General features: G+C 46.5%; 3 protein-coding genes, 1 non-coding gene and 1 pseudogene across 5 annotated transcripts in view; 2 read left to right on the top strand and 3 right to left on the bottom strand.

Annotated features, from left to right (window-relative positions):
• Positions 1-1,056, top strand: part of LOC140403430 (MOB-like protein phocein pseudogene) — a 26,254-nt pseudogene extending 25,198 nt beyond the window's left edge.
• The window catches only part of LOC140403576 (vinculin), a 209,475-nt gene extending 183,840 nt beyond the window's left edge, over positions 1-25,635 (bottom strand). Inside the window, exon 1 of one of the 2 annotated variants that reach the window (XM_072491635.1) lies at positions 25,312-25,635. In XM_072491635.1, coding sequence (XP_072347736.1) covers positions 25,312-25,479 — 168 coding nt within the window. In that variant the 5' untranslated portion in view covers positions 25,480-25,635. The remainder of the gene's footprint in view (positions 1-25,311) is intronic. The other variant, XM_072491636.1, reaches the window with a different exon arrangement.
• Positions 25,636-65,700: 40,065 nt separating this feature from the next.
• On the bottom strand, positions 65,701-106,606 carry LOC140403575 (salivary plasminogen activator beta-like). Its single transcript, XM_072491634.1, has 12 exons — positions 106,526-106,606; positions 97,417-97,504; positions 84,805-84,859; positions 83,258-83,383; positions 81,640-81,750; positions 79,319-79,490; positions 77,894-77,985; positions 75,958-76,150; positions 73,365-73,501; positions 73,073-73,213; positions 71,836-71,984; positions 65,701-69,281 (listed from the first exon to the last, which is right to left on the bottom strand). The coding sequence occupies exons 2-12, from the start codon at positions 97,468-97,470 to the stop codon at positions 69,123-69,125; spliced, it is 1,389 nt and encodes a 462-aa protein (XP_072347735.1). The 5' UTR covers positions 97,471-97,504; positions 106,526-106,606; the 3' UTR covers positions 65,701-69,122.
• A 16,957-nt stretch (positions 106,607-123,563) lies between these two features.
• Positions 123,564-266,029, top strand: chuk (component of inhibitor of nuclear factor kappa B kinase complex). The gene is made up of 22 exons (XM_072491632.1): positions 123,564-123,716; positions 181,107-181,230; positions 185,023-185,117; positions 187,878-187,995; positions 192,028-192,097; positions 193,408-193,496; positions 195,088-195,177; positions 196,018-196,142; positions 197,936-198,043; positions 204,907-205,042; positions 207,037-207,228; positions 210,239-210,341; positions 228,426-228,549; positions 238,622-238,773; positions 241,518-241,579; positions 243,309-243,418; positions 244,918-244,967; positions 246,276-246,375; positions 252,199-252,346; positions 254,246-254,388; positions 264,228-264,327; positions 265,268-266,029. Exons 2-22 carry the CDS (start codon positions 181,126-181,128, stop codon positions 265,313-265,315), a joined length of 2,268 nt encoding a protein of 755 aa, XP_072347733.1. The 5' UTR covers positions 123,564-123,716; positions 181,107-181,125; the 3' UTR covers positions 265,316-266,029.
• LOC140403701 (U6 spliceosomal RNA) lies at positions 126,107-126,213 on the bottom strand. The gene has a single exon (XR_011938388.1). It is a non-coding gene; the product is annotated as a U6 spliceosomal RNA (small nuclear RNA).
• Positions 266,030-288,358: the final 22,329 nt, after the last annotated feature.

The raw sequence follows: 288,358 nt of genomic DNA, 5'->3' as shown, positions 1-288,358 counted from the left end.
TGCCATCAACTACACCCGACACACGCTGGACGGTGCCGCCTGCCTGCTCAACAGCAACAGTATTTCCCCAGCAGGGTGAGCATTAAGGAATCGTCTGTGGCCAAGCTGGGGTCAGTCTGCCGCAGGATCTACCGGATCTTCTCCCACGCCTACTTCCACCATCGCCAGATCTTCGACGACTACGAGAACGAGACCTTCCTCTGCCACCGCTTCACCAAGTTTGTCATCAAGTACAACCTGATGTCCAAAGACAACCTAATCGTGCCGATCCTGGAGGAGGAGGTGCAGAACGCCACAGCAGGAGAGAGCGAGGCCTGAGCGGGCAGGCGCGGAAATCTAGGAGAGGGCGCAACCTGGTCTCTCGATTCTCTGTACAGTTCGGGGGGGGGGGTCTGTGTGTCCAGCCCTGCAGGGTCACACCTGTTTCTCGTCTTTGTGTTTACTCTTTCCCCCCCACCCCCGCCAAACTGACTTATTTTTATCAAATTAGCCCTGCTGTACATTCTTGCTTTCTTTTATTCTCAAAGCACTTCATCATGGGTTTCAGGGCAGTTCAGTCAGTTTGCTACCGTACACATCTTTGTCCACACTAGGGGTGTTTGATGGGGAGCGTGTAGAGGGAGCTTTACTCTGTATCTAACCCCGTGCTGTACCTGTCCTGGGAGTGTTTGATGGGGACAGTGTAGAGGGAGCTTTACTCTGTATCTAACCCCGTGCTGTACCTGTCCTGGGAGTGTTTGATGGGGACAGTGCAGAGGGAGCTTTACTCTGTATCTAACCCAGTGCTGTACCTGTCCTGGGAGGGAGTGTCTGATGGAGCAGTGCATACGAAGTACAGGTAGGTGAGGCATCTGATGTGTGCAAACTGTCTTGAGTAAGCGATCTGTTGGATCTGTAAAATGGGTATTATAGTGAGGGGTGAGAGTTCAGAGCAATAATAGCTGTGTGTGGAGCCGAGTGTCCACGAGTCTTATGTTTTGAGGGTTTAAGCATATTTTCCATTGATGTTTCGAATGTCTAACATTAATAAAATCCTGCCTCTCAAAAAAAAAAAAAAAAAAAAAATCTCCCTCAACAATCTCTCCCTTTCTTTACCCTCTTGTTTCCCCTTATGGGCCCTTATGGAGATCAGCTCCCCTATAACCACCGCCTTCAGCGCCTCCCAGACCACTCCCACCTGGACCTCTCCGTCATCATTAATCTCTAGGTGCCTTTCAATACATCCCCTCACCCTTACACATACCCCCTCGTCCGCCAACAGTCCCATATCTAATCTCCAGAGTGGGCGCTGTTCCATTTCCTCTCCTACTTCCAGATCTACCCAATGTGGGGCATGATCTGAAATGGCTTTGATAGGACAAAGAAGTCTATCCGGGAGTACACTTTGTGGACATGGGAGAAGAAGGAAAACTCTTTACTCCTTGGCCTAGTAAATCTCCAGGGATCCACTCCTCCCATCTGCTCCATAAAGCCCTTAAGCACCTTGGCCGCTGCTGGCCTCCTCCACCCGGTCCTAGATCTGGATCGGTCCAGCCCTGGGTCCAGCACGGTGTTGAAGTCCCCCCCCCATTACCAACTTTCCCATCTCCAGGTCCGGGATGCGCCCCAACATACGCTTCATAAAGTTCACGTCATCCCAGTTCGGGGCATATACGTTCACCAGCACCACCGCCTCACCTTGCAGTCTGCCACTCACCATCACATATCCACCCCCACTGTCCGCCACTATGTTCTTCGCCTCAAACAATACCCGTTTCCCCACCAGTATTGCCACCCCTCTATTTTTTGCATCCAAGCCCGAGTGGAATACCTGTCCCACCCATCCTTTTCTTAAACTGACCTGATCCGCCAGTTTCAGGTGCGTCTCTTGAAGCATGACCACGTCTGCCTTTAGCTTCTTTAGGTACGCAAGTACCCTTGCCCTCTTAATCGGCCCGTTCAACCCTCTCACGTTCCACGTGATCAACCAGGTTGGGGGGCTCTTTACTACCCCCAGCTCCTCACCCGGTTCCCACGCACCCGCTTTTCCCCCCGACGGCGCCCTCCCATCCCGACCATCCCATCCCGTAACAGCTCCCCCTTCCCCTTAGCAGCAGCAACCCAGTCTCCACCCCCCCCCCCTTTACATCCCTCTCTAGCTTAGTTGCTCCACCCATATCGCTTCCGGGAGTCAGCAAACTCTGTCTGACCTCGGCTTCCCCCATTTATCCTTAGCCTCCCATCATGTGAGGCCCCCTCCTTCCTGCGCCCCCTTTTCCCGCCACAATTTCCATCGCGTGGGGACAAAGCCCGCGCTTCCCTCTCGGCCCCGCCCCTGATGGCGCAGCTCCCTCTCTCCTTCCCCCTCCCCTTCCCACTGGCGCCCACATTTCTTAGTGTGTCCCCCCTTCGAGGGGAAAGAAAGTTTTTCCCCCCATCTGATTCACAGTCCCTTGCCACCACCTCACTACTTCATTTCAAACACTTTCTCAAATCTAGTCCAACTTTTCCTCTTCGATAAATGTCCACGCCTCTTCTGCCGTCTCGAAGTAGTGGTGTTTACCCTGGTGTGTAACCCACAGTCTTGCCGGCTGCAACATTCCGAACTTCACTTTCCTCTTGTGGAGCACCGCCTAGGCCCGATTGAAACTCGCCCTCCTTCTCGCCACCTCCGCACTCCAATCCTGATACACGCGGATCACCGCGTTCTCCCACCTGCTGCTCCGTGTCTTTTTCGCCCATCTCAGGACCATCTCCCTGTCCTTGTAGCGGTGGAACCTCACCACTATTGCTCGAGGTATTTCTCCTGCCTTTGGTCTTCTCACGAGGACTCGGTACGCTCCCTCCACTTCCAGGGGGCCATCGGGGCCTCAGCTCCCATTAAGGTATGGAGCATCGTGCTCACATACGCCCCAACGCCCGCTCCCTCTGCCCCTTCGGGAAGCCCCAAGATTCTTAAGTTCTTCCTCCTCGAGCTATTTTCCAGGGTTTCCAGTCTCTCCATACACCTCTTATGCAGTGCCTCATGCGACTCCGTCTTCACCACCAAGCCCTGTATCTCGTCCTCATTTTCGGCAGCTTTTGCCTTCACTCCACGGAGCTCCATCTCTTGGGTCTTCTGCGTCTCCTTTAACCCCTCAATCGCCTGCAGCATCGGCGCCAGCACCTCCTTCTTGAGCTCCTCCACACATCGCCGGAGGAACTCCTGCTGTTCCAGGCCCCATACCAACTGGCCTCCCACCGCCGCCATCTTGCTTCTCACTTCCCTTCTTTGCCGCTGCTCCAGAGGATCCTCCGCAATCTGGCCGCTATTATCTCTTCTATCCGTTCACATCCGGGGGGACTCCCTTCTATGTCGCCTCACAGTGGGTTTAGCCTTCGAAAATTGCCGTTGGGGCTCCCGATAAGAGCCCAAAAGTCCGTTAAAACGGGAGGTGCCGAAACGTGCGACTTAGCTGGTCATCGCCGCACCCGGAAGTCAACAATCTCATCTTTAATAACGGACTCTAAAGTCTGACCAATGACCGAAGTCAGGCTAACCAGCCTATAATTTCCCGTCTTCTGCCTCCCTCCCTTCTTAAACAGGAATGTTATACAGCCATTTTCCAGTCCTCTGGGACCCTCCCTGCCTCCAGTGATTCCTGAAAGATCGCCACCAATGCCTCCACAATCTCCTCAGCAATGTCTTTTAGAACCTTGGGGTGTAGTCCATCCAGTCCAGGTGATTTGTCCACCTTCAGACCTTTCAGTTTCCCCAGAACCTTCTCCTTACTGATGGCCACTACACTCATCTCTGCTCCCGGATTCTCCTGGAGCTCTGGTATCCCACTGGTGTCTTCCACCATGAAGACTGATGCAAAGTAACTGTTCAGTTCCTTTGCCATGTCTTTGTTTCCTATTACTATTTCTCCAGCCTCATTTTCCATTGGTCCAATATCTATTCTCATCTCTCTCTTACCTTTTATATATTGAAAAAACCTCTTCCTACCTTCTTTCATATTACTAACTAGTCATCTTCTCCATTCTTAGTGCATTTTCTAGTAGTCCTCTGCTCGCTTTTAAAGGCTTTCTAATCCTCTGGCTTCCCATTAATCCTCGCCACTTTGTATGCTTTTACTTTCATGCTGTCCTTGACTTCCCTCGTCAGCCATGGATGCCTCGTCCTCCCAGCAAGCCCAGCTCCGCGCCGGCGCAAAGTGATGGCTGAATCGTGTCCATAGTATGTGTTCTATTCTGTAACTTGTGTTATTCTTAAAAATCTATGTACATTTATGAAGATATAGGTGGGATGAAGAAGCATTGTGTTACAGTCAATCTTTTCATGTTTAATAAATATTTTATTATTTTCGGGGGGAAAAAGCAAATTGGGAGTCCTGTGACTGTTCATCCATATTTCTTTTTTTTTTTAAGTAAACGCTATGGTCTGTTGAGCCAGGGTTCCATTCTGGGACCCTCCTGTCCAGTGGTAACATCAGCTTGGATTCTGCTCTGTTCACCGGCCTTTTTATATCCTCATGAAATGTGTACAAGCATCTGGAGGGATTTGACGAGAAATCAACAGAATTTATATTGGGTGGCATCTGCCATTTTGTTTCAGAGTGTGGAGTGTCTGCCACAGTTGGTCTGTTGTCTTACATTGGCTGTGTACTTACTGGGGACATTAGAGTTTGATATATTTTGTAATTTGTGTCATTCTTTAAAATTTGTGTAGATCTGTGAAGATATAGGTGGGGTGAAGGAGTATTGTGGTCAATCTTTCCATATTTAGTAAATGTTTTATTCTATTGCTAAAAGTTAATTGGCAATCCTGTGACTCTATTCATTCATGTCTCTAAACAACAAAAAAAAGGTATGGTCTATTGAGCCAGGGCTCCATTCTGGAACCCGACTGTCCAGTAGTAATGTCAGCTAGGATCGTAACAGCACCATCTACAAGAGAGACTGCAGGAACTTAACAAGGTTCCTCAAACAACACCTTCCAAACCGACTAACCTCTACCATCCAGAAGCACAACGACAGCAGATATATGGGAACACCACTACCTGGAAGTTCCATTCCAAGTTCACATCATCCCAACTTGGAAATATAACACTGTTCCTTCAATATCTCTGGGTCAAAAACCTGGAACTCCCTTCTGAGCAGCACTGTGGGTACACTTACATTACGTGGACCTCAGCAGTTCAACACGCCAGTTCACCAATGGATGGGCAAAACGTGCTGGCCTAGTCAGCGGCGCCCACATCCCATGAATGAATAAAAAAAAGGAATTGCATTCTATTACACTGACTGACTGCCCTGGTGTACGGTTGATTTAAATTTGTGATCATGTGAAAGCATTTGAATGAAAACTGAACTGAACTGTAACCTAACCAGCACAATTTGCACCCAATTACCCAATCCGGCCAAATTGGAAACAAAGTATAACACTGGGACTTCCGGGTGCGGCGAAGACCAGCTAAGTCGCACGTTTCGGCACCTCCCGTTTTAACGGACTTTTGGGCTCTTATCGGGAGCCCCAACAGCAATTTTCGAAGGCTAAACCCACTGTGAGGCGACATAGAAGGGAGTCCCCCCGGATGTGAACGGATAGAAGAGATAATAGCGGCCAGATTGCGGAGGATCCTCTGGAGCAGCGGCAAAGAAGGGAAGTGAGAAGCAAGATGGCGGCGGTGGGAGGCCAGTTGGTATGGGGCCTGGAACAGCAGGAGTTCCTCCGGCGATGTGTGGAGGGGCTCAAGAAGGAGGTGCTGGCGCCGATGCTGCAGGCGATTGAGGGGTTAAAGGAGGCGCAGAAGACCCAAGAGATGGAGCTCCGTGGAGTGAAGGCAAAAGCTGCCGAAAATGAGGACGAGATACAGGGCTTGGTGGTGAAGACGGAGTCGCACGAGGCACTGCATAAGAGGTGTATGGAGAGACTGGAAGCCCTGGAAAATAGCTCGAGGAGGAAGAACTTAAGAATCTTGGGGCTTCCCGAAGGGGCAGAGGGAGCGGGCGTTGGGGCGTTTGTAAGCACGATGCTCCATACCTTAATGGGAGCGGAGGCCCCGACGGGCCCCCTGGAAGTGGAGGGAGCGTACCGAGTCCTCGTGAGAAGACCAAAGGCAGGAGAAATACCTCGAGCAATAGTGGTGAGGTTCCACCGCTACAAGGACAGGGAGATGGTCCTGAGATGGGCGAAAAAGACACGGAGCAGCAGGTGGGAGAACGCGGTGATCCGCGTGTATCAGGATTGGAGTGCGAGAAGGAGGGCGAGTTTCAATCGGGCCAAGGCGGTGCTCCACAAGAGGAAAGTGAAATTCGGAATGTTGCAGCCGGCAAGACTGTGGGTTACACACCAGGGTAAACCACTACTTCGAGATGGCAGAGGAGGCGTGGACATTTATTGAAGAGGAGAAGTTGGACTAGATTTGAGAAAGTGTTTGAAATGAAGTAGCGAGGTGGTGGCAAGGGACTGCGAATCAGATGGGGGAAAATTTTCTTTCCCCTCGAAGGAGGGACACACGAAGAAATGTGGGCGCCGGTGGGGAAGGGAAGGGGGAAGGAGAGAGGGAGCTGCGCCATCAGGGGCGGGGCCGAGAGGGAAACGCGGGCTTTGTTCCCGCGCTATGGAAAGTGTGGCGGGAAAAGGGGGCGCAGGAAGGAGGGGGCCTCACATAATGGGAGGTTAAGGATAAACGGGGGAAGCCGAGGTCAGCCAGAGTTTGCTGACTTCCGGAAGCAATATGGGGGGAGCAACTAAGCTAGAGAGGGATCTAGCGGGGAGGGGGGGGACTGGGTTGCTGCTGCTAAGGGGAAGGGGGAGCTGTTACGGGATGGGATGGTCGGGACGGGAGGGCACCGTCCGGGGGATAAGCGGGTGCGTGGGAACCGGGTGAGGAGCTGGTCTAAAAAAGGGGATGGCTAGTCGACGACGACGGGGCGGGGGGGGGGAAGAGCCCCCCAACCCGGTTGATCACGTGGAACGTGAGTGGGTTGAATGGGCTGATTAAGAGGGCAAGGGTATTTGCGCACCTAAAGAAGCTAAAGGCAGACATGGTCATGCTTCAGGAGACGCACCTGAAACTGGCGGATCAGGTCAGATTAAGAAAAGGATGGGTGGGACAGGTATTCCACTCGGGCTTGGATGCAAAAAATAGAGGGGTGGCAATACTGGTGGGGAAACGGGTATTGTTTGAGGCGAAGACCACAGTGGTGGACAGTGTGGGTAGATACGTGATGGTGAGTGGCAGATTGCAAGGTGAGGCGGTGGTGCTGATGAACGTATATGCCCCAAACTGGGATGATGCAAACTTTATGAAGCGTATGTTGGGGCGCATCCCGGACCTGGAGATGGGAAAGTTGGTAATGGGGGGGGACTTCAACACCGTGCTGGACCCAGGGCTGGACCGATCCAGATCTAGGACCGGGTGGAGGAGGCCGGCAGCGGCCAAGGTGCTCAAGGGCTTTATGGAGCAGATGGGAGGAGTGGATCCCTGGAGATTTACTAGACCAAGGAGTAAAGAGTTTTCCTTCTTCTCCCATGTACACAAAGTGTACTCCCGGATAGACTTCTTTGTCCTGGGAAGGGCGCTGATCCCGAAGGTGGCAGGAACGGAGTATTCGGCTATAGCCATTTCAGATCGTGCCCCACATTGGGTAGATCTGGAAGTAGGAGAGGAAAAGGCGCAGCACCCACTCTGGAGATTAGATATGGGACTGTTGGCGGACGAGGGGGTATGTGTAAGGGTGAGGGGATGTGCCTAGAGATCAATGATGACGGAGAGGTCCAGGTGGGAGTGGTCTGGGAGGCGCTGAAGGCGGTGGTCAGAGGGGAGCTGATCTCCATAAGGGCCCATAAGGGGAAACAAGAGGGTAAAGAAAGGGAGAGATTGTTGGGGGAGATTTTGAGGGTGGACAGGCAATATGCGGAGGCTCCAGATGAAGGGTTATACAGGGAAAGACGGAGATTCCATACGGACTTTGACTTGTTGACCACGGGTAAGGCGGAGGCACAATGGAGGAAGGCACAGGGAGTGCAGTATGAATATGGAGAGAAGGCGAGCCGGCTGCTGGCCCAACAACTTAGGAAGAGGGGGGCGGCGAGAGAGATCGGAGGGGTTAGAGACGAGGAGGGAAAGATGGAACGGGGAGCGGAGAGGGTGAACGGGGTGTTTAAGGTATTTTACGAGAGGCTATATAAGGCTCAACCCCCGGAAGGGAAAGAGGGAATGATGCGTTTCCTAGACCAGCTGGAGTTCCCGAAGGTTGAGGAACAGGAGATGACAGGACTGGGAGCGCAGATTGAGGTGGAGGAGGTGGTAAAAGGAATTGGGAACATGCAGGCAGGGAAGGCCCCGGGACCGGATGGGTTCCCGGTGGAGTTCTATAGGAAATACGTGGACCTGCTGGCCCCACTTCTGACGAGAACCTTTAATGAGGCTAGGGAAAGGGGGACACTACCCCCGACGATGTCGGAGGCGACGATATCGCTGCTCCTGAAAAGAGACAAAGACCCGCTGCAGTGCGGGTCATACAGGCCCATTTCCCTCTTGAACGTAGATGCCAAGCTTTTGGCCAAGGTGATGGCGACAAGGATAGAGGACTGTGTCCCTGGGGTGGTGCATGATGATCAAACAGGGTTTGTTAAAGGGAGGCAATTGAATGCTAATATACGGAGGCTGTTGGGGGCGATGATGATGCCCCCGCCGGAGGGGGAGGCGGAGATAGTGGTGGCGATGGATGCAGAGAAAGCATTTGATAGAGTGGAGTGGGACTACCTGTGGGAAGTACTGAGGAGATTTGGATTTTGAGAGGGGTTCATTAGATGGGTTCAGCTCCTGTACAGGGCCCCGATGGCAAGTGTGATTACAAATAGGCAACGATCTGACCACTTCCGACTATATAGGGGTACAAGACAGGGATGTCCCCTGTCCCCGTTACTGTTTGCGTTGGCAATTGAGCCATTGGCCATAGCGCTGAGGGGCTCTAAGAAGTGGAGGGGGGTACTTAGAGGAGGAGAAGAGCATCGGGTGTCATTATACGCGGATGATTTGTTGTTGTATGTCACGGACCCAGTGGAGGGGATGCCTGAGATAATGCAGACACTCGGAGTTTGGAGAATTTTCAGGATATAAATTGAATATGGGGAAGAGTGAACTGTTTGTGATGCACCCCGGGGAACAGGGCAGGGGAATAGACAATTTACCGTTGAGGAGGGTAATAAGAGATTTCCGGTATTTAGGGATCCAGATGGCCAGGAACTGGGGAACCTTGCATAAGCTTAACTTGGCACAACTGGTAGAGCAGATGGAAGAGAACTTTAGGAGGTGGGACATGGCGCCCCTGTCATTGGCGGGCAGGGTGCAGTCGGTTAAAATGGTGGTCCTTCCGAGGTTTCTTTTTGTGTTCCAGTGCCTCCCTGTACTGATTACAAAGGCCTTTTTTAAGAAGGTGGACAAGAGTATTATGAGCTTTGTGTGGGCTGGAAAGACCCCAAGAGTAAAGAGGGGGTTCCTGCAGCGCAGTAGGGACAGAGGGGGACTGGCACTGCCGAGTCTAAGTGATTATTATTGGGCCGCCAACGTGTCAATGATATGTAAGTGGATGAGGGAAGGGGAAGGAGCGGTGTGGAAAAGACTGGAGATGGCGTCCTGTCGGGGAACTAGCTTAAAAGCACTGGGGACGGCACCATTACCGTTCTCCCCGAAAAAATACACCACAAACCCAGTGGTGGTGGCAACTCTGAAAATTTGGGGGCAGTGGAGACGACATAAGGGAGAGACGGGTGCCTCAGTGTGGTCCCCGATAAGGAACAACCATAGGTTCGTCCCGGGAAGGATAGATGGGGGATTTAAATCTTGGCAGCGAGCAGGAATTGCGAAATTGAAGGACTTGTTCTTAGACGGGATGTTCGCGAGTCTGGGAGCACTGACAGAAAAATATGGGTTGCCACCTGGGAATGCATTTCGCTATATGCAAGTGAGGGCATTTGTGAGGCAACAGGTGAGGGAATTTCCGCAGCTCCCGGTGCAAGAGATCCTGGACAGAGTGATTTTGGGGGCATGGGTGGGTGATGGTAGGGTGTCAGATATATATAGGGAAATGAGAGATGAGGGGGAGACGATGGTAGAGGAGCTGAAGGGAAAATGGGAGGAGGAGCTGTGGGAAGAGATTGAGAAGGGGCTGTGGGCAGATGCCCTAAGTAGGTCTTCATTTGGGTCTTCAGGGGTTTTATGTGTGTGGTTATATATTCGTTATTTATATTTCATTTCACAAAGTTACTATTTTAGTTATTATTTCTGTTGTTTCTTAATTTGTTGTTGGCAGTTGCCGTTAGTTAGCATATTATTTATTTTTAAAAACGATCAATGCATATATTATTACAAAGTTGTAAAATGGGAAATTTTTGTTTGATCGAAAAACTTTTTTAAAAATATATATATTTTATTAAAGTATAACACTGGAGAAGGCATCATTCAATTATAATTTCATGCCTGGCATAATATTCTGCATTTTTTTATATTGCACAATAATTTGAAATTTATATATATATATATTTAACTTTCACCACTCCATCCTAGTTAACAGATGTTGGTAGGACATGCCAAGAATACTCCAAAATAGACTGCTTGAGGGAAGCAAGATTTATACACTTCATACTGCAGTGCACACTTTTAAAAGCTAGATCAGTTCTTTCAACTTCTGTGATAGAAACAAAATCAGGGGCTGGGTGAGCACACTGGGCTAAATAACTGGCTTGTAATGCAGAACAAAGCAGCAGCACGGGTTCAATTCCCGTACCAGCCTCCCCGAACAGGCGCTGTAATGTGGCGACGAGGGGCTTTTCACAGTAACTTCATTGAAGCCTACTTGTGACAATAAGTGATTATTATTATTAAAATATCAACACCTGACAAGAACTTTTCATTTTTTCTGTTCTAAGTCGTAAATCAAAAGCAACGTTACTCTCACAAACAACTGTGAAAGAGGTCATAAACGAACTTGAAAAATTCCATCACATCCACGTCCAGGATGAGCAAAACTGCAAAAAAGGATTCCTTTAATTGGTCAACAATGTTTACAGCTTGTATTTGTACCTGCGGGACCTTGGATCATAAGCATGCCGTCGCAGCTCACTGCATGTCACCTTGTGAGTCAACATCACACAGGGCAGCACAGCGGCACAGTGGTTAGCACTGCTGCCTCACAGCGCCAAGGACCTGGTTTCGATCCCAGCCCTGGGACACTGTCCATGTGGATTTGCACATTCTCCCTGTGTCTGCGTGGGTCTCACCTCCATAACCAACAAGATGTGCAGGGTCGGTGGATTGGCCACGCTAAATTTCCCCTTAATTGGAAAAAAAAATAATTGAGTACTCTAAAAAAAATTTTTTTTTTTTTTTTTTTTTTTAAAGAGTGAACATCACATGCCTCACTACAATTTAGCATGGCCAATCCACCTAACATGCACATCTTTGGACAGTGGGAGGAAACCAGAGCTCCCGGAGGAAACCCACACAGACACAGGAAGAATGTACAAACTTCAGTCACCCAAGACAGGAATTGAACACGGGTCTCTAGTGCAGTGAGGCCACAGTGCTAACCAGTGTCACCACGCTGCCTGTATTGTTAGATACAGCACCAAGGAAATGGGCACATTGTTTGCCAGCCACCGAATCAATTTTTTAAATCTTTGTTCATGAGATCAGAACATCACTGGCAAGATCAGTACTTATTGTCCAACCCCAATTGCCCTCAAGATAATGTTGGTACGTCCATTCTTGAACTACAGCATTCCATGTAGTGTAGGTACATCCAGTTCCAGGATGTTGACCCAGCGACAGAGAAGAAATAGTGATTATGGTTGCATGTCGGGATGGTGTGCTGCTTTCTGGGAAACTTGCAGGTAGTGGTGTTTCATTGCATCGGCTGACTGTCTTCCTAGGTAGTAGAGGTCATGGGTTTGGCAGGTGCCTTTGGAGTCACTGCACTGCTGCCACTGGTGGACACCGTAAATGCTGTAGCTGGTGGATGTCATGTCAACAAAAAAAGCTGCTTTTGAACAGTGTTGTTAAAACTGTTCTCATTCAGGCAAGTGAAGTGTATTTCACCACAATCCTGACTCTGGGTTCCATAGCTCAAGCATAGGCCTCCCTGCGATTCCTGTGTTGTGTGCAAATATCAGAAAATCCCCTTGATTTCCTAAAATCGGCTTCTATCATTTCAAACTGGAACCAAGTTTGAATCAATTTTGCCTGCTGGCTAAGCACTAACTGAATTCATAAAGGCAAACACAAAATAAAAAATCTCACTGAACTCCACCCATCTCCATGGCAATGTGACAGACACAGCCTGTTCCTAGGTAGCTATGCAAATTAACTACCTTTTAATTCCAAACCTTTCCTTCATTCTGGGACAGCACATGAATAGTTTACATCTAACTGCGGATGTCATGTCTCCAGCTTTTTACTAAGTAAGCCCACCTGCTCCTTTATGACACTCACCCTTTTACTTTGACCTTATTCAGTGAATGTGAACGACCTTTAACATTGGAATTATCTTAAGTCGGTGTGATTTGCCAACCTTTTCATGTTTATTAGAGCTTTATCCTACTGAACATATATTTAAGATTCAATGTTTAAAAGCGATACCTCGAACACATATGGACTATGACATGAGGCATATGTAATACAATCAAAAATCACATACACACCACACTAATAATCCATGGTCACTAGCAAACAACTAACCATCAATCCAAAACAAAGACTTTCCGAGATGTGGATTTGTAACTTCCAAGTTCAAGGGTTTATACAGTGGTATCTATCTTTTCCAGCATCAAACATTAAAAACAAACATGCCCACAACATATCATACCCTTCCTAAATTCAAATTAACTATTTATTTGGAGGTCACAGGTCAAGAGAACAATGGTTTTTTTTAAAAACATAAAAATTTAGAGTACCTAATTATTTTTTTCCAATTAAGGGGAAATTTAGCATGGCCAATCCACCTAACCTGCACATCTTTGGGTTGTGGGGGTGAAACCCATGGAGACACAGGGAGAATGTGCAAACTCCACACAGTGAAAGAGAACAATGTTAACAATCCAGGCTTCCTTCCAACATTTGAAGTGATTCACTTGCAGGGAGATGATGGCTAGGATTATTAAGTAATAATACCATCTCAAACCTGCCCACAATCTTCAGATGCCGGTTTGTGACACAATTGTTTCCAAAAGTACAATCTCATTAAAAAGGGTGGGGTTCATGCAGACGTTCAGATTAATGCTTTGTGGTTGAGAACGGCATGGTGGCACAGTGGTTAGCACTATTACTTCACAGCATCAGGGACCCAAGTTTCATTCCCGGCTTGGGTCACGGCCTGTGTGGAGTCGGCATGTTCTCCCAGTGTCTGCATGGGTTTCCTCCTGCCGCTCCAGTTTCCTCCCACAAGTCCTGGAAGACGTTCTTGTTGGTGAATTGGACATTCTGAATTCTTCCTCTGTGTACCCGAACAGGCGCCAGAGTGTGGTGACTAGGGGCTTTTCCCGTAAATTCATTGCAGTGTTTTTTTTTTTTTTAATAAATTTAGAGTAGCCAATTCATTTTTTCCAATTAAGGGGCAATTTAGCATGGCCAATCCACCTAGCCTGCACATCTTTGGGTTGTGGGGGCGAAACCCACGCAGACGCGGGGAGAATGTGCAAACTCCACACAGACAGTGACCCAGAGCCGGGATCGAACCCGGGACCTCGGCGCGGTAAGGCAGCAGGGCTAACCCACTGCGCCACCGTGCTGCCCCAATTCATTGCAGTGTTAATGTAAGCCTGCTTGTGACACTAATGAAGATTATTACTACATGTGCAGAATGTCACAAAAGGAATTACCAAGAATGTTTTATCTTATTTCTGGGTACTGGTGAAAATTTAATCAAAAATTAACAACCAAGACATATTGTAAAATTCAATTTCCATTAAATGCTGAAAAGCTTTTTTGATGCATTGTGTTTTGGATTAAGAAAGGCCAGAAGTGTATAAAAGTAGGTTCAACTAGTCCAGCAAACGAAAAGCGACCATAACAGAATGCTGCACGATTGGATTTTACGTAAACCATTTACTTATGACTCTAATGGCATTAGGTGCCCCTCGTAGATATCCTCAAATGTTATAATGGACCTCCAAGGAAGAAGGCACCACCCCCTGATAAGTCACATTTTTACATTCACTTTCTGTACACCACACTGAGCCAAGAAAGCAATTTTAAAATTAGATTGTACGGAATATGTAAGATGCAAAATAGTAACATCCTCAGTTACAAAGTCTCACAAATATATTGCCAAAGATTTAACATCTACAAACATGCGTCTGAACCTAAATTAAGGTAACCATTTGATTCTATGATCTTGGATTTCCATGACTGTGAAAAACAGAAAATTACATCAATGAAGGAACATCTTTTAATGAATCCCACCTGGCCAGCCTGGATCAGATTAATTTTCCCCAAAGCTGTAATGCTCGCATTTTAGCCAGAAGTTGGTATCTCTAATTGGGAGAGGAAAATTAGCCTGTAACTTACAATAACAAGTAGATTGTTTCCTGTTGCGTAAAAAGCAGTTAGGGCAATTTGCAGCAAGTTCATGTTTCCAAATGAATTGTGTTGAGAATCTAGCAGAAAAATACAAAAATAAAAAAAAGTCTGTCTCGTGGTCTTATGTTGGGTTTACTTTTCAGTTAGCGGTGTAGATCACAGATCATAGAATTTACCGTGCAGAGGCCATTCGGCCCATTGAGTCTGCACCGGCCCTTGGAAAGAGCACACTATGCCCACACCTCCACCCTATCAACGTAACCCCACCTAATCTTCTATTTTCCTGTGTTGGTTAATCTTAGTAAAGTAATTAAAATAACCTACTTTCAGTTTTCAACCGACAATCTTTTCAGTAGAAATTATGATGCACAATCGAACGGCACGTTGCACCTGCCCAAAATAGCCGATAGAAGCTGGAAGACCCTGCTTCTGGGATCTACCCAGCTTGCAATGCTTCGCAAGATTGAACGTGATCTTGCAAGATATTGTGATGTGAATTCCCCCATTGTGGGATTTATCCCCTTCACCTGGAAGACCTCGAGCGAGGGCCTTTCACTGGTCTCCACAAACGGGGAGCAGACAAAACAGCACTTGTAGGGGTCTCCCAGGGGACTGGAGGTCACCAAGTGCATGCCCTTTGGGTAGGGTGGTACCCTGGCACGGCTGGTGCCACCCTGGCACCAGTCAGCGGCGATTGGGCCAGTGTGCCTGTGTGGGTGTTTGGTGGGGGGGGGGGGGGGGGAGCCCGGGGAAAGAGAGTGGAGTTGGGGGTCACATCAGGAGCTCGAGAGTTCAGAATACTATTTAAAAATGACATCCCGATCTCTCACTACACTGAGGAGTTCCAGGGAGAGGAACTAACCCCTCAGTGCAGAAAGCGGGGCTGTGTTCCCCGCCAAGGTCCCATATCTAAACCCAAGTGACGTTTGATAGCGTTGTGTTTCTCGGCGCTGTGAGCGCTGGGAAACACAAGCACGCTCGCTATGGGTCTTGGTTCCCATTTAGCTAAATTGCATCTTATATTTGAAGAAAGCAGCTAGTTTGACCATATATTGATTGTATCCTTTGAAAGGAAGGAAAAGAATGGTGTACCAATGATAGCTATTTCATTTTTCCAAATTGTACAAAGTATTCTTAATAACGATACACCTTTTCAATTTGTACAATGGGACACGTTCTCCAAAAACAAGCAAAATAAAAATTGAAGTTTTATCATCTCAAAATGCAAACACTATAAAACCAGATCTTCATATTTTCAGGCTTTCACACGGTCCAGGAAATCCACATATGTACCGGTATGTTGAACCATTGAATGTAGTTAAAGGCCAGCTCATTCTCTGGCCTCCCATTCCATATCCACTTCACACACTGGCCTCTTCATACTTGTGCTCCACCACACCATGTTAACAGCATTCATTGTCTCTCCCTCAAAATCTGCGAATACAACTGAGGCAATTAGCCAAGCTTTGTCACAAGAATGTAATATTCCTACTGACATCATCAACAACTGTCAACAAATTTGACATGACTGAAGAGAGGATCATTTTATCTGCTTGCCATGAAGAACGCACATTGTTTGAATGTATGCCAGTATTAAGCTATTTTCAGTGTCACTATCCCACTATAATGCACTGCATTAAGACTTGCAATGGATACGGTTAATATTCATTACACTCAATTCTGCTGTGCAGAGCTCTTAAAAGTATTTTCAAGCCAATGGGCTGGTGATGCCAAGGGACTGAGTGGACTTTCATCTCTAGGACCAGAATTGAAATGTAGCCAAGAATGGTGTTTCGGTCTCCTGGCTAGAAAATCATTACTTCTTGGTGGTCTCAATCCAGTTCCATAAGAGGGTACAAGATGGTACATTGAAAATTAAGCCACAATGTTGTACATCATTAAGGGAGTTTTGTTTTCCATCTAGCAATGCTAAACTAAGAACTTCTTGATGCTGCCGTCAGCTGGCCAAAATGGAAAAGATTTCATTCACATCCTTACCTTGAGCACAAAATGAATTGAACTCCTATGCTAAAAGGTGTCCTGAATATCCATTTTAAAAATATCCCAGATCTCGAGGTAAAATGCAGTCAAGCAAGTTCAGTTTCATGTTTTTGATTTCTCTACAAATAGTTTTCACTCATATTCAAAATCGTAATGTATTTCGTACTGATTATACAAACCCCTTTCTCACATGGTTTGATACTAAGTCAAACAGTGCCACAAGGTCTCAAATTTCCTGATTTATGTTAGATTAGTTGATCTCAGCTGACAGAGCATACTAAAATTGAGCCAAGCACGATGTCCAGCATGAGGATGGAGAAAACGCAATCCTGTGCACACCATAATTATATGTCATGCTGGTACACAACATTTCTGTCATAATAATACTCTTGGTGCAAAGATGCACACCCAGTCACATTCAGTACATCATTAATACGAGTAAACTTGTCCAACATTCAAATAATTTGACAAAATGATTCAGGGACAAACTACTTTTTAATTTTCCATGTTTTAGATTATCTTTATGAACAAAGCAATTTCTTATTTAACTAACATTAATTTTTACATTTTATGGTCATCAAATGCAAACTTGACCATCTTGCAAACTTAAACCTACAACAGACTGGAACCAGCATAATTTAACAAGTGACTGCAGACAATATATTCAAAACCTAATTAAGAAACCTAAATAATGTTTTATCCAACTTATCACAAGTAAATTGATGTGCCAACTCTAAATTTAAAAAGCTCATTGTGCCTGCTCATAACTTGAAGTAGTTCAGACTGAGTTAATAACAATTCTGAAATGAATTATGATTAATCTGAAGAAGAGTCATACAGTATCGAAACATGAACTCTATTTCTCTCTCCACGGGTGGTGCCTTGCTGCTGCGTTTTTCCAGCATTTTCTGTTTTTGTAACATTATGTTGGTTTTGAATGGTTCTATCACCTGAACATTCAAAGGCTGCAATCACCAAAACCACTGCCAACAACCTTTGAGGTCAGCTTTGACCAGAAACTTAACTGGATCAGCCGTATACATATTGTGGGTACAAGAGAAAAGAAAGGTTGGGTATTTAATGGCAAGTGACTCTCCAAAGCTTTCTCACCCTCTTCAAGGCACAATTCAGCATTTTGGTAGAACACTTTCCATTCACTTGGATGAGTGCAGTTACAAAAATACTCAGCTTTACATTATACAGAACAAAGCATCATACTTGACTAGTACTGCATCCACCATCTTAAAGATTCACTCCCTCCACCACTCATATGCCATGCGGCAAAGTGTGCCATCTGCAAAATGCACAGCAGCAACGATCCAAGGCTTCTTCAAGAGCACCTTACCAAACCTGCAGCATTTACAATGTAGCACAAACAAGGACAGCAAGCCCATGGAAACTGTCATCACCCCCTAGTCCCCCAGCATCCAAACTTAGAAATATAATCCCTTTATCGTTGCTGGGTCAAAATCTTGGAACTTCCTACCCAAGAGAACTTAGGAGTATCTTCACCACACTGACTTCGATTGATCAAGAAAGCAACTCACCATTACCTTCTCAAAGGCAATAAGGGAAGGGAAATAAATGCTGCCCTTGCCATCAGTACCCACATCCCATTTTTAAAAATCCTTATAAGAGGAACAGTCAATGACCGATGCCACTGGACAAGCAGAAAGAAAATGTCACTTTACTTTCAGAAGGTCAGTGGAGAAGGACAAAAGGGCACAGGTTCAGACTAATGAAGGGCACAGGTCCAGACTAATGAAGTGCACATTTAGAACAGAAAGGGGGATCAGTGTAACAGAAAGGGCTGAAACCAGGATATTGGCCTCAAGGTACGAGTTGCTGTGGTGAAATATTGATATTCAAGGCAGATAAAGATCAAACTGGCTGGCAAATCAAAAAATATTTTCAGAAGAAAGTCATGTGTAAAAATATTAAACCAGAAAGATAGATAAAATGTTTGATGCTATTTGAAAGAAACCATTGCTAGAAATGCAGTTTAAATATGTTCAGGCACACAAAGAAGCAAATACATACCATTGCACTAAGTTTAAACATTGTTTAAATGCCTCAGCTTGCAACCCCAACACTGATTCAAGCCAGCTGTTTTTGTTGCCTGCTATAATGAGAGTTCAGTACAAAAAAGGTTGGCTTATTGAAAATTCCTGACAATCATTTGAAACAACTTGCAATTCCAAAATTCTAGTCTCATCAATATTGCAGACCTTTTGTTTACATCAATTTAATTGTGAATGCTGTGTGCAATGAAGTAAATTACAAACAACTGCAAATAAAAGTCTTACGTGTGGTTCAAGTTATACAGTAAATACTCCATCAATGTTGGCATAGTAGATATGAAAAAATAAACAGAAAATTGCATTAAAATGACTGCTCAAAGTGCCAAGTGTCATTATGTATGTTTGCAATATCTAGAGTGCTTACCACTGATCCACAGTGACTGAATAAATCTGCTTTTATTGCTTAGAATTGTAGAATTTTTAAACTGATGTTGGAGATTTTCAGCCAATGATCCATATAAAATCAATAACCTTAAATGTAATACATCTGCCGTGCAACATAAACAGTAACGAATGCAAAATCAATGTTACAAACATTAACTGTAGCATTCAGCCATAATCAAAGGCAGGTGTTGATCCAAAAAGACGAGGTGTTGGGCGTCTTGAAAAATATTAAGGTAGACAAGTCCCCAGGGCCTGATGGGATCTACCCCAGAATACTGAAGGAGGCTAGAGAGGAAATTGCGGAGGCCTTGAAAGAAATCTTTGGATCCTCACTGTCTTCAGGTGATGTCTCGGAGGACTGGAGAATAGCCAATGTTGTTCCTTTGTTTAACAAGGGTAGCAAGGATAATCCAGGAAACTACAGGCCAGTGAGCCTTACGTCAGTGGTAGGTTAATTACTGGAGAGAATTCTTCGAGACAGGATCTACTCCCATTTGGAAGCAAATGGACGTATGAGCGAGAGGCAGCACGGTTTTGTGAAGGGGAGGTCGTGTCTCACTAACTTGATCGAGTTTTTAGAGAAGGTCACAAGGATGATTGATGCAGGTAGGCAGTGGATGTTGTCTATTTGGACTTCAGTAAGCCCTTTGACAATGTCCCTCATGGCAGACTGATACAAAAGGTGAAGTCACACGGGATCAGGGGTGAGCTGGCAAGATGGATACAGAACTGGCTGGGTCATAGAAGGCAGAAAGTCGCAATGGAAGGGTGCTTTTCTGATTGGAGGGCTGTGACTAGTGGTGTTCCGCAGAAATCAGCGCTGGGACCTTTGCTGTTCGTAGTATATATAAATGATTTGGAGGAAAATGTAACTGGTCTGATTAGTAAGTTTGCAGACGACACAAAGGTTGGTGGAATATGAGGACTGTCAGAGGATACAGCAGGATTTAGGTCGTTTGGAGACTTGGGCGGAGAGATGGCAGATGGAGTTTAATCCGGACAAATGTGAGGAAATGCATTTTGGAAGGTCTAATACAGGTAGGGAATATACAGTGAATGGTAGAACCCTCAAGAGTATTGAAAGTCAGAGAGATCTAGGTTTACAGGTCCACAGGTCACTGAAAGGGGCAACACAGGTGGAGAAGGCATACGGCATGTTTGCCTTCGTTGGCCGGGGCATTGAGTATAAGAATTGGCAAGTCATGTTGCAGCTGTATAGAACCTTAGTGAGGCCACACTTGGAGTATAGTGTTCAATTCTGGTCGCCACACTACCAGAAGGATGTGGAGTCTTTAGAGAGGGTGCAGAACAGATTTACCAGGATGTTGCCTGGTACAGAGGGCATTAGCTATGAGAAGAGGTTGAATAAACTCGGTGTGTTCTCACTGGAACGACAGAGGTTGAGGGGCGACCTGATAGAGGTCTCTAAAATTATGAGGGGCATAGACAGAGGCTTTTTCCCAGGGTAGAGGGGTCAATTACTAGGGGGCATAGGTTTAAGATGCGAGGGGCAAGGTTTAGAGATGTACGAGGCAAGTTTTTTTTTTACACAGAGGGTAGTGGGTGCCTAGAACTCGCTGCCAGAGGAGGTGGTGGAAGCAGGCACGATAGTGACGTTTAAGGGGCATCTTGACAAATGCATGAATAAGATGGGAAGAGGGATACAGATTCCGGAAGTGCAGAAGATTTTAGTTTAGACGGGCAGCATGGTCGGCACAGGCTTGGAGGGCCGAAGGGCCTGTTCCTGTGCTGCACTTTTCTTTGTTCTTTGTGGTAAATCTCCAAATTTCCACAGTGGTACCTTAGCTTTTCCAGCAGAGAAAATGAACAGATCATATCCCTCTCTGCACAACACTTAAAATTGGCCATGAGAATTGATTCAAAACCTTTCTTTTCTTATATTATGGCCAGTTTAATTTCAAATGACAACAGCCACCCAAAAAACTCATTGGTGCAAAGGAATTGTGAGGAGTTACAAACTGTATGTTTGCAGAGTCAATTTTGTAACAAGAGTACGATGCAACAATTTTTACTAAAATGCAGAATAGATACCAATTTAATCTCATTTTATCTGTAAAATAAATTGTGGCCAGGTTGAAAAGTCGAATTACTTATCATCAAATGTTGATTTTTATTTTTATTATTTTCAGTGTAGCAATCAGTATCCACCCACAGTAATGGCATCAGGTGTAAAACTATATCATGTCACCAGCAATTGTCAGACATGCTCTTTTCTGTATGGTTTCAACAACCTCTGTGGATAAATAGTATTCCATTCGGATGGTGAATACTGCCAGTTAAACCACTAAACCTGCTTCGTCTTGCTGCTCACTACTAATCAAAAAATCATTAACTACTTACAGCAGCAGGAACAAGCAAGGCATTCTAGCCTATTACAAAAGCATTTTGCATCTTCACAAATCCATGATTCTGATATCATAATGAAAAATACTTTGGGGCTCCAACTCACTTTATTAATGCTACAAAACAATTGATTCCTGATGCTACTGGAAATGTTTACTACCAGACTCCCAGTAATATGGTTCTTTCTTTCCTCCCATGTTGAAGGTCAAATGATGTACTCAACCCCATACAAATTCACAATTAAGTTAGGCAAGGCCAGGTTTCTTGTCATTTCCCCACCCACTCTAAAGTGAATGGTGCAATGTTGTAGCGAACAACTGTTAAGTAATACAGCTACATAACAATAAGGGTAGTCATAACAGTCAAATCATGAGAGAACAGACTGCCATTGAATGTCATAATTTCTTCAAGGACTCTATTTGATAGAAGAAAAAAATTATATTTAGGTAAGACAAACTGACAAAGAGCAACACCCGCAAGTCATGCTCAGGAAGTAATCAACATGCAGGCCTCTATTTTTCCACTGAAATTAATGGATGGAAAATCAGGAGCAGCAGACCTGTAATTTCCTAATCAACTCTGCCCATGAGCAGAGAACTGACAATGTTGTTTGGATATTTTTAAAAGTTGGGGTGAGGGGAACAAATCTGACCCCTGCAATTGCAGGCCAAGCAGCCTAACATCACTAACAGCAAATTAATGCAAAACTAGTCTAAAAAGCAGGCTGGATCTATTAAGCAGCAGCACAATAAGAAACAGCTAGCATGGATTTTGACAGGGAAGATCACGTTTGACATACTCCCACTTCTTTTGAGGATTTTACAAGTAGATTGAGATATTCACAACTAAGTAACTTATTTGAACTTTTAGACAGTTCAACAACTTCCAGATGAAAAGAATCAAAATGAAACAAAATAGATGCCGCCAGGGTTAGATTGAGAGGGCAAGAGGAGATCTAGGGGTGGGAGTGTGATGAGATGAACGTCTGACTAGTTTGATTAAGAAAGGAGAGGAAACCATGTACTCCAGCCAGGTATACAACTATCAAAAGTTGTATGAAGGACTGTCAATGCAAGTCTTTGGACCATTGTTCATTTCTTCCATGAATGGCCTGCATACAGAAACCAATTGCAAATAGTGACAGCATGGTACATCAAGTAGATGGTACAGAAGGCAAACCCAGAATATAATATTCAAATCAGCAGGGTAAATTCAAAAGAAAAGTAAACTGACTAGGAAATAATTATTTGCCAAAAGGTTGATATATCTTTGTAATAATATTCCATGCAATGTGGAAATGGCGTAGATTTGATTGCTGTTGCTGGCTGGCTGTCCAACACAGCTCACTTTCTGGACTAGTCTGCAAGCTTATTCTTGGGTTTTGGAAGCTCCAGGCTGGTTGATATATATTTTCATGGTTCTGCACACAAGCTTCAGTTGTTCAGCTTTCGTGGCCAATAGGGTAGGTGAATTTGGACATGAGGAAATCATGAATCAAGTTTTAAGGATCCTCTGGGCCCAAAATGCCACAATGAACACCATCAGTAGGAGATATGCAGCGGAATATCTGAAGAGATTATTATGAAGACAGAAGTAACAAGAGTGAAGATTGCAATGGGGAACAGCGAATAATGATCACAGAGGAGAAGATCGGAGGTAAAAGATTAGAGCTCATACATCAAAGCAGCAGCAGCAATGGAGTGTGACAGGCAAAACTGAGTCGTATAAACATCCTAAGTCCAAAGTATGCCAAGCCTAAAAGTAGAAAAAGTCCAGATCTGGTTGACATTCCAACCAACCAATTTTAATGAAAGCATTTGATTTCTACGTGCAAATTCTGTGCATGTTAATAATGAACCATACAAAAAGACTCAAATCTTGCAATATTTGGAAAGATTTTGTTTAAAGCTTTGACAGTTACATCAAAAATTTAGGGACGGTTTCCATATGGAACTGTGGCACATGGATCTGGCTCTTTTTCAAATGCTTATTCATCTTTGAGTAAAAATTACTTGAAGAAGTTTTGATAGGTTAAATTTATGGGTAATTGTATCAAATTTTATCTAAAAATTAAAATGTAAACCTCAGAAATATGTTCAACATTCTAATTTATTAATTAGTCAGAGAAGGGTCAGGGGACAGATAATTTTCACTGGTTGCTGTTCTAGAAATAGAACTAGAGTTCTTCTTTATAAAAGAAAGCCAATTCCTTTTCCCCATCCATTCAGTTTTTCCTCTCTCCCTCCACCCTACATCTCCACCAGGGAATACAGAGAGGAAATGTATCATGATCATTATCAAGGTACATTAGATGGTATTGGAAATTCTTAAAATAATTACCATTACCAAATACAGCTCAAAGGGTGATGATGAAAGATTTAGACAATGATACAGCAGTAACAACTATTTGTACGAAAACCTCACAGGCAAAGGCACCAACTTCAAATGGGCTCCTGCCCAAAGGACAAAGAACTTTTAACGTGAACACACTTTTTTGTTACTTAAAAAAAATTAGAATATCCAATTCATTTTTTCCAGTTAAGGGGTAATTTAGCATGGCCAATCCACCTACCCAGCACATCTTTGGGATATGGAGGTGAAACCCATGCAAACACAAGGAGAATGTGCAAACTCCACGTGGACAGTTACCCAGGGCCGGGATCCAACCTAGGACCTTGGCACCGTGATGCAGCAGTGCTAACCACTGCACCACCGTGCTGCCAATTTTTTACCTATTGAAGTTTAATAATCATAGGGCAGTATTGGCCAGACAGTGGCTACTCAGAGTCATAGAGTTAGATGGTTACAGCATGGAAACAGGCCCTTCGGCCCAGCTTTCATCACTAAGCTAGACCCACTTACACGCATTTGGCCCATATCCCTCTATACTCACCACGTAAAAATGCAGTTCACACATTAGCCAGTACATCATAGACATCTGAAAAGGCTGAGCTTTTATCAACAGCATTCAGATTGTCATTGCATGGAAAATATTACATTTTACCATTTTAATGTAAAAGAGGCAGGTGAGTTTCTGTCACAAAAACATGCACTTAATTTGAAGTACTTTTTCATGAAGATTACAATGCTCCCTGAAGAGTTACATCTTGGGGCATAAGATTATTCACAAACTGTAGATTCAATCAAGACAACCATTTAAATAGGATACAAATGTCGAAGGGTGGCACCGATGTCTTCCGGTATCTTGTCAATTAAGCTACTTTGTCAAACTAACCACAAACCAACTTGCATTTGGCCAAAAGGGAAGCGTTGTACTATAAGTTCCAAGTTCTAGATGTTTTTGAAAACAAACTGCACTCTTCACTTAAAAGCCATGTTTCTTTTTTGTTTCTAAATCAATTCATAACTGAAAAAAGTGACTAATTGGCAACAGGCAGCATGTAAATGTGTACCCACAGGGCATGCTCAACTGATGGCAAGTGGGAAACAAAGCCTTTCAGAACTCTCACAGGGTTTGGTCTAGAGCTACACTGTTAAACATGAAACTATTAAAGATGCATGAGACGTCGCCGGGGAGGGGGGAGGAAAAAAACCCAGATATCGCAACAGCCATCTTCATGCAACTCGGTGGCAGACACTGAATAACATATTGAAACTGTTTTGAAGCATATTTTGACGTTATTCAAAACTACACGCCCAGCTGTGGAGTTTTTGCAGCTCGGAAATTCGCATAAGGGATATCAATGGTGGGTCTTCTGCTATGTTTGATAACGATGTGGACTTATTTAGGGGGAAATCCTACTTATTGCAACTTAATCAACTGTCACCCTGAATGAATCATGCAATGTCCCTACTGGGTTCTGTGAACTCAACATTTCTCCCTCTACCTTTGTCTGGGAAAATAGGATGGTTTGGTTTGATCTTTGTGTTTGCACTGTACACACTTCACCCCGAGGGACTTTCGGCGGACTTACCCTCACTAGATTACTGACAGCTGCCTGCACGGCAGCAACCGGGCCGGTCAGGTCAGGTATTGCTTTCCCATCTACTTCGCCCTCTTCGTGCATAATCACCAGATGGGAGATCTGTTGAGCAACCGGCTCCAGAATACTTTCTATCGTCTTCGTGTGAAACACGGGCATCTTGGCGGCTCGGCTGGTAGCGGATTCCCCCCCTCCTCAAAAAAAACAAAACAAAGGGAAACAAGAGAAAGAGGTCCACTCTCCGTCAGACTGGCTCACAGATCCCCCAGCTCCCTCCTGGGAAGACTGCCTGCAGCAACGGACAGCCCACAGCGCCCGGCCCCGCCCTTCGCCGGGCAGCATTGCGTCACCGCTGGAACTCCGCCGCCGCCGCCTCGGCCGCTCTCCGATTGGCCGGCAGAGCCGTCAATCAAATGTGACCATCCGAACCCCCGCCCCCTCCCACGCTCCGTCGTTTCCGTTGGCGCCCTCCCCTCCCTGCGGGTGACGTCAGGCATTCTATTCCCTTAAATGGGAATTTTGTCCGGCAAAAAAAATGGAATGTTCGGCGCGGCTTGAACTGGCGAACGTTCCAAACCGTTGGGCGCGCGTGCTGACTGCGCCCGCAGGCTGCGCTATAAATGGTCCTGCAAGCCTCCTCCGTCAGGCCAGCCGACTGGTCAGAGTTAGTGTTCTCCACTCAGATTTGTTGGCCGTCACTTATTTCCCTCAAATGCAGTTCACGAGTCCCTCAGGGTAGAATTCGAGTTTTAAAATGAGTAAATAATTAACTGGATGATCGGGGTTTTCAATAAATCTGACATTTAATATTGTAAAGTATCTTAAAGAAGACAGCAATAATTCCTACACTTTATCCATGTCATTCCGATGCGCCACTTCCTAAAGCACTCACCATTCTTTGTTTACTCTTTTTCCTATTGGGAGGGTGTATTTATTACCCGATTTAATTTACCAGATGTGAATGTTGCTGAAGGATGGCATTCACCTATGAGAGAGGACATTACTTTCAAGGACACTGGACTGGAGTTTCCAGAGTCTGACACTGAAAGCTATTTTTTTCCACAACTCATTTAGTCCCCAAGCTGTGCAGTTGAACTTTCCATTTTGAGATTCGAACTTTTTCCTACATTATTTTAATAACAATCCCCATTTTGGAATTCATAATAAATGTCGTTCCTTATCAGAAAAAAAATACCACATTTTGTACATTAAATGTGTAAACGTTTTCCCCAGATTTTGGCAGATGACATAAAATATTGAAAAGAGTTAGCTTGGAGTATTAGACATGTGACCGGCAACAGGACTATTGGATGTTTGCCCAGGTATTACCCAGTTATTACTTGAGCTAGTATTTGTCCCACTTGATATTTTATCAGTAGGAGAGTCAGTTTGGATCATCATCGTTGATGTGTGTCCCAACTAGGAGCATTACTGTATGACCTTTTATGTGTTTGCTTCTCATTTTCAGCTCATACCACTGACTAACAGCAAAAGTCTCGTCATTGGCCAGTCCTGTGCTGTGCCTTGTAGTGGCACACACAAACGGAGTCACTTGTGGTACCAAGCTAAAGCTTCTGAGGCAGTTTGACCCCCAAACATTCAGCATGAAGGCCCAACATCATGTGCACAAGTCATGGTGTTCATGAATCAAACTACCGCTGAATACCTCCACTGCCCTTTCGATATTTTGGATAAACCCTGCAAAAAATCTGGATTGGAACCAAACACCAACTGAAGTCTTTCTGGCATCTTCTGCACCTAAGCCGGTGCCAAATACAGTGTTGTCCATTGAATTGGTTGAGTGGCAACCCTGATGCTTGGTAACTCAGGGTCTCCACAGTTATTCCCATACCTGCATCCTGGAGAGGTCACTCCAGTTTCAATGCAGAATGTTAATACAGGAGACAGCAGTTATGAGTGACGAACCAAACTTGATTGGGTGTCTGATGTTGAGGGGAATATTCAAGTCCCACTGGTCTGCTATTGCTCACCTCAAGTTGGGCAGTTCCTGACCAGTAAGATGCTAATTTCCCACCTGCTTCAATAAGTGCTTGGAGCTTAAATCTCTACTCAACAAGTAAATTGAATCCATCGCACTGGGCGAATGAAGAAAAAGTTACAAGATGCAAACTCTTCAATTGGCAACTGGTGACATCAGGACCATGTTCACGGAATTTAAAAATGGCTTGCTGGTGGTCAGTAATGCCTGTAAAACAGCTGTTATTGACATGGAACTTAGCAAGATGAACATTGGTGGTTCTTCCCAACAATAGAATAAGACTCATTGAAAGTAAAACATTTCACGTTCACCTGACCAGGGAACAGTTGAGAGGAAAGTTTTGAGTAGAGAGTAGGCTTTGCTGTAAGGCACTGCTATCAATGATAACACCCCCCCCCCCCCCCCCCAACCAAACCAACCAACCTCCAGAAAATGGTTCAGAACATGTTCTCTCTATTCAGCTCTTAAATCAAACCAGGCCAGTTAATATCCAGTACCTCCGAACCAATGCTATGCTCCACTACTGAGATAAAAACTCGTCCTCTGGGGAGCTTGACACTGCAATCAGCAAAATCCCTACGTCAGAACATCTTTACCTACAGGAGAATTTCAACGCACCATGAAGCATGACCCTCATGCCTCGGATATTATGACTTGGGAAAGATGAATAGCAGTTGACAGAGTTTACTTGAGTTTACTACAACCATGCGCTTTGAGTAACTTTCAGAAGAAACTAGATGTCCTGGAGGAATCTGAAATCCAGGCTCTGGCACTAGCTGGACCTGATCATCACCAATCCTGACTCTCTGAGCAGCATTCCCAACACATGTAGCCATCACTGTGCTGACTGTAATAGAAATCACTTCCTGCTGTGGACCAGGGTTGGGATGCAATTAACCAACTCTTGGAAGCTTATTCATTCAAAACAGGAAGGTTATATTTGTAACAAAGTCAACCATACTGCCTTCCCAGATAGAATCAACTGAATTAAACAAATGCTTGCTGGGATTCCCATACCACGCAACAGTGAAATACAACATAATTTGAGACACCCTTTGCAGTACCACACATGACTGGTTCAGAGCTAACAGAACCTGTCATTGAAGCCAGGTGATCTGCCACTAATTACAAATGAGAACTGGCAAGAACAATCTGATTGCATTAAGAATTATGAAGTGATGTCCAACAGACTACTGAACTTTGCCATTGTGGTTCGGCGGAAGTTAGCACAGTGGTTAGCACCGTTGCTTCACAGCGCCAATGTCCCAGGTTCGATTCCCGGCTTGGGTCACTGTCTGTGCGGAGTCTGCACATTCTCCCTGTGTCTGTGTGGGTTTCCTCTCTCAAGTCCCAAAAGATGTGCTTATTAGTTGAATTGGACATTCTGAATTCTCCCTCAGAACGTGACTAGTGTGGCGACTAGGGAATTTTCACAGTAACCTCATTGCAGTGTAAATGTAAGCCTACTTGTGACACTAAAAGATTATTATTACAACATTACAAGAATAGTTTTATGTCCTCCAACATAGGGAATGCTAGGGGCAAAACATTCCATTGGAAACAAAGGCAGGGAATACATAACTGACTGCAATAAACAGTTGGAGGAGATGAGTGGAACAGCACTTGGTGGCAGAATTAAAACTATAACTCTGATACATCTATCTCCGAATTATCACCGCAAACAAATACCTATTCCACCAAGGGTCAGAAGAAATTTACAGCACTGGAATTAAAGCAGAACTCAGGCCCCAGAGAAAAGGCATGGGAAAGCTTGTAACCAGTACCGCTAAAGCATAACTTTAAGGATATGTGTAATGACTTCTCTTTTAAAAAAAATAATATTTGCTATGGTTGTATTTCTATGAATTTTATTTTGGGTGTATGCGTTGACTGTTTGAAATAGGGAACTGGCAGGTAACAATGAATCACAGGAACAGTAGTAGGTCATTTCCTATGTGAGATTGTGCCTGATCTGTATCTGGACTCTGCCGACCTGCTTTCATTCCATAACCCAACAAAAATCTATCAATTTCTAACTTAGAAAATTTAAATTCACCTAGCTTCAGCTGATTTTTAGAAGGGCACGTTCCAGATTTCTGCTGCCATTTGTGTGTAGTGCTTTCTGCCACCTGCACTGACCCCAGCTCCAAATTTAAGGGGCGCGATTCTCCGCTCCCGCGACTAAGTACCCACGTCGTGAACAGCGTTGAGGTTCACGACGGCGCGAAACGGCCCCAATCCCGACCGATTCAGGGCCCGAAAATGGGTTAGGATCGGGGCCGCGAGAAACTCAGGGGGGGGCGTGTCGCGAAAGTCGCGTCGTCACCGCGCAACGCCCGAATGACGCGGCGCTGCATCATAAATGGCGTGATCCGCGCACAGAGGACCTGGAGGAGAAGAGAGAGGAAGAGATGGCTGAGCCCTGCCGAGCCACACCGAGGTTCGAGACACGGACCTGGATACCCTGCTGGATGAGGTCGAGCACAGAAAGGACACCCTCTGCCCAAGATGTGGGCATCGCCAGCCATCCAGTGCGGTTGGCGTGAGGTTGGCACCGCTGTGAGTGCTGTGGGGCAGACCCCCCGGACAGGGGAGCAGTGTCGGAAGAAGCTGCACGACGTCACTCGGGCTGCCAGGGTAAGTGCCATGAGGCCCCCCCCCCCGGCACGAGGGGGGGGAAGTGGGGTGGTTGTGGGTCAGGGGGGGGTTGGGGCATCGGGGGCGGTGGTTGGGGCATCAGGGGCGGTGGTGGGGGGGTTGGGGCATCAGAGGGGGCTTGGGGGGGGGGGGGTCAGGGTGCCCAATGATTTACTCAACGCACATGAGCCCCGGGGCCCCCCCCTGGAGCGATGCCATGGCGTGCTGTCTCCTGAACCAGCAAAAATGTAGTTGATAACTGCACGCCCTGATGATACCCGCCTAATTGTGATGCTTTATCCAACCCCCCCACCCTCCCTCCAGGACAAGACAGCTCACAACTATCGTGAGCGTATGAGAACCGGAGGGGGTTCTCCTGTGCTGCACCCCCTAAACGTTCACGAGCAGAGGGCCCTGGACCTCGCTGGAGGATCTGCCACCCGGGAGGTCGCGACATGCCAGCTCGGAGGCGCAGAAGCAAGTGAGACAACCCTGCATGTCCTCACCCCCCCCCCCCCAAACCCGTCATCGTCTCCCTCACACATTGCCCACTGCAGCCTCGATCCCCTCCCCCCTCACCCACCACCACCATACACCCGGGCCACCATGTCTAACGAACCCCAAATCTTTATGTTCCCCAGGGCCAGCCGCCGAACGTCCAGGGACGTCTCGGCCAAGAGACAGCGGAACATCGCCAACGTCAAGCGCACCCAGGGACGCACGCCAGAGGTTGGCAGTCGGTCGGACAGGAGGGCAAACCTCTCAGTATGGGACGCAGGACCGGGATGCTCACACCACCGAGAGAGACAATAGTGAGGGGCACAGGGCAGACATTCATGAAGAATCGCACATCACGGCCACACACTCGGTGGATTCACCTGGAGGTCAGCACGACATGACTCGCATGGAGCTTGCGCCGGACCATGAGTGGGAGGAGAACAGACAAGACTTCCTAACGGACGATGACCTCGAGCTTGCGGCACTGCTGTCTCCCACACCATCCACCATCACAGAGACACTCACCTCGGTTGGGCATATAAGTGATGAGGCTCCCGGGTCACAGTCTGGTGCGCACCTCACAGCCGAGCCGGTACAGCAGGTGGAGTTTGGAGCAGCCGAGGGGCTGGACGGTCGGAGGGCAGCCCAGGGCCAGCAAACAGCTGCCACCCAGACGGTTCCCGGGTTCCTGGATGTACTTGAACCACCCGGACAACCGATGCATGTGGACACCCAGGGACTGAATAACGGGATGAGGGCCATTTTCCAGGACCTGCTGTTGCTCTTATTAGCCTTAGTTTTATTAGCTCTGATTATGTCACCTTTGCTCACGAGTCGCCAGGTATCTTTCTGATACCGCCACGTGGTTCAAGCTCGAGTTATGATTAATAAGTCAGCACACCGCTTAGTAAGATTGAAATCAATGGTTATTTATTATGTACAGCAATAAATACTTACACAATAATCCTACTTTCTATATCACTACCTACCACTACTGGCCAATACTTAACTTTTGGGGATGGCCCACCAGGTCAGGGAAACGAATGGTTTATCGAATTGGGTCTGGCCTGCAGGATTCAAAAGGCTGATACAGGTCGATGGCTAGGAGTCTCTATCGAGTAGCGATCGCTGGAGTCAAACTTACAGTTTCTGGTCGATGTTCTTGCGAAGGTTGCGAGCAGGAGAAGAAGGGAGAGAGAGAGCGATCTGAACTTGGCCTCTCAATTTATAGGGCCCAGGGGCTTCCCGCCTCTCGGGGCGGCCCTTGACCCTGAGTCCCAAGTGATTGGACTTGTTCCCAATCACTGGGTTCGATATGCTCCAATAATGGGGCGATTCCTCGATCGGGGGGTGGTCGTTCACCTGTCTTTGTTTCAGCCACTGCTGGCGCCGAGAGGTCTGGCCCGGCATTCAATTGCTAATATGTTGCAATTGTTCCCGGGGTTAGCCGATTAAACTGCAGATGTCTGTGTTGATGTGCTGCTAATGGTCGCAGGTATCGATCTGGGCCGACTTCCCTAGAGCCGAATACACTATTCTGTCTGCAGCTCTCCGTTAGTGTCCTGTTGGCTGCTTTTCCCATCAGCCTTTTCGGTTACCCATTTTATATCGGGTTTTGGCCAAATTAATCGGGAATCAGCCATTTTAGGTGGCCACACTGCACACGCAGTTGGAGGAGTCCATCCGCGTTCAGGAGCAGGGAGTGGTGCCACTCATCACAGCCACCCAGGCCGACACCGCACGGGTGGCGTCCGCGGCGGAGGCAATGGGTGAAACGGTATCGGCCATTGGTCAGGTTCTGCAAGGCGTTGGGCTTAACGAGCACGCGTCATCCATGGCCCAGGAGAGGGCTGCCCTCTCACAGGTAGCCATGCGCCAGAGCCAACACAACATTACCGCCGCTCTCCGGGCCCTGGCCAAGTCTCACCATGCCATGGCCCGGTCCCAGCAAGCGATGGCACAATCCCAGCAGTCAGTCATGGAGAGCATTGACCGCCTGGCGCACGTGATGGATGGCGTGGCACACTCACAGGTTGAGATCGCACAGTCCTTGGCAGAAATGTTGCACTCCCTGGGCTCCATCTCGGCGAACATTCGGACCGTGGTCGATACCGCTGCAGGCCTCCAGGACTGGCAGCGCCAGGTGTCGGTGGTGCGACGGGGCATGTCTCCGATCGCATCTCCGTCCCACAGTGAGGCCCGGGGGCCACCGGGCTCCCCGAGGGAGGAGGAGGTTCTGGGGCCCGTCCCGGTAGCTACATCAAGGGACGTCCCAGGACACTCGGCCTCCCCCCGTTCTGTCCCTGGCGCATCTGGTGGGCAGCGGGCAGGTCAGGCTGGCATAATGCCATCCAGCACGCCCGCCGAGCAGCCTGGTCCATCGAAGCCGGGCCGCCCCAGGAAACGCGTGCCGACGGGGAGCCATGTCGAAGGGCGTGATTCTCAGCAGTCCGCCTCCACTCCTGCTGTACCATCTGGGAACACACCTAGGCGTAGTGGTAGGGCCCGTAAGGCAAAGAGGTTAGGCACGTAAAAAGTTGGCACGGGTGCAGGGCACAGTTTAGTTGTAGGGGGTAGGGCACCTATGTTAATCACACAAATAAACTCACTGTTGAATTTGACCAGTAAGACTCTGTGCTATGTCCGGTGCCAGGGGGCTCGTGAGAGTGACCGAGTGGCGTAGTGGTATACGAGCAGTTCAAGGTCTGTTCCGGATGTGCTGACCCTTTCCCCCCTGCCTCCCATAATCGGACACCGTTGTCCTCGGCACATCGACGCCAGCCACCCCACGGGCATGTGGTGAAATATCCGTCACGAAGGCTGTGACCACCGGAGTGCATGGTTCAGCTATAGCCATGAGTCAGACCTTGGCTGACGAATCTGAGCTCACAGCTCATCGCAGAGCGGGCCGTCATCATTCAACACGGCACTGTTCACACCCGCTTACCCAATCAGCACTGTTGTGCAATCCCGTAGTGCCGCAATGGTAAGGTGATGTGGAATTGGTGCCGTGAACGCGGTGCGGGGGTACGGGGGGGTGGGGGGGTGGGGGGTGCTGTGTAGTGCCCGTGGGCAGGGCTGACGGTGCAAGTGGCAGTGTTCAGCGAATCCCACCCCCACAGTGCGTGAACCGTACGGCCACCAACGCGTCGCGTGCCCGCTGTCCGCGGCGGTGCCATCGCGCAGTCTCCTGGACGTAACCAGCACCCGGGCAGTGTCCGTGCCCTGCGCCACTCCCCCCACCCTGATGCACGCCATCATCCTCCTCCTCCGCATCCTCCTCTTCCCCACCCCCCTCGTTGGCGTTAGCTCCAGCGCCGTCGGGTCCTCCCTCCGACTCCTCCACCAGGGCATCTCCCCTCTGCATGGCAATGTTGTGCATCGCACAGCAGACCACAACCATGCGACCGACCCTGTCGGGCCGGTACTGCAGGGCCCCTCCGGAGCGGTCCAGGCATCTGAATCGCATCTTCAGCAGGCCGAAGCACCGCTCCACCACACCCCTGGTTGGTGCATGGGCCTCGTTGTATAGGCTCTCCGCGTTGGTGTGAGGCCTCCGTATTGGCGTCATCGGCCATGACCTCAACGGATAGCCCTTGTCGCCCAGCAATCAGCCCCTCAGCCGGGGGGGGGCATCCATCGAACATTGCCGGGATGAATGACTGTGCCAGAATGTAGGCGTCATGCACACTCCCGGGATACCTTGCACACACGTGCATGATCTTCATGTGGGGGGTCGCACACCACCTGAATGTTCATGGAGTATGCGCCCTTTCTGTTCATGAACACTTCCCTGTTGTCTGCAGGCGGGCGCATGGGGACGTGCACACCATCGGTGACACCCTGGACCATCGGTATCCCGGCCACCTTGGCGAATCCACGTGCCCGTGCTTCCTGCTGTGCTCGGTCCTCGGGGAATTTTATGTACCTGTCCGCGATGGCGTACAAGGCGTCGGTGACGGCCCTGATGCACCTGTGGACCGATGCCTGTGATATCCCGGAGAGGTCCCCGCTCGACGCCTGGAAGGAACCGGTCGCATAAAAGGTTAGGGCCACCGTCACCTTGACGGAGACTGGTATCGCGTGTCCTCCACCAGTTCCAAGTGGTGCGAGGTGCACCACGAGGTGGCATATATGTGCAACCATCTCCCTGCTGAACCGTAGTCTCCTCCTGCATGTGATGTCCGGTAGGGCCTCGAACAACATTCTGTCACGGTACACCCTCGGCCTTGCTGGACGCCTGTACCCTGGCACCACCATCAGTGGATCCTCCTGCTCCTCCTCCTCCTCCTGCTCCCCCCCAAGCACTTCCTCTGCATTCCTCGCCGTCATGGGGGTCAATGTTCCCCTCGGCATCACCCTGTACATTCGGGTCCTGAGCGCCTGCGGCCTGCGCTGCCAGATGGCAAACTCCAGAGCTGCGGCTCCAACCACGGCAGTGAACATCGCTGTCTGGTTGGCATACATGGTGACCTGCAGGAGGGTGGTGGGGGTCAGAGAAACGACATGTTACACAGAGGCTCTTCCACACCTTGCCAGCCGGGCTGCCTGGGATACCTGTGTGTCCCGGTGGGATGGTCGCGCCGCAGATACGCAGCCAGCCTAACACCGGTCACTGTCTGCGTCAGTTCACACCATCCTCCTCACCAGTGTGCCAGTCGCCTGTGCCCATCAGCCACACGCAACCTGCGGCCGTGTCCTCGTCACCGCCCCGCCATATCAGGGCGGCTGACATGTGGCATCCGCGGATGGACGATACCATCCACATTCTCCCTCATCCCCCTCCCACCTGTGCACTCTCCCTCACCCCCATTCCCACCTGCACACTCTCCCTCACCCCCCTCCCACCTGCGCACTCTCCCTCACCCCCCCTCCCACCTGCACACTCTCCCTCATCCCCCCTCCCACCTGCACACTCTCCCTCATCCCCCCTCCCACCTGCACACTCTCCCTCATCCCCCCTCCCACCTGCACACTCTCCCTCATCCCCCTCCCACCTGTGCACTCTCCCTCATCCCCGCTCCCACCTGCACACTCTCCCTCATCCCCCCTCCCACCTGCACACTCTCCCTCATCCCCCCTCCCACCTGCGCACTCTCACTCATCCCCCCTCCCACCTATGCACTCTACCTCATCCCCCATCCCACCTGCGCAATCTCCCTCATCCCCCCTCCCACCTGCACACTCTCCCTCATCCCCCCTCCCACCTGTGCACTCTCCCTCATCCCCCCTCCCACCTGCACACTCTCCCTCATCCCCCTCCCACCTGCACACTCTCCCTCATCCCCCCTCCCACCTGCACACTCTCCCTCATCCCCCCTCCCACCTGCACACTCTCCCTCATCCCCCCTCCCACCTGTGCACTCTCCCTCATCCCCCCTCCCACCTGCACACTCTCCCTCATCCCCCTCCCACCTGTGCACTCTCCCTCATCCCCGCTCCCACCTGCACACTCTCCCTCATCCCCCCTCCCACCTGCACACTCTCCCTCATCCCCCCTCCCACCTGCACACTCTCCCTCATCCCCCTCCCACCTGTGCACTCTCCCTCATCCCCCCCTCCCACCTGCACACTCTCCCTCATCCCCCCCTCCCACCTGCACACTCTCCCTCATCCCCCCTCCCACCTGCGCACTCTCCCTCATCCCCCCTCCCACCTGCACACTCTCCCTCATCCCCCCTCCCACCTGCACACTCTCCCTCATCCCCCTCCCACCTGTGCACTCTCCCTCATCCCCGCTCCCACCTGCACACTCTCCCTCATCCCCGCTCCCACCTGCACACTCTCCCTCATCCCCCTCCCACCTGCACACTCTCCCTCATCCCCCCTCCCACCTGCACACTCTCCCTCACACCCCCTCACACCTGCACACTCTCCCTCATCCCCCCTCCCACCTGCGCACTCTCCCTCATCCCCCCTCCCACCTGCACACTCTCCCTCATCCCCCCTCCCACCTGCACACTCTCCCTCATCCCCCCTCCCACCTGCACACTCTCCCTCATCCCCCCTCCCACCTGCACACTCTCCCTCATCCCCGCTCCCACCTGCACACTCTCCCTCATCCCCCCTCCCACCTGCACACTCTCCCTCATCCCCCTCCCACCTGTGCACTCTCCCTCATCCCCCCCTCCCACCTGCACACTCTCCCTCATCCCCCCTCCCACCTGCACACTCTCCCTCATCCCCCCTCCCACCTGCACACTCTCCCTCATCCCCCCTCCCACCGGCACACTCTCCCTCATCCCCCCTCCCACCTGCACACTCTCCCTCATCCCCGCTCCCACCTGCACACTCTCCCTCATCCCCCCTCCCACCTGCACACTCTCCCTCATCCCCCTCCCACCTGCACACTCTCCCTCATCCCCGCTCCCACCTGCACACTCTCCCTCACCCCCCTCCCACCTGCACACTCTCCCTCACCCCCCTCCCACCTGCACACTCTCCCTCATCCCCCTCCCACCTGCACACTCTCCCTCATCCCCCCTCCCACCTGCACACTCTCCCTTACCCCCCTCCCACCTGCACACTCTCCCTCATCCCCCCTCCCACCTGCACACTGTCCCTCACCCCCCTCCCACCTGCACACTCTCCCTCATCCCCCTCCCACCTGTGCACTCTCCCTCATCCCCCCCTCCCACCTGCGCACTCTCCCTCATCCCCCCCTCCCACCTGCACACTCTCCCTCACCCCCCTCCCACCTGCACACTCTCCCTCATCCCCCTCCCACCTGTGCACTCTCCCTCATCCCCCCTCCCACCTGCGCACTCTCCCTCATCCCCCCCTCCCACCTGCGCACTCTCCCTCATCCCCCCTCCCACCTGCACACTCTCCCTCATCCCCGCTCCCACCTGTGCACTCTCCCTCATCCCCCCTCCCACCTGCGCACTCTCCCTCATCCCCCCTCCCACCTGCACACTCTCCCTCATCCCCCCTCCCACCTGCACACTCTCCCTCATCCCCCCGTTGGCCGCAGCCTTCTCGGGGAAGCCGACCCGGTCTCCAGGAGCTGCGGAACAGTCCGCTCACCTCCTCACTGCTCAGCGTCAGCCAGCACGACTGACTGACGACTTTAAATAGCAGATGTGAGCGGCGACGGCGTGAACTGGGGTCACGCCGTCGGGACTTCGGCCCATCCGGGCCTGAGAACAGCGGGGGTGTCTCAGGCGATTCTCCGGCCTGCGCCGCGCGGGACTCGACAGGGCCGTTCTCGCCGCTTGGGTGAATCGCGGGAGGGCGTCGGACTGGCGTCGCGGGAAAATTTGGCGACCCAGGCGATTCTCCCAACCGGCGCGGGGGCGAAGAATCGCGCCCAAGTTGTACCCACTTGCTCTACGCCACACGAGGAAATAGTTATTTTTTTTCTCCACGATCCATGTCTTTAAACATCTCACTTCGATAACCTGTAACTTCCATACTCAGGGAATGCAAGCTTGGTTTATGGAATCCATCCTCCTCCTAATATGACCCTTTAAGCCCCAGTAGCATAGAATCATTACAGTGTAGAAGGAGGCCATTCAGCCCATTTGAGTCTGCACCGGCCCTTGGTAAGCGCACCCTACTTAAGCCCATACCTCCACCCTAAACACGTAACCCAGTAACCCCACCTAACCTTTTTGGATATTAAGGGCAATTTAGTATGGCTAATCCACCTAACCTGCACATCTTTGGACTGTAGGAGGAAACCGGAGCACCCGGAGGAAACCCACGCACACACGGGGAGAACGTGCAGACTCCGCACACACAGTGACCCAAGCTGAGAATCGAACCTGGGAACCTGGAGCTGTGAAACAACAGTGCTAACCACTGTGCTAACGTGCTGTATAATGTTATATCTGTGTTGCACCCTCCCCTCCGCACTCTCCTCTCGAAGGTCAGTGTTCTTCTGAAATGCAATGAATTCAGGACTTCAAATGGTGTTTAACCACAGTCTTATATAGATGTAATGTAACTTCCAGCCCCTTGAGATAAAGATCAACATTTCATTCACCATTTAAATTATTTTTACCTGGCTACTAGCTTTCCAAGTTCAGATCCATAAATCTTCCTTCTCACCATTTCAAAAATATTCTGATGTTTCTTGGGTCCAAAGTGGACAGGTTCACCTTTCATCTCGATCTCCACCTGCCACAATTTATCTCCTTTTGCAACTTTCTGCTCCAATGTACTTATTGTGGCACCTAACTTGATGTCGTCAGCAAACTTGGATATGATGCTCCATTCCTTCATCAAAGTCATTAGTAAATGAAAAGCTTTGGCACAGGGTTGATATTGGAAAGAGTGGTGTATTAGAGCTCAAACTATTACAAAGCAATTTCATTCTTTGAAAAATCATTACAGCTGCTGGAGTAATCCATTAAGCTGCAGGCTTGGGCTAATTGTAACTCCCTACAGGAAGGGTTTGACTACATCTGTTGGAAAATCTTTTCAAAATATAATCTAATTTGATGTATTTCACTCTTAAAATGAATCAAACTCCTATATGCTGAAGTTAATTGTGAACCACCTTGGGTTTTACGAAATGAATTTTTAACTATTTGATCTTGATGTCTTACAACTATGCTGTCGAAAGGAGCTCCAGAAAAAGGGAGGGAAGTCTGGCAAATGGATTATCCTTGCCATTACTGTGCTTCACCTAGTGATGATCAGTTTGATGAACCTCTTACTCCTAATTACCAAAGTCTGAGATCAAGCCTCTAAGCTATGCCATGCTACAAACTGGAGAAAAATCTTTCAAAGCAGATATAGATTACCCTGTAAAACTTTTGTAAGGGCCACGAAGAATCCAGCACGAGTTTTAAGGATACAAAGTAATAACATTTATTTACGATAACATAGATACATAACAGTAGCAGTAACTTCCCTTGCTACATACTCCTTCCTGCTGGTTCCTGAACTGGCCAGCTTTATTTATACTAGGAGTTTACTAGTGGTTTCTCCGCCCCCTCATTGGGGAAGCTCATACTCCCACAGGATTGTGGGATAGTCATTAGTCCCCAGCCAATGGTAAGTAGGCAGGTTATAACAAAAACTAAATTAATTTTTAGCCCTAAACTTAACTCTTGATGTATTGGGAAATTTCATTTGCAACACTAAATAATCATTCCTTACAAAAATCATGCACCAAATACTGTAAGGCAGCTTTTCCACTTAATTAATTAACAAGGTGTCTTTCGACAATATTTCTTCCTTCTGTTGTGTCGTAATCATGATATTTAAGTATGACGAGATAAAAGGTGGCATCCCGGAAAGATTGGAAGCTTCACATGAGCACAGATTGTTTTGGATCTATGCCATGCATGCCAAGGACACTTGCAGTCAAACCACTTCATATGGCAGTCCGGTCGATTTCATTTCTTCTTTCCACTTATTTTCAGCTACTTCCTTTCTCCGTATTGTCCTCTGAGCATGTCCACAAGTGCCAAAGATAGACCGTTTACCCATTATGCAAAGTAACAATGCACTTTTCCAGTCATCAAACAGGGCATGGGTATTGGGTGCTGTGTTACTATCCCATTTACATCATTAGACTAAGAAATTTAACATATATCCAGCCTGATTTCTTTGAAATGGCACTAACCAGGCAACTCGTGCCGCCTGTGTCAGGGTCTGATAAACTGAAAATGCCAGCCATTGATAGATAGACCTTGGAAGAAGGGGAGGTAAAGGGAGGGAGCACTGATCAGCAGTACTCTGCAGTATTTTTGTGAAGTCTGACTCCACAGAATTGAAATGAAAATGAAAATCGCTTATTGTCACAAGTAGGCTTCAATGAAGTTACTGTGAAAAGTCCCTAGTCGCCACATTCCGGCGCCTGTTCGGGGAGGCTGTTACGGGAATTGAACCGTGCTGCTGGCCAGCCTTGGTCTGCTTTCAAAGCCAGCGATTTAGCCCAGTGTGAGGACCCTCGAAGGATACAGTCATATGACTACCATGCACAGAGACTTGAGATCGCAAAATGTAGGGCTTGTTACATTCCACAGTACTCTGTAGAATTTACCAATATGTGGTTCGGCAAGTCTACTTATTCATCAGTTTCTTCAACCTATGTGAGTGTGATTATGTGAGTGTTTTACAGACACAGCTAACACTGGCTACAAAGTTGAATTTTATTCTTTCATTATTAAGTCATCTTTGGTTTCCAACACTTCACGGTTCCTGAATCAGTTTTTGAATTAATCTGCATAATAGTGCAAAATGTTGAATGCTGGTTGATGAAGCTGAAAAGTCAGTTTTGTTAATTACAAATTTTCCTTGGGTATCCTGAACCCGTCTACCTCTGTTACCTACAAGAATAAACAACGTGTTCCGACAGCTGAACACCAATGGGAATTATACCATCACAGATTACTTGTATGATATTTCTAATACCATATTATATTTTCAGTTTTTTAATAAATTTAGAGTACCCAATTCTTTTTTTCCAATTAAGGGGCAATTTAGCGTGGCCAATCCACCTAACCTGGGTTGTGGGGGTGAAACCCACGCAGACACTGGGAGAATGTGCAAACTCCACACACAGTGGGCCGGGATCGAACCCGGGTCCTCAGCGACAAAGGCAACAGTGCTAACCACTGTGCCACCCTCAGTCTTTATTTCTGATTTAAAGCATTTGCTTTTGTTCTTTATTTTTGTTCACATTAATTTGGCTCAGTGATGACCACCCTGGATTAATTAAACTCCTAATTTAGGCTCTGGTGTAAGATTAAGGGAATGTTGGATGTACCACCTATAGGATGAGGTGCTAAACTGGGAGCCTCTGACTGTTTAAATGGACATGAATCCTGGCAGTTTGCCATCAATTGTCCCCCCAACCCCTTGGGAAAATCCAGTTCAGCATAAATTACCTTTTTGGCTAGTAACAGAAAATGCTGGAAAGTCTGGTTATTGCACCAAAAGTAATAGTTTGAATGTGAAGTGCCTGGCAATTTATAATGAGTGAAATAAAGTGAGCCTTGGAGTCATGGGTGAAAGGACCACTCTGGAACTGAGACACTTGTCAAGAATGAGCATGCCAAAATACAAGCAGAAGGAACAAACATCCCCAAATTTCAAATGTTGAACAGTCAAATAGAAGGAAACAATCAAATGATAGTTCCTGAAAGTAAAGGAAGTATATACTCTGACCAGTATTTCAGTATTAGGGATGTGATTTTTGTGCCATGCTGCGTGCAGTAACTTGGAAGACAGCCTGATTTAAAATAACAGGGATATTATCAGAAAATCATTACATAAACACTATTGTAGAATTAACACTTGCAGGAATTTATAAAGTATTTATCATATTTATAAATGCCTATGCATTAGAAATAATGCAATAATTAGTCAATAAATGCAGAAAACTTGATGTGATCATAAACAATATTTATTGGAATTTATTTGCATATCACCAGAGACATAATTCTCCACAAATCAGTGCTTTAGAATGTATTTTTAAAATTAGCATTAAAACATTTTCTTTGACATTTTATAGTTGTAGCCTGGTGCAGTTTGATTATTACAGCTGAAAATTGATTTATCATAAAGCATTTTTTAATCATTGTCTAGTCCACCATCTGTGAGTAACTCATTTTACATAAATGAAAATTACTTTAAGAAACTTCAGAGAAGGGCAGCACGGTGGCACAGTGGTTAGTACTGGGACCACGGCACTGAGGACCCGGGTTTGAATCCCGGCCCTGGGTCACTCTCCGTGTGGAGTTTGCACATTCTCCCCGTGTCTACGTGGGTTTCACCCCCACACCCCAAAACTACGTGCAGGTTAGGTGGATTGGCTATGCTAAATTGCCCCTTTATTGAAAAAAAACAATAATTGGGCACTCTAAATTTATAGAAAAAAAAGAAATTTCAGAGAATCATTTATTGCGCAAGAAAATATGAACCTCAGAATCATTTATGAGTTGCATTGGCATATTCAGTTTAATAAGGAGATGAGCATTCCACACCGAGTAAAAATAAGAACATAGATTTATTTACAAACAATATACACTTCACAGTAGACCCCACGTTTCTGCTTTGCTTTACTGGTCGACCTTGTATGCGCGGAGTAATTGAGATACCCCACCCCTAGTGGGGGAGCTTGTACTCAGCAAGGAGCTCCGGGAAGACGAGCATTCCCACCCTGTAGGTCCCGTGCAGGATGTTACAGTCCCTTAATTAATTAATTAAAATAAATTAAAAGATGCGTATTAGTGTTCTTTCACCTAAAAAGAAAAGCAGCTTAATTTTAGGAGACTTCTCGATGGAATGGGTGCAATTAGCAGAAGTGCACATAACTCTTTACATCATTGTTAATTAGAAATCTTATCAATCTCTATCTTAAACGTACTCAATAACCAAATTTCCACTGCCCTCTGGGGTAGAAAATTCCAAATATTAACAACTGTGTAAAGAAATTTCTCCTCATCTCAGTCGTAAGTGACTTCCCCTTATTTTCAAATTTTCCAGACTCTGCAACCAACGGAAACATCTGACCTGCATCTACCCTTTCAATTCCTTTAAGTATGTTGTGTGTTTCAATGAGATACCCTCTCTTCAAAACTCTGGCGAATACAAGCCAAGTTTGCACAATCTCTCTTCATAAGACAGTCCCAACATCCCTGGAACAAGTTAGGTGAACTTTTGTTGCACTCCCACCATGGCAATCATATCCTTTCTGAAGTAAGGGGACCAAAACTACAAACAGTACTTCAAGAGCAGTTAACCAAGCATTTATACAATTGAAGTAAGACTTCACTACTCCTGTACTCAAATCTTTTTGCAATAAAGGCTAACATTCCATTAGCCTTCCTAATAGCTTATTGCACCTGCATGTTGACCTCTTGCAACTTATGGATAAGGACACCCAGGTCCCGTTGTACATCTGCACTTTCTAATTTCTTTCCATTTAGGAAAAAGTCTGCACATTCCTTCTACAAAAGTGGATTACCTCACATTTTTTAGGTAAAGTGCAAATACAAGCACAACCTAGCAGAAACTCCAGATGTATTACTGCTTGGTATTATTCATGGAATCTATCATTAAGGAGGAAATAGCAGGGCACCTGGAGGGAAATTGTCCCATTGGGCAGACGCAGCCTGGGTCCACAAAGGGTAGGTCGTGTCTGACTAATTTGGTAGAATTTCTTGAGGACGTTACCAGTGCAGTAGATAACGGGGAGCCAATGGATGTGGTATATCTGGATTTCCAGAAAGCTTTTGACAAGGTGCCACACAAAAGGTTGCTGCATAAACTAAAGATGCATGGCATTGAGGGTAAAGTGGTAGCATGGGTAGAGGATTGGTTAACTAACAGAAAGCAGAGAGTGGGGATAAATGGGTGTTTCTCTGGTTGGCAACCTGTAACTAGTGGGGTCCCTCAAGGATCAGTGTTGGGCCCGCAGTTGTTCACAATTTACATAGACGATTTGGAGTTGGGGACCAAGTGCAATGTGTCAAAGTTTGCAGACGACACTAAGATGAGTGGTAAAGCAAAAAGTGCAGAGGATACCGGAAGTCTGCAGAAGGATTTGGATAGGTTAGGTGAATGGGCTAGGGTCTGGCAGATGGAATTCGATGTTGCCAAGTGTGAGGCTATCCATTTTGGGAGGAATAACAGCAGAATGGATTATTATTTAAACGGTAAGATGTTAAAACATGCTGCTGTGCAGAGGGACCTGGGTGTGCTGGTGCACGAGTCGCAAAAAGTTGGTGTGCAGGTGCAACAGGTGATTAAGAAGGCTAATCGAGTTTTGTCTTTCATTGCTAGAGGGATGGAGTTCAAGACTAGGGAGGTTATGCTGCAATTGTATAGGGTGTTGGTGAGGCCGCATCTGGAGTATTGTGTTCAGTTTTGGTCTCCTTACCTGAGAAAGGACATATTGGCACTGGAGGGAGTGCAGAGGAGATTCACTAGGTTGATCCCAGAGTTGAGGGGATTAGATTATGACGAGAGGTTGAGTAGACTGGGACTGTACTCATTGGAGTTTAGAAGGATGCGGGGGGGATCTTATTGAGACATATAAAATTATGAAGGGAATAAATAGGATAGATGCGGGCAGGTTGTTTCCACTGGTCAGGGAAAGCAGAACTAGGGGGCATAGCCTCAAAATAAGGGGAAGTAGATTTAGGACGGAGTGTAGGAGGAACTTCTTCACCCAAAGGGTTGTGAATCTCTGGAATTCCTTGCCCAGTGAAACAGTTGAGGCTCCTTCTTTAAACGTTTTAAGAAAAAGATAGATACCTTTCTAAAGAATAAAGGGATTCGGGGATATGGTGTACGGGCCGGAGAGTGGAGCTGAGTCCACAAAGATCAGCCATGATCTCATTAAATGGCGGAGCAGGCTCGAGGGGCCAGATGGCCTACTCCTGTTCCTAATTCTTATGTTCTTATGTATTATTTTCTGCCTAAATTTATATTTGCCAAAGTTGTTCACTGTGTCTTCATTGTGCCCACAGATCAGCACACTCCAGTTATAGAAAAAGTGCAACCCTGTTTACACTATGGTCACACCATGATCACACTTTATTGCCTACCTGTTTTTTTTTCAGAAGTTGTTCACATTCAGTGATGCAACTTCTAAACACTACAACTTCTCAGATTTTAAGGGAGTAGGGTGACTAAAACTCAGTGCCATCTGCGCTTAATATTGAAAGATGGTTTTCCTGCCTATCAATGCACCATCTACTAACTTCCTCAATATTTGGAACCTCTCCCAATACTATCAATCTCTCCTTCATCAACTTGTCCTTTTAAATCATGCAAATCAGATTCACACCCTTTCTGGGCATGAACCTGATTATGTCACCAGGGAGGGGGTGGGGACGGTCACGTTCTGAATTTTGCTGATGCAAATCCCATTATAGCCCTCCTGAGATTTTGCAGCCATAATGGGATTTGCATCCATGGCAAACGGACCCACTAAATCTCACCCAATGTTTCAAGTCTGACCTTTAATCAGAACTGAATACGTTTTGACTTCTGGGTGCGGCGATGACCAGCTAAGTCGCACGTTTCGGCAGCTCCCGGTGGAACGGACTTTTGGGCTCTTAATAAGAGCCCCAACGGCAATTTTAACGGCTAAAAGCACTGTGCGGTAAACCAGAAGGGAATCCCCCCTGGATACAGATGGGAAAAGGAGAGGAAAGTGGCCGGATTGCGGTGGATCCTTTAGAGCAGCGGCAAGGAAGGCAAGCAAAAACCAAGATGGCGTCGGAAGGTGGCAGTTTAATATGGGGCCCTGAACAACACGAGTTTTTGAAACGGTGCGTGGAAGAGCTTAAAAAGGAGATGAAGAAGGAGCTGTTGGCCCCGATATTACAGGCGATTGAAGGGCTAAAAGATGAGCAAAAGACCCAGGAGCGGGAGCTTCGGGTCGTGAAGGCAAAGGCTGCCGAGAACGAGGACGATATACAGGGCCTGGTGGTGAAGACGGAGATGCACGAGGCACACCATAAACGATGTGTGGAAAGGCTGGAGATGCTGGAGAATAATGCGAGGAGGAAGAATTTAAGGATTCTTAGTCTTCCTGAAGGTGCAGAAGGGGCGGACGTCGGGGCATATGTGAGCACGATGCTGCACTCGTTAATGGGAGCGGAGGCCCCGACGGGTCCGTTGGAGGTGGAGGGAGCATACCGAGTGATGGCGCGAGGACCGAGAGCAGGAGAAATTCCCAGAGCCATAGTGGTGAGATTCCTCCGTTTTAAGGACAGAGAGATGGTCCTCAGATGGGCAAAGAAGACACGGAGCAGTAGGTGGGAGAACGCGGTGATCCGCATCTATCAAGACTGGAGTGCGGAGGTTGCGAGAAGCAGGGCGAGCTTTAATCGGGCCAAGGCGGTGCTTCATAAAAAGAAGATTAAATTTGGAATGCTGCAGCCGGCAAGACTGTGGGTCACATATCAAGGGAAGCACCACTACTTTGAAACGGCGGATGAGGCGTGGACATTTATTGTTGAAGAGAAATTGGAATAAGCGGGTTATTAAAAAAGAACGTTTGAGACAAAGTGGTGGGGCGAATATGGGGGGCGAAGAGGGGGGAAAAAGGGGGGAGAGATGATTTTTATGTTGTTAATCCTGCGACCCGGTAACTTTTCTCTCTTCCACAGGTTGTGGGGGAGGGAGGAAGGGAGGTGGAGGAGCTGGGGGCGTTGGCCATTGGGGGCGGGGCCAAAAGGGAAGCGCGGGCTTTGTTCCCGCGCTATGATAATTATGGCGGGAATAGGGAAGCAGGAAGGAGGGGGCGTCGCACGGTGCGAGCCGAGGTCACGGGGGGAAGCCGAGGTCGGCCAGAGTTTGCTGACTTCTGGGAGCAACATGGGGGGTGTAACTACGCTAGTGGGGGATCTAGCGGGGGTGGTGGGAGGGGGGATTTACTGGGTCGCTGCTGCTGGGGAGAAGGGGGAGCTGGTATGGGGTGGGGTGGGCGGGGCGGGAGGGCACCGCCTGGGGGGGACACAGCTGCGTGGGAACCGGGTGAGGAGCTGGATAAAAGGGGATGGCTAATCGACAAGGGGGGGGGTAAAGAGCCCCCCAACCCGGCTGATCACGTGGAATGTGAGAGGGCTGAACGGGCCGATAAAGAGGGCACGGGTACTCGCACACCTTAAGAAACTTAAGGCAGATGTGGTTATGTTACAGGAGACGCATTTGAAACTGATAGACCAGGTTAGACTACGCAAAGGATGGGTGGGGCAGGTGTTTCATTCGGGGCTAGATGTGAAAAACAGAGGGGTGGCTGTACTAGTGGGGAAGCGGGTAATGTTTGAGGCAAAGACCATAGTGGCGGATAGTGGGGGCAGATACGTGATGGTGAGTGGCAAATTACAGGGGGAGGCGGTGGTCTTAGTGAACGTATGTGCCCCGAACTGGGATGATGCCAACTTTATGAGGCGCATGTTAGGACGTATCCCGGACCTAGAGGTGGGGAAGTTGGTAATGGGTGGAAATTTTAACATGGTGCTGGAACCAGGGCTGGACAGATCGAGGTCCAGGACTGGAAGGAGGCCGGCAGCAGCCAAGGTGCTTAAAGACTTTATAGAGCAGATGGAAGGAGTAGACCCATGGAGATTTAGCAGACCTATGAGTAAGGAGTTTTCGTTTTTCTCCTATGTCCACAAAGTTTATTCGCGAATAGACTTTTTTGTTTTGGGAAGGGCGTTGATCCCGAAGGTGAGGGGGACGGAGTATATGGCTATAGCTATTTCGGATCATGCTCCACACTGGGTGGACTTGGAGATAGGGGAGGAAAAAGAACGGCGTCCACCCTGGAGAATGGACATGGGACTAATGGCGGATGAGGGGGTGTGTCTAAGGGTGAGCGGGTGTATTGAAAAGTACTTGGAACTCAATGATAATGGGGAGGTCCAGTTGGGAGTGGTCTGGGAGGCGCTGAAGGCAGTGGTTAGAGGGGAGCTGATATCAATCAGGGCACATAAAGGAAAGCAGGAGAGTAGGGAACGGGAGCGGTTGCTGCAAGAACGTCTGAGGGTGGACAGGCAATATGCGGAGGCACCGGAGGAGGGACTGTACAGGGAAAGGCAAAGGCTACACGTAGAATTTGATTTGCTGACAACGGGTACTGCAGGGGCACAGTGGAGGAAGGCACGGGGTGTACAGTACGAATATGGGGAGAACGCGAGCAGGTTGCTGGCCCACCAATTGAGGAAAAGGGGAGCAGTGAGGGAAATAGGGGGAGTGAGGGATGAGGAGGGAGAGATGGAGCGGGGAGTGGAGAGAGTGAATGGAGTGTTCAAGGCATTCTATGAAAGATTATATGAAGCTCAGCCCCCGGATGGGAAGGCGAGAATGATGTGTTTTCTGGACCAGCTGGAATTTCCTAAGGTGGAGGAGCAGGAGAGGGTGGGACTGGGAGCACAGATCGAAATGGAGGAAGTAGTGAAAGGAATTAGGAGCATGCAGGCGGGGAAGGCCCCGGGACCGGATGGATTCCCAGTTGAATTTTACAGGAAATATGTGGACTTGCTCGCCCCGCTACTGATGAGAACCTTTAATGAGGCGAGGGAAAGGGGACAGCTGCCCCCGACTATGTCAGAGGCAACGATATCGCTTCTCCTAAAGAAGGAAAAAGACCCGCTGCAATGCCGGTCCTATAGGCCTATTGCCCTCCTGAACGTAGACGCTAAGATTCTGGCCAAGGTAATGGCAATGAGGATAGAGGATTGTGTCCCGGGGGTGGTCCATGAGGACCAAACTGAGTTTGTGAAGGGGAGACAGCTGAATACGAATATACGGAGGCTGCTAGGGGTAATGATGATGCCCCCACCAGAGGGGGAAGCGGAGATAGTGGTGGCGATGGATGCCGAGAAAGCATTTGATAGAGTGGAGTGGGATTATTTGTGGGAGGTGTTGAGGAGATTTGGCTTTGGAGAAGAGTATATTAGATGGGTACAGCTGCTGTATAGGGCTCCGATGGCGAGCGTGGTCACGAATGGACGGGGGTCTGCGTATTTCCGGCTCCATAGAGGGACGAGGCAGGGATGTCCTCTGTCCCCATTATTGTTTGCACTGGCGATTGAGCCCCTGGCAATAGCATTGAGGGGTTCCAGGAAGTGGAGGGGAGTACTCAGGGGAGGAGAAGAACACCGGGTATCTCTGTATGCGGACGATTTGTTGTTGTATGTGGCGGACCCGGCGGAGGGGATGCCAGAGATAATGCGGATACTTGGGGAGTTTGGAGAATTTTCAGGATATAAACTGAACATGGGGAAAAGTGAGTTGTTTGTGGTGCATCCAGGGGAGCAGAGCAGAGAAATAGAGGACTTACCGCTGAGGAAGGTAACAAGGGACTTTCGCTACTTGGGGATCCAGATAGCCAAGAATTGGGGTACATTGCATAGGTTAAATTTAACGCAGTTGGTGGAACAGATGGAGGAAGACTTCAAGAGATGGGACATGGTATCCCTGTCACTGGCAGGGAGGGTGCAGGCGGTTAAAATGGTGGTCCTCCCGAGATTCCTCTTTGTGTTTCAGTGCCTCCCGGTGGTGATCACGAAGGCTTTTTTCAAAAGGATTGAGAAGAGTATCATGAGTTTTGTGTGGGCCGGGAAGACCCCGAGAGTGAGGAAGGGATTTTTGCAGCGTAGTAGGGATAGGTGGGGGCTGGCACTACCGAGCCTAAGTGAGTACTACTGGGCCGCCAATATCTCAATGGTATGTAAGTGGATGGGAGAAGAGGAGGGAGCGGCGTGGAAGAGATTGGAGAGGGCGTCCTGCAGCGGGACTAGCCTACAAGCTATGGTGACGGCGCCGTTGCCGTTCTCACCGAAGAAATACACCACAAGCCCGGTGGTGGTGGCTACTCTGAAAATTTGGGGGGAGTGGAGACGGCATAGGGGAAAGACGGGAGCCTCGGTGTGGTCCCCGATAAGAAATAACCATAGGTTTGCTCCGGGGAGAATGGATGGGGGATTTGGAACATGGCAAAGAGCAGGAGTAACACAATTGAGAGATCTGTTTGTAGATGGGACGATTGCAAGTCTGGGAGCGCTGACCAAAAAATATGGGTTGCCCCAAGGGAATGCATTCCGGTATATGCAACTGAGGGCTTTTGCGAGGCAACAGGTGAGGGAATTCCCGCAGCTCCCGACGCAGGAGGTGCAGGACAGAGTGATCTCAAAGACATGGGTGGGGGACGGTAAGGTATCAGACATATATAGGGAAATGAGGGACGAGGGGGAGATTATGGTAGATGAGCTGAAAGGGAAATGGGAAGAAGAGCTGGGGGAGGAGATTGAGGAGGGGCTGTGGGCTGATGCCCTAAGTAGGGTAAACTCATCGTCCTCGTGTGTCAGGCTAAGCCTGATACAATTTAAGGTGTTACACAGGGCGCATATGACTGGAGCACGGCTCAGTAAATTTTTTGGAGTAGAGGATAGGTGTGCGAGATGCTCGAGAAGCCCAGCGAATCACACCCACATGTTCTGGTCATGTCCGGCACTACAGGGGTTTTGGGTGGGGGTGACAAAGGTGTTTTCGAAGGTGGTGGGGGTCCAGGTCGAACCAATCTGGGGGTTGGCTATATTCGGGGTTGCAGAAGAGCCGGGAGTGCAGGAGGCGAAAGAGGCTGATGTTTTGGCCTTTGCGTCCCTAGTAGCCCGGCGCAGGATACTGTTGATGTAGAAGGAAGCCAAGCCCCCGGGTGTGGAGACCTGGATAAATGACATGGCAGGGTTTATAATGCTGGAACGTATTAAGTTCGTCCTAAGGGGATCGGCTCAAGGGTTCACCAGGCGTGGCAACCGTTCGTCGAATACCTCACAGAAAGATAGAGGGAATGGAAAAGAAGAAGACAGCAGCAGCAACCCGGGGGGGGGGGGGGGAGGGGGGGGGTGGGGGGAGGAACCAGAAGGACTCTCAGGGATGTTAGTGTATAAGTATAATATGTATAGGTTGTTGTTATAGGTAATTGTATACTGGACTGCTGAATTGTATTTTTGGAGAGTATTTATTTGGGGCAAGGCAGTTGCCATTTAGTTTTGTTTTTTAATTTTGATGTTGTTTATATATTATTTATTTCTTGTTTAAAAAACTGGCGATTGTTATTTATATTGTTATATTACTGTGTAAAAGATACACAATGTACTGTTATGGTTGGCCAAAAATTTTGAATAAAATATATTTTTAAAAAAAGAACTGAATACGTTTTTGAGGAAGGGGTGGGTGGGACAAAGACAAGGACAAGGGAAGTCCTGTGATAGAGTGAAAGGAGACATTGAATTACAAAACCCATGGTCGCATTGTGGATAGCACAATTGCTTCACAGCTCCAGGGTCCCAGGTTCGATTCCGGCTTGGGTCACTGTCTGTGCGGAGTCTGCACATCCTCCCCGTGTGTGCGTGGGTTTCCTCCGGGTGCTCCGGTTTCCTCCCACAGTCCAAAGATGTGCTGGTTAGGTGGATTGGCCATGATAAATTGCCCTTAGTGTCGAAAATTGCCCTTAGTGTTGGGTGGAGGTGTTGACCTTGGGTAGGGTGCTCTTTCCAAGATCCGGTGCAGACTCGATGGGCCGAATGGCCTCCTTCTGCACTGTAAACTGTATGATAAAAATGTTAGTCCTTCTGGGCCAAAAGAAATGGAGATGGAGCAAGAAAATAAGTAAGGAAACAAAGCCCGCATGTGCCTATGTGTGCTGCTGGCTTAAGGAAAAAAATATACAAAACAAGCTACCCTCACTTCCTCACACCCTCTTCCTGTAAGGATTCCATTCCAGGGCCCTCAACCATGTCTGCCACATTGCTCCCATTTCCTTTCCCAGAAATATGATATTGGCCTCCTTGTCCTCTCCACTTCACCAGCCTCCATATTCGACAGATCATTGTCCATCATTTCTGTAACTTTCAGTGTGATGCCACAATCATGGCTTCCCCCTCCCCTTTCAGCATTTCAGAGGGACGTTTACCTTCTGGTTCACCCACCCCCTTTATATGGCACTTTGCCCTTTAACCTCCTCGCTTCTCAGTGTCCATAGCCCCAAACACCCCTACCAGACTAAACAAAGATTTACCTGTACTTCTTTTAATCACACTATTCACTGCTCACAATGTGGTCTTCTTTACACTGAGGAGACCAAACGCAGATTGGGTGACCACTTTGTGGGACAACACCTCCATCATGTCTGAAAGCATGACCCCAAACTATCAGTGGTCAGTCATTTAATTCTGCACTTTGCGCTCATGCTGACGTTTCTGCCCTCGGTCTACTGCACTGTTTCAGTGAACCTCAATGGAAACTTGAGAAACAGCACCACATCTTTCAGTTCGAACTTTGCAGTCTTCTGGATTCAACATTAATATTTCCAGACTGTAAACTCTGTTCCCCATTTTTTTCTTTGCTTGTTTCAGTTTTCTTTTCTCGAGAAAAGTTTAATTTCTTGCCCTTTCTCCATTTTGGTTTTCACAGATACCGCCTAACCTGCTGGGGTTCTTTCCAACATCTTCTGTTTTTATTTTCTATGTTTTCTACCACCTGGCGGTTCCCCTCCAAGTCAATCACCACCCTGACTTGGATATATATATCGCCATTCCTTCACTAGGGCAACATCCTGGAACTCCCTCCCTAACAGCGCAGTTGGCGTACCTACACCTCAGGCCTGCAGCGGTTCAAGAAGGCAATTCACCACCATCTTCTAAAGGGCAACTAGGGAAGGGCAATAAATGCTGGCCTAACCAGTGACGCCCACTTCCCTTAAATTAATTTTTAAGAAGTCAGAAGTGTGATGGAATACTCTACCCTTGTCTGGTTGAGTGCAGCTCAAACAACACTCAAGAAATTCAACACTATCCAGGACAAAGCAGCCAGATGGATTGATATCACGTCCATTACCGTCCAACATTCACTCCCTCCACTACCAATGCACAGTAGTAGCAGTGTGCACCACCTATAAGATGCACTACCGCAACTCACCAAGGTTCCTTAAACAGCACCCTAACCCATGACCTCTACCATCTAGAAGGACAAGAGCAGCAAATGCATGGGAACACTACCACTTGCAAGTTTCCCTCCAAGTCACACACCATTCTGACTTGGAACTGGAACGGCATTCCTTCTCTGTCACTGGGTCAAAATCATGGAATTCTCTCATGAGCTGTGGGTGTTCCTACACCACATGGACTGTAATGGTTCAAGAAGGCAGCTCACCACCACCTTCTCAAGGGCAATTCGGGATGGGGAGTAAATGCTGGCCTAGCCGTGAATCCCACAACCCATGAAATAATTTTCAAACGTAAACTTGTTTAATTTAAACATTTTTATAAAGCAAATAAGTAGATGAAAATTACATTTCTTATTGGTTAGAATAGAGAAAGAAACTTCAATTGTTCTTGGAGCAGAGAGGGAATTTAATAGAGATGTTTAAAATTATAGGTTTTGGATGAATTGACGAGGAGACACTGTTTCCATTGGCAAAATCATTGGTTACCATATAATTGACAAACCAGGAAGAAGATATGAATTTGATTTAACTCATTGCATTGTTATAATCTGAAATTCAGTGGTAGAAAGAATGGTGGAAGTCAGAACTTTCAAAAGGGAATTGGATACATATCTGAATAGGAAATGGTTTTAGGACGATAAGGACAAAAGTGGGACTAAATTGAATTGTTCTTTCAAAGTACAGGCATGGGCACAATGGGCTGAATGGCTTGTGTGTTAATCATTCGATCATTTACAATGTGGATGTAAGTGTGTATTACCTTGGTTTGCATTTTTTAATGTGGATTGGTTTCTACTAAGTTTTGAAATGTTTATCTTGTGTATTAGAAAATATCAATTGCCATGCCTATAACATCTCATATGTTGTTTTTTCTGGGTGACTTATTTTTGCTGAGGCTGCATATTTTGAAACAAACCACAAACACATCTTACATTCCTGGACATCCAACAGTTAATTTAATATTTTTTCACCTCCTTATATCAGATGGAGCTTTAATCCACTGACAGTTTAAGGAATTATGTCATTTCTTTATTGAGCAAGCATGTAGATGGAAGGGTTTAGTTACCTATGTGATTCCCTATGTACATTGATACAGAAAATCTGCAAGTATTAATTAAAATAATTGTCTGCAATGGTACCATTAATGCCTTTGGGTACCTGACACGAGTCATTCAGAAATTAAGTTAGGGATTCCTGTGAGTGTTTCAAAATTTTGTAAAAATGTAGGTCATCCACTGCCCTGAACCACATGCTGAAATTCTGGATTTATACAAGAAATGACTCCTTGGGCAAATGACTGAAGACAGTACAGGGAACGTGGTAAATGGTTTCCACATCGTGAGTTCATTCACCTATCATTTAGAAAGTGTAGCAATCTTGAGTCAGATGAAACTATTGCTTCTACACCTTTCAACAGAGACCAATAATGTTAAAAATGTCACTGTGTCTGCACATAATTTATTCAATGAATTCATTAACCTTGTGATTTGATTGCATAGAAATGTCATTAAAAATCTTACTTTTGAGTCCGGAAATGCAAAATTCTGAGTTTATCACATAATTCCCCTTGAGGCAGCACAGGAAATCTGAGCATTTGGAACACTAATACTCAGTCCCATAGGTCAGGAGGATGCAGGTTTCTGAGCTCAGCTGGAGTGGGGGATGATTAACAAGGTTTGTGAGTTCTCCTGACGGAGGAAGAGAAAATCACATTTGGGAACTGGCATTAATTCACCTTGTCTACCATCCATCCCTTTTCTTTTGAGAGAAAGCTGCAAACAAATACTATTGCTGTTAAACATATTTAATCAGAACATAAGGAATGACCACTTGCTTATATTATTTCTGTGCATTTTCTTACGTTTTTAATTGTCTTGTGTTTCTATGTTTGCTGAATTTAAAATCTGATCAATTTAGTCGTACTGATTGTATTTGGCAAAAAGTTAAAACTCCTTTCTAAAACTTCTATCCAACTTGCTTGTCATTTCTATTTCTCCCCTGAAACTATATTTCATTATATTATATGCCTGGAGGCTTCTTCTCAATACAATAGGCTTTACCAGAACCAAACCATGAGGGGATAGACTTTCAACTTGCCCTCTGAATGCTGTGGATCAGGCACCTGTTATAGAAACCACCCCTTCTACAGCTTCACAATGGAAATTAATTTTCATTAGCCGATTGAATGAGCTGGTTTAACAATGTTTTTATTGTTCTTTTTTATGTTTTTGTTTGACTTCGCTGCATTGCTTGGTCATGTATGCCCTCTGGTGGATACATGGTAGACTGTATTTGTTTATTAGTTCTGGCCCATGAGTACCAAGTCACGGCATCAGATGACAGTAATTGTACAAAATAGTTAATCTTTTCAAATATAAACAGTACAGCAATTATTTTCTTCATACACCAACACAATAAGTGCGGGAAATTGCTCATATAAGACACTTTTCTTTTAAACTGCATGTCGTAGTTCTCGAATGTTGCCCAGTAACCATGAAAGTACACAACTCGGCACTTCAGATGCAAGGCTAATAAGCATCAGCAAATAAAAACAACATGCTGTGGATGCTGGAAATCAGAAAATGCTGGACAAATTCAGGATGCCTGACAACATCTATGAAGAGAAAAGTAGAATTAATCTTTTTTTCAAGTGCATATGACTTTTTAAGACCTTTATTGTCACAAGTAGGCTTCATTGCAATGAAGTTACTGTGAAAATCCCCTAGTTTCCATATTCCGGCGCCTGTTCAGAGACTCAGAGGGAGAATTCAGAATGTCCAATTCACCTAACAACATGTTTTTTTGACTTCAGAGATAGAGAGGGTTAAATGTTTCTTCATACTGTTTAAGAAGGATGGAGGTCAGGGATAGGTGGGAGCTCAGGAGACATTAAGATGTCATGGGAACAAGACAAAGGAGCTAATGGTGTTAAAATACTAAAGAAGGTGCTGATCGTGGCATTAAGGTAAGTTAGCAAAATGCTTTGAATAGCAGAACAATGGTGAGTGCTTGTGAAAACAAAACCTCAGAAAAGATGGCCCCCTGGAGGTGGTAGGGACTAAAAAACTCAATTAATAAAGGGAGTCAAGGTGGAAGAGAAAGTTCTTGGTCTGAACATATTGAACTGAATGTAAAATCCAGAAGGCTGTAAAGACCACCCTGACCTATACAGGAAATCCAGGTACGACCTCCGCAAAGCCATCCGAGATGCCAAGAGAGAATATCAAACCAAGCTAGAGTCACAGACAGACTCTCGGCGGTTGTGGCAAGGACTAAACAACATAACGGGCGACAAAGCGAAGCCGAACAGTATCTCCGGCAGCAGCGCACCCCTCCCCGCCGAACTCAATGCATTCTATGCTCGGTTCGAGCAGGTAACCAACAATCCGCTATCGAGTGCCCCAGCAGCACATAATTCACCCATACCCACCATCACAGCTTCCGAAGTCAGATTGGCCTGCCTGAAAGTGAACCCTCGGAAGGCGACGGGCCCAGACAGGATCCCTGGTCGTGCACTCAGAGCCTGCGCGGACCAGCTGGCAGAGGTATTCGCGGACATCTTTAATCTGTCCCCACTCCACTCCGAGGTCCCCACCTGCTTCAAGAAGACCACCATCATAACGGTACCAAAGAAGAACCAGGCAACATGCCTCAATGACTACCGTCCAGTGGCCCTGACTTCAGTCGTAATGAAGTGCTTCGAGAGGTTGATCATGAAGCGCATCACCTCCATACTCCCAGAACGCCTTCATCCACTGCAATTCGCATACCGCTGCAACCGGTCCACATCAGACGGCACTTCCCTGGCCCTACACTCATCCCTAGAGCATCTCGAAAACAAGGACTCCTACATCAGACTCCTATTTATTGACTACAGCCCCGCCTTCAACACCAGAATCCCAGCCAAGCTCATATCAAAGCTCCAAAACTTAGGACTTGGCTCGCCACTCTGCAACTGGATCCTCGATTTTCTGATCAACAGACCACAATCAGTAAGAATGAACAACAACACCTCCTCCACAATAGTCCTCAACACCGTGGCCCCGCAAGACTGCGTACTTAGCCCCCTACTCTACTCCCAGTACACACACGACTGCGTGGCAAAACTTGATTCCAACTCCATCTACAAGCTTGCTGACGATACGACCATAGTGGGCCGGATCTCGAATAACGACGAGTCAGAATACAGGCGGGAGATAGAGAACCTAGTGGAGTGGTGTAGCGACAACAATCTCTCCCTCAATGCCAGCAAAACTAAAGAGCTGGTCATTGACTTCAGGAAGCAAAGTACTACCCATGTCAGCATCAACGGGGCCGAGTGGAGATGGTTAGCTGTTTCAAATTCCTAGGGGTGCACATCTTCAAAATGCTGTCCTGGTCCACCCACGTCGACGCTACCACCAAGAAAACACAACAGCGCCTATACTTCCTCAGGAAACTAAGGAAATTTGGCATGTCCACATTAACCCTTACCAACTTTTACAGATGCACCATAGAAAGCATCCTATCGGGCTGCATCACAGCCTGGTATGGCAACTGCTCAGCCCAGGACCGCAAGAAACTTCAGAGAGTCGTGAACACCGCCCAGTCCATCACACGAACCTGCCTCCCATCCATTGACTCCATCTACACCTCCCGCTGCCTGGGGAAAGCGGGCAGCATAATCAAAGATCCCTCCCACCCGGCTGACTCACTCTTCCAACTTCTTCCATCGGGCAGGAGATACAGAAGTCTGAGAACACGCACGAACAGACTCAAAAACAGCTTCTTCCCCACTGTCACCAGGCTCCTAAATGACCCTCTTGTGGACTAACCTCATTAACACTACACCCTGGATGCTTCATCCGATGCCAGTGCTTATGTAGTTACATTGTATATGTTGCGTTGCCCTATTATGTATTTTCTTTTATTCCCTTTTCTTCCCATGTACTTAATGATCTGTTGAGCTGCTCGCAGAAAAATACTTTTCACTGTACCTCGGTACACGTGACAATAAACAAAATCCAATCCAAGTACCTAATCGGAAGATGCTATTTGTTCAGTTTGTGTTGGGCTTTGTTGGAACATTGCAGCCCTTGCCATGTATTCACTATCCCATCTGACCTTTCCCCACCCCTCTGATGCTGAATCTCTGTATGCTGAAAATTACTCGGTTTCATCCCTTTACATCCTTGTCTCAACACATTTTGGGCTCGGCACAATGGTGAATTATTCTTCCGTTGTCTTTGTCTCAGTCCTCATCTCTTTGGGCAGGAGTCCTTCTCTCCACCTCTCCCCCCACACACACCCTGGTTCAACAGATTCTTTCACCCACCCAATATTCCCTCTCCTTCTGGTCTCCTATCTGCTCTTGATATTTTCATTGAGAACAGACAGCGTGACATTGCTTGTCTTTAATTTCTCTACTTCTCTCGTCCACTTCAAAGTGTCTCCTTCTGAATGTGCCACACTCCCTTCTCTCGCGTCCAACCCTGACTCTGTTATCAAACCAGCTGAAAAAGATGGTGCTGTTGTCTGGCTTACTGACCTCCGCCTTGCATAGGCTGAGTGCCAATTCTCAGGCACGTCTTCCTAGTGCCCCGGACCATGATTCTGCCATCAAACATCAAGCAATTGTATCGAGGACTGTCTCTGATCTCATCTTCTTCTCTCAAAAACTTCCCTCCACAGCTTTCAACCCCAGTTGCCTCAGCCCCGCACAGCCCACTTCCACCTCCGTCCCAAAATCAATAAACCAGACTGTCCTGGTAGACTCATCGCGTAAGTCTCTCTCTCTCGCTCTCTCCCCACCTACATTTGCAATTCCTCCGCCCAATATGTCACAACACCAATTTCTAGTTTCTAGGCCCTAACTGCCTCCTCTTCATGAATCCCTCAACATCTCCATCCCCCACCAGGATGGTTTGAGGGCTTTCTGCTTCTTTCAGCAAAGGCTCAAAAAATTCTCCACCCACCAATACTTTCTCTGCTGAGCTGAACATTTTCTCTCATTCAGCAATTTCTCCTTTGTCTCACTTCCTTCAAATAAAAAGTACAGGTATAGGTACCCACATGGATCTGAGTTCTGCCTTTTTTGTGGGGTGTGTAGAACGTTCCAGTCCTACTCCCACCTTTTCCGGTACATTGATGACTGTACTGGTGGTTCATGCTCTCATCTGGACCTGGAAAAAAGAATTGATATTGCTCCCAATAACTGACGGAAAGATTTCAACTAGCAGGGAGAAATGAATACAGGTTCCTGCAGGTTAAAAACATCCTACGGAAGGAAACAAGGACATACGCACGACCACCACGACAGCCACTATTTGAAGAATTACTGGATGCAGACATTTTAGGCAGAGGGAACTATAGTGACATGTACGGACGACTGGTAAAAAGGGCTGACGCCAAACTGGACGTGACGAGGAGGAAGTTGGAGAAGATCTGGGGTTCAAAATAGGGTGGGGATTCTGGAGCGAAGCGCTACACATGGTCAACTCCACATGCGCAAGACTCAATCTAACGCCGCTAAAAGTGGTACATGGAGTCCACTTGACCAGAACCCGAATGAGTAGGTTCTTCCCCGGAGGTGGAGGGCAGATGTAAATAAATAATAGAAACTGACCGAAATGTAAATAGCATGCATTAGGGGCTCCACCCAGGTGGCCCCCACCCCTTGTAAAAAACCTTTTCATTCTGTGTATTTATATTATGTATAACAAAACCCAATAAAAACATTTTTCAAAAAAAGATTTTGCTCCCAATGTCCACCTCCCTCTCACCTAATCATGGTCCATCTCTGACACTTCACTTCCCTTCTTTGAGCACTCTATCTCCATTTCATATGGGATAGCCATAGCACAATGACTGGGGAAAAGGGGAGTCAGAGAGAAACACAGACACGGCTACCATCAGCCACACCCAGCTGCAGAAACAGTCTCCCAAAAACAAGTTATTGCAAAACAGGCAGCCGATTAAGATCAAAATTCAAACCGAGCAGATTTCACCTTTACTGAAACTGAAGATGATTTTCCCCAAACGTGGCCACATAACCTGTGCATGATAATTATTATTTTTCTAATAAATTTAGAGTACCCAATTCCTTTGTGGTCTACTGCTCCATCACCCCCAACTCCTTCTGCTCTCCCGCAGCACTTCCCCTTACACTTTACATCTAGAACATGGAACACAGAACATAGAACATTACAGCGCGGTACAGGGCCTTCGGCCCTCCATGTTGCGCCGACCTGTGAAACCACTCTAAAGCCCATCTACACTATTCCCTTATCGTCCATATGTCTATCCAATGACCATTTGAATACCCTTAGTGTTGGCGAGTCCACTACTGTTGCAGGCAGGGCATTCCACGCCCTTACTACTCTCTGAGTAAAGAACCTACCTCTGACATCTGTCTTATATCTATCACCCCTCAATTTAAAGGTATGTCCCCTCATGCTAGACATCACCATCCGAGGAAGAAGGATCTCACTGTCCACCCTATCCAATCCTCTGATCATCTTGTATGCCTTAATTAAGTCACCTCTTAACCTTCTTCTCTCTAATGAAAATAGCCTCACGTCCCTCAGCCTTTCCTCATAAGATCTTCCCTCCATACCAGGCGACATTCTGGTAAATCTCCTCTGCACCCTTTCCAATGCTTCCACATCCTTCCTATAATGCGGCGACCAGAATTGCACGCAATACTCGAAATGCGGCCGCACCAGAGTTTTGTACAGCTGCAACATGACCTCATGGCTCCGAAACTCAATCCCTCTACCAATAAAAGCTAACGCACCGTACGCCTTCTTAACAACCCTCTCAACCTGAGTGGCAACTTTCAGGGATCTATGTACATGGACACCGAGATCTTTCTGCTCATCCACATTGCCAAGAATCTTACCATTAGCCCAGTACTCTGTCTTCCTGTTATTCCATCCAAAATGAATCACCTCACACTTTTCTGCATTAAACTCCATTTCCCACCTCTCAGCCCAGCACTGCAGCTTATCTATGTCCCTCTGTAACTTGTAACATCCTTCCGCACTGTCCACAACTCCACCGACTTTAGTGTCATCTGCAAATTTACTCACCCATCCTTCTACGCCCTCCCCCAGGTCATTTATAAAAATAACAAACAGCAGTGGCCCCAAAACAGATCCTTGTGGTACACCACTAGTAACTGGACTCCAGTCTGAACGCTTCCCATCAACCACCACCCTTTGTCTTCTTCCAGCTAGCCAATTTCTGATCCAAACTGCTAAATCTCCCTGAATCCCATGCTTCCGTATTTTCTGCAGTAGCCTACCGTGGGGAACCTTATCAAACGCTTTACTGAAATCCATATACACCACATCAACTGCTTTACACTCATCCACCTGTTTGGTCACCTTCTCAAAGAACTCAATAAGGTTTGTGAGGCACGACCTACCCTTCACAAAACCGTGTTGACTATGTCTAATCAAATTATTCCTTTCCAGATGATTATACACCCTATCTCTTGTAAACCTTTCCAAGATTTTGCCCACAACAGAAGTAAGGCTCAATGGTCTATAGTTACCAGGGTTGTCTCTACTCCCCTTCTTGAACAAGGGGACAACATTTGCTATCCTCCAGTCTTCTGGCACTATTCCTGTTGACAAAGATGACTTAAAGATCAAAGCCAAAGGCTCAGCAATCTCCTCCCTAGCTTCCCAGAGAATCCTAGGATAAATCCCATCCGGCCCAGGGGACTTATCTATTTTCACCCTTTCCAGAATTGTTAACACCTCCTCCTTATGAACCTCAAGCCCTTCTAGTCTAGTAGCCTGAATCTCAGTATTCTCCTCGACATCATTGTCTTTTTCCTGTGTGAATACTGACGAAAAATATTCATTTAGCACCTCTCCTATCTCCTCGGGCTCCACGCACAACTTCCCACTACTGTCCTTGACTGGCCCTACTCTTACCCTAGTCATTCTTTTATTCCTGACATATCTATAGAAAGCTTTAGGGTTATCCTTGATCCTACCTGCCAAAGACTTCTCTTGTCCCCTCATGGCTCTCCTTAGCTCTCTCTTTAGGTCCTTCCTAGCTAACTTGTAACTCTCGAGCGCCCTAACTGAACCTTCATGTCTCATCTTTACATAAGCCTCCTTCTTCCTCTTGACAAGTGTTTCGACTGCCTTAGTAAACCACGGTTCCCTTGCTCGACCACTTCCTCCCTACCTGACAGGTACATACTTATCAAGGACACGCAGTAGCTGTTCCTTGAACAAGCTCCACATTTCCATTGTGCCCATCCCCTGCAGTTTTCCTCTCCATCTGATGCATCCTAAGTCTTGCCTCATCGCATCATAATTGCCTTTCCCCCAGATATAACTCTTGCCCTGCAGTATATACCTATCCCTTTCCATCACTAAAGTAAACGTAATCGAATTGTGGTCACCATCGCCAAAGTGCTCACCTACCTCCAAATCTAACACCTGTCCTGGTTCATTACCCAGTACCAAATCCAATACGGCCTCGCCTCTCGTTGGCCTATCTACATACTGTGTCAGGAAACCCTCCTGCACACATTGGACAAAAACGGACCCATCTAAAGTACTCGAATTAGAGCGTTTCCAGTCAATATTTGGAAAGTTAAAGTCCCCCATAACAACTACCCTGTTGCTTTCGCTCCTATCCAGAATCATCTTTGCAATCCTTTCCTCTACATCTCTGGAACTTTTTGGAGGCCTATAGAAAACCCCTAACAGGGTGACCTCTCCTTTCCTGTTTCTAACCTCAGCCCATACTACCTCAATCGACGAGTCCTCATCAAACGTCCTTTCTGCCACCGTAATACTGTCCTTGACTAACAATGCCAACCCTCCCCTTCTTTTACCACCTTCCCTGAGCTTACTGAAATATCTAAGTCCCGGCACCTGCAACAACCATTCCTGTCCCTGCTCTATCCATGTCTCCGAAATGGCCACAACATCGAAGTCCCAGGTACCAACCCATGCCGCAAGTTCACCCACCTTATTCCGGATGCTCCTGGCATTGAAGAAGACACACTTTAAACCACCTTCCTGCCTGCCGGTACACTCCTGCAACTTTAAAACCTTACTCATGACCACTACTCTCAACCTCCTGTATACTGGAGCTACAATTCAGGTTCCCAAGCCCCTGCTGAACTAGTTTAAACCCTCCCGAAGAGCATTAGCAAATTTTCCCCCCAGGATATTGATACCCCTCTGGTCCAGGTGTAGACCATCCCGTTTGTAGAAGTCCCACCGACCCCAGAATGAGCCCCAATTATCCAGAAATCTGAAACCCTCCCTCCTGCACCATCCCTGTAGCCACGCGTTCAACTCCTCTCTTTCCCTATTCCTCGTCTCACTATCACGTGGCATGGGTAACAACTCAGAGATAATAACTCTGTTTGTCCTAGATCTAAGTTTCCACCCTAGCTCCCTGAATTCCTGCCTTACATCCCTATCCCTTTTCCTACCTATGTTGTTGATACCTATGTGGACCACGACTTGGGGCTGCTCCCCCTCCCCCTTAAGGATCCCGAAAACACGATCCGAGACATCACGCACCCTGGCACCTGGGAGGCAACACACCAACCGCGAGTCTCTCTCGTTCCCACAGAATCTCCTATCTATCCCCCTAACTATGGAGTCTCCAATGACTAATTTTCTACTCCTCGCCCCCCTTCCCGTCTCAGCAACAGGGACAGACTCTGTGCCAGAGACCTGCACCTCATGGCTTACCCCGGTAAGTCCCCCCCCAACAGTATCCAAAGCGGTATACTTGTTACTAAGGGGAACGACCACATGGGATCCCTGTACTGACTGCTTCCTCCCAGCCCCTCTCACCATCACCCATCTATCTTTATTCTTCAGAGTAACTACATCCCTGAAGCTTCTATCTATGACCACCTCTGCCTCCCGAATGATCCGAAGTTCATCCAGCTCCAGCTCCAGTTCCCTAACGCGGTTTCTGAGGAGCTGGAGATGGGTGCACTTCCCACATATGAATCTGATCCTTTTACCTTCCCACCATCAAAAGGATGAAGCAACATTTCACTTCCACCTACTTCAATTTGTTCTACTGTATTCACTGCTTCAAATGTGGTTTCCTTTACATTGGAGAGACCATATGCAGACTGGGTGATCACTTTATGAAACACCCTTGCTCAGTCTGCAAGCATGACCATTACCTCCCTGTCACTTGCCATTTTAACTCAGCATCTTGCTCTCATGTCCATATGTCTGTCCTCAGTCTATGGAGTTCAGTTCGCCTTGCTGTTATTGTAACTGTACTTTTTAGCTTATGTATTTATCTTACAAATTATCAATGATGTCAAGGGCTAAGATACCACCCCATAAAATATATATACACATCAGCATGGCCAATTTATAAAATCCTAACAACTGGACAAAGGTTTTAAGTTGACTTAAGCAATGGCTGGCTGTGCATCACACACAAGGTATTTTCTGGCATTTAGGACAATGGCCACCTCATTATCTCGGAAGATACTCTAATGACTTGGTGACTGCAGAGACCAAATTCCAAGGGAATTATACAAAGGACATTTACATTTCTAGGGCTAGTCCTGGATAATTGAGACTACCTGTCTGACAGCAAAAGACCGCAACACCACTTTGAAACGATTTAATGTTTAAAACATTAACCATCAAAGGAATATACATACTTTGTTCAAACCAAAGCAGTGAGCTTGAAGTGCTATCATATGACTTTCGCTTACTGTCCTCCCCCTCATTGCCCAGTTGGATGAACCAATTACCCTGCTTGTGGATCTGCAAAGCATACTGCCATCTTGCATCTAGCCAGCTGCAGTTCAGAGCCAGGAGCCAGAGGTCAGTTCCAGGTTTGAATGCTTGGCCCCCCATCTATCTAGTTTCTACTGGAACTTCTGTACCATCGCCTGCAAGATTAATTCTCCTCCACGTGCCCATCTCATCGGGGAAGTAATTTCTTAAAAGTGAATTGGCCAACATCAGTCTGCATCCTGCGGACTCTGTGAAAGAATGCATTATTAGGCTTTGGTTTTCATATGACTCAGGACTCTATTATTTTTGTCTGTGATCTTTGCTCTGTACCTCTTTTGTTTTCTCGATCCCACCTTTATTTAATGAATGTAAAAGAGGCCAAGTTGCTACCCTCCTCTCACATTTTGAGTGTGTGCAAATAAACCAACCCTATTAATTCATCCTACCTTGAGGTTGCTGTGGGGATATTAATAGCGAATTGGATGATATCCAAAACTGAAGGTTTGGGAAATACGGCACTGGTTATGAAGGGCCAGATCAAAAACGTATTTGTTTATGGATGAGAGGAGAGATTGGGGCTGCTTAAATTAAATCCCCTCCTCTCCGTAACAATAATATAAATAGGTAGAAATGCACTTAGCCGATTTTATAATATAGTTAATTATTACTTTCCTAATTGTTTATCTTGAGGATTAAACCTTCAGTGATGTTGCACAAACAAAAAACTGTGCATCACCCAGTAGGCCACACTTGTATTTTACGCTCTAAAGTAGCTGGTGTGACTTATGCAATCGTTGGATGTTTGCAGTTTTTTCAGTGAACAAATGCCAATATTATGAACTGTAAATAAAATTCACTGCGCATTAATTTCCATGGCAGGTCATTGCTTCTATTGGTCACAACAATTTGTGGATCTCTAGCCAATATATGGGTTGCACCAAAACCTGTGTCTGAGGACCCGAAGGGAACTGTGAGTACAAAGTCAAATGCCAGGAGTTAACCTGTGGCCCATTTGACTTGTTATCAAATGGATGCGTGCAGTCTATGATTGTATAACAAAATACTGGAACTGTGAATAAACATTTCTGTATTTCAACAGTTAATTTTATTAATCTATGTAGAAAGATTATGTAAATGTATTAAATATCATTGGACCATTGAAAATACATTGCGTGACTTTTTCACAAGTCAGTCATTAGTACAGTGTTAGACATTTCCTATTTCTCTTCACATCAGATGAAAATCAAAGGCATCATTTTTTTTGGCTGCTTTGAAACAAACCTCGAGGGCAACAAATATGCAATTCCTGGCATATTTTTCGAATGCCATACTTTTCAAAAGGCCCGTGTGGTTTGTTTTGACTTTCAGGATGACACATGTACAGGTATTTTAAGTTGCATAATCATATTACATTATACATTAACTTTGGAACAATTTGTGAATTTATCCATAAAATACTGACTGTGCTTAAAAGTAAAATTACATTTAGTATCCAAATAAAACAATTCTACCAAGAGGCTAGGTATGATCACTGAACCCTTGAAACAACTGAAAAACGGGAACAGGAATACAAGATGTAGCCACAACTTTACAAAATAATATTAACATTATCACCTCTTAGCTGATTATCTTGTAAATAGCAAAGGAAACTTTCAAATTTAGCGAGACGTTATAACTCAGACATTGGGTTTTGATTGATGCATGTAAAACTTTCGCAATAATAGGAGAGGAAAAAGGTAGCAATACAGTAACTATTATTGAAATCTATGTGACAGGATTTTGGCTGAACATTTTATTGGACTTAAAATGTGGTTATGTGCTTTCATTGTATTCATTTATGTGATGTGGGCATTGCTGGTTAGGCCACATTTATTGCCCATCCCTAGTTGTCCTTCAGAAGATGGTGGTGAGTTACCTTGGAAACAGGACAATAGCACTTGCATGTTTACTTGACAGGTACATTCCCAATGCTTCAGATATTAACTCAGCAGCTGATAACATACCTGCTCTTCCTATTAACTATTATATGAAATACTTGACAATCCAGGTTTCTGGGTGAATAAATAAAATACAGACCCATATTTGCTCCACAAATAGCAAAATTGTCCTCATAACATGCAGGTAACAAATCCTCTTCTGTTTATGCTCTTCAGCTTTTAAAAGTACAGAAGCTGTCGCTTTAGGTCGCCCTTGATTTGATGGCCAGTTAATGGGGCTGGTACCCTAATTTTAGCATCAGGAGTTTTGTTTTAATATTTTGTACTAGGTGTGACATGGGGTCACGTGAGTCGATGAGCACCTTGGCGTGGACGCCCCTCCTCTCTCACCCTGCTTTTCACAGTCTTTCCAGCTTGCGGATTACCTCTGCAACCCAAAGCTGCTCCCACTCCATAGGTTGCTTCCTGCCTCCTGCTCATCCACTGAATACTTGCTCACAAAGAAGGAAGTGACAAGCCCAGAAGGGTCAGTGGTGACTGGGAGGGTCGGGGAGCAGAAGGGTCAGGGAGCGAGAGAGGCCATTCAGAAATGATGATCAGTTGCAAGCCAGATTGTAGAGTACAATCAGCAGCAAGCAGAGGGTGGGGAGGATGGTGGGAGAGTGGCAGCGGGCACAAGATTCCACAGGTGTTGAACAAAGAAAAATAAATATTACTATACAAGATCAGAAAGATAAAACAATTCACTGTCTTACACATGGAAATTATGGTTGAACACACCACATTGTACAATAAGTAGCAAGTGCAACCAAGACAGATCCCATGGATTTCTCAACAACCGACCCAGACATCAGTAAACACTATTAGTCAACCAATCCCATTGAAACTCTGGCCCCTTCATGAGCGACTCCAAACTTTTCACTTTCAAAGATCACCCTCCCAGAATTCCCTGAAAGCCACTCCAACACCAAGTGCCTCATTGACTGCACCCCTCCATGGTTTCAATCTCCTCTCATGAGACTCTATTTCCCATTATTCCCAAGTCTGCACTCCAGCCTCTACTTACTGGCAACATTTCAGCTCTTTAGTAGCCGACTAGCTTCACTGGTCTGGATTTCACCAAGCTCCAACCTGTGCATCTATACCAAGCTATAAATGTCTCCCAGAGTTTCTCCTGAGCCCTACCCCGTTTACAGCATGGAACCAGTGACTTTCTGCCATCTTCTCAACTCCCCAGTCCTTTTCCTAAGCCCCAATTGCACACAATTATTAAACAGCGCCTGGGAATTTTCCTGAACCCCAACCACACGAGCCAGCTAACGGTAACAAGTTGCTGCCGGTGAAAACAGCATCTTTTTGTTAGGGCCTCTTCCCCCTGCTGCAGAACATGCCCTCCCCCAGAAAACACACAGATGAATTGAAACCCAGAACATCCTTGAGCCTTGCCCATATCCATGACAACATAGCCTTCCAGGGCACAGGGTTAGAATGTTTTAATGTATTTTCTATTGGGAAAAGTCCTGGAGTATGTGCACAGTTTTGGTGCTCTTATTTGTGGAAAGATGTAGTGGCATTGGAGGCAGTTCCGAGGTGGAGTTAAGGCCAGGATGAGATCAGCCATGGTTGAATGGTGCAGCAGACTCAATTGGCCAAATTCTGCTCCTATAAGTTTATGAACGTATGAACAGGCTCTAGTGAACTGAATGGCCTACTCTCAATTCCTATGCTCTGATGACCCACAATTGCATGAAGCTCGAGTATTTGAGGAGCCTCCAATTTAGCCTGGTGAAGTATGAAATACACTCCACACAACCTATTAAATAATAAAACCAGTAACAAATGACAATAAGGTGTTTGTTCTGACAACAGTTCAAGTTTGTTGTATGTTGCCATTATGATGCAAGCACAAGTTTGAATCATTTGTTAGTGCAAATGCATAGGTTACACGCAAAACACATGCAAGTAACCTGTTCATTTGTGTCCTAAAAAAATGGCATGTTTTGCATGAGAAATTATTCTATGATTAGAAAAGAGCCTATTGGCCCACTAACATTTAAAAAAATTAAAGGCAGACCAGTCAGCCTGTGAATTTGTTCAAATTCAAAAAGTTTGCTTCTGAATATACTTGCCCCTCGGGTGGTCTCCTGCCTGATAGCCAAACACACACGGAGATTAGTTCAGCAATTACAATACACATTGTGTGAAATGTGAAACCAAAATGACTGCAAAACAAACTATCTTACAAACTGACTCATTGTCCTACATATCGTGTCATGTACATATTGAACTTTATCTTGCCCAACAAATTAGAAAAGTTATTAATTTTTGAAACGGTTTAGCAATATTAAATAAATATAAAAACAAATTATCTTGTCTGATGCAGACAAAAGTCAAAATATTCCAAATGAATATGTGCCTTATCCTGACTTAAATTTTCAGAGCTGTACAAAAATTGTAAATTACAAGGAGGTAGATTGGATAATAGTGTAAAGCACACAAACGATACTGCAATTAATCAAAGTAATTGATCAACTGATATTGTGACCAATGATTTAAAATCTGTTAAATCAGACATTCATGTTTTCTTCAATCCACTGGATGTAGTTTTTAACTCTTGTGTAAACGCCTGGTTTATTTTTTTTAGCACATCCTTCTCCCCAGCTAGTTATTCCATAAAGATGCATTTGTCCATTGTTTTCACATACAAGAGGTCCACCAGAATCTCCCTGTCATTAAATGAAGAACAAAAGGTTTAGTTATAGCTTCAAACAATTAATTAGCAAGGTTGCAATGTTGATGCTATTTAAATACATTTGGGAAAAGATTCAGAAGATTACTAACTAATTATTGTCTGGTTCAGTGTCTGAGAATGAAATATGTATTGAATTGGTTTGCAATGTCAAAGAGCACAACATTCGAATAGAGGTAACACATTTAAACCAAAATCTTCTATCGAGATAATACACGTAGGGGGTAGCTTTGACTGGTTGTGCGATGTGGGTGAGAGTGAATCAGCAGTCTGTTTTACAGGTCTCCCAACTGTTATTCCCATTGAAGTCAAAATAGCTCCTTTATTTGCCTGCATAATAGTCACTGCAGAGTAAGTATTGCATTTGACTCCTTTGAGTTATTTCTGGTATGAGGCAAAGCACGTAATGGTAATTCTAATGGTGAGGCTCATCATTATCATGGAATGAACTGTATTGCAACCTCTTGAGTATTCATATGCACAGTTAAAACTGGAAGTTGCGGTCCCAGTCACCCTGCTCCTCTGAAGGCTGCACTATACTGAGAGTCTTGGTATTAAAATGCATGGGAGAGCATTAAGTTGAAATACTGACTACTAAACTGACCAGTTACTTAATAAACATGCTAGAAAAAGTTGAGCCTGGCACATAAGTGCATTTGTAATAATGTGAAAATTACACCAAACAACTTCTCTGGCCCACAAAACGTAATTTTAAGCTGTGGTGTTTCATTCGTTTAGAAGCTAATTAGTGTTGGCAATGGTTTTAAAAATAAATGGGCACGATTCTGCCACCCCGTTGCGCCTGGCACCGATTCGGGAGAATCACAGGAGAGGCCCAAATCTGGCTTTGCGCTAGGCACAAAATCTTATTCTACTCGTGGTGCCCGGCATGATCTGGATCATCCCTTTGCTGTGGGTGATCGAGATAATATTTAAAGCTTGTTTAAATATGTGCAGCCTTTTTGAGTCCACATTTCCCCTGGCACCCGGGAGTAACTGGCCACACCAGTGAGGTCTCACCTGGGCCCTGATTCCTCCCGGTCTCCACAAGCGGAGGCCAGGCATGATGGGCATTCTGGGATCTTAGAATCCATTGGAGCCCGCTCTGTGGTCGAGGGCAGGGCAGTACCTTGGCATTTCCCCTGGCACCCAGGCACTGCCAGGGGCACTGCCCAGGTGACAGGCTGGCACTGTCAAGGGTCAGGGGGTTATGCCGATGAAAGGGCGGGTGTCCTGAAATGGGGGGGTCCCTCACTTGTGGGGGGGGGGGTTAATGTCCATGTCTGCAGGGGGGTGGCATGGTCCGAGGGTGGGGTATGCGGAGACATTCAAGCTCACTTCAGAGCGCCCTTTCAAAATGGTGTTCAAATTTGTGAGGAGCTGGTCTCGCCCACGTGTTCAGCTCCCCACTGCTGAAACAATTTCTAATGTGGGCTAGACCAGGGAGAAACTCCCAAAGCCTAATAAATGACTAATTGTGAGTTAATCCAGGTCTGGATCTCGCCCAAAGGCTAGCGGGAAACAACCCGCCAAACACAACCCAAATTACATTTTAAAAAAAAAATTTGAGTACTTAATTAATTTTTTCCAATTAAGGGGCAAATTAGCTTGGCCAATCCACCTACCCTGCACATCTTTGTGTTGTGGGGGCGAAACCCCCGCAAACACGGGGAAAATGTGCAAACTCCACACAGTGACCCAGAGCCGGGATCGAACCTGGGACCTCGGCGCCATGAGGCAGCAGTGCTAGCCACTGCACCACTGTGCTGCCCTCAAAATGACACTTTAGAAATTTTTTGTTTTGGGTAGGGGCGACACTGTGGTTAGCATTGCTGCCTTACAGTGCTGAGGACCCAGCTTTGATCCTGAACTGGGTCACTGTCCATGTAGAGTCTGCATGGGTCTCACCCATCAGGGGCTTGTTTGGCACAGGGCTAAATCGCTGGCTTTGAAAGCAGACCAAGGCAGACCAGCAGCACGGTTCAATTCCCGTACCAGCCTCCCCGAACAGGTGCCGGAATGTGATGACTAGGGGCTTTTCACAGTAACGTCATTTGAAGCCTACTTGTGACAATAAGCGATTTTCATTTCATCTCTCTCTCGCTCAGTGAAGGTTCTTCAATTTAATTTGTTGAACAACCTAATTGTTTCCTACCCTGCTCAGATGCCCTACAGAGGATGTCCCTATGGATCAGATACTTAATTGTAGCAAGTCCACTTTAAAACTGAGAACAATGTTGTGGGTAACTGTCAAAATAGTTTACAACGAGTGCTGTTGCTTTTCCTGTGAATGCAAAATCCAGGCCAATATAATTACAATTTTTTATGACGTTGCTGGAAATTCTTCCAGTATGAAGAAGCCAATATTTATGTATTTACACTTGACCACAATCCCTTTCTCCATAAAAACTGGCAACAATTGTCAAAAGCATTACATGGTAGTTTATTTTTAATGTATGAATTCTATCCTCAGATTTAGTGAATCTTACTGGAAAGTTTTCATGAACTTGCTTTTTAAAAAAAAAACTTACTTTACAAGAATCTTCCTCCCAATCAGGGTGTGCGGCACACAACATGTTATCTGTTAGTTTGTTTCCATAATAGTCAGGAGACCCGCATTTTTGTTGTGAAATCAAATTCACTCTTGCCTCCTTCAGGAACTTGGAGAAGAAAGGAGCAACTGAAATAACAAAAATACAACATTTAAAAAATGTACATTTTTAGTATGATGCATTTCTTGAGCAAGTTATTTGACAAAGAGTCACAATGTTAGCTCCCTTCTCTCTCCACAGATGTTGTCACACCTGCTGAGATTGTCCAGTATTTTCTGTTTTTCTTATCTGACATAAAGTGCTGGAAATATTATGGTCTACATAGACATTTGTAACAAAATGCAAGGAAATTTTATAGAGCAACCAATTCAATTTAAATCTGCCTATTACTTAGCAGTAACAGAGCAAAGGTGGTATTCAAGAAATCTGGAGTTCAGGTATAAACTCGGCTCATTCTTTTGAAGAGAAAAAATTAAGGTGTCCTGGATGACAAACAAAATCAAAATAAAACAAGACCACAAAAGGAGGTTTGTGACAAATGTCAGAAGCAAGATTCCGTTAATAATCAGGAAGAATACGGAAAGTACAGAAGGATTTAATGGAGAGGCAGACGGCATGGCTAATGCATTGAGCAAGTTCTCTGCATCTGTCTTCACAAAGGAAGTGAATGACATGAAGGCTACACGAAAATAGGAGGGGGAGATTTCTGGACAGAAAGAGGCGATGTACTGAAAAAAGGTCCATATGGAATTCATTCTAGATTACTGAAAGAAGAAAAGTTAGAAAAAGTAGAAGCATTGATTACAATTTCTTAATCCTTACTGGATAGAGCAGTAAATGTTGTAGGACGAAAGGGTTGTTAATATTATGCCACAAGTCAGAAAAAGAAGAAATAAAGTTAGAAATTACAACCTAACATTACTGGCGGGGAAGTTGTTGGAAAACATTTTTGGGGACAAAATAAACTTTTATTTGAGAAAGCATAAATCAATCAAGGACAGCTGGCATGGGTTTGTTAAAGGTAAATAGTACCTGGCTAACTTGATTGAATTCTTGGGAGCAGAGAAAATATTGTACAAATGGACTTTAAGGGAACGTTTACCTAAGTGCCAGACAGGAATCTTAATAAGAAGGTGGAAACTGCTCCGTAAAATCAGGAAGTGTTGTATTTTGAATATATTAAAGCAAGACATATAAACCAGAATTTCCAACTCACACTGAGCTTCCTTCCCATATCCAGAAACTTCACACTGAGTATTTTCAGGAAATGTGAGGTGTTTAGAAGGCAAACAAATGGGTTGCACAAATTTAGATTCTTTTGCGCACATTCCTGATTGAGATTTTAACTTTAGCAGAGCTAAAAAAGAAAAAGAAAATTATTAGTCAAAATGTTTTTCTTGTTTAATTTAAGAGTTATAATATACATTAAAAATCCAGCACTACACTTCTTATCTGAATCTTGTTCGCAATTTCTATGAATCTAATGCTAATAACAAATGCAATCTTACCAATGTCATTGTCAAATGAATCATCATTGAACTGCGGATGGCTAATTATTTTTTCTACTACAAATGCTTGATCATCTGTTGTACGTTCATTTGTTGATTGTATTCCCAGTAATACATGATACTCTTCATGAGAAATCCTAAACAGAAAAAAAGTAGAACATTTTATAACTTGGCTCCAAAATTTACAAGCTTTTGGCCCATAGTTAAATTACCATTTATTATTCAATGAATGTCCGCCAATTCCTCTTTACAGAAAAAAATCAGGTTTGCATCAGGTAACAGAGATCATTATTATCATCATAAGCAAAATGCTGCAGACTCTGAAACAAACAGAGAATGCTGCAAAAACTCAGCAGGTCTGGCAGCATCTGTAGGAGGAGAGAGAATAGAGTTAACGTTTAGAGTCCGTTTGGCTCGTCATCAGAATAGAGGGAGGGGAAAATAAGTTGAATACTATATTATAGCTGAAAGAGATTGCCACAAATTGTAGCAAACTTAAGGACAAGAGATAGATGACCATGTGCGGGGGAGGGGGGAAGGAGAGTTTTTGCATTGATGCAAAAATGCATGAGATTTTTTAAAAAGCTGTTAAGATGGAGAAGGGTCAGTCTAAAGTTGTTGATCTCGGTGAGTCCGGAGGGCGGTAACGTGCCTAATCGGAAGACAAGATGCTGCTCCTCCAACTTACACTGAGCTTCACTGGAGCATTACAGTGCCCAAGGACAGACATATGGACATGAGAGCAAGGTGCTGAGTTAAAATGGCCAACTTGTAAGTCATGTCTGTGGTCCGCAAAGCAGTCACCAAGGGGCAAGTTGGAGGGTATAATGAATACACGGTAAGGGACTGGTTAGAAGGAATGGGGTCAGAGGGATGGGAACACGTGGAGGGTCCCAGATGGGCATTGGTGTCAGTAAGTTGTTGGAGCTTGCATTCCTTAACACCTGAAGACAGAAGAAAAAGCTTTCTGTTAAGGCATCAAAATGGAACTGGGGACAAGGACAGATGTGAGAGAAGGTAAGTCAGTGCTGTGGGAGAGAAAGATGGAGTAATGTACACATGGTGGCGCATGGCACAGAGTGTGGATGTCAGAATGTGGTGAGATCAGCAGTTTTTCAATTTGGTGTGCTGTATTTGCTGCTCCCAATGTGGTCTCCTTTACACTGGGGAGACTAACTGCAGACTGGGAGGCTGCTTTCCTGAACACCTTTGCTCAGTCCGCAAACATGACCCCAACCTTCCTGTTGTTTGCCAATGTCCACCTGTCCATGCCTGTCCACCATGAATAAACATATTATAAAAGTTTTAAAAAATACACAGGCAATCAAATCGGCCTTCCTATAACGTGGTAAATCGTGAGTGAATATCAAGCATAATCATCAGGTTAGGTTCACAGGGTAGGGAGAGCAGCAATGAATTTAGAGATGCATATTAAGTTACAGTCTAGCTTCTGAATCAGCATCATGGAGACAGTGGAAGAAAATCTGACATTTCAATGACTGTTCAAATTCATTGCTGCAGAGACAATCCTATCCATTTGTACTCAACAGGATAATTGTCAAATTCAGCAAGTGATTGTGCCCTTTAGTGCGGGCTGGGGGAGGGGGGGGTGGCAGCTTTGACTGAAAGCTGACTCAGGCTTTATATTTTAAGAAATGCATCAAAGCTGCGAGCAGGAGTAAAGTGGTGTAAACAAACAGACTTCAGGGAGAAAGCTTCTACCTTGGGCAAGAAGACAGAATGTAGAAGTAGCATTCAGTTTTAAGTCAAAGGATTGAATTCAATGAACTTTAAAAGAAAATACCAATAAGGGGAAATTTAGCATAGCCAATCCACCTACACTGCACACCTTTGGGTTGTGGGCGTGAGACCCACGCAGACACGGGGAGAATGTGCAAACTCCACACAGACAGTGACCCGGGGCTGGGATTGAACCCGGGTCCTTGGCGCCGTGAGGCAGCAATGCTATAACCACTGCGCCACCCTGCTGCCCCGAATTAAATTAACGTGATCATAACGACAGTTTTCTATGTTCACATTAGTGTGGATTAAGATAATGTAACAATTCAAACCAAATTTTACCTCATCTCATTTGGCGAGATAAAGAAATATATCTGCAATAAACACGGATGTTCAGGTCACGACTTCCATAGCTATAACCCTGGCTTCTGCTATCATAAAAACTGATATGGAGATGTGTAGGTCAACTCCCAGAAAGTTAATTTAAGTAAACATTTATTTAGACCAACCACAGAAGTAATTGATTTTGCTGAATCTGATTCATATTCCATTAACTTCCAACAAAAAAAACATATTCCAAGGGAGTATGAGTGAACAATGCGGATATAGCATTGTAGACCCGATTCTCCAAACCATACAGCATGTTGGATCACAGACTACAATCATAAAATACCTACAGTGCAGAAGGAGGCCTTTCAGCCCGGCAGGTCCACACTGACCCTCTGAAAGAGCACCAGGCCGTGGACCCCAGCCCCCCTCCCCATCCCCTAATGAGATTAACACTAATATTTTCATTTGTACATAGCAAAAATATACTTAACTGTGGGCACAAATGATCGTAAATTTAACCTACCTTGTGCCAATACAGTGTGCAGCTGTCAGAACCCAACAAGGGTGGATCAGACTTCCTCCACATAAAAAATGTGGATCGTTGGATCGTCTATCAATAATATAGAGTGCTGCTTGCCAGGGGTGGAATGCAATGGTGGCTTGATTTCCTCCAGCAATCTTATTAATTTTATATTCCCTCTGGCCACACTTTGATGCTAGGGAGAGAAATTAATTTGTTAACCCAGTCATATTGTTTATTAGGATGTTCAAACCCACACTGAAAGAAATATAAACTACCAATAAGTGTAGTGTTAGTACCTACAAACAAACAAAAATATAGGAGAAGGGGGATCCCTTCTCCGTGCCGGCCCCCGGGCAATATGGTGGTGCCCTACAGGGACCCGGCGCGGAGTAAAGTAGGCCCCCACAGAACCAGCCGGCCGGCCGATCGTTCGGCCCCGATCGCGGGCCAGGCCACCGTGGGGGCCCCCTCCAATGTTGGATCTCCCGCCCACCCCTTCCAAGACGGACCCCGCACACTCACCTTCCAGGTCCTGCCGTGTGGGAGGTAAATAATCCACGCCGGCGGGACTCGGCCAAACTCGTCGGCCACTCGGCCCATCGGGGCCCGGAGGCTTGCCGGGGGTGGGGGGGCTGTCAACGGCCCCTGACCGGCACTGCGGGAATTCCCCCGGCGCCCGAAAAACGGCGCTGGAGAACAGGGAAGCCGGTGTTGGGGCAGGGCGGGATTCGCACCTCCCCCCGGGGATTCTCCGACCCTGCGTAGGGTTGGAGAATCCTGGCCATTGAATCGTGTGGTGGAGTAACACATCAACTCTCAATTTTGGGGCTTATACTTGAAGAATGGTCACTTGGGTGCAGTAGTGGAAGAGCTACGGTGTCTTGCAATCAATTCTTCCAAAATTGAGGAGGCAAGTCAGTATGACAATATGAAATCAAATTGCAAATGCATGAATCCAACTAAGTTATTTTATTGTAGCTCTTTTCTCAAACTATTGGGCATAGGTCTATACATTTACAGTGGCGTTATCTTACTTGATTGTATGCTTTGCTGGTGAACGGTATTTATTGTTCCTTATCACCAAAAACAAATTAATGAAGGCTTTTAAAAAAAAAGTTCAGTTGAATTACAAATAATGTTCACTGTTTCAGCATTGAAAGCCAATTAGAAGAGGGAGCCAAGGGGTGATAAAATGGAGATGCACTGGCTACAGACAGATGAAATCAGAATCAAGCAGGGACATCGGCCTGAGCATCGGAGGAAGATGGTGGTGTGGTTGATCATGTCAAAGGCTGCTGTTTTGAATGTGAGCTTGTGTAAGATGACTGTTTTGCGACCATCTCTTTAAGTTTACTGCCCTTCAAATTGAAAGAGTGAAGGTTGAACAAATCTGGGAGGAATTGCCAAGATGGGAGAAATTTAAATGTTTTATTGGAGCCAAGCATTTCAAAGTTGGAGGTGAGTTATTTAACTGAGCAGACTGATATCTAATTAAGTTTTGTAATTAATTGAGAGCCAATAGTGAAATAGGGGGTTTGAAAGTGCAGTTACATGACTGAGTGGAGAATTTATTCCAGGAGCTGCGTGGAAGGAATGGTTTAGCAGGTAGGAAACATAGGGAGTACCAATAAAGACAAGGATTTAAAATGAGAGGTGAGAGGAACAGAACAAGTGAGGTGCATGAAGGAGAGCCAGATGAGTCGTGGAAATGACCAATGTGTGATTGCCAACTAATAGGATACAGTGTCCATGTCAGTGGAAACTTTCTCCGTCCATCCAAACCCAAATGTAGGACAGATCTCGGTATTTTAATGCTCCCATACTTGAGTAACCAGTAACAAAAAAAATTACAAACTACTTGTCTCTGGTAAATGTTTTCACATTATTATTTTAAATAGTTTTTCCAATAGCAATTTATGATAAGGTTTTCACTTACTGACTACTGTTTGACATGTTGGGATATCACAGTATTCCCAATATATTGAACCCTGAACATAACACCAAGGCTTTTTGTCACCATCTGGATTTCTTTATTGTAGAAATATTTGAAAGAAAGAACAGATTAGTAAACTTCTGGTCAACCTATAGACACAAATAAAGTGCAATCCATTTATCAGACATACAAAAAAGCAAGACGTGCTAGAGGGTGGGAGTCACCAGCCTCCCAGTCACGTGTTCTCCGCAGCGGGAGGAGGCACGCTGTTCGCTGGCAGCGGGATTCTTTACTTCCGCCACTGTCAATGGGAATTCCCATTGAAGTCACCCCACTCCGCCGGGAAACCCGCGGGTGTGAATGGCCAGAAACGTCTGCCAATAAAGTCAGTAACTGACAGAGAAAACTAGATTAATGTTTCTGACGGCTCCCTTCATCAGAAAATCGTGCAAATCTATCATTTTGTTTTCACATTCTAATTGGACTGCTGAGCACTTCCAGATCTTTCTGGCATTAGTTCGGATTTTCCAGTTTTCTTTCCATCCGCGAAGACGTGATTAAACGTGATAGTCACAATGAAAAGGTTGTTCGGAATGCAGCGTTCAATTTTAAAACTCTTGGATCTACAAATAAACTGTTGTATTTAGATACTTAGCATGGAATGTTGACTCTCAGGCACTCTCCTGTTTAAGAATTTTCACAGTTTGATTTGTTATTTCCCCACCTGCCCTCCCATACTCACCCAAATAAACTGAGGTGTAAATATAAGCGGCAGTGCTTAAGGTTGTCCAATACTGTGAAAGAACCAGCTCTTTCAACTATTTCGCAGATCTAGCTTTAAAATTAAACCAAGGGCATGTTACCCTACTTGTTGTGATCCATTGGCCTATAACTTCCTGGTTACCTAGTGTCACACATTGGGGTTACCCCAATGTTACGCTGGGGAATCCCTCTAGGACGTTCCCACATAAGGGTATGCTTGGCAATTGCCAGGCGTGCTAACTTCCTCTGGGCTGGGAACCATCCAACAGTATGGTGTTTCTTACCTCTCTTCACCCCAGTGACACCTCACTCATGCAGCCAGGGGTGCGCTTCACTGCTCCTGACCGACTCAGCCTGAATGAAGAAGGTTGGGCGAGACAGGGACTTTGGAATTACAGCATGGGTATGTCCACTGGAGATTGCCACTGAGGAATTTACTGGCCATTATCTATCAAACTCGGAAGTTGAATTTTTACCCCAACATTTACGTTTTTAATTGTTCGCAGTGATTTGAGGTTTGGTTTATAACAAATGCACCATTGTGGTTCATCTGGTTAAACTTTATTTTAAAGTATCTCTTCCCTTATTTGAACTGCATAGAAGAAGTCTGGAATTAAGTCATTTCAGAAAAAAGAAATCAAAGTATTATGAAAAGATAAAATCTACCTGCAGTAGTTGTGATTCCCGAGCCCCAACTCTGATGCACCAGATCTCCTTGCGTTGTACTTTCTTCCAAGAACAACAGACGAATGCCATTTCAAGCATTCTGCACCAGACTCTGTGTAGTCCCTTGTACCACTGTATTCTTTCCCACTCTCGATGCAATTGGATTTATTGTCTGAAAAAAAAAAAGCAAAGATATCAATGATACAAAAACAGAAAATGATAGGAATACTCAGCAGGTCAGGAAGCGCCTACGGAGAGTTAACGTTTCAGGTCGATGACCCTTCATCAGAATGGAGGAAAGATAGAAATGGAATAGGTTTGAGCAAGTAAAATGGGGGAGGAAGAACAAAAGAGAGTCAGTGATAGGATGGAAGGCAGGAAAGATTAAAAGACAAAGTTTCATAGCAGGAGGTGCAGCGGCACAGTGGTTAGCACTGCTGCCTCACAACGCCAGGGACCGGGGTTCAATTCCGACCTTGTGTGGAGTTCATACGTTCCCCGTGTGTGCGTGGGTTTCCTCTGGGTGCTCCGGTTGCCTCCCACAGTCCAAAGATGTGCAGGTTAGGTGGATTGGCCTTGCTAAATTGATCCTTTGTGTCCAAAGGTTTAGGTGCGGTTATGGGGATAGGTGTGGGTCTCGGTAGGGTGCTCTTTTCAGGAGTTGATGGGCTCAGTGGTCTCCTTCTGCACTGTAGGTATTTTATGAAATTCTATAAAAGCCAAAGGGAGTGTTTATGTGAAAATTAAATTGTTGAGTGGAAAAGGCTGTCGCGTGCCATCAAAAGATGAGGTGCTGTTCCCGAAGTTTGCATTGTGCTTCATTGGAAAAGTGCAGCAGGCCAAAAGCAGAAATGTCAGAGTGGGAACAAAGTGGAGAATCAAAATGACTGGCGACAGGAAGCTCGGGATCATGCCTGCAGACTTATTGAAGGTGTTCCACAAAACGGTCACCCAATCAGGTTCTGACAAAGAGTCATCCAGAGTCAAAACATTAGCTCCCTTCTCTCTCCACAGATGCTGTCAGACCTGCTGAGATAGTCCAGTATTTTCTGTTTTTGTTGTCACCCAGTCTTGTCTGGTCTACCCAATGTGGGTAGAGACCAAATCGTGAGCAGTGAACGCAGTATGCTAAATTGAAAGATGCACATCACTGTTTCTCTTGGAAGGAGTTTTTGGACAATAGATGGTGAAAAGAGAGGAGGCACCAATAGACATCAAGGTACCAAGATATGAATTTGGATGTCAATTTCTGTACCTGGACCCATGGAAGGAATACCCCATACTGTGCTTTCACTAATTGGGCACAGCATTATTTTGAATGGTTCGAACAAATGCAAGAAAAACTGCGATAAAAAGTGCCAACAGTCTTCCATCTATCTCATGCAAGTAAAATAATAAATGAGTACCACAAACCTTTTCCCAGTGAGAATTTGGCAACGATCCAGAAAATGGTTAAATTCCATTTCAGGAAGGAATTGGATATACATTTGAAAAGGGAAAGATCTGGGGATTGTTCTAACTCCTCTTCCAGCAGCCGACACAGGCTCAATGGACTGAACACCGTCCTGTGCAATAAGACGATGTGATATTTTCAACTGCTTTTTTTCCAACCCACAAGTTGCTTTTTCTCCTTTTTAGTTAATTGATCCCATTCTTACTCTTTTCCCCCACCCCATGACCCTGGATCACTCTGTCACCAACACTGCAAAAAGGTGACCTGCCCTTAGCCCCGAACCAATGCTGCTTTGAACTATTTGAAAAGTGTGCAAGGTTGAACTGGTGATAACCTCACCTTCAGGGCTCTCTCTCTCTCTCACCCTACCAAGAAGGGCTCAGCCTGTGTAAAGCACATTCCCACAGTGAGATCAGGAATGGGTTATTGTGTGATAGACTGTGACTGCATACTGATATCCCCATTCTGTTATTCCATGGCATACAAACGCACCTTCATGTTACACAATTCACCATCATACAATACCCATTTGTTACTTCCATTTCGGTGGAATACTTCTTCACTTAAAATGATTGAAAACAATACGAAAATGATTTGATTTTGCATGCAATTTTATATAAAGTGTTCTTTACTCCAATGCAGTGCTGAGGGAGTGCTGCATTGTCCATGGTACCCTTTTTTCAGACAACAAGATATTAAATCAAGGCGCTGTCTGCCTGTACAGACAGACACAAGATTCAATGGCACCATGCAAATAGGAGCATGGAAACGCTTTGAATTTAAGGCCAAAATTCCTCCCTCAATCAACATCATAATGTCACCTAAGCTAACTGTAAATAATGGATTAGGTTACTGAATGATAACATACCTATTTCACAGTGTTTACCAAGATATCCCTCAGGACAACGACAGATATAATCCTTTGAAAAAAGTGGTCGTGCACATCTTCCTCCATTCATGCAATTGTTTGCGCTGCATTCTATATATGCAAAAAGTGACAGTTAAAAACAGTGTTATCATATGTGTTTGTATCAGAAAGATTTGTTCTGGCATTCTCAGGTTCTGTTGTTCTGGTATTGTATTTAAGTCCTAAATAAACTTGTACTCCAAATCTCTGCTGCCCATACGTTCACTCGCACCAAATCTTGTCGCCTGTCGCCTATGTCCTACACTAGTTCCTGATCTGACAATGCCTCGATTTTTTTAAATCCCCAATTGTTTTGATATCACTCCACGGTCTTGCAACCACTGTGACCTTCTGCAGCCTTACAAATCTGCTCCCTCATTCCCAGATTTTAATCACTGCTTCATCAGCTGGCCTACTTTCAGCTGCCTTGACCCGAAGCGCTACAATTCCCTCCTTAAGTCTTTCTACCTCCTTTAAAATATTTCTTCAAATCGACCACATTGGCTTAACTTTTGTACATTCGTGGCAAAGGACAGCACGGCGGCGCAGTGGTTAGCACTGCTGCATACGGCGCCGAGGACCCGGGTTCGATGCCTGCCCTGGGTCATTGTCTGTGTGGAGTTTGCATGTTCTCCCTGTGTCTGCGTGAGTTTCACCCCCGCAACCCAAAGATGTGCAGGTTAGGTGGAATGGCCGCGCTAAATTGCCCCTTTAATTGGAAAAAAATAATTGGGCACTTTAAATTTATTTTTTTAAAGTATATTTGCGGCAAAAAAAATTTTTTTTATTGATCATGCTCTTGTTAAGTAGCTTGGGATGGATTACAACATTTAAAGGTGCTATATAACAACAAATATTTATTTAGTGCCTTGAACATAACTAAGCACCTCACAGTAGCATTATGGAAAAATAATGACAACCAGCCACATAAGGAACTTCCAGGTCATTTGACCAAAGAGATAGGTTTTAAAGAGTGTCTGCAAGGTGAAGACGGACACATATGCCAGAGCTTAGAGCCTAAGCAAGTGAAAGTGTGGCTACCAGTGGTGGAGTGCTGAAAATTGGGGATGCCTAAGAGACCAATATTAGCAGAGCACAGATATTTTAGAAGGTTTTACAACTGGGGGAGATTTCAGAGATAGGCAGGGAAAAGGCCATAAAAGTATTTAAAAACAAAGATGAGAAATTTAAAGTGAAGATGTTTCTTGAATGGGAGCCAAGAAAGATCAGCAAGCAGGGAAAATAGGGGAATGGGGCTTTGTGCAAGTCATGATGCTAGGAGCAGAGTTCTGGATCACCTCAAGTTTATAAATAGTTGAATGTAGGAGGCCAGCCAGGAGCCAGTTGGAATAGTCAAATCTATGGGTAACAAAGGCATAAAGGAGGGTTTCAAATTAGTTGAGACAGGGAAAAAGGCAGGCAATGTTATGGAGGTGGAAATAGGCAGCCTTTAGTGATGGTGTGAAATGAGGTCAGAAATTGATCCCTGGGTCAAATGTGGCACCAAGGTTGTGGGCAGACTGTTGTTATTTTATTACCTGATAACAAGAATCAACACACCTGGAGAGAATGATCTTACCTTTTGTGCGTACATTGTAACATACTGCACTCCATCTGCATTTACATTTCTGTACGTTGCCTCTGTGAATTCGCAACCAGGTGTCACCTCTTCTGTAGATTTCAAATGGAGATTCTATGCATATCCCTGACAGGGGTTCATTAAAACATTGTTTTTAATATGTGTTTACCAATTTTGTAAATATTTCAGTAGGTTAACCATGACAAAACCATAGTTGAATTGAATATTGTGACCAAGTTACATAGGAGAAGCTGAATTCATTTTTAAAATCTGAAGGTGTACCTTTAAGCTCTATGAAAATGAATGAAATGAAAATCGCTTATTGTCACAAGTAGGCTTCAAATGAAGTTACTGTGAAAAGCCCCTAGTCGCCACATTCCGGCGCCTGTTCGGGGAGGCTGTTACGGGAATTGAACCGTGCTGCTGGCCTGCTTTGGTCTGCTTTCAAAGCCAGCGATTTAGCTCTGTGCGAAACAGCCCCAGTGATTTGAACCAGTTTTGTGGGCTCACAGATGGAGAGTTATGCACAATATTTGTAATATTAAAACATTGGGGTTAATTTTCCAATCCTGTTCACCCTGGCCGCAAATCCCGTTATGCCCACTAACTCTTGTGAGAGGTCCATAACAGAATTTACGCCGGGGAGATCTCAGATCTGCCTGGCTCCCCACCAGCAATGTAATCAGCTTCATGCCCAGCGAGAGTGTGATCCTGGTTAGCATTAATTTAAATAGATTTGAGGTATAATGTGACGTCACGCCAGCAAACATCATAGCTGGCTTCAAAAGAAGAAATCAGCTGTGATGACCACGCCAGGGTCTTGGAGATGGGTAGAGCCCCCAGGTGTTGACGGACCTGGTTGGGCAGTGCCACGGGGCTTTGCCAGGGGCGGGACCTCAAGGAAACCCCATTGGGGGGGGGGCATTGCCGGAGAGGGGGATGGTCTGTCTGCATGGCAGTGGCCAGGGGGGTGTGTAGGTTCATCCTGATGTTTGCGTGGTGTGGGGGGAGATGACCCGACCATTGAATGGTGAGGGATAAAGTCTAGTGGGCACGGTGATTCAGTGGTTAGCACTGCTGCTTCACAGCACTGGGTTCAATTCTGGCCTTGGGTGACTGCCCTGTGTGGAGTTTGCACTTTCTCCCAGTGTCTGCGTGGGTTTCCTCCGGGTGCGCCGGTTTCCTCCCACAGTCCAAATATGTGCAGGTTAGGTGGATTGCCCATGCTAAATTGCCCCTTAGTGTCCAGGTTGTACAAGTTAGGTGGGGTTACTAGGTTACAGGGGTAGGCCAGGAAAGTGGGCCTATGTCTTTCAGAAGGTTGGTGCAATCTCGATGGGCCAAGGGGGGTGGGGGGGGGGGGGGGGGGGGTTGGAGAGTTTCTGCCCTCTTTAGTTCAGGGATTAATGAGGTTATTTTCTGCAGTCCCATGACCATCTCAGCAAAGAGCAGTTTTTGTTAAATTGAACATGATTGCATTCGGAAATATGTTTCAACGTGCCCCATTCTTAACGTTGGGAGGGTGCCAGATGTTAATTGTAGCTTACTTGTTTTGCTTGAAATGTGTCTTTTTCTTCTCTGCAACAGATTACTCAGCGGAGTCTGAAAGAGAGAGAAAATAAGGGTCATGAAAAATCTCTGGAGCAGAAGTATTGCATCCTCTGCTTTAAATATATCAAAATCAATCTTAAATAAGAAGTAGCATGTTTTATGCTAATTTAGCAAAAGAATATGAAATTGTCATCAACTTTATTTATTATTCTGTGAAAATAAAAACAAAACCCTCCTGAAATACAGTTTATAAATCAACTTCCTTCAATTCCCAGATTACTCAGACAGTTAATCTCATGAGTCACTGAGCCACATAGATCAGTAAATCCCTGGTTCAATTACCAGTCTGTGCTGAGCTAGCAGTCTTTGCTGGGGCATCAGTAAGGGCACTTCTAATTGGATTCAGTGCCTTTGCTTTTGGGAGGGGAAAAGAGAATATATATCGATCAGGCATCAACTGCAGATAGATCTCATGGTTGAATAACCTGCCAATAGATCTCATCAAAGTTTAGAAGTAAATAATGGCCACTGGGCAACATATCAGAGGGTGACTATCTTGCTAGAATCATACTTAACAAGGAGTAGAGTCCTTTAAAGAGAGAAAGGGGAAATAAGAGCAGGGACACATGTAGAAATTCCTGAATGTTTCATAGAACTGGAGGTAATGTATCAGAAATCAGCGACTTGTGGGGAAAATAAACTACTCTGCCTTTGAAATCAAAATTGAGATACAAAATATCAGTTTGGCAGGGTAGCACAGTGGTTAGCACTGTTGCTTCACAGCGCCAGGGCCCCAGGTTCGATTCCCAGCTTGGGTCACTGTCTGTGTGGAATCAAATCGTTCTCTCTGTGTCTGCGTGGGTTTCCTCCGGGTGCTCCGGTTTCCTCCCACAAGTCCCAAAAGATGTGCTGTTAGGTAATTTGGACATTCTGAATTCTCCCTCTGTGTACCCGAACAGGTGCCGGAATGTGGAGACTTGGGAATTTTGACAGTAACGTCATTGCAGTGTTAATGTAAGCCTACATGTGACAATAAAGATTATTTTAAAATGTTAAATTAAAGTTTCTGACCCATAGTAGAAAATCTAACTCCAACCAAGTGTGAAACGAGGACATTACTCTGAGCCACTTAACATTTTAAATCCTCTTTGGAATGCGGGATGGAACATTTCAAAATAGCATCTTGACGAGTGTTCAGGCAACTGTAATGTTGGAAGTTGTTCTACACAGATCATTCTACGACATTGAAGATAGCTGTCCATCAAGTCCATTATGAGAAAATTCAAGATGCGTGGAATAGCAGCTGCTGGAACATATTGCCTGAGAGTTGGATAGCAGGGGATATGTTTATATACCCAGGGTACAATGCCTTCTGTGATTAGGTCAGAAACAGAAGCAGCTGCTATTGAAACTCTGCGACTTGAACAGGTGGAGTATAGCGTGCACCCAGCAGGATGGTGGAAATGGACACTCTGCCACTGGGATCATGATTGTACTTTCTGTCGAACAAGGCCTTAACTGTGCTCATCAGTTTTCTAATGACTTCAGAATGACTATCCTACTTTGGAAGGGGGAGGAAGTCTCTCTCATGCTTTCACTCCCTCCCACCCTCTAGTCAGGTTAGCACAAATTAGTCAACTCTCTGTGACAGACTTGGGATCTAGCATTTGAACTTGGAACATCCATGGTACCCCAGGGCATTGTTCAAGATTAGCATGCCAGCCTGGCACATTAATTAAACCTGACATGATAGGGGCTTTGATTTTTCCTGCCCAGCTCCAGATAGTCCTGGAATGCAATTACCAAACCGTAGGGTGGACAAACAGCTGAAAGCTTACCAAGGGTTGTGTGTTAATAAATTTCCCTGGTTAAACTCCAATTGTAGTTTTTCCTCACAATTCGGTGTCCCTAAAATCTGTCCAGCTCCGTGTAAAAGTAGATACCGTTAAATAAGGTGCATCGCTTTGCAGAGAAATGGAATTCTCTGTATCAGGTAATCAGAAACGTAATCCATATGGTTTGTAATATCTGAAGCACAGGGGTTGGTATCTGCCCATGTTACACAAGCAACTGATTTAAAAACCTGTTGGAAAGCTGTAACAAGGATTCTGCATATTAAAACATTAATGCTCTCAGATGCAGGGCCAAGGAGCAAATATCTGAGATCCCTCTTATTATTTTCCTGAATTCAACTGCACTGCATGACTGGAGTGCTGGTGCCTTCCCACGGTAAAGCAGAAATCAGAGAGGACATTCTATCTCCCATGCACCAAGGACAAAAACACAGCATCTGTGGTTTCCTGACAGTGGGCTATTCGCTATTCCTTCTGTACTGGAGATGTGTGGTCTGAGGATAACGATGAATAGGAAAATAAAGAAAAATGTATGCAGAAAAATGTAGAGGGCTGTAGCAAGAGGAAAAAGCCTCTTGGACAGACACAGGCTCCTGGCATCATTGGAGCCTGAAGGAAGCTTTGTGCGATTAAAGTTGCACATTTCATGAATAGTGATGAAGACAGAGGACCTTTTGCAGACTCAATGCTAAACACATCCAACCAGAACTGCAATCAACAAAGTCAACAGAACATTGAATTTACATAACCAAGGAGAACACAATATATCGGACTCAAACATTACAATAATACAGTCAAACCACATGCCCAATATTGCATCCAGTTCTGGTCATCAAGAAGCAAGTTAAACAGTCAGCCAAACATTGGAGACAAGGTAGAAAAAAGCTACAAACCTATCTCCACTGGCAGGTCGAATGGGTTATGAGAAAAGACAGAATAAACTTCACATCCTAGAAAGCAACATGTATATAGGATTGTTCTGGATATACAAAAATTAAACCAAGTTATTACTTCAGCTGAGAATTTCCTGAGGTAATGTTCTGGCAGATGTGTAGGAGCTGTCAGTGGTAGGGAAATTACTTGTCAGTGGTAGGGAAATTACTGGAGAGAATTCTTCGAGACAGGATCTACTCCCATTTGGAAGCAAATGGATGTATTAGTGAGAGGCAGCACGGTTTTGTGAAGGGGAGGTCGTGTCTCACTAACTTGATAGAGTTTTTCGAAGAGGTCACAAAGATGATTGATGCAGGTAGGGCAGTGGATGTTGTCTATATGGACCTCAGTAAGGCCTTTGACAAAGTCCCTCATGGTAGACTGGTACAAAAGGTGAAGTCACACGGGATCAGGGGGCTGGCAAGGTGGATACAGAACTGGCTAGGTCATAGAACAGTACGAAGTCTTACAACACCAGGTTAAAGTCCAACAGGTTTGTTTCGATGTCACTAGCTTTCGGAGCGCTGCTCCTTCCTCAGGTGAATGAAGAGGTCTGTTCCAGAAACACATATATAGACAAATTCAAAGATGCCAAACAATGCTTGGAATGCGAGCATTAGCAGGTGATTAAATCTTTACAGATCCAGAGATGGGGTAACCCCAGGTTAAAGAGGTGTGAATTGTACCAAGCCAGGACAGTTGGTAGGATTTCGCAGGCCAGATGGTGGGGGATGAATGTAATGCGACATGAATCCCAGGTCCCGGTTGAGGCCGCACTCATGTGTGCGGAACTTGGCTATAAGTTTCTGCTCGGCGATTCTGCGTTGTCGCGGGTCCTGAAGGCCGCCTTGGAGAACGCTTACCTGGAGATCAGAGGCTGAATGCCCTTGACTGCTGAAGTGTTCCCCGACTGGAAGGGAACATTCCTGCCTGGTGATTGTTGCGCGATGTCCGTTCATTCGTTGTCGCAGCGTCTGCATGGTCTCGCCAATGTACCATGCTTCGGGACATCCTTTCCTGCAGCGTATGAGGTAGACAACGTTGGCCGAGTCGCACGAGTATGTACCGCGTACCTGGTGGGTGGTGTTCTCACGTGTAATAGTGGTATCCATGTCGATGATCTGGCACGTCTTGCAGAGATTGCCATGACAGGGTTGTGTGGTGTCGTGGTCACTGTTCTGAAGACTGGGTAGTTTGCTGCAAACAATGGTTCGTTTGAGGTTGCGCGGTTGTTTGAAGGCAAGTAGTGGGGGTGTGGGGATGACCTTGGCAAGATGTTCATCGTCATCAATGACGTGTTGAAGGCTGTGAAGAAGATGACGTAGTTTCTCCGCTCCGGGGAAGTACTGGACGACGAAGGGTATTCTGTCGGTTGTGTCCCATGTTTGTCTTCTGAGGAGGTCGGTCCGGTTTTTCGCGTTGGAACTGTCGATCGATGAGTCGAGTGCCATATCCCGTTCGTACGAGGGCATCTTTCAACGTCTGTAGATGTCTGTTACGCTCCTCCTCGTCTGAGCAGATCCTGTGTATACGGAGCGCTTGTCCATAGGGGATGGCTTCTTTAATGTGTTTAGGGTGGAAGCTGGAGATCTCCACATCATAGGTCATAGAAGGCAGAGAGTAGCAATGGAAGGGTGCTTTTCTAATTGGAGGGCTGTGACTAGTGGTGTTCCGCAGGGATCAGTGCTGGGACCTTTGCTGTTCATAGTATATATAAATGATTTGGAGGAAAATGTAACTGGTCTGATTAGTAAGTTCGCAGATGACACAAAGGTTGGTGGAATTGCAGATAGCGATGAGGACTGTCAGAGGATACAGCAGGATTTAGATTGTTTGGAGACTTGGGCAGAGAGATGGCAGATGGAGTTTAATTCAGACAAATGTGAGGTAATGCATTTTGGAAGGTCTAATGCAGGTAGGGAATATACAGTGAATGGTAGAACCCTCAAGAGTATTGAAAGTCAGAGAGAGCTAGATGTACAGGTCCACAGGTCACTGAAAGGGGCAACACAGTGGAGAAGATAGTCAAGAAGGCATACGGCATGCTTGCCTTCATTGGCCGGGGCATTGAGTATAAGAATTGGCAAGTCATGTTGCAGCTGTATAGAACCTTAGTTAGGCCACACTTGGAGTATAGTGTTCAATTCTGGTTGCCACACTACCAGAAGGATGTGGAGGCTTTAGAGAGGGTGCAGAAGAGATTTACCAGAATGTTGCCTGGTATGGAGGGCATTAGCTATGACGAGCGGTTGAATAAACTCGGTTTGTTCTCACTGGAACGACGGAGGTTGAGGGGCGACCTGATAGTGGTCTACAAAATTATGAGGGGCATAGACAGAGTGGATAGTCAGAGGCTTTTCCCCAGGGTAGAAGAGTCAATTACTAGGGGGCATAGATTTAAGGTGCGAGGGGCATTTAGAGGAAATGTACGAGGCAAGTTTTTTTACACAGAGGGTAGTGGTGCCTGGAACTCGCTGCCGGAGGAGGTGGTGGAAGCAGAGACGATAGTGACATTTAAGGGGCATCTTGACAAATACATGAATAGGATGGGAATAGAGGGATACGGACCCAGGAAGTGTAGAAGATTTTAATTTAGTTGGGCAGCATCGGGCTTGGAGGGCCGAAGGGCCTGTTCATGTGCTGTACTTTTCTTTGTTCTTTGTTTGTTCTTCGCTGCGCTAAGAAAATTCTGGACCGACTTCCGGGTGCGGCTATGCAGAGCTAGGTCGCATATTCGGCAGCTCCTGCTTGGAACGGACTTTTGGGCTCTTTTACAGGGCCCCCACGGCATTTGTTTGACATTTCCCGGTGTGGGAAGAAGGCTGCAATATTCCCCCGACAGTGTCCCCCAGGAAGGGTATGTCTCTGGGTTGCCAGACATGGCAGAAACAGTAAAAGATTTGGCTGCAACTGCAGGATAAACAGGGCCTCTTCCAGCATGCAGGCGGGGGAAGGGCAAGCTTAAAGCTGCAAGCTGACCTGAGGGCCTGTATCAAAGGTGAATTCTAGCAGCAGAGGGAACAACTGTGAAAAGACCTCATCAAGGCCACTGAAGGGACTTCCGGTTGCGGTGATGCCTAGCTAGCCGCATGCTTCGGCGGCTCCAGCTCCGACGGACCTTCGGGCTCTTTTAAGAGCCCCAACGGGGAATTTTTCGACGACGCAACCCGGTGTGGGGTGTGTGAGAAGGGAGTCCCCCCCAAACGAAGGAGGAAAAAACCGGCGGCGGTGGCTGCAGCGCGAGGAATCGTCGACCAAAGGGTCAGAAAGAGAGAAGTACAAGATGGCGGCGGAGAAAGCGCAGGCGACATGGGGGCCTGAGCAGGATGAAATTGTGAGACGGTGCGTGGAGCTGCTGAAGAGGGAGGTGCTGACCCCGTTGCTACAGGCAATTGAGGGGCTCAAGGAGACATTAAAGACCCAGGAGACAGAGCTCCGCGTGGTGGAGCAGAAGATGACAGATATTGAGGACGAGATCCTGGGCCTGGCGGTTAAGACACAGACGCACGAGGCACTTCATAAAAAGTGTACTGAAAGGATCGAAGCCCTAGAAAATGGAGCGCGAAGGAAGAACCTTCGGATACTGGGTCTCCCTGAGGGTGTGGAAGGAGTGGACTGTGGAGCGTACGCAAGTACGATGCTGAGCTCACTGATGGGTGCTGAGGCCCCTGCGGGCCCCTTGGAGGTGGAGTGGGCAAATCGGATTCCGGCGAGAAGACCAAAAGCGGGAGAACCATCCAGGGCGATAATCGTGCGATTTTACCGCCTTAAGGTCAGAGAAGAGGTCCTGAGATGGGCTAAAAAGGTGCGGAGTAGCAGATGGGAGAATGCAGTGGTACGGGTATACCAGGATTGGAGTGCGGAGGTGGCGAGAAGGAGGGCGAGCTTCAACCGAGCCAAAGAGGTGTTGCATAAAAGGAAGGTGAAGTTCGGGATGCTGCAGCCGGCAAGACTATGGGTCACGTATCAGGAGAGACACCATTATTTTGTGACGGCGGAGGAAGCATGGACCTTCATCAAAGAAGAGAAATTGGATCGGAACTGAGGGACTGATGCTGCAGGAAATGTTATTGTTAATGTTATGGTTGAAGTTAATTGAGAAGTAAATTGGGAAGGGGGGAGACATTGGGGAAATGTGGGCGCCGGTGAGGGGGGAAAGACGGGACATAGTTGGAGAATGGGGAAGGGGAGGGGGAGGGGAAAGGGAGCTGCGCCATAAGAGGCGGGTCAGGTAAAGGGATGTTCCCGCGCCAGAAAGAATAAGGCGGGAAGACAGGCGCAAGGCGGATGGGAGATCCCCACACGGGGGTGTCGAGGAGTGAGCAGGAGTAGCCGGGGTCAGTTGAAGTCAGCTGACTTACGGAAGTAATATGGGGGGAGCAATCATGCTAGAAAGAGATCTAGCGGGGAGGGGGGGAGGGAGGAGGAGGGGGGGGGGGACAACTGGGTTGCTGCTGCGGAAATCCAAAAGGAAATGGCTAAAGAGTGGGTGGGCGGGGATGGTGTGCGACGCTGGGGGAGCGAGCGGGAGCGCGGAGGCGGGATATGGGACTGGCCTAGAGAAGGTAATGGCTAGTCGACACGGGAGGGGGGCAGGTAGCCCCCTAGTGAGGCTGATCACGTGGAACGTGAGAGGCCTGAACGGACCGATAAAAAGGGCCCGAGTGCTCGCGCATTTGAAAGGACTAAGGGCAGACATGGTTATGCTCCAAGAGACGCACCTAAAGGTGGCGGACCAAGTTAGGCTAAGGAAAGGATGGGTGGGACAGGTGTTCCACTCAGGACTGGACGCAAAGAATAGAGGGGTGGCCATTTTGGTGGGGAAACGGGTAGCATTTGAAGCAAAGAACATCGTAGCAGATAGCGGCGGTAGATATGTAATGGTGAGTGGCAGGCTGGAGGGAATGGAGGTCGTGTTGGTTAATGTGTATGCCCCAAACTGGGACGATGCGGGATTTATGAGACGGATGCTGGGGCGTATACCGGACCTGGAGGTAGGAAACTTGATTTTAGGAGGGGACTTTAATACGGTGCTGGACCCGGGGCTAGATAGATCCAGCTCAAGGACCGGAAGAAGGCCGGCAGCGGCCAAGGTACTTAAGGGGTTTATGGACCAAATGGGGGGAGTGGATCCATGGCGATTTCTTAGACCTAGGGCTCGGGAGTTTTCCTTCTTCTCCCATGTCCATAAAGTGTACTCCCGGATAGATTTTTTTGTTTTGGGAAGGTCGTTGATCTCTAGGGTGGAAGAAGCTGAGTACTCAGCCATAGCGGTTTCGGATCATGCCCCACATTGGGTGGACCTGGAATTAGGAGAGGAAAGGGAGCAGAGAACACTCTGGCGATTAGATGTGGGACTGATGGCGGATGAGGGAGTGTGTGCAAGAGTGCGGGGGTGTATTGAGAGATACCTGGAGGTCAATGACGACGGCGAGGTCCCTGTGGGAGTGGTATGGGAAGCACTAAAAGCGGTGGTCAGAGGAGAGCTGATCTCCATTGGGGCCCACCAAAGGAAAACAGAGGCCAAGGAAAGGGAAAGATTACTGGGGGAGATTTTAAGGGTGGATAGGGAATTTGCAGAGACCCCGGAGGAGGAATTGTACAGGGAGAGGAGACGACTCCAGACGGAATTTGACCTTCTGACCACCAGAAAGGCAGAGGTACTGTGGAGGAAGGCACAGGAGAGGAGGTATGAATATGGGGAAAAGGCTAGTCGCCTGTTGGCTCATCAATTGCGAAAGAGGGCAGCAGCGAGGGAGATAGGAGGAATTAGAGACGAAAGGGGAGACACGGTGCGAAGGGCAGGAAAGATAAATGAGGTGTTCAAGACCTTCTATGAGGAACTGTATAGGTCTCAACCCCCAGAGGGAGAGGAGGGGATGCGGCAGTTCCTGGACCAATTGAGGTTCCCGAAAGTGGAGGAGCGAGGGGTGGTAGGCCTGGGGCACCGATTGGGGTGGACGAGGTTATTAAGGGACTGGGAAGCATGCAAGCAGGGAAGGCCCCAGGACCAGACGGGTTCCCGGTGGAGTATTACAGAAAATATGTGGACTTGTTGGCCCCGTTGATGGTGAGGACGTTCAATGAGGCCAGGAAAGGGGGGACTCTACCCCCGACGATGTCGGAGGCGATGATATCGTTAATTTTGAAGAGGGATAAAGATCCGTTGCAGTGCGGGTCCTATAGACCCATTTCATTATTGAACGTGGACGCCAAATTGTTGCCAAAGGTACTGGCATCGAGGATAGAGGACTGTGTCCCGGGGGTGGTGCACGAAGACCAGACAGGGTTCGTAAAAGGGAGACAACTGAATGTTAACGTGCGACGACTATTAGGGGTGATAATGATGCCCCCAGTGGAGGGGGAGGCAGAGATAGTGGCGGCAATGGACGCAGAGAAGGCATTTGATAGGGTGGAGTGGGAGTATTTATGGGAAGTGTTAAGGCGGTTTGGGTTTGGGAACGGGTTTATTAGCTGGGTTAGACTTCTTTATGGGGCTCCAACGGCAAGCGTAGTTACAGGTCGACACAGATCGGAGTATTTCCGACTATACAGGGGAACAAGACAGGGATGCCCGCTGTCTCCATTGTTGTTCGCGTTGGCAATTGAACCTCTGGCCATGGCGTTGAGAGACTCCAGGAAATGGAGAGGGGTGATTAGAGGGGGAGAAGAACACCGAGTCTCGTTATACGCGGATGACCTATTGTTATACGTGTCGGACCCAGCGGGGGGGATGATAGAGGTTATGCGAATTTTGAGGGGGTTCGGGGATTTCTCGGGGTATAGGCTAAACATGGGGAAGAGTGAATTATTTGTGATACATCCAGGGGACCAGAGTAGAGAGATAGAAGGCTTGCCTCTAAGGAAAGTGGAAAGAAACTTCCGATACCTGGGGATTCAGATCGCTAGGAGCTGGGGAACCTTGCACAGACTTAATCTGACACGGTTGGTAGAACAAATGGAGGAGGACTTCAAGAGGTGGGACATGCAGCCTCTATCGCTGGCGGGCAGGGTGCAAGCAATTAAGATGATGGTCCTCCCGAGGTTCTTATTTGTATTTCAATGTCTCCCTATACTAATCACCAAGACCTTTTTTAATAAAATAGACAGGAGCATCACGAGCTTCGTGTGGGCAGGGAAAGTTCCGAGAGTAAGGAGGGGGTTCCTTCAGCGTAGTAGGGACAGAGGAGGATTGGCACTACCAAACTTGGGCGATTACTATTGGGCCGCCAATGTGGCAATGATACGTAAATGGATGATGGAGGGTGAGGGAGCGGCGTGGAAAAGACTGGAGAGAAAGTCCTGTAAAGGGACGAGTTTAGAGGCGCTGGTGACGGCGCCGCTACCGATCTCACCTAAAAAGTTTACCATGAACCCGGTGGTGGCGGCAACATTGAATATCTGGGGACAGTGGAGGCGACAGAGAGGGGTGCGGGGAGCCCTGGTGGGGTCCCCAATCAGGAACAACCATAGGTTCGCCCCAGGAAGAATGGATGGAGGATTTCAGAGCTGGTACCAGTTGGGAATTAGGAGGGTGGGAGATTTATTTATAGATGGGACTTTTGCGAGCTTGGGAGCATTGGAGGAAAAGTATAAGTTGCCCCGGGGAAATTTCTTGAGATATATGCAGGTGAGGGCGTTTACTAGACAACAGGTGAAGGAATTTCCATTGCTCCCGACACAGGGGATACAGGACAGGGTGCTTTCAGGGGTGTGGGTCGGAGAGGGCAAGGTGTCAGAGATTTACCGAGAGACGAGGGAAGAGGGGGAGGAGTCGGTGGGTGAACTAAAAGGAAAGTGGGAAGAAGAATTAGGGGAGGAGATAGAGGAGGGTATGTGGGCTGATGCCCTAAGCAGGGTAAATTAAGGTGCTACATAGAGCACACATAACGGGAGCAAGATTGAGCAGGTTCTTTGGAGTGGAGGACAAATGTGGGAGGTGTGGCGGGAGCCCGGCAAACCACGCACATATGTTTTGGGCGTGCCCGGCACTGGAAGGGTATTGGAAGGGAGTGACGGGAGTGATTTCGCGGGTGGTGAAGTCCCGGGTCAAACCAGGCTGGGGGTTAGCTCTATTTGGAGTTGCGGAAGAGCCGGGAGTTCAGGAGGCGAAAGAGGCCGACGTTGTGGCCTTTGCGTCCCTAGTAGCCCGGCGCAGGATCCTACTCATGTGGAAGGAGGCGAAACCCCCCGGACTGGAGGCCTGGGTAAATGATATGGCGGGGTTCATTAAACTGGAGCAGGTAAAGTTTGCCCTGAGAGGATCGGCTCAAGGGTTCACCAGGCGGTGGCAGCCATTTCTCGACTACCTAGGGGAACGTTAGAGGGAAGACAGATGACCAGCAGCAGCAACCCAGGGGGAAGGGGGGGGAGGGGGGGGGTTTAGTTTAGTTTAGGTCAAAGATAAAGGGGTTTTGTTACTTGTGTATTGTTAAAAATTTCTGTATTGTTATTGTTGCGTTTGCTTTGTAAGAGGGGAAAAATTGTTGTTTGGGAAAAAAATTTCAATAAAACATATTTAAAAAAAAAAAGAAAATTCTGGACCTTTAGATTAAACTGCAGGAGCAGAACAAAGAATTATAGATTTATCCCGAAGGGAGTTTTATGGGCGATATCAGAAAATTATACTTCCCCCAAAGAGTAATCAACATGTTGAATAAACCTCCTGATAGAGTTGTGGAATCAATGACTAAAGTTACTTCAGAAACAGTTGGATGCTCTGAAGTTAATGGATGGAGCTGAGGGGTCTGGTATTATGATGTTTCTAACTGAATGCTGTTTGGCTTTTTTATCCGTTCTATCTTGTGATTGTGAAAATCTGATTTATTTTAATAACTAGGTGAATTGCTCCTTTGGAGAGCCAGCACAGCCACGAAGGGCCAAATGGACTCCTTTTGTGCTGTAACCATTCCGTGATTGTGAGTTTTGAGTTGAAAATGCATTTATCTATGGTCTTATCTACATGAATCAGAGGGTTATAACAAGATGAGGGAGACTATATAAGGAGCTCTATTTGAAATTTGCTGTCTCTCAGAGGAAGTGAAAACTCCTAGGTGAGGGTGACATTGATGTCACCATCTTGTGCTTAGTCATGGCTTTTAAAGTCAATATCACCATATAAGGAATAATAATCCAATGCACTATTGTGTCACATTTGATGCAATGACTATTAATGGACATTTTTTGCCATTAATCGTAGGATGTCAGCAATTCTTATATCATGGTGAAGGGAACTAATGATTGAGATTATTTTGGGAAATACTGGCTGGAACTCTTTGTCCGTTCATGCGTGTGGGATTCTCTGTCCGTGCCATCAACGCACCCCCAACCCGTGGGTTCCTGGCAGTGTGGGGTGGCTTCAATAGGAATTCCCATTGACAGCGGTGGAAGCAGAGAATCCCTCCACCTTCAAACGACGTGCCGCCTCCCGCTGCCAAGAAAGATGGGGCTGGGAGGCCGGAGAATCCTGTCCATAATTTCAAAAAAGCCAATTCTATGGAAAGAACATCATTACTTGGAGCTTTTCTTCTTTTTTTTCAAATAAATTTAGAGTGTCCAATTCATTTTTTCCAATTAAGGGGCAATTTAGCGTGGCCAATCCATCTACCCTGCACATCTTTTTTTTGGGTTATGGGGGTGAAACCCACGCAAACACGGGAAGAATGTGCAAACTCCACACGGACAATGACCCAGAGCCGGGATCGAACCTGGGACCTCGGCGCCGTGAGCTAGCAGTGCTAACCCACTGGGCCACCGTGCTGCCCAGAGCTTTTCTCCTTATCAAATCTTTCTGTTTAAACTAATTTGACTACAATCTCTTACCATCTCAATGCAAATGCTGAATGATGTCAGTAAAATCAAAAGCAGGATTTTCATTTTTCTCCTGGGATCTTACTTTCTTCTAGTATTTCTGCAAAGAAAGAAAAAGAGTCAAGTGACCTTTCAACCAACTGTACCTCATTAATGTGGAATGTTAAACATTCCTTGCATTATATGTAGCTGACTAATTATACTTTAAAAAGTAACCTGCTGAACAGATTGTAGTAGATCATGACCGGAATTCTCCGGCTGTTGGGATTCTCTGTTCCCGCTGGCAGCTCACTCCCGCCCGCGGATTTCCCAATGGCGTGGGGTGGCTTCCATGGGAAATCCCATTGACAAGCGGAGGGAATAGAGAATCCTGCCGTCAGCTAATGGCGCGCTGCCAAGAAACACACAGCTGGGGGACCGGAGAATCCAACCCAATAAATATTTCCCATGGGATCGCTTTCAGTTTCTGCCCAGTTGGTGCAAGAGAGAAAATTAAGAACAACTTGCATCAATTCAACAATATTCTTAACAGGCTCAAAGGTGCAATTTTCTGCACTACATTTTCAAATCTATTAAAAAATGGCATATTTGTACAAACTGTGAACTGAATATTCCTGACACCATAGCCCCTTTAAGGAGTGCTCTGTTTACCATGAAGTATTAGTGTTGCTACTTCTGTCAATCAGTGAATGGATAATTAACGATTGAGTGAGTTCATGGTCATCTTTACTCCTAATTACCATTTTCACTAAATCTAAATAAAATAATTTCAAGATTTTTGATTAACAGGCCTACAGTTTTTGTACACTTAAAAAAATTTTTTTTTAAGAGTACCCAATTATTTTTTTCCTATTAACGGGCAATTTAGCGTGGCCAATCCATCTACCCTGCACATCTTTGGGTTGTGAGGGTGAGACCCACGCAGACACGGGGAGAATGTGCAAACTCCACACGGACAGTGACCCGGGGCCGGGAGTACACCTTTTATACACGACTGCTGATATAGAAGGGAGGGTAAATGTTACCAGGTTTTACTTCAGAATACGTATTGTTCCCAGGACCTGCTAGTGTTTTGCACTTTTTCATAGAACGCCACTAAACATTTATTAGGATGTGGGTGGTGCTGGTAAGTCTGATATTTGTAATTTATCCCTGGATCGATAGCTGCCACCAGCTTGCAGTAACTCAGAAACATTACTATGGAAATATTATTAAAAATAGAAATGTACGCATTCAAGAATTCAAAAACAAATTCTGTTAAGAACTTAGCCTTCTGAATAAAAAGGTAGCATTTTATTTCTTCCTAAATACAAGACACTGAGATGATGCAGTGACTGTCCACTAAATATTCAACCAAACTCCTGAAGCATTATCATTGGTCAACTGCTTTTTCCCCAAAGCCGAACATTTTTATGTATTCAATAAACGTGAATAAAATATTGTTTGGTGTGCTGGTAAATATTGCGCTAAGTGTTATTGGGGCATTTTCTTCTTTGGTGATGGAATAGAATTTAATAATTTCAGGTGGTAAAGGAAAAAACAGATGTGCATTTATATAGTGCCTTTAAAAACTTCAGGGCATCCTAAAGCACTTTGTAGCTAATTAAGTGTTTTTGAAGTTCAGTTGCTGTTGTAATGTACAGCAAGGTCTCACAAACAGCATGATTTTATTGCTAATTTTTCAAGGTGTTGGTTGGAAGGCAAATGTTGGCAGGTCACTGGGAGCACTATTACACAAGTCAAGGTCGCACAGTAAAAATGGGAAAATTAAGATGGAAAGTTGTTCACTTCAAAAAGCAGTATGCACGTCGTATGAAATAATTCTTCGTTTAACTCTCAAAATACTCCATTCTGTGTAGATTATTTAAATTGAAGAATTCTATATGGTAAACTTGATAGTTTAATGGTCCTTTCATAATAAAAACACAATCTATACATGTAACAGTACAAAAACTAAGCATATAAATTGGAAGTTATGAACGACATCTGTTTTTATTTCAGAATTCAAAGGTGAAAAGGATCTTGTTGATACATTCTTGACAAATGACATTCTTGACAAATGACTAAGTTTATGATCCCATTTTTAGAACTATCCTCAATTCTTCATGTCAAAGCGATATCTCAGAATATATATTTGACCTTTGGTGAAAGGGACCAGCCTTCATGTTTTTGTTCCCCTCTTTGTAGTTTGTTTTCAGCATCCTTTTGCATTAACATCCTTTCCTGGTTTAAATTATTTTGGAATATAAATTACAACAGCATTTTCCCAGCCACAAATCTTATGATTTTTACAGTATCTATCATATACAGTGGTTCTATTAATAGAAGTTCATAATTTCCCATGCTTAACCCTGTGAGAAAAGAACCACTTCTCCATATTGAGGGGAACTGAAGAACTGAATGAGGGGTCACTCTGGGTCACTCTCAGACCACTGCCAGAGCGCAACCCACACTGGACAAAACCAAGCAGCAAGTCATTTTCTCAATTCTCTGGTTATTATACTGTTAAATATGGGAGCAGGCAAAGCAGACGCTGACTCAAAAATTGAACCTTTTGTTCTTTACAGCTTTCATGACCAGTGAAGCAGATGTTCAAATAGTGATTATGAAAATAGTATACAAGGAACAGAGGAGGATAGAAATGTTTCTTAGACCTTATGTATTTCAAAAGAGTTAGCAACAAAGTTTTGTTTTATGTTTTTACCAGTGCAAAGTGCAGCAAAACAAAATCATAAGTGTATTTTTAAGAAAGCTTTCATGACTAGGTGACATTGTAAATACAATGCATAATTCAATCAATACTTTAGCGTAGTTTTTTGATCAGCAGTAACTAACAGCAATAACCAATTTGGTGAAATGTCTGATCAGAATAGAAGGAGAAAATTGGAACTGAGTTCCCTGTGTGAGTCCTTCGAGATCATCAATTCACATTACACTGGAGGTAGTTTACATGTTAAGTCCTCTTTCTTTTAAAGAGAGAACTCACAATTATATCACAAACTCAGAATTTTTCTATTTATTCATGGGATGTGGAAGCTTTTATTGCTCATCCCGAATTGCATTGTGATGCAACTGAGTAGCTTGCTGGACCCTTTCAGAGGTAGCCACTGCTGCCAGTCTGAAGTTCTGAAGTCACATATATGCCAGAAAATGAAAAATGAAATGAAAATCGCTTATTGTCACAAGTAGGCGTCAAATGAAGTTACTGTGAAAAGCCCCTAGTCGCCACATTCCGGCGCCTGTTTGGGGAGGCTGGTACAGGAATTGAACCGTGCTGCTGGCCTGCCTTGGTCTGCTTTCAAAGCCAACGATTTAGTCCTGTGCTAAACCAGCCCCTGCCAGACTGGACTGGGTAAGAATAGTGGATTTCCTTCCCCAAAGGGATAGCTTTTAATACAATCCATCTGTTTCAAGGTGACCATATAGGGTGATTGGCGCACACCACCCACCAGGTACGTGGTACATACTCGTGCAACTCAGCCAACGTTGTCTACGTCATAAGCTGCAAGAAAGGATGTCCCGAGGCGTGGTACGTTGGCGAAACCATGCAGAAGCTGCGACAACGGATGAACGGACATCGCGCGGCAGTGAGGCAGGAATGTTCCCTTGCAGTTGGGGAACACTTCAGCAGTCAAGGGCATTCAGCCTCTGATCTTGGGGAAAGCGTTCTCCAAGGCGGCCTTCAGGACACGCGACAATGCAGAATCGCCGAGCAGAAGCTGATAGCCAAGTTCCGCACACGAGTAGGCCTCAACCGGGACTGGGATTCATGTCGCATTACATTCATCCCCCACCATCTGGCCTGGGCTTGCGAAATCCTACCAACTGCCCTGGCTTGACACAATTCACACCTCTTTAACCTGGGGTTACCCCTCTCTCCAATCGCTCCATCTGGATCTGTAAAAACTTAATTACCTGCAAAGACTCGCATTCAGAGTATCGTCTTGCATCATTGACTTTGTCTATATATGTGTTTCTGGAACCCACCTCTTCATTCACCTGAGGAAGGAGTTGCGCGCTGAAAGCTAGTGATTCGAAACAAACCTGTTGGACTTTAGCCTGGTGTTGTAAGACTTCTTACTGTAACCACCTTTGTAAGCAGCAAATCCCAGGTCATTATTAATTGTGTAAAAGTGTTCTTCCTCACATCTCTTTTGCATCACTTGCCCAAAACCTTATATCTGTGACCCCAAGACCTTGTACCATCAGCGAATGTGAAGAGCTTTTCTTTATCTACCATATCTAAACCTGCTGTAATCTTGTACGCCTCTATCAAATCTCCCTTTTTCTAAGGAGAACAATCTCAGCTTTTCCAACCTAACATTTAAGATCCTTCATCCCTCAAATAAAATCTGCCATCTCTCAAGGACCCTCGCGTCCTTCCGAAAGTGTGGCTGCCGAAACTTTACACAATACTCTACCCAGGTTATATAACCTTTGTGCGTGAGAGGCCAGAATTCCATTTTTATCCCACTCAAACAGCGGATGAGAAAATCTTGGAAAAAAAATGCTTGACAGAATGTTAAACGTGAATTAATGTCAAAACAATAAATTGATGATTTGAAAAAAGGAGTACTTAATAAAGATGGCCCTTTAAAAAGTGGCAAGTAGCAGAACCAACCAGTGAAACCTTTTATGCATTGCTGTCTGAGAAGCAGAGCTAGAGCAGCAGACTATCCCCAAGTCCTCGTCACGAGGGAAGACGTGGGGACTGGGGGCGAGCTAAGGAACTGGGTTTAGCTAACACTGACCCTTGTGTTTGCCTCTCTCAGCAACATTCGGAGCGAGCCTTAGCAGAATTATATGAAAGTGAGTGTTGGAAGTGAGTTGCCTTTCAGCCTGGGGATTCCTCCTCTTCAACCTGCTTTGTTGGTAGGTTTTGAGGAGGGAGGAGAGGAAGGGTTGGTGTGGGTCTAGCTTACTCCCAGTCTTAGGATTTTCTCCTTCTTACACACACACATGTTCACTCACTCGCACAGACTTACTCCTCTCGCCAGCTCGCGAAATTTCAACATTTTAAAAGTAGAGGACGAATTCACATAAGAACATAAGAATTAGGAACAGTAGTAGGCCATCTGGCCCCTCGAGCCTGCTACGCCATTTAATGAGATCATGGCTGATCTTTGTGGACTCAGCTCCACTCTCCGGCCCGTACACCATATCCCCAAATCCCTTTATTCTTTAGAAAGGCATCTATCTTTTTCTTAAAAACGTTTAAAGGAACCTCAACTGCTTCACTGGGCAAGGAATTCCAGAGATTCACAACCCTTTGGGTGAAGAAGTTCCTCCTACACTCCGTCCTAAATCTACCTCCCCTTATTTTGAGGCTATGCCCCCTAGTTCTGCTTTCCCCGACCAGTGGAAACAACCTGCCCGCATCTATCCTATCTATTCCCTTCATAATTTTATATGTCTCAATAAGATCCCCCCCGCATCCTTCTAAACTCCAATGAGTACAGTCCCAGTCTACTCAACCTCTCGTCATAATCTAATCCCCTCAACTCTGGGATCAACCTAGTGAATCTCCTCTGCACTCCCTCCAGTGCCAATATGTCCTTTCTCAGGTAAGGAGACCAAAACTGAACACAATACTCCAGATGCGGCCTCACCAACACCCTATACAATTGCAGCATAACCTCACTAGTCTTGAACTCCATCCCTCTAGCAATGAAAGACAAAACTCGATTCGCCTTCTTAATCACCTGTTGCACCTGCACACCAACGTTTTGCGACTCGTGCACCAGCACACCCAGGTCCCTCTGCACAGCAGCATGTTTTAACAGTTCACGACTGCAATGAACATGCCAAGTGTGTTTCCACACTCCGTTCCGCTGGAGAATTTAGCTGCCCCCTGCAGGGGCCCTGTTGCTGTCACAGCTGTCCCTTGGGGTCATCCCCAGCCAGCTCTGTCATCTTAACCCGTGTGCTCCTTTCGGGGGACGGTGCCAGCATGGGAGGATAACAGAGAGAGACCAAAAGAGAGAATGCTCCATGGCCACGCCCCTTTACACCACTCCTCCAATCACAGATTCTTTCTCTCTCAGTGAGCCTATCAGCAACAAATGTGGGAGAGAAGTGGGCTGTGATTGGAAGAGCAGCTTCTTGCAGATCTGTCACTTGCCTATATTTTGATGTGGAGATGCCGGCAATGGACTGGGGTGGGCACAGAAAGAAGTCTTGTAACACCAGGTTAAAGTCCAACAGGTTTGTTTGGAGTCACTAGCTTTCAGAGCACAGCTCCTTCATTATCACAACTTAATTATTGAACCCTTCCTTGTGACATTCTTTCAGGTACAATCACCTACTCGGAGTTCAAAGTCATTTAATTTAAATTAAATCAAAATTGATATATCAAGTTCTCACTCAGCTGAGGAAGGAGCTGCACTCCGAAAGCTAGTGACTCCAAACACACCTGTTGGACTTTAACCTGGTGTTGTAAGACTTCTTACTGTGCCTATATTTTTTTTTTTATTAAATATTTTATTGAAAATTTTTGGTCAACCAACACAGTACATTGTGCATCCTTTACACAATATTATAACAACACAAATAACAATGACCTATTTTATAAACAAAAAAAAAAAAATGAATAAATAATAAATAACAAAAATAAAAACTAGCCCTAATTGGCAACTGCCTTGTCACAAGTAACACTCTCCAAAAATATAATTTAACAGTCCAATATATAATTATCTGTAGCAACGACCTATACATACTATACAGTATATATTAACAACCCTGAGAGTCCTTCTGGTTCCTCCTCCCCCCCCCCCCCCCCCCGGTCCTGGGCTGCTGCTGCTGCCTTCTTTTTCCCATTCCGTCTATCTTTCTGCGAGGTATTCGACGAACGGTTGCCACCGCCTGGTGAACCCTTGAGCCGACCCCCTTAGGACGAACTTAATCCGCTCTAGCTTTATAAACCCCGCCATGTCATTTATCCAGGTCTCCACCCCCAGGGGCTTGGCTTCTTTCCACATTAGCAATATCCTGCGCCGGGCTACTAGGGACGCAAAGGCCAAAACATCGGCCTCTCTCGCCTCCTGCACTCCCGGCTCTTGTGCAACCCCAAATATAGCCAACCCCCAGCTTGGTTCGACCCGGACTCCTACTACTTTTGAAAGCACCTTTGTCACCCCCATCCAAAACCTCTGTAGTGCCGGGCATGACCAAAACATATGGGTATGATTCGCTGGGCTTCTCGAGCACCTCGCACACCTATCCTCCACCCCAAAAAATTTACTGAGCCGTGCTCCAGTCATATGTGCCCTGTGTAATACCTACTGTGCCTATATTTTAAACAGCGGGTCCACGAGCAGGATGGAGAGAGGCATGATCGGCTAGATTGTGCTCCCGGGTCTGCTCTAGACTAACCACATCTTTAGAAAGGGTCAGCATAATGTCTGTATTTTTGTACTCAATACCTATATACATCAAGACAAGTGCCCAAATGCTTTGCCAATTCCTCATTCAATATGTCCTGCTGCCTTCTGAGATTAATGCACATGAACCTCCAGCTCCCTCTGTTGTTATTTGTACTGATTCTAGATTTTATTCAATTAGTTGAATTTATAATCCCCAGCTAACATGTTGGGATTGTCCCAAAATAAACATGTTGGGACTTGAATTAATGTTTGCAGATCGTTCGTACAGGCCTCTGCATCATGAATCTAACTGATGTATTACTCTATTCTACATGTCTCAAAGTACGTCAAAAAAAGAAAATACTTTTGAAATGTAGACAAATTTAGCAACCAATTGAAAAGTAACATCCCACCAACAGCAAACTCAATTATATATTTTGAGTATGTTGATTAAGGGAAGAATGTTGGCCAGGACAGCAGGGGAACTCTGCTCTTTGAGGAGGAGAATGGGTTAAAAAAGAAAATCTAGAAAAACAGAACATCTATTGTTTAACTTCACTGAAAAACAACACATCTGACAATGCAGTATTCCCTCAATACTGCAATGAGTTCGCCTACAATAGCTCAAGCTGATAAAGGAATTCACCAAGGTTTCTGACAGTGGTTGCACCCAGCTGATACTTTCTCATTTAAAATAGGTTCCCAATCTATAATAAATTCCCCAAGATGATTATGGACAGCACGGTAGCACAGTGGTTAGCACTGTTGCTTCACAGCTCCGGGGTCCCAGGTTTGATATACCGGCTTGGGTCACTGTCTGTGCGGAGTCTGCACGTTCTCCGTGTCTGCGTGGGTTTCCTCCGGGTGCTCCGGTTTCCTCCCACAGTCCAAAGATGTGCAGGTTAGGTGGATTGACCATGCTAAGTTGTCCCTAGTGTCCAAAAAGGGTGGGGTTACGGTGATAAGGTGGAGGTGTGGGCTAAGGTAGGGATGCTCTTTCCAAGGGCTGGTGCAGACTCGATGGGCCGAATGGCCTCCTTCTGCACTGTAAATTCTAGGATTATTCTTTGATTTTGTTCACCCAAAGCTTGATGTGAGACAAAGTGTCTGATAAAAGGTGGTCATTAAGTTAGAGGAGGTGACGGACAGGTGTAGTTGGGCATTGCTTGCATACAAATAAAACGTCAAACTTGTTCAATAGCACGCAATGGAAGTAGATACACCTTAGAGACAGTCACACCATCACAACTTAATTATTGAACCCGTCCTTGTGACATTCTTTCATCTACTCGGAGTTCAAAGTCACTTAATTCAAATTAAATCAAAATTGATGTATCAAGTTCTGAGCAATTAACTTCTATTTTCCTGCGTTGTGTTGTTTAATTCAAATTATTGCATCAAATATGAATTATCAACGGACTAAATCTTGGGACCATGGAACTATCCGTTTTACCAGTTGCAATTCAGACCCCAACCTTGTACCCGCCTTGTCCCTCACACAGGCATGGCCTCAGTACAGAGACAGTGCCAGCTTTCTGTGGTTCTCAGCAACTGCCGAAGGCAACTCTTGTCTACCCCTCCAGTGAGCACATCACCTGTATGCAACCTTTTATTTTCGGGTGTGTGCTCATGGTTTCTTGGCATCGGAATAATCTGAAAAATACACATCGCTAAGATATTTAGTACAAACAACGGACGATCGTTTGTATGCTGCTACCACTATATATTTTCAAACTTCAAGCGACAGTGAAAGACCAAACCTGCTCAAGAGTTGTTCCTGTTCCCTCCTAACAGCGCGCTGTCCTCCGAGCCAAGCTCTGCTGTGACTTGTTGAATCTTCCCCACAGTTATAAAGACTGAGCAGCGGAAGTGAATGACAGCCCATCAGCTACTTGGTGGGAAATTCCAACCCCCAGGAAATCGGAGGACTGGTATCGGTCTGATGCTTCACTTCCCCTACACATCACATTCCAAAACCCCCTCTGAACAACACATCTCCTTAACTCTTACCACGACAGACTAACTTCCTCCTGTATCCCTTCAGATTTTAACCCACTCCACCTTGTACACACGAGTGAACCTCATCCTCACAAATATAACCTTTAAAAAGATCTGGCACCTTCCTATCAAGCAACCTCTGAACTGGCTGTACACTCTTTTGTACCTCTTTAGATGCAACTGTGGTTCATTTTGCCACTTTAATAAACCCCACTTGCTTATCCTGCTTTAAAGAGTTTGTCTTACCAGCACTTTTCTTAAGCCATCAACACTGCTGCTTTGTGTGTCCAAAAAATGAAAATGTTTAAGTTTTCTTACCTCTTCCATCCTCATAAGTTTCCCTTTAAACCTGAGGCAAAATCTCTTTAATATCTCCAACTGGACCTCATTTGCCTTGACCACCTGTGGATTTCTCAGTTCCCAAACTTGTATCCTTCACCGATTGGAATTGATGTCAAAAACAAACGTTGATTTATGAACTAATTCAAAATCACCTGCCATTTCCGCTGCCTGTCTAGCAGTTTTAACCCTTTACTCTTCCACATGAGTTCTCACTACTGCTGGAAGTGAATCTTTAAATTCTTCCAAAGTAACCCTAAGAGCTTCATGCATTCGGTCTATTTATAATGCTCTCATCCATCTATCAAAATTATTTTGTTTGATTCTTTGAAATTCTATCTACATCTGACTTGGTTCTTTACTCAGATTTCAAAACTTCTGTCTGTTGGCTTCTGGCACTTGTTCACATGCACTTAATAACTTAATATGGCTTTTCTCACCTCATCATAATCCTTCAATACCTCTTCAGATAGTGATGCAAACACTTCACTAGTTCTACCTGCCAACTTTGAACCAACAATACCCACATAGAGTTTGGCCACTTCAGTTGTTTAGCTACTTTCTCAAATGTGATTTAAAGAAAAAGGCTTCCACATCTTTTGCATCGAGTACATATATATTAAATTTAAAGTACCCAATTCATTTTTTTTTCCAATTAAGGGGGAATTTAGCGTGGCCAATCCACATACCATGCACATCTTTGGGTTGTGGGGCAAGACCCATGCAGACATGGGCGGGGAATGTGTAAACTCCACACAGACAGTGACCCGGGGCCGGGATCGAACCCGGGTCCTCGGCGCCGTGAGGCGGCAGTGCTAACCACTGCACCACCATGGCGCCCTCTTTTGCGTCAAATCTTGACAGTGTTTGGGACTTCCGTAATGTAATGTAGGCGGAAGATGCTCCCGCTAGAGTCCTTCACGTTTTGCCCTTTTCCCACAGTATTAGGGGTATTATCGATTGAAAACCCACATAATTAATGGAATAAGGATCCTAACTTTTATTAGGATACCGAACAAGAACACCAAACAAATGTTCTAATTGTAAAACTGAGGAAAGGATACTTCACCCAGGAGTGTTGACTCTGACCAATAGGTATATTTTATATTAAAACAAACTTTAAATTAAACACAGAATTAACCACACTAGCATCAAAGAAATAGGTTTACAATGATCAGTTAAACAATTCATTTTTGAAAAAGTATTTTTTTAAATAAATTTAGAGTACAGACAGTGACACAAGCCAGGAATCGAACCTGGGACCCTGGAATAATTTATCAACAGTACAGACTAGTGTTTGTCTTAAGTTAAAAGGAACTACAGCAGTCTGTTAAGCAGTGATTTTGAGTTTCTGCACCAGGCATTGTGTGAGTTGAGGGTGGGCGGAGTCAGGAGGGCACTGATGTCATTCGGGGGAGGCTCAATGTCATTGTGGGTGGGTTTGACATCATTGGGGACAGGGCTCGATATCTTTGGGGGTGAGCCGCAACATCACCAGGGGGCAGAGCATGATATGGGGGCCCCCAAAAGTGCAATTCCGCCTCTGGTTTGTGCGCTCCTGCGCGATTGGTCCTGAGCCAATCATGTGGTCTGTGTTGCTCACCCCCTTAAAGGGGCCACGCTACCACAATTGTTCAGTCTGGCTGGCTGACCTTTGGTCATTCTCAGGAAACAGAATACTTCTCCCTGCTCCCCCAAAAGAGCGTCAAGTGTGGCATCCAATGCTCCCAATAATAAATAAGTAGTATTTTAAAGCCTAAACCACTTGTAAATCATGTTGTATATGTTCCGCAGTCTGGAATTATTACTCTACAGGAGCTGGAGAATAGTAATAATTTGACAGAGCTATCAAATTCAACAGTAAATTTATGTTACAGTCAGCAGCAACTGGGGGTAGCACCTTGAAGTATGCCCTTTGAAGGTGTTTGAAAATAACCTGGTGATGGCATCTCAACGTGCGTTATTTCGTTTGTAGTTTCATGTATCATTTTGAATCTTTGTTACTGATTTTGTTTTCTTACATTTTCAGACCTTCCGGTAACATTAGGTCTGTTCTTAACGTTCAGTAATCTTGACTCGAGCATGGCAACTCGCATCGTGTCCATCACCAGATCTGTGAACAGCACTTAGTTAACTGTGCCAACTCTATCCAATCTCTGTTCCTTCCCTCTCCTAGTTCTGCTGCTGAAAATTATTCATACTTCTGTCATCTCTTGCACCCTGTACTTAGCAGTTATGGAATGCAATGTTTCATACGGTTGATGCTGAAAGTTGGTTGAGAGTATGTCAGGGTTGATTCCCTTATTTCCTATTTCTTTTACTTTGTCATCATTGTTTTTGGTCCATGGATCTTTAATGGAGACATACCTCTAAGTCAAACAAGGGAAGTGAGGAACTCAAAAGTTGAAAAATCTGCTGTGAAGATTTACATTTTGAACAGAAGAACTCGTACGTTCTGGCACCTGAGAGATTTGGTTCAATTGGTTGGCTGGTGGCCAATGGATTGGCCAGGGGACCGCATTCTGGCCCAGCAACAGACAGCAATTGGGTCTTGCCAGATGGGGCTTTCAGAGAACCTGACAGAAAGCTCCTGGACACTGAGAGGAGAAGCTTGGTGGTTGCTTTCTCTCTCCTTCTCCCAAATGTTTCCTGTCTGCTGTTTCTCAGTCTGCAGCGAAGTATCGAGACCCTGATGAGTCTACAGTGAACACCATTACAGACTGAAAACAACGACATCCAACTGGAGGTCTAGACTGAAGAAAGATCTAAATGGAAGACATTCATCTGAAACAGAGACTTTTATCCTTTTACTTATATTATTATCTTTACATTCCGCTTTCCCCTCTGTCTAGTGTATGTGTAGAGAGTGGGCCGAGTTAAAGAATGGGGTTATATTAGAAAAGTACCGGCATGGTAGCACAGTGGTTAGCACTGTTGATTCACAGCGCCAGGGTCCCAGGTTCGATTCCCATTGTAGGTGAAAATATTCACGAATAGACCTTTGAGTGAGTAAAGAAGCAATTTATTAATTTTCAGAGCTCTGGGAGAAAAGGCCTTTGACTCCCACGGTCTGTGCAGCACTTTTTCTCACCTGAGCTGAGGTCGCATTGGCCTAATATACAGAAGGAAAGCGGAATTAGTTTGCATTTGCATTTACATATACCCAATCAATTCTGTTTGCGTCACAATTCATAACATGCAACTTCAATGCCATTAATGCCTCCAAGTTAGCTTCTCTAGCCTCTAATTGGCAGTTTGCCTTACCCAATCAATTCTTTACATAGATAAAGGTTACATAAAGTCATGGAGTCAATAGTCCAGCCACGTTGAACATGTCCTTCCTCATTCCTTGCTAGTTCCTTAATTTGGGGCCCCTTTGGCAGTTACAAGTAGCTAAGAATACAGACATTGGGCAAAGGTTGCCAACGGCTCATTGTTTCTCCGGATGCATCTGGTTGTGGATCACTTGTTTTGCACAAAGCTTTACTACTTCAACAGCAGACACTGATAATAACATAGGGTCAAGAACATTGACAGAGTCCATTTTAGATCAGGCGGCATCCATTTTGTATCTTCTGTAGTCCGTTCGGAATTCTACCTCGTCACCATCTTGGGTCACTGTCTCTGCAGAGTCTGTATGTTCTCCCTGTGTCTGCGTGGGTTTCCTCGGGGTGCTCCGGTTTCCTCCCACAAGTCCCGAAAGATGTGCTGTTAGGTAATTTGGACATTCTGAACTCTCCCTCTGTGTACCTGAACAGACGCTGGAATGTGGCGACCCGGGACTTTTCACAGTAACTTCATTGCAGTGTTAATGTAAGCCTATTTGTGGCAATAATAAAGATTATTATTATTTGTTGCTTACATAGCTATAGTTATTATTATTAAAAGTTAATTGTGTTTAAATTTACAAACCTAGTGACTGTAGTTATTGGGCAGCGAAGACCAAAGACTTTGGGTATTTGTAAAATTAAAAATTAATTTCAACTGTGTTGCGATTCCGGGACAAGTGGGGCTTGAATTGAATGCACACTACCCCAGGGGATCATAACAAGAGGCATTGCAGCTTTTGTTTTGATTGTTTCAGTGATTAAAAAGTAAAGTCCTAGCCAATATACATAAAACATTCAAAGTATGCTTTTTGCAAACCAATTTTCTCAGAAAGTTTTCCCAAGACTAGTCTCCAATTACTCCAGCATTTTTGAAGTAATAAAACATTTCAAAACTGCACAACTGCAAGGTGTTACTACAATTTTGTTGGTTGTGGGTCTTTTGATATTTTAGCTTCATAAAATTGTATTGGAACTTCAGAAAATAGCTGGGAATAAATACTTTTCTCTTGTCTTGCAATTCACAATAGAAGCAATCTACAGACACAGTTTAGGTTTACCAAAGAAAGGCCTAATTTGGGTTAGTATGTTAGCAATTAGTCATAGTACAAGTATCACAGTAAAGCTACAGCAATGTGTACAAGACTAGAATCTATCAGTACATAGTGAAGTATCATAGTAAAGTTTCAGGACTCTATGCAAGACCGGTATCTATCAGATGCAGTCAGTTGATTCTGATGATTTTGTCGACGGACCTCAGCCCAATCAACATCAAGGTGTGGTAAGATTTAAACAAAATGAAAATGAGTGTTCAGTTACAAAGACAAATTGAAACACCACACCTAGTCAGGCGATGAATCATTTTCTCCTATGTGAGGCGTAGGAAGTTTTTCAATCCATGTTTTAAAACTATGTTTATTTTTCCAGTGTGCCTAAAGCAGAAAGGGTATCTATCCAATTAGAATGTACAATACCTGGCTGACTGAAGATTAGAACATGATGATCTGTGGCAGTGTGCATTATATTAGAACATGATGATCTGTGACAGTGTGCATTATATTTCACAACTCCATACTTGAGAGAGTACTAAATAGGAAGGGAAACAACCTCTAAACCTTTTAAAAAAAAAATTTGAGTACCCAATTTATTTTTTCCAATTAAGGGACAATTTAATGTGGCCAATCCACCTCCCCTGCATATCTTTGGGTTGTGGAGGTGAAACCCACGCAAACACGGGGAGAATGTGAAAACTCCACACAGACAGTGACCCAGAGCCGGGATCGAACCTGGGACCTCGGCGCTGTGAGGCAGTAGTGCTAACCACTGCGCCACCGTGCTGCCCTACCTCTAACCCTTCTCAGCACAAGTCGAGTAAATCTTGCCTTCCACATCGCTCGGTTTCTTCTGGAATTATTGAAATAGCAAACAGCTATTACGTTTCACTGACTTCAATAACAGGTGGTGAACAAGAACTATTTAGAACCTTAGTTAGGCCACACTTGGAGTATAGTGTTCAATTCTGGTTGCCACACTATCAGAAGGATGCGGAGGCTTTAGAGAGGGTGCAGAAGAGATTTACCAGGATGTTGTCTGGTATGGAGGGCATGAACTATGAGGAGCGGTTGGATAAACTCGGTTTGTTCTCACTGGAACAACGGAGGTTGAGGGGCGACCTGATAGAGGTCTACAAAATTATGAGGGGCATAGACAGAGTGGATAGTCAGAGGCTTTTCCCCAGGGTAGAGGGGTCAATTATTAGGGGGCATAGGTTTAAGGTGCGAGGGGCAATGTTTAGAGGAGATGTACGAGGCACGATTTTTACACAGAGGGTAGTGGGTGCCTGGAACTCGCTGCCGGAGGAGGCGGTGGAAGCAGGGACGATAGTGACATTGAAGGGGTATCTTGACAAATACATGAATAGGATAGGAATAGAGGGATACGGACCCAGGAAGTGTAGAAGATTTTAGTTTAGACGGGCAGCATGGTCGACACAGGCTTGGAGTGCTGAAGGGCCTGTTCCTGTGCTGTACTTTTCTTTGTTCTTTGTTTATTCCCAACCCAGTGAGGGGTGTGGGGAAAGTTAAAGATGGAAAGAACTATCATATATATATATAGCACTTAATCGTGTCCAAAAGCACTTCACAGTTAACATATTACTGCTGAAATGCAGTCATTGTTATTATGTAAGTAAATGTAATTTGGCCCTGAGGAATTAAGAATGAGTGGAGTTTTTGCAGCGTAGCTGAAACTTAAACTAAATTAATTAGAGGAAGATTGCTTTCCTGCTCTTCATGCATAACATGAAACTCAACTGCACGAAAGTCACATAATCTGTAACTCTATTGATTAAAAAGCAAAAAAAAGTTACAATGTGGCAATCAGAAAAATCCATTATTTCATCCAGCTCTGAGATTATAACTTCTGCAAAATATAGAATTTCTTACTATCACAGTAACCGTTTGATTTTCAGCCTGATATCGAGAAACTATGGAGGTAGTAAACAAAATCTTTGCAATTTCTAAGCCACATATTCAAAATAGTAATGGATCATTTTTAGCACACAATTTCAGAAGTTAAACATAGACTGCTGAGTTCTAAAATACCCATTTATTACACTCGTCACAATCAACAAAAACAATGTCTCCTGGAGCAAATGTTTTCCAGATTTTGTATTGTCGACAATTTTAGGGTTTAAAACATGCCATTTTTCATGACTAAAGCAAAATCTACTGTATAAATGGAACATAGTGGTTAGGAATGTTGGAGTACTGGTTTATACCTGCCCCTGATGTACCCTTAAATACTACTAACGGACTTTGATTAAAAGGGGAATACAATTTTTAACAGATTACAAGATTGTAATTAATTCAGCGTCTTAATGACATAGAGAAGTATGAAAGCAAAGCTCATCCGATTTGTAATGTTCGAATACAGTGATTTAGTTAGTGCTTTCCACTTACTTGCCATTATTTTCGCCTTTGTAATACATAGAGAACATGTGACTGTATAACCTATGTAAGGAGATAGCATTCCTCCCTCAAACCACATTAGTTACAGCCACATAATGAGATATTACAGCCAATGTCCGAAAGCATGGGTGTAGAGTAGGTTTTAAAGGAGTATTTTAAGAGAGGAGTAAGAGATGGAAAGGGCCTAAGAAGCTGAAGGCATGGTCACCAATGGCATGGCCAAAACCCTCAGCACTTCCTAGTGCCATATCCCTCTATACCCATCCTATCCATGTATCAAGAACAGTTGGGTTATGCTTCAAACTTCCACTGAAATTAATTGATGCAATCACAATCTTTTATGATCTAGCGCAATCGGGCAGGAAAATATTTTGCAATTTCTTCTTGCTTTCCATTAAAAGATTATTCCTTGCTGTAAATACAATTAACAATAGTTTTATGAACAAAAATAAGCATTTTTAATATGGGTATCAAGTCACCCACCCGTGTAACTTGATTTAAAAATAATTTAAAATGACTTAAAAGAAATAGATTGAACCATTTGCTCAAAACAAAATTACTGCAGTTGCGAAAAATCTGAAATAGAATTATTGAGAAATACTCAGCAAGTCTGACAGTATCTGTGGAGAGTTAATGATTCAGGCCAATGATGTAGATGCTGTCAGACGTGCTGAATATTAAAAAAAAAAAAAATTTAGTGTACCCAATTATTTTTCCAATTAAGGGGCAATTTAGCATGGCCAATCCACCGACCCTGCACATCTTTGGGTTGTGGGGGCGAAACCCACGTAAACACGGGGAGAATGTACAAATTCCACACGGACAGTGACCCACAGTTGGGATCGAACCTGGGACCTCGGTGCCGTGAGGCAGCAGTGCTAACCACTGTGCCACCGTGCTGCCCTGTGAAGAGTATTTTAAGCATTTTCTGTTTTTTCATTCTGAACCATTTAATAGTTTACTTGGAGTAGACCAATTCTGGAGTAGAATTATGGGGTGGAATTTACCGGCTGTTCACACCTGCGGAATATTCCGGTCCCATCGATGGCTCTTGGTTTTCCTGGCGATGAGGGGTGCAGTCTGCCCTGGAACCTGGGCACCAAACAAGCTGAGACAAGTGGAAAATTTCTCCAAGTTGTTTTTCCTGAAGCAAATTAAATTGTGTTGGAACGGTGCACAAGGTCAGTGTATTTCTCATGGGGACATTCAGAGGACACATTCAGTCAGAAGCTGTGGTATCCAACAATCCTTCCACTGATATTTGTCTGTGTTTTGTGTGAATTTTTCTTTCTCTTCCCTGTGGGATTCAGTTAACTTGCTTGTTTCCCCCCCTCTTTTTCAGTTTGGCTGTTCACTCTGAATCAGAAGGTTGTGGGTTCAAGTCCCATTTCAAGATTTGAACAAACAAATCTCGGCAATAATTAGGACACTGGGATGTTAAACTGAAGCCCCCTCAGGTGAGTGTAGATAGTCCAATGCCATCATTTCAAACAAGAGCAGGGGATGATGTGAAGATGCCGGTGTTGGACTGGGGTGGGCACAGTAAGAAGTCTTACAACACCAGGTTAAAGTCCAACAGGTTTGTTTCAAACACTAGCTTTCGGAGGACAGCTCCTTCATCAGGTGAATGAAGAGCAGGGGAGTTATCCTTGGTGCCCTGGCCAATATTTATTCCTCAATCAAATTATGTGGTTATTATTACATTGCTGTTGTGGGATTTTGCTGTGTGCAAATTGGTTGCAATGTTTCTTAAATTAGAGAAGTGACTACACTTAAAAAATAGGGTTGCCAAATATGATTAAATGTATTCCTTGAGGCGTCTTCACATGACTTGCCCCAACGCTCTTTCCATTAGTTGGCCAACAAATCCATCCTTGTGACACATTGCTTTTCTCTGCAATTGGAAAGCAAAAAGACTCAATACCCATTTGGACGATGCTTGACTGTTAGCCAAACACCTGTTGTACAGTTGTAATGCGTGCCAAGATGTTTGAAGCTTGTATAGTTGAAAAATAACTATTTATTAATAACACTTAACTATATACACAAAAGATACAGTCCGAACTAGGTGCTATGTTCATGACGACTTCTACCACTTCTTACCACTACTGTTCCCATATGACTCTTTACATCATAATGTGGGTGGTACTGTTTTGCCAGGTCCATATTAACCCTTACAGTCCTGAACACCCTTATAATACTCCACCCCCAAATGTTTACCATGCCCTGGTGGAGTCTTTTTGCGCTGCACAATGGACCTTTCTTCTGTCCTTCAGTCTTCGTGCTTGTAATGGAACTCCTTAGACAATCTCCAGCTGTGCATTCAAGACCTTCAAGTTAGGTGCACTTCTCTCAGGGCAGACTGCAATTTCTTTGCTTCTTCATTTTGAGGGATTTGAGGGTTCTTCATTTGTTGCTACCATGTAGTAAGACCATAAGGCAATAATGATGTGGAGATGCCGGCGTTGGACTGGGGTGAGCACCGTACGAGCAATAAGGCAATAAGCCATAAGAGCAGAATTCAATTAGGCCACTTGGCCCATTGAGTCTGCTCCGCCATTCAATCATGGCTGATATTTTTCCCATCCCCATCCTCCTGCCTTCTCCCCATAACCCCTGATCCCCTTATTGATCAAAAACCTTTTATCTCTGTCTTAAAGACACACAGCGATTTGGCCTCAATAGCCTTCTGCGGCAAAGAGTTCCACAGATTCACCACCCTCTGGCTGAAGAAATTCCTCCTCATCTCTGTTCTAAAGGATCATCCCATTAGTCTGAGATTGTGCTCTCTGGTTCTAGTTTTCCCTACAAGTGGAAACATCATCTGCATGTCCACTCTATCCAGGCCTCGCAGTATCCTGTAAGTTTCAATAAGATTCCCCCCCTCATCCTTCTGAACTCCAAGGAGTGCAGACCCAGAATCCTCAACCATTCCTCATATGACAAGCTCTTCATTCCAGGGATCATTCAGTGAACCTCTTCTGGACCCTTTCCAAGGCCAGCATAAGACCATAAGACCATAAGACATAGGAGTAGAAGTAAGGCCATTTGGCCCATCGAGTCCACTCCACCATTCACTCATGGCTGATTTCAACTCCATTTACCCGCTCTCTCTCCATAGCCCTTAATTCCTCGAGAAATCAAGAATTTATCAACTTCTGTCTTAAAGACACTCAACGTCCCGGCCTCCACCACCCTCTGTGGCAATGAATTCCACAGACCCACCATTCTCTGGCTGAAGAAATTTCTTCTCATCTCTGTTCTAAAGTGACTCCCTTTTATTCTAAGGCTGTGCCCCCGGGTCCTAGTCCCCTGTTAATGGAAACAACTTCCCTACATCCACCCTATCTAAGCCATTCATTATCTTGTAAGTTTCTATTAGATCTCCCCTCAACCTCCTAAACTCCAATGAATATAATCCCAGGATCCTCAGACGTTCATCGTATGTTAGGCCTACCATTCCTGGGATCATCCGTGTGAACCTCCGCTGGACCCGCTCCAGTGCCAGGATGTCCTTCCTGAGGTGTGGGGCCCAAAATTGCTCACAGTATTCTAAATGGGGCCTAACTAATGCTTTATAAAGTTTCAGAAGTACATCCCTGCTTTTATATTCCAAGCCTCTTGAGATGAATGACAACATTGCATTTACTTTCTTAATTACGGACTCAACCTGCAAGTTTACCTTTAGAGAATCCTGGACTAGGACTCCCAAGTCCCTTTGCACTTCAGCATCATGAATTTTGTCACCATTTAGAAAATAGTCCACGCCTCTATTCTTTTTTCCAAAGTGCAAGACCTTGCACTTGCCCACATTGAATTTCATCAGCCATTTCTTGGACCACTCGCCTAAACTGTCTAAATCTTTCTGCAGCCTCCCCACCTCCTCCATACTACCTGCCCCTCCACCTATCTTTGTATCATCGGCAAACTTAGCCAGAATGCCCTCAGTCCCGTCATCTAGATCGTTAATATATAAAGAGAACAGCTGTGGCCCCAACACTGAACCCTGTGGGACACCACTCGTCACTGGTTGCCATTCCGAAAAAGAACCTTTTATCCCAACTCTCTGCCTTCTGCCTGACAGCCAGTCGTCAATCCATGTTAATACCTTGCCTCGAATACCATGGGCCCTTATTTTACTCAGCAGTCTCCCGTGAGGCACCTTATCAAAGGCCTTTTGGAAGTCAAGATAGATAACATCCATTGGCTCTCCTTGGTCTAACCTATTTGTTATCTCTTCAAAGAACTCTAACAGGTTTGTCAGGCAAGACCTCCCCTTACTAAATCCATGCTGACTTGTCCTAATCCGACCCTGCACTTCCAAGAATTTAGAAATCTCATCCTTAACAATGGATTCTAGAATCTTGCCAACAACCGAGGTTAGGCTAATTGGCCTATAATTTTCCATCTTTTTCCTTGTTCCCTTCTTGAACAGGGGGGTTACAACAGCGATTTTCCAATCCTCTGGTACTTTCCCTGAATCCAGTGACTTTTGAAACATCATCACCAACGCCTCCATTATTTCTTCAGCTATCTCCTTTAGAACTCTAGGATGTAGCCCATCTGGGCCCGGAGATTTATCAATTTTTAGACCTCTTAGTTTCTCTAGCACTTTCTCCTTTGTGATGGCTACCATATTCAACTCTGCCCCCTGACTCTCCTGAATTGTTGGGATATTACTCATGTCTTCTACTGTGAAGACTGAGGCAAAGTACTTATTCAGTTCCTCGGCTATTTCCTTGTCTCCCATCACAAAATTACCAGCGTCATTTTGGAGCGGCCCAATGTCAACTTTTGCCTCCCATTTGTTTTTAATGTATTTAAAGAAACTTTTACTATCATTCCTAATGTTACTGGCTAGCCTACCTTCAAATTTGATCCTCTCTTTCCTTATCTCTCTCTTTGTTATCCTCTGTTTGTTTTTGTAGCCTTCCCAATCTTCTGACTTCCCACTACTCTTTGCCACATTATAGGCTTTCTCTTTTGCTTTGATGCATTCCCTAACTTCCTTTGTCAGCCATGGCTGCCTAATCCCCCCTCTGATCACATTTCTTTTCTTTGGGATGAACCTCTGTACTGTGTCCTCAATTACTCCCAGAAACTCCTGCCATTGCTGTTCTACTGTCTTTCCCACTAGGCTCTGCTCCCAGTCGATTTTCGTCAGTTCCTCCCTCATGCCCCTGTAGTTACCTTTATTTAACTGTAACACCTTTACATCTGATTCTACCTTCTTTCTTTCAAATTGGAGATTGAATTCGACCATATTATGATCACTGCCTCCTCAGTGCTCCCTTACTTTAAGATCTTTCATCAAGTCTGGCTCATGACATAACACTAAGTCCAGAATGGCCTGTCCCCTCGTGGGCTCCATCACAAGCTGTTCCAAAAAGCCCTCCTGTAAACATTCAATGAATTCCCTTTCCTTGGGTCCACTGGCAGTATTATTTACCCAGTCCACCTGCATATTAAAGTCCCCCATGATCACTGTGACCTTGCCTTTCTGACATGCACTTTCTATTTCGTGGTGCATCTTGTGCCCCTGGTCCTGACCGCTGTTAGGAGGCCTGTACATAACTCCCATTATGGTTTTTTTGCCTTTGTGGTTCCTCAACTCTACCCACACAGACTCCACATCATCCGACCCCATGTCGTTTAGTGCTATTGATTTAATTTCATTCCTAATTAACAAGGCAACCCCGCCCCCTCTGCCCACCTCTCTGTCTTTTCGATAGGTTGTGAATCCCTGGATGTTTAAATGCCAGTCCTGAACCCCCTGCAACCATGTCTCTGTGATGCCTACCACATCATATCTGCCAGTCACAATCTGGGCCACAAGCTCATCTACCTTGTTCCGTACACTGCGCGCATTTAAATATAGCACCTTTAATTCTCTATTGACCGTCCCTTTTTGTTTTCTTAGTGTGGTGGACCTTGGTTTACTGAGCCTTTCCATACATTGTGTCATATTTTGTGGGATGGGGACTATTGTAACCTCTCCTGAGTTCTGTCTTTTCGTGCTTTTTTGTATTCCTAAGCAGCTACGCTTCCCACTGATTACTTCACCTCTTGGGTCCCTGACTTTCCATTCCCCCCCAGTCTTTAGTTTAAAGTCCTATTGACCATCCTATTTACTCTTTTTGCCAGAACACTGGTCCCAGCTCGGTTCAGGTGGAGACCATCCCAACGGTATAGGTCCCCCCTATCCAAAAACTGATGCCAATGTCCCATGAAAAGGAACCCCTCATTCCCACACCACTCTTTCAGCCACGTGTTAACTTCCCTTATTCTTGCCTCCCTATGCCAATTTGCACGTGGCTCGGGCAGTAATCCGGAGATTATGACCCTTGAGGACCTGTTTTTTAATTTGAATCCTAGCTCTTTATAATCTCTAAACAGGTCCTCTTTCCTAGACTTGCCTATGTTGTTGGTACCGACATGGACCACAACAACTGGATCCTCCCCCTCCCTCTCCAGTATCCTTTCAAGCCGGTCAGAGATGTCCCGCACCCTAGCACCGGGCAGGCAACATACCATGCGGGACTCTTTATCCTGCTCACAAAGGATACTATCTATCCCCCTGATAATTGAATCCCCTACAACTACAACTTGCCTATTTACTCCCTCCCCTTGAATGGCCTGCTGAACCATGGTGCCTTGGTCAGCTGACTCATCCTTCCTGCAACCCTGTTCGCCATCCACACAGGGAGCAAGGGCCTCATACCTGTTGGACAGAGTCAAGGGCTGAGGCTCCTGAGTTCCTGACTGCTGGTTCCCTTTACCTGCCTGCCATATCCTTTCTTAGATACGAGGTCCAAAACTGCTCACAATACTCCAAATGGGGTCTGACCAGAGCCTTATACAGGCTCAGAAGTACATCCCTGCTCTTGTATTCTAGTCTTCTCGACATGAATGCTAACATTTTAAGGGCAACATGGTGGAGCAGTGGTTAGCACTGCAGTCTCACGGCGCCAAGGTCCCAGGTTCGATCCCGGCTCTGGGTCACTGTCAGTGTGGAGTTTGCACATTCTCCCCGTGTTTGCGTGGGTTTCGCCCCCACAACCCAAAGATGTGCAGGGTAGGCGGATTGGACACACTAAATTACCCCTTAACTGAAAAATTAATTGGGTACTCTAAATTTATTTTTAACAAATGAATGCTAACATTTTCCTTCCTAACTGCCAACTGGACCTACATGTTAACCTTAAGAGAATCATGAACAAGAACTCCAAAGTCCCTTTGTGCTTCTGATTTCCTAAGCATTTCTCCATTTAGAAAATAGTCCAAGCCTCCATTCCTCCTTCCAAAGTGCAAAACCTCACACTTTTCCACATTGTATTCCATCTGCCACTTCTTTGCCCACTGTCCTCGCCTGCCCAAGTCCTTCTGCAGTCCCCGTACTTCCTCAATACTACTTTTCCCTCTGCATATCTTTGTATCATCTGCAAACCTAGCAGCAGTGCCTTCAGTTCCTTCTTCCAGATCGTTATTGTATACTGTGAAAAGTTGTGGCCCCAGCACCAACTTCTGAGGCACACCACTAGTCACTGGCTGCCATCTTGAAATCCTTCATCCCCACTCTCTCCCTTCTGCCAGTCAGCCAATCCTCTATCCATGCCAGGATCTTACCCTTCACACCATGGGCTCTTATCTTATTTAACAGTCTCCTATGCGGCACCTTGTCAAAGGCCTTCTGGAAATCTAAATAAATCATGCTCACTGGTTCTCCTTTGTCTAACTACCTTGTTACCTCCTCAAAGAACTCTAACAGATTTGTCAGACATGACCTCCGCTTGACTCAGTCCTATTTTATCATGCACTTCCAAATACTCCACAATCTCATCTTTAATAATGGACTCTAAAATCTTACCAGTGACCAAAGTCAGGCTAACCGGCCTATAATTTTCTGTATTCTGCCTCCCTCCCTTCTTAAACAGGGGTGTTATATTAGCCACTTTCCAGTCCACTGGGACCCTCACTGCCTCTAGTGATTCCTGAACGATCACCACCAAGGTTGTATGTCATCTAGTGAAGAGGTCTGGTGATTGGTATGGTTGAACAATAACTGTTTATTAATAGTAAGAGGTCTTACAACACCAGGTTAAAATCCAACAGGGTTGGCTGGAGTCACTAGCTTTCGGAGCACAGCTCCTTCATCAGGTGAGTCACATGAAGGAGCTAGAAAGCTAGTGACTCCAGCCAAACCTGTTGGACTTTAACTAGGTGTTGTAAGACTTCTTACTGTGCCCACCCCAGTCCGACGCCAGCATCTCCACATCATGTTTATTAATAGCACATAATTATATACATATGTACAGGTGACAGTCCTGAATAGATACTGGCTTTGTGTTGACTGCTGGCAGACTCACCACTACACTCTACTACTCCCATGTGATGCTCTACATCTATGTGTGCAGTACTGTTTCCCTAGTCCTACATTACTCTTTACAGTCCTGAACGCGCAATATTACAACATCCTTTCCGTTACCTGTTTTCAATGGTTTTATTTGTGTTAAAGAGAATATTCAAAGCAAATGACAAAATACCTGATCTCTTTTAAAGTCCCAGTGATTTTTCCACTGGGTTGCACAGAACTGTGTCCTGGAAATTGATCCTTAACTCATGGAGACCCCAGACCAGTCCTGGAGGGCAGAGCCACAGAATAAGGGGCATCTCAGGCAGATTTGAGGAAGAATATATTAGCTCAAAGAGTGGTGAATCTTTGGAATTCTTTACCCAAAGAAGCTGTGGAGACCGAGTCCTTGAACATTTTCAAGGCTGAGATCAATAAATTTCGAATCAGCGGGTAAATTAAGGATTACGGATCAGCCATGGTCTTATTAAATGGTGCAGCAGGCTTGAAGAGATGAATGACCTACTCCTGTTTTTATTTCTTATGGTCTTATGGAGGATTGGCAATCCCAGTTAATAACATATTTAAATGGCTATAGAGGATATGGTGGTTGGGTAAGGGGGTGGAGGCTAACGGGGGAGGGGGGGGGGCGGTATATAAATACAAGTTTTTAAATTATGGGGCGACTTGGCAGCACAGTGGTTAGCACTGCTGCCTCACAGCGCAAGGGACCCGGGTTCAATTCTGGCGTTGTGCAACTGTGGGGAGTTTGTACATTCACCCTTCGGGTGCTCTGGTTTCCTCCCATTGTCGACAGATGTGCGGGCTAGGTGCATTGGCCATGGTAAATTGCACCTTAGTGTGCAGGTTAGGTTATGGAGTTACGGGGATAGGGAGGGAAGGATGTGCAGGTGGACATGAGTTGGTGCTGACTCGATGGGCCGAATGGCCACCTTCTGTACTGTAGGGGTTCTAAGATACTTTTCTGTTCTGAAGGAGGGTACAGCAAGTGGGAAAGGCTGACTGTTTATCCTCTCGACTGATGCTGAATACCACACTGCATGTTTGCAACCTCTCCACCTTTGCTTTCACATTGCTGCCTCGTCTAATCAATGCCCTGCGTTTCTGAGAACATGTGTCTCAATGCCCACTTCCCCCGCCCCTGAACGTCACAGGTTGCAGCTGTCAATCACTGCCGCAGAGGCGGGGTCTGTCGGCTGCTGGGCGGGGCCGCGCCTTTGCGCGCAGCCGCAGTGCGTTAAGCAAAAGCGACGAGGCGAGAACTACAACTCCCGGCATTCTCCGGGCGCCGCCCAGTGTCGCAGCTGCATGTTCCTGATCTGGACAGACTGATCAGAAAGAAAACCAAGCCATCTCTCTTCCCCAAGATATTCAGTGCTTCCGTGTCGAGATTGAACCGTTTCCGCCTTCTAGGAAACGTCTTTTTATTTTCTCACCCAACTTTAAGGTAGGTATCCTCAAGAGCTCCGGTTTGGCTTTGGTTGAAATTTATTTTATAGCTGTAAGGCCTAAAGTGTCAGTTGTGTCTCCCATCAGTTCAGCATCGAATGGTTGCCTTGGAAAATATGCCTCCCTGAAAGCTGTTCAGAATAACACACTTTGCCAAGTTTTCCTGGCATTTATTGTTCTCTTATCAGCGTTTCTAGACTTTTAAGTGGATCTTCTGAGGCAGCGGTGTGTAACTTATGATGCTACAGTAATGCAGTCAACTCTTTGCCAGGACCTGACTCAAGGCCTACATCCCACATGTAGTGATTTATGTTGACATACCAAGTCAAGTTGTCTTTTTAATTTTATCAGACACTGGGACTTCTTTTAACCAGTGCTTCAAGTAGTTGATGCTAAAACATTGAATATATTACAGCATTTGGGGAGAATGGGATCAAAGGAAATGGGGAAAAGCAGGATTATTAGGCTATTGAGTTGGATGATCAGCCATGAGCGTGATGAATGGCAGAGCAGGCTCGAAGGACCAAAAGGCCTCCTCTTGCTCCAATCTTCTTTGTATCTATGTATGTATCGTATTATATACATTTTCATCAATTTGCAGCTTGCAGATTGGTTTATGAGTGACCTGTCAAATTTTGCTTTTGGTACCATGACACAGTTAAAGAGGTGAAAGAGCTGATTCTCCTCTGCTGTGAGTCCAGGAAATGCCTATTTTTTTGGGTATGGTGCACAGGAAAAACAGAGCAGAAATCTATACAGCCAGTCACGCAGCCTGGGGATTTTTTACAGCTTTCCCCGGTTGCTGCATTAAGCATGATCTATTTAATCTGCAATTATTTAATTTTTTTTGTCTTTTGTTTTTAATGATTGGATGATGTGATGTATTTACATTAAAGTTACAAAGGAGGCACCCCAGTCGTCGTCAGATGCAAAGTTGACCCTCCAACTTGCATTATGATATGACAGCAAGTGTAAAGTCGCCTTAGTCCCAGATGACCATCGGCTCTATGAGGGGAAGAGTTGACTGGTGGTGATTTAAGTTGAGGATCACCACAACTAAGTCGAGGGGCAAGGTTGGGAGGATGGGCCTTCATGAATAACCTCCGCTGGTTTGGGAATTGAACCCACGCTGTTGGCCTTATTCTGCATCACAAGCCAGATGTCCAGCCAACTGACCAAGCAGGTGTATTGGGCAAGTTACAGTTTGTGAGGTTTAGACATGACATGTAATGAAGGTTATGAAAACTAAATGCAACACACATTCTTGGATGTCGTAATGATGGCAATTGTCAGGACATGGGAGCGCAATAATAGTAGCCCTTTCAGTCCCTCAAACCAGTTCCGCAATTTTATGAGATCATAACTAATCGAATCTTACCTCCATTTACCTACCCTGGTCCATATTCTATTATATTATTTTCTGGCAAATTCTTATTGGTCTTGAACTTATTAGAATCATAGAAGTTTACAGCATGGAAACAGGCCCTTCGGCCCAACCAGTCCATGCCGCCCAGTTTTTACATTTAAGCTAGTCCCAGTTGCCCGCACTTGGCCCATAACCCTCTATACCCATCTTACCCATGTAACTATCTAAATGCTTTTTAAAAAAGACACAATTGTACCCGCCTCTACTACTACCTCTGGCAGCCCATTCCAGCCACTCACTACCCTCTGAGTGAAGAAATTGCCCCTCTGGGCCCTTCTGAATCTCTCCCCTCTCACCTTAAACCTATGCCCTCTAGTTTTAGACTCCCCTACCTTTGGGAAAAGATGTTGACTATCTACCTTATCTATGCCCCTCATTATTTTATAGACCTCTATAAGATCACCCCTAAACCTCCTACGCTCCAGGGAAAAAAGTCCCAGTCTATCCAGCCTCTCCTTATAACTCAAACCATCAAGTCCCGGCAACATCCTAGTAAATCTTTTCTGCACTCTTTCTAGTTTAATAATACCCTTTCTATAATAGGGTGACCAGAACTGCACACAGCATTCCAAGTGTGGCCGTACCAATGTCTTGTACAACTTCAACAAGACGTCCCAACTCCTGTATTCAATGTTCTGACCAATGAAACCAAGCATGCCGAATGCCGCCTTCACCACCCTGTCCACCTGCGACTCCACCTTCAAGGAGCTATGAACCTGTACTCCTAGATCTCTTTGTTCTATAACTCTCCCCAACGCCATACCATTAACTGAGTAGGTCCTGGCCTGATTCGATCTGCCAAAATGCATCACCTCACATTTATCTAAATTCAACTCCATCTGCCATTCGTCGGCCACTGGCCTAATTGATCAAGATCCCGTTGCAATCCTAGATAACCTTCTTCACTATCCACTGTGCCACCAATCTTGGTGTCATCTGCAAACTTACTCTTTCTTTTTTTTATAATTATGGAACGCTTCACGAATTTGCGTGTCATCCTTGCGCAGGGGCCATGCTAATCTTCTCTGTATCGTTCCAATTTTAGTATATGTGCTGCCGAAGCGAGCACATCTGCAAACTTACTAACCATGCCTCCTAAATTCTCATCCAAATCATTAATATAAATCACAAATAACAGTGGACCCAGCACCGATCCCCGAGGCACACCACTGGTCACAGGCCTCCAGTTTGAAAAACAACCCTCTACAACCACCCTCTGCCTTATGTCGTCCAGCCAATTTTGAATCCAATTGGCAACCTCACCCTGGATCCCGTGAGCTTTAACCTTCTGCAACAACCTACCATGCGGTACCTTGTCAAAGGCTTTGCTAAAGTCCATGTAGACAACATCTACTGCACTGCCCTCATCTACCTTCTTGGTCACCCCCTCAAAAAACTCAATCAAATTTGAGAGACATGATTTTCCACGCACAAAGCTATGCTGACTGCCCCGAATCAGTCCTTGCCTCTCTAAATGCTTGTAGATCCTGTCTCTCAGAATACCTTCTAGCAACTTACCTACTACAGACGTTAGGCTCACCAGTCTGTAGTTCCCAGGCTTTTCCCTGCTGCCCTTCTTAAACAAGGGCACAACATTCCCCACTCTCCAATCTTCAGGCACCTCACCTGTGGCTGCCGATGATTCAAATATCTCTGTTAGGGGATCCGCAATTTCCTCCCTAGCCTCCCACAACATCCTGGGATACATTTCATCAGGTCCCGGGGATTTATCTACCTTGATGCGCTTTAAGACTTCCAGCACCTCCTCCTCTGTAATATGCACACTTCTCAAGACACCACTATTTATTTCCCTTAGTTTCCTAACATCCATGCCTTTCGCCACCATGAATACCGATGAGAAATATTCATTCAGGATCTCACCCAACTCTTGTGGCTCTGCACATAGATGTCCTTGTTGATCCTTAAGAGGCCCTACTCTGTCCCTAGTTACTCTTTTCCCCTTTATGTATCTGTAGAATCTCTTTGGATTCTCCCTTGCATTATTTGCCAAAGCAATTTCATGTCCCCTTTTTGCCCTCCTGATTTCCCTCTTAACTCTATTCCGACAATCTCTATACTCTTCAAGGGATCCACTTGATCCCAGTTGCTTATGTACGTCATATGCCTCCTTCTTCTTTTTGACCAGAGTCTCAATATCTCGAGTCATCCAGGGTTCCCTACTTCTACCAGCCTTGCCCTTCACTCTAAAGGGAATGTGCTTACCCTGCACCCTGGTTAACACATTTTTAAAAGCCTCCCATTTACCAGCCGTCCCTTTGCCTGCCAACAGTCTCCCCCAATCTACCTCTGCAAGTTCCTGTCTGATACCATCAAAATTGGCCTTGCCCCAATTAAGAATTTTAACTCTTGGGCCAGACCTATCATTCTCCATAGCTATCTTAAAACTAATGGAGTTATGGTCACTTGTCCCAAAGTGATCCCTCACTAGCACTTCTGTCACTTGCCCTTCCTTATTTCCCAAGACGAGGTCAAGTTTTGCCCCCTCTCTAGTCGGTCCATCCACATACTGAATGAGAAATTCCTCCTGAATACACTCAACAAATTTCCCTCCATCCAAGCCTCTAATGCTATGGCTGTCCCAGTCAATGTTGGGAAAGTTATAAAGTCCCCTACTACTACCACCCTATTATTCTTGCAGCCATCTGTAATCTCCTTCCATATTTGCTCCTCAATTTCCCGCTGACTATTTGGGGGCCTGTAGTACAGTCCTACCAAGGTGATCTCTCCCTTATTATTTTTCAATTCCACCCATATAGACTCAGTGGGCGAACCCTCGGATATATCCCCTCTAAGTACTGCCGTGATGTTCTCCCTAATCAAAAACGCCACTCCCCCTCCTCTCTTACCTCTTCTATCCTTTCTATAGCATCTGTACCCCGGAACATTGAGCTGCCAGTCCTGCCCCTCCCTTAGCCATGTTTCAGTCATAGCTATAATATCCCAGTCCCATGTGCCCGTCGATGCCCTGAGTTCATCCGCTTTGCCCGTCAGGCCCCTTGCATTGAAATAAATGCAGTTTAATGTAGATTTTCCTTGTTCTCTGCCCTGCTTTCTCTGGTCATGCTTTACACACTCTCCCTTCCTGCCTTTTGTTTCTGTCCCCACTGACTTCCTACATCGGTTCCCATCCCCCTGCCACATTAGTTTAAACCCTCCCCAACTGCACTAGCAAACACACCCCCGAGAACATTGGTTCCGGTCCCACCCAGATGCAGACCGTCCGATTTGTACAGGTCCCACCTCCCCCAGAACCGGTCCCAATGTCCCAGGAATTTGAAACCCTCCCTCTTGCACCATCTCTCAAGCCACGTATTCATCCTAGCTATCCTGTCATTCCTACTCTGACTATCACGTGGCACTGGTAGCAATCCTGAGATTACTACCTTTGAGGTCCTACTTTTTAGTTTAACTCCTAACTCCCTAAATTCAGCTTTTAGGACCTCATCCTGTTTTTTTTACCTATAATCGTTGGTGCCTATATGCACCATGACAGCTGTCTGTTCACCCTCACCCTCCAGAATGCACTGCAGCCGCTCAGAGACATCCTTGACCCTTGCACCAGGGAGGCAACATACCAACCTGGATTTTCGTTTGCGTCCGCAGAAACGCCTGTCTATTCCCCTTACAATTGAATCCCCTATCACTATAGCTCTGCCACTCTTTTTCCCGCCCTTCTGTGCAGCAGAGCCAGCCACGGTGCCATGAACCTGGCTGCTGCCACCTTCCCCTGGTGAGCCATCTCCCCCAACAGTTTCCAAAATGGTAAATCTGTTTTGGAGGGAGATGACCGCAGGGGATCCCTGCACTGCCTTCCTACTCTTCCTCTGTCTGTTGGTCACCCATTCCCTATCTGCCTCAGTAATTTTAATCTGCGGTGTGACCAACTCACTGAATGTGCTATCCACAACTTCCTCAGCATCGCGGATGCTCCAAAGTGAGTCCATCCGCAGCTCCAGAGCCGTCAAGCGGTCTAACAGGAGCTGCAGTTGGACACACTTCTTGCAGATGAAGGAGTCAGGGACACCAGAAGGGTCCCTGACTTGCCACATCTCACAAGAGGAGCATGACATGGGTCTGAGCTCTCCTGCCATGACTTAAACCTGAAGTTAAATTTGAACTACACTACACAGCTAAGAGAATGTCAAAGAGAGAGAAATCACTTACCAGTCACAAGCCAATCACTTACCTGCTGGCTGTGATGTAATTGCTCCCGAGACTCCCTCACAGGTCTGCTTCTCTGCACCTCCTTAAGATGAGCACCAAATTCCCTTAACTAGTTAATTAATTTACTTAATTAAATTTTTTTTTGTTTTTTTTTTTGGAAACTCAACCCCAAACACCAAACTCCAAACAAAACACAGCCCTCACACACCTCTTACCCGAACTCAAACTTACCCAAACTCAGATACACTCTGTTTGCCTCCAGCACTCTGTTACTATAGGCACTTCAGCCACACCCTTTGTATCCTTCCTGATTTACAGTCAGCCAATAGGGCTGCTCCCGAAACTAACAGCTGACCTGCAAGGTAAGGAAGTTGTTAAGCAGTACTTACCTCACCCAGGCCGCAACCTTTTAAACTGTCCCCTCTGCCTCGCAGCTCCCGCGCTTTTTCAATCTCCCGCGCTGTTTCCAAGGTCCCGGCTCTCTCTCTCTCCCAAACTAACAGCTGACCTGCAAGGTAAGGAAGTTGTTAAGCAGTACTTACCTCACCCACGCCGCGACCTTTTAAACTGTCCCCTCTGCCTCGCAGCTCCCGCGCTTTTTCAATCTCCCGCGCTGTTTCCAAGGTCCCGGCTCTCTCTCTCTCCCGAACTAACAGCTGACCTGCAAGGTAAGGAAGTTGTTAAGCAGTACTTACCTCACCCACGCCGCGACCTTTTAAACTGTCCCCTCTGCCTCGCAGCTCCCGCGCTTTTTCAATCTCCCGCACTGTTTCCAAGGTCCCTGCTCTCTCTCTCTCCCGAACTAACAGCTGACCTGCAAGGTAAGGAAGTTGTTAGGCAGTACTTACCTCACCCACGCCGCGACCTTTTAAACTGTCCCCTCTGCCTCGCAGCTCCCGCGCTTTTTCAATCTCCCGCGCTGTTTCCAAGTAATTGAACTGGCATCTATTTATTTTTGTGCTGGAGTGTTCCACACTTAACATGCCTCCTTATTTGATTCGCACTCCAGAAGTTTTCTATGGTATTTGCATTTCAACCCATTTTATGTGAAAAGGATGTCCTGGATTAACCCTTTTTTAAAAACCAATTTTATGAAACCAGTGTAAAAGATTGCTGAAATGTAAGCACAAATTACACTCAACTAATTTTCTTGATCTTTTGTGTCAGTCTAAAACACATAATCGTAGAAGTTGACCATGCCCTCAGGTTGGATGAACCACAATTGCAAGTTTCCACTAAATGCAGTTATTTGCAGGCTTCAAGAAGGCCCTGGCAATTAACAAGGGCACAAGGTGCAAGTTCACACAGGCATGTTTTGAAAGCTTTAAAATATTTGTTAAGGAACTGACTAGTGTACACCAATGTAATACATCATTTTGTATAGCTTTTTAAAGACATTTTCAGTTATTTAAAATTGGGTTATTTACCAGTTAGTGGACTAGACGCTCTGATTAAAATGCATGGGTTTTGTGTTAAATGCATTTTCAGTTGAATTAAGCAGACTACACCAAATGTTAATCATGTGACGAATTATGTTCTTAAAATGTTGGTTTCTGGCATATTTTACTTTTGGTGATATGTAAATGAGCTTGAGGAAAAATACTTTCAAAACTTGCGCCCGATGGCTAATTGCGCTCAAAGCAGAAATGCTACCTGCTCAAAATTCAAACGTAGTTGATGGTATGCCTGAGAGTTTCTGACTCGTCATCTGACTTTTCCAGTTGGTATTTAATGATATTTTGTGGCATGGTTGAGGGAAATGTCAAGCAAACAGAACCAACAAATAATAACTTCTAACTCCACTCAGTTTTGGGTGGAAAAAGGGGAAATCTGAGCCCAAAAGCTGAGCAGTTCTTTTGTGGACATGGGAATACTTCTAAGGACCTATCCTTAATAGAATATAGAACATACAGTGCAGAAGGAGGCCATTCAGCCCATCGAGTCTGCACCGACCCACTCAAGCCCTCACTTCCACCCTATCCCTGTAACCCAATAACCCCTCCTAACCTTTTTGGTCACTAAGTGCAATTTGTCATGGCCAATCCACCTAACCTGCACGTCTTTGGACTGTGGGAGGAAACCGGAGCACCTGGAGGAAACCCACACAGACACGCGTAGAACATGCAGACTCCGCACAGTGACCCAGCAGGGAATCAAACCTGGGACCCTGGCTCTGTGAAGCCACAGTGCTATCCACTTGTGCTACCGTGCTGCTACTCCAGCAGATTGCAGCACTTCCACACAGTAAACATGGCTAAAATATCTATGGGATAATGCAAGTAAGTGACCATTGGCCTCCAACCAGAATTAAAATTGTTCTTGTTGGTGGCATCTCGATGCAAAGCATTTGCTAGAAACACTTCAATACCTCTGATTCATATTATAAAAATGAAAGTTCAATTTTCCTGCATGGCACAAAACCAGCTATGTAGCCCCAAGCCTACAAACTCCACAATTAAGATGCAAACTATTTTTTTTTTCTTTATAAATTTAGAGTACCCAATTATTTTCTTTTCTAATTAAGGGCAATTTAGCGTGGCCAATCCCCCTAACCTGCACATCTTTGGATTGTGGGGTGAAACCCACGCACACATAGGGAGAATGTGCAAACTCTACACGGACAGTGACCCAGGGCCGGGATTCGAACCCGGGTCCTCAGCGTTGCAGTCCCAGTGCTATCCACTGCGCCACATGCCGCCCTTAAGGTGTTAATTATTGCCGATTAGCCCACATAAAGTGTAGTGGAGCATAGCATTTGAGTTGCAGCTCAGTGTTATTTTAAAAACAAAATGGACTTGGAACTACTTTCTTTTAGACAGCCTGGAAATGAATGAATTCATGAACCCTGGTTTCCAAATTCCCTCATGCTTGTCAGAAATGGTACTGGTATTAAATGAACAAAAGAGAATGCAGAATGTTGGCTTTAATGGGATGAGATGTAGTAAAGGTATTTATGGGTAGGAAGCAAAAGATGTGCCATAAATAATTTTGGTAGAAATTAATTCTCAGGGCAATAAAATAAAACTTTCCAGCTCATGTAGGTGAAGAGAATAGGAAACAAGTATGGAAGGCAATTGGGAATTAGTACTCAACAGTTATGCAAAATGTTTTGCAGTGGTGAAGTAAACGGGCAATATGAAAGAGTAAATGAAATGCAGGTTGTAAAGGACAGTTAGCTTTGCTTCTGTTATTGGGAAAATGTTAGAGTCCATTTAAAATGATGTAATAACAGAGTATTTAGAAATGCATAATATAATCAAGCAGAGTCAACAGGACTGCATGAAGGGAAATTCATCTCTGACAAATTTATTAAATTCTTTGAGGTGGTAACGAGCAGGGTAGATGGGTAACCAGTTGGATTTCCAAAAAGCATTTGATAAGGTACCCCACAAAAGGCTACTTAATAAGATAAGAGCCCATGGTGTTGGGGATCGTATATTAGCATGGATAGAGAATTGGCTAACTGATAGAAGTCAGAGAGTTGGGATAAGAAGAGTATTTTCCGGATTGTAACCTGTAACTAGTGGAGTGCCACAGAGACTCCATGCTGGGGCCACGATTATCCACAATATATATTAATGACTTGGATGAGGGAAGTTTGCAGATGACACAAAAATAGTTGGAAGGTAAGTGGAGAGGATGACACAAAGAGTTTACAGAGGGATATAGACAGGTTAGGTGCTTGACAAATGGAATATAATGTAGGAAAATGTGAAGTTATATACTTTGGTAGGAAGAATAAAGGAACTGGGGCAGCACGATGGCCTAGTGGTTAGCACAGCTGCCTCACGCCGCTGAAGTCGCAGGTTTGTTCACGGCTCTGGGTCACTGTCCGTGTGGAGTTTGCACATTCTCCCCGTGTCTGCGTGGGTTTCGCCCCCACAACCCAAAAATGTGCAGAGTAGGTGGATTGGCCACACTAAATTGCCCCTTAATTGGAAAAAATAATTGGGTAATCTAAATTTATTTGAGAAAAAGAATAAAGGAGCTGAATATTATTTAAATGGAGAAAGACTGGAAAAGCTGCAGCACAGGGATTTGGGGGTCCTCGTGCGTAAATCACAAAAAGCTAGCGTGCAAGTTCAGCTGGTAATAGGGAAGGCAAATGCAATAATGGTCTTTATTTCAAAAGGAATGGATTATAAAAATAGTGAAGTCGTGCTAAAACTATACAGGGCACGAGTTAGATCACACATGGAATACCGTGAACAGTTTTGCTCCCTTTATCTAAGTGAAGATAGACTGGAATTCAAGACAATCCAGAGAAGGTTCACTAGTTTTATCCTGGGAATAGAGAGATTTTCTTATGAGGAGAGCTTTAGGTTGGGCTTGTACTCATTGGAGTTTAGAAGAATGAGAGGCAACCTTATTGAGACATATAGAATTCTAGGGGGCTCTTGTGGGAGAGTCTAGGACCACAAGACATAATCTCAGAGTTAAGAGATTGGCATGTAAAACAGGAGGAATTTATTCTCTGAGGGGAGTGCATCTGTGGAATTCTTTACCACAGAGAGCTGTAGAGGCTGGATCATTAGATATGTTCAAGGTTGAGATAGAGAGATTCTTAATCAGTATGGGAATCAAGGGTGATGAGGATAATGCGGGAAAGTGGAGTTGAGGATTATATCAGCCATCAGATCAGATCAGGGAAGATGACTCGATGGGCCAAGTATCCTACTTCTGCTCCTACATATTATGATCTTATGGGCAAGCGTAGATAACAATAGGTGGATTGCAGGCCTTCCAACCATGAGCCTGTATATAGGTAACTAGAAATTCAAAAATGTACAGGATTAATTTTTCATAAATTAAGATTGATCATATTTTGTTGCTAAATTTTGGTTGGTTCAATTGGCTCTGTTTTATAACCTTTGCTCTCGAGTCGCCAGGTATCTTTATGATACCGCCACAAGGTTCAAATTCAAGTAATGATCAATAACTCAATACACCAATTAGTAAGATTCAAATCAACGCACATTTATTATCCACAGTAATCGCTACTCATGCACAAATTCTACATCTATGCTACTTCTATGACTAACAGGCCTATACTTAGCTTCGGATTGGCCCGACAGGTCAGGGGAACAAATGGCCTTTCGTTCGGGTTCTGAGTGCGGGATTCAAAGTTGGTACGGATTGGTAGCTAGGAGCGCCTATCTCGTAGCGAGCGTTGACTTAAGACTTACTGGATATCATAGAATCATAGAAATGACAGTGCCGAAGGAGGCCATTCGGCCCATCGAGTCTGCACCGGCTCTTGGAAAGAGCACCCTACCAAAGTCCACACCTCCACCCTAGCCCCATAACACAGTAGCCCCACCCAACACAAAGGGCAATTTTGGACACTAAGGGCAATTTAGCATGGCCAATCCACCTACCCTGCACATCTTTGGACTGTGGGAGGAAACCGGAGCACCCGGAGGAAACCCACGCACACACGGGGAGAATGTGCAGACTCCGCACAGACAGTGACCCAAACCGGGAATCGAACCGGGGACCCTGGAGCTGTGAAGCAATTGTGCTATCCACAATGCTGCGGCGGCAGTTGAACCGGTCACGGTCAAGGTTGGTTCGCGTTGCTGAGTGACCCGGTCAAGAAGAACGATTTGAACTTGGGGGCTTAACTTTATAGTCCCCAGAGGCTTCCCGCCTTTCGGGGTGGACCCTGTACCTGGTTCCAAGTGATTGGACTTTGTTCCAATCGCTTGGTTCGATTTCTCCAATACTGGAGCGGTTCCCTGATCGATGGGCGGTCTTGAGGTGTCCGTTAACCTCTTTTGCGTTGTCTCCTGCTGGCGCCGGGGAGTCTGGCTTAGCTTTGTTTGTCCCAAATGTTGCGATTGTTCCTGGGGATCGCTCATCAGTATGTAGATGGCTGCTACATTATTATGCTGCTTGTATCGATGCTGTCTGGGCTTTATAGTTTAATACACAGTAACTTGCACCTGCTGGTTTCTGCCTGTGTTGGCTTAATTTCCCTGCAGCCTTTGCTATTCTCCATTTTACATTGGGAGTTGGCCAACCCAGGTGGCTACACTCCCTCCTTGTGATCCTAACGCGAAGCATGAAGGATCACATAACTGTGTTGGTTTTCATTCCCTGACCCGGCGAGCACTCTTCTATGGCCTCTACACTGACCATAACAATGCAAAAAATGTTTAACTGACAATTCTGAGGGGCGCTATGTCAAACAGGGACATGCATTACAAAACAAGAAAATGGGAACCTCTAACTATCCTTAATAAACTACACTCACTCAAACATTTCATCACACTAACTTCCTAAACCATACAAACAAAATCATAGCAGTTTTATACACATTTTCTGGCTTGGCAGTCAAGCTCAGGATTGTACAATTGCTCATGAACATTTCTTTATTTACAACAAATCGCAAACAAATGCTCTTCATTATAGATCACGGGGGTCGGGGGTCTGGTCATATCCGAAAATAGGGGATCTTATTCTGTATACCGTGGTGCGAGCGCGGTAGGCTCTCCTTCTCCATTTTCTCAGATGAATAGTCTGCACGATGCAGCAGGGTATCGCCAATATCATAGGGATTCTATCAAGTAGGACAGGGAGTACCAGGTTATAAACCTGTCACACCAAGATGGTGTGGTGTCGCTTGTGACTGGGCTCTGGGTACTGTGGGGAAGTGAATCATTAATGGCTGGGGGTGGGGGTTGAGGTCAGGGGGTTTGCGTTTGCGCGCAACCAAATGTCCATTCGGGTTATGAGCCACGCGGAGGATGTCCTCATGGTTCTTCTTTCACTTCTCTTCTCTTCTCTGGTCCTGGAGCTTCTGGAGTTCTGTGTGATCAAGCATAGTGTCTGTTACTATCTTGGTTTAATATCTCATACGATAGCCTGTCTGTCCTTTAGTGCCAATTACTCCCTTTATAATCTTTATAATTGGTCACTATGTGTGACTCCCTCAAATTTTTTTTCCAAAAACCGAATTTCAGGACAAGACACACATACAAATAATGAACCAGTGCGAGCCATCTCGCAGACTGTGCGATTTACCATCCAAATGTTTGAGGATTGTAAATAGCATAAGGTTGGCAACCTAAGGGTCACCTGAAAACAAAACAAAACTCTTTTCTGGAACAAAACGTGCCGAAATGAGGTGCTTTTGGGCCGTGACGGGTAAGATTTGGATGGAGTCCCCGGGTAGGACGGCGACCAATGCCGTGTGTGCGCTACCCGAGCATAGCTGACGAGAGGGAGGGGGGTTCCCAGGCAGGGTGGGGCCCAATGCCGTTTCTCCACTGCCTGAGCAACCGACAAGAACGGGCAAGAAATGTCGTCATCGTGGGGGGTTGCTGTAGTGGTTCTTCCCTTGCACCAGAAGGGCAGTTATAAACGGGGGTCTGTGTTTCCGTCGGCAGATGAGTTCCTCTGAACTGGCGTCTGCGACATTAACAAGTCTCTGCGGACAAATTCTCAGAGGTTTCGGCCGAAAAGGCGTGCGGCCGTGGAAATGTTTTTTCCGGTCTGACATACAACATTTAACAATACTAGTACAAACAACATAAAACATGCTGCAGGTTCCATCAGAAAGGACACCGTTTTCTCCCAAGCGGTTCCTTTTTAAAACATCAACTTGACACCTCATTGACTGGTTGCGAACAGGGTCGCAAAGGGGTTCTCGTTTTGGGAGTCAGACACCAAGTCGTCATCTTCTCCCGGATGCCAAACTCTCGAGTGTATCAGGATTGATAGGGCTGCATGGTGTGATTTTTGGATCGCTCTCGTCGTTCCGGACAAGTTTGTAAGAATTATCGCGGTGCCAAAAGGTGGTGTCTAGTTCTATGGGGATGGAATCGGGGTCGTCATTGGTGGTCGGTGGTGGGGTCTGTTTAGGAAAGTGATTGTGAAGGGATCACTTGAATCGTGGTCAGATTCACTGGGTATGGTTCCTGTTGCATGGGGATAGTAGGGAGGCGTGCTGTGGCTATTGTCCGAGTCACAGTCGCTGTCTCTGCTGCTGCTGTCTGTGGGCGTTCCGGGGCGGAGTGTATATTTCGGGGGTGGAGTCGAGGTTGAGTCCGTGGCTGGGCTGGACGTGTTGGGGGAGTGTAGGGTTACGTTGGCTGTGGGCGGGGCGTGGTCTGCTGCGTTGAGCTTGACGTGGTGTGCGTGGTTAGACTGTGTTCCATATGCCTTCAGGTTGATATGGAACCACGCAGTCTTTCCATTGGGGTACTTTATTTTGTAGACGGAAGGGCTGACTTTGTCCGCAATGGAGTACGGACCCGAATACTTTGGTGACAGGAATGTGCTGGGGTTGTATACGGAGAGCATGACTTGCTGTCCTACACTGAACTCAGTCGCATGCACTGTCTTATCGAAACAGGCCTTGCTCTGTTTCTTTCTTGTGCCCAATTTCACTGCGGCTGCTAGCTGAGCTGTTTTAACATTCTCCACTAATTGTTTGACTGCGTTCTCGTGTGTGAGGGCCGTCACTTCGGGGCTGGTCAAATCTAATCCTAATAAAAATTCTGTGCCTTTCATGGGGCGTCCGGTCATGAGGGTGTGTGGGGTGTAACCTGTGGATGTTGAAACTGTATTTCGCAAAAACATCAGCGCAAAGGGGCGGACCGAGTCCCAAGTGGTGTTGTTTTGCTGGACCATTTTTCTGAGGGTTGATTTTAGGGTCCGATTCATGCGCTCCACGATACCACTCAACTGGGGGTGGTATGCAATGTGGAATTTTTGGGTAATGCCAAATATCGTGAGGACGTTCTTCATGACACTGTTGCTCGTTTTAGCCTTAGTTTACTTTATTCTTATTCTTCACCTTTGCTCATGAGTCGCCAGGTATCTTTCTGATACCGCCATGTGGTTCAAGTCCGAGTAATGATTAATAATGCAACACACCGCTTAGTAAGAGTTAAATCAACGCTCATTTATTATATACAGCAATTAATACTTATACAATAATCCTACTTCTAGACTACTACCTACCACTAAAGGCCAATACTTAACTTTGGAAATGGCCCACCAGGTCAGGGAAACGAATGGTCTTTCGAATCGGTTCTGAGCCTGCGGGATTCAAAAGCTGGTACAAGTCGATAGTCAGGAGTGCCTATCTGGTAGCGATCGTTGGAGTAGGACTTAGAGTTTTCTTGTAGAAGGGTCTCGAAGGTTGCGAGCAGGAGAAGAAGGGTCGATTTGAACTTGGCCCTATTCTTATAGTCCCCAGGGGCTTCCCGCCTCTCGGGGCGGACCTCGTACCTGGTTCCAAGTGATTGGACTTGGTCCCAATCACTTGGTTCGATATGCTCCAATAATGGGGCGATTCCTTGATCGGGGGGTGGTCGTTTACCTTTCTTTGTGTCAGCCCCTGCTGGCGCCGACAGGCCTGGGTCGGCTTTGAGTTGCTAATTTGTAGCAATTGTTCCCGGGGATGGCTGCTTACTGTGCAGATGGCTGGGTTGTGTGATGTTGATGGCTGCTGGTATTGGTCTGGGCTGACTTCCCCAGAGGCGAATACACTGTTTTACCTGCAGCTGTCCGTTTGAGTCCTGTTGGCTGATTTTCCCATCAGCCTCTTCCGTTCGCCATTTTAGATCGGGGTTTCACCTTTTTAATCGGGAGTCAGCCATTTTACATGGCTACACACGTCCCGTAAAATGGGAACCGTGGCCGGATTCAATGCTGCGGGGGAGTCCCCATCTCGTAAAGATGTGGTGGGTGAGGATCTTGGCTGTGGTCTTTGCCGTGTTTGTTCTGGATGGGAATGCTTCCACCCATTTTGTCAACGTGTCTATCACCACGAGTACATATTTATAACCATTCCTGCAAGGGGGCAATGGTCCTATATAATTTAGCATTCGAGTCAATCCTTTTGTGCTCGATCTCGCGTTTACCATGTGTGATAATTGTACCCAAATATATCACTTTGTCTTCCAAAATCTGGGCCTTTTTGGGGTTAACTTTACATCCAATTGCTTGTAGGAGTTCCAGGAGTTCGGACAGAAGCTCGATGTGCTCTTCCTTGGTGTCTGTCTGCAGTAGTAGGTCGTCTACGTACTGCACCAGACATTCAGGGCGAGAAAACTTGGCTAAACCATTTGCCAGGCGTCGGTGGAAAATGGAGGGAGAGTTTTGGAATCCTTGTGGAAGGCATGTCCACGTGTACTGTTGGTTTTTAAAGGTGAAGGCAAATTTGTACTGGCACGCCTTTGCCAATGGACTGGACCAGAATCCATTACTGATGTCCAAAACCGTAAAGTATCGGGAATTCAGTCCCTGCTTGAGCATGGTCTCGGGACTTGTTGCCTCGGTGGGGGCTGCTGCGGGGGTGATTTTGTTGAGTTCCCGGTAATCGATGGTCAGTCGCCATGATCCATCGGGCTTTCTCACTGGCCAAATCAGGGCATTATTAGTGGAGGCTACTGATCTAAGTACGCCCTGCTCTAATAAGCTGTCGATTAACTTTGAGATTTCTCCCTGTGTCTCTTGGGGAAATCCATACTGTTTTTGGGGTATAGTGTCAGGTCCTGTGATTTGTACTGAGCCAGTCATCCGACCACAGTCGTGTTTGTAGGTCGCGAATGCTGTCCTGTTCTTCTGTAAAACTGCCCTAACCTGCTTGTCCGTGCTAATTGTAGACGGATTAAACCCAAATTCGCCTACTGCACTAATTTTGTTGGCGTATTCACCTATTGTGAGCGTTGAGGGGGCTCTTGCAGATTTTGCCATCTTCCAGACACACTGGTTGACTGGATCAAATGATAGGTTGTGGGAATTCATAAAATCGATTCCCAGAATGTGTTCTGCTGGGTGGGGCAGGTCGACCAAAACTATGGGGTGCTTGGTGGTGATGTTGCCAATTTGAATGGGTACAGGGGCTGTGATGTGTCCCTGCTGTGAGTGGCCTGTAAAGCCGCTGAGGGTGATGGTGGCTGTAGTGGGCCACGTGTCCTTTTGGAACATGGTGGATGAATTTATTGTGGTACGGGACCCTCCTGTGTCCCAGAGAAACTTGATGGGCTGTCCCCGTATCTTTGCTGCGACTACCGGTCGTCCGGACCTATCCCAAAGGGTATCGCAGACCCAACTGGGGGAGCCCGAACACCGTCAGTCCGTTCCGTTCAGGTCCGTCTGATCTGAACGGGTGCTCACACTATGTATGGGCTCTGTCTTATTCTTACTTAGAGTGCCCGTCTGCTGGGCTCTCTGTGGCTTTCGTTGGGCATTGCACTCTCTTGCAAAGTGTCCTAAATGGCCACAGTTGAAACACTCCTGTGACTTTTGTGGGGGGCTGTTCTTGCCTTCATTTACCCATGCGGGGATCTGGTGTGTTTTAACGGCTTGTATGTCTGCTTCTGCCTGCTTTTCTTTGGGATTTTTAACTGCGGGTTTGTTTTGTACAGACTGCTCCCAGGTGCGGGACAATCTTATTACGACCCATTTCTCATTATGAGCCTCTGAGGGATCATAATTGGCGCACGCTTCCTGTCCTGTTTCTGTGGCATGGGAGATAAGGGTGCGGGTCCATTTGGCCATGTTGTCTGGGGACAAATGGGCACGGTCTACGTCTCCAAAAACTGCTGCAAAGTGGATCCACAGGTGTCCAGCAAACGCTGTGGGGTGCTCGGTTTTCTTTTGCCTGCATTTATTGAGGCCATCTACAGGGTCACCCCGGTTATACCCGATCACGTCTAGGACTGTGGTATGCATTTCTGCAAGGGTGCCTCCTCCTACATTCTGTGGGTCGGGAAGGGCTGCTACAACCGAAGGGTCTAGACTCAAAACTGTGAGCTTTACATGCTCTCGCTCATCCAGGCCGTACATGGTCACCTGCTGCTTTACTCTGGCAAAGAAGTGGTGGGGGTCTGAGGTGGGGAGGAACGGTGTGATTTTCCAGCACGCGTCCCGTAATTGGCTCACTGTTAAGGGGGTGGTGTACAGAAATTCCATATCGTCCGATGTGGCTGTGCCGATGTGGTGGTGACATTGGAGCCTGAACTATCTGCTCTGTGGGGGGTTGGGGTGCTTTTATCTTTTGGGGCTTTCCCTGCGCACATGTTCCCTGAACATATCTCTGCGCTGTCTCATTTAACTCTTCCCAATCAGGGCCGTCTTCCTCATCTAATTTTGCTCCAAAGGTTTCCTGGAATCCTTTTTGGACTGAAAGCAGAGATTGCAGCTCTGCAATCTGCTTCCGGCACTTTGCGTGGTTTAACGAGCTTTGACTTTGCTCCGTGGTGGCAGCATTGAGTGCTCTTAACACTGCCTTCAGGTCACGACACTGCCTCTGCAATGCTTCTACCTGCTTCTCGGTTTCTTCTCGTACCAGGACTGCAAGTTGAGTGTCCTGATAGGCCTTTCATACGGGACTGGAAGCTGCTTAAGTGCACCAGACAATGTTGCGATTGTTCCCGGGGATCGCTCATCAAGTATGTAGATGGCTGCTACATTATTATGCAGATGGCTGCTTCTATCGATGCTGTCTGGGCTTTTGCAGAGTTTAATACACAGTAACTTGCACCTGCTGGTTTCTGTCTGTGTTGGCTGAATTTCCCTGCAGCCTTTGTTGTTCTCCATTTTACATCGGGAGTTGGCCAACCCAGGTGGCTACAATTTCAAATGAAGTAAATTTGGGTTTGTAATCAAAAATATGTAGAGATTAGTAAAGTATCTTTATGAAGAATTTCAATAAAGTGAATGTGAACCATATGAGAAAAATATATCAACAAGGATTGGGGAACCTGGCTGCATAAATACAGGGACGGAAGGATGGTGAAATTCCAGTATACAAGAAAAAGGAATGTAACGTTAGGTTGTTTTTTTTGGGATGCTGTCAATGCTCATCTTGATTGTGCACCACCTTTGTAATAAAGCACTTGCAACCAAAGATCGAGTTAATCTCCCACTGTGGCTAATTGTGAAACTGAATTTAATAGCTTGCTACAACCAGGTGAAGAGGGGTGAACTGGTGCCCCTCTCTGCATCCTCCTTGGTTGGTCACAACAAATGTTTATGCTTTTTACGAAGATGTGCTTTTTCCAAATTGGAATATATTTAGCTATTTAAGCTGTGAGCAATAAGGGATCAAGCAAACAAGGTTTTCTTGAATGAAAAACACAGAGCAGATTTATTTGCCACTAAACGTGAGGAAAATAATAAAAATTAGCGTCAAGCAACTGACCCGTATGCAGTCATTTAAAAAAAAAAAATGTTTTATATGGGTATTTGCAAATTTTTATAATAATAATGACAGCGACATAAACATGGTACAATAAAATTTCCAGCCCCATCACAATCTTCACACACCCAACCATAAAACAACAATCCGGCCCTCTCCCCCTGTCGCCCCCCCCCCCTTTGGAATTCTGCTTCTGCTGACATTTTAATTTTCCCCAAGAAAGTCGATGAATGGCTGCCACCTCCGGGTGAACCCAACCATTGACCGTCTTAAGGCAAACTTTATTTTCTCGAACCCAACCATGTCACTAACCCAGGTCTCTACATTCGGGGGCTTTGAGTCCCTCCACATTAATAAGATCCGTCTCCGGGCTACCAGGGAGGTAAAGGCCAAGACGTCGGCCTCTTTTGCCCCCTGAACTTTCGGCTCTTCCGACACTCCAAAGATTGCCACCTCCGGATTTGGCACCACCCGTGTTTTGAGTACCGTGGACATTGCCTTAGCGAAACCCTGCCAAAACCCTCTAAGCTTCGGGCATGCCCAGAACATGTGGACATGATTTGCTGGGCTTCCCGCGCACCTCGCACACTGATCCTCAACCCCGAAAAACCTGCTCATCCGGGCCACCGTCATGTGTGCCCGGTGGACTACCTTGAATTGTATCAGGCTAAGCCTGGGACATGATGAGGATGTATTAACCCTGCTTAGGGCATCCGCCCACAGACCCGCCTCTATCTCTCCTCCTAGCTCGTCTTCCCATTTGCCCTTGAGCTCCTCCACCGGAATTTCCTCCGATTCCAACAGTTCCTGGTAAATACCTGATACCTTCCCCTCTCCCACCCAGGTACTGGATACTACTCTGTCCTGCATCCCCCGTGGCGGCAGCAGCGGGAAGGTCGGAACCTGCTTTCTCAAAAAATCTTGTACCTGCAGATACCTAAACCCATTCTCTGCTGGCAATTCAAATTTATCCTCCAAGGCTTTCAAGCTGGGGAAGCTCCCGTCTATAAATAGATCCTCCATCCTCCTAATTCCTGCCCTTTGCCATCTCCTACCCGGGTACAAACCAATGATTATTATAAATCGGGGTCCAAACCGATGCTCCCTCCACTCTCTTATATCTCCTCCACTGCCCCCAGATTCTCAGAGCCGCCACCACCACCGAACTTGTGGAGTATCGGGCCAGCGAGAATATAAACGGTGCCGTTATCAGTACTCCCAAACTTGTGTCTTTGCATGATGCCGCCTCCATCCGCTCCCGCACCGACCCCTCCCCCACTACCCACTTTCTTTTTTAAAAAAAAAATATTTTATTCAAGTTTTTTGGCCAAACATAACAATACGTAGTGTTTCTTTTACACAACAATAAAGCAATATAAATAACCGTGGCCAGTTTTAAACAAATAAATAAGTAATATATAAACAAAAAGAAAAAACAAAACTAAATGGCAACTGCCTTGTCCAAAATAAATACTCTCCAAAAATACAATCCAACAATCCAATATACAATTACATATACCAAATACCTATACATATACAATAACATCCCTGAGAGTCCGTCCGATTCTCCCCCCCCCCCCCCCCCCCCCCCCCCCCCCCGCCCCCCCCCCCCCGGGTTGCTGCTGTTGTCTACTTCTTTTCCATTCCCTCTATCTTTCTGTGAGGTAGTCGACGAACGGTTGCCACCACCTGGTGAACCCCTGAGCCGAACCCCTTAACACGAACTTAATCCGTTCTAACTTTATAAACCCTGCCATATCGTTTATCCAGGTCTCCACACCCGGGGGTTTGGCTTCCTTCCACATTAACAATATCCTGCGCCGGGCTACAAGGGACGCAAAGGCCAACACATCAGCCTCTCTCACCTCCTGCACTCCCTGCTCTTCTGCAACCCCAAATATAGCCAACCCCCAGCTTGGTTCGACCCGGACCCCCGCCACCTTCGAAAGCACCTTTGCCACCCCCACCCAGAACCCCTGTAGTGCCGGGCATGACCAGAACATGTGGGTGTGATTCGCTGGGCCTCTCGAGCATCTCGCACACCTATCCTCTACCCCCAAAAATTTACTGAGCCGTGCTCCAGTCATATGCGCCCTGTGTAACACCTTAAATTGTATCAGGCTTAGCCTGGCACACGAGGACGATGAGTTTACCCTACCTAGGGCATCAGCCCACAGCCCCTCCTCAATCTCCTCCCCCAGTTCTTCTTCCCATTTCCCTTTCAGCTCATCTACCATGATCTCCCCCTCGTCCCTCATCTCCCTGTATATGTCCGCCACCTTACCGTCCCCCACCCATGTCTCTGAGATCACTCTATCCTGCACTTCCTGCGTCGGGAGCTGCGGGAATTCCCTCACCTGTTGCCTCGCAAAAGTCCTCAATTGCATATACCGAAATGCATTCCCTTGGGGCAACCCATATTTCTCCGTCAGCGCTCCCAGACTCGCAAACGTCCCATCTACAAATAGATCTCTTAGTTGTACTACCCCAGCTCTTTGCCATGCTCCAAATCCCCCATCCATTCTCCCCGGAACGAACCTATGATTGTTTCTTATCGGGGACCGCACCGAAGCTCCCGTCCCTCCCTATGCCGTCTCCACTGCCCCCAAATTTTCAATGTAGCCACCACCACCGGGCTTGTGGTGTATTTCTTTGGTGAGAACGGCAACGGCGTTGTCACCAATGCTTGCAGGCTAGTTCCCCTGCAGGAAGCCCTCTCCAATCTCTTCCACGCCACTCCCTCCCCTTCTCCCATCCACTTACACACCATTGAAACATTGGCGGCCCAGTAATACTCACTTAGGCTCGGTAGTGCCAGCCCCCCCCTGTCCCTACTATGCTGCAAGAATCCCCGCCTCACTCTTGGGGTCTTCCCAGCCCACACAAAATTCATAATGCTCTTCTCAATTCTTTTGAAAAAAGCCTTCGTGATCACCACCGGGAGGCACTGGAACACAAAAAGGAATCTCGGGAGGACCACCATTTTAACCACCTGCACCCTACCTGCCAATGACAGGGACACCATGTCCCATCTCTTGAAATCCTCCTCCATCTGTTCCACCAACCGTGTTAAATTAAGCCTATGTAATGTACCCCAATTCTTGGCTATCTGGATCCCCAGGTACCGGAAGTCCCTTGTTACCTTCCTCAACGGTAAATCCTCTATCTCTCTGCTCTGCTCCCCCGGATGCACCACAAATAACTCATTTTTCCCCATGTTCAGTTTATACCCTGAAAAATCCCCAAATATCCGCATTATCTCTGGCATCCCCTCCGCCGGGTCCGCCACATATAGCAACAAATCATCCGCATACAGAGATACCCGGTGTTCTTCTTCCCCCCCCCCCCAAGTACTCCCCTCCACTTCCTGGAACCCCTCAGTGCTATGGCCAGGGGTTCAATCGCTAATGTAAACAATAACAGAGGACATCCCTGCCTCGTCCCTCTATGGAGCCGAAAATAGTCAGACCCCCGTCCATTCGTGACCACGCTCGCCATCGGGGCCCTATACAGCAACTGTACCCACCTGATATACCCCTCCTCAAAGCCAAATCTCCTCAACACCTCCCACAAATAATCCTACTCCACTCTTTCAAATGCTTTCTCGGCATCCATCGCCACCACTATCTCCGCTTCCCCCTCTGGTGGGGGCATCATCATTACCCCTAGCAGCCTCCGTATATTTGTATTTAGCTGTCTCCCCTTCACAAACCCAGTTTGGTCCTCATGGACCACTTCCGGGACACAATCCTCTATCCTCATTGCCATTACCTTGGCCAGAATCTTAACATCCACATTCAGGAGGGAAATGGGCCTGTATGACCCGCATTGCAGCGGGTCTTTTTCCTTCTTTAGGAGGAGCGATATCCTTGCCTCTGACATTGTCGGGGGCAGCTGCCCCCTTTCCCTCGCCTCATTAAAGGTTCTCATCAGTAGCGGGGCCAGCAAGTCCAAATATTTCTTATAGAATTCAACTGGGAATCCGTCTGGTCCCGGGGCCTTCCCCGCCTGCATGCTCCCAATCCCTTTCACTACTTCCTCTGTCTCAATCTGTGCTCCCAGCCCCACTCTCTCCTGCTCCTCCACCTTAGGAAATTCCAGCTGATCCAGAAAGCACATCATTCTCTCCTTCCCGTCCGGGGGCTGCGCTTCATATAATCTTTCATAAAATGCCTTGAACACTCCATTCACTCTCCGCTCCCCGCTCCATCTCTCCCTCCTCATCTCTCACCCCCCCATCTCCCTCGCTGCTCCCCTTTTCCTCAGTTGGTGGGCCAACAACCTATTCGCCTTCTCCCCATATTCGTACTGTACACCCTGTGCCTTCCTCCATTGTGCCTCTGCATTACCCGTAGTCAACAAGTCAAATTCTACATGTAGCTTTTTGTCTTTCCCTGTACAGTCCCTCCTCCGGTGCCTCTGCGTATTGTCTGTCCACCCTCAGAAGTTCTTTCAACAACCGCTCCCTTTCCCTACCCTCCTGCTTTCCTTTATGTGCCCTAATAGATATCAGCTCTCCTCTAACCACTGCCTTCAGTGCCTCCCAGACCACTCCCACCTGTACCTCCCCATTATCATTAAGTTCCAAGTACCTTTCAATACACCCCCTCACCCTTAAACACACCCCCTCATCTGCCAATAATCCCATGTCCATTCTCCAGGGTGGAAGCTGTTGTTTTTCTTCCCCTATCTCCAGGTCCACCCAGTGTGGAGCATGATCCGAAATGGCTATAGCCGTGTACTCCATCCCCGTCACCTTTGGGATCAGTGCCCTTCCCAAAACAAAAAAATCTATTCGTGAAAATACTTTGTGTACATAGGAGAAAAACGAAAACTCCTTACTCCTCGGTCTACTAAATCTCCAGGGATCTACTCCTCCCATCTGCTCCATAAAATCCTTAAGCACCCTAGCTGCAGCCGGCCTCCTTCCGGTCCTGGACCTCGATCTGTCCAGCCCTGGGTCCAGCACCGTATTAAAGTCTCCACCCATTACCAACTTCCCCACTTCTAGGTCCAGGATTCGTCCTAACATACGCCTCATAAAATTGGCATCATCCTAGTTCGGGGCATACACGTTCACTAATACCACCGCCTCCCCTTGCAGTTTGCCACTCACCATCATGTATCTGCCCCCACTATCCGCCACTATAGTCTTTGCCTCAAACATTACCCGCTTCCCCACTAGTATGGCCACCCCCCTGTTCTTTGCATCTAGCCCCGAATGAAACACCTGCCCCACCCATCCTTTGCGAAGTCTAACCTGGTCTATCAGCTTCAGATGCGTCTCCTGAAGCATAACCACATCTGCCTTAAGTTTCTTTAGGTGTGCGAGTACCCGTGCCCTCTTCATCGGCCCGTTCAGCCCTCTCACATTCCACATGATCAACCGGGTTGGGGGGCTCTTTCCCCCCCCCCCCCTTGACGACTAGCCATTTCCTTTTTCAATCCAGCTCCTCACCCGGTTCCCACGTAGCTGTATCCCCCCCAGGCCCCCCCTCCCATACCAGCTCCCCCTTCTCCCCAGCAGCAGCAACCCAGTTAATCCCCCCCCCCCCCCCGCTAGATCCCAAGCTAGCGTAATTGCACCCCCCATGTTGCTCCCAGAAGTCAGCAAACTCTGGCCGACCTCGGCTTCCCCCCGTAACCTCGGCTCACACTGTGCGAGGCCCCCTCCTTCCTGCTTCCCTGTTCCTGCCATGATTACCACAGCACGGGAACAAAGCCCGCGCTTCCCTTTTGGCCCCGCCCCCAATGGCCGGCGCCCTCAGCTCCTCATCCTCCCTCACCCCCTCCCCCACGACATGGGGAAGAGAGAGAAGTTACAGGGTCACAGGTTTAACAACTTGGGAAGTCCTCTCTTCCCCCTTTTCCCCCCTTCATCCCACAAATTCACCCCCCCACTTTTGTCCCAAACGTTCTTTTTCTGGCCCGCTCACTCCAGCTTCTCCTCGACAATAAATGTCCACGCCTCATCTGCCGTTTCGAAGTAGTGCTGTTTCCCTAGATGTGTGACCCACAGTCTTGCCGGTTGCAGCATTCCGAATTTCACCTTCCTTTTATGCAACACCGCCTTGGCCCGATTAAAGCTTGCCCTCCTTCTCGCCACCTCCGCACTCCAATCTTGATATACGCGGATCACCGCATTCTCCCACCTACTGCTCCGAGTTTTCTTTGCCCATCTGAGGACCATCTCTCTGTCCTTATATCGGAGAAATGTCACCACTATTGCTCGAGGAATTTCTCCAGCCCTCGTTCTTCACGCCATAACCCGATAGGCTCCCTCCACCTCCAGCGGACCCGTCGGGGCCTCCGATCCCATTAACGAGTGCAGCATCGTGCTCACATATGCCCCGACGTCCGCCCCTTCTGCACCTTCGGGAAGACCTAGAATCCTTAGGTTCTTCTTCCTCGCATTATTCTCCAGCACCTCCAGCCTTTCCACACATCTTTTGTGTTGTGCCTCGTGGATCTCCGTTTTCACCACCAGGCCCTGTATGTCGTCCTCATTCTCAGCAGCCTTTGCCTTCACGACTCGAAGCTCCTGTTCCTGGGTCTTTTGCTCCTCCTTTAGCCCCTCAATCGCTTGTAATATCGGGGCCAACAGCTCCTTCTTCATCTCCTTTTTGAGTTCACCTACGCAACGCCGCAGGAACTCTTGTTGGTCAGGGCCCCATATTAAACTGCCTCCTTCTGACGCCATCTTTCTTTGTGCCTGCCTTCCTGGCCGCTGCTCTAGAGGATCCACCGCAATCCGGCTACTTTCCTCTCGTTTTTCCATCCGTGTCCAGGAGGGATTCCCTTCTGGATTACCGCACAGTGTTATTTGCCGTTAAAATTGCCAATGGGGCTCCTATTAAGAGCCCAAAAGTCCGTTCCACCGGGAGCTGCCAAAACGTGCGACTCAGCTGGTCATCGCCGCACCCGGAAGTCTCCACTCCCCACTTTCTAATCACGGCTATTTTAACTGCCCAGTAGTAATTGCAAAAGTTCGGCAGCGCCAACCCACCCTCCCCCCGACTACGCTCCAGCAACACTTTCTTCATTCGCAGGGTATTACCCGCCCACACAAAGCCCAAAATAACCTTCTTCACCCGCTTGAAAAAGGCCCTTGGGGCGAAGATGGGGAGGCACTGAAAGACAAACAGAAATCTGGGGAGGACCGTCATTTTCACAGTCTGTACCCTCCCCGCCAGTGATAGCGGGAGCATGTCCCAACTCCTAAAGTCCTCTTTTATTTGTGATACGAGCCAGGATAGGTTTAACTTGTGCAGTGCCTCCCATTCCCGGGCCATCTGGATTCCCAGACATCGAAAGCTCCTTCCTACCATTCTAAACGGCAGCTCTCCCAGTCTCTTCTCCTGTCCTCTTGCCTGGATCGCGAACATCTCGCTTTTCCCCAAGTTCAATTTATACCCCGAAAAATTACCAAATTCCCCGAGGATCCGCCTAACTTCCCCCATCCCCTCCAACGGGTCTGAAATATACAAGAGTAGGTCATCTGCGTAAAGCGAGACCCGGTGCTCCACCCCCCTCCAAACCAGCCCTTTCCAGTTCTTAGAGGCTCATAACGCCATGGCCAATGGCTCTATGGCCAGAGTGAACAGTAGAGGAGGGAGGGGGCACCCTTGCCTCGTCCCTCGGTGTAGTTTAAAATACCCCAACCTCAACCGGTTTGTACGCACACTCGCTACTGATGCCTGATAGAGCAGCCGCACCCAGTCAATGAAGCCCTCACCAAACCCAAACCTTCTCTGCGTCTCCCACAGACAATCCCACTCCACCCGATCATAAGCTTTCTCCGCATCCATCGCTACTACCACCTCCATCTCCCCTCCTTCTGAGGGCATCATAATAACATTTAAAAGCCTTTGAACATTGGCTGTGAGTTGCCTGCCCTTTACAAATCCCGTCTGGTTTTCCCCTATCATCTCGGGACACATCCTTGTGGCCAGTATCTTAGCCAGCGGTTTGGCATCCACATTCAGTAGAGAAATTGACCTGTATGACTCGCATTGCTCCGGATCTTTCTCCCATTTCAGGATCAATGAAATCGAGGCCTGCGACATTGTTAGGGGGAGAATCCCCTTCTCTCTTTTTTCATTAAATGTCCTTATCAGCAGTGGGCTCTGTTGCTTGTTTTAGCCTTAGTTTATTTGCTCTAATTCTGTCACCTTTGCTCATGAGTCGCCAGGTATCTTTCTGATACCGCCACGTGGTTCAAGTCCAAGTAATGATTAATAATGCAACACACCGCTTAGTAAGAGTTAAATCAACGCTCATTTATTAAATACAGCAATTAATACTTATACAATAATTCTAATTCTAAACTACTACCTACCACTAACAGACCAATACTTAACTTTGAAAATAGCCCACCAGGTCAGGGAAACGAATGGCCTTTCGAATGGGTTCTGAGCCTGCGGGATTCAAAAGCTGGTACAGGTCGATAGTCAGGAGTGCCTATCTGGTAGCGATCGTTGGAGTAAAACCTACGGTCTTCTTGCAGCAAGGGTCTCGAAGGGTGCGGAGAGGAGAAGAAGGGTGCTGCAGCCGGGAGGAGAAGAAGGGTCAAGTTGAACTTGGCCCCTATTCTTATAGTCCCCAGGGGCTTCCTGCCTCTAGGGGCGGACCTTGTACCTGGTTCCAAGTGATTGGACTTGGTCCAATCACTTGGTTCGATATGCTCCAATACTGGATCGATTCCTTTATCGAGGGGTGGTCGTTTACCTTTCTTTGTGTCAGCTCCTGCTGGCGCCGACAGGCCTGGGTCGGCTTTGAGTTGCTAATTTGTAGCAATTGTTCCCGGGGATGGCTGCTTAATATGCAGATGGCTGGGTTGTGATGTTGATGGCTGCAGGTATTGGTCTGGGCTGACTTCCCCAGAGGCGAATACACTGTTTTACCTGCAGCTGTCCATTTGAGTTCTGTTGGCTGATTTTCCCATCAGCCTCTTCCGTTCGCCATTTAAATCGGGGTTTGACCATTCTAATCGGGAGTCAGCCATTTTACATGGCTACAGCTCAACATCTCTGAAAACATCTTATAGAATTCCACCGGGCAGCCTTGCGGCCCTGGGGCCTTGCCCGACTGCATGCACTCCAGCCCCTCAGTTATTACCTCAATTTCAATTGGCGCTCCCAGCCCTTCCACCAGATCCTCATCCACCCTCTGGAACCTCAATTGACCCAAAAACTGCCTCATTCCCTCCACCCCAGCCGGGGGTTCCGACTCATACAATTTGCTGTAAATGTCCTTAAACACCTCATTCACCTCCACTGGGTCCAGGACCGTAATCCCACCTCTACTCTTTACTCTCCCTATCTCCCTGGCCGCCTCCCTTTTTCTGAGCTGGTGCGCTAACATTCTGCTTGCCTTTTCTCCATACTCATAAATCGTCCCCTTGCCTTTCTCAGCTTTTCCACCGCTTTCCCTGTAGTCAACATTCCAAACTCCGCCTGTAACCTCCGCTGCTCCCTCAGTAGCCCCTCTTCCGGGACCTCCGAGTATCTCCTGTCCACCTGGAGTATCTCCTCAACTAACCTATCCCTCTCAGCCCATTCCGCCTTTTCTCTGTGGGCCCGTATCGAGATTAATTCCCCTCTGACCACTGCCTTCAAAGCTTCCCAAACCGTTGCTGCAGAGACTTCCCCCAAATCATTTGTTTCCAGGTAGTTTTGGAAGGACTTGTTCACCCGCCCACAGATCGCTTCGTCCGCTAACAGCCCCACATCCAGCCTCCATAGCGGGCATTGTCCTCTCACCAAACTAACCCATAGATTCACCCAATGTGGGGCATGATCCGACACTGCGATTGCCGAGTACTTACTATCCACCACCCCTGGTATTAGAGCCCTGCTGAGAACAAAAAAGTCAATGCGAGAGTATACCTTGTGGACATGGGAGAAAAAAGAAAGCGCCTTCGCCCTTGGCCGTGCAAACCTCCATGGGTCGACTCCCCCCATCTGTTCCGTAAACCCCTTCAATTCCTTTGCCGCGGCTGGCACCCTCCCTGTCATAGATTTTGACCGGTCCAATTCCGGATCAATGACTGTATTAAAATCTCCCCCCATGATCATGTTATGTGACTCTAAGTCTAGGATCTTACCTAACACCCGCCTTATAAATTCCACATCATCCCAATTCAGAGCATATACGTTCACGAGTACCACCGCACCCCCTCCAGCTTCCCACTCACCATTATGTACCCCCCCCCCCCCCCCCCCCCCCCCCCCCCCGTGTCTGACACGATTCTCCCTGCCTCGAATGCCACTCGTTTATTGATCAAGATCGCTACCCCCCTGGTCTTTGAGTCCAGCCCTGACCGTATGCAGTCATTAAGGTCCCCACACACATGCGCGCACACTCACAGGTATTAGAACTAAGGGAGTTAGAGTCCAATAAAAAAGGGAAAAGAATATACGGTTAAATGTCCTGTGCTTGTCCTTGGGGTGTAGATTTTAAAGATTGCGGCCGATTTAGGTCAGCTCGTTACCTGGGTGTGGTCAGATGTTGAAGATGTTACATTTATTACGAGATATTGCTTAGTTATAGGCTTCTTGGAGTCAGCTTCTCGAACCAAGCAACATACTTTTCAAAACGAGAGGGAGAGAAAACACTCAGCTTATTACGTCTGTTGAAGACTTTCTGGACCCTGATTATGTTACTTGCAATCTCTGTCTCATGGCTGGCAACCTGGCCTTGAAATGCTTCACCCTTTGTGTATTTCCAAGGGGATTTGGGTGTGTCTGTCTGTGGCAGCCATCGTTTCCATATCCAGTACTTTGCATTTTAATGACTCTTTCTGAGACAGTTGAGTTTCAATGGGTGTCTTGAAATGTCTCTTTCTTTACAATTCCCTGAGGGTGATTTGTTTGTTTCTCACCTCAACCTTGGAAGGTGGCTTTGCATTTTGCAGTTTGCTCTGTCCGTTCGAATTGCAAAATTTCCAGTCAGTTGAGAGTTGAAAAGTCATATTTTCAAAAATAATGGGGTATAGCCTCATAACAAGCTGCACATATTGGCTTTATGGTGTTAACTATGGCTCAGTGGTAACACTCTCTTGTCAGTAAGAGGATTGCAAGATCAAGTCCTGCAAATAAGACCTTTGAGCATAAAATCTAGGCTGACACTCCAATGTTAGGTAAAGATCTTATAACATTATTTTGAAGAGGAATCCAAGCCAATGTTTTCTGGATGTGGTCCGATGTAGATGATGTTGCAATTATTTTGACATCTTGGCTTGCTGTAGGTTTCTGATTGACTTCTTGAACCAGGCGACATACATATTCCAAAGAGAGGTAGCGAAAGCAAGAGCCCTCGGCTTATTTCCTCTGCTTGATAAATCCCTTAAACAAGACAGAAAATCAGATTATCTAGCCATGATCACATTGCTGTTTGTGGTACCTTGTGTGCAACTGGCTGCTATGTCTCCTACATTAAAATTATGATTACATCTTTATAAAAAGTACCTCATTGGCTTTAAAATGCCTCTTGGCACCCAGATATCTTGGAAGGCACAACAGAACTACAAATTTTTTCCACATTTCAGAACCATTTTGCATTTCATCTTTCTACAAAACATATTTTTTTCTTGATGGGATATGGTCAGCAATTTGTCCATCCCAAATGGCCCTTGAACTGTGTGTCTTGCTGGGTCATTTCAGAGGGCAGTTAAGCGTCAGCCACATTGGTGTGAGTCTGGAGTCACATGTAGGCCAGACCAGGTAAGGGTGACAGATTTCCTTCCCTGAAGTACATTTGTGAATTACTAGTGGCACAAAGAATGTGTGACAGAGAGCGACATTAATGAATTTACAACAATTGGAGATAATTGTCATGGTTATCATCACCGAGACTATCTTTCAAAATCTAGATTTATTAATTGAATTAACATCTTGCCAGCTGCCTTGGGGGGGATTTGATCCCATGTCCCCAGAGTATTAGCCTGGGCCTCTGTAATACTAGTCCACTGACATTACCACTGTGTTACCGTCTCTCTGAGAAATATCTTGTGATATTTCTAAGCATTTTTCAATGATATTAATGAATGGATATTTGATATATCTCCTTTTGATTGCTAATAAAGCAATTCTTAAGATTTGGCACTTTCTAATGTTTTCTGATGTAAGAAATCTGTCTATAATTTCAATGTCTGTGTTCTGATTTTGGAATTTAAATGCAGTGATGGTCACTAAATACCAGATTGGTTAATTGCGTACTTTTTCAGAATCTTGCATTACACAAGTCCAACAAAAATAGTTTATACCATTTTGTATTTGTTGCCTTTTTCTCTTGTGTTTGTGAACAATTGATTTTAGTCAGCAGTATCTTAAATCTAGATAGGTGTCATTTCACTGCCAAATCTAGGTGTTCTAATTTCACTGCCAAATCTAGGTGTCCTCCATTTCCCTGCCTAAGTGTGGAGGAAGTTGCCAGCAGAATTTGTAATAAGCTGGTCCTATAGGTACATGCTTCCTCGCCATCATCTCACTTTACACAGAAGAATATCAATAACGAAGGAGAAAGAGTCAAATTCTGAAATGTAGAAAAAGAGCTTTTATTATATGCCAGAATCTGATTACCAATTTAGTAGAAATTTATTCTGAATTCTTGTTTTTCACTGTAAATGTTAATTAATAATAATATTGTCTTTTGTTTGCAGTTAGAAATTATTGTTTGGTTACCTTGTAAAGCAAATTAACTTTGGGATCCAGTCATTTCTGGTGGAGATTTGTGTTTAATGTTGCAAGTGGGATAGACAGGAAATGTGCACAGAGCTATTACAACAAGGAATAAGGAAATACATCAGCATTGGGGACAGTCCTGGATATGGGTGCATTGGCAAGGGGTCGATCAGTGTGGGGATGGGGACCCATGCAATCTGTCAGTACTTTAATGGCAATCGTAAATCTTGGAGAACTGGGAAGAGTTCTCTCGGAGCATGGCAGGGGGAGCCCTTGAAATTTGGGAGTTTGAAGGCAGCTGTCGAATCAGGATGCCTTGGAGCAGGGGGTTGGCCACATTTCCATTTTTTTCTCACTCGAGGACCAATGAGCAAATTTCAGAAAGAAAAGTTTTGGCACAACATTAAACATGAATTTTTTTAAAAGTTGAGGCATGAAGAAAAGAAACCACTTGGTGAGCAAAAATAAAGCAATGTCAAAGCAATAAATTGCTAACTAAAACAATGAATAATGAATAAATCTGACCATGAAAATGTCCGTGTGCGTGTCCATGTCCAGCTCGGGTAAGGTCTGACAATCTGAGGGATAGGGAGGGAGTAGCCTCTTTTTGTACAGTAGGTGGGGATGGTATTTGGGTGAAAGACTGTTGTTCTAGCCTCACTCAACCAATTGATGACCCCTTTTAAGTTGTCAGGCAACTTTTCTCCTCTTGGCGACCCATTGATTGTCCCAGTGTCAGCAAGTTCCTGTGCACAGTTAGTGTGTCTGCAACTCGTACTGTCTTTAATCAACACGTTTCAAAAATAAGCATCTATTGCACAATTGGTGCGTCTGCAACTTATACAGTCTTTAATTACCATTTTCCTGAAACACAAAAAGTTACCTCAAAAACACTGAGTTTAACTTTAATACTGTCGCCAAGTTATTACACTTAAGCAACCGTAATGAAGATAGATAGCGTGGCTGTCCAGGTGACTAACATGTATATAGAGATGAAGGGGAATCCAAAAATATCAGATTCAACTGGGAGGAGAAAAAATTGAATTATTGCTAACTTTTGCAGGATAAAATGTTCAGAGTAAAAAAAGTTATTTGGTTTCAAAATGTAAGCCAAGAAATAGCTGCTCTTGACAAAGTGAATGGATCATAATAGAAAAATAAGAGTTGTGCTTTTTAAACTGAAAATGTTGTGATGTGGTTGATTGACTATGCCATGCCTACAAAAGTTTCCATCCTTGGAGCCTTCTAAGTCCCTGCCCATCTGCTTGAATTTCTTGAATCAAGTTTCTGTCTCTGCCGCACCACTAAAATTGGCCCTAAGCAGATAAACCGTCAGCACATCATCCTCTTCCAAGGTCTCTCTCCATTGTACAGCTCAGTGGCACTGCTCTCGTTTGGTTTCATTCTACCATTGGTCATGCAATTTTAGAGCCACACCTATCCAGAAATGGCTCCTCTTCCTTCCCTTTCACTAGAGTCCCTCAAAGATAATAATAATCACTTATTGTCACAAGTAGGCTTCAATGAAGTTACTGTGAAAAGCCCCTAGTCGCCACATTCCGCTGCCAGTATGGGAATTGAACCCGCGCTGCTGGCCTTGTTCTGTGTTACAAGCCAGCCGTTTAGCCCACTGTGCTAAACCAGCCCCTGGATCCCTCCATGTCCTCCTCCCCATTCACATCGGTTTGTTGATGCCACTTGACAACATTACCTGAAAATGAGGTTAATAATAATGAGGCTTACATTAACACTGCAATGAAGTTACTGTGAAAAGCCCTAGTCTCCACACTCCGGCGCATGTTCAGGTAAACTGAGGGAGAATTCAGAATGTCCAATTCACCTAACAAACACAAGTCTTTCGGGACTTGTGAGAGGAAACCGAAGCACCCGGAGGAAACTTACGCAGACAGGGGGAGAATGTGCAGACTCTGCACAGACAGTGACCTAGCAGGAATCGAACCTGGGACCCTGTTGCTGTGAAGCAACAGTGCTGACCACTGTGCTACCATGCTGCCCAACTCAAACTCTGGCATGTACTCTGATGATACCAAACTTTCATTTTCACCACTGCTCTCAACCACTCCATTGTCTCTGTGTTGCCACTTTTCTTTGTTAATGGCTTGTCAATTATATTGTTAAAGTTAAGAGATACAGGTGATGGTTATTAATTATCTATGAGTGCACATGAATAGGGGATAGATGGGACGCTGGGTGTGTGGGAGGAGAGCCATGAGACAAAGCAAGTCAATAAATCCCTTCAGTAAGGTAAAGCTCTGTGTCTTTGTTTCAGCTTCACCAACTGACTTGGATCCTATTAAAATTGGCAACAGAAAATGGTGGCCTAAATGGTTGGAAACTAATGTTTATTTTCAGACAGAAGGTGTAATTGGAGTGACTCGGGCGGCACGTGGCACAGTGGTCAGCACTGCGCTGAGGACTTGGGTTTGAATCCCGGCCCTGGGCCACTGTCCATGTGGCATTTGCCCATTCTCCCCGTGTCTTCGTGGGTTTCACCCCCACAACCCAGTGATGTGCAGGGTAGGTGGATTGACCACGCTAAATTGCCCCTTAATTGGAAAAAAAAAATTGAGTACTCTAAATTTAAAAAAAAAGTAATTGGAGTTACTTAGGGGAATAATGGCCGAAACCAAGTCTGAAATGTCCAGGTATGATTTTCCATTGTCCTGTGAAGCTGATCCTCATGACCAATGGAAGAATGAAGTGCGTGGGCCTCACCCCCACAACCCAAAGATGTGCAGGCTAGGTGGCTTGGCCATGCTAAATTGCCTCTCAGTTGGAAAAAAAACGAGAATTGGGCACTTTCAACTTTTTGAAAAAGAGAGAAAAAAATGTTCTCAGAGGGCAGGGTGGCACGGTAGCACAGTGAAACCTTGATGGGAAAGCATAATTTAAATGAAGATTTGAAAGCGGAATTTGAAATTGCTTGTGTATAAACTGGAGCTTAGTAAGTCAAAATGAATCATGGTGTTAGAACCCCCTGGGCTAGTGTGCAGTCACTTCTAGTCCCACTTGACCCAGAGTCGCAACACAATGGAAATTAGCAAATCATTCTTAGAAAAATACCTCGACTACCGCTGCCCAATAACTATAGTCACCAGGTTTGTAAATTTAAACACAGTTTTTGTTAATGGAATGAAAAATGAAATGAAAATCGCTTATTGTCACAAGTAGGCTTCAATTAAGTTACTGTGAAAAGCCCCTAGTCGCTACATTCCGGCGCCTGTTCGGGGAGGCTGGTTCGGGAATTGAACCGTGCTGCTGGCCTGCCCTGGTCTGCTTTAAAAGCCAGCTATTTAGCCCAGTGTGCTAAACCAGCCCCTGGTTTACAATAACAATAACTATAATTAAACAAATACAACTGGTTAACTATTATTTAATTCCTTCCCCCCACCTCTTTAACTCGCCCTAGACTCTATACACACACAAGACAGACAAACACAGAGGGGAAAAGAGTGTTATAAAATAATGATGTAAGTAAAAGGATAAGAATTTTTGTTTAAGATGAACATCTTCCAGCACACTTTTCCTTATTCTAGGCCTGCAGTTGGAGGTTTTTATTTTCAGTCTAATGGTTTTCACTATAGATTCATCCAGGTCAAGAACTTCTCTGCAGGTTCAAAAAACAGCAGATAGACAGTATTTCTGGAGAGAGAGAGAGATAGACTCTCTCAGCTGTTCTCAGCATCCAGGATCCAACTGATACGTTCTCTGAAAACCATCCCACTTGGGTAGGACCCAATCACTATCTGTTGCTGGGCTGAATATGGCCTATGGTCACCAGCCAGCCAATAAAACTGAATCTCTCCAATCTCTTGGGTGCCAAAAAGTCTGAGTCATGCTGTTCAAAAGCTAGCACAGTGTACTTTTTTGCAGCTTTTGAGTTCCTCACTTCTTCTGCTCACCTTGGAGGTATCTGTCCATTAAACAACCATGGAGGAAAATGATAAAGGCAAAGTGAAAGAAATGGGAAATAAGGTAATCAACAGGATAGGCTTTAACAACAGTATAAGAATCATCTGGGGGAATTTTGAGGAGAAATCCACTGACATTCACTTTCGTCCAGAGAGGACAGTGTCTTACTGCAGTCATCTTGTATGCTTAAAAGGGAATTTGTGTTAATGAGACCATTGTAGATTAAGATGTGCTTTGTAATCTGCGTTAATCTTAAAATCTGTGTGTAATTGTTAAGCTAAGGGGGGAGTAAAGGAGTATTGTATCATCCAATTTTTCATGTTTAATATTTTTTTTTCTTGATGTTAAAACTAATTAGTGGTCCTGGGATTCTCTTCCTTCATGTTTTCAAAAAAAAAAAGCAAAGGTTACGATCTTTTGAGCTGACATTCCATTCTGGGATCTTCCTGTTCAGTTGTAACACCAACCGCGATCGTAATACCCACTGGGGGCTGTCAACTCCGTTTTATTTTATTTTATTGATTATTTAGTTTATTTCAAAAGCGAATAGAACTAGGGGACAGCTGGGACACTGGATTGTATGGGAGAAGAAATATTGAGACTGAATAATTCAATAAACTCTCTTGCTAAAGAAAAGCTCTGTGACTGGGGGTTCAGCTTCACCAACTTGTCTCTTTATGCTGACCCTGGCTTCTTGTTATTCCTCTTTTGACGGATGTGCCATAATCCATTTGGGTCCTTTCTCTGGAATTCCATAAATTCTGTGATGTCTCCACCTTTCTCACTGCCATTAAGAACCTCCTTAAAACAGGCAGCACGGTGGCGCAGTGGGTTAGCATTGCTGCCTCACGGCGCCGAGGTCCCAGGTTCGATCCCGGCTCTGGGTCACAATCCGTGTGGAGTTTGCGCATCCTCCCTGTGTTTGCGTAGGTTTCGCCCCACAACCCAAAGATGTGCAGGGTAGGTGGATTGGCCACGCTAAATTGCCCCTTTCATTGGAAAAATGAATTGGGTACTCTAAATTTATTTTTAAAAAGTAAAGAACCTCCTTAAAAATATTCATCCAAGTTTTGATTCCTCCGCCTCCTATCCCCTTCTTGAGTTTGTTCAGCAAACTTTTGTGAAATGCAGTGGGATGTTTTTCTATGCTAACGGCATAAAGATGTTGCTCTGCAACTTCACCAGGAAAGATATTTCAAGCTGAAGTTCATGTTTTGAAACAGACTAAGGCTCTGTGATAAATATTTCCAAGAAAGGTGTTAAAGGTCGCTAAAACAAATTGGTTGGTAAATTTAACCAGGTATTGCAGATTATCTATTTTTTAATGGCTTTGTTTAAATGTATTTTAGGAAATTCAGATGCTGAGGAAGAATGTTTGTTTTCAAAATAATTTCTGTAATTCAGTTTTTTTTCTTATGTTTTCCTGACTGGTGACTTGAGGTAGGTTGCCTTCAGAATGGCCATGTCCCAGCTGTTTACTAAGCTATCTAACTCTTCGGTTCTCAACTGCTGCTTCTTCACTTTGAGCCAGTCAGTATGAATGAAAAAACCTTAAATGGTGATATGTAAAGTGTGACTAAATATCCTGACGCAGAATGGTCACAGGAACTGTGCAGCATACAGTTGGCAAATATTTCCTCATATTGCTACTATATCTGGTGTAGTGGTAAGCTAGCATGTCACGTTTTGCATTACATTTCTGTTGACCACCTGTTGTACCGCATTACATCTTTAAGCTCATCTACACCTTAAATAGCACAAAAGTCCCTGACCTTGTAGATGATGAATTGCCCTCAATCTTGCAAAATTTTGTGTTCTGTAAATCTGGGTTGTGAAATAGATTCTCACTTTTATAAAGTGTTTTTTTGTGATTTTTGCACAGAAATATGGTTGTCACATGTTGAGATTTGAGGTGTTGTCTTTAAAGCCTACAAAAAGTCTGCAGAAGAAATTTACCAGGATATTGCCTGGTATGGAGGGCATTAGCTCTGAGGAGCGGTTGAATAAACTCTGTTTGTTCTCACTGGAACGACAGAGGTTGAGGGACGACCTGATAGAGGTTCTACAAAATTATGAGGGGCATAGACAGAGTGGATAGTCAGAGGCGTTTCCCTAGGGTAGAGGGGTCAATTACTAGGCATAGGTTTAAGGTGCGAGGGGCAAGGTTTAGAGGAGATGTACGAGGCAAGTATTTTACACAGGGTAGTGGGTGCCTGGAACTCGCTGCCGGAGGAGGTGGTGGAAGCAGGGACGATAGTGACATTTCAGGGGCATCTTGACAAATACATGAATAGGATGGGAATAGAGGGATATGGACCCAGGAAGTGTAGAAGATTTTAGTTTAGACGGGCAGCATGGTCGGCACGGGCTTGGAGGGCCAAAGGGCCTGTTCCTGTGCTGAACTTTTCTTCTTTGTTCTTTGTAAAATATTTTGGAAATGCGAAGGTTAGACCATAAGCAGAATTAGGCCACTCGGCCCATTGAGTCTGCTCCGCCATTCAATCATGGCTGACATTTTCTCATCCCCATTCTCCTGCCTTCTCCCCATAAACCTGGATTCCTTTGTTTGAGGGGATCAAGGGTTATGGGGAGGTTGTCAGTATTTTACCTCATAGCAGATAATTAAGGAATATATTTTCTTAAAACAAATACATAGGGCAAAGATCAGTACCTTTCTGCAGTTCTTTGTTTCTCATAGTTTCACATGATAATCCATACCTACTTACATTTGCAGTTTCTTCTTGGACTGTTTTGCATTACAAATTCATCTGCCATTTTCTTTGCACATCATTATCCTTCTTTATGTATAGGTCGCTTGCAGGGAGATATGCAGTTGAGCTACCCTTGACAAGTGTCTGCAGTGCACCCTGCAAATTGACAGAGTCCACTGATAGGAGTGTGATTTGGATAAACTTGCTCTGTCCCAGTGTTGTTGCAGCTGAATACATTCAAATGTGTTGTGTATTTCAATGCACTTCTGATTCAAACTTTCATTAACTCTGACGTGGGGATCCCAAGCAAACTCAGAAATGCTTAGTATATGTCCATTTAGAGCAATTGCTCTAAAGTTTCTTGGTGAATCTCCATGTTGTATGGAGGGAGATATGCACACTACTTTTAAATAATAATAATAATAATAATAACCACTTATTGCCACAAGTAGGTGTGGTGTTGGGTGTTCTAACACACAGAAGAGCCAACACAGTTGCATATGGTACAACGCTTGTTTATTTAAACTCACTATTTACAACTTGGTCTTTGCACTCTGCACGTGGGGGGCTCCCTGCTTGTGGTGTTTCAACAGCTCTTTCATGCTTCCTTCTCCCCAGACCTACTGACCTCCAGGTGTCGTGCTCGTGCTTTTTATGTGGTTGGTGTTCTTGTCTGTGATTGGTTGTGGTGTTGTGTACTCTGATTTGCCTGTTAGTGTGTCCATCATGATGTGTGTGTTTGAATATCATGACATCCCCCCTTTTTACAAAGATATGTGCCTACGTGGTAATAAATATGATCGTGACGTGAGTGCATCTAAGAGTGTGTGTGTGTCGTGTGCAGCATGTGTCTATGACGGAACTATGTACATGGGGCGATGTCGAGTGCGTCACATGAATCCAGTTGTACCATAACATAACAGAAATGCGAACGAGAGAAGAAGAAAAAAAATTTTGAACAGTTGTCCAGTCAGACGACATCTGGAACGATAAACAACAACAGGTTATCATGTAAAATTGTCCAACTTATTAAACATATGAACTGTATTATAAGTCCATTCTAATGGGTTTGCGACGAATTCGGGTTGACCGCCTTAAGGGTGGATCAAGAACCACCGGCTGCTGTGCAGGCATGGCCATGGGTGGCGATGGAAAGGGCGTGATGTGCGGCAGCTCCACAAAGTCATCCTCGGAAGCCTGTTGAGGATCTGGCGTGTTGTGTGGCTGTGAACGTGGAAGTCGGCGAAGGGCGCGCCGATTGCGGCGACGCACGGAACCATCCGGCATGCGAACCAGGAACGAGCGGGGAGCCACTTGTCGGAGGACTTCGGCCGGTGCTGACCAGCCACCATACGGTTGATGGACGCGTACTTTGTCTCCGGAGGACAGGGGGGGCAGGTCCGTCGCTCGTGTGTCGTACCGACCTTTCTGGCGATCACGCTGCAGTTGCATGTCCCGAAGAACCGCCTCATGGTCTGTTGTCGGTGCCAGGACGGAAGGTACCGTCGTCCTGAGGGAGCGACCCATTAGTAGCTGCGCTGGCGAGAGGCCCGTGGATAACGGGGCCGATCGATAGGCCAGCAAGGCAAGGTTAAAGTCCGATCCGGCATCAGCCGCCTTGCACAGGAGCCGCTTTGCGATGTGGACACCCTTTTCAGCCTTCCCGTTCGATTGTGGATGCAGAGGGCTGGATGTCACATGAGTGAAACCATATGCTGCGGCAAAGGACGACCATTCACGGCTGGCAAAACAAGGTCCATTGTCTGACATGACAGTCCTTGGAATGCCATGGCGAGCAAACGTTTCCTTGCAGGCCCCAATGACTGCGGACGACGTCAGATCATGGAGAGGCATGACTTCCGGGTAGTTTGAGAAGTAGTCTATAATAACAATGTAATCTCTGCCGAGCGCGTGAAATAGGTCAACACCCACCTTCGCCCAGGGGGACGTCACCATCTCGTGTGGTAGAAGTGTTTCCGGAGGTTGCGCCGGCTGAAACCTCTGACAGGTTGTGCAGTTGAGCACCATGTTGGCTATGTCTTCATTAATACCCGGCCAATATACCGCCGCCCGGGCCCTTCGTCTGCATTTTTCGACACCCAAGTGGCCTTCGTGTAGTTGACGAAGAATCATCTGGCGCACACTGTGTGGAATGACGATCCTATGCGATTTCATAAGGACCCCGTCTATATTGGTGAGATCATCTCGCACATTATAAAACTGGGGGCACTGCCCTTTTAGCCACCCTTCCGTCATGTGGCGCATCACTCGCTGCAGCAGAGGGTCAGTCGCCGTCTCTGCGCGTATGTGGGCCAGACAAGGATCATCAGCTGGCATATTTGCTGCTGTCAGAGTCACGTGTGCCTCAATTTGACGCACGAACCCCTCCGCATCTGGTGGTGTGCTCACTGCTCGGGAAAGAGTGTCCGCCACTATGAGTTCCTTCCCCGGAGTGTAGATCAGTTCAAAATCGTACCTCCTGAGTTTGAGTAAGATGCGCTGGAGGCGAGGAGTCATGTCGTTCAGGTCTTTGTTAATGATGTTGACCAGGGGGCGGTGGTCAGTTTCGACCGTGAATCGTGGCAGGCCATACACATAGTCGTGGAACTTGTCCAGTCCAGTTAACAAGCCCAGGCATTCTTTTTCGATTTGCGCGTAGCGCTGTTCGGTAGGGGTCATGGCTCGTGAGGCATACGCAACCGGGGCCCATGATGACGTGCTGTCTTTTTGCAGGAGTACCGCTCCAATACCAGATTGGCTGGCGTCTGTTGAGATCTTTGTAGGGCGAGTCGCGTCAAAGAAGGCCAGCACTGGTGCCGTGACCAGTTTGTGCTTGAGCTCCTCCCATTCCTGCTGATGCGACTGGTGCCAGTTGAATTCCGTCGATTTTTTTACGAGATGGCGCATGTTTGTTGTATGAGAAGCCAGGTTGGGAATGAACTTCCCAAGGAAGTTGACCATGCCCAGGAATCTTAAGACAGCCTTCTTGTCAGCCGGTCGTGGCATGGCTGTGATGGCGCTAACCTTGTCTGCATCGGGACGGACCCCGGACCTTGAGATGTGGTCCCCGAGGAATTTCAGCTCCGTCTGGCCGAAAGCACACTTCGCACGGTTGAGACGCAGGCCATTTTGCCGTATGCGGGTGAAGACACGTCGAAGACGATGCATGTGTTCCTGCGGAGTGGTGGACCAAATGATGATATCGTCCACATATACACGTACCCCTTCGATGCCTTCCATCATCTGCTCCATAATGCGGTGGAATACTTCAGATGCCGAAATGATGCCGAATGGCATCCGGTTGTAGCAGAATCTGCCAAAAGGGGTGTTGAATGTGCATAGTCTTCGGCTGGCCGGGTCCAGTTGGATCTGCCAGAATCCTTTGGACGCATCCAATTTAGTGAATATGTTGGCTCGCGCCATCTCGCTGGTGAGGTCTTCTCGTTTCGGGATGGGATAGTGTTCCCGCATGATGTTGTTGTTCAGATCTTTTGGATCTATACATATACGGAGCTCGCCAGAGGGCTTCTTTACACAGACCATGGAGCTGACCCATGGCGTGGGCTCCGTGACCTTGGATAGGACCCCTTGGTCCTGAAGAATCTGCAGTTGTGCCTTGAGGCGGTCTTTGAGAGGCGCAGGAACCCTGCGAGGTGCGTGAACGACAGGGATGGCGTCCGGTCTGAGTCGAATCTTGTACGTGTGTGGCAATGTCCCCATGCCTTCAAAAACCTCCTGGTTGTGAGCGAGGAGGGAATGGAGATTCGCGTGGAACTCAGCATCCGGGAAGTCGGATATCTCATCTGGAGAGAGAGACATGATGCGCTGTACCAGGTGAAGGACCTTACACGCTTGTGCGCCCAGTAACGAGTCCTTTGATGAGCCCACAACTTCGAAGGGGAGTGTGGCCGTGTACCTCTTGTGAGTCACCTGTAGCTGGCAAGATCCTACGGACGGGATAACGTTCCCGTTATAGTCAACCATCTTAAGCCGGGATGGTGTGATGAGTGGTTTGACCTTCATGGCCTGGACTGCAGAGTAAGCAATCAGGTTGGCGGATGCGCCGGTGTCCAGACGGAAGGCGACGCGCGATCGGTTGACCGTCAGGGTGGCACACCACTCATCGTCTGGATTGATGGCATTGACCTTGTTGACATCAATGACGGCAACTCTGAAGTCATCCTGGTCATCTGCATCACTTAACTGGAAGTCTTGATGCGTGGGCTGGACGGTCCTGACTCGTGTGCGAGGTTGTCGAGGATGCGCCGGATCCATGGGTTGAGCCGCACGACAGCGGGCTGCGTAGTGGCCTATCATGGCACATCTGTTGCACTGTTGGTATTTTGCAGGACATTGCCCTTTTAAGTGTAGACCTCCACACTTGCTGCACGTCATGACGTCACGGCGTTCGTTGCGCCACTGCGCATGCGCAGTGCGATCTTGCGGTGGGCGCGCCTGCGCAGTGCGTCCCTCGTTGTGGCCGTTATTCTTGGCGCGCACCTGCGCGGGAGACCGCGAAAAGCGCGGGAAGCGGCCGCTGTCGTCCGGGCCGTGGGGCGGGAAGAAATCGACGGCCTGGATGCGTTCAACGTCGTGGGCGGCCTGGCTTGCCGATTCGACGGCTGGGGACCCCCTCCGTGCCAACTCGGACGCCTGAAATCGGGCAAAACGGCAGGCAGCATTCTCATGGAGGACACAGGCTTCCACAGCAGACGCTAAGGTGAGGCTCTTTATTTTAAGAAGCTGCTGGCGTAGGCCACTGGAGGCAACGCCAAAAACAATCTGGTCCCTGATCATGGACTCTGTGGTGGTGCCGTAACCGCAGGACTGCGCCAGAATCCGGAGGTGCGTCAAAAAGGGTTGAAAAAGCTCCTCCTTACCTTGCAGGCGTTGCTGAAAGATGTATCTTTCGAAAGTTTCGTTTACTTCAGTTTGAAAGTGCTGGTCCATTTTGAGGATGACCGTGTCATATTTGGCCTGGTTTTCGCCTTCCTCGAACACCAGTGAATTAAAGACATCATTTGGGTGGGGGCCTGCGTAGAAGAGGAGCATTGCAATCTTCGAATCATCCGAGACATTCTGTTTTTCGGTGGCACGGATGTACAGGTCAAATCGCTGCCTGTAGAGCTTCCAGTTGGTGCCTAGGTTCCCCGTGACTTGCATCGGCTGCGGTTTGCCGGTGTGGTCCATGTCCAGAATGGCAGGTTGGTAGGCAGGTATCGATCCACTCCTGTACCATGTGGTGTTGGGTGTTCTAACACACAGAAGAGCCAACACAGTTGCATATGGTACAACGCTTGTTTATTTAAACTCACTATTTACAACTTGGTCTTTGCACTCTGCACGTGGGGGGCTCCCTGCTTGTGGTGTTTCAACAGCTCTTTCATGCTTCCTTCTCCCCAGACCTACTGACCTCCAGGTGTCGTGCTCGTGCTTTTTATGTGGTTGGTGTTCTTGTCTGTGATTGGTTGTGGTGTTGTGTACTCTGATTTGCCTGTTAGTGTGTCCATCATGATGTGTGTGTTTGAATATCATGACAGTAGGCTTCAATGAAGTTACTGTGAAAAGCCCCTAGTCGCCACATGTTCAATGTGAAACAAACCAGATTGATCAACTGCAGTATGCTGCTTTTAAGAGACATACCATTTTGTATTTTCCTGATGAAAGGAACACGTATCCATGATGTAAATGAAAGGAATTCAAACTTTGCTGCAAGGCATATTGGATGCATCCTTTATGAATTGTCATCCATAGCTGAGTTATTCCATGCTCTAAAGGTGCCGATGATATTCCTCTTTAAAATGACATTTTATGTTGTGGTAAAACACATTGGTGTGTACTTGATATACTGAAGTTGGATTTAAACTTTTGGTTGATTTTCCATGGATGAAAATTGAAATCAATGTAATTGTTTTGTTAAGGATACTACATCACAATATTATTTGAGTCATAGATCAGCGTAAGAAACAATGAAAATATTGTGAGGGGAAAGGGGATTTTTCAAACTTTGTCTGTGACTCATCGGATTTGTGTCTGGCAAAAACCTCATCCAGTGATGTTTTTTTTTAACTTCAGATCTTTATTGAAAATTTTCTCTACCAGTGTGCAAATCTTTCTAGAAACAGGGTTGTGCACAAGCTGCAACTAAAGTTGTACATACAACACCTCATTGCTTCAATGAGGTAGGTGTACATCAGTATCAAAGAACAGGCAATTTACAAGGTGAGAGTAAGGAAAGTTGGCACAGATTTTAAAAGGCTTTTAAAAACAGATCCAACAGGGCTTGTCCGTTGGTCCGAAGGCCATCGAGAATCAGGATTAGTGTAAACATCTTCATTGTTTTCAGAATATGTACCGGGATGAATTCCCCACTGACGACCCAGAAACCAAAAGAAAACAGAATCTCATTTCAGCTACAATAGCAAACAGGGTTTAGCTGGCCTGAAAGGGTTAGTATTCGGATGTATTCCCGTCAGCAAAGGATCATGCTGAGCGTTCTGCAGGCAAAACTGCTTCAAATCTGTTGCAGCTTGAGACACCTTCAGCCTCTTGATGTCCAGCTCGCAGCGAAGTTGCTGCACCATCTTCCTGGAGGCGCTCAGATTGGCGGCGACCGACATCACTGCCTCCGGGGGTGTGTGTGTGTGTGTGTGTGTGTGTGTGTGTGTGTGTGTGGCTGGCTGGCTGGCTGCGGGAGCGGGGGGGGGGGGGGGGGCTGGGGGTGCAGGAGCGGGGCTGGGGGTGCAGGAGCGGGAGGCGGGCGTTTTCCGCTTTCGCTCCGCTCGTCTTTTCCTCCCTTTCGCAAACTTCATCCTGCGATAGTTAACCATTTAGACACATTCCTCAATCTTCAATCATGTGATTCTATAATGGAACTGATTTAAAGTTTTTCTTTGGTATTCCTATTTCCACCTGATAGCTCTGTCTCCCTTCATCTATCCTCTCCTTCAAGATTAATTACAGTCACTGATAGGTGGTTATGCTGGAGATGGTATGATGAGAAACCTCGTAGAAATTGGTGTCTGATACAGTGGAGAGATTTTTTTTGCAAACTTCCCAACAGCTTCATGAGGAAAGAAAATAGGAGTAAGAGTTTGTCTCCTTTCAAATGGCTGAAATGAGCCTTTGATTAAAAACCATCATTTTCACAGTAGGTCAATAACTTTGATAAAGTACTCGGAAATTGGAAAATGGAGTGATTTCATAATTTTTGAAAAATCACTACTTTAGTGTGGGTTTCAGTTAAGTGTTGTTCCACTATTTGCAAAGTAGAGTTGCACTCCTGTGATGCAGGATTGATCTGTTTGCTTACCACTTCAGTGTGAAATTAAGAATTTGTTGTTTTGAATCACTAGAAAGTTAAAAAGCAGAACCTCGAGGGTTGTAATCTCAGGATTGCTCCCAATGTAACGTGCCAGTGCAGCCCGAAATAGGAAGATAGTACAGCTCAACACGTGGCTAAACAGCTGGGATAGGAGGGAGGATTTCAAATATCTAGACCATTGGGACCTCTTCCAGGGCAGGTGGGATCTGTACAAGAAGGACGGGTTGCATCTAAACAAGAGGGGCATAAATATTCTGGCCGGGAGGTTTGCTAGTGCAACACAGGAGGATTTAAACTAGTTTGGCAGAGAGGTAGGAACCAAAGCAGAGGTGAATTAACTGAAGGGGAACTAGAGAGTAGGGCCAGTAAGACTCCAAGGAAGTGCAGGCTGGTTGCTGATCAAAGAGGGTCTCAAGGACTGAAGTGCATTTGTTTCAATGTGAGAAGTGTAACCGGGAAGGAAGATTGACTTAGAGCTTGGATTAGTACTTGGAACTATGATGTTGTTGCCATTACAGAATTGGTTAAGGGAAGGACAGGATTGGCAACTTAAAGTTCCAGGATACAGATGTTTCAGGCGGGATAGAGGGGGATATAAAAGGGGTGGGGGACTTGCACCATACTTTAGAAGAATATCACAGCTGTACTGCGGGAAGACAACTCGGAGGACTCGTACAGCGAGGCAATGTGGGTAGAGCTCAGGAATAAGAAGGGTGTAGTCACAATGTTGGAGGTTTACTATAGGCCTCCCAACAGCCAGCAGGTGACCGAGGAACAGCGATCTAGGCAGATTTTGGCAGCCAGAGGAAATGGGCGAGCTATTAAATGAGTACTTTGCATCAGTATTCAACCAAAGGGAAGGACTTGGTAGATGATGAGTCTGGGGAAGGGTATGTAGATAGTTTGGGTCATGTTGAGATCAAAAAGGAGGAGGTATTGGGGATCTTGAAAAACATTAAGGTATCTGAGTCCCCAGGGCCTGATGGGATATACCCCAGAATACTGAGAGAGGTAAGGGAGGAAATTGCTGCGGCCTTGAGAGAAATCTTTGTATCCTCACTGGCTACAGAGGAGGTCCCAGAGGATTGGAGAATAGCCAATGTTGTTCCTTTGTTTAAGAAGGGTAACAAGGATAATCCAGGTAATTACAGGCTGGTGAGCCTTACGTCAGCGGTAGGGAAATTATTGGAGAGGATTCTTTGAGCCATGATTTACTCCCACTTGGAAATAAGTGGACGTATTAGTGAGAGGTAACAATGTTTTGTGAAGGGGAGGTCGTGCCTCAGTAACTTGATCAAGTTTTTCGAGGAAGTGACGAAGTGATGAGGTTAGGGAAGCGGTTGTTGTTTACATGGACTTCAGTAAGGCCATTGACAAGGTTATGGCACACGGGAAGATGAAGTTGCACGGGATCAGAGGTGAGCTGGCAAGATGGATACAGAACTGGCTCGGTCATAGAAGACAGAGGGTAGCAGTGGAAGGGTGCGTTTCTGAATGAAGGACTGTGACTCGTGATGTTCCTCAGGGATCAGTCCTGGGACCTTTGCTGTTTGTAATAGATATAAATGATTTGGAGGAAAATGTAATTGGTTTGATTAGTAAGTTTGCGGACAACTCAAAGGTTGGTGGAATTGTGGATGGCGATGAGAACCGTCAGAGGGTACAGCAAGATATAGGTTGGTTGGAGACTGTAGCCACCTAAAATGGCTGATTCCCGATTAATTTGGCCAAACCCCGATGTAAAATGGCGAACTGAAAAGGCTGATGGGAAAATCAGCCAACAGGACTCAAACGGACAGCTGCAGACAGAACAGTGTATTCGGCTCTGGGGAAGTCGGCCCAGACCGATACCTGCAACCATTAGCAGCACATCAACCCAGCCATCTGCAGTTTAATCGGCTATCCCCGGGAACAATCCTACAAATTAGCAATTGAAAGCCGATCCAGACCTCTCGGCGCCAGCAGTGGCCGAGACAAAGAAAGGTGAACGACCACCCCCCGATCAAGGGATCGCCCCATTATTGGAGCATATCGAACCCAGTGATTGGGACCAAGTCCAATCACTTGGGACCAGGGTCAAGGTCCGCCCCGAGAGGCGGGAAGCCCCATGGAACTATAAAGATAGGGACCAAGTTCAGATCGACCCTTCTTCTCCTACTCGCAACCTTCGAGACCCTTCGACAAAAGAACAAGTAAGTCTTACTCCAGCGTTCGCTGCCAGATAGGTGTTCCAGTCTATCGACCCGTACCAGCCTTTTTGAATCCAGCAGGCCAGACCCAATTCGATAAGCCATTCGTTTCCCTGACCTGGTGGGCCATCACCAAAGTTAAGTATTGGCCTTTAGTGGTAGGTAATAGTCTAGAAGTAGGATTATTGTATAAGTATTTATTGCTGTATAGAATAAATGATCGTTGATTTAACATTTACTAAGCGGTGTGCTGTACTATTAATCATTACTTGAGCTTGAACCACGAGGCGGTATCAGAAAGATACCTGGCGACTCGTGAGCAAAGGTGACAGAATTAGAGCTAATAAAACTAAGGCTAATAAGAGCACCAAGACTTGGGCAGAGACATGGCAGATGGAGTTTAATTCGGACAAATGTGAGATAATGCATGTTGGAAGGTCCAATGCAGATGGGTAATTATACAGTAGTTGGCAGAACCCTTAAAAGTATTGCTAGGCAGAGGGATCTGGGTGTACAGGTCCACAGGTCACTGAAAGTGGCAACGCACATGGAGAAGGTAGTCAAGAAGGCATATGGCTGCTTGCCTTCATTGGCTGGGGCATTGAGTTGAAAAATTGGCAAGTCATTGTTATGGGCCAGGATTTAGAAAACTCCAAAGTGTATCATGGAGTTCACCTGACCTACAACTGTTTATAGATTTTGGTTATGAGGAGCATAAGGGCCTACTCTTCGGGTGTTATTCAACGGAGGCCTTGACCACTTTTAATCAAAACAAAGTTTATTCTACAAATTCAGTTAACATTTCTATAAACACACACAGGAGGCATTTTTATCAACTACAAACATAGATACCCCACACAGCTACATCACTCTATAATAACTTCCCGTAACTGTTTCAATTTAATAACAACATCCAATAAACCATTAAACCCTTTCATCAAAACAGTAGGTTTGAATTCCTTCCAGTAATCAATTATCACTTTTCAGTTTTCAATTGATCTGGAGACAGCCTCTAAATTGAACGTAGAGAGAGAGACAAGACAGACTTCTCTGACTGAATCCAGCTTCCAAATGTGTAAATGAAGGTAAAACTCAGAGCCACAGCCAATTCCCAGCTCAAATACGAAACTTAAAAACCCAGATCCACAGCCCAGCTCCACCCACACAATGACATCGCTGAAGCTATTTAATAATACAAAACATTTCTAAAAGGGACACTCCCATGACATCATATTGCGGCTTTATAGAACCTTGGTTAGGCCGCACTTGGAATGTAGTGTTCAATTCTGGTCGCCACTCTACCAGAAGGATGTGGAGGCTTTGGAGAGGATACAGAAAAGATTTACCAGGAAGTTGCCTGGTATGAAGGGCATTGGCTATGAGGAGAGGTTGGAGAAACCTAGTTTGTTCTCACTGGAACAACGTATGTTGAGGGGGGACCTGATTATGACTACCAAGATTATGAGGGACATGGACAGAGTTGATAGTCAGAAGCTTTTTCCCAAGGTGGAAGAGTCAATTACTGGGGGGCATAGGTTTAAAAAAAAAAAAATTCTTATTAAAGGTTTTCATAAAATAACAATAACAAAATGAGAAAAAAAAAGAACCCAACAGGGTTCAGTACAAAACACAATCTAAAAAAGCAACACCCCAAACCCCTTCCCCCCCCCCCCCGTACCTAAATAATAAATTAACATGAACACCCCGACTTAAGACAACAGGCGTATACACCCCCTCAGACCTTTCCAGTGTAAATAACATAAACCAAAATAAAGTAAACCCCCCCCCCGCCGAGCTGCTGCTGCCATTGACCAATGTCTATCGTTCTGCCAGAAAGTCTAAGAACGGTTGCCACCGCCTAAAGAACCCTTGTACCGACCCTCTCAAGGCGAATTTCACCCTCTCCAATTTAATGAACCCTGCCATATCGCTGATCCAGGATTCCACGCTTGGGGGCCTCGTATCTTTCCACTGAAGGAGAATCCTTCGCCGGGCTGCCAGGGACGCAAAGGCCAGAATTCCGTCCTTTTTCGCCTCCTGCACTCCCGGCTCCTCTGCCACCCCAAATATTGCGAGCCCCCAGCCCGGTTTGACCCTGGATCCTACCACCCTCGACACCGTCCTCGCTACGCCCTTCCAAAATTCCTCCAGCGCTGGGCATGCCCAGAACATATGGGTGTGATTTGCTGGGCTCCCTGAGCACCTAACACACCTGTCCTCACCCCCAAAGAACCGGCTCATCCTTGTCCCGGTTATGTGTGCCCTGTGCAGCACCTTAAACTGTATGAGGCTGAGCCTCGCGCATGAAGAGGAAGAGTTCACCCTCCCTAGGGCATCTGCCCACGTCCCCTCTTTGATCTCCTCTCCCAACTCCTCCTCCCACTTACCTTTCAACTCCACCACCGAGGCCTCCTCCACCTCCTGCATCACCTGGTAAGTTTCCGAGACCCACCCCCCCGAGAGCACCCTGTCCTGTACTGTGAGTGGCAGTAGCCGTGGGAATTCCACCACCTGCCGTCTGGCAAACGCCCTTACCTGTAAGTACCTGAAGGTGTTCCCCGGGGGGAGCCCGTACTTCTCCTCCAGCTCACCCAAGCTCGCGAACTTCCCGTCCACAAACAGGTCCCCAAACTTTCATATCCCTGCCCTGTGCCATCCCGAAAACCCTCCACCTGTTCTTCCTGGGGCGAACCGGTGGTTCCCCCGTTATGGGGTCCACGCCGAGGCCCTAACTTCCCCCTATACCGCCTCCACTGCCCCAAAATTTTGAGGGCCGCCACCACCACCGGGCTCGTGGTATACCTCCTTGGAGGGAGTGGCAGTGGCGCCGTTGCCAGCGCCCCCAGACCCGTACCCACACAGGACGCCGTCTCCAGCCTCTTCCATGCAGCCCCCTCCCCCTTCATCACCCACTTGCGCACCGTTGTCGCATTGGCGGCCACGTAGTACCCACAGAGGTTGGGCAGCACCAGCCCCCACTATCTTTACTCCGCTCCAGGAACACCCTTCTCACCCTCGGAGTCCCTTGCGCCGACACAAACCCCATTATACTCCTGTTAATCCGCCTGAAAAAAGCCTTCGGGATAAACATGGGGAGGCACTGGAACAGGAACAAAAACCTTGGGAGCACCGTCATTTTGATTGACTGCCCCCTACCCACCAGGGACAGCGGCAACGTGTCCCACCTCTTGAACTCCTCCTCCATTTGCTCCACCAGCCTTGTAAAGTTGAGCCTATGCCGGGCCCCCCAGCTCCTGGCCACCTGGACCCCCAAATATCTGAAGCTCCTCTCTGCCCTTTTTCGTGGGAGCTCGCCAATGCCCCTCTCCTGGTCCCCTAGCTGAACTACGAACAGCTCGCTCTTCCCCATATTGAGTTTGTACCCCGAAAAGTCCCCGAATTCCCTAAGGAACCTCATTACCTCTGGCATTCCTCCCACCGGGTCCGCCACATACAGCAGCAGGTCGTCCGCATAAAGCGACACCCTATGCTCCTCCCCACCCCGCACCAACCCCCTCCAGTTCCTCGACTCTCTCAGTGCCATAGCCAGGGGTTCAATCGCCAGTGCGAAGAGCAGGGGGGACAGGGGACACCCCGTCTCGTCCCTCGGTGCAACCGAAAATACTCGGACCTCGTCCTATTTGTGGCCACACTCGCCATCGGGACCTCGTACAACAGCCTAACCCACCTGACAAACCCCTCCCCAAACCCGAACCTCTTCAGCACCTCCCACAGGTACCCCCACTCTACCCTATCGAAGGCTTTCTCAGCGTCCATCGCCACCACTATCTCCGCCTCCCCCTCCCTCGCCGGCTTCGTGATAACGTTCAAAAGCCTCCGCACATTCGCGTTCAACTGTCTCCCCTTCACAAACCCCGTCTGGCCTTCATGGATGATCTGCGGCACACACTCCTCAATCTCGTGGCTAAGACCTTCGCCAGCACCTTGGCATCTACATTTAGCAAGGAAATCGGTCTGTAAGACCCACATTGCAGGGGATCCTTGTCCCGCTTCAGGATAAAGGAGATCAATGCCCGGGACAGCGTCGGGGGTAAAGCCCCCTCCTCCCTTGCCTCATTGAAGGTCCTAACTAACAGCGGGCCCAACAGGTCCATATATTTATTATAGAACTCGACTGGGAAACCGTCCGGCCCCGGTGCCTTCCCCGCCTGCATGCTTCCAAGCCCTTTGATCAGCTCCTCCAGCCCAATTGGGGCCCCCAGTCCCGCCACCAGTCCCTCTTCCACCTTTGGAAACCTCAATTGGTCCAGGAAACGGCCCATCCCTCCCTCCTCCCGTGGGGGCTCGGATCGGTACAATTCCTCGTAGAAGTCCCTGAAGACCCCATTGATGCCAACCCCACTCCGCACCACGCTCCCTCCCCTGTCCTTAACTCCCCCAATCTCCCTAGCTGCGTCCCGCTTCCGAAGCTGATCCGGCAGCATCCGGCTTGCCTTTTCCCCATACTCGTAGACCGCCCCCTGGGCCTTCCTCCACTGCACCTCCGCCTTCCTGGTGGTCACCAGGTCGAATTCGGCCTGGAGGCTGCACCTCTTCCTCAACAATCCTTCCTCAGGCTCTTCCGCATACCTCCTGTCTACCCTCACCATCTCCCTCACCAGCCTCTCCCTCTCCCCCCCGCTCCCTCCGCTCCTTGTGGGCCCTAATGGAGATCAGCTCTCCCCGCACCACCGCCTTCAGTGCCTCCCATACCATCCCCACTCTGACCTCCCCGTTGTCGTTGGTCTCCAAGTACCTCTCTATACTTCCTCGGACCCGCTCGCTCACCTCCTCGTCTGCCAACAGCCCCACCTCCAAACGCCACAGCGGGCGCTGGTCCCTCTCCTCCCCCATCTCCAAGTCCACCCAATGCGGGGCGTAGTCCGAAATGGCTATTGCCGAATACTCGGTATCCTCTACTCTCGCTATCAGCGCCCTACTCAAAATGAAAAAGTCGATTTGAGAATAAGCCTTATGGACATGTGAGAAGAATGAAAATTCCCTAGCCCCCGGCCTTGCAAATACCCAAGGGTCCATCCCTCCCATTTGGTCCATAAATCCCCTCAACACTCTAGCCGCCGCCGACTTCCTACCCGTCCTAGACCTGGAGCGATCCAGTGCCGGATCCAACACCGTGTTAAAGTCTCCCCCCATTATCAGGCCCCCCACTTCCAAGTCTGGGATCCGACCCAACATACGCCGCATAAAACCCGCATCGTCCCAGTTCGGAGCATACACATTGACCAGTACCACCCTCTCTCCCTGCAACTTACCACTTACCATTATGTACCTACCGCCATTATCTGCCACAATGCTCGACGCCTCGAATGACACCTTCTTTCCCACCAAGATCGCCACCCCTCGAGTTTTGGCATCTAGCCCCGAGTGAAACACCTGACCTACCCACCCTTTCCTCAGTCTTACCTGGTCTGCCACCTTCAGGTGTGTCTCCTGGAGCATAACCACATCCGCCTTGAGCCCCTTCAGGTGCGCGAACACGCGGGCCCGCTTAACCGGCCCATTCAGTCCCCTTACATTCCAGGTTATCAGCCGGATCAGGGGGCATAGGTTTAAGGTGCGAGGAGCAAGGCTTAAAGGAGAGTACAAGGCAAGTTTTTTATACAGAGGATGGTGAGAGCCTGGAACTCGCTGCCGGGGGACTTTTAAGGGGTGACTTGACAAATACATGAATATTTTTAAAAAAATGTAAATAAATTTTATAAATTTAGAACACCCAATTAATTTTTTGTAATTAAGGGGCAATATAGCGTGGCCAATCCACCTACCCTGCACATCTTTGGGTTGTGGGGGGCGAAACCTATGCAAACACGGGGAGAATGTGCAAACTCCACACGTGACCCAGAGCCAGGATCGTACCTGGGACCTCGGTGCCGTGAGGCAGCCGTGCTAACCACAGTGCCACCGTGCTGCCCGTACAAATACATGAATATGATAGGAATAGAGGGATATGATCCCTGGGACGGTAGGGGTTTTTAGTTCAGACGGGCATCATGGCCGGTGCAGATTTGGAGGGCCGAAGGGCCAGTTCCTGTACTGTAATGTTTCTTTGTTCTTTGTTTGTTATTGAGTCATGTACTGTTATCAGGCCTCGAGATTTCATTTCCTTACACTCCCCACCTGCCCCTTCCTCTCAGCTCCTGTAACTTTTGCTTTTTCTAATTTTGTTTCTGCTGTAATAAATTAAACAATCCATCAATATATCTCCTATATCTGTCAGATTTGGCATTGGTATCTGCTGTAAAGAAGTGAATTAGTAAATTTTGTTTTCTGACAAATCTGATGATAGCTGTTCATTTGATGATTAGATAATATGTGGTGATGGATGAGGCTTCATGTAATTGTAGCATTGCTCTTGTAGTAGTATCAAGCAATTTTGAGTACACTTTAGTATGGAAGTAATAGTGTAACATTAGAATTAGGTTGATAATCTAAAGCCAAGAGGTGAGAGTCATTCACACTTTGAAGCTTTGTACTATATGCTTAGCATTTCCATTTTTAATGTGAAAATTGTTATGTTGAATCGTTTTTTAAAAATACCAATACAGCTATTGAATCACCTACTGTTATCTGATCTCTGGTGATTTATAGCTCCAGCTCTTCATGAAGCATGTTTTTAAGATGTTCTATTGGCTTCTTGGGACATTTTAAAATTTTGTGTGGAATTTTTTAGTATTGGGAGAGAAGCAATATTCTCACTCAGGCCTTTCTAACTCCAGAAACAAGTTATCTGGATGAAGCTGCAGGCTTACTCATGCAGAATTTCTTTGTTATTGAACTCATTGAAGTGTGGAAATGGCAACGTAACACAGGTTTGCTGGCTGTCCCTCATGCTGTACAGTAACTGAGCGGAGCGGACCAATATTTGTGAAATAGACTACAAACATTGGGGCAGCATTATTCAACACACCAGTAATCTTACCTGTTTCATTAAGTGGATTTCAAGTGGAGCAGATACATAGTGATGCATCAGGGACCATAGCTCTTCTAGCTAGCACGGTTTCAAGAGTCTCCCATTATTTTACCTCTGCAACTTGCTTAGTGCAATGTTTTACTCTTGCTTCAAAATAATTGTCTTGTGTTGCACAAATTAAACAATTTTGATAAACAGCACTAGAAGTGTTCTTAGTGTTTTTGAACATCACTTCCATTCCATTGTACTATCGATCATATTCATACTATGCTGAAGTTCTGTGCTGTTCATACACTCCTGCATGATATTATATACAGAGGTTTTATAGTTTCAGCAGATCCCACCAAAATATTTAATCCTCAGGATATTTCAAGACCTTTATTTGCATGCAGTGGATTGCTTTGACGTGTGAAAGCTAATTTGCTCACCCAAGGTGTCACGGGCTCTCTTAATGAAGGAGGAATATTGGCTAGGACACCAGGCAAATTCTCTGCTTTCTATTCAAACAGTGTCATGCAATATTCATGTGCATTTGAGTAAGGGCCTCAGTTTAATGTCTTTCCCAAAATACGTATATTATTTATACACAATAAAGTCATCAATTGGATGAGAATGGTGGATTTTAATATGTTCTATGGACCTCATTGCTGTAAACTGTGGTTTAGAAACTTGGTACATATTTGGAGGTTGAAGAATTATTAAAGATGATAATTCATACATTATGAAATTAACACAGATTAAGGTGTAACAATAAAACTGATGTCATTAATGGATTTGCAATGTTAACTACTACTAAAGCACACATTTAAATGTTCAAAATTCTGAGGCTGAATATATATTTCATTTTTTGATATCCATCTGAAAAATATACACACTTAGGAGCTGTTTTATTCCATATATGGTCAGGTTTGGGTATATCCAAAGAGATGTTTTTTATTTCAAAAATACATCATAGAAAATGCTGAAAATGAATAATTGATAGACCACATTCAATGGTTCGTCTTTCTGGAAAAGACACTTAATTAGAACCCATGCTTATTCTTCCACTGTTACTCAGTAGCCCAAATGCTTGTTTCACATGAGTGACTTACGCAAGCTGTCTCTGTTTTGTTGCTTAGAGTAGAATATCCTCTACAGTGGGAAGACAAGCGACAAGCAGGGTGACTGCTTTGCTGAGTATCATTATTTTGCACTTAATCATAATCCTAACATCCTTTTGACTCATCAGTTAATTTTACACTCCCATTCACGCACTGACCAGTATATCTTTGATGCACACTGCTGTACTGAAAAGGGAGCCCTAATGAAGGGACACAGTTGATACTTTACCTGATCATTCTTTTTCAAATGCTGACTAATTATCTGTGCGTTGCAATATTTCTTCTTCAAAATATTTTAATTCAAGTTTTCAACAATTTTACAACCCACAAACCCAATCCCACCCCCTGACGGCAACCGGAACCCCAAACTGTAAGGCAAATAAACCCACCTCGGGTGGAACCCCTCATCTGCCCCTCTTAGAGCAAATTTTACCTTCTCCAAATACAGGAACTCCATTACATTCCCCCAACCATATCAAGGCCGGGGGGGTGGGGGAGCTGACCTCCACCCCAACAGAACCTGCCTTTGTGCAATCAACTGCTCCCACACCCATCTGCAGCTCCGGCAGGTCTGATACCCTGAATATGGCCTCCAGGGGACCCGGCTCCAAATCTACATGCAGGACCTCAGATATGGTGCTGAAAAACGACCCCACAAATTTCCAACTTCGGGCAGGACCAGAACATATGGACATGGTTGGCTAAATCCCTCCCACACCACTCGCAACTATCCTCCACCCCCTCAAACAGCCGTCTCATCTTCACCTTCGTTAAGTGTGCCATGTACACCACTTTTAATTGAATCAACCCCAGCCTCGCGCACAAAGTCAAGGGGTGAACCCTTCCCAACACCTCCCTAACTCTTCCTCCCACTTGACCGTACTCCTTTTCCATGGGTTCCTTGTCCTCCTCCGTGATCCGAGCGTATATGGCCAAAATGACTCCACTCTCCAGCCCTGCCACCGACTGCATCTCCAACATCAAGGAGGATGGTGCCACCGCAAAATTCCGCATCTGCATATACCTGAACGCCCCCCTCCCGCTGGAGACCATACTTCACCCCCAACTCCTCCAACCTTGAGAACAGCCCTCCAAAAACAGACCCTTCATCGCTTTCACCGGTTTCTCCTCCCATCCCCAGAACCTTGCTTCCATCCTCCATGGCTCAAACCCATGATTCCCTCTTATTGGCATCACCTTCGACCCTGCTTTCATCTTGAACTACTGTCGGAATTGTTCTGAATCTTCAGCGTGGCTACCGCACAGGACTACCCGAGTACTCCCCGGGTTGAAGGGTAGTGGCGCCATTATCAGCGCCCACAACCCAGACCCTTCACAAGAACCTGCCTCCATCCGAACCCACAAAGCCTCCATCTCTCTACTCCAGCCCCACACCTTGTCCGCTATCATTGCCCAATAATAGTGTAACAAGTTTGGAAGAGCTAAACCCACCGCCTTCTTTATCCTAGCTATCTTGTCTGCCCACACAAACGACGAGACCAGCCTGTCCACCCCTTGAAAGAATGAGTTAGGGAAAAAGACCAGCAGAAACCGGAACAGAAACAACAACCTTGGCAGAATGTTAATTTTTACTGCCTGCAACCGGCCTGCCAGCGACAAGGGGAGACTATCCCATTGGCCCAAGTCCTCCTCCACCCTCCCCAGGCTCTTTGCATATTTCTGTTTGTAGTTAAGCTTTACAGCATTTTGTTACTGTAATAATTTTAAATATTTTTTACTATTTCAGTGATAATTTTCTATCAGGAATGGAGAAACCACCTTTTAAACAGGTTCAGACATGTGGGCCCTGGGATTTAAAGGAGCGTCTAGGAACAGGAGGCTTTGGACATGTCTACATGTATGAAAATAAGGTAAATATTATACACCACAGGGATATCTGGCTTTCGTTAATTACAGAGTTTTAAAAAATAAATTGAGAGTACCCTATTCATTTTTTCCAATTTAAGGGTAATTTTTAGCATGGCCAATCCACCTACGCTGCACATCTTTTGGGTTGACGGTGTGAAACCCACGCAAACACGGGAAAATGTGCAAACTCCATACGGACTGTGACCCAGGGCTGGGATCAAACCTGGGACCTCGATGCCTAGAGGCAGCAGTACTGACCACTGCTCCACCATGCTGCCCTTACAGAGTTTGTTTTTTAGATTAAATTTTAAAACAACTTGGTGACAAAAGATTTATTTTTGGTGGCCTTTATATTCTACTTGACCCTTCTATGCCTTGGACCTGCAAATTGCAAGATTACTGATGGGCGCAATTTACCGGCTGCGTCCTGCCGGAATCGAAGGCCTCCCAGGATCATAGATCATAGAATTTACAGTGCAGAAGGAGGCCATTCGGCCCATCAAGTCTGCCCCAACCCTTGGAAAGAGCACCCCACTTAAGCCCACACTTCCAACCTATCCATGTAACCCAGTAATCCTACCCAACCTTATTGGACACTAAGGGCAATTTAGCATGGTCAATCCACCTAACCTGCACGTCTTTGGACTGTGGGAGGAAACTGGAGCACCCGGAGGAAACCCACATAGACACGGGGAGACCGTGCAGACTCCGCACAGACAGTAACCCAAGCCGAGAATCAAACCTGGGACCCTGGAGCTGTGAAACAACTGTGCTAACCACTATGCTACCGTGCTGCCCTGCTATCGTGTATGACTCTGGAGGATTCCCGACTATCGTTGGGCCTCTTGAGATCTAACCAGAGATGTCGTGGGTCCCACCCACGCTGGATTGATCGATCGCCTGGCATCTATCTGCCTCACTGAGGAGACCCCCGTTGGGCAGCATTTAGCACTGGTCCCCACAAACGGGGACCAGGCGGAACAGCACTTGGGGGGCATCTCCCAGGTGATTGGAGGCCTCCGGGCACTGGTGCCACCCGCACACCTTGGCATTGCTGGTATGGCACCCTGGCAGTGGTACCCAGGTGCTAGATAGGCATTTTGCCCTCGATGGGGATCGGGCCCAGCTGTAGGCTGCCTGTGTGAGTTGGGTTGGGGGGATGGGGCCTCAAGGAACCCCCTTGTAGGTGAGATGGGGCGGGGGGGGGGGGGGGGGGTGGAGGGGGGTGGAGGGGGGGTGGAGAGAGGGAGAGAGGAGGTCGAGGTGGGGGTCGGGAGTTTAGATCGCCATTTGAAAATGGCGTCCCGATCTCTTCCTGCACTGAGGATCTCTGCTCATCGATGCTCCTCAGTGTCGCGGGGGGCAGAAGAGGAGAGGACCCGATATCTCCTTAGCCGCTATAGTTGTGCTTATAATTCAATAACTTGAGTAAGTTGAATATCCCCTGGTTGGGATGTTTGGCTTCTGTGAAATATATAAATCAACTGAGATTAATAATAATAATCTTTATTATCAAAAGTAGGCTTACATTAACACTGCAATGAAGTTACTGTGAAAAACCCCAAGTCGCCACATTCCGGCGCCTGTTCGGGTACACAGAGGAAGAATTCAGAATGTCCAAATGACCTAACAGCGCGTCTTTCGGGACTTGTGGGAGGAAACCAGAGCACCCGGAGGAAACCCACGCAGACACGGGGAGAACGTGCAGACTGCACAGTGACCCAAGCCGGGAATCGAACCTGGGACCCTGGCGCTGTGAAGCAGCAGTACTAACCACTGTGATACCATGCCGCCCACAATCACCTTCTAACTAGTAATCTGCGTAACAGGAAGCCTTGGAATTTGGGACATAATGCTGTGGTTATACCCAGGAAGCAGTTGCTATATAAATCTTCCTGAGTCATACACGACAACTGTGTGGGTGGATAGCTTGCTTGCCCCATCCACCATGCAGTCACTGTCGCTGGGTCAGAGCCCTGGAACTCCCTTCGTAGCAGCACTTTGGGTGTCCCTACAACACATGGATTCCAGTGGTTCAAGAAGGCAGCACATCACAGGGTTAGGGTTGGTGATTGGCAACAAATGCTGGCCTAGCCAGCAACACCCATATCCCCTGAACGAATTAAAAAAGAAATTCTGAACAGCTGCTAAGAAAGGGTGACCTGGGGATAATTTGATTTCCATGGGAACAATAAAGTGCCTGAGGTCAGGAATTCATTGAATCATTTGAACATTGGGCTCTTTTAGCTTTGTTATGCTGACCGTAATGCTATAACTGAGTCCAGCTGTCTGACCTGCATTATTTATATGTATACTGTGTAGACATCTGTGGTCTATGGCAACTATATTGGAAAACGTTAAAAAAAAAAAAATTCCAATTAAGGCATAATTTAGGAAACTTCGGTTTGATGATCATCGACTCTAAGACGATGATATAGATCGGTGGCTTGATAAGTTTCTTCTCTCTGTCATTTTAAATATTAAATTACATTTCTCTCTAGGTAATTTGTTTGGTACATACTAGAGGCTAGATTTATATTTATCCTATTCCTTTCTCAACATGCAACTATCCTGGATTGTAATATGCAGTTTTATGGAAAAGAGGCGAATGCTGAAGAAAGAAAATAGTTAAAAGGAATAAAGGAAGGGACATGACCCCTAAGCTTTGAAATTCCCTCCTTAAACCTCTCTGCCTCCCTTCTAATATACCCTTTAAAACTTACCTTGAACCAAACTTTTGGTCCCCTGTTATAATATCTCTTTATTTGATCGAATGATACATTTCTGCGGCCACTGCTCCAGTGAAGTGACTAGGAATATTTTACTACTTTTAAAGGCACTATATAAATTCAAGTTGTTGCATGTTTCAAGATTCTGACTCCCATTTCATGCTTTTTTACGAAGATGTTGCCGTAAACATGTGTTTCAGTAAGATGGTCAGATAGCTTAAGTTTGACCCTAGTGATTGTTGGGAGCTAAGGAAGATTTGGACTAGATCATAAATTATCCCTTTGAAGTAGTGAGTTATGTCCTGGCTGTATTTCAGCTTGTAAAGTTTCCTCTTTAAATAATAAACTTTCCATTTTGTTAACGTGCCTATTTGTCCTCTCTGCTATAAAGATTGTCAGTCAGATGTTTATCTAATTTCAGGAGAAGAATCAAGGATTCAGATTAAAAAATAAACAAAAGACTAACTGAAATAAAAAGAGAAGATGATGGAAATAATCGCCAGGTCTGGCAACATATTTAGAGGAACAGAGTTAATGGCCTGTAATATCCGGGCTCCAGGGCATCGTAACTGGATGGTACTCCAAAGACGGCTGGGGGAACCCTCCACACCTTGGAAATTCCCCAGCTAAGGATTTCACGGCAATTGCCCGGGAAGTTCAAACTTCCGTTGGGCAATTGCTCTGCAATTGGAATAATTGAATTGCAAACTGCAGATCGTTCCGATTGTCTTGCAATGATAGTTACCCAGGAAAAGTTAGAATTGGGTAACTATACGACTGATCTCTCTCTCTCTCTCTCTCCTCCCCCCCCCCCCCCCCCCCCCCCCCCCCCCCCCCAACCCACTGACCACCCAACCCTGCAGTTCTACACACTTACAAACTTACCTTCTTCCTGGTTTCAGGACCAATGTTGCAAATCAAATGATCTTTCATCAGAAGTGACTGAATTAAAAGAATAAGACTACATAATACAAATATTAAGTTCTGTTGCAAACAGTTATGACGTTACATAAATAATTTTTTTAAACTTCCAAGTAAACCTACAATTCCAAACCTCTCTTCTAGCACATTGGAGAAAGGATTGCAGTGAAAGCCTGTCGCCTGGAGTTGAGTGCAAGAAACAAAGAGAGATGGTGCCATGAGATTCAAATTATGAAAAAGTAAGTGTTCTTTAGAGATTTGAAAGAGATTTCATGAACAAGGTATTCAGATTTTTCCAAAATGGTTTAGGTATTGTTGGTCACCTTGGAAAATTCTTCTGACAAAAAGCTGTTTGTATTTGAAGGAAAAATACACAGCTTATATAATAAGTAAGGTAAAGTCACCATAGCCCCAGGTGGCCATAGGCTGCTTTCCCCTTTGAGGGGGAGAGCTGCCTGGTGGTGATTTAACCTGAGGATCACTGGAAGGATTATCACACCCCAGGCAAGGGAAGATTATCACACCTCAGGCAAGGGGCAAGGTTGAGAAGTCATGAGTCACTCAGCTGTTACAGGAATTGAACCTGCGCTGCTGGCCTTGTTCTGCATCACAAACTGGCAGCACGGTAGCACAGTGGTTAGCACAGTTGCTCCACAGCTTCAGGGTCCCAGGTTCGATTCCCAGCTTGGGTCACTGTCTGTGCGGAGTCTGCATGTTCTCCCCGTGTCTGCGTGGGTTTCCTCCGGGTGCTCCGGTTTCCTCCCACAGCCCAAAGATGTGTAGGTTAGGTGGATTGCCCATGCTTAATTGCCCTTAGTGTCCAAAAATGTTAGGTGGAGTTACTGGGTTACGAGTGTGGTCTTAAGTGGGGTGCTAATTCCAAGGGCCGATGCAGACTCGATGGGCCGAATGGCCTCCTTCTGCACTGTAAATTCTATGAAACCAGGTTGGAGGGCAATAACCAGTGGAGTGCCATAGGGATCAGTGCTCTTCACGGGATATATTAATGATTTGGAGGAAGGAACAGTGTGTACTCTGACCAGATTTGCGAATGATTCAAAGTTGGGAGGGAATGTAAGGAGGATATAAGTAGTTTGCTGAGAGATATTGACAGGTTAAGTGAGTAGGCAGAAAATTGGCAAATGGAATTCCATGTTGGAAAATGTGAGATTGTTCATTTTGGAAGCAAGAATGAGAAGACATGTTATTATTTAAATGGAGAGAGACTGCAGAAAGATGTAGCAGAAATGGATTTGGGGGTTCTTGATCATGAGATCCAAAATGCAAGCATACTTGTGCAGAAGATAATGGGGAAGGCAGGTGGAATGCTGGCTTTAATTTCAAGGGAGCTGGAGTATAAAGAGATGTTGCTGCAACGGTACAAGGTACCAGTGGGGCCACATTTAGAATACTGTGTACAGTTTTGGTGCCTTTAAGGAAAGATATATTATCATTGGAGGCAGTACAGGGGAGGTTTACTAGGATGGTCCCGGGTACGGTGGGACTACCATATCAGGAAAGATTGAACAGGTTGGGTCTGTACTCCTTGGAGTTCAGAAGAATGAGAGGTAATATGATTGAAACATTCAAGATTCTTAGGGGATTAGACAGATTAAATGTTGGGAAGATATTTCCACTCATTGGGAGTGTAGGACCAGAGGGCAAAGTCACAGAATAAAAGGGTGTTCATTTATGATGGATTTGAGGAAAGATTTCTTCTCTCAAAGAGTGGTGAATCTTTGGAATTCTTTGCCCCAGGATGCTGTGGATGCGGAATCCTTGAATGTTTTAAAGGCTGAGATCAATAAATTTTTGATCAGGAGGGGCATTGAGGTTTATGGAGAGAAGGTAGGAAAGTGGACTTAGTGAGTGTTCAATCAGCCATGATCTTATTGAATGTTGCAGGAGGCTCCAAGGGCTGAATGACCATCTCCTGTTCCTATATCTTATGGTTCAGCCAACTGAGCCATAGGATCTTTGCCATTCATGTGTGAGGGCAGGTTAAATGGCTTATCTAAGACACGGCACCTCCAACAGTGCAACATTCTTTTAATATGGCACTAAAGTGTCAGCTTAGATGGTGAAATCATCCGACTCAAGAATTGAGTGTTACCATTGAGCCAAGGAAGGCACATGAGAGCTGCTATAGAGTATTAAAGATTTATTGGTCTTTAATTCTAGTTTAACTGGTGGGAAGAGCTAGGACTCTGACCATGCTGGAGTATGCAGGATCGGGGAGGTTGCATTATTATAATGACGATTGACATCTTTTCCATTGGTGGTGCATCTCGGCACCTGTCATAGAACACTGATATGGGATGTCTGCATCAGGATGAAGGAGAAGTAAAACAGAAGATTAAATGTGTAATAACTCAAGCTGTCCAGACACAATGATCCAGGCCTATGCTATCCTCCGCCTGTACAACTTGTTAGGAAACCTTCTCTCATTTAACAAACTGGCCCATTGGTAGATTTGCAAGGAAGAGTCAGGGAAATCTTTGTGCTTCTAGCTCTCCTCTGGTCTCTCTCTCTCCCCCCCTCCCACCCCCACCCCCCAAAAAAAAGTGTGGGCCCTGTTTGGCAGGGTGATGCTCACTCTACACAAGGTCCTCTGGAAAGTGATGGATAATAAATACTATGTCTTGACCTAGTCAGACCATTGTCAAATACACGGGTGTACACCAAGTTTCTGCTGGTCTTAAGGCAGGAATGTTCCATAAAAGCTGTGAATTTTGTTGATTTAAAAAAAAATTAAAGTGGGTGGCAGATATGGTGTCTCTTTTATAGATACAAGATGGTACTAATTTACCATTTTTCCTCTTGTTGTCAAGTCACAAGTTTGATAAATTAGAGTTTCCAGTAAAGGCCCTTGTATGTTGATATGTGATTAGATTATTAAATGTATTTTCAAGTTTAGATATCGATGTCTCCCTTCACTTGTACGCTCGGTGTATTAACATGAGAGTTATCTACGTTTCTTCCCTCCTTTTCAAAACAAGGTTAAACAACCCAAATGTTGTAACAGCATGTGAAGTTCCAGAAGAAATGCAGGATATTGCATTCAATGATGTCCCTCTTCTTGTGATGGAATACTGTACGGGAGGTGACTTGCGGAAGGTAGCTTATTAAGTTTGTGTGGGATCTGAGTGAGTGGAATGTTGAACTTTAATCAGAGCTTATGGAGTTACTGCCAATGTTTAATGGTTTTATATTGTGCATTAAAAAACCCAGACATGTTTTAAAAAAAAATGTTTTTATTGGTTTTCACATTTTTATGTTGCACATTCCAGTTTGTATTTTGAAATTTACAAGTTTCATCACCAAGCACGGTGTTGGTCAAAGCAAGCAAAGAAAAGTTAGAAATGTAAAACTTACAAGTGAGAGATAAGCCAAAGAAGAAGAGAACAAAAACAATAGACAAACAAGGATCGTTATACATATTTACATGTTGCTGAACAGGGTCTTTTAAAAGAAAATTTATCTTGGTGATTATCTGATGTTGGTTCTTAACCTTAAAACCTACCATTCTTCTTCATTTCTTCACTGGTCGAGTGCTTTGTGGAACTCTTCTGTCAGTCTATAAATGTGACACCCCGAATTTCCAGTTGTCTCTTATTTTAATTCTCCACCTAACTCGAATTCTGACCTTCCTGACCATGACCTCGTGGAGTATTCCAATGAAGCTCAATGTAAGCTCAAAGACAGCATCTCGTTGTGCAACTGGGCAGTTAACAGCCTTTTAGACTCAAAACTGAGTTTGACAATTTTAGATCGTCTCCATTTTATTTCCTTCCTCTCTGTTGGATTGTTTTCTTTCTTGTTTCTCTTTATTTGCTTCTGGGCGGCAGCTGTTTGTGATCCTGCCTTTTGCACACCTTCTAATACATTTTGTTTCTTGCCCAGTTACAACTCCCTTTGGCCCTGCTCTACTAACCTGTAGTTTTAAAAAGGCAGGCCTCACCTGATATTTCCCCTTTTGGGTTAGCTACTCCAGCCACGGTATCACAGTACTTTTTGGTATGAAATAATTTTAAACATTTTTTAAAAAATAAACATTTTATTGAGGTATTTTTGGTATAGAAACAACAACAAAATAGACAAGATACAAGAAACCATAAACATAGTGCAAAAACCGTTTAGAAGAAGTCGACGAATGGTTGCCACCTCCGGGTGAACCCTAACAGTGACCCTCTCAAGGCGAACTTAATTTTCTCCATACAGAGAAAGCTAGCCATGTCCGATAGCCAGATCTCCGACTTCGGGGGTTTGGGTCCCTCCATGCCAATAGTATCCGTCTCTGGGCTAGCAGGGAAGCAAAGGCCAGAACGTCTGTCTCTTTCTCCTCCTGGATTTCCGGGTCTTCCAACACCCCAAAAATCGCCACCTCTGGACTCGGTGCCACCCTTGTTTTTAACACCATGGACATGACATCTGCAAACCCCTGCCAAAATCCCCTAAACTTCGGACATGCCCAGAACATGTGGACATGGTTCGCTGGCCCTCCCACACATTTTGCACACCTGTCTTCCACACCAAAGAATCTGCTCATCCGGGCCACTGTCATGTGAGCCCGGTAAATTACCTTAAATTGTATCATGTTGCGGACGCGTTGACTCTACTCAACGCATCCGCCCATAGACCATCCTCTATCTCACATCCCAGCTCCTCCTCCCACTTGCGCTTCAGCTCCTCGGTCTGCGTCTCCTCTGACCCCATAAGTTCCTTGTAAATGTCCGAGACGCTTCCTTCTCCTATCCACCCTCTGGAAACTACCCTGTCCTGAATCCCCCTTAGCGGTAGGAGCGGGAAGGTTGACACCTGTTTACGTAGGAAGTCCTGCACCTGCAGGTACCTGAATTTGTTTCCCCTCGCCAACCCAAACTTCTCCTCCAGCACCCTCATACTCAGAAAGCTCCCCTCTATAAACATATCCCCCATCCTCTCAATCACTGCCATATCGCCGCCATATCCGGAACCCGCCATCCATACTTCCCGGGGCAAACTGGTGATTATTACAGATTGGGGACCAGACCGATGCTCCCTCTGCTCCCACATGTCTCCACCATTGCCCCCAGACTCTCAGGGCCGCCATCACCACGGGGCTGGTGGAGTACCGTGCCGGCGGGAACGGCAGAGGTGCAGTTACCAACTGCCCTTGCATGAAGTCGCCTCCATACGCTCCCATGCCGACCCCTCCCCCACCACCCACTTCCTGATCATGGCTATATTCGCCGCCCAGTAATAGTTACTAAAATTTGGCAGCCCCAGCCCACCCAAATCCGAACTGTCCCAGTACCTCTCACAGATAATCCCATTCTACCCGATCAAAAGCCTTTTCTGCATCCATTGCAATAACTACCTCCACCTCCCTACCTTCTGGGGACATCATGATCACATTTAACAGCCTTCTTACATTGGCCACCAACTGCCTACCCTTCACAAACCCCGTCTGGCCCTCCCCAATAATGTCCGGAACACAATCCTCAATCCTGGAGGACAACATTTTTGCCAGCAGTTTGGCGTCCACATTCAACAGGGATATCGGCCTATAAGACCAACACAGCTCCGGGTTGTTGTCCCGCTTCAGAATCAGCAAAATCTTGGCCTGTGACATCGTCGGGGGCAGCACCCCTCTTTCCCTTGCCTCATTGAACATCCTCATCAACACCGGCCCCAATATCCCAGAGAACGTTTTATAAAACTCCACTGGGTACCCATCCGGCCCCGGGGCTTTACCCGCCTGCATGGCCTTCAGACCCTCCACTATCTCTTCCAACCCGATCGGGGCTCCCAGCCCTTCTACCAGCTCCCCGTCCACCTTTGGCAAATTCAGCCCCTCCAAGAAGTGCCTCGTCCCCTCCGGCCCTGTAGGGGGTTCCGACCTACACAGCCTACTGTAGAAATCCCTAAACGCCTCATTCACCCCTGCTGAATCTCCAACCAGGTTCCCATCTCTGTCATTTACTTTCCCTATCTCCCTGGCTGCCTCCATCTTTCTAAGCTGTTGTGCAAGCATTCTGTTGGCCTTCCCTCCATACTCATAGATCGCCCCACTTGCCTTTTTCAGCTGCTCCACCGCCCTCCCTGTGGTTAACAAGCCAAACTCTGCCTATAGCCTCCGCCGTTCCCTTAAAAGCCCTGCCTCTGGGGTCTCCCCGCACCTCCTATCGATCTGTAGTATCTCCTTAGCCAGTCGGTCTGTCTCTGCCCTGTCCACCTTCTCCCTATGGGCCCGTATTGAGATCAGCTCCCCTCTGACCACTGCCTTCAGCGCTTCCCAGACCATCGCTGCTGAAATTTCCCCCGTGTCTTTGACCTGCAGGTAGTTCTGAATACATTTCCTCAGCCGCTCGCACACCCCTTCGTCAGCCACAAGTCCCACATCTAACCTCCAGTGCGGGCGCTGGTTACTGTCTTTACTAACCTTAAGGTCAACCCAGTGCGGAGCATGGTCTGAGATTGTGATCGCCGAGTACTCCGTGTTCACCACCCCTGCCAGTAAGGCCCTGCTCAAAATGAATAAATCGATCCGGGAGTACACTTTATGCACGTGTGAGTAGAAGGAGAACTCCTTCACCCTCGGCTGCCCAAATCTCCATGGATCCACACACACACACACACCACCACCGCCCCCCCCCTTTTTTTTTTTAGTTCCTTTGCCATTGCTGACACCCTGCCCGTTTTCGAGCTTGACCCGTCCAAGCCAGGGTCAATAACTGTGTTGAAGTCCCCTCCCATGACCAACCTGTGTGAGTCCAGGTCCGGTATCTTCCCCAGCATCCTCTTTATAAACTCCACATCATCCCAATTTGGCGCATACACATTTACTAATACCACCTCCAGCCCCTCCAGTTTCTCACTGACCATAATGTACCGACACCTCACACCCGGAACTATTCTACCCGCCTCAAACACCACCGGTATGAAATATTTTGACTGCTCCTATGTTTATTGATTTATCTTTCCTAATATATTAGCTTTATTTTCTAAAATCGTTTGTTTAGGTTAACATTATTTTTATTAAGCAATATATTTTGAAGTTGGCTCACACTGCATTATTTCATACTCCTGCAGGTTAAATGTTCAACATTTTGTTTTTAATTTGTTTTCCCTGACAGTTCTTTGCTGATTTATGTTCTTTGTTTCAAGATATTAAACAAGCCTGAAAATTGCTGTGGACTTAAAGAAAGCCAAGTGCTTAGCTTACTACAGGATGTTGGTATGTGATTTTTTTTAAACATCTGTTTCTAACTGTCATATTAACATTCTTGTGTCACATATCGGAGTGTGATTTCTCCATCACACTTCCCTAATTAAATTTATTGATATTAACATCATGGAAGGTCTGGTATAAAATTCCAGGTTACAGTAGAAAGTATTTGCACACCTCCAAAGATTAAAATAACTCCTTTTGATCTAATTGTACCCCGACAGAAGCTCTCATTCTGGGGTGTAACATATTGATTCACCAGCACACTGTGATGTGGAGGTATTGAACTTTTTTTTGTAGATGTAGCGTTCAATAAAGGAATTCTCTGTTTGAGTCGTCCCTTGATTTGGTGATGAACAGTGGTGAACTACTTCTGTTTTCCTGAGGAAGGAATGTAAGCATTTATAGATGATTTAATTTGGGCACATCTCTGAAAACCTATTGGTGCCACAGAAAGGCGAACCAGACAGCTATTAATAGAGTTTGAAATGTAGCTGGTAAATTCAAGTTACCAGTGTTGGCTATCCCTCCATTATAGTTGCACTGATGTTGACTGCAGTGCTTTGAACACACATGCTTGCCTGTGTACTGTGCAGCATTAATTTTAAATAATGAAAATGGGCAGAAGAGCCAGGCTGCCTCTTAATTCTAAGAAAATCCAAAGTAAGTCCTGGAGAAGAGCTTAGTAGCTTTTTTGAAGACAAAGTTGAGGCCATGTGAGACTGCCTTCTGCTCGTTCACAGTACTTGGCATCAATGCATCCTGTAGTCAGACGGCACCATATTTTCATCAATGTACATCTGAAACTCTATGTAAATGTGAAACTCGTGGTATGGCAACATGGTAGCAGCCTGGCAAGAATTGTTTTTATTAATAGTCATAAACAATAAGGAGTTAATTTAAAACTATTGTCAACTTTTGTTTTCCAAAATGTTCTGCTTTTATATTTCTAAGTTCTTGCGTTTGTATTTTCTTGCATTACTTTCCTGTATTTCCTTGCCTTGTGTCCCTTGGGTGAATCTTTTCAATGCCCTTTCATTGCTTCACAACTCCTCGTGCATTTAAAAAAAAAAATGTCCAAGATGTTTCTGACAGTCTATTTCCTCCTCTTGGTCCAGTGTTTCAAGAACCTCTTTGTTGGTAATGCACACCAATTACCTGACTGCATTGTTCTCCTTCGCCCCAAATATTGATGTTTTCCTTCTTTATTCAGTCCCACAAAGGAACTTGCTAATTTCTAATAATAAATGTTACCAAGACAAACACTGTTGATTTTATATTTAAAACTAGACTACTATTTTGCCTTTGCTACAAATCAGGCTCAGGCATCCAGTATTTACACGACAACCGAATTATCCATAGAGATCTCAAACCGGAGAATATTGTACTGCAGGACGCCAGTGGCAAGGTAAGGAAGTTCTATCGGCAATTTAAAATGTAGCTTATCTATTAAAGTTTAGAACTTAATTATAGACAGACTTCCTTGTTTAGATAGTGTCCCATGCTAGCTGATATTGTATGTAGTATATGGTTACCTTTCCACAAACTTTGTCCCAAATCTTTCAAACCCGCCTCGATCACATCTCTTTTAAAAAAAAAAACCTGACCATTGTGTGTCCTTGTAAGCTAACACTCCATCTCCAGCCTCCCCTTCCTCTCAAGCCCTTGAACGTATATTAACCTCCCAAATCTGTGTCCACCTTCCCACAACTCCATGTTTGAACCCCTCTATTCAGGTGTCCGCCCTTGCCTCAGAACTGAAATATCCCGAGTCAAAGTCACAAATGACTGAATGTGGTGCAGCATCCCATCTGACACATTTAACTGTATCATTGCCCAACTGATCTCTCACTTGATCCTACTCTTGTTTATCCAGTTGTCACCGGAGAATCTCCTACAATGGCGTCTCCTCTCATGCTTGCAATCAGTTTTCTGAGCTGCAGGAAGGCATGTGAAGTTTGTTCACTCTCCTAATTATCTCCATGATCAAGTACCAACTTGGTAGCATTGGTCAAGGTAAGGCCCATGGAGGTTCCATTGTAGTGTACTCAAAAACATTCTTAATTGGTAATGAATAAAAAGGTACTCCCCCTAACTTTTCTCTAGTTTAAGATATAATTTTTATATGTAAGTTACATGTGACCATTGTGTGGGCTCAGTTTTTATGTACTATCAACAATGGTCAAGAGCTGCTGAATTATTTTTGTTCACATGAGTTTACAGTATTTGGTTTCACTGAATACAGATAACCAGATATAATATCCACATAAGAGTGAGTCAGACAGTTGCTCAGTTTCAAATTGGTCAAAAAAATCAGCACTCTGTCTTAAAGTATGCTTGTTAGTTTTTTCAAATTGTAATTAATTTGTTTGCATTTTCAGTACTTTGTTAAAGCACTAATTGGACAGTTCTCAGTGTGAGAAATCAAAAAGACAATGATTATGAAACAGTGTCATGGTGGGCAGAACATGTGTTGCGGATAATAATAATATTTCCAAGTGGAGCAATTTCAAACTTGACAAGTATTTGCAGGACGGAAAATGGGACCATTATACGGGTATATTGAGAAGGGCAACCTGAATCTGGTGGACGTTGACACAAGTAATTGGGACATGCTTGCAGCATACGGGCCAATGTGATGTTGAGACACTGGATATCTTTGAACTACAGAATCATCAGGAGCAAGAAATCAATTAATGTTGGAGCAGTGGCAACAGAGCATTGTAGACGTAACAGGAAGCCCCTGTGCTTTATGGATTACACTAAAGCAGATATATTGAAAGGGAATAAAGAGAAATTGGACATTTATTAACCAATCATTTTCATATTTAAAAGTCTGCTATTCATAATAAGTAGCAAATTAATGAAAAGCACAAGCTTAAAAACCTGACTCGGAAAACTGCATTTAATTTTTAGTTTTGTTGAAAGGACATGTGAATTATTTAATTGCAGAAATATAAGGCAAATTGAGTAAATAAATCGTTTTATGTTCATCACAGTTGGTACACAAAATAATTGACTTGGGCTATGCAAAGGACCTGGACCAAGGAAGTCTTTGCACATCTTTTGTAGGGACATTGCAATACCTGGTAAGTTTTGATGCCTTGTATATTAGAAATGTGCTTTTTAATCATTCCCATTAACTGAGCAACACGCAAGGACCAGGAGACACGTCTTTAACGTTTTGTACCAGAGGTGGTGAGGATATGAGGGACAACTTGTTCACACAGTGAATACTAATGACCCAGAATTTGCTGCCTACAAGGGTAGTAGAATCTATGGTTTCAAAAGGGAATTTGATGGAAATAAACTTTCAGGGCTAGAATGATAATGGGGAATGGACTCCATGGTCCTTCTGAGTTGTAACGACTCTACGATAAGGATATAGCAATTGATGCATCCCTAGCACTTTTTACATACAGCAGGTTGTTTTTAACCTTTAAATTAGCTTCAAACATTGATAATGTTATGTCTTCAAATATTTCCTGTTAATTTTTTGCTTTATAAGTTCTTCTACACAACCTGTCTATGTAAACCTTATGATCACACCCTCTCTCAAACACAGATGCTGCAGCACTATCACAGGCAGGCGGCCACATACACCTCGACGGGTTTACATTGGCATTTTCCATGAATAAAATTCAATTTTTAATTTAAACAGGAAAACATAGTAAGGACAGAATGTGTAATGTTAAATGGTAGTATCACTACCTGATAAATTTCTCCCCTTTAATGTTTGGTCTTGTATTTAATCAGAATTAAACTGGAATTGATAATCTTTAACATCCCAAATTTTTGAATGGTGTTTGTGTGTTTCTGCTAACATATCCTGTCAATGAGCAATGTAAATTCATTTTTGCATTCTTTTGTTTTTGAGAGAAATTATCTAAATGGACTTGGTGATTAAAGAGTAATATGATCTTTTCTAGGCTCCAGAGCTATTTGAGTCTCAGCCCTACACAGTCACTGTAGACTACTGGAGCTTTGGAACATTAATTTTTGAGTGCATCTCAGGATTTCGACCATTTTTGCACAATATGCAGCCTTTCCAATGGTAAGCAGACTGTCCATACATCCTATTTTTGCACTTAAATAACAATTGCGACTTTACGTTGTGGCTTTAACATTGGGAAACATTCCAAGGCATTTCACAGAAGCATAATTAGACAAAAGTTGACATTGAACCAAAGGAGGAGTTATTGATAGAGATGGGTAAAAGCCTGGTGAAAGAGGGAATGCCTACACGGCTGTCGGCACGGTCCAGTGGTAAGGTGAAAAGTGGTCAGTTCACACCAGAGCAGAGGAATGCAGATTCTTGGAGGGTGGTAATACTAGAGGGGGTTGCAGAGATGGGGAGGAGTGAGGCCTTGGGAGGGGGAATTTGAACATGAGGATGAACATTTGAAAATTACTCCAGATCTATCAGCGGTGAAGGCTGGCAAGCACTCCGCAGTGGGTGAATAGTACTTGGTGTGGGTTCAGATACAGGCATCAGTCTTGGATGAGCTCAAGTTCAAAAAGATAGAAAATGGCTGGTCAGTCGGATATTGAAGTACTCAAATCTGGAAGGAATAAGGATGAGTGCTTCAGCAGTAAAAATTGAGGCAAGGATTATGGAACAAAAGCAGACTGTTTTGATGCTGTGTCTGGGACGGAAAGCCGATTAGAAAGATTCAAACATGGATTTGGGTGACGATAAACTTAAGGAGTTTGAAGAGGAGGTGAGGTACAAGATGGGGTGTTACTTTGCAAGGCCAGTGGAATCAAGGGTGTTTTTTTTACAGGAAGGGTAATAGTAAGTTCAAAAGGGAAGGGCCGAGCAGAAGGAGCCATGTACAATGTCAGCCAGCACGAAAGCGAAGAAGTGATGTTGGGTGGTTGTCAGTTTAATGGATATACAACAATCCCATCCTCCTACCAAACCCCAGACATTGGCCCACATGTTGACATAAACAAATGACAAAAAGGAATCAGGAATCACCCATAGTCACCATTAACACATACAGTCCCCCTCCCCACAACCCTCCCAGCCCCCAACCCCCCTAATGTTCGATGTGATCCAATTCTCGAAAGTGCATAATGAATAACGCCCATGGATTGTAGAACCCCTCCATCCTTCCCCTCTGTTCAAATTTGACCTTTTCAAGCGTTAAGAATTCCAGCAGGTCCCCCCCGCCACGCCACAGCACAGGGTGGAGATTGATCTCCACCCTAACGGGATTTGCCTTCGGGCGATGAACGAGGCGAAGGCTACAACATCTGCCTCCGCGCCCGTTTCCAACCTCGGCTGGTCCGACACCCCGAATATGGCCTCCTGGGGTCCCGGGTCCAGTTTCACATGCACCACTTTAGCGATTACCCTAAACACCTCCTTCCAGTAATCCCCCAGCTTTGGGCAGGACCAAAACATATGAATGTGGTTTGCGGGGCCTCCCCCGCAAAGTTCACACGCATCTTCTACCCTCTCAAAGAGCTGGCTCATCCTCTTCCTTGTAAGGTGCGCTCTATGCACCTCCTTCAGCTGTATCAGCTCCAACCTCGCACACGAGGTGGAGGCGTTCACCCTCCGGAGCACCTCACACCAGAACCCCTCCTCCATACCCTCTCGCAACTCTTCCTCCCACTTTGCCTTGATCCCTCCTAGTAATATTCACCTTTTTACTTAAGTCTATATTAAGTAAATGGGAACTGCATAAAATGTGCCACAGCAGTGATGCTGCTAATGCTCTTTAAGGATGAAATGGCCTTGCCACAATCTACTGTTGGCTTTCATTTGATGTACTTACAGAAGACACTGAGGTTGTTTTCTGTGGGAGATATAAACAGTATAAATACATTTATTTTTAGGCATGGCAAAGTTAAAATCAAAGGCCAACAAGATATTATGGCTGTTGAAGAGATGAATGGTGAAGTAAAATACTCGTCAAACTTACCACAGCCCAATGGCCTTAGCAGGTGAGTAATATCTTTCTCAGAATTCTTGCATCTTGTCTAAGAGATTTTCACATGTTCCTTTTCTGAAACTTATTGTAGATTTGTGTTGATGTTTGTTGTAGAAAAAGTATCCGAGCTTTAATTATTATAAAAGTTGTATTTTGTTACAATCGTTTTATCATATGCACATCTTGTCACAGGCTGAGATTTAAGATGCTGCATTTTAAAAATGTTCTTCAACCAAATTTTTTTAATGACAACATTTGGTCGAGAACAATCTACTATATGTGCTGTGTTTATTTTAGAAAAACCTTAATTTAATTACATTTTTTGGAGAGTTATTCTTCAAAATTGATATAGGAAGCACTTCTCAATATAATACGGAGAGAGATTCCTTTACAAAAGAATTAAGTACGTTATCAGAATGAGGTATAAATGTGGGTTGGCAACTTGCTAAAAATAATGAAACAGGCCGTAATCTAGGTGGAATAACAGAGTGATATGAAGTGTGTCCTGGAGGGTTGTACTGGGCCACTCCTATTTCTGCTGTACATAAATGGTCTGGATCTGTCTTCTGAGTGCAAGGCAATTCAATACACAGATGACACTGAACTATGGAGGAGAAGGGTGATTCGGATTTCAAAGAAGTAGTCCTGATTTTGCCAGTTATGAGTCTGAGCTGGTCAGTGGCAAAAGAAGTTGAGCTTTGAGAAATGGAAGACATTGAAATTTCAATGTTCGTGGGTGGGATAGGTTTTGCAGGGGCGATTGAGTCGAATGATCAAAAAGTCTCCATCATCCTAACCAACTATGGTGCAGTTTTTGTTCCATTTTAAAATTCCTCCATTTTCTTCATATCATTTCCCTGCTTTTGAATGTGACAACCCGCGCTGGAGTAGTGTTCCTCCGATAACAGCAGCCTGTAGCACTTTGCTAAGTTACGTAGCACTGTTGCTTCTCAGCGCCAGGGACCCGGGTTCGATTCCTAGCTTGGGTCACTTTCTATGCGAAGTCTGCACGTTCTCCCAGTGTCTGCATGGGTTTCCTCCGAGTGCTCCTGTTTCCTCCCAATGGTCACAAGTGCACCTGCCGACAGTCAAGCGGGCAATTAAGCCTATTAAAGAGCCAATCGAAAGCTATTTTACCTGGCCGTTCTGCTTTAATGGTTGATGGACATTTTAGTCCCGAAAGACGTGCTTGTTAGGTGAATTGGACATTCTGAATTCTCCCTCAATGTACCCGAACATGCGCCGGAGTGTGGCGACTAAGGGCTTTTCACAGTAACTTCATTGCAGCGTTAATGTAAGCCTACTTGTGACACTAATAAAGATTATTATTATACTCTGTCAGACTGGATGGTGACTGTGGAATCACTGCTGATGAGTTTAACCCTCTCCTGTCCAGCACAAATTGAGATACACGTGCAACAATAACAACCTGAAAGTGATGAGGAGTAGAATTCTTTGCGTTTTTCCTGAACAATTTGGGGACATCGGGATTGGTTTCAACACTTCACCTCCCTAACTGAGATAAGCAAAGTCAGCACAAAAGAAAAATTGTTGCTTTGGTTTTCAAAAATAAACATTTGCTGATCTCTGTGACAAATAATGGCATTCATTAGTTCTCATAAATTGTAGTTTCTCTGTTCCTTTTTATAAAAATGTGTACAGTAAGCAAAAAATTGTAGCGTCTGTATGGCAGATAGTATTTATCTTTATTGCACATGTGCTAGTGAGGAGCAGAGTGATACATTCTGAAACCGGAACATCTAAGGTATCTGTTATCCCCATCCCCATCTCTACCGTCATGGGGGTATTTTAGGTTAATGATACCAGCCTCCTCTTTGCTTAATTGAATAAACGACAAAATATTTTGGGATGTAAATTGCTCAATCCTGAATTCCGCCACTGATTAGCAGAGAAGGCTCACTTAATGTCGGGATAGATATGTCCCAGTTGAACATGTATATACCACCTAACTGGGAACCTGAACTTTTGACTTAGTTAGAGAGTCATACAGTACAGAAGAGGCCTTTCAGCCGATTGAGTCTGCACCGACTACACTAAATCTACACTAACCCCACTTTACAGCACTTTGCCCATAGCCTTGAATGTTATGATGTACTTCTTAAAGGTTGTGAAGTTTCCCACCTCTACTACCCTTTCAGACAGTGTATTTCAGAATCTCACCACCCTGTGGGTGAATGAAAAATTCCTTAAATTTCCTTTAAATCTCCTGCCCCTCATTTTAAAATTATGCTCCCTCATTATTAACCCTTCAACTATGGGGAACAGCTGCTTCCTATCCACCCTGTCCATGCCCTTCATAATCTTATACACCTCAATCAGGTCCCCTCTCAGTCTTCTCAGCTCTAAAGAAAACAACCTGAGCCTATCCAGCCTCGCTTCATAGCTCAATTCTCCATCTCAGGCAACATCCTGGTGAATCTCCTCTGCACCCTCTGGTGCAATCACATCCTTCCTATAGTGAGGCGACCAGAACTTAACACAGTACTCCAGCTGTGGCCTAACCAAAGTTTTGTACAGTTCCAACATAACCTGCCTGTTCTTAAAATCTATGCCACGGCAGAGGAAGGCAAGTGTGCCATATACTTTAACTACCGTATAAAATAATAATCTTTATTTGTGTCCCAAGTAGGCTTACATTTACATTGCAATGAAGTTACTTTGAAAATCCTCCCGTCTCCACACTCCGGCACCTGTTCGGGTACACAGAGAGAATTCAGAATGTCCAATTCACCTAACAAGCACATCTTTTGGGGCTTGTGGGAGGAAACCTGAGCACCTGGAGGAAACCTACGCAGACATGGGGAGAATGTGCAGACTCCGCACAGACAGTGACCAAGCTGGGAATCGAACCCGGGGCCCTGGTGCTATGAAGCAACAGTGCTAACCACTGTGCTCACCATATTCACCTGTTCTGCTGCTTTCAGGGATCTGTGGACAAGCACCCCAAGATCTTTCTGTTCCTCTGAACTTCATAGTGTCCTGCCATTCATTAGCACTCCCTTGTCCTTTTGAAGTGCATCCCCTCTCACTTTTCAGGGTTAAGTTCCATCTGTCCATCTGACTCAACCTGTCTAGATTGGAAGGAGAATGGACTTTTATCACTTTATCAAAGGGAAGTTGTGAAGCTCTTGTCAGATTTGAACACCGAGGCCAGAATTTCCATTGCTTGGGCAGACATGTGCCTAACTCGGAAGTGCATGCAATCGCTTGGAGACATTGGGCATGTGTCCCGATGCTGTTGCGCGCTCGTGTGATATTTCAATCAGTGAGTGCGCAAGGGTCAGAAGTGCACCTGCCGACAGTCAAGTGGGCAATTAAGCCTGTTAAAAACCCAATTGAAAGCTAATTTACCTGGCCGGTCTGCTTTAATGGTTGATGGACAAGCCAATAGGCCAGGCGGCCATTACATTTTAGCTAAAACTTCAATCTAGGGTGGGTTGAAATGTCAACACTGAAGTAAAATCGTAAAATGTCTGGGGGCTTTCTGAATTCTCTTGTCATATGTTTGAATGTTTTACCTAGACCCAGTTTGCTGTGTTTTTTCATCGGGATTAATTTAGCAACTCCCTGAGACAACTCAGCAGCAGCTGTCGCCTTGGGGGAGGGAGCCCATTTGAAGTGCCAGCCCACACACTCCTTTTCCTTGACACCTGCTCTCTTCCAGCACCCCCTCAGCAACACCGAACCGTTGTCCATGTGCATAATTGGCCAGCAAGTGTGAAATCATGTTCCGGGGCCGATCGCAGCCAGAAACACATTTCACCTTTGCTTCTGGACCCAACTCTGAGCATGTGCCCAACAGGCGCAAAATTCAAGCCCGATTTCCGGGAAACTATTAGCATCTAGTTGTAAAATCAGAGTTGTTACTTACATGCAGCTGAGAATTGTTCATTTATTAATTTATTTATAGCTTTTGTTCAATGTTTGTTGCTCTTTTTAGCTTTAGTCTATTTGCTCTGTTTAAGTCACCTTTGCTCATGAGTCGCCAGGTATCTTTATGATACCGCCACGTGGTTCAAGTTCAGGTTATGATTAATAACACAGCACACCGCTTAGTAAGGATTAAAACAACGGTCATTTATTATATACAACAAGCAATATTAATACACTAATACTACTTTCTATATAATAAACCTATCACTACTGGCCAATACTTAACTTAGGAAGAGCCCACCAGGTCAGGGAAACGAATGGCTTGTCCAATCAAATCTGGCCCGCGGGATTCAAAAGGCTGCTACAGGTCGGTGGCTAGGTGTCTCTACCGGATAGCGATCGCTGGATTCAAACTTACTATTGCCGGTGGCTGGTCTTGCTAAGGTCTCGAGCAGGCGAAGAGGAGAGAGAGAGAGATCTGAACTTGGCCCCTCACTTTTATAGGGCCCAGGGGCTTCCCGCCTCCCGGGGCGGCCCTTGACCCTGAGTCCCAAGTGATTGGATCTGTCCCCAATCTCTGGGGTCGCTGTGTCCAATGGTGAGGCGATTCCTCGATCGGGGGGGTGGTCGCTCACCTGTCTTTGTTTCGGCCACTGCAGGCGTCGACAGGTCTGGCCCGGTATTCAATTGCTAATATGTTGCAATTGTTCCCGGGGATAGCCGATTTAACTGTGGATGTCTGAATAGATGGGCTGCAAACAGTCCTGAATGCAACTGCGAATACCTGGGTTGATGGGCTGTTGATAGCCCTGAGTATCGATCTGGGCTACCTTCCCAGAGCCGAATATGCAAAACTGTCTGCAGCTGCCTGCTTGTGTCTTCTTGGCTGCTTTTCCCAGCAGTCTTTTGGGTTAGCCGTTTTAAACTGGGTTTTGGCCAGATTAATCGGAACGCAGCCATTTTACATGGCTACATGTTGCATAACAATGAAAAATGTAGTGCTATTGTGTGTTGGCAGAGCACTGGTTGGGAACTAAGAGTTCCGTGCGTACTTGAACATGAATCAGAAATGTAGTCTACAGTTGATGAGAATTTAATAGGGTGTTTAGACTCGGCAAGTATGAATGTATGCCCAATGAATCGGCTGTAAGGAGATGCAGAGGGTAAGGCCCTGGCCATCATTATGATTAGTGTCGATGATCACATCAACATTATAGTCTTAACGGCGTCATGACTGAGCATTGATTGGCACTTCTCCTTGAATGAAACCTCCCCTCTTGGCTATTTATTCCATCACTTGTTCTACTCAAACTGCCATGGTGGTGGTGTAACCCTTATCTCTAAATCCCACCTTGTTTTGTTTCCCTTCTTCTCTGGTTTCTTCCTCTTTAGCTTCCTGCCTTGTTCCGTCCCACCAGCCTCTCCTTTGAGATGCTCTTCTGTACCGGCTACCCATGTATCGAGCTAAGTTTCTCACTGAGTGCTCTCCCTCTTTCTTTCTCTCTCTCTGTCATTATAAAATTCTCCTACCCATATGTGCAGCACCCCTCGATCATACCAGTTGATAAGACCTTGTTTCTCCCATCGTAAATATCACTGATAAAGCAACCACTGACCGCTTCCTTGCAACATTCTCTTCCCTCTCCCAACCCTACTTCTTTCTGGTGCCTGCCCCCGGGGAAAAAAAATCTTCCCAAGTCTTCTTGAGTGACTTCGAACTGCCACTTCCATAGTTACACCTATCTAACCTTTGGCTCACAAGTCATCTGCTAAATCACAACCTCTATATCACCTTGTCCGCATTAAAACTAATACTCTCTCTCTCTGACCCTTATCTCTCCCACTGGTTAACGAACATTTTTGTGAATTCCATAAAGAGTTGCAGATTTAAACAACTGCTTTAACTTTCCATCATTAGATCTGGCTGGAACACATCAAGCCCTGCTCTTAATTGCTAAAACTGCACACTACTCCAAGATCATCCTGGAATGCAAAGATAACCCCCTCGCTTCCTTGCTGCATCACAATGCCTTTGTAAACCACCCGTCCATGCCTCCTGTACCCTCGCCTCCACCGTGAGAGGAGCTCATGAATTTGTTTTGTCATGAAGATTCCGAACATCCATTCAGCTTCTCCTTGACCACTGAGCTAAACCTCTCCCAATGATGCCTGCTCCTCTAGCCCTGAACCAATTTGCTGCATTTAAGTAGTTGTTAGAGTAAATTCGGCAACTCTTTGTTTAGTCTTCAAGCAAGCATAATTTAAATTAACTATTTAAATTTCTAAAAGGGACATTGATTCCCAATACTGCCCACACAGCGATAATGAGGGGGAATAATAATTTAAAAAGAACAAATCCAACAAATATGGATTTAATAATAACACTTGTACAGTCAAATTTGAATACATTGCATTTGAGGTTTGGGGAGTACGAATATACATGTTGTTCTTTTGTTAAAGCAACTGAACTAGGTATCGTCAAAATGAAAAACAATAGACCATGACTTTGTGCTTCCTACTCCCAAAATAATGCAGAGATACACATGCAGTATGTCTGTCAACAAGCCGTTTGTTATTTTTATAAATTGCTGAAGGGCTGCAAATTTCCATGGTTATCAACTTAAACTTCTTCAAGAGCCCAGCATTAGATATAAAATGCCAATGAAATGGGTGGGTGACTGATGGCACATGTATAATTATGCTGTTATGTGTAGGATTTTGTAAAGAAGCTTTGCAGCAGACAGCACGACAGCTGTCCTGGGACATGACTTTATATTTTATGGCGTGTGTGTGTGTGTGGTGTACAACAAGGCTTTTATACAATCTGATAATTCCACTGAATTACGGTGAATGCAATTACATTTCATAACTTATATTTGAAAAAGCGTGTTAAAAATGTCACTGATTTGTGGTAACTGCATGTTATGCTGAAATGCAGCAAGTTTAATTTTTGTTTTTCAATGTTTTCATTTTCTCCTATAGCCTGATGGTAAAACCACTGGAGACATGGCTACAACTGATGCTGAAATGGGATCCAAAAGTGCGAGGTGGCAATATAGACCCGAACATAAATCGACCGTCATGCTTTTTATTTCTGGAACACATTTTAAGTCAGAAGGTTAGGAGTACTGAGGCAGCATAATAAAATCTTGGTTAAGTGTGCGGTGTGCAGTATTGCTTTTAATTTTAATTGAATGGCCTGAAAACCTCCTCTTTGGGTTAGTGAATCTATTCAGTTCCATCCATGTGAGAATCTGGTTCATGAATTCAGGATTAGGATGATAAAGAATGTCAATATACAGACTTGTTTCAGAAATGTTGGACTTTCATCGTGAATCCAAAGTGCCACACTTACATAACATACACACTTACATTGTGGTGGCACGGTAGCACAGTGGGTAGCACTGTTGCTTCACAGTGCCAGGGTGCCAGGTTCGATTCCCGGCTTGGGTCACTGTCCAGGCAGAGTTTGCACATTCTCCCCGTGTCTGCGTGGGTTTCCTCTGGGTGCTCCGGTTTCCTCCCACAAATCCTGAAAGATGTGCTTTTTATTTTAGGCAATAAATTATTTGTGTTCTTTGCAAAAGTCACGCGTTCCCTGCTGTCTCAAGAGGTTTCCATAGATTAAATAATACTCCGTTCCCCACATTTGCAATCAGATAGTGCTGGCACTTTTCTGGAGGCCTTACCACAATCTCAAGCCTCAATGCACTTGACTCACTTGAGTGTGCTTTGAGGGAGCCTGGTCCCACAGCTTCATCGATACAGGGCCAATCAATTGGCTGAAGCTCTGAGCAGTATAGCTGTCCCTAAATTTCTGCGATTTCATCGCTCTCTCACACTCTCCTTTTATGTGCTAAAATCACTCCAAATTTTATTTTAAAAATGCTTTCTATGCTTTTATAGACGAATGGTTATACAATTTTTCAAATGTCCTAAGTTCCTGAAAGCATTCTTTGCCTTTGAATGCCCTCTAGTGGTCAAATGAGTGTGGGAAGAGCTCCAGGATGGGATTTTCCACTTTATTGTTCACTCGTAGACAATTTTTCCCTAATTTGATTTTATTAGAGAGCAAAAGGAAATGTATGCAGAGGGTGAAGCCACTAGCTCTAATGCTAATTGAACCTCGAGAAATTTGTTTGCATCTCACAGTTGTTCAAATTCTCTTACTGGGCCAATTGGATTTATTTATAACATTTCTAATATCGGGGCAATTCGTGTTGTGATAGACAAACAATGCAATTCTGAGTGAAAGGCAATAAGGATATTGTGGAAAATGTCATTTCACGATTGTGTTCACTCTTATTCTCAAATTGTCATCCCTATTTTGCATACAATAAAAGTAATTGGAATTGGCCTTCCATCATTAAAGAAAGACAAGGACTGTTTGCTCTGAGCCCTTTAGCCTGCTCTTGAAAGAAGGGGGCTTGATTTAGTTTGGACTCGGCCAGGACTGTTGTATATCAATATAAATCAACAATTGGGACAGATGATGCATGTATCTTGTAGTCAAAATCTTCCCTTGAGTTGTGCAAAGCCACAATATCTCCCTTGCACACCTATCATCGATCCAATTATGGAATGCTCTAACAAACAGCACAGCCAAAATGGGTTGAGTGGTATCTTGCCATTCTGTTCATTTTTATGATATATCTATTCGTACTCCACTTTTATTTACATTGTCCAGCTGCTGAGGAGCAGGGACATCTTAGTTGATTCTTGACCTCTACTTGTGATTTGAATCCTTCGTAAACCACTTTTATCCATCAATTAGCTGTAAGAGTCCTCGTGTCATTCTGATTCCTGTGTTGGCAAATCCAGTCCAATTACACAGAATTAGCCAAATTGACAACCTCATTGAGGAACTATGACATGGCTTTTCTTACTAGCTACTCGTCATGTGGTGGAATTAAAAAAAGTGTGTGGCAAGTTTGAAAGAAAACAAATGGATGTGCCCCTATTGAAAGAAACGATGAAGGGCTATTAGAATAATAGGAGTCTGACAGGAAGGTTGAAAAGATGGGCTACGGTGGGCTAATTATCTTTTGCGGAAAGCATTACTATGTTATATAATTTCCAGCATGTAAAAAAAAAAATCTCATTTTGTTACAGTACGTACACATATTAAATATGACCTCTGCCCGCATCCATTCATTTTTGATAAAACCTGACGAAAGCCTCCATTCTCTTCAAATGCGTATTGAAACTGAGACAGAAATTGCTGCAGCAAATCAGGAATTGCTTCTAGAAACTGGAATTTCCTTAGATCCTCGTAAACCTGCTAATCAGTGTGTACTGGATGTGGTATGTATTGTCTTTTATTTAGTAAAAAGTAGAATAACTTTTTTTAATGTTAATGTATGCCCTTTCTGACTCTGGTGGTTGAATTACTTGTCTGGTCTTGTTACCAAAAGTCATCCAAATTGACGAGTATGAAAGACATCTAAAGGATGTCACGAAGCATGCTGATGTTGTCTCTGAGGGTAACCAAACTTTGGTTCATGGGGTGTATAATTTCATTTTGTTTTGGTGTGAGGGGACAAGTGAAACTTCAAAGAGAATAAACAACCCAGTCGCCTGGGAACAATTATTAAGGACTATTTATTAAAGTAAATTAAGGACAAATACACACAGACCTTACTCTCACACAATTACGATGTATGAATTACAAAACACACACAGTTTATATAGCATGTACCCTTTGTTATAAAATGTATCTACGATACTTGAACTATGTAACACTTCCCCTGTTCCCAAGCAACATTCAAATTGAATAACCAGCCATAGTTAACACACAATACAGTGTGTATAGTGCAGCACGGCATAGGGGCAGCATGGTAGCACAGTATTAGCACAGTTGCTTCACAGCTCTACGATCCCAGGTTCCATTCCCGGCTTGGGTCACTGTCTGTGCGGAGCCTGCACATTCTGCCCGTGTCTGGGTGGTTTTCCTCCAGGTGCTCCGGTTTCCTCCCATAGTCCAAAGATGTGCAGGTTAGGATTGGCTATGCTAAATCCCAAAGTCCAAAGATGTGTAGGATTGGCTATGCTAAATCACCCTTAGTGTCCAAAAAAAGGTTAATTTGGGTTTCGGGGATAGGGTGGAGGTGTGGGGATAGGGTGGAGATGTGTGCTTGAGTAAGGTGCTCTTTCCAAGGGCCCGTGCAGACTTCGGCCGTGCAGGCCGAATGGCCTCCTTATCCACTGTCAATTCTATGAATATACAGAGGCAGTAGTCAAATCTGGGAACCCTCTTTTTCCTGGTCCAGCAAAGATTTTTAAAACTGATGTTGCAAAGGTTTTCTGCACTGCCTTGGCTCTAAGACTTCATGACGAGGATCAGGCGGATTCATGACGAGGATCAGGAGAACATCGCATCAATGGCTCAGAAGTGGAGATGGTCGATAGCTTTAAGTTCCTGGGTGTCACCATCACCAGCAGTCTGTCCTGGTCCACACACGTTGATGCAACAGTCAAGAAAGCCCAACAACGTCTCTACTTCCTACGGAAGCTAAAGAAATTTGTCATGTCTGCATCAACACACTCAAACTTCTACAGATGTGCCATAGAGAGCATCCTATCTGGCTGCATCACAGCCTGTTATGGCAACTGCTCGGCCCAAGATCGCAAGTGTGGTGAACTCAGCCCAGCGCATCACACAAGCTTGCCACCCTCACATTGATTCTGTCTACACCTCCCGCTGCCTTAGGAAGGCAGACAGCATTATCAGAGACCCCTCCAACCCAGGCATTGCCTTCTTCCAGACCCATCAGGCAGAAGGTACAGAAGTCTGAAGACCCGCACATCCAGTCATAGGAACAGCTTCTTCCCCACAGCTACAAGACTCCTCAACAACTCCCCCTCAGACTGATCTGTTTCCTGTAAGAACACTATTCACGACACCCTATGCTGCTCTTGCTCATGTATTTGCTTTGTTTGGCCCCTTGTTCCCTGTAACCAATCTCTTTGTCTACTATGTACGTACTGTGCACGTTCCCTCGGCCGCAGAAAAATACCTTTCACTGTCCTTTGGTACGCGTGAAAATAAATCAAATCAATCAATCTGCGGGCTGAATTTTCCAAAAATTGGGAAAGTGTCAGGGTCTGACTGAAAATCAACGTGTTTCTCTGCAGAAGCACAGTCGGGTTTTCAGACCAGATTTTCTGGCACTTAGTGCACAGAAAGTCTGGGGCGTGGTTTGTGTCGTCATTCTGGCCGGAAATCTGGGGGCGTGGTTTGTGTCGGTCTTCATTCTGGCTGGAAGGAGCCTGATGGAGCCGGCCTTAGATCAGGCGCTATCTTTAAAGGGTGCCCTATTCTGCATTGAAATTAAGTTTTCCCCAAACCCCCACGAACACGGAGGATGACCCCCAAACATGAAAGTAACGGGGTGCACTATCCCCCCTCACACCCACACTGTCATTGGGGCTCATCCCTCTCCCACCACCACAGATAAGGGAACCCCCCTCCCCTGCACAATGGAGGAGGGTTAGCCCCACTGCCAGAACCCATGGGCGAGTGCCCACTTCAGTGCCCTTGACACTGCCAGAGTGATGGGGGGAATGGCCCTGAACCCCCAGACACCTCCATGCCCCTGGCATGGTCATCGTGGCTGGTTTTCGCTTTTCAAAACCAATAGTGATTTGTGCAGGCGTGACATCATGCTACCGGGCGGGGGGGGCAACCATCGTGGGAGGACGTTACAGCGTAAAGCCGTTTAAGTATATTTAAATTTATTAACATTCATGACAATCGGGTTCACGCCCAGAGGGGGCGAGGAAGATCTCAAATCCCGTTACAGCCCACTCGTGTGATCTAGCAGCCAGAACGGGATTTGCACCCGAGCAAAGATGCCCTCTAAAATTCCATCGTTTGTTTTTCGACATTAGCTTTTACAAGCCAAAAGGAACCACTGAAAATAGGGTTAAATGTGCTGCCCTTATTTTAAGTGAGCAGTTCAGCATAGAAAAAAGTGCTTTTCAATGTGCTTTATGATCATTGTAACTTAATATTGCGTTTAGAAGTGCATGTTATTCAGCATTGTTGGAATTACTAGCAGTATGATAAATAGCCTGATAGTAATTGAAATTATTCTGTGCAATAATAAAGCTTAATATTCATATTGAATTGTCATATGTGATGACCACTATTTAAATCAAATGGGGTCAAGATCTCTTGTAAGATAATGGACATCCGAAATAAGCCTTAACAGTGCCAATGTAACATATTGCAATAAGTCTTCCATTTCTAATGACTTCTTTGTGCTTCTTATAAATTTGTACAATAAAAAATTTGTGTTTTCTCTTTTTGTAGAGAGGCTGGGATAGCTACATGGTGTATCTGTTTGATAAAAGTAGCACTATCTATGAAGGACCCTTCGTTGCCAGAAAATTACCAGAACATGTGAATTACGTTGGTAAGAATGCAATTGCATATGAAATTTGAATTGAATAATTTGAGCAAGATTAAAAGTGTTTTCAGACCCGATCATCGAATGAAAATAGAATCTATTTTGTAACCCACGTATGTTTGAGCATAATACCTCTGATAAGTGGTAATGTTCCAAATTTTCTGATCTTCCTTATGTAATTGTTGCATATTTCAGAAATAGTTCTGATAAATTGTTTCTTCCAATTTGATTTGCTCTTGAGCTGTGGTAATATTGAGAATACCTTTCTATCTTCCTCTCTCCATTCATGTTCACCATTAAGATTTACATTTATTTATTCAACTATTATACCAAGTACTCAAGAAAGGACTCAAGTGCTACCTTTTCCAAAAGATTAAAAATTGAAGTAATTTATATGTTGAAGAAAATCAAGACAGCACAATGTTTGGTTATGAAATATGATAACTGAGGTGGTGTTAGCTAGAATAGTGAGAAATTCAAAAACAAAACTCGACGCATTATTAAAACTCTCAGTTTATCTGGAAAGATGAACTTATTTTGACGCTGCGGAGGGTGTCTCGGGTTTCAATGAAGAAGGGGCAGTTTGAAATGTATTATCCACTTAAATACCAGGGATATGGCTGCAACCCTAACATACAGGAAGTTCAAAGTACTGAGAATGTTTTTCAAATATATTTTATTCCAAACATGATCAAATTCTTACATACAAAGGCTTAACTATATCCTACAGTTTGTCATTTTTATTTTAACAAAGTAACAGCAGCGACCCTAAATCCCCTCTCCCCCCTCAGCCCTACTGCCCTCCCTCCCTATCCCCTCCCCACCTAACCCTCCAGCCCCATCCCCTAACTGCTGGCCACATACAGGTCCTAAAAGAAAGTGATGAAAGGCATCCACCTGGAATAGAACCTTTCTTCCGACCTTCTCAGGGTATATTTAATCTTTTCCAATCGCAGGAATTCCAATGTATTGAGAAATTGTGACTTTATTTTTGAGTAGGAGCACCTCAGAAACTTGGATCGAGTTTTGAAAAGGTTTTCAGAGGTAGGACTATCTGAAGCGGAACAAGTGTATTTTTCAGGCACCAAGCATGGCGTATCTAGGCCACAGAACCACTGCACAAGGCTTTTCTCCTGTGCATGGGAAGGTTTGAGCGATTAAGCTCTGGAGCCCAGCAATGTGGCCAAGCTCAGGTCATTTTTATGTTTGATAAACTATTATGGGAAGTTTCTGCCAAACCTATCCACAACGTTGACTGTGTTTCTGCACAAGGAAACCAAATGGATATGGGAGTCTGCACAGAAGGAGGTTTTCAAAGATGTGAAAGCGCTGCTGCAATCGAAAAATCTTCTAATCCATTTTGATCCAGACAGGGAACGTATTCTGTCGTAAATTGCTTTGCCCTACGGTGTGTGGGTGGTGCTCTCTGATGTTATAGAGGACGGATTCAAAAAAACCCATTGGTTTTGCATCTAGAACGCCGACAAAGGCTGTAAAGGGTATTCACTGTTGGGCAAAGAAGGGTTAGCTATCATTTTGCAGTAAAACAATCCCATCAGTACCTCGATGATCGTTAGTTCACCATATGTACCAGTCATAAGCCGTTGATGAGCCTTTCCAGTGAGTAAAAATGTATTCCTCCGCATTGGGCGCTTCCATTGTCAGCTTATCAGTACATCATCGTGTACAGGGGAGGAAAAGACAATGCTAACATGGACACGTTAAGACATCTCCCTTCACTGGATTTGCTAACCCAGGTATTGTGTCTTCCTGAGACGATGTTCTCATTAGAGAGACTTGCCCAATCTCCATTGAGTGCGAAACAAAGTAAGCAGTGGAAGTACAGAGATCATGGGTGAAATTCTCCGTTATCGGCGGAAAGTCCGCCGATCGGCGCAAAAAACGGCGCAAATCCGACTTGCGTCACGTCGGAAAAATGGGTCGATAGTCTCCGGCCCGAAATGGGCTAGCGCCATACGCGCTGCACGGCGTGACGGCTCATAAGGCCGCGCTGCTCCCCCCCACCCGACCGGAACACCCGACCGCAACACCCGACTGGATGGCTGGCCGTCGCTCAGCCCCGAGGTTCGAGTCACGCGATGTGGAGGCGCTCCTGGACGCGGTGGAGCAGAGGAGGGACGCCCTGTATCCCGGGCACGGCCGCAGAGTTGCCCCACGCCACAGCCAGCGTCTGTGGAGAGAAGTGGCAGAGGCCGTCACCGCTGTGGCCCTGACACCACGGACAGGCACCCAGTGCCACAAGAAGGTGAACGACCTCGTCAGAGCAGGCAGGGTGAGCCTCCCCATATCCCCCATATCCCCCTCTCCCCCATATCCCTCCTCCCCCAAATCCCCCCTCCCCCATATCCCCCATATCCCCCCTCCCCCATATCCCCCCTCCCCCATATCCCCCATATCCCCCTCCCCATATCCCCCTCCCCATATCCCCCTCCCCATATCCCCCTCCCCCATATCCCCCCTCCCCCATATCCCCCTCCCCATATCCCCCCCTCCCCCATATCCCCCCTCCCCATATCCCCCTCCCCATATCCCCCCTCCCCATATCCCCCCTCCCCATATCCCCCCTCCCCCATATCCCCCTCCCCCATATCCCCCTGCCCCATATCCCCCTCCCCCATATCCCCTCCCCCATATCCCCCTCCCCCATATCCCCCTCCCCCATATCCCCCCTCCCCCATATCCCCCTCCCCCATATCCCCCTCCCCCCTATCCCCACTCCCCCCTATCCCCACTCCCCCATATCCCCCTCCCCATATCCCCTTCCCCCATATCCCCTCTCCCCCATATCCCCTCTCCCCGACATCCTCCCTCCCCTATATCCCCCCTCCCCCATATCCCCCCTCCCCATATTCCCCCTCCCCCATATTCCCCCTCCCCCATATTCCCCCTCCCCCATATTCCCCCTCCCCATATTCCCCCTCCCCATATCCCCCCTCCCCCATATCCCCCCTCCCCCATATCCCCCCTCCCCCATATCCCCCCTCCCCCATATCCCCCCTCCCCCATATCCCCCCTCCCCCATATCCCCCCTCCCCCATATCCCCCCTCCCCCATATCCCCCCTCCCCCATATCCCCCCTCCCCCATATCCCCCCTCCCCCATATCCCCCCTCCCCCATATCCCCCCTCCCCCATATCCCCCCTCCCCCATATCTCCCCTCCCCCATATCTCCCCTCCCCCATATCTCCCCTCCCCCATATCTCCCCTCCCCCATATCTCCCCTCCCCCATATCCCCCCTCCCCCATATTCCCCCCTCCCCCATATCCCCCCTCCCCCATATCCCCCCTCCCCCATATCCCCCCTCCCCCATATCCCCCCTCCCCCATATCCCCCCTCCCCCATATCCCCCCTCCCCCATATCCCCCCTCCCCATATCCCCCCTCCCCCATATCCCCCCTCCCCCATATCCCCCCTCCCCCATATCCCCCCTCCCCCATATCCCCCCTCCCCCATATCCCCCCTCCCCATATCCCCCCTCCCCCATATCCCCCCTCCCCCATATCCCCCTCCCCCATATCCCCCTCCCCCATATCCCCCCTCCCCCATATCCCCCCTCCCCCATATCCCCCTCCCCCATATCCCCCCTCCCCCTATCCCCCCTCCCCCATATCCCCCCTCCCCCTATCCCCCCTCCCCCATTTACCCCCCTCCCCCATATCCCCCTCCCCCATATCCCCCCTCCCCCATATCCCCCTCCCCCATATCCCCCCTCCCCCTATCCCCCCTCCCCCATATCCCCCCTCCCCCTATCCCCCCTCCCCCATTTACCCCCCTCCCCATAACCCCCTCCCCCATAACCCCCTCCCCCATATCCCCCTCCCCCATATCCCCCCTCCCCCATATCCCCCCTCTCCCCCATATCCTCCCCCTCCCCCATATCCTCCCCCTCCCCATATCCTCCCCCTCCCCCATATCCTCCCCCTCCCCATATCCCCCCTCCCCCATATCCCCTCCCCATATCCCCCTCCCCCATATCCCCCCTCCCCCATATCCCCCCTCCCCCATATCCCCCCTCCCCCATATCCCCCCTCCCCCATATCCCCCCTCCCCCATATCCCCCCTCCCCCATCTCCCCCCTCCCCCATATCCCCCCTCCCCCATCTCTCCCTCCCCCATATCCCCCCTCCCCCATATCCCCCCTCCCCCATATCCCCCCTCCCCCATATCCCCCATATCCCCCCCTCCCCCATATCCCCCCTCCCCCATATCCTCCCCTCCCCCATATCCCCAAGTGAATCCAGCCCTAACCTTAACCTCTGCAATGCACGCGCAACCGATGGCGTGCATTCATATACCTGCCTAACACTGTTGCCTTTTACCCCTGGCCCCCTCCCCACAGGAGAAGCGCACACACAACAATAGGGAGCATGTGAGGACTGGAGGAGGGCCCGCTGATGAGAGGCCACTGACCGTACACGAGGAAAGGGCCCTGGAACTGGCTGGCGGACCTGAGGACCGGGAGGTTGCTGATGCAGAGGTCAGGGGCGTACTAGCGAGTGAGCCACCGACAGCCCGTCCCCATATCCCTCCTCCACTATATCCCCCTCCCCCGTATCACCTGATCACTGCCTGATGTCTAACCATGCATGCTTCATTGTGTATCGCAGGACCAAACGTCCAGGCACCCATCCCCGCAGATGCAGACCGCCCGCAGGATGCCCCTCGGAGACCACAGGAGACGGAGAGACCCGCACCCTCCAGCATGCGACGCCAGCAGGATGCCCCTCGGAGACCACGGGAGACGGAGAGACCCGCACCCTCCAGCATGCGACGCCCGCAGGATGCCCCTCGGAGACCACGGGAGACGGAGAGACCCGGACCCTCCAGCATGCGACGCCCGCAGGATGCCCCTCGGAGACCACGGGAGACGGAGAGACCCGGACCCTCCAGCATGCGACGCCCGCAGGATGCCCCTCGGAGACCACTGGAGACGGAGAGACCCGGACCCTCCAGCATGCGACGCCCGCAGGATGCCCCTCGCACACCACGGGAGACGGAGAGACCTGGAGCAACAGGGAGACGACACCCCCGTCACGTGCGGGAGCGACCACCCAGCGACGAGGGGGGCAGCCACAGGCCCCCGTCACATCCGAGCCAGGACACCACTACCCAGGACACCACTACCCAGGACACCACTACCCAGGACACCACTACCCAGGACACCACTACCCAGGACACCCCTACCTGCGACAGCACTACCCAGGACACCCCTACCCGGGACAGCACTACCCAGGAAGACGAAATACCGGACAGTCACTCAGAGTGGATGGGTGGAGACGAACCCCCACCCCAAAGTGCCATGGACTCAGAGTGGGACGAAGAGCACGACACAACGCCACTTCTGTCACCAACACCCTCCACCATCGCAGAAACACTCACCACGGTTGGGCACTTTAGTGATGAGGCGTCTGGTACACTCACTGGTGCGCACAACACAGCCGTCCCGGTACAGCAGGTGGAGGTAGGAGCAGCAGAGGGACCGGGCGGTCAGAGGGCAGCCCAGCCCAAGCGAGCATCTGCCGCCCAGATGGATCCCGGGTTCCTGCAGTTACCACACCCACACATAGATCCGATGCAACCACCGACCCGGAGACGAGCGAAGAGGGTGACGGGCGGCTTGCGGCGGCTGCGGTCGCAGGTGGAGGAGTCCACCCGCGTCCAGGAGCTGGGAGTGGTGCCGGTCATGCGTGCCACCCAGGCCGACACCGCACGGGTGGCGTCCGCGGTGGAGGCAATGGGTGCGACGGTGTCAGACATGGGGAATGGTTTGCGAGGCCTGGGGCCTTCCGTGCAGGCGGCGTCTGTGGCCCAGGAAATGGCTGCCCTCTCACAGGAGGCCATGAGCCAGTGCCAGCGCCAGATGGCAGAGGCGCTCAACGCCATAGCCCAGTCTCTGCAGGCCATGGCCCAGTCTCTGCAGGCCATCGCTGAGGGCATCGGCGCCAGTGGCCATGTGCGAGCCGGCGTCGCACTGTCACAGACAGGGTTTGCCAACCCCCTGGGCTCCATGGCTGCAAACCTGCAGACCCCTGTCGATACCAACACGGGCCTCCAGGACTGGCAGCGCCAGATGTCGGGGGGGCGTCGGATGGCCAGTCCGTTCGCATCCCCCACCCATGTAGAGGAGGCCTGGGGGCCATCGGGCACCCCGAGGGAGGAGGAGGTGGTGTGGTCCGTCCCGGCTCCCTCTGTAGGGGAGGTCCCGGTACACCGCGACACCTCGGACTCCCCCCCCCCCCCCCCCCCCCTTCCGGCCCAGGTGCATCGGGTGGGCAACGGGCAGGACAGGCTGGCAGCTCGCCATCCCAGTCGCCCGGGCCGCAGCCTGGCCCATCTAGGCCAGGACGCCCCAGGAAACGGCCGCCAAAGGGATCCAGTGTCAGAGGGCAGGAATCACAGGAGTCCACCTCCAGTTCTGCTGTACCGTCTGGGGAACCACGTAGACGTAGTCAAAGGGCCCGTAAGGCCAAACAATTAGACACTGAGTAAGTTGGCACGGGTGCAGGGCACAGATGAGTTTTAGGGGCTAGGGCACGTGCATGAACTCCTTTGGTTATTAAAGTCAATGTTACACCTACCGAAGCTGCCTTTGTGCTCTGTCCAAAGTGTGCGGGTGTGTCATGTACGTTGACGGCAAGTGTGTGTGTGAGGGGTGGTCTTACCTCAGCCCCAGGTGAGTCTGCCCCCTTCCCCCTGGGCCGCCATCAACATCCCCGGGCAGAGGACGGGACCGTGCGCTGCAGTGTCACAGCCGCTTGCAGGGATGGTCTGGGTGGATGGTGGTACTGTGGCCATGGGTCAGACATAGTCCAACGATGTAGAGCCAGGAGCTCATCGCAGGGCGGGTTGTCATCATCCTCCATGGCCTGCGATAGACACGCGTCCACCCGCAACTGTGTGAGCCCGGCCCGTTGTGCCGCAGGTGGATCGGCAATGGGGGGGGGGTGGTGTGCATGCGGGTGGGGTGGGTGGGGTTGGGGAGGGGGGTGAGGGTGCTGGGTGGGTGGATGGGTGGGGGGTGTGGGTGGTCGGCTGTTGCCATGGTGTGCGGTCTGTGGCCATACTACCCGATTCCCACGCCCATCTAGTCAGTGAAGCGGGCGTCTATCAGTCTGTCCCGTGCCCGCTTGGCCAGCCGGTAACGGTGGACAGCCACCCGCCTGTGTCTACCCCGTCATTTCCCCCATCCCCCTCATCTGGGGAGGACTGGGCCTCTTCCTGCTGCTCCTCCACTCCGCCCTCCTCTGCCTGCGGCACATCGCCCCTCTGCTGGGCTATGTTGTGCAGGACGCAGCACACCACAATGATGCGGCCGACCCTATCTGACTGATACTGGAGGACGCCCCCAGTGAGGTCCAGGCACCTGAAACGCATCTTCAGCACGCCAAAGCACCTCTCGATCACTCCCCTTGTCGCTACATGGGCATCATTGTAGCGGTTCTCCGCCTCATTTCGTGGCCTCCGTATAGGCGTCATCAGCCACGATCGCAATGGGTAGCCCCTGTCGCCCAGCAACCAGCCCCTCAGCCGGGGATGGCGTCCCTCGTACATGCCGGGGATGGATGACCGCGACAACACGAATGAGTCGTGTACACTGCCTGGGTGACGGGCGCAGACGTGCAGGATCATCATGCGGTGGTCGCAGACCACCTGTACGTTCATCGAATAGGTCCCCTTCCTATTAGTGAACACGGCCCTGTTATCTGCAGGTGGCCGCACGGCGACGTGCATCCCATCGATCGCGCCCTGGACCATGGGAAACCCGGCCACGGCAGAGAAGCCCACGGCCCGGGCATCTTGGCTGGCCCGGTCCACGGGGAAGCGGATGTAGCGGTGCGCCATGGCATATAGGGCATCTGTCACTGCCCGGATGCACCGGTGCACCGAAGTCTGCGATATGCCGGACAGGTCCCCACTCGGTGCCTGGAATGACCACGTTGCATAAAAGTTCAGGGCCACCGTAACCTTGACGGACACGGGGAGAGGGTGTCCCCCGCCAGTGCCACGTGGTGACAGGTGTGCCAGCAGGTGGCAGATGTGTGCCACGGTTTCCCGGCTCATCCGGAGTCTCCTCCTGCATTCCCGGTCCGTGAGGTCCTGGTATGACTGCCGGGGCCGGTACACACGGGGCGCCCTCGGGTGCCTCCGTTGCCGTGGGGCCGCGACATCCTCCTCCCCCTCCTCGTCCTGTCGGTCAGGTGTCCCTCCAGCCTGGGCGGCTGCCGCCTGCCCCTCTGCGGCAGCCTGCGCCGCCTCTCTGGCACGCTCTTCCTCCTCCTCCTCCTCATCCAGGGCAACATAGACATGAGCGGCTGCCACCACGGCGGCCAACATCGCTGGATGATCTGAAAACATGACGGCCTGGTGGGGGGGAGGGGAACGACGACATGTCATCCATTGCCCATATCCCCTCCTCCCCCCAGCCAGGTGGCATGGACCGCATGGGTCCAACTGTTGGAGGCTGGCACCTGGCCAGGTGGACCAACTCACTTGCCCTCCCATCCCCCTCCTCGGCATGGACCCCCCCCCCCCAACCTCTACCCCAGCACAGACGCCCCCCCCCAACCTCCACCCCTGCACGGACCCCCCCAATCTCCACCCCGGCACGGCACGGACCCCCCCCAACCTCCACCCCGGCACGGCACGGACCCCCCCCCCCAACCTCCACCCCGGCACGGACCCCCCCCCAACCTCCACCCCGGCACGGACCCCCCCCCCCAACCTCCACCCCAGCACGGACCCCCCCCGAACCTCCACCCCGGCACGGACCCCCCCCCAACCTCCACCCCGGCACGGCACGGACCCCCCCAACCTCCACCCCGGCACGGACCCCCCCGCCCACCAACCTGACCCCGGCACGGACCCCCCCCCCCCAACCTCACCCCGGCACGGCACGGACACCCCCCCCCAACCTCCACCCCGGCACGGATCCCCCCCCAACCTCACCCCGGCACGGACACCCCCCCAACCTCACCCCGGCACGGCACGGACCCCCCCAACCTCCACCCCGGCACGGCACGGACCCCCCCACCAACCTCCACCCCGGCACGGACCCCCCCACCAACCTCCACCCCGGCAGGGACCCCCCCCTCCAACCTCCACCCCGGCACGGACCCCCCCCCCAACCTCCACCCCGGCACGGACCCCCCCCTAACCTCCACCCCGGCACGGACCCCCCCCAACCTCCAGCCCAGCACGGACCCCCCCCCAACCTCCACCCCGGCACGGACCCCCCTCCACCCCGGCACGGACCCCCCCCAACCTCCACCCTGGCACGGACCCCCCCCCCCCAACCTCCACCCCAGCACGGACCCCCCCCCCAACCTCCACCCCGGCACGGACCCCCCCCAACCTCCACCCCGGCACGGCCCAGACCCCCCCCCCAACCTCCACCCCGGCACGGACCCCCCCAACCTCCACCCCGGCACGGACCCCCACCCCCCCCCCAACCTCCACCCCGGCACGGACCCCCCCCCTAACCTCCACCCCGGGGCACGGACCCCCCCCAACCTCCACCCCAGCACAGACCCCCCCCCCCCAACCTCCACCCCGGCACGGACCCCCCCCAACCTCCACCCCGGCACGTCACGGACCCCCCCCCCCCCAACCTCCACCCCGGCACAGACCCCCCCCAAACACCACCCCGGCACGGACCCCCCCCCCCAACCTCCACCCCAGCACGGACCCCCCCAAAACCTCCACCCCGGCACGGACCCCCCCCAACCTCCACCACGGCACGGACCCCCCTCCACCCCGGCACGGACCCCCCCCCAACCTACACCCCAGCACGGACCCCCCCCAACCTCCACCCCGGCACAGCACGGACCCCCCCCCCCAACCTCCACCCCGGCACGGACCCCCCATCCACCTCCCCGGCACGGACCCCCTCCCGGCACTCCCCCGGAGCCCAGCCTACTCTAACCACCCCCCCCCCCCCCACGCCCCCCCCCCCGCCCGCCGCGCGCGCACACACACACACACAAGCCGAGACACACCTCTCCTCACGCATTCAGACTGCGGCCACGCCATTGCCTGCCCAGAGCCACCCCCCCAGGCCGTCACTCACCTCCACGCTGGTCGGCGTGAGTCTGGAGCACCGGGTCACGCCGATGAAAAGGAGGTTTAATTTACGTCGACGTGAACGGTCATCACGTCGACGGGACTTCGGCCCATCCGGAAGGGAGAATATCGGCAGGCCGAAAATCGGCTGCCTTGCGCAGACCCGTGACATTCTCCGCGGCAGCGGCGACATTAACGCCCCGCCGACTTTTCTCCCTTCGGACACTTCGGCAACCGGCGGGGGCGGGATTCACGGCGGCCAACGGCCATTCGCCGACTCGCTGGGGGGTCGGATAATGACGCCCCATATTCTGTCACAAGTTAAAAGATTTTTGATGCAAGGATGGCCATCTATCATAGAAGATGGTAGGTTGAAAAGATGAGTTAAGTGTACAAGATGGTTGCATATTGTGGGGGGTTGAGAGTGCTTGTTCCACCCCCTGGCCATTGGCAAGTAATGGATGAAATTCATGAGGCTAATCCAGGTGCCTCTGAGTCTCGCCAGGTTATATGTTTGATGGCCTAATATGTACCAGGATTTGGAGAACGCGAAATCCTGTTCTGCATGTCAACCTAACCAACCAGTGGCGCCACTAGAACCATTAAATCCTTGGCCATAGCCTGATCATCCTTGGTAGACACTTCATATGGATTTTGCAGGTCCTTTCCTGGGTCACCTGTTTTCAGTCATCGTGGATGCACATTCTAAGTGGTCACGAGCAACATTACAGCTTCCAGCACCATAGAGAAGCTACGCTAAGTCTTTGCAACTCATGGGTTACCGGATTCTGGTGATGGTACAACATTTATGAGTGAGTTGTTCCAAGAGTTTATGCAAAAGAATGGAAGACGCCATGTGCACTTTTATTCAGCTTGGCAGAGTGAACTGTTCAGACAATGAAGGAAGGATTGAAGAGGATGGCAGTGGAAGAGACCAAGCTCTTGAGATTCTTATTTCAATATCGTATCACACCACAAACAACTAAATGACTCTCACCAGCTGGATTATTGATGGGCAGAAGACTGAAATCTCACCTGGATCTGCTACACTCAGATGTTTAGCACAGGGCTAAATCGCTGGCTTTGAAAGCAGGCCCAGGCAGGCCAGCAGCACGGTTCGATTCCCGTAACAGCCTCCCCGAACAGGCGCCGGAATGTGGCGACTAGGGGCTTTTCACAGTAACTTCATTTGAAGCCTACTTGTGACAAGCGATTTTCATTCAAACCAAAAGTGAGAAGGAGACAAGAAAAGCAGAAGGAGAGACATGATTATCATGCTAAGGAGAGATGTTTTAACCCGAATTATTGTGTTTATATTAGGAATTTTGGCAGTAACCATCATTGGCTACCTGGAGTTATTCTTAACCGAAGAGGTCCAGTATCTTTGGTAGTAAAATTGAACAATGGAAGAATTGTTCGCAGGCACCAAGATCATATTTGTCTGTGGCATGACTCAAGAGACAGCAAAAGTTCCAGATAGCACAATAGAAGGAAATGCGGCAATGAAAGTTCAACAAGAAGTGATTCCTGTTGTTCCAGGACTTCCAGTGGACTGTACCTCAGGAGAGGGACACTTGTGCACAGATATTCAACTTACTCCTGTGCCCACAAGTTCAGTTGAACTAAGTGAACGTCACCAGTGGTACTGTGAAGATCAGTGTTGTCGCAAAGCTCCTGAAAGACATGTATAATTAAGTTCATCATATTCCTGTCGATAAAGGGGATTAAAATTTAAGTGAGGGGGAATGAGGTGTTATAGAGTGTTATTATTATGCATCTTCTTATTTAAATCTATTGCTGATATCATAAGTAAGTGCTGTGACATCATCTGTTGTTACCTGTGTATGTCGTGTTTAACTGTCGTTCATTCTAATTCTATTCAGTTACTGTTATTTAGATTTTTAACTAGCTGCAACCTATTTTTGTGTCCATACTGTATTTAAAAAAAAAAAAAAAAAAAATTTTATTAAGGTTTTCATAAAATATCAATAACAAAATGAAAAAAGAACCCAACAGAGTTAAGTACAAAACAGTCAAGAAAAGCAACCCTCCATACCCCCCTTCCACCTATACATAAATAATAAATTAACATTAAAACCCCGACTTAACACAACAGGTATATACACTCCCTCAGACCCTTCAGTGTAAGTAACAATAATAAAAATAATTATAAAGTAAACCCCCCCCCCCTCCGAGTTGCTGCTGCCATTGACCAATGTCTACCGTTCTGCCAGGAAGTCTAAGAAAGGTTGCCAAAATTCCTCCAGCGCTGGGCATGCCCAGAACATGTGGGTGTGATTTGCTGGGCTCCCTGAGCACCTAACACACCTGTCCTCACCCCCAGAAAACCGGCTCATCCTTGTCCCGGTCAAGTGTGCCCTGTGCAGCACCTTAAACTGTATGAGGCTGAGCCTCGCGCACGATGAGGAAGAGTTCACCTTCCCTAGGACATCTGCCCACGTCCCTCCCTCAATCTCCTCTCCCAACTCCTCCTCCCACTTACCTTTCACTTCCACCACTGAGGCCTCCTCCTCCTCCTGCATCACCTGGTAAGTTTCCGAGATCATCGCCACTCCCACCCACCCCCCCGAGAGCACCCTGCCCTGTACTGTGTGTGGCAGTAGCCGCGGGAATTCCATCACCTGCCGTCTGGCAAACGCCCTTACCTGTAAGTACCTGAAGGGGTTCCCGGGGGGAGCCCGTACTTCTCCTCCAGCTCACCAAGGCTCGCGAACTTCCCGTCCACAAACAGGTCCCCCAACTTTCGTATCCCTGCCCTGTGCCACCCGGAAAACCCTCCACCTGTTCTCACTGGGGCGAACCGGTGGTTCCCCCGTATTGGGGTCCACGCCGAGACCCCAACTTCCCCCCTATGCTGCCTCCACTGCCCCCAAATTTTGAGGGCAGCTGCCACCACCGGGCTCGTGGTATACCTCCTTGGAGGAAGCGGCAGCGGCGCTGTTGCCAGTGCCCCCAGACTTGTACCCACACAAGACGCCGTCTCCAGCCTCTTCCATGCAGCCCCCTCCCCCTCCATCACCCACTTGTGCACCATTGTCGCATTGGCGGCCCAGTAGTACCCACAAAGGTTGGGCAGTGCCAGACCTCCCTATCTCTACTCCGCTCCAAGAACACCCTCGGAGTCCCTCGCGCCCACACAAACCCCCATTATAATCCTGTTAACCCGCCTAAAAAAAGCCTTCGAGATAAACACGGGGAGGCACTGGAGCAGGAAAAAAAACCTTGGGAGCACTGTCATTTTGATTGACTGCACCCTACCCGCCAAGGACAGCGGCAACGCGTCCCACCTCTTGAACTCCTCCTCCATTTGCTCCACCAGCCTTGTAAAATAAAGCCTATGCAGGGCCCCACCAGCTCCTGGCCACCTGGACCCCCAAATTCCTAAAGATCCACTCCGCCCTTTTTAGTGGGAGCTCGCCAACCACCCTCTCCTGGTTCCCTGGGTGAACCATGAACAGCTCGCTCTTCCCCATGTTGAGCTTGTACCCCGAAAAGTCCCCAAATTCCCTGAGAATCCTCATTACCTCCGGCATTCCCCCCACCGGGTCCGACAAATACAGCAGCAGTTCGTCCGCATAGAGCGACACCCGATGCTCCTCCCCACCCCGCACCAACCCCCTCCAGTTCCTCAACTCTCTCAGTGCCATAGCCAGGGGTTCAATCGCCAGTGCGAAGAGCAGGGGGGACAGGGGACACCCCTGCCTCGTCCCTCGGTGCAACCAAAAGTATTCAGACCTCCTCCTGTTTGTGGCCACACTCGCCATCGGGACCTCATACAACAGCCTAACCCACCTGACAAACCCCTCCCCAAACCCGAACCTCTTCAGCACCTCCCACAGGTACCCCCACTCTACCCTATCGAAGGCTTTCTCAGCGTCCATCGCCACCACTATCTCCGCCTCCCCCTCCCTCGCCGGCATCATGATAACGTTCAAAAGCCTCCGCACATTCGCGTTCAACTGCCTCCCCTTCACAAACCCCGTCTGGTCTTCATGGATGATCTGCGGCACACAATCCTCAATCCTCGTGGCTAAGACCTTCGCCAGCACCTTGGCATCTACATTTAGCAAGGAAATCGGTCTGTAAGACCCACACTGCAGGGGATCCTTGTCCCGCTTCAGGATCAAGGAGACCAGTGCCCGGGACATCGTCGGGGGCAAAGCCCCCCCCCTCCCTTGCCTCATTGAAGGTCCTGACTAGCAACGGGCCCAACAGGTCCATATATTTTTAATAGAATTCGACCGGGAAACCATCCGGCCCCGGTGCCTTCCCCGCCTGCATGCTTCCTATCCCTTTGGTCAGCTCCTCCAGCACAATCGGGGCCCCAAATCCTGCCGCCAGTCCCTCTTCCACCTTTGGAAATCTCAATTGGTCCAGGAAGCGGCCCATCTCTCCCTCCTCCCATGGGGGCTCGGATCGGTACAATTCCTCGTAAAAGTACCTGAAGACCCCATTGATGCCAACCCCGCTCCGCACCACACTCCCCCTTAATTCCCCCGATCTCCCGAGCTGAGTCCCGCTTCCGAAGCTGATGCGCCAGCATCCGGCTTGCCTTTTCCCCATACTCGTAAATCGCCCCCTGGGCCTTCCTCCACTCCACCTCCGCCTTCCTGGTAGTCACCAGATCGAATTCGGCCTGGAGGCTGCGCCTCTTCCTCAACAATCCTTCCTCGGGCACCTCCTCATACCTCCTGTCTATCCTCACCATCTCCCCCACCAACCTCTCCCTCTCCCCCCGCTCCTTGTGGGCCCTAATGGAGATCAGCTCTCCCCTCACCACCGCCTTCAGCGCCTCCCATACCATCCCCCATACTGTATTTTAAGCATCATTATTTTTATCTATTAAAAAAGATTAGCTTCATTTACTTTATTAACAATGTTTTTCGACTACCTTTTTTGTGGTCAAGTTACCACAGTGGGTTTGGAGTTGGTGGGGGTGGAGGAAGAGTCGGCAAAGGAGAAGAAGGTACCAGAGTAATAGAGATAGAGAAGCTGGGATGAGACTTGGTGTCAGAAGCTACGCTACCAACGTGACAATTTAGTTGGAAACATTATTAAATGAGCAATCGGACCTGGAAGCTTTGATGAGGGAGAAGAATTGTCTCCAGTAAGCCAGGCATGTGTCAATGCCACAAAGTTAGTTTCACTTTCACTTTCATGAAGTTACATATGCCAAGCCTTATTAGTGAAGGAGCAAATATTCTGAAGGGCAGTATGGACCGGAGCAATGGTTAATAATTTATAATGGAAGGGTCAGACATGCAAGACAGAAAAGGAATAGATTTGAGAGTGACTTGAGCTTCAGTTACACAACAGTTGAAAAAGATAGGCTGTGATAGTGTGTGGAATGAAGATGTGAAAGGACATGGCTGGAAGTGATGGAAGAGGAGTGCGGTAATTGAAAAGGAAAAGTGGAAGTTTGGGCTTAGCAGCAGGTATACGGATGCAAACAGACACTGAGGAGGGCTTACGTTGCATGGACCAGTGGCAGAGAGCGTGGCGTGGCAAGGGAGATTAGTAGGGTACAGGCTGACGCAAGAAGGGTAACAAAAGCCTTTCTTGAGGGGAAAGCCTCTGGACAGGAAGCAGAGAAAAGAAATGAACCACATCTGACTGAATGGAGCTTTATGATTTAATTACTAGTGATCAGACCTGAGGGCAGTTTCAAAATCAGTAGCTCTTTAAATAAATCCCTTTTGACGAAGTCTCATGTGGAACACTTCTAATTAAACAAAAAGCATAAGGAATCCAGAACATAACATGAGGCTAGATAATAAGTTGGTTTCAAACAAGAGGAAGCAATGCAATTTCAGACACCTAAAAAGGCTGAGAGATGATTGTAGCATGTTCCAAAGCTCTTCACAGCAGCAAGAGCAAATTGATACGAAGCTGCTGAAGGAAATATTTCTGCAGGTGACCAAAGGCTTGATCAAAGATTGAAAGGAGCAAATAGAGGCAGTGGAGCTGAGGGGCAGAATTCCAGAGCTTCCAGGCTATGCAGCTGAAGGAGGTGGAACAATTAAAAGCAGGGATGTACAAGTGATCAGAGTTGGACGATCATGGAGAGCTGGATGCTAAGCTGCGTAGCTACCACCCAAACATTCCTGTACAGCGATCACGGAGTCACAAAACATCCTGTGGAGTTCTCTCTTCATCGAGATGGATTTCAACTCTTCTCTTCTGAGGAAATAGCTTTTAGTTGCCCTCTATACCCACTCCAACTCAGACTGCCCCACCGACTGCTCGCCGCCCATGTGCTCAATCTCTTCTCCTGAGACTGCGTCCCACAGTATTCACAAGGCTGCACCTCAGCATACAATGACTGATCCCAGCTCTGTAGCTGCTCTGACCAGAACACCACAGCTATTGGGCCTCCCTGAGCCCAACTTCCAGCTCTGCCAAGCTACCAATGGCTCCTGGGGCCTCTGATCCCCAGCACATGAGCAGCATGGAACTAATATCAATACTTCAGCTGCATGGAGCGCTTCCTCTTTGTCTGTTTACCTACGGGTTTCTCTGAGTTTCAGCTGTCTGCAGCTTAGCGACCTTCTGCCACCTCTCCAGCTCCCGACGGGCTTCTCTGAGCCCAGCTGCATATGGAGCTAATGATAACATTTCATCTCCCACCCTTTCAGGTCCCAACTAAAAACATTTAATGTGGGCTCCATTTTCATGCGGCACCCTGGTCCCATGATCATTGTTTCGCACCAGACAACCACGTAAGCATACTGCCCAATCCCTGCTGCTATTAAAAAAACGGTGGGAAACAGATAAGTGTACTAAAACTGAAGTTGAATTGTTGCAGAGAGGAAGTTTTAGAAAGGTTTGACCGTGAACTCATGACATTAGAATCATAAAATAGTTAATGCACAGAAGGAGGCCATGTTTGCACTGGCTTTCTATAAGAGCAACTCAGCTAGTCCTGCCTTTTCCCCAGATCCTTGCAATTTTTTTCATTCTAAAAATTATCCAATTCCTATTTGAAAACCATGATTGAATCTGCCATTTGATCCGGTTCTAGCGACTAATCAGCTTTAAGTACAGCCAGCATTTCTGGATCAATTTTTAGCCCATTCAGTATCGGAACTACCTCCTCTTTCACTATGACTTTGGCAGCATCTTCTTCCTTGGTGACGAAAGAGGCAAAGTACTCAATATATTAGGCATGCCGTCTGTATCCATACCTCAATCCCACTTTTAGTCCCTAATTGACCTAACTTTCATATGCCTGTAGATGACACTTGGATTCCCTTTTATGTTAGCTGCCAGCCTTTTCGCTCCCCCCCCCCCCCTGGTGAGGGCAAACAGTCCAGAAAGAAAATACAGTACAACCTACAGCTCTCCAGAGTTATTCTAAAACTTGGATTTCAAGTTCAATCTGGTAACCAATCACAAAAACCGATATATGAATGGATTAAGTGTAGAGAGGTGCAACCCGTGTCAGCAATGAGGAAAGAGGAGACAAGCTTTAGCTGCAGCACCTAGAAAGAAGGTGATTACGGGAAGGGCCCTCATTGGGGTCAGCAGAATATGAAATGATGTGGATAAAGACATTGCAGAATTGTATTTCAAGAAGTGGAGAAAGCTTGGACCAGTGAACATCATTTACTTTTCATCAATTTAAATTTTGAAACAATTATTTGGATGAATATCTTTGTTCCAAGAGCATTAAATGTTTCGAATGATTTGCCAAACAGGCAAAAAAAACATCGAATTTTCATAGTATGGTTAGATGGTATCAAGTGATGAGTTTCTGTGGGCCAACAATCTTTTACGCTGAGCATTTATAAGTCCTCAAAACATCAGATGTTTAGACAAGACACCAAAGTGGATTGTGCTATTAATAGAGCATTAATCTCCCTGAATGGAAGAGTAAAGATGTTTTGAACTGCTATATTTTAATACTTAATGTTTTTTAAGTATGAAAATTAAAATTCCAAAACATAAAGTTTTGACTGCAATTAACATTCATTACGATATTGTTACAGTGCGGGATGCTAAGATAATGTTGCCAAATGTACAACTGAGGAAGGTATGGGGTGAAGCTGTGAATTATGTCTGTGGATTGAAGGAGGACTACAGCAGACTTTTCCAGGGACAAAGAGCTGCAATGTAAGTCAATATTGGAGAGGAGACTAAAGATAATACACCATAAATCGACTTATACAGGACAGAAGACTTATGCAATTTTATGCTCATAATTTGCTCACTTGAAACCATTAGCAACTCTGTTTATCATTTTTGCACTGTTAAGTCATTTTGTCTTTATATATAGAATTTTCCCAATCTTTAAAACCTTTTCAAAATTACGCTGAATCATCTTCCTTAATTCTTACAATTCCTGCCTGTGTTCTAAATTCTCTCCCTATTCCTGCCTGTTGGACTCACTGATTGATCTAATTGAGGACAACTATATCCTCCTGTATCAAAGACATCCGCATGAGGGAAAGAGGGCAGCAGCTGTGTTTCCTGCCACCTTCATTCCTTGAGGGTAGGGTTCAAGGGCTGGTTTTCAGAGATTGACAGATGGAACCTGGAGCAGAAATTTAAAAAATCAGTGCAAATGATCTGAGCGTGACTATGCTCAGGTTCCAGTAATGAAATTAATACTGTTTAAATGAGAGATTTCTATATGGGCAGCTCGCAGGCCGTCTGTCGGTCAAACTGCAACAGGCCTTGAGAAGGCGGAAGCCCAGGGCTGCAGGAGATGCGCCCTACTCAAGGTAGACCTCAAAAACCTAGGCTACACACCGGGATTCTCCGCCGGCGTGATTCTCCGTTATGCCGGCGCCCGAGAGTTTCCCGACGGCGTGGGGCTGCCCCACAATGGGAAACCCCATTGACTGGCCGGCGTAACGGAGAATCCCTCCGGCCGGTCGGGGCAGAAATGTGGCGCAGCGGGGCGGAGAATCCCACCCAATGTCTTCATTTTATTTTAGAAACAAAACTTTTTTATTATCCAATTGAGCTAAAATTCCTTCCACTTATCTCACTTATTTCATCTTTGCCCATTATTACTATTTCATGTCCAGTCAGAGGACTTTGATAATGTATTACCTTTCATGGTGCTGTCCAGGACTTGACCAGTGAGAGAGAACTAGCATTTATATAGCATCACTTATGGCCTCAGGACCATTGAAAGCACCTTCCAGTCAATGAGGTACTTCTGAAGTGCTGTCACTCTCAAAATGCAAGAAAATGCAGTTCCAGTGTTTGGGTAATCTTAATTCCCTTTATGTATTTTTAATTTGGATTATAAAGTTCTGTCGTTCTATCCCCAGACACCTGCAGTGGGACCAACTTTGTAGGCGTGGGACATTTCTTTTCAATTCATTGTTTCATGGTGTGTGGGCGTCATTGACTAGACCAGAATTTATCACCCATCCCTAATTGACCGTGAGAAGGTGGTGGTGAGCTGCCTTTTTGAACCACTGCAGACCATGTGGTGTAGGCATACCAACAGTGCTGTGAGGAATGGAATTCCAGACTTTTGACCAAAGATATTGAAGGAATGGTGATATCGTTCCAAGTCAGAATGGTGTGGAACTTGCAGGTGCTGGTGTTCTCATGTATGTGGTGGTGTTCCCATGTGTCTGCTGCCCTCTTTTGAGGTGGTAGAGGTCACAGGTTTGGAAGGTGCTGTTGAAGGAGCTTTAGTAAGTTACAGCAGTGCTTCTTATAGATGGTACACACTGCTGCCAGAGTGTGCTGCTGGTGGGGAGGGAGTAAGTGTCTAAAGATGCTATGGCTTAAATGGTGTAGAGCTGCTCGAGTGTTGTTGGAGCTGCACTCATCCAGGCGAGTGGAGAGTGGGAGCTGCACTCATCCAGGCGAGTGGAGAGTTTTCTATCACATCCTGACTTGTGCCTTGTAAATGGTGGACAGGCTTTGGGGAGTCAGGGGGTGAGTTATTTGCCAACCTCTGACCTGCTTTTGAAGCCACAGTATTTACAGGGCTGGTCCAGTTAAGGTTCTTGTCAATGGTAACCCCAGGATGTTGATCATGGGGGATACAAAATGATGGACAGCATAGTAGCACAGTGGTTAGCACTGTTGTTTCATAGTGCCAGGGGCTTCGGTTTGATTCCCGGCTTGGGTCACTGTCTGTGTGGAGTCTGCATGTTCTCCCCATGTCTGCGTGGGTTTCCTCCGGGTGCTCCGGTTTCCTCCCACGAGTCCCGCAAAGACATACTTGTTAAGTGAATTGGACATTCTGAATTCTCCCTCAGTGTACACGAACAGGTGCCGGAGTGTGACGACTATGGGATTTTCACAGTAACTTCATTGCAGTGTTAATGTAAGCCTACTTGTGACACTAATAAAGATGTTATTATTATAATGCCATTGAATGTCACGGGAGGGATGATTCGATTCTCTCTTGCTGGAGCAGGTCATTGCCCAGCACTTGTATGACATGAATGTCACTTGCCACTTGTCAGGTGGTGAACATTTTGCAATCATCAGCGAACACACACACTTCTGACCTTATGATGGAAGGACAGTATTGATGAAACAGCTGAAGATGGTTGGGCCGAGGATACTACCCTGAGGAACTCCTGTAGTGATGTCCTTGAGTTCCAACAAACTTTGCCTTTGTGTGAGGTATGACAACATCCAGCAGAGAATTTTTCCTCCTGATTCCCATTGACTCCAGTTTTGCTGGGGCTACATTATGCCACACTTGGTCAAATACGGCTTGATGTCATGGCCAGTCATTCTCACCTCACCTCACCTCCGGAGTTCAGCTCTTTTGTCCACATTTGAACCGAGGCTGTAATGAGGTCAGGAGTTGAATGAGCCTGGCAGAACCCAAACTGGGTGTCAGTGAGCAGGTTATTGCAAAGTAAGTGCTGCTGGATGGTACCGTTAATGACCCCTTCCATCACTTTACCGTCCCATCGGTCTACTCACAATCATCAGTAATGAGGTTGAGCTGAGTGGCCCTAGTGGAACTCAAACTGAGTGTTAGCGAGGCGCCGTTCAGCACTGGTCCACAGAAACGTGGACCAGGAGGATCGGCACCCGGGGTGTCTCTCGGGCTATTGGAGACCCCTGGGAGTCAGCGTCAGTGCAGAATGGCTCCCTGGCCCTCCCCATAGAATGTGGGCACCTTGGCACTGCCCAACTGGCACCTTGGCATTGCCACAATGGCACTGCCAAGGTGCCTGGCTGGCACTGTCAAACTGGCAGGAGCATTGCCTGGGCTACAGTGCAAGGGTGTCAGGGTGGCACTGCCAAGGCTCAGGGACCATGAAATAAGGGTGGAGGTGGGGTTTGAAGGGTGGGGAGGTTGCTTGGCAGGTAAGTAGGCGCCTCTGGGAGCTTGTGGGGGTGAGGGGTAGAGGTCCTTGAATAGCAGGCCTGTAAGGGGATGTGGGGGACCTGAAGGGGGGACTCCCAGGGACCCCACACTGGGGTGTCCTCACTTTGGGGGAGAGGGGGTGACATTGCCCATGAGAGGGGAGTGTGGGGGACCCACAAGCTCACTTAAAGATTGGGGCACCCTTTCAAAATGGTGGCCCGATTTCTGAGTTCAGCTCCCCAGTGTTGCAAACAGTTCTGTGGGCTAAACCAGTGAGACGCTCCCTAAGGCCCCAAAAAGCGACATAATAATAATGTGTAATTGAATAGCGGTGGGAAATTCCCTGGAAAACCCACCACAAATAAATTTTCTGTTGACTCGTGCCCTGAGAAGGAGTGGGAATTAGAGTGAATGAATACATAGTGTTAAACCAAGTACAGAAAGACAAAATAGAATTTGGATTAACAGCAAAGAAAAAATTAACAGGGGAATTGAGAAAAAAATTTAAAATGCTAAATTTTACATTTTTTAAATCTGCTAAACCTGAAAGAATGGCCCACACTTATTTAAAATAACAATTTGATTATCAGCCATTAACAGTTATCACATGGTGTGATTAATTATTAGACTTGATTTTCTGTGACGAGTTTAATAGGTAATTAATGTGAAAATACAGCAACTTCATTGAACCTTGGATAACGAGAGATATTGTAGGCCTCGTCAAAAAGAAAAAGGAGGCATTTGTCAGGGCTAAAAGGCTGGGAACAGATGAAGCCTGCGTGGAATATAAGGAAAGTAGGAAGGAACTTAAGCAAGGAGTCAGGAGGGCTAGAAGGGGTCACGAAAAGTCATTGGCAAATAGGGTTAAGGAAAATCCCAAGGCTTTTTACACGTACATAAAAAGCAAGAGGGTAGCCAGGGAAAGGGTTGGCCCACTGAAGGATAGGCAAGGGAATCTATCTGTGGAGCCAGAGGAAATGGGCGAGGTACTAAATTAATACTTTGCATCAGTATTCACCAAAGAGAAGAAATTGGTAGATGTTGAGTCTGGAGAAGGGTGTGTAGATAGCCTGGGTCACATTGAGATCCAAAAAGACGAGGTGTTGGGTGTCTTAAAAAAATATTACGGTAGATAAGTCCCCAGGGCCTGATGGGATCTACCCCAGAATACTGAAGGAGGCTGGAGAGGAAATTGCTGAGGCCTTGACAGAAATCTTTGGATCCTCACTGTCTTCAGGGGATGTCCCGGAGGACTGGAGAATAGCCAATGTTGTTCCTCTGTTTAAGAAGGGTAGCAAGGATAATCCAGGGAACTACAGGCCGGTGAGCCTTACTTCAGTGGTAGGGAAATTACTGGAGAGAATTCTTCGAGACAGGATCTACTCCCATTTGGAAGCAAATGGACGTATTAGTGAGAGGCAGCATGGTTTTGTGAAGGGGAGGTCGTGTCTCACTAACTTGATAGAGTTTTTCGAGGAGGTCACTAAGATGATTGATGCAGGTAGGGCAGTGGATGTTGTCTATATGGACTTCAGTAAGGCCTTTGACAAGGTCCCTCATGGTAGACTCGTACAAAAGGTGAAGTCACACGGGATCAGGGGTGAGCTGGCAAGGTGGATACAGAACTGGCTAGGTCATAGAAGGCAGAGAGTAGCAATGGAAGGATGCTTTTTTAATTGGAGGGCTGTGACCAGTGGTGTTCCACAGGGATCAGTGCTGGGACCTTTGCTCTTTGTAGTATATATAAATGATTTGGAGGAAAATGTAACTGGTCTGATTAGTAAGTTTGCAGACGACACAAAGGTTGGTGGAATTGCGGATAGCGATGAGGACTGTCAGAGGATACAGCAGGATTTAGATTGTTTGGAGACTTGGGCGGAGAGATGGCAGATGGCGTTTAATCCGGACAAATGTGAGGTAATGCATTTTGGAAGGTCTAATGCAGGTTGGGAATATACAGTGAATGGTAGAACCCTCAAGAGTATTGAAAGTCAAAGAGATCTAGGAGTACAGGTCATTGAAAGGGGCAACATAGGTGGAGAAGGTAGTCAAGAAGGCATACGGCATGCTTGCCTTCATTGGCCGGAGCATTGAGTATAAGAATTGGCAAGTCATGTTGCAGCTGTATAGAACCTTAGTTAGGCCACACTTGGAGTATAGTGTTCAATTCTGGTCGCCACACTACCAGAAGGATGTGGAGGCTTTAGAGAGGGTGCAGAAGAGATTTACCAGAATGTTGCCTGGTATGGAGGGCATAAGCTATGAGGAGCGATTGAATAAACTCGGTTTGTTCTCTCTGGAACGAAGGAGGTTGAGGGGCGACCTGATAGAGGTCTACAAAATTATGAGGGGCATAGACAGAGTGGATAGTCAGAGGCTTTTCCCCAGGGTAGAGGGGTCAATTACTAGGGGGCATAGGTTTAAGGTGAGAGGGGCAAGGTTTAGAGTAGATGTACGAGGCAAGTTTTTTACGCAGAGGGTAGTGGGTGCCTGGAACTCGCTACCGGAGGAGGTGGTGGAAGAAGGGACGATAGTGACATTTAAGGGGCATCTTGACAAATAAATGAATAGGATGGGAATAGAGGGATACGGACCCAGGAAGTGTAGAAGATTGTAGTTTAGTCGGGCAGCATGGTCGGCACGGGCTTGGAGGGCCGAAGGGCCTGTTCCTGTGCTGTACATTTCTTTGTTCTTTGTTCTAGTTCATGAATGAGGTTTAAGAGTGAGATTCCACCATTGCAAAGGGAAGTGTTGCCAGTCACCGAGCAATTTGTGATTTGGAATTCATGGGCTGTCTATTCCCCGCCACAATCTATGATTTAATAACAGGATGTATCTTTCGGATTATCTTTTAGCAAAATCTGGCCTTCCAGTAGCTCCAAATCATGTATTGGCACAGATAAGAGGCAGCTATCTGGTGTTTTACAGAGCTGCCCACTGGGTGGCATACAAGAGCAATCTGGGGTGATTTTCATTTCATTTTCTTCTCCCCTGACCGCTGCTTTTTGCGGTTACTGTCTGGCCTCATGCAGGGGCTTTAATTGGTGGTCTTTCTGGGGACACCAGTCCTCAGAATTAATTTTCAGCAAAATTAGATGGAATATTTTGGGGAGTGCTGCTGAAATGTGTTCTTGAGGTCAAATACACAATTAATGAACTTTTGTAACAAAAATAACTTTTAAAAAGTAACATTATTTTCAGACATTCGTGTTTAATCAGAGAATGCATTTTCAAAAAGTCAGTTGTTTCCTTGAATACTATATTCCTGAAGGCAGCATTTAGGTCAGTGTGAAGAGCAGTGACATGGATTGGAGCTACTTCGAGGAAATGAGCTGAAATGCACTGCATCAATGAGCTGCTGCAATTCGTCTGAAGGGCTTCAAATTTAGCAGAAATTCACCACTATTTGTATTCACGTTTGTATTCGATGTGTAGTTTGAGAACTATGAAGATATGAAAATCTTTTTATACTTAATTAATTTTTTTAGCCAACTCCCATGGGGTGGGTGGTTTAACATTAGTAACAAAACAGAACAGATAATTCACCCATTCATTATTGAGGTGATTGGAGGGAGCAAATTAGAGCTACATTTTGTTTTAAATTCCCCAAATTATTTATATAATGGAATACTATTTACTACCCCAATTTCAGTGTGTGTACTACATTACCTCCAGCCAGCCAGTGTAAAACAACATTATCAGTATATGCAACACCCCAACTTCCCTGCAAAAAGCAAGAATTGATATTTGCTGACGGGCTTAGCTTTGGTATGAGATGGAAAACATGTATTGGCTTAAAATAGCTTAACGCTCACAATATTTGGACCCGACTGTCCAACAGAGAGCTCATACCGCAAGTTTAACCATGGTGCAAATGGAAGCCAAATGTTCCGTTTGGAAAGTGTGTTTTCAACTACACGAGTAGTTTTCTTTTGGTTTTTTTCCTTTCTGTGCAATTAATTATTTTCATTTCTGTGCATTTGATCACTAATGCAGACAGCATTGTTAAAATTGATTGGTTTGGAGGAATATTTGGTTTTATAAATTGATTTTATTTATTTAATTTTACAATATGACGTTAACATTTCCAGTATCCTTTTTGTGTTTGATTTCTTCTTGCAAAATCAGTGGGCGGAATTTTGAGGTTTTTTTCTTTTGTAACTGCTGGGCCAGACGAGAAGCTGTGTGCAGCACACCAGCTACACTGCTGGCTTTCTCACCATGTCCAGCGCTGGGCCAGGCAAGAAGCTGTGTGCAGCACACCAGCTACACCGCTGGCTTTCTCACCATGTCCAGCGCTGGGCCAGGCAAGAAGCTGTGTGCAGCACACCAGCTACACCGCTGGCTTTCTCACCATGTCCAGCGCTGGGCCAGGCAAGAAGCTGTGTGCAGCACACCAGCTACACTGCTGGCTTTCTCACCATGTCTAGCGCTGGGCCAGGCAAGAAGCTGTGTGCAGCACACCAGCTACACTGCTGGCTTTCTCACCATGTCCAGCGCTGGGCCAGGCAAGAAGCTGTGTGCAGCACACCAGCTACACTGCTGGCTTTCTCACCATGTCCAGCGCTGGGCCAGGCAAGAAGCTGTGTGCAGCACACCAGCTACACTGCTGGCTTTCTCACCATGTCCAGCGCTGGGCCAGGCAAGAAGCTGTGTGCAGCACACCAGCTACACTGCTGGCTTTCTCACCATGTCCAGCACTGGGCCAGGCAAGAAGCTGTGTGCAGCACACCAGCTACACTGCTGGCTTTCTCACCATGTCCAGCGCTGGGCCAGACGAGAAGCTGTGTGCAGCACACCAGCTACACCGCTGGCTTTCTCACCATGTCCAGCGCTGGGCCAGGCAAGAAGCTGTGTGCAGCACACCAGCTACACCGCTGGCTTTCTCACCATGTCCAGCGCTGGGCCAGGCAAGAAGCTGTGAGCAGCACACCAGCTACACCACTGGCTTTCTCACCATGTCCAGCGTTGGGCCAAGCGAAAAGCTGTGTGCAGCACACCAGCTACACTGCTGGCTTTCTCACCATGTCCAGTGCTGGACCAAGCGAAAAGCTGTGTGCAGCATACCAGCTACACTGCTGGCTTTCTCACCATGTCCAGCGCTGGGCCAGACGAGACGCTGTGAGCAGCACACCAGCTACACTGCTGGCTTTCTCACCATGTCCAGCGCTGGGCCAAGCGAAAAGCTGTGTGCAGCATACCAGCTACACTGCTGGCTTTCTCACCATGTCCAGCGCTGGGCCAAGCGAGAAGCTGTGTGCAGCACACCAGCTACACCACTGGCTTTCTCACCATGTCCAGCGCTGGGCCAGGCAAGAAGCTGTGTGCAGCACACCAGCTACACTGCTGGCTTTCTCACCATGTCCAGCGCTGGGCCAGGCAAGAAGCTGTGTGCAGCACACCAGCTACACTGCTGGCTTTCTCACCATGTCCAGCGCTGGGCCAGGCAAGAAGCTGTGTGCAGCACACCAGCTACACCGCTGGCTTTCTCACCATGTCCAGCGCTGGGCCAGACGAGACGCTGTGTGCAGCACACCAGCTACACCACTGGCTTTCTCACCATGTCCAGCGCTGGGCCAGGCAAGAAGCTGTGTGAAGCACACCAGCTACACCGCTGGCTTTCTCACCATGTCCAGCGCTGGGCCAGGCAAGAAGCTGTGTGCAGCACACCAGCTACACTGCTGGCTTTCTCACCATGTCCAGCGCTGGGCCAGGCAAGAAGCTGTGTGCAGCACACCAGCTACACTGCTGGCTTTCTCACCATGTCCAGCGCTGGGCCAGGCAAGAAGCTGTGTGAAGCACACCAGCTACACCGCTGGCTTTCTCACCATGTCCAGCGCTGGGCCAGGCAAGAAGCTGTGTGCAGCACACCAGCTACACCGCTGGCTTTCTCACCATGTCTAGCGCTGGGCCAGGCAAGAAGCTGTGTGCAGCACACCAGCTACACTGCTGGCTTTCTCACCATGTCCAGTGCTGGGCCAAGCGAGAAGCTGTGTGCAGCACACCAGCTACACCGCTGGCTTTCTCACCATGTCCAGCGCTGGGCCAGGCAAGAAGCTGTGTGCAGCACACCAGCTACACCGCTGGCTTTCTCACCATGTCCAGCGCTGGGCCAGGCAAGAAGCTGTGTGCAGCACACCAGCTACACTGCTGGCTTTCTCACCATGTCCAGCGCTGGGCCAGGCAAGAAGCTGTGTGCAGCACACCAGCTACACCGCTGGCTTTCTCACCATGTCCAGCGCTGGGCCAGACGAGACGCTGTGTGCAGCATACTAGCTACACTGCTGGCTTTCTCACCATGTCCAGTGCTGGGCCAGGCAAAAAGCTGTGTGCAGCACACCAGCTACACCACTGTCTTTCTCACCATGTCCAGCGCTGGGCCAAGCGAGAAGCTGTGTGCAGCACACCAGCTACACCACTGGCTTTCTCACCATGTCCAGTGCTGGACCAGGCAAGAAGCTGTGTGCAGCACACCAGCAGTAGACAACCCCCCACGCGCACAGGATCCCGGCATGGAGGCCCCCCCCCCAACCCCCCAAAGCGCTGCCAGGAGGCAATGCTTGGGAGGGAACCTCATTACGTCAATCGTGCGGGGAGATCTTAGTGGCGAGAATCTAGCTTTTGCCGCTTTTTGGTATTTTACACCCATATCGCCATTTCCTCTGGCACGCAATCCTGGCCTATGTACTTGTTTTTAATTGTCTGTGTTTGAAGATTATTATGCAGAGAATAATAGCCAGTCACTTCATGATTAGGGTTATTTTCTGGTATCCTAGTGAAGTGATGTTCAATGGGATCCTCTTTTTATATCACCTGTATAGATATACTTAGCAAATATTCCATGGACCCTCATTGTAATTGTGAATTGTAATTTATTCCCAGGCTGAGCCTCCTTCGTTACAACAATAACCTTACAAAAATGAAGACAACTATGTTTTCTAATTCCCAGCAGTTAAAGGCCAAGTTGGACTTTTTTCAGTCAAGCATTGGTCTTGACCTGGTAAAATACCGTGAACAAATGGCATATGGAATTTGTAAGTGTTCAACTTTTTATTTCTTTCCCATAAGTATAGTGAGCATGTTGAATCGTAATGGTGTTTTTAGCTACCACATTGATTTCAGGTGATCAGGTGACCTTCCTTTTCATGGTGTTCCTTCGCAAATCCTGTTGGCCACAGTTAATTACCTAACTGTTCCTTGTTTAATTGGCGGTACTGTAGGTGGGAGCAGGAATTTCTTGAATTTACACTGTGCAGCCAGTAACCACATATCCATTCGTATGTTATTTTCTTGTGAGCATGGTAATTGGAAGTATAGTGACTGGAGAATCCTCATGTGTCAATGATCCCTGGTGACCATATTGTTGTATCAAGGAATCACAAGGTCAAAATTGTGTGATGGAACAGCTGATTTCCCTGATATATTATCATGTAAATAAGTACAATTTAAATTGGTAGAGGAGAGTTCAGTATCTTCTTCCCATTTATCTTGTCCATGATTTCTTTGACCCAATTTCCAATAAACTACTGACCACCCAGGTTCCTGCACCCAGACCTGCTGATGTTGCAAATGGTTCCCTCTCCACCTTTTCAAAACTGCTATCACCATCTCCCTCCTCAAAAGAAAAAGCCCGTTTCAACCCCTATGCCCTTGCAAACTGTGGTGGTCTCATCTCCAGCCTTCCTTTCCTCCCCAATATCCTTAAGTGTAGCCATCCACCACCCCCTCCTCCAAAGTTATTTTTCACACAACTTCATGTTTGAATCTCTCAAATCAAGAACCTGCCTCTGCCGTGTAACCTACAGCCCTAATAAAAAACACAAATAACAAGTGCTGTGACTATGACTATTGTAATATCCCTCCGCATCTATGCAGCCTTTGAGCAGCCTCTATCTGAATGTCGTTCCTCTGTTGGCCTTTGGCTGAGATCTGTATGACTCGCTGGGTTCCATTGCAACATATGCAATTTCAGCTTGAGCGTCATCAGCCATGACTTTCCTTCCTGACTTCACACCACTTACTCTGGGGTCCCACAAGGGTTTTCCTTGGTCTTTTTTTGTATCCCTTATCAAGCTGGCAGGGGAAATTGGAAGACAAAAAGGATGATGTGCAAGGCAAAGGAGATGATAATGGGACGAAACAGGTGAGATGGATTTGGAGGGGATGCAAATAAGTAGCGGAAATGACTAAGTTATTGTTTCTGGATTTTTCCCCAATTCTAAAGATTAACTGACAGACCAGTAGTTGCTGGGCTTATCTTTACATCCTTTTTGAAAAAGGGTGTAACGTTTTCAATTCCCCAGTGCTCTGGCATCGCCCCTGAGTCCAAGGAAGACTGAGAAATTGTGGTAGTTTCCAGTCTCATTTCCCTCAGATACATCTCACCTGGCCCTGGAGCCTTATATTCCACATAGTGTTATATTTGTAGGAAGTGAGTGGAGTCAGAGGAGATGTTGTTCAATGTGTGAACAAGTTTAGCCAGGCAAAAATGGGTTGTGGGAAATAAAATCTGGTTAGGCCTCCATTCAAAGAAAAACCATCAGGCCATCTTGCTGAGGAATGGAGGTATAGAAAGATTGCCTCTCCATGGTGAGGAGGTGGCAATTAGGAGCAATAAAATGAAAATTGATGAGGCGCCAGGGATCGAGGTTCAATTCTGGCCTTGGCTGACTGTGTGGAGTTTGTACATTTTCCCCGTGTCTGCGTGGGTTTCCTCCCACAGTCCAAAGATGTGCAGGTTAGGTTGATTGGCCATGCTAAATAGCCCCTTAGTGTCCAGGGATGTGTAGATTAAGTTAATGGGTTATTGGGATCGGGCGGGTAAGTGGATTTGGGTGGAGTGCTCTTTCAGAAGGTCGGTGCAGACTTGATGGGCCAAATGGCCTCCTTCTGCAGTGGAGGGATTCTATGATTCTTCTATGACTCTAGGACGTTGGAGAGTTGCTGATGTAAAACTGGACAAGGACAGAAGAAGTAGAATTGAGATGGGAAGAAATCAGTTCAGGAGTCGAGAGCAAAACAAAACAGCGGCTGTACCAGGGCTGCCTGTGTGGGGATCTTGGGAAGGATGTAGAAGGGGCTGTGTGCGGTTGGGGGCTATGAGGTTGCAAGTTGCAGAGAGAAGAATTCCAGAATTGATGAGACTACTGACAATTTTGCAAGTGATGCTTGATGTTTGGTGGTGGAGTAATGAGTCTGGGGGAAGTAGGCAGAGAGCACTGGGAATTGTCAGAATTGTAAAAGTCGATATTTCTGACTGATTTGAGCTTAGAATGTGTGCGTGCAGGTATTAGTGTACAGCAGAAAGGGCAATTACACAGAAGTTATGAAAAGAGTTAATACATTTGTCGAAGGCAAATTGTTCACTCTGGTGAAAAGTTCACACATGGATAGACGCAAGTTTTAAAAAGTTCAAAATAAGCATACCCACTGAGGTGGAGAGTTTAAGTGAGTTTAAAGAATAATCGGGAACATTACCACAGAGTGCACATATGGATTAAGGGACATGGTAAGAAACTATGTAATTCTGTACTTGATCTCTTGAGAGAGCGAAACAAAGGCTTATAGAATTTTGTGCCCTTTTTTCTATTCCGAAATTCTTAAATGCTCCTTAGTCTTTACTAACAGATACTTAAGACAATATGTTTATTGTAGTTCTTGTAACTTGTCTTAGGAATGTTTGAATGAAAACTGATTTTGAAATTTGAGGTCAAATAAGCTGGTTATTAAGATCATTGTGAATTTTAAGTTTGCAATGAAAATATATTTTTATTCTTAGCTTCTGAGAAGATGTTGAAAGCGTGGAAGGAAATGGAGGAGAAGGCAGAAGCTTGTAAACAGGTGAGTAAATCACGAGCTTTGTTGGTGCTTAAAATTGTTTCACGGGAAGGAATCATTCCTAATTTTATACTTCAAAAACTTATTGAGTGATAAGTAACATATTAAGAATACAGTGCAGTCTACAGCACTCTGGGATGATTTAGCAGTATGAAGTGGAATATTAAATGAATGACTGTTTGAAGTAATGGATATTTCTGGTGACCTTTTACACTACCATGAAATGTTCTTTGGTGTGCTGGGATGATTAGCTTTTTATCGGCGCCGTCAGTAAGAAAGATCAAAACACATGGTGTTTGTGCGGAAGAGCATGACAGTAATGTTGTTTACAGTTGTGCACCTGGGATACTGGTGTGGAAAGTTTATGACTCAGCTTTGTGCCAACTAAATAAAAACGTTCCAAAGGGTTCTCATCAGATATTAGGTTCAAATTTGTCCAACATTTTCCTCTGGCTGCATCTTGTTACAATGCTACTTAAAACATGAAATACACATTACTAGGTACCTTTTTCATTTTCCCTTGATGTCAGGTCGTAAAATAATCAACAATTATTTGTAATTGAGGAACCAAAGTGCCACTTCTTAAAACGTGTGCTTTCTAAAAAAAACTTGGTGACATACTTGATCAAGTTTTGGAGCTGGTACAGTGACTAGGGCAAATACCTTTTCTGACCAGCTACAAGGATAGCTTTTAATGTTCCTCTCTTGCAGAATAAGTCAGCAATTAGCACTGCAGCTGTTTGAAGTAGAGGTGGATTTTAGCCTCCAGAAAGCTCATTTCTGTTTGCGCTAAAGCAGGAAGTAAAAGTGAGCAAATATATGTGTGCATGAGGCAACAGGCCAGATTCTAATGTCTCTACATGTGAAATGAATCCTGAAGAAGTTTTTGTTTAAAGTTTAAAATTTCTGACATGCTGTTTCAGACTCCTAATATTCTCATTGTTACCACCACACCACAGCAAGAGTAGTAAAGCGTAATAAACTGAGGGATGATGCTTGTGTTGATAAGTTGTAGGTTGTGTTGTTCAGCAGTACATTGCTAGCAAAGGGTTGAGCCACGTTTTCCAGTCTTACGAGAGCCAAAGTAGCAAATGTGAAGTGCAGTTTGGTGGCTGGTTTAGCACAGTGGGCTAAACAGCTGGCTTGTAATGAAGAACAAGGCAGCAGCGCCCATTCAATTCCCGTACCGGCCTCCCCGAACAGGCGCCGGAATGTGGCGACTAGGGGCGTTTCACAGTAACTTCATTGAAGCCGACTTGTGACAATAAGTGGTGATTATTATTATTATTATTGGTGCTAGAATCATTTAGCCACATTCAATTGAGCTGGCAGAGTAATTTTACAGAACTTTTGGAGATTGTCCCCCATCAACAGTGCAGAAGTCTACCCAGTTTAAAAAAACAATTTGCTGCAACACCAACTCAGGACTCACTGTGACTTATCAGATGTTGGATGTAGCAATACATTGCTTAGGTGCCATCCTTCTTGGGGAAATAGCGCAAGACAATGAGTGGAAGTTAGACTATGTCATTGCCTATTTCTATAATGGTGGGGTGGGAGAGGTGCAACCCGATTACTATCCATCAGATATTCCATATTATATCTAAGCAACTGAATACCCCAATTATTCCGTATGTAATGGCCTTTTGGGGATATTTCGCTTCAAGGATAGTAGCAATATCAAAATCTACAGCTCATTTCATTCACAAAAACATTTTTTTGGACATTTTAGGCTGCTAAAATTGGTCATTTGGAAGAACAAATCGTGGGGCTGCACAGTGAAATAGTGGAACTGCAGAGAAGCCCATATGCAAGACGACAGGGAGATGTTATGGAAAACCTGTAAGAAAAAGCTAATTATTCCTAGTACGATAGATTTGTGCATAATCTTCTAAAGTGGCAACTGGTATCTTCCTAAAAGAAAATTGTGGAAGTGGGTGGATTAACACAGTGGTGGGTCAAAAGTTCTGTCTTCCACCTCAAGACCATCTCGATTCAAAGAACAAAAGCGGATTAGCTGCCAAAAGGCTGGACTTCGCGATGGCTATTAAACCTCAATACTAACTCCGTTCTGTTCATTTCTATCTTCTTTATATTAAAATCATATTGTTCTTCTCCATTCAAGAGTGACCAGTGACAGAAGACACAATAAAAATATATCGTGTAGAGAGTCTCAAATATATCCGTTTTCAATTCCAGAATAATCGTGAAAATATGCATATGTGCTTTGACTTGCCACCCTTGTGAAAGCACATCACTGCAGAGGTGAAGGTAGATACAGATTCAGTCTATTCAAAAAATACCTCGGGTTAAATCACCACCAGTCAGCTCTCTCTCAAAGGGGACAGCAACGTATGGTCCTTTGGGACTGCTGCAGCACTTCCATTTACACTTTCCCTGTTGCAGCAAATATTTCTTACATGATCCCAGAAATTTTGCCACCAACCCTGCCCCTTTAAGCTACTCTTTTTCCCTCTTAAGCTTTCTTTGCAGAACCCTGGATGCATCTGACAATGATCTCAATCATATTTTTTTCTAATAAAAATATCTTAAGTAAACTTTTATAGACATGAAATATAATTGAAAGAGGTGATTCAGCTTAGAACTCCATTCCCTTGACAGGGCATACATTGATTCCTAGGAAAAAACAGTAATTTTCATATTCAACATAATGTAAGACTGGAGTCAAATAGATGTTCTGATTCGATCATTTGGTGTGTTTGTGACATTACTTCTCGATCATTGTCAAACAATGGAATTGCATTGGATAACATAGAATTTGTTTTTGAGTAGAAAAAAAAATCTCAATTCTGGTTTAGGACAAGCCAGTTTAAGACAAGCGAATCTATCATTGTCCAGTTGTGTTAATAGGTGCAACCTGAGAACACATATGGGAAGTACTTTGCTTTTGAACAACCAGGAGGGTAAATATATTTTTAAATCTTCTTTAAATAGGCGACAGTTTTAGATAGAGGATCTGGATCGGCGCAGGCTTGGAGGGCCGAAGGACCTGTTCCTGTGCTGTAATTTTTCTCTGTTCTTCTTCTTTGTTCTAAACGTAAAGGAAAATGTCTTATACTGTTGAACAGAAAGCAGTAATTTAGTTCAGAGCTTTCATGGGGCCAAACACTTTAAGACAGTGCTTAGATTGAATAAAACCCAGAAAAATCTATAAGTATGCTTTCAACAGAACAGTGCAATCATGCACGTTTAGATTAATTTATGAAAGGTATTATTTATGGCAAGTAATGGTCCTTCAACGGACATAACAATTCATTAGATTGATTTACAAGTATGTTGACGTAATAAATCATTTTGCTAATCATAATTTTCCTTTCTAGAGAACAGAAAGCCATCGATTTATACAGGAAGCTCAAGGGAAAACCGAAAGGTATTGTGCATGTTTTTATCTCTGCAGATTTAACTTAATCTTTGTGAACATGGAACAGCATATAAAATACACTTCTCAGATTACTAATTAGATTTTGTCCTGGACAACTCATAAACAGTCGATCCTCATTGACTTTAAACTGGTGTAAGGTTCTTCTCGAAGGCGTGTAAACAGTTTTGATATGGTGCTCTAGTTTGTCTGAACTCAAGACTATCTTTGTGAGGGCATAAGATAACATTTGGGAGCTGCTGCAGAGAGGGAAGAGCGTGGAAATTTGCAGAACCATGTTAAGATAAGAATAACTTATGAAAATGAGCAGTAAAAATGATAAAATGCCCGGATACATTTTGATCATCTCTGACCAAAGTAAGGCCACGCACTATCCCCTAGCAACAATAGTTGCATCAATTAGCTGTAGGCAGCTTCACCAAAAACATTCTTACCTCTTTTCAACCCAGTCATGGTAAAGCATTGAGTTCTACAAATATAACCAGGTTTTCTTGTAGCCTGTCTTGGGTAATGCCTTTGAGCAACCATCATGCAAGGTGCCTACCTCAAGTGTATATCCAAATGTTTTTTAAATGGGATGAGGGTTTCTGCCTCCAATACCCTTTCACGCACAGTAATAGGAATGAAACCGCATTTATTGTCCAGAAAATAATTTATTAGGTGACTTTCAATTTAATTTCTTATTTTTGTGTCTTTGAGGTCATTAGACATTCAATTGTTTGGTCTACAGGCATGGCCCACATCAAATTCATTCACTGTCACAGAATTCAATGCTTTGACCTGGCTTGAGCAGGGGTTTTAGTATTAGAAACATATACTGCCAGCACCTACTGATGACTGGAATGTCCTGGGTTGGGTCCCTCCCAGAACAATCTTCATCCTTGGCACTGCATAAATTTGATTCTCGTCAAGCATTTAAATAATTGGTGTATCTACTCAATAACATTAGTGGCAGTGGAATTGGTGTAGCTTTGACCTGTTAACAGCCTGGTTATGTGCCAATTTATTTTAGTCTCCGCAAAATAAATAACCTCAGAGTCTGGAGGATGAGAAGCCCATGATTTGTCTGTTAACAGATGACACCAATCCCACTGCCATCAATATTATTGAATAGATGTGCTCCAGTGCATTTGGCCATTGGAAATATTTCATTGCAAGCTCCATGTACAAGTGCCAGAAATAGGATTATTTTACAAAGTAATTGATAGAGCAGCTTGCTTCTCTTCATCGTTCTAAGTTCAATGCATTCCAAAAAATACCCTTTCTAAGTGAAATAATAATCCATTATTCTGTTTTAAGATGCACATCAATATGGAGACAGTACAGAAATGGTAAAGATCATTGTTCAAACAGTTCAGAATCAGGACCGGGTGCTGAAGGAGCTTTATGCCCATCTCAGGTATGAATACTCCGGTAGTTCAAAGATTTGTTAACATTTCAGTGATACGGTCTACAATAAAGTGAAGTGCATTTTTGGGAATTTTGTCATGGAAAGTATGAGAGTGATTTAAAAAAAAAAAAATTGAAAGCGAAGGTGAAATTCATATGTTGCGATTTTGTAACTCAATCTCTCGTTCAATTGAGCCAGTTTAAAGGAGGATCCATTTGAGCTCATTGTGATAGGCTTGGGGAACAGAAAAATCTGCCATAATTCTTGCCCTAATTCCTGACTATTGACCCTTGCAGAATGTCTACATGTATCGATGTTGGATTAGAGTGAAGTCAAGCTTGGCAGCAATACTTGCACCACCCTTCCTCCATGATCAATGTCAAGCCTTGCATTCGAATAATGGCCATTTGATGTATACCATTTATAGATTGTTGGTAATAAACCATCAAAGTGGCCAAGAAATTGGGAATAAATTTATTGTTTAAAAAAGAAATGTATTCATGAATTAACCATTGATCAAATGTGTGTCACTTGTGAGATCTTAATGGTCCTGTGCACCACTGCATTGCAAGAATAGGTTTAAAAATTCTGTTAATGATCGCAACAAATATTTCAATGAGCTCTCTGTCGCAGAAGGACACCGTGATAATCAAAATGTTCAGGCATACCTCCTGCTTAATCAGCTTGTCATCCAGCATTTATTATATTGAAACTCGTATGTGCATCAGCTATAGCACTAGAATTAAGTTCCCAATTTTTTTCCCTCCCATCAATTCTTATACAAAACCATGTTATATTTGTTCAATTTTGCATGTAAATTATGTCATTTTGAAAAGCTAGGGTGTTACGATTTTAACATTTCTAAGTCATGCTTTTAATACAAACATAGGTTATGATTTATGTTCCTGTTTTCAAAAGGAAATGTGTAAATCCAAATGATTTTGTAAGAATTGTGATGAGGGACCTACAAACCTACACCATTTGGGAAAGTGGGCTGAGTTTCACTCCGATTGATCATTAATGGATTCACCGTTAGTGTTTCCATGTAAATCTGCATGGGTGTGACTCATTCATTATTTATTGGCTCAGCCTCTTACTGGTTGTTTACTTAATTTAACTCCGTGATTCTTCTCATTTATTCTGGGGATGTAGACATCATTACAAGGCCAGCATTTATTGCTTTTCCCACGCACTGTCCTTGAAACAGTTGTGGTGGGAAGCCTTCCTGAACCACTTTGGTTCATACGGTGATCATTATCACAGTGCTGTTGGAGAGGGAGTTCCAGGATTTTTACTCCGCGTCGATTAAGGACAACAATATATTTCCAAGTCCTGATGGAGGGACCTTGCAGTTGATGGTGTTGCTGTGTCCCTGCTGTCCTTGTCTTTCTGATTGGTGGACGTGGCAGATTTGGGAGCTTCTGTCAAGTCTTTCGAGTTGCTGTAATGCATCCTTGTGCACATCGTAGCCACCGTACCCCAGTGTTAGAGAAGGTGGATGTTTAGGTTTGGGATGAGGCACTGACTAAACAGGGTTGCAGCTGCACCAGTGGAATGTAGAACGTACTCCCTCACCCTCCCGACTTGCAAGTGCTCGAGAGGCCTTGGGAAATCAGAATGTGTGACTCGCTGGAGAATATCCAGCTTCTGACCTGTTCTTGCAGTCATGACATGTGGCAGATCCAGTTTAGTTTCTGGTCATTGTAATTCAACTATATTGTTAACTGCTTTACATTATTATTGCTGCAGCTTGGCAGAATAGCTGTCTTGGCCATGTCATTTTTCAACTGGATAATAAAAGTACAGAATTTTAATACTGGCTTTTCGTTAAGAACATTCATGATCCTCGACAGTCTTTCAAAACTTCCAATAATGTTCTGGGCTGCGACATCCACTAGATAGAATTTGTAGGACTGTTTTCATTCTGTTTATGGGGATGACAACTCTTGCTTGTTTTTTCAATACTAAAAGCTTGTTCCCATCAGCCACAGGCTGCTGTGTATTTTGTGATATATGGTAAACATTCCCTAAGCAACCACACCACCGCCAGTGAGCAGACGATCTGGACTATCCAACAGACACTACACTCTGCCATGGAAACCCTCACAGAACGAATGATATGTTTTAGTAATTTAGGTTAGGCCTTCTGTGACATCATTAGTATTGTATGCTGCATTATCTTTGTCCACAGTAAATTTCCCCTTAATTTTGCTTCTAGTTTGCATCTGCTAAAATTTTGGAAGCGCTTTTGTTTAGTTGATGCATTCATTACCCCTACAACTCAAAAATACATGAATGGCAAAGCTCACTTGCTGGTTAAAAATTAGATCCAATGAAATTATAATGTCTATGTTCTATATATCGCTTCTAAATGGTTATAACACAGTACAATTTCTGATCTGGTGATGTTTCCTGCCAGTTAGCTTTTAAAATTCGAATGAGGGAAGGCTAGTAAAAGAAATGCGCCTATCTTATATTGCGCACTATATTCACCGGTGAGATGAAAAGAACAGCACCTTGTACTTTTATAGTATCTTTAATATAAGAAAACATTATTAGCTCTGGCAAACAAAGTTTTACAAGGCTTTTCACAGTTGTGTTATAAAGCAAAGTTTGACACCAAACAAGGTCAGATGAATAAAAGCTTAGTTAGTCACCGTCCCTCCAGAAGTGGTGAGGGAATTCCAGAGCTCAAGGCCTTGGCGGTGCTGAGCCGTTGGGAGTGTTGCGGGGCTGGAGGAGGTTATGGTGATGGGGAGGAGGGTCAGGCCATAGAAGTTTGAAAACAAGGTTGAGAATTTTAAAATGAAGACCTCGTCCAACTGAGAGAAGTTGTCGGTCAGTGAGCCTGGGGTGATCGGTGAACAGGACCTGGTATGAGTTAGGATGTGGGCAGCAGACTTTTGAATGATTCCTCGTTTACAGAAGGTAAAAGGTCACAGGTCAGGAAGGAGTGCATTTGAATAATCAAGTCTAGAGATGGCAAAGACGTGGCTGAGGATTTCATCAGCAGGGGCAGAGTCGAGCAATGCTACAAAGGTATAAATTGTCATGGATGCATGATTAGAAGCTAATCTCAGGATAAAGTATCAACCAAGGTTGCAAACAGTGTGTTTCACCTCAGACAGTTGCAGTGGAAAGAGAGGGAGTCAGTGGCTAGGAACAGTGTGTTTTCAGGGGATTAACGACAATGCATTTGTTCTTGCCAATATTTAACAGACCCAACACTGGTACAAGTACTGAAATAAACCTTTAGTTTGTTCCAACTCCTGAAAAGAATATTATTAGCTCTGGCAAACAAAGTTTTACACTGTTGTCAAACTACGTGTTTTGATTTCTTTTCTTGCTGTATATTTTGGTGTTAACCAACATTTCCTTTAACATGGAACATAGAACATAGAAAATACAGCACACTACAGGCCCTTCGGCCCACGATGTTGTGCCGAACATTTGTCCTAGATTAATCATAGATTATCATTGAATTTACAGTGCAGAAGGAGGCCATTCAGCCCCTTGAGTCTGCACCGGCTCTTGGAAAGAGCACCCTACCCAAACTCAACACCTCCACCCAACACCAAGGGCAATTTTGGACATTAAGAGCAATTTATCATTGGCCAATTCACCTAACCTGCACATCTTTGGACTGTGGGAGGAAACCGGAGCACCCGGAGGAAACCCACGCAGACACGGGGAGGACATGCAGACTCCGCACAGACAGTGACCCAAGCCGGAATCGAACCTGGGACCCTGGAGCTGTGAAGCAATTGTGCTATCCACAATGCTATCGTGCTGCCCTTAAGAACAAATAAATCTACACTATATCATTTTACCGTAATCCATGTACCTATCCAATAGCTGCTTGAAGGTCCCTAATGTTTCCGACTCAACTACTTCCACATGCAGTGTATTCCATGCCCCCACTACTCTCTGGGTAAAGAACCTACCTCTGATATCCCTCCTATATCTTCCACCTTTTACCTTAAATTTATGTCCCCTTGTAATGGTTTGTTCCACCCGGGGAAAAAGTCTCTGACTGTCTACTCTATCTATTCCCCTGATCATCTTATAAACCTCTATCAAGTCGCCCCTCATCCTTCTCCGTTCTAATGAGAAAAGGCCTAGCACCCTCAACCTTTCCTCGTAAGACCTACTCTCCATTCCAGGCAACATCCTGGTAAATCTTCTTTGCACCTTTTCCAAAGCTTCCACATCCTTCCTAAAATGAGGCGACCAGAACTGTACACAGTACTCCAAATGTGGCCTTACCAAAGTTTTGTACAGCTGCATCATCACCTCACGGCTCTTAAATTCAATCCCTCTATTAATGAACGCGAGCACACCATAGGCCTTCTTCACAGCTCTATCCACTTGAGTGGCAACTTTCAAAGATGTATGAACATAGACCCCACGATATCTCTGCTCCTCCACATTGCCAAGAACTCTACCGTTAACCCTGTATTCCGCATTCATATTTGTCCTTCCAAAATGGACAACCTCACACTTTTCAGGGTTAAACTCCATCTGCCACTTCTCAGCCCAGCTCTGCATCCTATCTATGTCTCTTTGCAGCCGACAACAGCCCTCCTTACTATCCACAACTCCACCAATCTTCGTATCGTCTGCAAATTTACTGACCCACCCTTCAACTCCCTCATCCAAGTCATTAATGAAAATCACAAACAGCAGAGGACCCAGAACTGATCCCTGCGGTACGCCACTGGTAACTGGGATCCAGGCTGAATATTTGCCATCCACCACCACTCTCTGACTTCTATCGGTTAGCCAGTTCGTTATCCAACTGGCCAAATTTCCCACTATCCCATGCCTCCTTACTTTCTGCATAAGCCTACCATGGGGAACCTTATCAAATGCCTTACTAAAATCCATGTACACTACATCCACTGCTTTACCTTCATCCACATGCTTGGTCACCTCCTCAAAGAATTCAATAAGACTTGTAAGGCAAGACCTACCCCTCACAAATCCGTGCTGACTATCCCTAATCAAGCAGTGTCTTTCCAGATGCTCAGAAATCCTATCCTTCAGTACCCTTTCCATTACTTTGCCTACCACCGAAGTAAGACTAACTGGCCTGTAATTCCCAGGGTTATCCCTGGTCCCTTTTTTGAACAGGGGCACGACATTCGCCACTCTCCAATCCCCTGGTACCACCCCTGTTGACAGTGAGGACAAAAAGATCATTGCCAACGGCTCTGCAATTTCATCTCTTGCTTCCCATAGAATCCTTGGATATATCCCGTCAGGCCCGGGGGACTTGTCTATCCTCAAGTTTTTCAAAATGCCCAACACATCTTCCTTCCTAACAAGTATTTCCTCGAGCTTACCAATCTGTTTCACACTGTCCTCTCCAACAATATCGCCCCTCTCATTTGTAAATACAGAAGAAAAGTACTCGTTCAAGACCTCGCCTATCTCTTCAGACTCAATACATAATCTCCCGCTACTGTCCTTGATTGAACCTACCCTCGCTCTAGTCATTCTCATATTTCTCACATATGTGTAAAAGGCCTTGGGGTTTTCCTTGATCCTACCTGCCAAAGATTGTTCATGCCCTCTCTTAGCTCTCCTAATCCCTTTCTTCAGTTCCTTCCTGGCTATCTTGTACCCCTCCAATGCCCTGTCTGAACCTTGTTTCCTCAGCCTTACATAAGTCTCATTTTTCCTCTTAACAAGACATCCAACCTCTCTTGTCAACCATGGTTCCCTCACTCGACCATCTCTTCCCTGCCTGACAAGTGGTAAGTGGTATATTAGCACCAAACTGTCCTGATAAGTCTTTCATTAACCAATGTCTTTCCTTGTGTCTTACAGTAAACTCCTGGCTTGCAAACAGAAGATCATTGATCTTTTTCCAAAGATTGAGCAAGCGCTTGATAACATTCGAGAAAATGAAAAAATGTTGTTGAGATCGCAAGAAAAGAGGCAGAAAGAAATATGGTATTTGTTAAAAATTGCTTGTGTAAGTACTTTTTCCTCCCCAAATCGAGAGCTAATGAGGTTGAGAACCACAAAATCTACCAATATGGTCAATCTTATTATATCATCATTACTGTCATCTCAGTCACCCTAAATTTAGATGGAATGGGTATGTTTCCATTTTTTCACTTCATAATATCACCAAGTATTAAATCTTTAAGATAATGAATGTTCATATTTTTAGGGTTATTTTCCTCTTTATATCACCTGTCTTGTTTGTTCACTGTCACATTTACTTAATGATTTTCTCCATCCAAGTTACCCTGTGCTAAATTATCAGACTGCGGAGTGAACGGGTGACTTGACTTTTGCATCTACAATAAAGCAGATAGGATGGCAACTTCATTTATAAACTTCCTGTACCTTCTGCTGGAATGTGCCTGATAAGGAAGACTATGGTAGCACAGTGGTTAGCACAGTTGCTTCACAGCGCCAGGGTCCCAGGTTCGATTCCCGACTTGGATCACTGTCTGTACAGAGTCTGCACGTTCTCCCCGTGTCTGCGTGGGTTTCCTTCGGGTGCTCCGGTTTCCTTCCACAAGTTCCAAAAGACGTGCTGTTAGGTGAATTGGACATTCTGAATTCTCCCTCAGTGTACCCGAACAGGCGCCGGAGTGTGGCAAGGAGCGGATTTTCACAGTAACTTCATTGCAGTATTAATGTAAGCCTACTTGTGACAATAATAAAGATTATTATTATTATCATCAGTTCACCTTTTTAGAAAGTTTGATTATGATTGCTGAGTTCCAGTGCCATGATCTTATATTTCAAGTTCTACCAAAATAGTTACATGCGAGAAGTTCTTTGATTTGCTTAAAAGTTAGCATTTCATATCAGGCAGTACAGCTAGAGTACATTTTATATCTTTCAACGTACCCTTACACATCCCTTTGTGACCACGTGACACCATAAAACCATTAAGTATTGCTAGTACTGCTGATCGTTATTCTGCAACAAAGTAAATAGGTGGACGGTTTACTCTGCATCCTACGTCATGCCATAACCTGCAAGGTTACAGACCAAGTGCTGGAAAGTGGAATTGGTCTTGGTTGCTGGTTTATCGGCTTGTGCAGACACAGTGGACCAAGTGGCCTCTTGCAGTGCTGTAAACTTTCTATGATTCTGTAGCAAAACATGAATCTATTGTGAAAATCTAACTTTCGTGATGTTATCATTAAGCTGTCTCCTGCCCCATTACACTGAAATTTAGCAGTTTGAGGCCCACATAAACTTAGTCTCTGCTTTGAATGTGTTGTGGCACCTGTTGGGAAGATGAAGGGAGGAGTTATTTCCTCACAGGCACAACCACAAAGACCCTTCATTTATATGTAATGCACCTTCTAATGTCTGTGCTCTGCCTCTCCCATTTTGTACTTTTGCTAAGAATTGATTAGTCATCTTTTAAACGAGAGGACATTTTCTTTTCTATATTTCTTTATTTTCCAATGTTCTTGCATCACCGCACATCATCCCCTGCCATGTGAACTGATGGATGATAGGCTGCTAGAGATCCTTTTGAGCAAATGTGACATCAGCCTGTTGAATATCTGTGAGGATCGGTTTACTGCCAATATTTCCTTCCTACCTTGGTGCTTCTTCTTCCTGGCCCAGCCATATTCGGGAATTTATCATGGAGGGGATCATTGATGAAAACTGGCATTCCATGGTGCAATCCTTCAAACCCGGCTTTAATTAACTCTTCCCGCTGGGAAATGTTGCAGCCAGTGCTTGGGAATTGAACAGGAAGCAGCTTGAACTTGCATTCATGCCTACTGTATGGCAATGAACTTCAACACTGCTCTTCTTTCTTTGAATTGAAAGGAATCTGTTTGATGAAATGAGTTGACTTTTAACATGCCGTTGGATATTTCATTTCTTTCAGAGCACAGCTCGAGGCTCTGACAGTGCAAGTCCAGTGTCTTCTGGTTCACCCCATGGTTTAGGATGGGCACAGCAAGGGCAGAATCTTATGCCACAAAATGCCATGCCTAATCCTTTGTCCTCTATATCTGTAATGAGAAACAGGTAGGAACAAGATATTGCCTGTAGGCACTTCAATATTTACTCTTAAGATTTTCAGTGTGAATTATAACTTGAGTTCCATTTGATTAATGGCCATTGATAAATCGGCTAAAATTCAAAAGTAGTACAATCTGTTGATAGTGATATTTAAATTTTTAAAAAATATTTTTATTCAAGGCATTTTCATATATGCAAACAAAATCAGAAGAACAACCAAACAATTTAATAAACAACCAACACCCACCCCCTGACAACAACCCCTCCTCACACTCTACTTTCCCCATTTTAACCCTTTATTTCCTCCCCACCCCCACCCCCCCACTATCCTTGCTGACCTCTCTAAACTCATTAAAGAAATTAATAAACGGCTTCCGTCTGCCAACCCCCTCAAGATGAACTTAACCTTCTCCTGTCCAGCCTCAGGAATTCCGCCAGGTCGCTCACCCACACCCCCGCTTTCAGCGGCTCCGAGTCCCGCCACCTGAGCAAAATCCATCTCCAGGCTATCAGGGAGGCAAAGGCCGAAGCATCGGCCTGTCTCATCCCCTGGACCCCCGGGTCTTCCCAAACCCCGAATATCGCAACCTCCGGACTCAGGACCCAGCACATCGGACATCACTTTCAAGAACCCCTGCCAGAACTCCCTCAATCTTGGATATGGCTGGAACGTATGGATGTGATTCACAGCCCCCCCCCCCCCCCCCCCCCCCCCCCATGCATCGCCCACACCCATCCTCTACCACCACAAAGAAGCTACTCATCCTCACCACCATCATATGTGCCCTATGTATCACTTTGAACAGGATGAAGCTTAGCCTCACACATGACGAGGACGCATTCCCCCACCGCAAGGCCTCTGCCCACGTCTCCGCCCTATCTCCGCCCTCACCTCCCCTCCCGGCTCCTCCTCCCATTTACGTTTGATATCCCCCACCAGGGCTCACTCCCATTCCATCAACTCCTCCTAGACATCTGACACCTCCCCCTCCCCTATTTCCTCCTTCGACAGCACCTTGTCCTGCAACCCCAGGGCCAGCAGCCCAGGAAAGGAATGCACCTCTCCTTAGAAAGCCCCAAACCTGCAGGTACCTACAGCCACTCCCCCTGGGCAATTCATTCTCTTCCTCCAGGTCCGCCAACTTGGCAAATTTGCCTCTTATAAACAGATCGCCAAAGTGCACAATCCCTGCCTGCTGCCACCCCGAAACCCTGCGTCCAACCCCGCCGGTGCAAACTATGGTTATTACAGATCGGCGCCCACACCGAGGCATCCTCCAGTACCAGATGCTGCCGCCACTGCCTCCGCATCCTTGGGGCCGACACCTCCACTGGACTCAGAGTACCTACCTGGTCGGAGAGAGCGGTAAAGGCGCTAACAACAATGCCCTTAAAAACTTACCCCTGCACGATGCCGCCTCCATCCGTCCCCACACCAACCCCTACCCCATGGTCAATTTCCTAACCATAGCAATATTCACCACCCAGTAGTAATTCATCGTATTCGGCAAGGCCAGCCCCCCTCTCGCCCCCTCTCCAAGAAAGCCCTCCTAACCCCTTGGGTCTTCCCCGCCCACACAAAACCAGAGATCAGCGCATTGACCTTCTTAAAAAACGACTTGGAGAAGACGATAGAGAGGTTCTGAAACAGAAACACTGTCTGCACCGGCCCTGCCAGCGATTGCATATCCTTCCGCTTAAAATCTTCTTTCAACTGCTCTACCAACCGAGCCAGGTTCAGCTTGTTCAACTGCTCCCAGCTCTGTGCCACCTGGATACCCAAATATCTAAAATACTCTAAACGGCAACTCCCCTTGCCTCCTTTCCTGCCCCCTAGGCTCATTCGAGAACACCTCGCTTTTTAAAAAAAAAAAAATTTTATTCTCCATTTTTACATTTTCTTCAGAATTTACACCCCACCAACAAACGGTAAACAGTAACGAATACAATGTCAAACCCCCTCCCAACAACAACGATCCCATCCTCCCACCACCCCCCCAAACAACGGCCTGCATGACAATATAAGTATCAAATAAAACTAAACCCCCCCCAAGGAAGGAAAAAGGAATCCGGAATCGCCCCTGGTCACCGTTGACATATATAGTCCACCCCCCCAACACCCCCCCCCCCCCCTAATATTCAATGCCATCCAATCCCCGAAAGAGTACCGTGAATGGCAACCATGAATTGTAGACAAACCCCCACCCCCTCCCAGACTCCTCCCCACCACTTCCTCTTGTAAACTCCTCCCCCCAACCTCGTTTCCTTCCCCCAACTTGAGAACACCTTGCTTTTTCCCATATTCAGTTTGTATCCCGAGAACTGGCCAAACTCCCCCAGGATCCCCATGATGCCTCCGATGCAGCCCGCTGGGTCCGAAATGTACAGCGGCAGATCGTCCACATACAATGAGACACTGTGCTCGACTCACCCCGCTCAATTTCTCTCCAGTCCCTCGACACTCTAAGCGCCATTACCAGCAGCTTTATCGCCAAGGCAAAGAACAGGGAGAGTAGGCACCCTACCTCGTCCCACAATACAGCTCAAAGTATCCCGAACTCACTTGGTTCATCCGCACACTCGTAACCGGCGCCTTACATAACAGCCAAATCCAATACACAAACTCCTACCTGAACCACTCCAACAGATACGTCCACTCCACCTGATCAAACATCTATCACCCACCACTATCTCCACCTGCTGTGCTCCAAAGGCACCATAATTACGTTGCGTAGCCTCCTCGCATTCACTGACATCTGCCTCCCCTTCCCAAACCCGTTTGATCTTTGCCTATCACCCCCAGGACACAGTCCTCAATTTGCGATGCCAACATCTTCACCAATAACTTGGCGGTATGACCCACACAGCTCTGGATCCTTTTCCTTCTTCAATATCAGGGAGATAGGAAGCCTACGACAGGGAAGTCCCCCCTGTCATGTTAGGTACACTGGTCTAACACTGGCTGCAACTGAATGCAGCCTAGATCAGAAAGATACTCCAGACCTTGAAGTTAGTTCAGTCAGGTTTATTGAACTAATAGCACAGTCAGCACAGTTGTCTGTGAGTGCGACTCTCTGCTAACTTAAGTGTGGTTATTCTGTCTGACTGAACCAGACTAGCTCTTAGCCACGTGATGGAGCTGTGAGATTGTAACAACATCCTTGACTGACTCTCTAGATGTTCATCAGTGGAAAGAGGCGGAGTGTGAGTGCCTCGTATCTTTTATAGTCAGATCCCACCCCTGAGTGTCCTGCCTGCTTATTGGTCATGTCCTGTGCTCTGTGTCCATTAGCTGCTTGTCTGTATATCATTATGGTGTGTGTCTGCATATCATGACATCTCCCCCTTTTTTTAATGTTTGGATGACATATGTGACGTATTTACAAGAATAGGCCAAAATTAACATATATACATGCAGTGGATGTGAACATTTGTATATGTGAAAACAGCTGTCTAATGCGAGAACACAGAACATAGCAAACAGAACAAATGTTCATAAGTCCAGTCTCTGTGGCTTGCGTTTGATCCTGGTCGACCGCCGGAGAGGTGGTGGTGGGGACAACAGCGCCTTGATGGGCAGGATTGAAACCTGACTGGTGGCCTCATGAGTCGAGGTATCAGGAGGTGGCAAAACAACAAAAGGAAACGGAGAAGAATGCAGGCAACTTTGCGCAGTGCCCATCTGTTTCATCGCACAACAGAACCATCAGCCAGACGCACAACATACGAGTGGGGGAGCAGCCTGTCGAACAACGACAGCTGGAGCTGACCAGCCTCCTTCGGGGATCTTGACCCGAACAGTGTCTGACGGGGATAACACGGGCAAATCGGTGGCATGAGCATCATAGCCCTGTTTTTGCCGGTCTCGGAGTTGCTGCACCTTCTGCAGTACCGGGAGGTGATCCAGGTTGGGCACGTGTATGGCTGGAAGTGTCATTCGCAGGTCCCTGTTCATCAGGAATTGAGCCGGTGACATGCCAGTGTATGCAAGCAGCGCGAGGTGAATGTCAGACGCAGAATCCGTGGCCTTGCAAATGAGCTGCTTCACTATGTGCACCCCTTTCTCAACCTTTCCGTTTGACTGTTAGTGTGGGCTGGAATTGACGTGTTTGAACTGATACGACTGGGCAAACCAAAACCATTCATGGCTGCTGAAGCACGGGCCATTGGCGCTCATAACAGTGAGTGGGATACCATGCCTGGAGAACCTCTTCTTACAGGCCTTGATGACAGTCTGAGATGTGAGGTCTGAGAGCTTCACGACTTCAGGGTAATTGGAAAAGTAATCATGATTAACACCAGGTTAAAGTCCAACAGGTTTGTTTCGATATCACTAGCTCCTTCCTCAGCAGCGCTCTGAAAGCTAGTGATATCGAAACAAACCTGTTGGACTTTAACCTGGTGCTGTAAGACGTCTTACTGTGCTCACCCGAGTCCACCGCCGACATCTCCACATAATGGTTAACACGTAATCACGACCATTTGCATGAAAGAGGTCGATGCCAACCTTGGACCACGGAGAGGTTTCGATTTCATGCTGCTGAAGTGTCTCCTTACTCTGCGCTGGCTGGAAGCGTTGACAGGTCGCACAGTTAAGGACCATGTTCGCGATGTCCTGGCTGATCCCGGGCCAGTAGACAGCCTGCCTGGCTCTGCGTCTGCACTTCTCAACGCCCAGGTGGCCCTCATGGATTTGATGGAGCACCAAGCTCTGGAGACTGTGTGGAATTACAATCTGGTCCAGTTTGAGGAGGATACCATCAACCACCGTCAGGTCATCCTTTACATTGAAAAATTGAGGGCCATTGGCTAGGTGTTGCATAACACGCTGCAAGAGGGGGTCTTTGGCTGTCTCCTCACAGATACGAATCACCTTCTCATCAGGTGCCGGGAGGGTGCTAGCACACAGATGCACCTGTGACTCAACCTGCAACTCAATTTGCCGGATGACGTTCAGTGGTTCACTAGGCACGGTGATGGAGCGGGACAGTGTATCGGCAATGATGAGCTCCTTGCCAGGCATGTAGACCAGGTCAAAGTCGTACCTTCTGAGTTTGAGGAGGATGCGCTGCAATCGAGGCGTCATGTCGTTCAGGTCCTTGTGGATAATGTGGTCCAGGGGCCTGTGATCTGTCTCAACTGTGTATGTCAGCAGGCCGTAGACATAGTCGTGAAACTTGAGAATGCCAGTGAGAAGGCCCAGGCATTCCTTCTCGATTTCTGCATACCTTTGTTTGGTGGGGGTCATTGCACTTGATGCGTAAGCTACCTGTGCCCACGATGAAGTGTCATCGCGTTGCAGCAGGACCGCACCGATGCCATCCTGGCTTGCATCTGTCAAGATTTTCGTTTCCCTGTCTGGGTCGAAAAATGCCAATATAGGTGCAGTGGTGAGCTTGGCTTTCAGCTCCAACCACTCTGCCTGATGGACTGCCTTCCCCTCTAAGGCAGTGGACTTCTTCACTAGGTTTTGTAGGGCCGTGGTGTGTGAGGCCATGTTTGGGATGAAGGGGCAGCACGGTGGCGCAAGTGGTTAACACAGTTGCCTCACAGAGCCGAGGTCTCAGGTTCGATCCCGGCTCTGGGTCACTGTCTGTGTGGAGTTTGCACATTCTCCCCGTGTTTGCGTGGGTTCCGCCCCCACAACCCAAAAGATGTGCAGGATAGGTGGATTGGCCACGCTAAATTGACCCTTAATTGGAAAAAATGAATTGGATACTCTAAATTTAAAAAAAAAAAGAAGAAAAAAATGTTTGGGATGAATTTGCCCAGAAAATTAACCATGCCCAGGAAGTGCAATACCGCCGTCTTGTCTTCCGGGACCTTCATGGCTGCGATGGCCTTGACCTTGTCTGTGTCAGGGCACACGCCCTGCTGAGAGATCTGGTCTCCTAGGAACTTGAGTGTCGTCATGCCAAAGCAACATTTGGCCCTGTTCAGCTTCAGGCCATTGGCGTGGACACGGTGGAATACCTGCTGGAGACTGGAAACGTGCTCCTCGAGTTGTGGGCCATATGATGACGTCGTCCACGTACACACAAACCCCTTCGATGCCCTCCATCATCTGCTCCATGATGCGATGAAATATCGACGATGCCGAGACGATGCCGAATGGCATACAGTTATAGCAGTACCTGCCAAACGGTGTGTTGAAGGTGCAGAGCCTTCTGCTGGACTCATCCAGCTGGATTTGCCAGAATCCATGTGACGCATCTAACTTCGTGAAAAACAGTGCATGTGCCATCTCACTGGTGAGTTCCTCCCGCTTCGGGATGGGGTAGTGTTCACGCATTATATTCTGGTTGAGATCCTTGGGGTCAATGCAGATGCGCAGGTCTCCAGAGGGTTTTTTAACCACCACCATTGAGCTGACCCAGTCAGTCGGTTCGGTTACCCTGGAAATGATCCCCTGCTGCTGCAGCTCCTTGAGCTGTGCCTTCAGGCGCTCCTTCAGCGGAGTCGGGACCCGGCGTGGTGCATGGACCACTGGCTTGGCATCAAGACGCAGTAGGATCTTTTACCGATATGGCAAAAGTGCCCAACCCGTCAAACACATCTGGATACTGAGCGAGGATGTCGTCAATGCCAGCTTGAAGATCCACGTTGGAGGATGATGTTGAATACATCCGCTGCACCAGGTTTAGCTTTTTGCAGGCATGCGCTCCCAGTAGGGATGCCCTGTCCGGCTTGACGATTTCAAACCTTAGCCGTGCATGGATACTCCAGTTGGAGCCAAGTAGATGGCAGGACCCCAGTGCTGTGATGGCATTACCGTTATAGTCCAGGAGCTGGTAGGCTGCTGGAAGGACCTTGGGAGGCTTCTTGATGCGTTTGAAGTCTGCCTGTGAGAGGAGGTTGGCAGAAGCACCTGTGTCCAGCTTGAACTGGATGGAAATGCGGTTGACCTGCATCACCGCATGCCATTCGTCTTCCGAATCCACAGCGAGGATGGACTGAATGCGAGATGAGTTAGGTGTGGCATGTTCACGTGTGGTGATGATGCCCACTCGGTAGGCGGACTCCAGGCACTCGTCCTCTGGATCCGTTGTACTGCCAGGATCAGAATCCTGTAATTGTTGTTGCACATTCTGGACGCGCCGCCGTCGGAATTGGGAGCGCTGGCCTCTGACTGGTGGTGCAGACCTGCACAAGGCTGCATACTGTCCAGGCTTCCTGCAGTTTAAACATTGCCTGCCTCTTGCAGTGCAGTGTCTCTTTAAGTGGGCATTGCCACAGTTCGGGCACGTCATGATGTCGGCGTCGTGACGCGGTGTACATCGTCGCACATGCGCAGTGCAGTCGGCAGACGTCTGCACCTGCGCAGTGTGGGTGTCGGCCGCTTCGTTATCCTGTTTGCATCGCGCATGCGTGGGGCTCCGGGAAAAGCGCGCGAGATGGCCGCTGTCTTCAATGCTGAGGCGCTGCATCCGGGAGATGGCCTACACACTCACAGCCCCGTGGGAGGCAAGTTTCTCATTTTCAGCCGATTTGTATTGGGAATACCAATTTTTTGCGTGCTCATGCACTGTACATGTTTCAATCGCAACTGGCAGGGTCATATGCTTGATTTTTAAGAGCTGCTCTCTCAGAGGATCAGAGTGAACTCCAAACATGATTTGGTCTCTGATCATGGAGTCAGCAATATCACCAAAGTTGCAGGACAGCGCTAGCAGGTGGAGGCTAGTTAAGAAGGCATTGAAAGATTCATCTTTACCTTGAAGACGTTGTTTGAATATGTAGCGCTCGAAGATTTCATTGGTGTCCACTTCACAGTGACTATCGAACTTGTCCAGGATGGTCTGAAACTTTGCCTTGTCCTGGCCTTCGGTGAAGTTAAACAAGTTGAAGAGTTTGATGGCTTGATCACCCGCTGTTGAGAGGAGAAGCGCGATCTCTCTAGCATCAGACGTACCTTCGAGGTCTGAGGCTTCGATGTACATCAGAAACTTTTGCTTGAATATCCGCCGGTTGGCACTGAGATTGCCGGAGGTCCTGAGCTGGTGAGGAGCCTGAATCTTCTCCATGGTGCCGGGATACATTTGCTGGTCGTCACGGAACGGACTGAGGTAAGCCACCTTAAATTAGTAGTCTCCTGGTATCATGTCGTGTTAGGTACACTGGTCTAACACTGGCTGCAACTGGATGCAGCTTAGATCAGAAAGATACTCCAGACCTTGAAGTTAGTTCAACCAGGTTTACTGAACTAATAGCACAGTCAGCACAGTTCCCTGTGAGTTCGACTCTCTGCTAACTTAAGTGTGGTTACTCTGTCTGACTGAACCAGACTAGCTGTTAGCCACGTGGTGGAGCTGTGAGATTGTAACAACACCCTTGACTGACTCTCCAGTTGTTCATCAGTGGAAAGAGGCGGAGTGTGAGTGTCTCGTGTCTTTTATGGTCAGATCCCACCCCTGAGTTTCCTGCCTGCTTATTGGTCATGTCCTGTTCTCCGTGTCCATTAGCTGCTTGTCTGTATATCATTATGTGTGTATCTGCATATCATGACACCCCCCCCTCTCCCTTGTTTCATTGTACGTCCTCACCAGCAGTGGCCCCAGGTCCGCCCCAAACCTTTTTTAGAACTCTACTGGGACCCCGTCTGGCTCCTGGACCTTCCCTGCCTGCATCGTTCCCATGTCATCCATCACCTCCCTCAGCCCAATTGGGGTCCCCAGTTCCTGAACCAGCCCCTCCTCTACTTTGGGAAACTCCAACTTGTCCAGAAACCTCCACATCCCCTCTGCCCCGGTCAGGGGCTCTATATCATAGAGCCTTCTATAAAATGCCTTAAACACCCCTGTCACCTCTCCTGGTTCATCTTGCCCTTATCAACTCTCACTCTGTGAATCTCCCTCGCTGCCTCCAGCTTTCTCAGCTAATGGGCCAACATCCTACTTGCCTTCTCCCCATACTCATACACTGCCCCTCTGCCCCTCCACAGCTGCCCCACTGCCTTTCCTGTAGAAACTAGCCCAAATTAATCTGGAGCCTCTGCTTTTTCTTCAACAGCCCTGCCTCCGTCGCCTCCGAGTACCTCTTGTTCACTCTCAAAATCTCGTCCACGATTCCCGTTCCATTTTTTTCCCTATGCACCTGGATTGATATAAACTCCCCCCCTGACTACCGCCTTGAATGTCTCCCACAGCGTGGCAGCGGCGACCTCCCCCGTGTCGTTTAGCTCCACATAGCCCCGAATGGCAACCCTCACCCGCTGACACACCTCATCTGCCAGCATCCCCACATCCAGCCTCCGCTGCGGGTGCTGGTCTCTCTCGCTCTCCACCCCCCTCCCTCCCCGGGCGTGTGGCTGAAACCACAATCGAGTACTCCGAGTCGGCCACCCCGACCAACAGCGGCTTATCCAGCACGAAAAAAATCAATCCGGGAGTGCACATGGGAGAAGTATGAAAACTCCTCCACCATCGGCCTCTTGAACCTCCAAGGGTCCATTCCCCCCCCCCCCCCCCCCCCCCTTCCATAAACCGCCTCGGCTCCTTTGCCACTGTCAACACATTGGGACTCGACTGGTCCAAGGTCGGACCTATGACCATATTCTGTGATATTTTAATGTTCTGCACTTTTCGTTTTGTGAATATTCAGAACTTGCTGTTTGCTTTAGATGCTAATCATCATCTCTGAAATGCTATCAAAATGTGCAAACCTGAATATGTGAGAAGAAAAATAGCTAATAAATATGCTGATCTTTATGTGCCTTTTATAAAAAGACATTGTCAAAATCTGATGTCTGTTACACACACTTACCAGTCTTGAGTTCAAACCAAATTGTCCTGCAGAAAATAATCCACTTGATGAGCTCATTGTACATCCTATCCTCTTCCCTACAGTGAATCGTCAATGTCTGTAATTGAAGAGAACCAAAATTTCTGCAGCCAGTTGCATAGTTTGATGCGTGAAACTTTATTAGAACACAATAACAGCATATCGGTAAGAGCAATTCAGAATTTCAACTAACAGTTCATGTGTTTTGTCTTTATATGATACTGGCTAATTCTTCTTAAAGTACAGTTTTGGTGTGAGATTTTCCCCTCTGTGATATGAATTATGACATGGTTGGCCTGATGAATTTGTTTACACTCCCGAATAGCTGGCATTACAACAACTTGGTTTACTTTGCAATATTATGGAAGTAACTGTTACAATAACTAACAATGCTGCAAAGCAATTTTGCTACAAATCTGCAGTTTTGCTACAAAACCTGGTAGTACAGTAATCGCTTCTTGGCCTTTTGGCTAAGATGAGCGTGAGGGCAGGTGTAATGCCTGGATCTGGTATGTCTCTCTTGTGGGGACCATGAATTGGATTCAATTTGAATTGTTTTTTGGAGCAGGCAAGGAGCCGGATTAGGGGTTTGCCCCTGTCCACACTCTGAGCTCTGGCTTTACAACTCTGATAAAGTAATAAAAAAATCTATTATCACTAAAACACTCCTGCAATACAGCAGCTTTGGGAGAATAAATTTCAACTATTACTGAATATCTTAACATTATGAAAGACTATAATAGATTTCAATATTAAAGGGCTCCTATGGTAAACTAAATGACAATAGTGTTTCTTTATGATAATGTAAACACTTTTAGCAAAGCTAAGGGATATTGATCTCAAGGTGATTTGGTGAAACCATCCACAGAGAACAGCTGAGTCTGTAATTTGTTCTGCACACAAGGACAATCTGGTACCTTGTAAGCTCTTGAACTCTGCTGTCTGTTGCTCAGTTAACCTGAAGGTTTATCAGTATCTCTGTTACCAAGTATAGACTTCTGCAGTGCAAGATAAAAGACAGCGTGTTTGTTTGATAGGTAGAGTGGATGAAAAATTGATTTTCATTGCAGTACCCAGTAGTCAGTATTGATCCACTCTTTTTCAGTCTCTTGATTGGAGCTGGCTGGAAGAAATGTTATCAGACAGACTCTGAGATGCCTATTTCAGCAGGCAGCTGATTTCTTGAGTGCTGAACACCAGAAGACCCTGAGTCAATGATGATTTGCTGTTGTGAACACTATGAAGAAAAGCCTGGAACCTGAACCCTGCTGTGCCTCGGAACCATGCCTTTTGGGCGTTAATCATAGATTATCATAGAATATACAGTGCAGAAGGAGGCCATTCGGCCCATCGAGTCTGCACCGGCTCTTGGAAAGACCACCCTACTCACACTGTTTCAGTGCAGAATAATGCAAGAAAGTACTGCACCTGAATACTATACAGCTTTTTGGCTTTGTCATTATCCATTTTTACAGCGCGGTTACAATGTTAATTGTCCAGGTAAAAATCTGTTAGATGTTTAATGAAAACGAAAATTGCTGGAAATACAAAACCAGTCTGTCAGCAACCGGGAAGAAAAAAGGTGGATTTACGTTCTGAGTGAAGGTTGTTATTAAAATTGGAAGATCTACACCTCAAATGTCATGCTATTTTTATCAGCTACTTCTGGAACTGCTGAATACGCCCCAACAGTTGCAGTATCTTTTTTTCATTTTGCTTCCTATTTTATGTATGTATGTACTTAAAGGTGAGAAAATCTCAAGATATAATGTTTTTCCAAATTTTCTTCTCTGTTGTGTATGAAAAGGAAAATAATTGCAGAAGAATTTTATTGGGAATTTCAATAATTAAAAGAATATATATATAACTTGGGAAATGTCACTGAGGCGCGAGTATCTCCCTGCAGGCCTTGACTTTAAAATAGCCAAGGGAGTGAGTTAGAGTACCCAATTCATTTTTTCCAATTAAGGGGCAATTTATCATGGCCAATCCACCTAGCCTGCACATCTTTGGGTTGTGGGGGCGAAACCCACACAAACACGGGGAGAATGTGCAAACTCCACACGGACAGTGACCCAGAGCCAGGATCGAACCTGGGACCTCGGCGCTGAGGCAGCAATGCTAACCCACTACGCTTGGAATAGGATTCTAAGCAGCTATAATGTTCAGTAATATAATTTGTGTACTATTATAATATCTGGGGCGGGATTCTCCGAACCCCACCGGGTCGGTGAATCGCTTGGGGGGGGGGGGGCGTAAATCCCGCCCCCACCGAATTTTCCGAAGAGTGAAAAGTCGGCGGGGCGTCAATCGTGCCGGATGGGCCGAAGTCCCGTAAATCAAAACACCTTTTTAACGGTGTCAACCAGTGCTGATGGTTGACGCCGTCCAGCGTGGAGGTAGGTCACGGCCTTGGGGGTGGTCGCAGGAGAGGTGATGGCATGGCCGCAGTCTGTGTGGGGGGAGAGGTGTGTGTGCGGTGGGCTTTGGGTGAGTGCCGGCGAGGGGGGGGGGGGATGAGTGCCGGGGGGGGGGGGGGGGTGAGGCCGGGGGGGGGGGGGGGGGGGGGGGGGGGAGAGAGTGAGTGAGTACCGGGGGAGGGAGTGAATGAGTGCCGGGTACGGGGGGGGGGGGGGAGTGAGGGGCGGGGGGCGGGGGTGAGTGCCCGCGACAGGGGGGGGGGGGGGGGGAGTGAGGGGCGGGGGGCGGGGGTGAGTGCCCGCGACAGGGGGGGGGGGGCGGGGGGCGGGGGGGGGGTGTGAGTGCCGGCGACAGAGGGGGGGTGAGTGCCGGGGGGGGGGGGGGGTGTGAGTGCCGGGGGGGGGGGGGGGGGGGGGGAGTGCGAGGGCAAGGGAGTTTGTCCGCCTGGCCAGATGCCATCCTCCAACAGTCGCACCCATGCAGCCTATGCCACCTGGTTAGGGTGAGGGGGGTACGGGCAATGATGACATGTCGTCGTTTCCCCCCCCCCCCCTTGCAGGCCGTCATGTTTTCTGATCAGCCAGCGATGTTGGCCGCCATGGCAGCCGCTATTCTCCATGTTGCCCTGGAAGAGGAGGAGGAGCGTGCCAGAGAGGCGGCGCAGGCTGCCGCAGAGGGGCAGGCGGCAGCCGCCCAGGCTGGAGGGACACCCGCCCAACAGGAGGAGGGAGAGGAGCAGGGGGAGCACGTAGTGGAGGAGGAACACGAGAAGGGGGAGGAGGACATCGCGGCGCCACGGCAACTGAGGCACCCGAGGAGGCCCCGTGTGTACCGGCCCCAGTTGTACCAGGACCTCACGGACCGGGAATGCAGGAGGAGACTCCGGATGAGCTGGGAAACCATGGCACACATCTGCCACCTGCTGGCACACCTGGCACCGCGTGGCACTGGCGGGGGACACCCTCTCCCCGTGTCCGTCAAGGTTACGGTGGGCCTGAACTTTTGTGCCACGGGGTCATTCCAGACGCCAGGTGGGGACCTGTCCGGCATCTCGCAGACATCGGTGCACCGGTGCATCCGGGCAGTGACAGACGCCCTATATGCCATTGCGGACCGCTACATCCGCTTCCCTGTGGACCGGGCCAGCCAGGATGCCCGGGCCGTGTGCTTCTCTGCCGTGGCCGGGTTTCCCATGGTCCAGGGCGCGATCGATGGGATGCACGTCGCCATGCGGCCAGCTGCAGATAACAGGGCCGTGTTCACCAATAGGAAGGGGACCTATTCCATTTACATCCAGGTGGTCTGCGATCACCGCATGATTATCCTGCACGTCTGCGTCCGGTACCCGGGAAGTGTACATGACTCATACATGTTGTCGCGGTCTTACATCCCCGGCATGCACGAGGGGCACCACCCCCGGCTGAGGAGCTGGTTGCTGGGCGACGGGTTACCCGTTGCGGTCGTGGCTGATGACGCCTATACTGAGGCCACAGAATGACGCGGAGAACAGCTACAATGATGCCCATGCAGCGACAAGGGGTATGATAGAGAGGTGCTTTGGCATGCTCAAAATGCGTTTCAGGTGCCTGGACCTCTCTGGGGACGCCCTCCAGTATCCGTCAGATAGGGTCGGCCGCATCATTATGGTGTGCTGCGTCCTGCACAACATAGCCCAGCAGAGGGGCGATGTTCCGCAGGCAGAGGAGGGCGGAGTGGAGGAGCAGCAGGATGAGGCGCAGTCCTCCCCAGATGAGGGGGATGGGGGCAATAGTCAGGGCAGACGGGCTAGACATGGGCGGGTGGCTGTCCACCGTTACCGGCTGGGCCAGCGGGCACGGGACAGGCTGATAGCCGCCTGCTTCACTGACTAGGGAACGTGGGAATCGGCGAGTATGGCCACATACCGCACACCATGGCAACACCCTCTCACCCCCCCCCCCCCAACCACACCCACCCCACCCGCATGCACACCACCCCTCCATTGCAGATCCACCTGCGGCACGGCCAGGCTCTCACGGGCGCTGGTGGAAGCGTGTCTATTGCAGGCCATGGAGGATGATGACAACCCGCTCTGCAATGATCTCCTGGCTCCACATCGTTGGACGATGTCTGATCCATGGCCACAGTACCACCATCCACCTGGACCATCCCTGCATGCGGCTGTGACACTGCAGCGCACGGTCCCGTCCTCTGCCCGGGGGGATGGTGAGGGCGGCCCAGGGGGAAGGGGACAGGCTCACCTGAGGCCGACGTAAGACCACCCCTCACACACACACTGGTGCTCAACGTACATGACACCCCCGCACGCTTCGGACAGAGCACAAAGGCAGCTTCTGTAGGTGTTAAAGTGATTTTAATAACAAACAGAGCAATCACGTGCCCTAGCCCCTAAAACTCATCTGAGCCCTGCACCCGTGCCAACTTACTCAGTGTCTAATTGTTTGGGTTACGGACCCTTTGACTACGCCTAGGTGGTTCCCCAGACGGTACAGCAGAACTGGAGGTGGATTCCTGCGATTCCTGCCCTCTGACTCGGGATCTCTTTGGCGGCCGTTTCCTGGGGCGTCCTGGCCTAGATGGGCCAGGCTGCGGCCCGGGCGACTGGGATGGCGAGCTGCCAGCCTGTCCTGTCCGTTGCCCACCCGATGCACCTGGGACGGAAGTGAGGGGGAGTCCGAGGTGCTGCAGTGTTCCTGGACCTCCCCTACAATGGGACCAGGGACGGGCGCCAGCATCTCCTCCTCCCTTGGGGTGCCCAATGGCCCCCAGGCCTCTACATGGGTCGGGGGTGCGAACGGACCGGCCATCCGACGCCCCTCCGACACCTGGCGCTGCCAGTCCTGGAGGCCCATGCTGGTATCGACAAGGGTCTGCAGGTTTGCAGCCATGGAGCTCAGGCAGTTGGCCATCCCTGTCTGTGACTGTGCGATGTCGGCTAGCACATGGGCAATGGCGCCGATGCCCTCAGCGATGGCCTGCTGAGACTGGGCCATGGCCTGCAGGGATTGGGCCATGGCCTGCTGAGACTGGGCCATGGCCTGCTGAGACAGGGCCACGGCATTGAGCGCCTCTGCCATCTGCCGCTGGCGCTGGCTCACGGCCTCCTGTGAGAGGGCAGCCATGTCCTGGGCCACAGACGGCGCCTGCACGGAAAGCCCCATGCCTCGCATACTGCTCCCCATGTCTGACACCGTCGCACCCATTGCCTCCACCGCAGACGCCACCCGTGCGGTGTCGGCCTGGGTGGCACGCATGACCGGCACCACTCCCAGCTCCTGGAAGCGGATGGACTCCTCCACCTGCGACTGCTGCTGCTGCAAGCCGGCCGTCACCGTCTTCGATCGTCCCTTGTTCGGTGGTTGCATCGGGGCTATGGGTGGGTGTGGTAATTCCAGGAACCCGGGATCCATCTGGGCGGCAGATGTTCGCTTGCGCCAGGATGCCCTCCGACCTCCCGGCCCCTCTGCTGCTCCTACCCCCACCTGCTGTACCTGTACGGCTGTGTTGTGCGCACCAGTGAGTGTACCAGACGTCTCATCAAGTGCCCAACCGAGGTGAGTGTCTCTGCGATGGTGGAGGGTGTTGGAGACAGCAGTGGCGTTGTGTCGTGCTCTTCGTCCCACCCTGAGTCCATGGTACTTTGGGGTGGCGGTTCGTCTCCACCCATCCACTCTGAGTCACTGTCCGGTATTTCGGTTTCCTGGGTAGGGGTGTCCTGGGTGCGCGTGTCCTGGGTAGGGGTGTCCTGGGTAGTGGTGTCGTGGGTAGGGTTGTCCTGGGTAGTGGTTTCGTGGCTCGGCTGCGACGGGGGGCCTGTGGTTGCCCCCCTCGTCGCTGGGTGGCACACGCCTTCGTCGCCGCACCCGCACGAGACGGGGGTGTCGTCTCCCTATTGCTCCAGGTCTCTCTGTCTCCGTGGTCGCCCTGGGGCATCCTGCGGGCGGTCGGCATCTGCGGGGATGGATGCCTCGACGTTTGCTCCTGCGATACACAATGAAGCATGCATGGTTAGGCACGCAGGCGGTGATCAGGTGATATGGGGGAGAGGGGATATGGGGACGGGCTGTCGGTGGCTCACTTGCTGGTGGGCCCCCGACCTCTGCATCGGCAACCTCCCGGTCCTCACATCCGCCAGCCAGTTCCAGGGCCCTTTCCTCATGTCCGGTGAGTGGCCTCTCATCAGCTGGGCCCCCTCCAGTTCTCTCATGCTCCCTATTGTGTGCACACTTCTCCTGTGGGGGGCGGGTGGGTGGTAAAGGGCAACAGTGTTAGACAGGTATATGAATGCTCGCCATCGGTTACGCGTATAGTGCAGAGGTTAGGGTTAGGGTTGGTTTCACCTGGGGGTGTGCCGCACATCGGGCAGGGAGGGGGGGGGGGACTCACCCTGGCTGCCCTGACGAGGCCGTTCACCACCTTGTGGCACTGGGTGCCTGTCCGTGGGTGTCAGAGCCACAGCGCTGACGGCCTCTGCCACCCCCCTCCACATATGCCTGCTGAGGCGTGGGGCGACCCTGCGTTCGTGTCCGGGGTACAGGGACTCCCTCTTCTCCTCCACTGCGTCCAGGAGCGCCTCGATGTCACGGTCCTGGAACCTCGGGGCTGCGCAGCGGGCGGCCATCTTGTCGGGTCTTCCGGGGTGGGGGGGGGGGGGGGGCGCGTCTTTTGACCCGTCACGCCATGCGGCGTCACCGTCCACGTCGGGTGACGTCATCACGAATGGCGTCATGCCGCTGCTAGCCCATTCGGGGCCGGAGAATTTGCGTTGTTTGGGAGGACATGACAGTGATCTGCGCCGTTTTTGGCGCCGGGTCCTGGACATCGCGCCAGTTTCAGAGAATCCCGCCCCTGATTTCAGTTGAAACATCATGATTTAAAAAAAATAATGAAAATATAGTTTCTACTTGCAAAATGTATTAATGAAATGCATGCCAATGAAAATGACCTTTGCTTCACTGCATTTATAACACCTAGAGCCTGGCTTTGTGGTAGGTTTGAAAATTGTTCCTGGTCCAAACTGGATGTCCGACCTCAATTCTCACTTCAGCTTTTAATATTCAAAGGATTGGGTGCTACGATTTTAAATTGTGAACTCTCTGCAGATTGAGAAAAAAAGATAATTTCAAGTTTTTCCAACAGTTTTAATTTCTTTCACCATTTTAAGCTGAAGAGGTGGGGGAAATTCTCAGAAAACACACAGTTTGGAGGGAACTGTGGAAATGGGAATTAAGAAAACTAACTGGAAATCAGGGCAAACTATGAAAAAAGGCGACGATGAAAGCTGAAGTTAAATGTTTTGTATGAAGAGGCACGAAAGGTTTGCACTCTACTAATCGCGTCCTACTTTTTCAGATTTGGGAATGTAGTTGAAAAACATTTTGTTCCTTTGTGGTTAAGTGATTAAAACTGTCTCCACTGAGGCCTTCTTGATAATTTCAGGTTTATTATATCCATTTTGAGCACTAAAATTCACCAATATGGTTGAAGCAAAAACCTTTCTAAATACAATGGTTTTAACTTTGGTTTTAACTTCCCCGACCGCTTCCAATGTTGTTCAGAAAGTTCATCTACTTTATTGAAATTGTTCAAATGACGAATTTAGGTAATACGGAATCAATGTTTTGGGCAGTAAGGTAAAACAGTGGTTGGCACAGTTGCTTCACAGCGCCAGGGTCCCAGGTTCGATTCCGGCTTGGTTCACTGTCTGTGCGGAGTCTGCACATTCTCCCCGCGTCTGCGTGGGTTTCCTCCGGGTGCTCCAGTTTCCTCCCACAGTCCAAAGACGTGCAGGTTCGGTGGATTGGCCAAGCTAAATTACCCTTAGTGTCCAAAAAGGTTTGCTGGGGTTACTGGGTTTCGGGATAGGGTAGAGGTGTGGGCTTGGGTCGCGTGCTCTTTCCAATGGCTGGTGCAGACTCGATGGGTCGAATGGCCTCCTTCTGCACTGCAAATTCTATGATGTTTTTACATTTAACCTATTAAATATTTTAATCTCTGTGACATAATAGATGAGATTTCACCCTGTATCTCAGGGTTTGCTGAATTGTGTCCTGCAGTAAAATGTCCGACTTGTTGGTAATTTCCAACTGATCTAATGGATCTGTTGGTTGAAAGAAAAGTACTAGATTATGGGCAGGATTCTCCAGCCTTTGTCATGGCAGGACCGGTTGAGAGCGAGAATGGAAAATTAGGCGTTCCTGCCAAAACGCCATTCATTTTTTAGCAGCAGCAGAAAGTCCCAGCTGTGAATGAGGATGGAAAATGTCTGTCTGTGTGGGAGCTACATCTGCCCTGTACTTCTTTATTTTTGAGAATGAAACTCTTTTAATATATTTTAACCACATCTTTTTTCCTCATCTTCCTGGACCGTAAGTGTAGATAATCGCTCCAGGAATACGACTAGTGTTGCTACAAAACTGATTAGTGACCTATCCAGCAGCCAGGCTCATGTGAAGGAATCTGACGGTAGCAACACAACTGAAATTGGCAACTTGATTGATGGAAATTTTGGTCTTGATCTTGTATGACTTCCTGCTTGGCTCAGATACGGTGGCACAGCGGTTAGCACTGCTGTCTCACAGCGCCAGAGACCTGGGTTCGATTCTGACTTCGAGTGGCTGTGCGGAGTTTGCACATTCTCCCCATCTCTGCACCGGTTTCCTCCCATAGTCCAAATATGTACAGGTTAGGTGGATTGGCCATGCTAAATTTCCCCTTAGTGTGGTCGCTGGAATAGGTCAGGGGATTGGGCCTAGGTGGGGTGGTCTTTCGAAGGGTCGGTGCTGACTCAGTGGGCCGAAACGCCTCCTGTACTGTCGGGATTCTATGATTGACCCTCCAGCATTCTGTATAGTCCCCAACTTATCCACTACCCTTTGACCAATTTCCATCTTTATGTGATAACAAAGATGCAAATAGATTAAATTTTTAAATTATCTGTACAGTCAGCCATCATGCTAAAACCCTTTACTAATTGTGAAATGCATCTGACACTAAGAAATCAATGTATTTTTGTTTTTAATTGACAAATATAAATTCAGATAATTTAACGGACAAATAGCTAGAGATAGAAATATTTCTGGCCATGGGTTGGTTCTGTAGGATTCATTGGCCACCGAATGTTATTTTATTACTTTGGCATGCAAACAATGTAAGTGGAGAATACATGTTCCATTATTGATACCAAATAACCCAATGTTTATGCATCATAATGTTGCCTACTACTTGAGAGTTGCAATGACCTGACATGGTATAATTACCTGCCCCAGGCTTTTGCTGTTGATTCAGTAGGAATGGGAAATTTCTTTTTTTTCTAATTTTGTGCATATTTCTGCTATCATGTTGGTTGAGGCTCGACCTTGAAGTAATGTTATGAGGGTCTCTGCCTCCACCACCCTTTCAGACTCCCACCACTCTCTGGGTGAAAACATTTTTCCTCCACCAAGGGGAAAAGGTCCTTCCCGTCTATCTATATGCCCCTCACATCTCAATCATGCCCTCTCTCAGTCTCCTCTGGTCCAAAGAGTCTATTCCAATTTCTCTTCATAACTAAAACTCTCTAGCTAAGGCAGCAACCTGGTAAATCTCCTCTGCACCCTTTCCAGTGCTATCACATTCCTCTTATAATGTGGATTCCAGAACTGCGCACGGTACTCTTGCTATGGCCTAACCAATGTTTTCTACAGTTCCAGTGTAACCTCCCTGCTCTTAAACTGTATGCCTCATCTAACAAAGGCAAGTATATCATATGCCTTCTTAACCACTGCTATCTTAAAGGACCAGTGTAAATGCACACCAAGATCCTTTTTATTCTTGGTGCTTCCCAGGCTCCTGCTGGTTATCATATAGTCCCTTGCCTTGTTTGTCCTGCCGAAGTGCATCACCTCATACTTGCCCAAATTGAATTCCATTTGCCACTGACCAGCCCATCTATTTCCTCCTTTATCTAAAGCAATCATCCTCACTGTTTACCACTGGACCAATTTTTGTATCATCCGTGAACTTACTGATCGTCCTCCTACATTGAAGTCTAAATCATTTATATAAACCACAAACAGCAAGGACCCCAACACTGATCCATGCGGGACCCCACTGGTCAGGCTTCCAGTCAGAAAAACATCCCTTTGCTTCCTGCCACTCAGCCAATTCTGGATCCAATTTGTCAAATTTCCTTGGATCGCATAGGCTCTTACCTTCGCTATCAGTTTCCCATGTGGGACCTTATCAAAAGCCTTGTTGAAATCCAAACAGACCACGTCAAATGCATTGCCCTCAACTACACGTCTGGTCACCCCTTTGAAAAATTCAATTAAGTTGGTCAGACATGACCTCCCCTTAATAAAACCATACACTGTTCTTGATTAACCACTATTTATCCAAATACAGATTAATTTGGTGTCTCAAAATTGCTACCAATAGTTTCCCCATCACTGAGGCTAGATGCCTGGCCTGTAGTTTCCTGGTTTACCCCTTCCTCCCTTTTTGAATAATGATACCATTGTTGCCTGTTTCATTTTGTAAAGCAGTGTCATTCATGCATACATGTTTACAATGATGGGGGGGAAAATTTCAATGAAGGCATAAACTACTTTCAACTTCATGTCTTAACTTGGACTGCACGAGGAGAGAGAAACAGATATTGGGATCAGTTGGAAGTATATTTTATCACCTGTCTAAATTTTATATATGATGTAAAGAATATGCAGGATCAGTGGAGAGAGACAATGAATATACTCTGCTCACCGTAACACACTGACATCCTCTTTTTGTACAACAAACAGATTGTACTGCTGTCAGTCATGTATCTCATGTACATTTTCCAATTTTATTCATGACGGCGTTAATTGCACTTTTAAAATGTAACATTGTTTGAATCTCGTTTTAAGTTTTATTATTTTGATTATATTATTTCTGTAATGCTGTCACATCATTGCAATGTATGCAGCATGTTAGACAATGGGTAGGTTGTCCACCAACACCTATTGATAATTCAATTGTTGACATGACTTTTGTGCACCTGATGTATTTTTCTCTAATAATAGCGAATATAAGAAAATACATATTTTACTCTTCTCCTGTAAGCTAATGTATGATCAGTTTAATTTATCATAAAATCTGAAGCATTTATTAAAATGCAAGAAATTGTTGAGCAAATGAATTCTATTGATATTTCTGTGTTAAAGTTCCTTTAGTAACTGAAGATCAATAGACATGTGAGAGGATCAGTTGTGACAAATTAAGTTTTGTTTTATTTTTTCTGCATTTTAAGTTCTTATACATAATTGCTCATGTTGAAATTGTTATTGTACTTTTATGTTTTAAACTTCAATTTATATTTATGCAGCTCTGAAGTAGCAAAAATATATATTTTGTTTCTGTCATTCATTAGTATTTTTGACATCTTGGGTTTATTATGTGAACCAAGGTGACCTTGATAAATGTTTTAAACTGTAAAATATAAATGGTTCTCATATCCACTGCTGTGGAGTTATTCTGTTGCAAACTGACATTAAAAAGCTATAAATTTACAGATTTAAATATTGTTCTCCATTGAATCAGTTTTTCTCTTCATCTTTCCATTCATAGGGTGAAATTTACCAACAATAACTGGTATTTATAAATTGCTTTTCCCATAATAAAGCACTCCCAAGTAACTTCACAGGGGCATGATCAAGTCTAGCATCAAGCCAAATCGAGATATTGGGGCAGGTTCAATGAGGTAGGTTTTAAAGGGCATCTTGGAAGGAGGAAAGTTGGTGCGGAGGGTTAATGAGGGAATGGCAGAGCTATTAGGCTATGAACAACTGAAGGCATAGCTGCCAGTGGTGGAGCGATAAATTTGAAAGGAGGAGATATATAGGGTTGTGGGACTGGAGGAGGTTACAGAGATGAGGAATGTTCGAGAGTTGATTTTAAAATCAAGGCATTGCTTAACTGGGAGTCAATGTAAGTCAGCAAACGTTTTGGATTACCCTAAATTTATTGATGGTAGATTTTGGGAGGCTGGGGGCCATCAGTAAATCATTTGGATGGCACAGTGGTTAGCACTGCTGCCTCACAATGCCATTGGAATAATCCGGTCTATCTGAATCGAGGGCATGAATGAGGATTTAAACAGCAGACCGACCATGGTTTTATTCTGTCCCTTTGTAATGATCTCTTGTTTGTAAAATAATTTTAATATGTATATGAAAATACCAGCGAGCCTTTCTGTGGCAAGCTCTAATTCCCACGTGAGAGTTTTCACTTTGCTTTCTGTCCTAAATGCGAATGAGAAATGTAAGTTTTATAAGTTTATTCTTGAGGCACTTGCCTATGTCTAGTTTCCCTGACAACTGAGTGTTCACACCACCTGAAAAGGGCATCAAGAATCATTAGTTACAGGACCAGAGCCACACATAGACTGTCATAATACACACCAGTATATCATGGTGCAGATACACACACACACTGATGGACACACAGCAAGACCAATCAACACACACAACACCGCAGCCAATCACCAGTTAGAGCACACTCACTATAAAGACAGGGGGCATCAGAGTTCCCGCTCATTCGGGATGCAGCCTCCTAGAAGGACAAAGCTTACAGCACAGATCTTTACCATGTGCTAAGTGCATAGACTAGTTAGGACAGGCATAGGTCTTTATTTTAAACTAACATCGTGTTAACCCACAGTGAAAGTATGTTCAACAGTTTCTAACTTAGTAAAATAGTGTTGCACTCTTTTAAGTGTTGGTGGCCTGTATGTGTTCCACGGATCCAGAGCACCCAACACATCATAGACCTGGCCAGGACAAGTGACAGCTTCCTTTTCCTGAAAGACATTAGTTAATCATTTGGGCGGCACAGTGGTTAGCACTGCTGCCTCACAATGCCAGAGACCCGGGTTTGATTCCGGCCTTAGGTGACTATGGAGTATGCACGTTCTCCCCGTGTCTTCGTGGGTTTCCTCTGGGTGCTCCGGTTTTCTCCCACAGTCCAAAGATGTGCAGGTTAGGTGGATTGGCCATGATAAATTGCCCCTTAGTGTCCAGGGATGTGCAGGTTAGGTAGCGGGGATAGGGTGGAGTGGGCGGGGAGTGGACCTGGGTAGAGTTCTCTTGGAGAGTCGATACCGACTTGATAGCCGAATGGCCATCTGCACTATGGGGATTCTCTGGTAGCTTTGAAAATTTTAACGTGCTGAATTATTTCAATTGCATGAAACCGTTCCCTCTTGACTTGAATATTGATGGATTTAATTTGAAGATGAGCATTCATCATCTAAATTCAAAATACGACAGTTGCTGAAGGTCTAATATAAACATAAAATGTTAGAAGTAACCTGGGTCAGACAGCATCTGTGGAAAGAAAAACAATTAACATTTTAGGTTGGGGCCTTTCCTTTTCCTTTGCTTTCTGTAAGGACTTCAATTGTCTTAGTCCACTCCTACATACCCCCAGGATCATGTCCCTTTCCCACAACATCATCCCATGTGAGTATAGATGCAACAATCTGCACTTCCACCGTCTCCCTGTGGTCCATGGATCCAAATATTTTCCACATAAAACATTGATCTAGTTGTACTTTCAATGAAGTGTAATTTGTTTGCTTCTCACAATGTGACCTCTTTTACACTGGGGAGGCCAAACACTGAACGGGTGGGTGCTTTGCAGAACATTTCGTTCAATCCACAAGTGCGACCTTGAACTTTTGGTCGCTTGCCATTTGAATTCTCTGCCGCACTCTGACCTCTCTCTGCCTTTTGTGTCTGACACTGTTCGTATGCATTTTCTTTTCCAGCCTCAGCGACAGGAGATTATTTCATGTTATTCTGTAGTTCGTAATATGAAGGTATGGACCATCTTGCACCCAACCGGGGACTCTTAGCCAGGCTGGACACACAGTAGCCAGGCTGGACACACAGTAGCCAGGCTGGACACACAGTAGCCAGGCTGGACACACAGTAGCCAGGCTGGGCACTTAGTAGCCAGGCTGGACACATAGTAGCCAGGCTGGGCACTTAGTAGCCAGGCTGGACACACAGTAGCCAGGCTGGACACACAGTAGCCAGGCTGGGCACTTAGTAGCCAGGCTGGGCACTTAGTAGCCAGGCTGGACACATAGTAGCCAGGCTGGACACATAGTAGCCAGGCTGGACACACAGTAGCCAGGCTGGACACACAGTAGCCAGGCTGGACACACAGTAGCCAGGCTGGGCACTTAGTAGCCAGGCTGGGCACTTAGTAGCCAGGCTGGACACATAGTAGCCAGGCTGGGCACTTAGTAGCCAGGCTGGACACATAGTAGCCAGGCTGGACACATAGTAGCCAGGCTGGACACATAGTAGCCAGGCTGGACACATAGTAGCCAGGCTGGGCAGATGACCCCCTTCATTCCTCCATTTTACCTGGAATTAAAGAGACAGTCCCAAAACTTTTAAAATTCACATTTTCCACAGCTCCATGGACCTTAAATATTTGTTTATTTGTGGTTTAAAATATCTCCGTCACTGCAGGGACCCATTTACATGTCAACATTCAACAGAAAGCAAGCCAGTTGGTGCCAGATATGGGATTATTGTCAACTGGTTCAGTTGGAAATTGTTACAGATTAATATGCTTTCTGGATTTTTTGATCAGCTACTGTTGTGTAATTAGCTGGAACAAAATGTTCCCACTTGGCCTTGAGACAACGAAACCAGGCCAATCTGTGGTGTTTCCAATGGACCTCAAGGACAACTGTCACATCCCAGCTCTAAAGGTCTTAATTTGGTCAACAGTTGGTATGTATCCAGAACAGAAACCATCTCAAACATCATTTCTAATTGATAGGTGTGTCTATTTGTGACTGGACCCACAGCAACACTTAATTCTTAACTGCCCTATTGAAATGGGCTTAGCAAGAGCCACTCAATTGTGTTCAAGGAGGCAGATGATCATCGCCTTCTCAAGGGCATTAAATGCTGACTTGCCAACAAGGCCCACATCCTGTGAATGAAGTAATATAACTGGGGACAGGACAATAAGGGCCTAAAAAAAGTTCAAAAGCAGAGAATTTATCTTAAAACCTGTGTCAAACTTTTTTGATTTTTTTTTGAGGTGGTAAATGAATTTATCTTAATTCTTAGAAAAGATGCCCAATAATAGACTAATGAATAAAGTTGGAGGAGTTGGGGACAACTGACAGAATGGACCATGAAATTGCCTCAAGATGGAACAGAGGTTTTATGGTACAGTGGTTAGTATCCCTGATTTGGGTTGCACTGCAAGGAGGTATGTTCTTGGAGGCAGTTTAAGCAGCATTTTAGGTTGGGAGCTGGGTCGGCGGGGGGGGGGGGGGGGGGGGGATGCTAATTAGGAGGGACTCATGGGTTCGAGCCGGGGAGGATGGATGCAAGGTTCCGGGGATGGGAAGAGAGGGGGATTAAGGAAATGGAGGATTTGTTTCTGGGAGAGCGATTGTGAGTTTGGAGGAGTTGTGCGAGAAGTTTGGGTTGCCGCAGGGCAGAGGTTTCAGGTATATGTAGGTGCCGACTTTGCGAGGAAGGTCTTTCCAACCTTCCCATAGCGTCCACCTCCTCGTTCCTGGAGGCGGTGTTGTCGGGGTTGGAGAGGGGGTCGTCTCTGCGATCTACGGGAGGATTTTGGAGGAGGACAGGGTGTCCATGGAGGGGGTTAAGGCCAAGTGGGAGGAAGAGTTGGGGGTGGTGCTGTAGGAAGGACTGTGGTGCGAGGTGTTGCGGATAGTAAATGCCTTGACTTTGTGCATGAGGTTGGGGCTGATACAGCTAAAAGTAGTGTACAGGGCGCACCTTATAAAATCTAGGATGAGCCAGCTATTTGAAGGGTTGGAGGATGTCTGTGAACGATGTAGGAGGGGCCCTGTGAACCATGTGCATATATTTTGGGCCTTCCCAAAGGTGCAATGGTTCTGGGGGGCTCTACATGTGGATGTGGAACCCGGTCCCCTGGAAGCCATATTCAGGGTGTCGGACTGGCCGGAGCTGCAGATGAGTGTGGGTGAGTGCAGATGTTTTAGCCTTTGTCTTGCTGATTGCTTGCAGGCGGGTCTTGTTGGGATGGATGTCGGCTTCTCAATCCTGTGCCTCGGTGTGGCAGGGGGACTAGCTGGAGCTTCTGACCCTGGAAAAGGTGAAATTTGCTCTAATGGGTAGGCGAGTGATGGGTTGTATAATTGAGGTTTGGTAATCATGCATTTCCGGGAGTTGGTTACCGTTGACTGTTGAGGGGGATGGTGTGGGGATCGTGTGGTGTTGTGGGGTCATTATGAATTGTAAAACTGTTGAAAATTTGTTGAATAAAAATACTTTTTTGAAAAAAGAGGGTAAGTTCATAATGTGGCCAAACTGGTTGATTATGAACCTATAAATTCCTCCAATATGCCGATGGCAGGCATTCAGAATGGGCGAGTCTCCTGGCCAGCCATGATCGAAGTGGAGTGGCACCCCTTAGGCTATAATCCCTAGCTGGTGACCTGACAAATACATCAAGCACTTGTGATTGTGCCACAGATTAGCAAGACCATAAACAAAACAAACTAAACTCGCGGCTTTATTTTTCGATGGATAAAATTGAGGGAAGTTATGCTAAACTCAGACTGAACCTTGGCTTGGCCACTCTGAGAGTACTCTGTGAATTTCGGGTCACACTATTATAGAAGGTGCAGAGAACATTCACAAGATGACACCAGAAACATGTGGGTAGAGATATCAGGGAAAAATTGACAGTCTGTGCATCTTTGCTCCTGGAAAACAGTTGAGTTGTGACCTAGAAGAGGTATTTAAAATGGAGATGTTTGATTGGGAATGTGTGCTATGAGCAAGAGCCTAATTGGAGGCCATCAATATAAGATGGTCACCAAAATATCCAATTCGGAACTCGTAAGAAACTTCTTCACCCAAAGAATGGTGACAAATGTGGAGCTTGCTACCAAAGGGAGGGATTGAAGCAAATAGTTATGGATGTACTTAAGTGGGAGCTGGACAAGAATTCAAGGGAGAAGGGAATAGAGAGTTGCACTGGTAGATTTCCGATGACGAAAGATGGGAAGAGGCTCAAGTGGAGCAAAACACTAGTATGGAGTAGTTGGGCCAAATGGCCTGTTTATGTGTTGTATGTCCTATGTAATCTTATGTATAGTCATTCCCTGACTGGTTACTGCCATCAGGCCAACTTTGGAGTCCACACAACTGTTTTTCTGTCATTTGATGACACACAAAGTGGAACAGTCTTGACAAATTTATTTCCTAAAACCGCTGGAAATGCGCAGCAGGATGATAAACGCAAAAGAAAAGGCAGATTAATTAATGTCTTGAGTGGGAGAACACTCCTTTGAACACTGCAGCACTGGCTCAATTCCTCAGTAAAGTGCCAATCTGTATTAGGTGTTGGAACGCTGTGGGCAGCGGGCTGGGGTTTCTGCGGGAAAGACGCTTGAATTTACAAGCTCTGACTCGAGTCAGCGTGATACCTTTTGTTTGATGATTCACAGCTGCAAATGATTAAATATTGCTGTGTAAAGTTGTAATTAACTATATATAAATGAATGTAGAGATTGTATATTTGTCTGCATTATCTGTGTAAATATTGTAAAAGTTGCACTGGACCACACATTTTGGTACATTTCAACACACATTTTCATATTCTCTCATATCTGTCAATTACTTTACTAATTTCCACTGGTCTATCTTTGAACACCATTCACCAATGTTGTTAACTGGTGAAAAAATACTGTAAGCCATCTGTTCTTATGCAATTGTGTTGCTCTTCAAGGGACAATCATCACAGCAATGTACCAATTGTACTATAAAAATAATTTATACCATTCTTACTCCATCCAGTTTCTCAATAAAAGATTTAATAATGGTTATTTTGCTCTGTTTAATCTGACTTAATTGCCAAGTCTTAAATTATGTGCCTGGAGACATCCTGCCAACCCAACTCCATAGTACCCACAATTATGACACTCTAACCCAGTGTTCTTCAAACTTTCTTTCCGTGGACCCATTTTTACCAACCAGCCAACCTTCGGGACCCATGCCGGCCGACCTTCGCGACCCACGCCTGGACGACGTGCACGACTCACCATTTTCTTTTACCTTGTTTGCTGCTGACAAAAATGGAGGAAATGGTTTTGGGCCCCTTCGGCTCTTGTACACCCTCCTCCAATGGAATATGTTGGATGAAGGGGAAGCCTTCCGGTGTTGGAAAGTATGGAGTCTTCATCTGTCCAAAGTTCTGCATTTTTTTCCTGTAAAATTTTATCAAATAAATCCCCCCGAACTTGTAAAAAAAAAATGAAAAAAATAAAAATTAAATGAATAAAATAATTGAATAACAGCCCCCCGAACTTGTAAAACAAAAAGCTGCAACCGTTTAAAAAAGACGGCCGCACTGCGCATGCGTACCAGATCATCGGCACGCATGTGCAGTGCGAGCGTGTTTTTTTTACATGTTCACAGCCATTTTGAAGGCCGCTTGCAGCCGGCGTTATTAACAACCGGCTGCTGCGGCTGTTCCGGGATCACCGCGACGGACAGCTCCGCGATGCTCCCGACACCTGCCTGCGACCCACCCGCGGGTCACGCCCCCAGGTTTGATAATGCCTGCTCTAACCCACAGTGCTTGGGACAACACTTCCCCAGGATTCTTTCTCTGATCTACCTTTTCTTTTCAGACTCCTGGCAGTACTGCAGGTAAGAGCCCCCACCGCCCCCTTTTAGTTGAAATATTTACATACCAACATACAAGGGCAGCACGGCGGTGCAGTGGGTAGCATTGCTGCCTCACGGCGCCGAGGTCCCAGGTTCAATCCTGGCTCTGGGTCACTGTCCGTCTGGAGAGCTGGGCTGGGCAGCAACCAGACCCGGCAGTGAGGACGAGAGGGAGCAGAGACTAAGCCAAGCCAGGCAGCCAGCCAGGAGCACACGCGGTCGTCGAGGGGCAGGGCTGAACTAAAGCTGATAGGTGAGCAGAGCAGCACTCGGGAGGTATGAAGAAGGCCAGGCAAGCGCCAGCAATCATGTCTTGGAGAATCTGAGAGCAACGGCCAGTCAAAACGGGGCAACTCAACCAGAGCCAGTGGCCAGCCAGGCATCAAGGCAGAGAGTGAGAGGGTTGGGCATGACTCAATTGCATTACACATTGTAACCTTCCAGAAAACTGATCACTTGCAATTCCAGATGTCAGGTGACTTCTAGCAGCCATCATAAGTCAGTCTTTGCTTATTTTGAAAATTCCTTTTAATACAGTTAAATATGGGGCAGCATGGTGGCATAGTGGTTAGTACTGCTGCCTCACGGCGCCGAGGACCCGGGTTCGATCCCGGCCCAGGTCACAGACCGTGTGGAGTTTGAACATTCTCACCGTGCCGCCCATTGTGACTTTTTTTTGTATGCCCATGCCATGTTGTGGCATTTGAACTAGTGACCAAAACATATTTCAGAAAAATGTTGCTTTCCAATGGTTTGTTTTCAAAAAGTATATTCTCTCAAATCATAACGCACAGAGATGAATTCTGGTTGATATGCAAAACGTCAGTTTTTTTGCAAATCATAAACAATTAGTTTTATTAAGTAAAACAAAATTAGCTCATACCTGTAATTTTGTGTCCTTTGTTCCATGTCAATCTGTGGAAGAATAAAAGATAGAGGGTAGAACCTAGTCTTGCAGAGACACACTTTAAAACAAGAAGGCTGGGAGGGCAGATTTAAAAACATTCAGCAGAATAAAGCTTTAGGTTAAGCAAGGCCGTAATACTGGGAGAATAGTTTAGGGTATCTCATTTAACTCAACTCACTGATATCAGAAAATGCCTTTTTCTTAATTTTGTATCATTTCAGGAAGATAACATGCATTGTTTGAGTTACAATCATTACAGCTATTCTCTAACTTTATCTGAATGTGAAATTAAGCAACTTTTTTTTTTCATAGCGTGCCTCATCTCCCCCAGTGAATGCTTGATCCCCACAAAGAAGAAATGAAGAGGTACACGGGCATTCGGTACACATTTTCAGTTCAGGTTGCAAACAATTTGGAATGAACAAAGAAAAGTACAGCACAGGAACAGGCCCTTCGGCCCTCCAAGCCCGTGCCGACCATGCTGCCCGACTAAACTACAATCTTCTACACTTCCTGGGTCCGTATCCCTCTATTCCCATCCTATTCGTGTATTTGTCAAGATGCCCCTTTATTGTCACTATTGTCCCTGCTTCCACCACCTCCTCCGGCAGCGAGTTCCAGGCACCCACTACCCTCTGTGTAAAAAAAATTTGCCTCGTAAATCTACTCTAAACCTTGCCCCTCGCACCTTAAACCTATGCTACCTAGTAATTGACCCCTCTACCCTGGGGAAACGCCTCTGACTATCCACTCTGTCTATGCCCCTCATAATTTTGTAGACTCTATCAGGTCGCCCCTCAACCTCCGTCGTTCCAGTGAGAACAAACCGAGTTTATTCAACCGCTCCTCATAGCTAATGCCCTCCATACCAGGCAACATTCTGGTAAACCTCTTCTGCACCCTCTCTAAAGCCTCCACATCCTTCTGGTAGTGTGGCGACCAGAATTGAACACTATACTCCAAGTGTGGCCTAACTAAGGTTCTATACAGCTGCAACATGACTTGCCAATTCTTATACTCAATGCCCCGGCCAATGAAGGCAAGCATGCCGTATGCCTTCTTGACTACCTTCTCCATCTGTGTTGCCCCTTTCAGTGACCTGTGGACCTGTACACCTAAATCTCTCTGACTTTCAATACTCTTGAGGGTTCTACCATTCATTGTATATTCCTTACCTGCATTAGATCTTCCAAAATGCATTACCTCAAATTTGTCCGGATTAAACTCCATCTGCCATCTCTCCGCCCAAGTCTCCAAACAATCTAAATCCTGCTGTATCCTCTGACAGTCCTCCTCGCTATCCGCAATTCCACCAACCTTTGTGTCGTCTGCAAACTTACTAACCAGACCAGTTACATTTTCCTCCAAATCATTTATATCTCCTACAAACAGCAAAGGTCACAGCACTGATCCCTGCGGAACACCACTAGTCACAGCCCTCCAATTAGAAAATAATCCTTCCATTGCTACCCTCTGCCTTCTGTGACCTAGCCAGTTCTGTATCCACCTTGCCAGCTCACCCCTGATCCCGTGTGACTTCACCTTTTGTACTAGTCTATCATGAGGGACCTTGTCAAAGGCCTTACTGAAGTCCATATAGACAACATCCACTGCCCTACCTGCATCAATCATCTTTGTGACCTCCTCGAAAAACTCTATCAAGTTAGTGAGACAACACCTCCCCTTCACAAAACCATGCTGCCTCTCACTAATACGTCCATTTGCTTCCAAATGGGAGTAGATCCTGTCTCGAAGAATTTTCTCCAGTAATTTCCCTACCACTGATGTAAGGCTCACCGGCCTGTAGTTCCCTGGATTATCTTTGCTACCCTTCTTAAACAGAGGCTATTCTCCAGTCCTCCGGGACATCACCTGAAGACAGTGAGGATCCAAAGATTTCTGTCAAGGCCTCAGCAATTTCCTCTCTCGCCTCCTTCAGTATTCTGGGGTAGATCCCATCAGGCCCTGGGGACTTATCTACCTTAATATTTTTCAAGACGCCCAACACCTCGTCTTTTTGGATCTCAATGTGACCCAGGCTATCTACACACCCTTCTCCAGACTCAACATCTACTAATTCCTTCTCTTTGGTGAATACTGATGCAAAATATTCATTTAGTACCTCGCCCATTTCCTCTGGCTCCACACATAGATTCCCTTGCCTATCCTTCAGTGGGCCAACCCTTTCCCTGGCTACCTCTTGCTTTTTATGTACGTGTAAAAAGCCTTGGGATTTTCCTTAACCTTATTTGCCAATGACTTTTCGTGACCCCTTCTAGCCCTCCTGACTCCTTGCTTAAGTTCCTTCCTACTTTCCTTATATTCCACTCAGGCTTCGTCTGTTCCCAGCCTTTTAGCCCTGACAAATGCCTCCTTTCTCTTTTTGACGAGGCCTACAATATCTCTCGTTATCCAAGGTTCCCGAAAATTGCCGTATTTATCCTTCTTCCTCACAGGAACATGCCGGTCCTGAATTCCTTTCAACTGACATTTGAAAGCCTCCCACATGTCAGATGTTGATTTGCCTTCAAACATCCGCTCCCAATCTAGGTTCTTCAGTTCCCGCCTAATATTGTTATAATTAGCCTTCCCCCAATTTAGCACATTCACCCTAGGACCACTCTTATCCTTGTCCACCAGCACTTTAAAACTTACTGAATTGTGGTCACTGTTCCCGAAATGCTCCCCTACTGAAACTTCTACCACCTGGCTGGGCTCATTCCCCAATACCAGCTCCAGTACCTCCCCTTCCTGAGTTGGACTGTCTACTTCCCTGGATTATGTTTTAATACAATCAGATTTATTTTTGTTCATTTATGGGATGCCGGCATTGCCGGCTACGTCAGCATTTATTGCACATCCCTAATTGCTGTTCAGAAGGTGGGTGTGATCCTCCTGAGGTTATTGTGGTGTAGGTACACCCACAGTGCTGTTACACAGGGAATTACAGGATTTTAACTCAGCCACGGTGAAAGAATAGCAATATATTTCCAAGTCAGGAAGGTGAGTAACAGGAAAGTGAACTTCCAGGCGGTGGTGCTCCCATGCGTCTGCTGCTCTTGTCCTAGATGTTAGCAGTCAAGGGTTTGGAAGGCGTTGCCGATGGAATCTTGGTGAAGCTGTAGATTGATGGTACACACTGCTGCCATTATTCATCAATGGTGGAGGGTTTAAAATGTTTAAACATTTTGAATGTTTAAAAAATATATATTTTTATGCTAATTTTTCATTTTATACAATATGACAAGAAAGAATAAATACATTTACATACATAAAAAGACCCTAACATACCACACTCCTCTTACAACTGAACCCCTCTCCCCATTCCAATTCTCTCCTTAACAGCTAACGGTGACCAATTCCTTGAAATAAACAACAAGCGACTGCCATCTCCGATAAAACCCCTCGATTGCTCCCCTCGGTATACTTGGCTTATCCGAGGTGTAGGAACTCCATCAAGTCTCCCGGCAACACTGAGGCACTGAGTGGAGACACTGACCTCCTCCCCAGCAGTATTCGCCTCTGTGCAATCTGCGAGGCGAAGACCAGGACATCGGCCCCCGTGCCATCTGCAGCTCCGGCGAGTCTGACACCCCAAATATGGCCAATATAGGACAGGGCTCCAGCTCAATCTTCAGAATCACCGACATGGTGCTAAAGAATGAGACCCAGAAACCCACATGGTTGGGACACGACCAGAACAGGTGTGCATGGTTAGCCAGACATTTTGAACAGCGCTTGCATCTGTCCACCCCTGCAAAGAAACAAACCAGTCTGGACTTGCTCAGATGCACCCTAAAAACTATAATAAGTTGGATCAAACCAAACCTTGCACACAAGGATGTGGAGTTCACCCTGCTAAGGGCCTCACTCCACACCTTGTCATCTAATATGGGCCCCAACTCCTCCGCCCACCTAGCCTTAACCCCCTCCACTGACATTGATTCTTCCGACAAAATCCATCCATAAATACCGGAAGTGCTCCCCTCCTACGATCCTGCGAGCGAAAGAACCCTCTCCATTAGAGATGTTGGTCACGCCACATGGAATATTAGGAAAATCCATTTCACCAAGTTGCGAACTTGAAGATATCTGAATGAATCTGAACCTGTTAGCCCAAACTTTTCCGTCAATTCCTCTAGGCTGACAA

This window comes from Scyliorhinus torazame, chromosome 28 (genome assembly GCF_047496885.1).
Source record: "Scyliorhinus torazame isolate Kashiwa2021f chromosome 28, sScyTor2.1, whole genome shotgun sequence".
NCBI classification, from domain to species: Eukaryota; Metazoa; Chordata; class Chondrichthyes; order Carcharhiniformes; family Scyliorhinidae; genus Scyliorhinus; species Scyliorhinus torazame.
This window is presented reverse-complemented; position numbering and strand designations above follow the sequence as displayed.

Bases quoted from the DNA above. Each gene is read 5' to 3' on its own strand.
- LOC140403575 (XM_072491634.1), bottom strand. From the start codon at position 97,470: ATGAAAATCCTGCTTTTGATTTTACTGACATCATTCAGCATTTGCATT. The intron at 79,491-81,639 runs GTATGTTATCAT...TTTTTTTTTCAG, and splicing joins TGGTAAACACTGTGAAATAG to ACAATAAATCCAATTGCATC. The intron at 71,985-73,072 runs GTGAGTTGGAAA...TTGTTATTTCAG, and splicing joins ATATGGGAAGGAAGCTCAGT to TTGCTCCTTTCTTCTCCAAG.
- chuk (XM_072491632.1), top strand. From the start codon at position 181,126: ATGGAGAAACCACCTTTTAAACAGGTTCAGACATGTGGGCCCTGGGAT. The intron at 210,342-228,425 runs GTAAGAATGCAA...ATATTGTTACAG, and splicing joins AGAACATGTGAATTACGTTG to TGCGGGATGCTAAGATAATG. The intron at 243,419-244,917 runs GTAAGAAAAAGC...TTTCCTTTCTAG, and splicing joins GGAGATGTTATGGAAAACCT to AGAACAGAAAGCCATCGATT.